Genomic DNA, 288358 nt, shown 5'->3' with positions numbered 1-288358 from the left:
GTGAAAACCAGTGGGGTCTTTCTTTAAATATGCAGATCAGCCTTTGACGATGACAATGGGGCCTGACTAATATTTTAATCAGAGGCCTGCGCAGGGAAGCTGCTGTGACCTCCTCGCAAGGCCAAACTAGCGGAAGAGGAATTGGGGCCAGAAGAGGCCCCAAAGGATACGTTTTTTGATTTGTTTTTTTTCCTTTCCTTATGAAGGCCTGATTAACTCTGCACACTATCTGAAAGCCTAACTAACTGTACATGATATGTGTAGGCCTGACTAACTATGCACAGGGGGATACAAAGGGTTGCAAATTATGCTACAGTTGTATATAGCTCTGGTTAGACCGCATATGGAGTACTGAGTTCAGTTCTGGGCACCTCAGCAAGGATATATTGGCCTTGGAGATTCATCGGAATGCTACTGGGACTAAAAGGTTTAAATTATGAGGATAGGTTGCATAAACTAGACTTGTATTCGCTTGAGTTTAGATGACTTTGGGGTGATCTAATTCAGGTGTTTATGATGATGTAAGGTGTTCATAGGATGGTTAGAGAGAAACTATTTGATGAGCTGGTGAACCTTTATATAACACTGGTTTGACCTCAACTGGAGTATTGTGTCCAGTTCCGGGCACCGCACTTTAGGAAGGATGTGAAGGCCTTAGAGAGGGTACAGAGGAGATTTGCTAGAATGATTCCAGGGATGAGGGACTTTAGCTACGTGGACAGACTGGAGAAGCTGGGTTTGTTCTCCTTGGAACAGAGGAGATTTGATAGAGGTATTCAAAATCATGAAGGGTCTGGACAGAGTAGATAGAGAGAAACTGTTCCCATTGGCGGAAGCATCAAGAAGCAGAGGACATAGATTTAAGGTGATTGGCAAAAGAACCAAAGGTGAAATGAGGAAAAACGTTTTTACACAGCGAGTGGTTATGATCTGGAATGCATTGCCTGAGGGGGTGGTGGAGGCAGATTCAATCAAGGCTTTCAAAAGGGAACTGGATAAGTACTTGAAAGGAAAAAAAATGCAGGGCTATAGGGATAGGGTGAGGGAGTGGGACTAGCTGGATTGCTTTTGCATAGTGCTGGCACCGACTCGATGGGCCAAATGGCCTGCTTCCATGCTGTAAACTTTCTATGATTCTATGATTCTATTTCCTGTGGTGGGGGAGTCCAGAACAAGGGGGCATAACCTTAAAATTAGAGCTAGGCCATTCAGGGGAGATGTCAGGAAGCACTTCTTCACACAAAGGGGAGTGGAAATCTGGAACTCTCTCCCCCAAAATGCAGTTGAAGCTGGGGGTCAATTGAAAATTTCAAGACTGAGATTGATAGATTTTTGCTAGGCAAGGATATTAAGGGTTATGGAATGAAGGCAGGTAGGTGGGAGTTAAGATACAGATCAGCCATGATCTAATTGAATGGCGGAACAGGCTCGAGGGGCGGAATGGCCTGCTCCTGTTTTTGCGTTCCTACCTCATGGTTACCATCTTCATGAGAGGAGAAGAAAAAAGAGCAAGAAAAATTGAACAAGTTTCCATTAGCAGGAGGGTCGGTAACCAAAGGACACGGATTTAAGATAATTGGCAAAAAAGCCAGTGGGGAGATGAGGAGAAAATTTTTTACTCAGCGAGTTGTTATGATCTGGAATGCACTGCCTGAAAGGGCGGTGGAAGCAGATTCAACAATAACTTTCAAAAGGGATGTTGATATTTCTAAAAAGAAAATAATTTTTGCAGGGCTACGAAGAATGAGCGGGTGAGTGGGACTAATTGGATAACTTTTTCAAAGAGGCACAATGGGCCGAATGGGCTTCTTCTGTGCTGTAGGATTCTATGATTCTATATGTTAAATCTCTGAATTTGTATTTGCCTTTGAAAGCAGCATTCAAAATCCAGGCATGATAAAACCCCAAACTGCTTTTCCATCTCTGTAATCCTCACACAAGCGATGCTGCACAAATTGGAACCGACCGGCTTTCAAAACACGATTTAGGCCGAAGGCCCTTGATGGTTTCTGACAGCGTTGGCTGCTCCCGCTTTGAGCTGTGAACCACTGACGGTCGCTCTCCTCATAGGCTCAGCAACGACCTCACAACACGCAGCCAGTTCAGATTCTCGCTTTGTTCCTCAGCCAAACCTCATGCTTCTCGGAGAGGAAAAATCAACTTGCAGGCAAAGAAAGATTAGCCTTTTGGCAAAGCTTCAGGCACTGCTTTCCCTGCCTGTGGAACTCACTTTCAGATAGTCTTGTTACCTGGAGCTGTTCCCTGAGATATAGAAATTAATGGCTTCCCCTCATTGCCCGTTGGGTAAAGGAACCAACTGATATACCATAAAGCAACATAGCAACTCCCTTCCTAACAGCACTGTGGGAGAACCTTCACCACACGGGCTGCAGCGGTTCAAGAAGGCGGCTCACCACCACCTTCTCAAGGGCAATTAGGGATGGGCAATAAATGCCGGCCTCGCCAGCGACGCCCACATCCCATGAACGAATAAAAAAAAAAGATGAAAAGGTCCTAGATTCAATTCCCTGTATACACTAAGAAAGAAAGAAAGAAAGAACTTGCATTTATATAGTGCCTTGCACTACCTCAGGACATCTCAACGTGGTTTACAGCCAATGAAATACTTTTGAAGTGAGTCACTGTTGTAATGTGGGAAACACGGCAGTCAATTTGCGCACAGCAAGGTCCCACAAAAAGCAGTGATCAGATTACGTGTTTTGGAGATGTTGATATTGGCCAGGATACCAGGGAGAACTCCCCAGCTCTACTTTGAATAGTGTCATGGGATCTATTACATCCACCTTAAAGGGAATGGTTTAACATCTCATCCAAAAGACGGCACCTCCGACAGCGCAGCATTCCCTCATTCTTGCATTGGATTGTCAGCCTAGATCCCTGAAGTTCTGTGATGACTTCATGGCAGAATGCCATGCCAACTCAATTCCCAGGCTCACAGTTGAAGAACGACCCTGTGAGTCAGCTACCAAGGGAACAGCTAGCACCCATGTAATTATCTCCTCAGGTGAGACAGGGAGAGGCACATTTTATGTTTCAGTGCTCCGCTCGTGGTTTAGAGTTTTATGTGCCGGGATTTCAGGGAGAGGAGGATGAGCACCATGATTTGCAGCTAAGATGTTTTGCCATCTGTACATCTTAAGAAAATTGTGTGGACCATCAACCAGGTTCGAGGTCAGCGTGCTTGATGCACATTCCATACGATCTGCTGACAATGAACGGACACAAACAGCGTCCGGGCCGTGAATCGGGCCACGCTAACTCCTGCATCCAAGTTCCCAATACCGTCTACTGCTATGCCTAGCACCGAGAGTGCTAAATGATACAATTTAACACATAGATGTTTAAAGGCATGTGAAAGGAAAGAAAAACCTCAGGACATCCCGAAGTGTTTCACAGCCAATTAAGTACTTTTGAAGTGTAATCACTGTTGTAATGTAAGAAATGCACACAGCAAGATCCCACAAACAGCAATGAGATAATGACCAGAGAATCTGTAGAGGGATAAATATTGGCCAGGACACTGCGGAGAACTCCCCTGCTCTTCTTCAAAATAGTGCCATGGGATCTTTTTATGTCCACCTGAGGCCTCGGTTTAATGTCTCATATGAAAAACGGCACCTCCGACATTGTAGCACTCCCTCAGAACTACACTGAAGTGACAGCCTAAAATATGTGTTCAAAGGCTCTGGAATGGGACTTGAACCCACAACCTTCAAAGGCATGCATGGTACCAATTGAGCCACGACTGACTTAGTCATATGTATTAACTTATACAAATTTGTGACTTATTAGTTAGCACTGCAGTCCAATCTCCTAAACTTTTTGTACTCTCAGCAACAAGACGTTAATTTTATTGCAGCAATTAAAAAAGGACCAACCCAGAGAAGTTGCCTTCAGTTTCTTCTAATCTCTGTCCGATCTAACTCCTAGGGGACAATTTTAACTTTGGGCAATGGTGTAAAGCAGGCAATATCGAATTGGCCACTCGTTATACACCAAGCTTGATTTTACTTTCCATTGAAGTCAGTGAAGGAAAAATCAAGTGTGATGTATAATAGGCGGGCAATTCGACATCGCCCGTTTTAAACTATTGCCCAAAGTTAAAATTACTCCCCTTATAACTGGTTCACTCCATGTGCTCCCACATCAAGTGTAACCGTGAGTCAATTATTGATGTTTTTATTAGATGCTCATTCAACATCCCTCCACGTAAATACGTCATTATATTCATGAGACATCTGTCCTGTTTGCCATTGAACCCTGTTTGTCACCTGATACTAAAGGAAGTGAGTTATCTTAGTAAACTAATCAACGGGTGCACATGAACGATTGAAAGAAAGAGTGAAAGAATAAATGAATGAATTTGCATTTATATAGAGCCTTATGTCCTGAGGAAGTCCCAAAGTGCTTCACAGCCAATAGATTAGTTTTGATGTGCAGTCACTGTTTTGTAGGCAAATGCGGCAGCCAATTATAAGCATAAGGAGGAAAAGCAATCAGAGCCAATCCTTTCACAGACTATAGTACTGGTTGGCATGGAGTTAAGTTCCCTTTATATTGTTCATCAAGCTCCCCAAGGCCATAAGAGAGCTGGGACTGAGAAAATTGCAATCCTTCCATTGGCTGTGTGGAATCTGCAGCATTGTTGATTTCAACCAAACCATCTAATTTAAATATGGGAAGGTTCTGAAAAGTTTCTCTCCGCCTCCCCAATCAATGAATCAAGCAAAACCTCCAGAATGTCAACCTGATTGATCATCCTTCATTATTCATACTCACCCTGTTGGCATCACATGTCCATGCTCCCAGCACCTCAGAACCATCATGTTCTACACGACATTCCATCATCTCTGTTTGTACTCATTCTTATAAGTAACCCTCACTCCCAACCAAATATTCATCAGGCTCTTTGTAAGAGAATATCAATTAACACATAATTAATGGTTCTGCTAGGATGACAAGAGTGAATATTGTGTGGAGTGTGCCTTTTTGGAAACCTTGTGCTGCATTTTAGAACTACGAGGTGTTGGTTGTGTAGCATTGGCACATGGGACAGAATTGAAAGAAGACACTCTTTGCAATGTGGTAAATCCTTTCATACACTGCTACCAAATTGGTCATTGGAAATCATTCCAAAACAACCAATACAAATCACATTTAAACCAACAAATTCACCTGACAGAATGCATAGATTGACATTGGGCTGCATGTCCATTTGGTACTGATGAGATGGAAGTTTTTTTTCTCTGTCAGACTTAGAGTCTTCTGGGAAATGATTCTGGCCAAGCTTGGCCCAAACTCTGTGGACAATGTAATATTCAGTATATTGGCAATGTTGTTTTAAGAGTCTTCTGGGATTGTTACATCCTGCCCAACTGCTACATGGGTAATCAAAATGCTCTGCTTAAATACATAACTAGTTAGAATCACTAAAGAAAATTGCGATCTGAGTGCAGAAAGCATGAGGTAAAATGTGTTGACTTTATAATTCCCTGACCCTGCCTGTTTTCAAGCTGCTATGAAATCATTGGGGTGGGGTGAGGATCAGACTAGTTTCTTTCTGGGCAGACTGCAAACTCATTTGCTGACAGATCTGGCCTTCCTCTGATCCCAACCTCTATGTCACTGTGCCTGGTGACTTGGAGGGGAGATCAGACCCCTTTGCAGCAATGTCATTACAGAAGCCCATACCCATCTCTCATCTCTATGTTCAAGCTCATCAGCTGCCCTACCAAAAGAGGAGATGAGATTGCGGCCCAGCGCTGAGATGTCTAATGCTTCTGGTGTGAGGGGCTGCTCTACAGGTGATGCTGCAACTCATTCCGAGGCTGGCTGCATGATTTCCATGGTGTGCCTGAGCCCTCCACCCATTCAGGCTGTAGACTCCTCCACACTTGCCACCATGTATTGACAGCCCCTAGGCAGATCCACCAAAAAACCCCAACAATCACTTTTGCATTTGACTTTTAAAAGCTGGGCCCCAAGGTTCTGGATCCCAGCCTCAGCAGCTAGCGAGGGACTCGACCTCAACATCCGTTCAAGTGCCTTCTGATCCTCTGAGACCATCTCGTCCAGCTCCTGCTCGCTTGTGCCCGAGGTGCCCCCCTCAAACTGAATACCTAGACCCTCACTGTGCTGGTGCTTGCCCGAGTGAGATGCAGTGATGAGATGTTGGGTGAGGTGCTGATTGTCTGCTGGTGGGTTGGTCTGGCTGCATTTTCTTCTGCCATTCTGGCAGAGTCGCAAAGAGGAAACTATTGGTGAAATGTCCTGAAAAAAGTTGTCAGACCCTGTCTGGAGTGCTGCATTCATTTCTGGGCATCGCGCCTCAGGTAGGATATATTGGCCTTGGATTTACCAGATTTACCAGAATGATACCGGGGCTAAAAGGTTTAAATTATAAGGACAGCTTGCATAAACGTGGCTTGTGTTCCCTTAAATATAGTAGATTAAGGGCTGATCTGATCAAGTGTTTAAAATGATAAAAGGAGTTGATAGGGTAGATACAGAGAAACTATTTCCTCTGATGAAGAACAACAGAACAAGAGGGCATAATCTTAAAATTAGAGCTAGACCATTCAGGAGGGAAATCAGGAAGCACTTCTTCACACAGAGGGTAGTAGAAATCTGGAACTTCCTCCCTCAAAAGCCTGTGGATGCTGGGTCAATTGAAGCTTTCGATAGATTTTTGATAGGTAAGGGCATCAAGAGATATGGAGCAAAGGTGGGTACATGGGGGTTGAGACACAGATCAGCCATGGTCTGATTGAATGGCAGAACAGGCTCAAGGGGTTGAATGGCCAACTCCTGTTTGTATTTAGAAGATTAGTGAAGAGCTGATTCCTGCCAACTGCTGACATGGTGCTGCTGATATGTTGCAGATTGTCTGGAAATGCTTGCGGCAATATCTAGGCTGCAGTGCCAAGGGACGATCCTGGTAGAACTAACCCTCAGCCAGGGACATTCCTTCTGCTTCTCCATCTCTTGCTTCCTCCTGCAAATCCCGGCTCTGAATTTGTAGGGCCTATTTCTCAAATGAGATCAGATCTCGGAGGGCAATTTTCCCCTTCCGGTAGCCGTATCTCCCACTGGTTGAGTGCTGCTTTCTTCTGTAAAAGAAAAAAATAAACCCAGGGCTAGACAAGGTGACAATGTCTGCATTGAATCTGGCTACCTCCTTGTGTGAAGTTGTCAATAAGCTCTCCTGGGCAAAGTTACGTAGAAGGACATGAGGCAGGGCAAGCAAGGGGATAGCAAGGATGCTGTGCAGTTACCTAGTTATCCATGGGAAAGTGGAGGAAAAGGGAAGGAATGAATGTGTAAGAGGTGCTAATTGTAGGGGAACATAAATAAGAAGGCCCGGTGCCCCTGCCTACCTTAGTGAGATTGTGGAACTTCTTGTGTGATTGTGGATAAATTCACTGCACTGCGCTTTTGGCACTGACCCTTCCTGCTACCTCCTGCCAAATTCTTCAAGAGACATTTCTGGAGACCTGTTGGCCGTGAAGCATGAATAATATTTCCCTTTTGCGCTCCACTTCCTGAAACAGCATTGCCATGGCGTCATTGTGGAAAAATGCGTCTTCCTCCAGTTGTTCCTACATACTTACCCATGAATTGCCGGTGCAACTTGCCACACAGACCATCGCCAATTCCAGATCAACCAGGTCTGGTGCACAACAAAAGCCTTTGAGTTCCTTTATGGGCTCCAGCCATCAGCTAGATTAAGTCTATCTCGCCATTGCTGCCAGCCTCCAAACTAATAGGCCTTTAAGCTGCTGCAGGCCTTTGAGAGAAGAAGAATTTCCACCCCTCAAATGAGTGTGCACCCAATTTCAGGTGCAGAATGTTAGGTATTCAAAATAGGAACAAGTTATTAAGAAGGCTGATGGTGGATATCAGGTCCCCACCCCCAGAAGAACAATCTGGGTGCCCTCAGCAAACCCTTTACAAAGGACGCCGTTTCAAATGCCTTAACAATTTCCAGTCCCTTCATCTTTGAGGGAAATTTCAGGACCTAGGAGTTTTCTGTATGAATTTTAGTATTTGTAAGTATGAATCCAAGTGACTAAAACTAAATGTGATTTGTAATATTCTAGGCATTACCACTCAGATGATGCTTCAGTTTGCATTGGAAGGAAAATACTATATCATCCAACTCTCATTGTTTGAATTATGCCTCCTGCAAACTATTGTTTCGAGGCACCGACTGGTGATGGAATCTACAGTGGGACCTTGCTGTGCGCAAATTGGCTGCTGCGTTTCCTAGGCTACAACAGTGACTACACTTCAAAAGTACTTCATTGGCTATAAAGCACTTTGGGATGTCTGGAGCACATGAAAGGCGCCATATAAACGCAAGTTCTTTCTTCAACCAAAACATATTAACTGGTCATTTATCTTATTTGCTGATGTGGGACTCTGCTGTTTGGCTGTCTTGTTTGCCTACAAAACAATCGTGATTACATGTCAGAAGAAGTCATTCATTGGCTGTGAATGCACTTTGGGATGTCCCGAAGACATGATGCAAGTTCTTTTTTGAACTTTTTTTTCCCCCACCCTCCAGCCCCATACACAGATCCTTTCCACCATCACTCTCATTAATATATACTTCCACGAATGGAGGCCTCCCATAGAGTGACGTAAAAAAAATTATTGAAAAATGACTTCCTGTGCTCTGGGCTCCTGTGTGTAGTATTGATTGGAGAGCTATAACACACAGCCTTGCTGCCCTCACCATTCTTTTCATCCCTTCGATTATCCTTGAATGTTGGGGCCTAAGAGGCAGCCTTTGTGCCCACTGTTCCATCAGAGAATGTGACAGCAAACTCAGCGGAGGCTGAATTTTCCTCATTTTAATATCATTTGATGCACCAGCCCAAATATGGAGGATGCAGGCCTGCTGTTCGTAAAATTCTGGGTGAGGTGGTGGGTGGAGGTGGAGGGAGGGAGGCAAGTATGTAGCAGAGCATGTCCATGATGGGAGGGGGCCAAAAATTTCAGGCTTTCTTCTTTGCAGTTTCTGCACAGTTTCTCATCCTTTCTTCCAAATCCCTCCATGGCCTCGCCCATCCCTATCTCTGTAACCTCCTCCAGCCCTACAACCTCCCGAGATCTCTGCGCTCCCCCAATTCTTGCCTCTTATGCATCCCCGATTTTCTCCGCTCCACAATTGGCAGCCGTACCTTCAGCTGTCTAAGCCCCAAGCTCTGGAATTCCCTCCCTAAACCTCTCCACCTCTCTACCTCTCTCTTCTCCTTTAAGACGTTCCTGAAAACCTACCTCTTTGACCAAGCTTTAGGTCACCTGTCCTAATATCTCATGTGGCTCGGTGTCAAATTATGTTTGCTAACGCCTTGGGACGTTTTACTACGTTGAAGGTGCTATATCAATGCAAGTTGTTGTAGTATGGCTGTTGTAATGATAAACCTAAGAGGCGTAACAAAGTCCATGCAAGAAATAGATTCATGAGTATACGGTAAGATGCTGCTTATCTTGCATGCATGTTGTTAGAGGCAGGATTCCTGTGTCATCTACTTGGGTGAATTTTGCATAGTTTCCTTGAGGATGAGGGGCAAATGCAAAATCCAAAAACAAGCAAGCCCAAAATTGGATATGAGGCTAATTTGACTGCTTCCAAATTACCTGTTCCTTTATAGAAAGTGTGCCTATACAGAGATATAATATATCAATATTGATGTCTACTGTACTTTCAATGCTTCTCAAAGTCATGAAAGGAGGCTTTTAGGTGTCACCCAATTCCTGGAGCCACAGTGGATAAATGCATTGCATGGTGTGCTGCTAAGTCATGGTGACCAGGTAGGTCCTCTAATGATTCACAGGACTGTGCTGATTTAACTGATCTCAGACTCATGGTTGAAGGGGCTATAACTGGCCTTAGTGCCCTCGGCCATGGTTTCCATGACTGATTTCTATGAAATGACTCATGCTAAAAAGTGTTTATAGATCTCAGTTAAGGATAAAGTAGTGGTAGTCCCACACAGTTCAATAGAGCACGATACCTCAGCCCATCTCATACATGTCTTTGTTACCCCCAGACTCAATTACTCCAATTTATTCCTGGTCGGCCTCCCATCCTCATAAACTTCAGCTCAGAGTCAGTTTGGCTCAGTTGGTAACACTTTCACCTCAGAATCAGAAGTTTATGGGTTTAAGCCGTTGTGTGGGCTGATATTTCAAATTGCTAACCACCTTTTCAGGGCAACTAGGAATGGGCAATAAATGCCAGCCTTTCCAATGATGCCCACATCCCAAAAATGAATAATAAAATAAGAGAAACGGGGTCAAAAACTATCCCAAACTCATTTAACACGAGACTCCTATAGCCAGCAGAGAGAGGACACTTTCACATTCTTGACCTAGCTGGAATGGAACGCATAGTCCCAGAAGTGAAAGAATAGCAAGCAACTCCCTGTTCCATCAAGTCTACTGGGACGTTCATTAACTGATCATGTTGGAGTCGAACACTGATTATAAATTGCCAAACAGCATGCAATTATCCATTGCGAGTACACGATCTGGCAGCTTGTATCCAATACCCAGCCAAGCTCTGCTACAGAATAATTACAACAGGGGTGTAGACAAATAACCACATGGGTCATATCACAACAAGCAAATGAGATCCCCATTGATTTCTTGGACTAATTGCAAAAATGCATCTGGAAAAAAAAAAGTGCTAAGGACATCCCACAGAGGTAAATAAAATACCTGCGGACTGACATAGCATTAGGACTCTTATTTCCACATTAGGGCCATCATAATTCATTAATGGCTTCATCTCTCGTGAGTTATTTCTGCTCATGGAGTACAGCATTCGCAGCCATGGAATAAAGAGGGCAGATGTGTTTCATAATCCAGATCCAGATGTGACCCTCTCAGCTTTGCTGCAATGTTATGAACCAACGTGGAAAGCAAACGTGGAGAAAACGGAGGCAGTCATCAATGCTGGGAGGACGGGGCGCGCTGAATTGTGCAGGTCACTGCAGGCAAATAAACCTTTCAGCTAACAGACAAATAATCCAGTCAGCTGAAACATGGAAAATAGAGCAGCCAATGGATGCTTTGATGCATTTTAGCTTTCTTGCTTTGCGGAGTTCTTTAGACAGAATCAATGCTGCCATCTTCAGGCAATAATTGCCTGGTTCTAGGAACACATTTGCCTTGGCTGTTATATTTATCTGTATAAGGCATTAATCCGATCCCACTTTTTCTATTGAAAAGCCTTGGTGAAGCCCCAAGTCCCAAAGGACATTAGCAAGTTTGAAAATGGTGAGAGATAACGCAGCATGAATCACTAAGTTTGATAAAGTAGACGTAGAGAAGATGTTCCCACTTGTGGGGGAGTCCATAACTAGGGATCATAAATATAAGATAGTCACTAATAAATCCAATAAGGAATTCAGGAGAACCTTCTTTACCCAGAGAGCGGTTAGAATGTGGAACATGCTACCACAAGGAGTAGTTGAGGCGAATAGCATAGATGCAATTAAGGGGAAGCTAGATATGTACATGATGGAGAAAGGAATAGAAGGATATGCTGATAGGGTGAGATGAAGAGGGGAGGGAGGAGGCTCGTGTGGAGCATAAACACAGGCATAGACCTGTTGGGCCAAATGGCCTGTTTCTATGTTGTAAATTCTATGTAATTCTATGTAAGTAATGATTAAAACACATCATTGGGTTTTAAAAGGTTGTAGACTATAGAAAGAAGAAAAGGTTGAGCAAGTTAAAGAGTATTGTGTGCGATTCTTGTTATCTAATCATGGGAAGGATTGCCCTTGAGGATATACTGAGATGGTCAACAAAATCAGGAAAGGTTAAAGAAGCTGAGCTTGTTTTCTTTGGGGGAGAGAGGAGACTTCAAGCTGGCGATTTTGAGGTTATGAAGTGGGATTGGCAAAGTTGATCCAGACAAATTGTTCACCATGGCTCGTGCAGAGTTCAATTGCCTGGGGGAACAAGTTAAAGACTAGGGCTGTGAGATTATGCCAAGGAATACTATTGTACAGACATAATACATTCATCTGGAATCCTTTTCTCTGCTAGTTTAGCAAAGGCGTTGACCCATGTATTTAAACAGATCAACCAACGGCTTCACCAAAATAGTGGAAAGTGAAATTTCAGATGAGCATTTTTTTTTATTTGTTCATGGGATGTGGATGTCGCTGACCAGGCCGGCATTTATTGCCCATCCCTAATTGCCCTTGAGAAGGTGGTGATGAGCCGCCTTCTTGAACTGCTGCAGTCCGTGTGGTGAAGGTTCTCCCACAGTGCTGTTAGGTAGGGAATTCCTGGATTTTGACCCAGCGACGATGAAGGAACGGCGATATATTTCCAAATCGGGATGGTGTGTGACTTGGAGGGGAACGTGCAGATGTTGTTGTTCCCATGTGCCTGCTGCCCTCGTCCTTCTAGATGGTAGAGATCGCAGGTTTGGGAGGTGCTGTTGAAGAAGCCTTGGCGAGTTGCTGCAGTGCATCCTGTAGCTGGTACACACTGCAGCTATGGTGCGCTGATGGTGAAGGGAGTGAATGTTTAGGGTGGTGGATGGGGTGCCAATCAAGCGGGCTGCTTTGTCCTGGATGGTGTAGCTGCACTCCTCCAGGCAAGTGGAGAGTATTCCATCACACTCCTGACTTGTGCCTTGTAGATGGTGGAAAGGCTTTGGGGAGTCAGGAGGTGAGTCACTCGCCGCAGAATACCCAGCCTTTGACCTGCTCTTGTTGCCACAGTATTTATGTGGCTGGTCCAGTTAAGTTTCTGGTCAATGGTGACCCCCAGGATGTTGATGTTGGGGGATTCGGCGATGGTAATGCCGTTGAATGTCAAGGGGAGGTGGTTAGACTCTTTCTTGTTAAATGTCTATATGTTAGTGTTCCACAGTGTGATTTCTGGACCTATGCAATTAGGAGTAAGAAGGAAGTCAGGTTAAACTTTCTTTCACAAATGTTAATAGACTTGTGGAATAAGTTGCCAGAGGTCATTTCAGAGGACAATATAAATGGGTTCAGGAGTCTACTGGATACCTTTTTGGACACAGCAGTGACTGAGGGACGGTGAGAAGGTGGGTAGGTTTGCTTCCGATCTATATTAAAAAAAGGAATGTGCTTGTTGAATCTAATGACCTATTCCAAGCCTTGTGTTTACACTTGTGAAATTACTGGGCAAAGTGAACAAAACAATTGCAACCTCTTCCTAACCATGCCCCCTTCTGCCACAAAAATGTGCAGATTACAAGAGGTTCAGATGTAAAAAGCCTTTCCCTCATTTGATCTCATCCCTCCAGAAGACCAACCCTATCATCTTCCTATTACAGCATCTAGCTAGTGTTTAAATGAGTCCGTGGGAGGTAATTTTAACCCCCAAGAACAGGTGGGTTGGGGGCAGGTGGGAGATAAAATTAGTATCTTTTCGCAGCCCGACCGCAGCCCGGCTCCAACTTTCGGGTTTAACGTGGACACGTTTAGATGCACGCCCGCAGCTGAAACCCAGAAGTCGGGTTCCCAATCATTGCCAGTGGGCGGATTGTTAAAGGGGCAATTTAGCTACTTGAAATACTTGAGGTAGGTAATTTTTTGTTGATTCTGAACCTGAATCAAATTTTACTTCGTCTCGCCAGTGAAAAGGAGGCGAGAAGGGCCGGATCCATGAGGTGAGTGCCTTTATAGCACTGATTGTGGACCAGGAGGAGGAGGAGCGCTCCCTTCGGCCCTACCTTGATCGGACCCCCACGATCGGCCAACCCCCTCCCGCCCGATGTCTGACCCTGCCCCCGATTAGAGACCCCCCCCTATGGGAGATCCCTTGCTACTTCCAAGTCTTCTCCTGATGTTCAACTTCCGAGTCTTCTCCTGATGTCTGACCTCCCGGCCCGCGATCTTCTCCACGGCCCCACACCCCCTGACCTCCACCTCCGGCATCATACCCCCCCCACCGACCCCAGATGCCCTTCATGGCCCACGATCTCTATCTCCCTCCTCTCCGATTCATGGCTGCTTTCCCTCCCAACAGGGTACCAGACTTTCAAATCTGGTGGCCTTTCACATGGGAAACCTAGAGGTGAAAATAATTACCTTCAACTGAGTTGCGATCGCAGATTCCGACGCACTCAACTCACTTCCGGGCTTACTGGCTGAGTTCCCGGCTCCAGGTCAAAATCGTGGCCCTGGTCTAAGCCATCCTTCTTGGCAACTCATTCCAAATGGTAGCATCAACTTAGCTCAGTGGTACTATTCTCTCCTCTGAGTCAGAAGATTGTGGGTTAATTGGCCCACACCCAGGCTTGAGTACATAATTCAAGCTGATGCTTCAGGGTGGTACTGAGGGAGCACTGCATTGATGGCGGTTTCTTTTGGCCTAAACGTAATGCTCTGGACCAGCATTCTAAGTTGAACTTGGCCATCACCAGGAAGAATAATTTATGCCGCTACACACCTGATTCACAGTGACTAACAGCAAATAGCCTGGGCAGAGGCCAGAGACTAACTCCTGCTGCTGGTGAAGCTTTTCACTCGCACAGCAGGACATAGACCACAACCTGCTCTGCAGCTTCTTGCTGTGTGGCAGCCTGGGCACTAATGAATGGCAATCAGCTTTCCTCAGTGCTGCCAAGTTTTCAGCACATGCCGAGTCTACCTGCTGAACATTACAAGGCTGCCATTCTGTGCTCAGATATAACTCATGCTGTTGTTCGATAATGAACTTTATCTTTGAGTTTCATGTCATACTGCTCACAAGACTAAAACCACTATTTGTTATTTTTTTTTGTAACTGAATAGGGAAAGCAACTCAAACCACAACATGATGGCTGCTTAAACAGTGTCAGAGAGTGGACAGATTATGTCAGCAAGGCCTAACAATTCAAGCTTTGTTTTCCTTCAGTAGTTATGCCTTGTGAATCATTGGGTAACCTTCACATTGAAAGGCCTTCCTGGATTCCATTCATAATAATGCCACTGTTGTTGTCCAGATCATTAAGTAGAGGGACTTTCATCCAACTAAAGGAGGTCAAAACTTCCGCTGTTTTATACACCTTGAATGAATGGCTGGCTTTTGCAAAACTTGGAACTACTTTTCCAAAAGTGTCATATTAACCGTTGCTTTGCTTTCTTTTGACCGGGGGAATTAACATTTCTGTTAAATAATTGCATGATATGTTTAAAATGTTCGTGATGTTACTCATGGTGATGTGGAGGGTTTACTATTTTAAAATGTATGGGGGGACAGTGACTCCTGACAGTAACTATTCCTTCCACTCCCAGCCGGGTCGCTCTCTCTCTCCCCTCCTTCGTGCCCTGCTCAAAAGGGTTGTTCTCTCTTTCTTTCGCTCCATTGCTCTGGAGAGTCTCCTTCCCCTCCACAGAACAAGGTATCTCTCCATCTCTTCTAGCCTACTGCACAACAGGGTCTCTTTCTCCTATGCCCTCTAAATGGGAGCTTCTTTGTCTCCCACTGTGACACTCTCTCATCCTTACAAGGGTATCTCTCTCTCTCTCTCTCTCTCGCTCCATTTCCTCCCCTTCCACCATGAACCTGGCCTCCATTGGAATCTGTCTCCCTCTTTTTTTCCCTCCTTCGGCAGGGTTTCCCTTCCTTTCAGTTTGCCTCTCTCCATCTAAGAGGGCCAATCTGCCTATCCCTTGTCCCTTCAAGAGGGCCCGCATGCCTCTCCCTCCTCCCACCCACCACACTGCATGAGGCTGAAATTCTTCGGCCCCACTTCACCGACGGAAATGAGGCAGAGGAGAGGTTGGTGACCATTGCTTCTTGCTTTCAGTTTCCTGGAGTGGGTGCAGTCACTGTTTCAATGCAACCCCTCACTCTCTGTCTCTCTTTCATTTCTATCCTCTTCTCCTACGTTTCTGTTTTTTCTCTCTCCTCCCTCAGCTCCCTTCCCCTCTTCCCCTACTGCATCACTTTTTCTTCCTCTCACTTCTTTTCACTTCTCCTTTCTTCCTTGCTCATCTTCTTCCCCTTTCCGAGTTTGCAAGGCCATTTTTCTCTATTTCTTTCAGCAATCACGATGCCTTGCAGGGAGCGGACAGCCAAAAGGACCCCAGATAGCAGGTTGGGCCACTGTTGCTGTGTGGAAAGTGGGAAGGAGTGGGCCAGGAGTGCTGATAAAACACAGACAGACGGAGGAAGAGGGATGGTCCACTGCTATGACCGAAGCATCGGAAAGGAGCGAGGAAGGACCATAGGAGTCTAGGCACTCATAGAATCATAAAATTATACATCACAGGAGGCCATTAGGCCCATCATGCCTGAGCCGGCTCTTTGAAAGAGCTATCCAATTAGTCCCACTCCCTCTGCTCTTTCCTCTTAGCCCTGTAAATTTTTCATTTTCAAGTATTTATCCAATTCCCTTTTGAAAATGACTATTGAATCTGCTTCCACCGCCCTTTCAGGCAGCGCATTCCAGATCATAACAACTCACTGAGTAAAAAAAATTCTTCTCATTCCCCCCCTGGTTCTTTTGCCAATTATATTCAATCTGTATCCTCTGGTTACCAACCTCCTGCCAGTGAAACAGCTTTTCCCTATCTATTCTTTCAAAATCTTTTCATAATTTTGAACATCTCTATTAAATCTTCCCTTAACCTTCTCTGTTCTAAGGAGAACAATCCCAGCTTCTCCAATCTCTCCACAAACTGGAGCCCCGTCATCCCTGGTATAATTCTGGTAAACCACCTCTTCACCCTCTCCAAGGCACTGTTGTATTAAAATGCCCATTTCTTTGCACTTGCGTTGTAGCCCCAGCTTTCCATTCCACTTCCACCAGAGATACAATGCTGGAGCAGTAGCAGCTACGAGGAAATTCCTGGCCATAGTGTTACACATCTAAATGGACGCTCGGGCATGTGAATTTTGTTCTTTTACAAAAGGGATTTTACAATGGAGGGGGGTGGGGCGTGGCTGTTAAAGCCAGGTTCATGGGTAAGTTTGTCATCGTGTGGTGACGTTTCAGTTTTATGTGATAACTTTTATTTTCAGGGGTTTATAGTGGTGTGGGGAGTGTCTCAGCAAATTATTTTCTTTCTTCAAAATTCATCAGAGCATTTCTGGAAGAATCTGATTGAGGACAAAACTGTAATTGGAAGAATAACCAAGATTAAAATTCATCATCGGGGAAGAAGAAAATGGAGAGACAGTAGATGACAGATACAAGAAATGTCATTTTAACGATAATTCTCTGATATACCGCACACCTCCTTACTAAAGCACTCTGCCCCTACCTCAGGTTATCTGACACTGAAACACTTGCCCATGCCTTTGTTATCTTCTGACTTGATGTGGGAAAAATTTGTTAAGGGTCGTTTTCGGGCGGGGGTAGCGTGATGCGCTAGTACCCTCCACCCGATGGACCCTACGCAGGCAGCATGTGAACATCGTGCTGCCTGCTAATTATCATGATAGCTCCATGCAGCCAGCGCTACCCGCGCTGCTGAGAGGCTGCACGGAGAATGAGGAAGTTTGAAATGGGGCGTGCACAGCGCACGTCATCAGCAGCCTGCACCTCTTAAAGGCGCAGGTGCACATTTCAAATGGCAGGTACACCGCTTACTCGGAGGAGGGAAAGATGGCCACGCGAATAGTAGCAACGGCACGAGAGAGGGCCCCATGCTTCTCTGATGATGCTCTGGGGGCCCTGGTGGAAGGCGTGGACGAAAGGAGGGCCAACATGTACCCGCAGGGTGGCTGGAGACCCTCCAGACTGCAGCTCTGTAGGCATTGGCAGGCTGTGGCACAGGAAGTAAACGCCAGGAGCATTGCACCACGCACACGGGTGCAGTGCCGAAAGAAGTTCAATGATTTGACACGAGTGGTCAAGGTGAGTGAATGCAAGTATCAAGTGGCCCGTCACTCACCAACAAACACTGCCCATCCATACGCAATGCTGCACTTGGCATGCTGCATCTCACCTGCACGTAGTACCACACTTTTAGGCCACACAACCATCACTCCAAAGTCACACAAACTGGCAGCTATTCGACCACAATAGGCACATCGCCCAAACACCTTGCAGGAGACTCACTGACACACTGTCCTCTGCCTTGCAGGAGAAGGTGGCGCATAACAGCCAGCAGCAGGAGGGATCTGAGGGTGGACAGGCACGTTTACACGTCCTCACCCCCCTAGAGGAGACAGTGCTTAGGATCATTGGGCGGGCCGTCGCTGCAGCCGTCACAACATGCCGCGCTGGAGGTCCCGATGAAGGGGATCTCTGCATATCTAATGCTCCTTCTCCTTTTCCACATCTCCCTCCTCCCATAATCTTTTCTGACTCACGTGCTGCACATGCTGTCAGCACACACCTCTTACTTGCTCCTCTCCCCACTCCACAACTCAACCTGTTTCCCTTTGTCATTGCAGATACCCAAGAACATGTGACGTCACCGTGCGAGGAGGAGGGAACACTGGAGCCACACTGTCACTCGATCTGACACTCGCATCCACCAGCTCAGACACTGACACTGCGCGTCCTTTAGAGGTTAGGTTAGAGAAGGAATCTGCACGTGGTGAGACACCGAGCACAAGTGCGCAGGAGCCAGGGCGGGGGGAATGGATACCACAGGAGCCAACTCACTGGAGGGCGAGGTCGCTCACTAGTTCTGCTGCAGAGGAGTCAGATGAGGACTTCGATGGGCCAGGTGACAGAAGATGGCTGATGGACGTACACCAACAAATGCTCGGGGCACTGGAAAACCTGCCGGAAAGCCTGCACACAATGGCAAGGGGCATGGAGGAGTCCAGCTCCAACTTGTGCAGGGCTTTGCACAGAGTTTCGAGCCCATCCTTTCCCACATGGAATGGTGGTCACCTCCATCAGCACACCTGTGGAACCCACCATGATGCAGCGTCTGATGTCACAGCATCCATTGCAGCACAAACATCTGCCATCCAAGGTTTGACTGCTGCCTTGGAAGCTCAGACTGCTGCTATCATGGGTCTGGGGACCACTGTGGAGCAGGGCTTCCAGGGCGTCACATCACTCCAGCAATCCGTTCTCCAGCTGATCACCAGTATTGCTGAGGCGCCGCCCCGTGCGAGTGGCAGTAGCGCCATGGCAGTCGGACCTGATGTCCTGTCTCAGGACAACAGCATTCCTGCTCCCACCCCTGCCACTCTGCCAGTGCCTCTGTTGTTGCCAGACTGCTGTAGCCCATGCTGAGATGGTGCAGTCTGAAGCCGGGCCCTCCAGGCCCACAGCTGCTCGAGGTCGTCCTTTAAGGCCATCTACACGCTCCTCCATTGAAGGCCAGCAGCCTCCCACCACCCATGTTCCAGCCACTGAGGAAGTACCTTGTAGGAGCACCAGGATAGGTAAAGGCACACGGACAATAGGCACTAAGGCAATGCACAAGGGTGAATAGTTCTGTTTTGTTTGCATAATTTCATTTATTCATTGATAAATGAGACTTTGATTTTGCATTTGGTGGTGGTTTTTATTTATGCAATGATCTGAGAGGGGACACCAATGTGTAATCAGATGAAGGCCGATTTGATTGTCTTGTGGGAGCGGAAAGGTGGGGAATGTAGGACTGTTGGTGAGTTGGGGGATGTAGTTCCAATTATTGATAGCGGGCACGGATCAGGCGAGCACGCAGAGCCCTTGCAGACAAGGCGTGTGGTTTCCTGTTGCACACTTGTGTCTTCCTCCACTTCCTCTTCCAACTCCAACCCCTCCTCCTGCTCCTCCTCAGCCTCTTCCTCCTTCTCCACCTCAGCCTCTTCCGCCTCAGCCTCCTCCTCCTCCACCTCTGGCTCAGATTCTTCTCCAATCATTGGTGGCACAGGCTGGTCCCTCATGATGGCGAGGTTGTACAGCATGCAGCAGACCACCACAAATCTGCCCACCCACTCAGGGGAGTCTACAGGGCTCCTCCAGACCGGTCCAGGCAGCGGAAGCGTTGTTTGAGGAGGCCTATGGTGTGCTCCACGATGTTGTGTGTGGCAGCATGGCTCCCATTATAGGCCTGCTGTGCACGTGTGCGTGGGTTCCTGACTGGTGTCATGAGCCATGGCGTGAGGGGATGGCCCTTGTTGCCCAGTAGCCAGCCTTTGACTTGCCGAGTTGGATGAAAGATAGCTGGCACATTGGACTGCCGCATGACGAAGGCGTCGTGACTGCTCCCAGGGTAGCGGGCATCGACCTCCATGATTCGATGCATGTGGTCGCACACCAGCTGCACATCGAGGGAGTGGAAGCCCTTTTGGTTGATGAAGATGGCTGAGTTGATGTGCGGGGTACACAGGGCAATATGTGTGCAGTCAATGGCACCCTGCACCATGGGGAAGCCAGCATTGCGAGCGAATCCCCGTGCTTGCTTGTTCTGCTGTCCTTGCCCTGCTCTGAGGCTGCAGTTGTGGCAGCATCAGTTGACAGATATCGGTCACGGCTTCCTTGGTGAACCTTAGGCATCGGATGCAATCCTCCTCGGTCGTGTTGAGGTAAGAGACGTGGTCCCAGAAGGCTCTCGTTGGGTAGGGCCTCCTGCTCAGTGCCCGCGCCTCCTCATCCTCCCTCTCCTTGCAGCTTGACCTGCTGCGCGTGGCCTCTCTGCATGCTCCAATCATGCTCAATGCCCAGCGGGAGCCCTAGCAGACCACCCATGGTTGGTAGGAATGTTGTTCAACTACGGTTGTAACTTTCTGACCCGTAAGGCAGTACCTGCCGAACCACTCTCAAATGTACTCCAGGAACTCTCAATCAGAATAGGGAGCTTCAAAAAACACTTCCCACTTCTCCAGTAGCCAGAAGCAATAATCCAGCAACTAACTAGCAACACCTGCATGGCCCCTTTAAAATAACACTGGTGGGGAGTCCTTCGGGCATTGTAAGACATATTCAGATGGTCTGCGCTGAGTTGAGTGCTAAGGTCGAAAATGGTGTCTATCACTTTCAATTAGCATTGCACACTGATTGCACGCATTTTCTCCATATTTTACATGATTCCAGTGTTCGGTATTTGCGTATGCGCTAACTCCGACACCAAGATGGCGTCCGGCGCACGTCACTCTGGAAACGGGCGGTAATTTGGGCCGTGTAGTGCTGAAACAATGGGCGCTACATGGCCCAAATTAACGCCCTCTGACTCCAATGGTCTCCTGGCTGGCCTCCCATCCTCTACCCTCATCCAAAACTCTGTTGCCAGAATCCTATCCTTCACTAAGTCCAACTTGCTCATCACCCCTGTCCTCACTGACTTACACTGACTTCTGGTCGCCTCAGATTTAAAATTCCCATCCTGGTGTTCCAATCTTTCCATGATTCGATGCATGTGGTCGCTTGTAGGAGCACCAGGATAGGTAAAGGCACACGAACAATAGGCACTAAGGCAATGCACAAGGGTGAATAGTTCTGTTTTGTCCGATTGTATGAGATTATTGAGGTCCCTTCCGACCTCAATAATCTCATACAATCCTGCAAACCCTCCCCCTACCCTTCCTGGTCCTCAGATTCTGGATTTCTTGTGCATCCCTCTCTCCCTTTGCCCTATCATTGTTGGTTGTGTTTTCAGTCAACTGGGCTCCACTCTGGAATTCCTTTCCTGAATCCCTGTGTCTCTCCATCTCCCTCTTATTTTTTAAGGCCCTCTTTGACGAAGCCCCTCCTAATCGCCCCTTTGTTTTTTACTTCCATCTCTGTGAGTGATCTTGGGACCTTTTTCCATGTTAAGGGTGTTATATAAATGCAAGCAGATGTTATTGTTCAATGCAACACTTCGAGTACAATCGGACCCTCTCATTACAATATTTTCTGATATATCCGCATCCGTTCACTACAACACTTTCTGATATAACCACACTCATTACAACACTCTCTGATATAATGACACTCTCTCATTACAGTTCTTTCTGAAATAACCACACTCACTCATTACAATAGTTTAATATAGCCACACCCCTCACGAGAACACTCTCTGACATAGCCACACCCCTCACTATTACACTCTCTGACATAGCCACACCCCTCACTATTACACTCTCTGACATAGCCACACCCCTCACTACAACACTCTCTGACATAGCCACACCCCTCACTATTACACTCTCTGATATAGCCACACCCCTCACTACAACACTCTCTAACATAGCCACACCCCTCACTACAACACTCTCTAACATAGCCACACCCCTCACTACAACACTCTCTAACATAGCCACACCCCTCACTACAACACTCTCTAACATAGTCACACCCCTCACTACCACACTCTCTGACATAGCCACACCCCTCACTATAACACTCTCTGATATAGCCACACCCCTCACGACAACACTCTCTAACATAGTCACACCCCTCACTACAACACTCTCTGACATAGCCACACCCCTCACTATAACACTCTCTGATATAGCCACACCCCTCACTATTACACTCTCTGATATAGCCACACACCTCACTATTACACTCTCTGACATAGCCACACCCCTCACTACAACACTCTCTAACATAGTCACACCCCTCACTACAACACTCTCTGACATAGCCACACCCCTCACTATAACACTCTCTGATATAGCCACACCCCTCACTATTACACTCTCTGATATAGCCACACCCCTCACTACAACACTCTCTAACATAGCCACACCCCTCACTATAACACTCTCTGACATAGCCACACCCCTCACTATTAAACTCTCTGATACAGACACACCCCTCACTATTAAACTCTCTGATATAGCCACACCCCTCATTATTACACTCTCTGATATAGACACACCCCTCATTATTACACTCTCTGATATAGACACACCCCTCACTATGACACTCTCTGATATAGTCACACCCCTCACTATTAAATTCTCTGATATAGCCACACCCCTCATTATTACACTCTCTGATATAGCCACACCCCTCACTATAACACTCTCTGATATAGCCACACCCCTCACTACAACACTCTCTGATAAAGCCACACCCCTCACTATAACACTCTCTGATATAGCCACACCCCTCACTACAACACTCTCTGATATAGCCACACCCCTCACTATAACACTCTCTGATATAGCCACACCCCTCACTATAACACTCTCTGATATAGCCACACCCCTCATTATTACACTCTCTGATATAGTCACACCCCTCACTATAACACTCTCTGACATAGCCACACCCCTCACTATTACACTCTCTGATATAGCCACACCCCTCACTACCACACTCTCTGACATAGCCACACCCCTCACTATTACACTCTCTGATATAGCCACACCCCTCACTATAACACTCTCTGATATAGCCACACCCCTCACTATTGCACTCTCTGATATAGCCACACCCCTCACTATTAAACTCTCTGATATAGCCACACCCCTCACGATAACACTCTCTGATATAGACACACCCCTCACTACCACACTCTCTGACATAGCCACACCCCTCACTATTAAACTCTCTGATATAGCCACACCCCTCACTATTACCCTCTCTGATATAGCCACACCCCTCACTACAACACTCTCTGATATAGCCACACCCCTCACTATGACACTCTCTGATATAGCCACACCCCTCACTATTACACTCTCTGATATAGCCACACCCCTCACTACAACACCCTCTGATATTGCCACACCCCTCACTACAACACTCTCTGATATAGCCACACCCCTCACTACAACACCCTCTGATATTGCCACACCCCTCACTATAACACTCTCTAACATAGCCACACCCCTCACTATAACGCTATCTAACATAGCCACACCCCTCACTATAACACTCTCTGATATAGCCACACCCCTCACTATAACACTCTCTAACATAGCCACACCCCTCACTATAACACTCTCTGATATAGCCATACCCCTCACTATAACACTCTCTGACATAGCCACACCGCTCACCATAACACTCTCTGATATAGCCACACCCCTCACTATAACACTCTCTGATATAGCCACACCCCTCACTATAACACTCTCTGATATAGCCACACCCCTCACTATAACACTCTCTGACATAGCCACACCCCTCACTATTACACTCTCTGAAATAGCCACACCCCTCACTACAACACTCTCTAACATAGCCACACCGCTCACCATAACACTCTCTGATATAGCCACACCCCTCATTATTACACTCTCTGATATAGTCACACCCCTCACTATAACACTCTCTGACATAGCCACACCCCTCACTATAACACTCTCTGATATAGCCACACCCCTCATTATTACACTCTCTGATATAGTCACACCCCTCACTATAACACTCTCTGACATAGCCACACCCCTCACTATTACACTCTCTGATATAGCCACACCCCTCACTACCACACTCTCTGACATAGCCACACCCCTCACTATTACACTCTCTGATATAGCCACACCCCTCACTATAACACTCTCTGATATAGCCACACCCCTCACTATTGCACTCTCTGATATAGCCACACCCCTCACTATTAAACTCTCTGATATAGCCACACCCCTCACGATAACACTCTCTGATATAGACACACCCCTCACTACCACACTCTCTGACATAGCCACACCCCTCACTATTAAACTCTCTGATATAGCCACACCCCTCACTATTACCCTCTCTGATATAGCCACACCCCTCACTACAACACTCTCTGATATAGCCACACCCCTCACTATGACACTCTCTGATATAGCCACACCCCTCACTATTACACTCTCTGATATAGCCACACCCCTCACTACAACACCCTCTGATATTGCCACACCCCTCACTACAACACTCTCTGATATAGCCACACCCCTCACTACAACACCCTCTGATATTGCCACACCCCTCACTATAACACTCTCTAACATAGCCACACCCCTCACTATAACGCTATCTAACATAGCCACACCCCTCACTATAACACTCTCTGATATAGCCACACCCCTCACTATAACACTCTCTAACATAGCCACACCCCTCACTATAACACTCTCTGATATAGCCATACCCCTCACTATAACACTCTCTGACATAGCCACACCGCTCACCATAACACTCTCTGATATAGCCACACCCCTCACTATAACACTCTCTGATATAGCCACACCCCTCACTATAACACTCTCTGATATAGCCACACCCCTCACTATAACACTCTCTGACATAGCCACACCCCTCACTATTACACTCTCTGAAATAGCCACACCCCTCACTACAACACTCTCTAACATAGCCACACCGCTCACCATAACACTCTCTGATATAGCCACACCCCTCACTATAACACTCTCTGATATAGCCACACCCCTCACTATAACACTCTCTGATATAGCCACACCCCTCACTACAACACTCTCTGATATAGCCACACCCCTCACTATTACACTCTCTAACATAGCCACACCCCTCACTATAACACTCTCTGAAATAGCCACACCCCTCACTACAACACTCTCTAACATAGCCACACCCCTCACTATAACACTCTCTAACATAGCCACACCCCTCACTATTACACACTCTAACATAGCCACACCCCTCACTATTACACTCTCTGATATAGCCACACCCCTCACTATAACACTCTCTGACTTAGCCACACCCCTCACTATTACACACTCCAACATAGCCACACCCCTCACTATTACACTCTCTGATATAGCCACACCCCTCACTATAACACTCTCTAACATAGCCACACCCCTCACTATAACACTCTCTGACATAGCCACACCCCTCACTATTACACACTCGAACATAGCCACACCCCTCACTATTACACTCTCTGATATAGCCACACCCCTCACTATAACACTCTCTGACATAGCCACACCCCTCACTATAACACTCTCTGATATAGCCACACCCCTCACTATTACACACTCTAACATAGCCACACCCCTCACTATTACACTCTCTGATATAGCCACACCCCTCACTATAACACTCTCTAACATAGCCACACCCCTCACTATAACACTCTCTGACATAGCCACACCCCTCACTATTACACACTCGAACATAGCCACACCCCTCACTATTACACTCTCTGATATAGCCACACCCCTCACTATAACACTCTCTGACATAGCCACACCCCTCACTATAACACTCTCTGACATAGCCACACCCCTCACTATTACACTCTCTGATATAGCCACACCCCTCACTACAACACACTCTAACATAGCCACACCCCTCACTATAACACTCTCTAACATAGCCACACCCCTCAGTATTACACTCTCTGATATAGCCACACCCCTCACTACAACACTCTCTGACATAGCCACACCCCTCAGTATTACACTCTCTGATATAGCCACACCCCTCACTACAACACTCTCTAACATAGCCACACCCCTCACTGTAACACTCTCTGATATAGCCACACCCCTCAGTATTACACTCTCTGATATAGCCACACCCCTCTCTGCAACACTCTCGAACAGAGCCACACCCCTCACTATAACACTCTCTGACATAGCCACACCCATCACTATAACACTCTCTGACATAGCCACACCCATCACTACCACACTCTCTGATATAGCCACACCCATCACTATAACACTCTCTGACATAGCCACACCCATCACTACCACACTCTCTGATATAGCCACACCCCTCACTATGACACTCTCTGATATAGCCACACCCCTCACTACAACACTCTGATATAGCCACACCCTTCACTATTGCACTCTCTGATATATTCATACACCTCACTGTAACACGCTCTGATATAGCCACACCCCTCACTATCACACTCTCTGATATATTCATACACCTCACTGTAACACGCTCTGATATAGACACACCCCTCACTATAACACTCTCTGATATAGCCACACCCCTCACTACAACACTCTCTGATATAGCCACACCCCTCACTATTACACTCTCTGATATATTCATACACCTCACTGTAACACTCTCTGATATAGACACACCCCTCACTATAACACTCTCTGATATAGCCACACCCCTCACTGCAACACTGTCTGACATAGCCACACCCCTCACTATAACACTCTCTGATATAGCCACACCCCTCACTATAACACTCTCTGACATAGCCACACCCCTCACTAGAACACTCTCTGATATAGCCACACCCCTCACTATAACACTCTCTGACATAGCCACACCCCTCACTAGAACACTCTCTGATATAGACACACCCCTCACTATAACACTCTCTGATATAGCCACACCCCTCACTACAACACTCTCTGATATAGCCACACCCCTCACTATGACACTCTCTGATACAGCCACACCCCTCACTATAACACTCTCTGATATAGCCACACCCCTCACTAGAACACTCTCTGATATAGCCACACCCCTCACTATAACACTCTCTAACATAGCCACACCCCTCACTATCACACTCTCTGATATATTCATACACCTCACTGTAACACTCTCTGATATAGACACACCCCTCACTATAACACTCTCTGATATATTCATACACCTAACTGTAACACTCTCTGACATAGCCACACCCCTCACTGTAACACTCTCTGATATATTCATACACCTAACTGTAACACTCTCTGACATAGCCACACCCCTCACTGTAACACTCTCTGATATAGACACACCCCTCACTATAACACTCTCTGATATATTCATACACCTAACTGTAACACTCTCTGATATAGCCACACCCCTCACTATGACACTCTCTGATATAGCCACACCCCTCACTAGAACACTCTCTGATATAGCCACACCCCTCACCATAACACTCTCTGATATAGCCACACCCCTCACTATAACACTCTCTGATATAGCCACACCCCTCACTGTAACACTCTCTGATATAGCCACACCCCTCACTATAACACTCTCTGATATAGACACACCCCTCACTATAACACTCTCTGATATATCCCACACCCCTCACTATTACACTCTCTGATATAGCCACACCCCTCACTATTACACTCTCTGACATATCCACACCCCTCACTATAACACTCTCTGATATAGCCACACCCCTCACTATTACACTCTCTGATATAGCCACACCCCTCACTATGACACTCTCTGATATAGCCACACCCCTCACTACAACACTCTCTGATATAGCCACACCCCTCACTGTGACACTCTCTGATATAGCCACACCCCTCACTCTGACACTCACTGATACAGCCACACCCCTCACTATTACACTCTCTGATATAGCCACACCCCTCACTATGACACTCTCTGATATAGCCACACCCCTCACTATTACACTCTCTGATATAGCCACACCCCTCACTATAACACTCTCTGATATAGCCACACCCCTCACTATGACACTCTCTGATATAGCCACACCCCTCACTATTACACTCTCTGATATAGCCACACCCCTCACTACAACACTCTCTGATATAGCCACACCCCTCACTATGACACTATCTGATATAGCCACACCCCTCACTATTACACTCTCTGATATAGCCACACCCCTCACTATTACACTCTCTGATATAGCCACACCCCTCACTCTGACACTCTCTGATATAGCCACACCCCTCACTATTACACTCTCTGATATAGCCACACCCCTCACTATGACACTCTCTGATATAGCCACACCCCTCACTATTACTTTCTCTGATATAGCCACACCCCTCTCTATTACACTCTCTGATATAGCCACACCCCTCACTACAACACTCTCTGATATAGCCACACCCCTCACTATAACACTCTCTGATATAGACACACCCCTCACGACAACAATCTCTGATATAGCCACACCCCTCTCTATTACACTCTCTGATATAGCCACACCCCTCACTACAACACTCTCTGATATAGCCACACCCCTCACTATAACACTCTCTGATATAGCCACACCCCTCACTATTACACTCTCTGATATAGCCACACCCCTCACTATAACACTCTCTGATATAGCCACACCCCTCACTATGACACTCTCTGATATAGCCACACCCCTCACTACCACACTCTCTGACATAGCCACACCCCTCACTACAACACTCTCTGATATAGCCACACCCCTCACTATGACACTCTCTGATATAGCCACACCCCTCACTATGACACTCTCTGATACAGCCACACCCCTCACTATTACACTCTCTGATATAGCCACACCCCTCACTATGACACTCTCTGATATAGCCACACCCCTCACTATTACACTCTCTGATATAGCCACACCCCTCACTATAACACTCTCTGATATAGCCACACCCCTCACTATGACACTCTCTGATATAGCCACACCCCTCACTATTACACTCTCTGATATAGCCACACCCCTCACTACAACACTCTCTGATATAGCCACACCCCTCACTATGACACTCTCTGATACAGCCACACCCCTCACTATTACACTCTCTGATATAGCCACACCCCTCACTATGACACTCTCTGATATAGCCACACCCCTCACTATTACACTCTCTGATATAGCCACACCCCTCACTATAACACTCTCTGATATAGCCACACCCCTCACTATGACACTCTCTGATATAGCCACACCCCTCACTATTACACTCTCTGATATAGCCACAACCCTCACTCCAACACTCTCTGATATAGCCACACCCCTCACTATGACACTCTCTGATATAGCCACACCCCTCACTATTACACTCTCTGATATAGCCACACCCCTCACTATTACACTCTCTGATATAGCCACACCCCTCACTATGACACTCTCTGATATAGCCACACCCCTCACTATTACACTCTCTGATATAGCCACACCCCTCACTATGACACTCTCTGATATAGCCACACCCCTCACTATTACTTTCTCTGATATAGCCACACCCCTCTCTTTTACACTCTCTGATATAGCCACACCCCTCACTACAACACTCTCTGATATAGCCACACCCCTCACTATAACACTCTCTGATATAGACACACCCCTCACGACAACACTCTCTGATATAGCCACACCCCTCTCTATTACACTCTCTGATATAGCCACACCCCTCACTATAACACTCTCTGATATAGACACACCCCTCACGACAACACTCTCTGATATAGCCACACCCCTCACTATAACACTCTCTGATATAGACACACCCCTCACGACAACACTCTCTGATATAGCCACACCCCTCTCTATCACACTCTCTGATATAGCCACACCCCTCACTACAACACTCTCTGATATAGCCACACCCCTCACTATAACACTCTCTGATATAGCCACACCCCTCACTATTACACTCTCTGATATAGCCACACCCCTCACTATAACACTCTCTGATATAGCCACACCCCTCACTATAACACTCTCTGATATAGCCACACCCCTCACTATTACACTCTCTGATATAGCCACACCCCTCACTATAACACTCTCTGATATAGCCACACCCCTCACTATAACACTCTCTGATATAGCCACACCCCTCACTATGACACTCTCTGATATAGCCACACCCCTCACTACCACACTCTCTGACATAGCCACACCCCTCACTACAACACTCTCTGATATAGCCACACCCCTCACTATGACACTCTCTGATATAGCCACACCCCTCACTATGACACTCTCTGATACAGCCACACCCCTCACTATTACACTCTCTGATATAGCCACACCCCTCACTATGACACTCTCTGATATAGCCACACCCCTCACTATTACACTCTCTGTTATAGCCACACCCCTCACTATAACACTCTCTGATATAGCCACACCCCTCACTATGACACTCTCTGATATAGCCACACCCCTCACTATTACACTCTCTGATATAGCCACACCCCTCACTATAACACTCTCTGATATATTCATACACCTCACTGCAACACTGTCTGACATAGCCACACCCCTCACTATTACACTCTCTGATATAGCCACACCCCTCACTACAACACTCTCTGATATAGCCACACCCCTCACTATGACACTCTCTGATATAGCCACACCCCTCACTATTACACTCTCTGATATAGCCACACCCCTCACTATTACACTCTCTGATATAGCCACACCCCTCACTATAACACTCTCTGATATAGCCACACCCCTCACTATGACACTCTCTGATATAGCCACACCCCTCACTACAACACTCTCTGATATAGCCACACTCCTCACTATTACACTCTCTGATATAGCCACACCCCTCACTATTACACTCTCTGATATAGCCACACCCCTCACTATAACACTCTCTGATATATTCATACACCTCACTGCAACACTGTCTGACATAGCCACACCCCTCACTATAACACTCTCTGATATAGTCATACACCTCACTATAACACTCTCTGATATAGCCACACCTTTCACTATAACACTCTCTGATATAGTCATATACCTCACTATAACACTCTCTGATATAGCCTCACCCCTCACGATAACACTCTCTGATATAGCCACACCTCTCACTGTAACACTCTCTGATATAATCACACTCCCTCTCTGGTATACCTTCACCTCCTCACTACTATACCGTGAGATAATACACAATCCTCATTATAACACTGATTTTGCCATACCTCTCCCTACAAAACTTTTGATATACTCCAAATACCACCTTACCTCTGATAAAAGAACATAAGGAAATGTTAAGCATGAGAAAGATTATTGACCCCACTACTCCTCTGTCTGGTTTTCCAACTCACTCAGCCGAGGAACAAACTCCCCTCAAAGCTTTGAAGCCTGACTCCATTGCCTTACTTAATACATCATTTCAAGCACTTTTTGACTGAATACATTTTTTCTCAGGTCTGATCTAAATTTATTTTTCATGAATTTATGGACTGTGGCTTGATACTTATATACCTCAATGGGACGTAGGGAGAAGATCTTTTGTGTTTTTAGTCCTCCAACTCTTGAGTTAATTCTTACTGTTCTTCTCTGCACTTTTTCCAGTGGCCATAGGTCATTTTGAAGTGTGATGACCAGAAATGCAGACTGTATTCCAAGTGAGGTCTGACCATTCAGTGTCAGCCGTGGCTCTGCTGGGAGCACTCTCACCTCTGAGTCAGAGCACAAGATCTAAGCTGGCACTCCAGTGCAGTACTTAGGGAGCACTGCACTGTCGGAGGTGCTGTCTTTTGGATGAGAAGTTAAACCGCGGCACCATCTGTCCTACATACAAACATACGAATTAAGAGCAGGAATAGGCCATTTGGCCCCTTGAGCCTGCTGTGCCATTTGATAAGATCATGGATGATCTGATTACTACCTCAACAGGGGGACGTAAAAGATCCATCGCACTATTTCAAAGAAGGGCAGGGGCAGCCAATATTGGCAGTGTCCTGGCCAATATTCATCCCTCAACCAACATCACTAAAACAGATTATCTGGTTGTTGTCTCATTGCTATTTGTGAACCTTGCTGTGCACAAATTGGCTGCCGCATTACCTACATTACAATAGTGACTACACTTCAAAAGTACTTCATGGACTGTAAGGCACTTTGGGACGTCCTGAGGTGAAAGGCGGTATATAAATACAAGTTCATTCTTTCTATTTGCACCATGACAAAGCAGCCCTGGATGTTTCAATCTGTTTGAAGGGTCGGCACTAACCACTCAACAGAGGGAACGGGCAGCTGATTAAAAAGAAGATAGTTATTTTATGAATGTTTTCCTTTGCACTATTGTGATAAAGTTGTGAAATATTTTGCTCAGAATGGTTTAGATTGGTGTTGAGGTTTTAGTAACGATAAAAATAACCCAGTGATTCTTGCTTTTTTAAAGTGGTCAGTCTAGGGGAACAACGGAATTGCAAGACTGGCAGACATGACCCCATTCAGAGGCAGACATTTCAGTTGACTCACCATCTGTCCAATTAGAAAGAGCAGAGGCATATAAAATATTTATAATTTGACAAACGTTGAGGGTTTTAATGATTATCCATGAGGTAATCCAATACAACAAAATACCACAACTTCTTTCAAACATTAACAGCCCCGTCCTGCCTGTCTGAATAATGTTTAATTAATGTCTGGTAAAGATTAAAAGAAGGAGCAACAAAATGTCTTTGTCTGTCATTTGCTCGTAGGATGTTATGTTTTTTAACGTCCTCATGCTTTGCAGTGGATAATGACATTGGAGATAATGCAATATCTCATGGCTTAGACATTCGAATGCCAACCCAGTCTGAAATGTAGACTTAACAACAGAGCTTGTGTCTGAAGACAAAGAGCATTAGATCTTTTGAACCAACAGGAAATTGGAATAATGAGTGCCTATTCTTCCCTCCCCCTGCAGCCCTTTTAGAGTGGGCAGAGACTGGATTAGAGAGTAACTGGACTTTCTACCAGTATGACACTAGCTTCAAGTATTTTAGTTTTGTGGTGTGAGTAAGAGAGAGAGTGGAAATTGAGAGGAGGAGAGGGGGTGAAGAAGGGAGCAGAGAGAAAGGCAAGTGGGAGAGAGAAAAGAGAGAGAAAGGAAGAGATAGAGGGGAAGAAAGGGAGAGTAGAAGGCACGAGGACAAAGAAAGGAAGTAAAGAGAAAAAGATGGATGAGGAAGTAGAAAGAGGGTAAGGAGAAAGGGAAAGGGGAAGAGAAGAAGAGATAGAGTGGAAGTGGGAAAAAGGAGAAAGGCAGAAAACAACAACAACTTGCATTAATGTAGTGCCTTTAACGCTGAAAAATGTCCCATGGTGCTTCACAGAGGGGTAATCAGTAAAAAAAAAAGTGGACGCTGATCCAAAGAAGGAAATATTAGTATGGGTGACCAAAACTTGGTCAAAGAGGTAGGCTTTCAGAATGGTCTCAAAAATGGAGAGGGAGGTTCAAAAACAGAAGAGTTTAGGGAGGGAATTCCAGAGCATGGGGCCTAGGAAGCTGAAGGCACGGCCGCCAATGGTAGGGTGAAGGAAGAGGAGAATGCACTAAACGTTAGTGTCAGAGAAATGGAGAGATCTGGGTGGGAATTGTAGGGCTGGAGGAGAGAGGGGCAAAACCATGAAGGGATTTAAACATAAGGCTGAGAATTTAAAATTTGAGGTGTTGGTGGATTGGGGGCCAAAGTAGGTTAGCAAATACAAGAGTGATGGATGAACGGGACTTGGTGTGGGATAGGTAACAGGCATCAGATTTTTGGATGAGCTGAAATTTATGGAGGCTGGAAAATTGGAAGCCGGCCAGGAGAGCCTCCAATTTGAATAGTTGAGGTGACAAAGTTATGGATGAGGTGGGCTGAGGCAGGGGCAGAGACAGGCTATGTTATGGACGTGGCAGTCAGCAGTCTTTGTGATGGAGAGTATTTGGGGTCAGAAACTCCACTCAGGGTAGAATGGGATGCCGAGGTTGCAAACAATCTGGCTCAACCTGAGACAATGGCCAGGGATGGAGATGAAATTGGTGGTGAGAGCACAGAGTTTGTGGCGGGGGTCGAAGACAATGACTTTAGTCATCCCAATGTTTAACTGGAAGCAATTGCAACTCATCAAAGGCTGGATATTGGAGAAGCAGTCTGACAACACGGAGGCAGTGGAGGGGTCGAGATAGATGGTAGAAAGATAGAGCTCTGTGTTGTTTACGCACCTGTGGAAGCTAATCCCATGTCTGCAGCTGATGTCACCAAGGGGCAGCATATAAACGAGGAGGAGGGGGGGGCCAAAGACAGATTCGCTGTGGACTCTGGAGGTAGTAGTGAGGGGGTAGTAGTGACTGTGAACAGTTAGGTTGGAACGCAAACTTAAGCATTTATGGTGGACAACTGGTTTACCCATTCATCGCCAGATCTGGCTGGACCACAGGATCATCCTGGAATGCAAAGATAACCCTCGACTTCTCTTCTCCACTACAAACTGTCTTCTTAAACCCCTCTCCCCTGGTCCCTCCACCCTTACCTCCAACTAAAAGTGTGAGGAGCTCATGGACTTCTTTGTCACTAAGATTGAGACCATCCGTTCAGCTGCCTCTGCTGCTTCACTCCCATCCCCTAGCCCACCAAGCCAAACTTCCTCTACAGTCCTATCCCTGAACTCGCATCTTTCTCTAGTTTCTCTCCTATCTCCCCTCATGCCCTCTCTGAGCTCACCTTGACCATGAGACCCACCTCCTGCTCCCTTGACCCTATTCCCACTAAACTGCTGACCACCCAACTCACCTTCCTGCCCCCATGTTATATTGGTGATATTGTTAATGCTTCCCTCTCCACAGGTACTGTCTCCCTCCCCTTCAAATCTGCCATTATCACCCCCCTCCTCAAAAAACCCACCCTTGACCCCTCCGTCCATGAAAATTACCGCCCCATCTCCAATCTACATTTCCTCTCCAAAGTCCTTGAACGTGTTGTTGCCTCCCAAATCCGTGCCTATCTTTCCCCTGTTCCTGTTTGAATCCCTCCAATCAGGCTTCTGCTCCTGCCACAGTACTGAAACAGCCCTTATCAAAGTTGCAAATGACATCCTATGTGACTATGATGATGGTAAACTATCCCTCCTCATCCTTCTCAACCAGTCTGCAGCCTTTCACACAGTTGACCACACCATCCTCCTCCAAAGTCTCTCCTCCATCGTCCAGCTGGGTAGGACTGCACTCGTTTGGTTTCATTCTTATCTATCCAGTCGTAGCCAGAGAATCCCCTGCAATGGCTTATCTTCCCACTCCCGCACTGTTACCTCTGGAGTCCCCCAAGGATCTATCCTTGGCCCCCTCCTATTGCCCCTCGGTGACATCCTCCAAAAACACGTCAGATTCCACATGTTTGTTGATGACACCCAGCTCTATCTCACAACCACCTCCTTCAACCCCTCCACTGTCTCTCATTTGTTACAATGCTTGTCCGAAGAGCAAAAATTTCCTCCATTTAAATATTGGGAAGACCGCAGCCATTGTCTTTGGTCCCCGCCGCAAACTCCGTTCCCTAGCCACTGACTCCATCTCTCTCCCTGGCCGGTGTCTGAGGCTGAACCAGACCGTTTGCAACATTGGAATCCTATTTGACATATCCACTCCATCACCAAGACCGCCTACTTCCACCTCTGTCACATTGCCCATTTCTGCCCCTGCCTCAGCTCATCTGCTGCTGAAACCCTCATTCATGCCTTTGTTACCTCTACACTGGACTATTCCAATGCTCTCCTGGCTGGCCTCCCATCTTCCACCCTTCATAAACTCTGCTGCCCATATCCTAACTCGCACCATGTCCCATTCTCCCATCACCCCTGTGCTCACTGACTTACATTGGTTCCCGGTCCGGGAACGCCTCGATTTTAAAATTCTCATCCTTGTTTTAAAATCTCTCCACGGCCTCGCCCCTCCCTATCTCTGTAACCTCCTCCAGCCCTGCAACCCTCTGAGATCTCTGCGCTCCTCCAATTCTTGCATCTTGCGCATCCCCGGTTTTAATCGCTCCACCATTGGTGGCTGTACCTTCATTTGCCAAGGCTCTAAAGTCTGGAATTCCCTTTCTCCCTTTCTGCCTTTCTCTCCTCCTTTAAGACGTTCCTTAAAACCTACCTCTTTGACCAAGCTTTTGGTCACCTGTCCAAACCTCAGTGTTTGATAACGCTCCCGTGAAGTGCCTTGGGATGTTTTACTATGTTAAAGCTGGTATATAAATGTAAGTTGTTGTTGTTATTGAACTGCTGAAAGCCAATTATTTAGGACCCCCACAAGCTATTGGAGAAATATAATTCTCATCGCCGGAACCTGTGCTGGATTCTAATCCAGATCCCAGAGGTCAAAGGGCACACCTCCATCACCCAGAACCTAAAATGGTCACCCAGGTCATCTATCCCCGCACAGGCAACGGTACCTTCAATCCAGAAACCCAGAATCCTCTACAACTCAGTACAGCACCCAGCCTCTTTAAACTAATGTACCATTGAAAAAATAGTTTGCTTACATCAGTTGTGACTTGCTAAATTTTTGCTGAGGGCTACAATCCCAAGCAATGCCATAAATACTGCAACACACTATACCACAGACTGATGGGATTTGAGTCTGCACCTTCTATGTGGCTTTGCTGAGGAAAGAAAATACTTTAATCTTCTGATGTTTATGCACTTAGGTCATAGGATGTTAGACCACGTTTGAATGCTCCCACAGTGCTGAGGCATACTTCCAGTGAAGTGGGAGGGCCACTGAGGAAATTCTCAGCTATACTTTGTTTCAGAGCAATGCAATTGGATTCAGCCTGCATTATGGCTGTGTTGTAACTTCAATGTTAAATAACATTCCTTCAACCCTTCAGGCCAGACAATCCAGTGAAATGTAACGCTGACTCACTTAAACGGTCAATGTGGAGAGGCCGCAGCTCTGGTTACCCACAAGCAATGCTCAACACATTGGCTCAGAATTTTCCTGGAGCAGAGCAGCTCGTGGTGTGCCCCATTACTTACATTTTTCCCTCACCCTTCAGCTCGAAAATGTTGTGCCCTGTGAGTTACTGGAAGTGCGAGCTGATAACAGCGCAGCGAGGGCAACAGGGCATCTGGGACCTCGGTGAGAGACGGGACCAACAGTCTGTCTCCTTAACCAATGAGATTTAAGGATTGAGAAAGAAACAGAGGAACAACGGAGAAGGAATTAGGATGAATTAGAATCAAATCAGGTACGGAAAGAAAAGTAAAGAAAGGGAAAAAAAGATTGGATTAAGAGAGAAAGAAAAAAGAGACCGAAAGGAAAAGTAAGAAAAAAAAAATTAAATTTAAAATGTTTAATTTTAAAAATCTCTAACAATTTACGACCCGTAGGAATGAAACTCCACAGTTTAAATTGTTCCCTTTCTGGGCCGGAGAGATTGATTGGCATTGCAGGAATATAAATCTCCTCATTAAAAAGGTTTTTACGTTGTTAAGTAACAGCCCTAACTTTCTGCGACGACTTTAATTGACAATTAATGCCCAAATGTAGAAATTCCATGAAACTCACGGGGAGGTTGAGGGTGAGCTGTTGTTTTTGTGAGGCTAACGGCGGAGCGGCACAAATCTTCCAGCAACTTGTGACGATTCGCAATTCACGGCGTATCTCTTCCTCGCCACAAGTTGCTGGATGATTCACACATTGATAAAGGCGAGCGCCATTAAACTCGCCGTTATTTTGGCAGCAAATTCTGGGCCATTGTCCAAGGTCTGTCAGCCCCCCCCGGGCCAAACCAAAGCTGGCGCCATTAGTCTTTGTTGTGAAATTGACCCTGGCATGACCTCCCACGAACCCACGCCTTGCGATTCTGACAAATGTTGCAGAAAACAACAACGGTTGAACTAATTTTAAAGCTGGCAGCTTGCATTAAACGCGGAGGTGAGCCCCTCTACAAAAAGGCCCTTCTTCTGAGATTAAAAACTTTGTTTGTTTCAGTGTCTGTGACCCGAATCAAGTGGGCTAGGCAGCATCCCAATGCACTTTGATCATAATAATGGGACAGCACGCTGCCAAATACAGGACTGTGGTTCTGGATAATCGCCCCACACCAGTGTCTCCCGTTACAAGAGAGGCTCTGGATAATCGCCCCACACCAGTGTCTCCCGTTACAAGAGAGGCTCTGGATAATCGCCCCACACCAGTGTCTCCCGTTACAAGAGAGGCTCTGGATAATCGCCCCACACCAGTGTCTCCTGTTACAAGAGAGGCTCTGGATAATCGCCCGACACCAGTGTCTCCCGTTACAAGAGAGGCTCTGGATAATCGCCCCACACCAGTGTCTCCCGTTACAAGAGAGGCTCTGGATAATCGCCCCACACCAGTGTCTCCCGTTACAAGAGAGGCTCTGGATAATCGCCCCACACCAGTGTCTCCCGTTACAAGAGAGGCTCTGGATAATCGCCCCACACCAGTGTCTCCTGTTACAAGAGAGGCTCTGGATAATCGCCCGACACCAGTGTCTCCCATTACAAGAGAGGCTCTGGATAATCGCCCCACACCAGTGTCTCCCGTTACAAGAGAGGCTCTGGATAATCGCCCCACACCAGTGTCTCCCGTTACAAGAGAGGCTCTGGATAATCGCCCCACACCAGTGTCTCCCGTTACAAGAGAGGCTCTGGATAATCGCCCCACACCAGTGTCTCCCATTACAAGAGAGGCTCTGGATAATCGACCCATACCAGTGTCTCCTGTTACAAGAGAGGCTCTGGATAATCGCCCCACACCAGTGTCTCCCGTTACAAGAGAGGCTCTGGATAATCGCCCCACACCAGTGTCTCCCGTTACAAGAGAGGCTCTGGATAATCGCCCCATACCCGTGTCTCCCATTACAAGAGAGGCTCTGGATAATCGCCCCACACCAGTGTCTCCTGTTACAAGAGAGGCTCTGGATAATCACCCCACACCAGTGTCTCCCGTTACAAGAGAGGCTCTGGATAATCGCCCCACACCAGTGTCTCCCATTACAAGAGAGGCTCTGGATAATCGACCCACACCAGTGTCTCCTGTTACAAGAGAGGCTCTGGATAATCGCCCCACACCAGTGTCGCCCGTTACAAGAGAGGCTCTGGATAATCGCCCCACACCAGTGTCTCCTGTTACAAGAGAGGCTCTGGATAATCGCCCCACACCAGTGTCTCCCATTACAAGAGAGGCTCTGGATAATCGCCCCACACCAGTGTCTCCCGTTACAAGAGAGGCTCTGGATAATCGCCCCATACCAGTGTCTCCTGTTACAAGAGAGGCTCTGGATAATCGCCCCACACCAGTGTCTCCCGTTACAAGAGAGGCTCTGGATAATCGCCCCATACTAGTGTCTCCCATTACAAGAGAGGCTCTGGATAATCGCCCCACACCAGTGTCTCCTGTTACAAGAGAGGCTCTGGATAATCGCCCCACACCAGTGTCTCCCGTTACAAGAGAGGCTCTGGATAATCGCCCCATACCAGTGTCTCCCATTACAAGAGAGGCTCTGGATAATCGACCCACACCAGTGTCTCCTGTTACAAGAGAGGCACTGGATAATCGCCCCACACCAGTGTCTCGCGTTACAAGAGAGGCTCTGAAAGGTGTGAAAAGCAGCTTTATAAAAGCTGGTATTCCAAGGACCTGACCTTGAGGCTTGCTTCAGCATAAGGTGAATGGAGTTTGATGATTCTCACTTTAGAAAGCTGTACAGAAAGGAGCCCTGATGGTTTTGCTGGTACAGTGTGGAGCTGAGCGATACCGACCCGGGAGACTCTTGGCTTCAAAGTACTAGGGTTCCAGCACATACGTACAAAATTTTTTTTTTTTTTTTATTCGTTCACGGGATGTGGGCGTCGCTGGCAAGGCCGGCATTTATTGACCATCCCTAATTGCCCTTGAGAAGTTGGTGGTGAGCCGCCTTCTTGAACCGCTGCAGTCCGTGTGGTGACGGTTCTCCCACAGTGCTGTTAGGAAGGGAGTTCCAGGATTTTGACCCAGCGACAATGAAGGAACGGCGATATATTTCCAAGTCGGGATGGTGTGTGACTTGGAGGGGAACGTGCAGGTGGTGTTGTTCCCATGCGCCTGCTGCCCTTGTCCTTCTAGGTGGTAGAGGTCGCGGGTTTGGGAGGTGCTGTCGAAGAAGCCTTGGCGAGTTGCTGCAGTGCATCCTGTGGATGGTGCACACTGCAGCCACAGTGCGCCGGTGGTGAAGGGAGTGAATGTTTAGGATGGTGGATGGGGTGCCAATCAAGCGGGCTGCTTTATCTTGGATGGTGTCGAGCTTCTTGAGTGTTGTTGGAGCTGCACTCATCCAGGCAAGTGGAGAGTATTCCATCACACTCCTGACTTGTGCCTTGTAGATGGTGGAAAGGCTTTGGGGAGTCAGGAGGTGAGTCACTCGCCGCAGAATACCCAGCCTCTGACCTGCTCTCGTAGCCACAGTATTTATATGGCTGGTCCAGTTAAGTTTCTGGTCAATGGTAACCCCCAGGATGTTGATGGTGGGGGATTCGGCGATGGTAATGCCGTTGAATGTCAAGGGGAGGTGGTTAGAATCTCTCTTGTTGGAGATGGTCATTACCTGGCACTTATCTGGCGCGAATGTTACTTGCCACTTATCAGCCCAAGCCTGGATGTTGTCCAGGTCTTGCTGCATGCGGGCTCGGACTGCTTCATTATCTGAGGGGTTGCGAATGGAACTGAACACTGTGCAGTCATCAGCGAACATCCCCATTTCTGACCTTATGATGGAGGGAAGGTCATTGATGAAGCAGCTGAAGATGGTTGGGCCTAGGACACTGCCCTGAGGAACTCCTGCAGCAATGCCCTGGGGCTGAGATGCTTGGCCTCCAACAACCACTACCATCTTCCTTTGTGCTAGGTATGACTCCAGCCACTGGAGAGTTTTCCCCCTGGTTCCCATTGACTTCAATTTTACTCGGGCTCCTTGGTGCCACACTCGGTCAAATGCTGCCTTGATGTCAAGGGCAGTAACTCTCACCTCACCTCTGGAATTCAGCTCTTTTGTCCATGTTTGGACCAAGGCTGTAATGAGGTCTGGAGCCGAGTGGTCCTGGCGGAACCCAAACTGAGCATTGGTGAGCAGGTTATTGGTGAGTAAGTGCCGCTTGATAGCACTGTCGACGACACCTTCCATCACTTTGCTGATGATTGAGAGTAGACTGATGGGGTGGTAATTGGCCGGATTGGATTTGTCCTGCTTTTTGTGGCCAGGACATACCTGGGCAATTTTCCACATTGTCGGGTGGATGCCAGTGTTGTAGCTGTACTGGAACAGCTTGGCTAGTGGCGCAGCTAGTTCTGGAGCACAAGTCTTCAGCACTACAGCTGGGATGTTGTCGGGGCCCATAGCCTTTGCTGTATCCAGTGCACTCAGCCGTTTCTTGATATCACGTGGAGTGAATCGAATTGGCCGAAGACTGGCTTCCGTGATGGTGGGGATTTCGGGAGGAGGCTGAGATGGATTATCCACTCGGCACTTCTGGCTGAAGATGGTTGTGCTTTGACCAAGGTTAGAGTTACAGAAAGCTATTATTCTGACAGGATAGCAGATTCCCAGAGAAGGTTATTGATTCAGGTCAATTTAAAGGGGAGCAAGATCAAGAACTGTTGAGAAGCAGTTTTGCAGGTTATCGAGATATTGGGGCAAGTTTCGGGAGATCCCACGCAGTTGTGTACTGTCTTCCATCCCTCACATTTCCAAATGTGGGGGATGGAAGACACTGGGGGTGAGGGGGCGCGGGGGAAAGGAGCCAGCAGACATAGGGGTAATGGGCAAGAAGGGAGGGGTGCTGGGGAAGCAGGGCCAAATTATTTATGTTTAGATTTATTTTTATGGCAGCCTCCACTTCAACACTCGTTCCAAATGAGTGCTGTGCAGCTGGGCTGATGTTCAGCAAGGCTAGCCTCATTATGGGGTAGTCGCCTCATTTTCATGGATGTCCGGGACCTAATGGGACAACATGTGGACACACTCCCAGCCCTCTTTCCACTCGCTTCCTGGGCCGGGCGCCTTGGGTTGTTTGTAGGCCTCCGCCTTCCAGGCCTGATTTTCCAGGGAACCCGCCATTGCATTGTCAACCTCAGGAAGAATTTCTATTTGACCAATGTACTGGAGGGTGGTGAACCACATCTCAGCACGAGGGAAGGAGAACATGATCGGGGAAAGGGTAATTGGAAGAGTGATGAACTTAATGATATGGATTGGGTTATTCATGGGGTTCAATCCCAACTAACATATTATTTTGTTCTGGCTGATTCCATGTACAGAAGGCACACCGATAAAAAACTGATAGCTGCTTTTTAGGTGTCAGCCTTGGTTCAGTTGGTAGCACTCTTGTCCCTGAGTCATAAGGATGTGGTTTCAAGTCCCACTTCGGAGACAGGAGCACAAAATCTAGGTTAACATTCCAGTGCAGTACTGCGGGAATGCTGCACTGTTGGAAGTGCCGTCTTTCGGATGTTAAACGGAGTTAAAAAAACAAGAGGAAGGGGTAAAGAGGTCGAGGATTTCACAGGTGTAAGATTGTTGGGAAGAATGAGTTAGAGCAGGAGACCTTGTGGTGAGTCTATTTTGAATTATCTAATAATTCAAATTAAACACACCATTAACCTGGCAAAGTGGGAATTTAGCGCTACAATATGAAATGATCAGAATTTGCATTAAGTGACTTTGTGTTAAAAGGTGCAGACTGTATAATCACACAGCTAGGCCTGTGTTAGTGACTATGCCCCTAGTGTTGATGGCTTTTCTTACATGCCCAGTGCTACACAGTAATGATGAAATGGCACTAATGACAGCTCCTCTCGGGAGCTGCAGCTGCAGTTTAAATGCTGCCTAGAGAACAGCATAAAGCCCAATTGGAATTTAAATAAAGATGAGGTGCTCAGTGCTCTGTTGTGCTCCAAGACATCCACTTGCTTGTTTAAACGAAGCAGTAAAAGTGCCTAAGGGATCAGCACTGCACCTGTTAAACACATCCAGTAACTACCAGCGACTCACCTCCTGACTCCCCAAAGCCTTTCCACCATCTACAAGGCACAAGTCAGGAGTGTGATGGAATACTCTCCACTTGCCTGGATGAGAGCAGCTCCAACAACACTCCAGAAGCTCGACACCATCCAGGACAAAGCAGCCCACTTGATTGGCACCCCATCCACCACCCTAAACATTCACTCCCTTCACCAGCGGCGCACAGTGGCTGCAGTGTGTACCATCCACAGGATGCACTGCAGCAACTCGCCAAGGCTTCTTCGACAGCACCTCCCAAACCCGCGACCTCTACCACCTAGAAGGACAAGAGCAGCAGGTACATGGGAACAACACCACCTGCACGTTCCCCTCCAAGTCACACACCATCCCGACTTGGAAATATATCGCGTTCCTTCATCGTCAATGGGTCAAAATCCTGGAACTCCCTTCCTAACAGCACTGTGGGAGAACCGTCACCACACGGACTGCAGCGGTTCAAGAAGGCGGCTCACCACCACCTTCTCAAGGGGCAATTAGGGATGGGCAATAAATGTCGGCCTCGCCAGCGACGCCCACATCCCATGAACGAATAAAAAAAAATACTATCCTAGGTTAATGCTAAGCTTGCAGAAAAGGTTACCCAGGACACCCGACAGTACGGTGTAAAAGTATATAGCTGAGCTATGCCGACCTAAAAGGCCCAGAGTTCAATTTCGGTGTCAGCCGTGGCTCAGTGGTAACACTCTCGCCTCTGAGTCAGAAGGTTGTGCTCAAGCCCCTGGAGTAGGAAATGAGGACAAAATCTAGGCTGACATGACAAAATATGAGATTCCGACCATATATCCGCTCCATCGCCAAGACCGCTGACCTACATTGGCTCCCAGTCCAGAACGCCTCGATTTTAAAATTCTCATCCTTGTTTTCAAATCCCCGTGTGGCCTCGCCCCTCCCTATCTCTGTAACCTTCTCCAGCCCTACAACCGCCCAAAGATCTCTGCGCTCCTCCAATTCTTGCCTCTTGCACATCCCCGATTTTAATTTCTCCACCATTTTCGGCCATGCCTTCAGCTGCCTAGGCCCTAAGCTCTGGAATTCCCTCCCTAAACCTTTCCGCCTCTCTATCTCTCTCTCCTCCTTAAGATGCTCCTTAAAACCTAACTCTTTGACCAAGCTTTTGGTCACCTGTCCTAATATCTCCTTATGTCGCTCAGAGTCAAATTTTGTTTGACAACACTCCTGTGAGGCGCCTTGGAATGTTTAATAATATTAAAGGTGCTATATAAATGAAAGCTGTTGTTGTTGTGACACTCTACTGCATTACTGGGGGAGTGTTGCACTGTTGGAGGTGCCATCTTTCGGAAGAAATGTTAAACCGAGGCCCTCTCAGGCGTATGGAAAAAGTCCCATGGCACTATTTCAAAGACGAGCAGGAGAATTCATCCCGTATCCGGACATTATCTCATTGCTGTTTGTGGGTCCTTGCTGTGTGCAAATTGGCTGCCGCGTTTACAACAGTGACTACACTTCATTGGCTGTAAAGCGCTTTGGAACTTTCTTAGGTCCTGAAAGGCGCTATATAAATGCAAGTCTTTCTTTTTTTATGTTCACCTGGAGTGATGGTAGGGGGACTGCAATTGACCTCTGCGTCCTGGTCTATGTTGAAAGCCGATAAATCCCCAGGGCCTGATAATCTGCATCCCAGAGTACCAAAAGAGGTAGCCATGGAAATAGTGGATGCATTAGTTGTCATCTTCCAAAATTCTATAGATTATGGAACAGTTCCTGCAGATTGGAGGGTGGCAAATGTAACCCCACTATTTATAAAAGGAGGGAGAGAGAAAACTGGGAACTACAGACCGGTTAGCCTAACATCAGCAGTAGGGAAAATGCTAGAGTCTATTATAAAGGATGTAATAACAGGACACTTCGAAAATATCAACGGGATTAGATAAAGTCAACATGGATTTATGAAAGGGAAATCATGTTTGACAAACCTACTGGAGTTTTTTGAGGATCTAACTGGTAGAATAGATAAAGGAGAACCAGTGGATGTGGTTTATTTGGATTTTCAGAAAGCCTTTGATAAAGTCCTACATAAGAGGTTAGTGTGCAAAATTAAAGCACATGGGACTGGTGGTAATATACTGGCATTGATTGAAAATTGGATAACAGACAGGAAACAGAGAGTAGGAATAAATGGGTCTTTTTCGGGGTGGCAGGTAGTGACTAGTGGGGTATCGTAGGGATCAGTGTTTGGGCCCCAGCTATTCACAATATATATCAATGATTTGGATGAGGGAACCAAATGTAATATTTCAAGTTTGCTGATGACACAAAACTAGGTGGGATCGTGAGATGTGAGGAGGATGCAAAGAGGCTTCAAGGCGATTTAGACAAGTTGAGTGAGTGGGCAAATACATGGCAGATGCAGTATGATGTGGATAAATGTGAAGTTATCCACTTCGGAAAGAAAAACCGAAAGGCAGAGAATTATTTAAATGGTGATAGATTGGGAAATGTTGATGTACAAAGGGACCTGGGTGTCCTTGTACACCAGTCACTGAAAGCAAACATGCAGGTGCAGCAAGCAGTTAGGAAGACAAATGGTATGTTGGCCTTCATTGCAAGAGGATTTGAGTACAGGAGCAAGGATGTCTTATTGCAGTTATGCAGGGCCTTGGTGAGACCACACCTGGAGTATTGTGTGCAGTTTTGGTCTCCTTACCTAAGAAAGGATATACTTGCCACAGAGGGAGTGCAGCGAAGGTTCACCAGACTGTTTCCTGGGATGGCAGGACTGTTGTATGAGGAGAGATTGGGTCGACTCGGCCTGTATTCACTCAAGTTTAGAAGAATGAGAGGGGATCTCATCGAAACATATAAAATTCTAACAGGGCTAGACAGACTGGATGCAGGGAGGATGTTTCCCCTGGCTGGGGGGTCCATAACGAGGGGTCACAGTCTCAGGATACGGGGTAGGACATTTAGGACTGAGATGAGGAGAAATTTCTTCACTCAGAGGGTCGTGAACCTGTGGAATTCTCTACCACAGAAGGCTGTGGAGGTTTAAGTCACTGAATATATTTAAGAAGGAGCTAGATAGATTTCTAGACACAAAAGGCATCAAGGGGTATGGGGAGAGAACAGGAATATGGTATTGAGATAGAGGATCAGCCATGATCATATTGAATGATGGAGCAGTCTGGAAGGGCTGAATGGCCTACTCCTGCTCCTATTTTCTATGTTTCTATGTAAAACTGGACAGTCATGTGGTGAAGGACAGAATACTAGAGCCTGGTCTTTAGTTGCTTCCAAGCCTTTATTCACAGAGTTTCCTCTTGTACACACCCCACACCCTAGATATGTTCTCCTATAAAATGGATCCAAGTGAGTCCCAAATCAATACCCATCACCTGAACACAATTAACCCCAATTGATACAAATCATATAATTAACAGTCTAGAGAAAGTAACATTTGGCCAAGGTTCTCACTCATCATCGCTTTCCAGTATTACCAGCTAAACCCTGTACATGTCTGGATCTTAGGCAAGGAAATATTCAAGGCTAGGGTTCAGCGGTCATACCCCGTGAACAAATAACCTCCCAACATCCTAACATTCACTGTCTGGGTTGAGATTCTCTCGTGAAGAATGCTCACTGGCTGAGGTAATGAGAGGTACCTGCGGAAACCGTACCCCGACATGAGGCCGAGCTTTCAGGAGAGGAAAGGAGAAAGCTGGTACAAGATTTTAAAAAAGGTTAATAAAAGATGAGTATGATCCATGCTGATTATCGGGGGACAATTGGATAAAGTGCATTTGCCACGTTAAATCCCTGTTTTTACTCTGCATTAGGGCTCAGCAGAATTAGAAGTGATATCACTCTTGCCATGTTTAAACAGCTGGCGTTCGGCCTGCTCTCAAAGCTGGAAGGCATTCAGCAAGATGGTATGCAGGCTACTCGAAGATGCATTGCATCATGCATCGCAAAGAGAGCCAGCACAGCACACCTGCTAAAAATTTTCCTTCGCCAAACACCCAGTACTTTCCTGCCAAATAGTGAAAATCTAGTGTTATTTTACTGACCTCGGGCACTTTCAAGTGGAGGGCCTTAATACCAGCACCAATAAGGATGCCTCAAATCAATTTCTGAGGCCTTGAAGTTACACAGTGTGATCTTAACGCAAGGGCACTTAACACATCATACGACCGTCCTCGTCACAATCAAATTTTAAATAAACGGGTTAATGCCGTCATTAAAATAGCAGACAGAGGAATTATTTTAAGGATAAACATTGCCATGGGGCTGGAAGAGATGCTTATAATGATACATCGTCGCTGGGTAAAAATCCTGGAACTCCCTACCTAACAGCATTGTGGGAGCACCACACGGACTGCAGCAGTTCAAGAAGACAGCTCACCACCACCTTCTCAAGGGCAATTAGGGATGGTCAATAAATGTTGGCCTTGCCAACGACGCCCATAACCCGAGAATTAATTTTTTAAAGAAACTTCCCTCCGGGAAACAATTTGAATGTACATGTTGCCATGGAGAAATGTTTTTAATGGTACACAGGGGTTGATTTAAATTGGGCATATAAAATCAGCGTTGGTGATTTCGATAAATTTGTCTTCCCTGGGCACCTTTCTTCAGTGCAACGTGACTCCAGCTGTGTGCACAATGTGTTTTTTCTTAAAGGGGCATGTCATTGCCAGACCTTTTGTAAGTGAACCCTTAAAGGAGCATGTCAAGGCAAATTCGTTGCAAGTGAACTTTGAAGTAGTATTTTCAACAAGACAGGAATTAACTTTTAAAGGGCAATGCAAAACCCAGCTCTTTGTAAGGAGTTGTTAATTGGGCTTGTCAAATTCTGCCCTTTTGACGTATAATTTAAAGGCGGCATGTCAACTCCAGATGTTTGGAAAGAAACTTAAAGTGCATGTCAAGTGCAACTTATTATAAGTTAACCTTAAAGGTGAGTGTCAATCCAGATGTTCGTAATTGGCATTTCAAATCCACCTCTTGGTGATTGATTCTTAAAGGGGTCGATGAGAAATGACGCTTTAAAGCAGTGCTTTTCAAACTTTTATGTGTGGGGAGGATTTATTGCCAATGTTGTCCTGGCCGATAAACTATCAACACACTTCCAGAGACCATTGCTTGGCCGATTCCCTCATTTTAATTACTCTTAAAGGAGTCTGTCAAATCCAACTTTTTGCAAATTACTTTAATACGGCCCACTACAAATCATTCATAAAAGATCATGCCAAATCCAGCTCTTTGTAAATTGCTCTTACTGATGCATGTTACTTTTCATCCTGATGAACAAGGATGTAACATAAACTAAGTTTGATCCTTAGTCTGTGCCAAATTAACTGAACACAGTTGTGGGGCTACAATTAACCTCTGATATTGGGGCTAAAAGGGTTAAATTATGAGGACAGGTTGCATAGACTAAGCTTGTATTCCCTTGAGTATAGAAGATTAAGGGGTGATCTAAATTCAGGTGTTTAATATGATTGAAGTTATTTGATAGGGTAGATGGAGAAAAATTATTTCCTCTGGTGGGAGAGTCCAGAATAATGGGGCATAACCTTCAAAATCTGAGCTAGGCTGTTTATGGGTGATGTCAGGAAGCACTTCTTCACATAAAGGGGAATGGAAATCTGCAGCTTTCTCCTCCAAAAAGCTGTTGAGGCTGGGGGGTCAATTGAAAATTTCAAAACTGAGATTGATGGATTTTTGTTAGGCGAGGGTATAAGGTTTATGGATTGAAGGTGGGCAAATGGAATTAAGATGCAGATCAGCCATGATCTAATTGAATGGTAGAAAAGGCTCAAGGGACTGAATGGCCTACTCCTGTTCCTATGTTCCTCAGCGTCCCAGGGTTACAGCTCCTGATTGGTATCCAATGACTCTAGCTGGAATGTGGATAGGTGTGGACCTGGGCTGAAGACATGAGGGGGCTCTTCACTGATGTTCCCTTCCATACTTGAATCGTGCGCTGACACTCACTGTCTAGGCTCGCATATGTTGAATGGTCACATGAGCTGGCACCCAGAGAGCAAGACGGAGAGAGAGAGACAGAGAGCGAGAGACAGCAGCTGACCCGCAGAGGTGAGTCTCCTCTAGGTGCACATCTGGTTTATTGGGATGTGGTACTGATCCAGCAGTTCTACAGCACCATATCCCAACACAAATCAGTGGCTTTAGGAAAGAAGGGGGGAAAACTGAAAATAAGGGAGGAATGAACAGGAAGAAAGAGGTTGGTTCACATGAATTTGGAAATGTTTATTTTGTGAGAAATGCTTAAAATAACGTCAACTGGGGGTAATATTCTGGCATGGGTGGAGGATTGGTTATCTAACAGGAAGCAGAGAGTTGGGATAGATGGTTCATTCTTGGACTGGCAACCAGTGGCCAGTGGTGTTCCGCAGGGGTCGGTGCTGGGTCCCCAGCTCTTTACAATCTATATTAATGATTTAGAGGAGGGGACCGAGTGTAACATATCAAAGTTTGCAGATGATACAAAGATGGGAGGGAAAGTGGAGAGTGAGGAGGACATAAAAAACCTACAAGGGGATATAGACAGGCTGGGTGAGTGGGCGGAGATTTGGCAGATGTAGTACAATATTGGAAAATGTGAGGTTATGCACTTTGGCAGGAAAATTCAGAGAGCAAGTTATTATCTTAATGGCGAGAAACTGGAAAGTACTGCAGTACAAAGGGATCTGGGGGTCCCAGTGCAAGAAAATCAAAAAGTTAGTATGCAGGTGCAGCAGGTGATCAAGAAGGTCAACGGAATGTTGGCTTTTATTGCTAAGGGGATAGAATATAAAAACAGGAAGGTATTGCTGCAGTTATATAAGGTATTGGTGAGACCGCACCTGGAATGCTGCATACAGTTTTGGTCTCCGTACTTAAGAAAAGACATACTTGCTCTCGAGGCAGTACAAAGAAGGTTCACTCGGTTAATCCCGGGGATGAGGGGGCGGACATATGAGGAGAGGTTGAGTAGATTGGGACTCTACTCATTGGAGTTCAGAAGAATGAGAGGCGATCTTATTGAAACATATAAGATTGTGAAGGGGCTTGATCGGGTGGATGCGGTAAGGATGTTCCCAAGGATGGGTGAAACTAGAACTAGGGGGCATAATCTTAGAATAAGGGGCTGCTCTTTCAAAACTGAGATGAGGAGAAACTTCTTCACTCAGAGGGTAGTAGGTCTGTGGAATTTGCTGCCCCAGGAAGCTGTGGAAGCTACATCATTAAATAAATTTAAAACAGAAATAGACAGTTTCCTAGAAGTAAAGGGAATTAGGGGTTACGGGGAGCGGGCAGGAAATTGGACATGAATTTAGATTTGAGGTTAGGATCAGATCAGCCATGATCTTATTGAATGGCGGAGCAGGCTCGAGGGGCCGATTGGCCTACTCCTGCTCCTATTTCTTATGTTCTTATGTTCTTATGTCTTTACTAAGGAAGAAGGTGCTGCCAAAGTCACAGTAAAAGAGGAGGTAGTTGAGATACTGGATGGGCTAAAAATTGATTGAGGAGGTACTAGAAAGGCTGGCTGTACTTAAAGTAGATAAGTCACCTGGTCCGGATGGGACGCGTCCTAGGTTGCTGAGGGAAGCAAGGGTGGAAATTGCAGAGGTGCTGGTCATAATCTTCCAATCCTCCTTAGATGCGGGGGTAGTGCCAGAGGACTGGAGAATCGCAAATGTTACACCGTTATTCAAAAAGGGTGTAAGGATAAACCCAGCAAATACAGGCCAGTCAGTTTAACCTCAGTGGTAGGAAAGCTTTTAGAAATGATAATCCGGGATAAAATTAAGTCATTTGGACAAGTGTGTATTAATAAAGGAAAGTGAGTATGGATTTGTTGAAGGCAAATTGTGTTTAACTAACTTGATTGAGTTTTTTGATGAGGTAACAGAGAGGGTTGATGAGGGCAATGAGGTTGATGTTGTGTATATGGACTTTCAAAAGGCGTTAGATAAAGTGCCACATAAAAGGCTTGTCAGCAAATTTGAAGCCCATGGAATAAAAGGGGGCAGTGGCAGCATGGATCCAAAATTGAATAAGTGACAGGAAACAGAGAGTAGTGGTGAACGGTTGATTTGCGGACTGGAGGAAGGTATATAGTGGTGTTCCCCAGGGGTCGGTACTAGGACCACAGCATTTTTTTAATATATATATTGATGGCTTGGATTTAAGTGTGCAGGGCACAATTTCAAAATTTGTAGATGACACAGAACTTGGAAGTGTAGTGAACAGTGAGGAGGATAGTAAAAGACTTCAAGAGGACATAGACAGGCTGGTGGAATGGGCAGACACACGGCAGGTGAAATTTAACGCAGAGAAGTGCGAAGTGATTCATTTTGGCAGGAAGAATGAGGAGAGGCAATATAAACTAAAGGGCACAATTCTAAAGGGGGTGTAGGAACAGAGACACCTGGGGGTATACGTGCAGAAATCTTTGAAGGTGGCAGGACAGGTTTGGTTAAAAAAACATACGAGATCCTGGGCTTTATAAATAGAAGCATAGAGCACAAAAGCAAGCAAGTTATATAAAACACTGGTTCGGCCACAACTGGAGTATTGTGTCTAATTCTGGGCACCGCACATTAGGAAGGATGTGAAGGCCTTAGAGAGGCCGCGGAAAAGATTTACTGGAACGGTTCGAGGGATGAGGGACTTCAGTTACCTGGATAGACTGGAGAAGCTGGAGTTGTTCTCCTTAGAGCAGAAAAGGTTGAGAGGAGATTTGATAAAAGTGTTCAAAATCATGAAGGATTTAGATAAAGTAAATAAAGAGAAACTGTTCCCATTGGCAGAAGGGTCGAGAACTAGAGAAACACAGATTTAAGGTGACTGACAAAAGAACCAAAGGTGACATGAGGAAAAACCTTTTACGCAGCGAATAGTTATGATATGAAATGCGCTGCCTGAAAGGGTGATGCAAGCAGATTCAATTGTGGCTTTCCAAAAGGAATTGGATAAATACTTGAAGGGAAAAAATGTGCATGGCTATGGGGAAAGAGCGAGGGAATGGGACAAACTGGATTGCTCTTGCAAAGAGCTGGCACAGGCTCGATGGGCGGAATGGCCTCTTTCTGTGCTGTAACGATTCTATGAAGTTACGTCGTTGATGTGGGAGGAGATATATTAACATTGCGGTAAGTCTATTATAGTAAAGTCTAGGATAAAACCATTCTGCAATCAAATACTGGAGTATTCCTTTAATGGCTTTAGCAGATTCAATCCTTTTGAATTTCGAAGCTCTTATGTCTGATCCTGGGAAATGACCTAGTTTCTTTTGCTTTGAATCACTGTTGAGTTCATGAAGTTGAGTGGGATAATTCAGTCACCATTTGTCTGTCTGCGCATCATCACATGTTTAGAAAGTTATTCACCAGGCGGTGGCAACATTGTGAAGTTACTCTGCGCACACCACATCCACACAGCACAGCTGCAATAACATCAGCCGGGGGGAAAGGCAACACGCAAAAAAAAAATGCAACGTTAGGACAAATCTCAGCTGCCAGTGAATGACCTTACGTCCATGGCTGATCCATAAAACCTGACACTTCTGATCATTGTTCACCAAATCGACCACTATTTGAAATCATTGGGTCAGAATTAGTCGTCAATATCCATTTAATAGTCAATATTGTGTTCACTTTCTTGTATTAATTCTCAGGATGTGGGCGTTATTGCTCATCCATAGTTAACCTTGAGAAGGGGGTGGCGGGCTGCCTTCTTGGACCACTATCCTTATGGCAAAGGTGCTCCTACAATGCTATTAGGTAAAGAGTTATTCTTCATAGCAGTTTGATAGAAATGAGTGGTGTGCTGGGCCACTTCAGAGATGCAGTTAAGAGTCAACCACATTGGTGTGGTGCTGGAGTTACATGTAGGCCAGACGAGGTAAGGGCAATAGGTTTCCTTCCCCAAGGGGGGAAGACAGCTTCATGATCACTTTTTTTTATTGATACTAGTCTTTAATTTTTATATATCATACTGCCCATGGTGGGATTTGAACTCCTATTTGTTGAGTTATTACTCTAAGCTACTGGGTTACTAATCCAGTAATATGACCACTACACTACCTTACCTGTACTGCAGGCACACCAAATGCTGAGATTAAGAAGCTATGGTTGACGGTGGCCTCAAGTTGCTCAAGCACTTGGCTGTGCTTAACTCCTTTCTGAAATGTCGCATGGTCAAGCTCCACTGCTGACTGCCACTGGAAGAGAAGCAGCAAGTAATTTGGAGAGGCGCACCTGAAAGCGAAAGGTTTAGATTGCATTTGCCTCAATGCAAGGTGGCTTTGGGTGGGCCTCGACACAAGTGGCAGTGCAATCCAGAATACTGCTGGGAACGTTAAAGCCCTGAGGAGGGAGATCGACTTCAGGCGCCGATTGCAGCAAATATCAGATCCCTCACAATGCAAATCATAAGGAGGTTTATATATATTTTTAATATCTGAGATGTGATGGGCGACTTTAGTTGTTATTGCTAGTTTGCTTTCCCCAGGCTGGGGAGGATAGATATGGCTGTCTGGTATGCAAAGTACCACATCAGAGGCATTATTCCTATGCAAGTACTTTTGGTTGCAAGGGCGGCAGAAATTACTTAAAGCGTAGTCCTTGTTTTGCCCTGAAATATTTCAGATTAAGGGACCGGGACCAATGTCCTCGCGGGGGTGTTTGAGAGTGCTGTTGGGGAAGGTTTAAACTAGAGTGGCAGGGGGATGGGAACGTGAGCGGGGAGTCAGAAGGGAGTAAAGTTGAGAGCAGCAAGAGAGGGAAAGACCCTGGGGAAATTTACAATATAAATAGTACAGTTGTTCAAGAACAAGTGAAAGGGAAAAGCGTAGAGCAGCAGAAAGAAAGTGTACTTTTGGCACTACAGATAAAGTGAAAACTAGAAGGCGTAAGGCGATTAACCCAGCATCAAAGCTGAAGGTCAGGCTAGGGTGTGTGGCCCAAGTAAGAGTTCTATATACAAATGCACGGAGTATAAGGAATAAATTAAATGAACTACAGGTTCAAATTCAAATTGGAGGGTATGACATGATAGCTATTACGGAGAAATGGCTGCAGGATGGTCAGGATTGGGAACTAAATATATCGGGTTATAAGGTCTACAGGAGAGATAGGGAAAATGGAAGAGGAGGAGGAGTAGCCTTAGTGATTAGAGATGAAATCACTTCAATGATAAAGGGGGATATAACGAGAGGTAAGCAGCCAACAGAGACCTTATGGGTTGAATTGAGAAATAGGAAAGGATCTAAGACTATAGTGGGAGTTGTATATAGGACCCCTGGCAGCAGCTCTGAAGTGCTAGATTGTATAAATGCAGAGATTAGACAAGCATGTAGCAAAGGCATAGTGGTCTTAATGGGAGACTTTAACCTTCATATAGATTGGGAAAAGCAGACTAGCAACTGTCAGAAAGGTAGTGAATTTCTTGAGTGTGTCCGGGATAGTTTTCTACAGCAGTATGTCCTAGAGGCAACAAGGGGGCAAGCCATACTAGATTTAGTAATGAGTAATGAACCAGATTTAGTTAACAGCTTAACTGTGCGTGAACATCTATCCAATAGTGATCATAACATGATCGAGTTCAATGTAGTGTTTGAAAGGGAAAAAAGTGAGTCAGCTGCTAAGATTCTAGACTTGGGTAAGGCCGACTTCAATGGGATGAGACAGAAACTGTCTGCAGTAAACTGGGCAAATCTGTTAATGGGTAAAACGACTGATGATCAGTGGGAAATGTTTAAAGAAACATTTAACGCGATACAGAATCGTTTTAAAGCCCTGAGGGGCAAGAACTCTACTTGCCAAAAAAAACAGCCATGGACAATTAAAGAGGTAAGGGACAGTATAAGACATAAGGAAAGGGCATACAAAAAGGCAAAAAATGGCACAGATCCTGGCGAATGGGAAAGATACAAAGATCAACAAAGGGTCACAAAACAGATAGTAAGAACTACAAAGAGAGAGTATGAAAAGAAACTCACAAGGGATATCAAAACCAATACGAAGAACTTTTACAGTTATATTAGGAAAATGAGGGTGGTCAGGAGCAGTGTTGGCCCCTTAAATACTGAAAGTGGGGATATTGTCATTGACAATGGGGAAATGGCGGACATGTTGAACAATTACTTTGCGACAGTATTTACAGTCGAAAAAGAGGATAGCATGCCGGAAGTCCCAAGAAAACTAATATTGAATCGGGGACAGGGACTCAATAAAATTAACATAAGTAAAGCAACAGTAATGAAGAAAATAATAGCACTAAAGAGTGACAAATCCCCAGGACCAGATGGTTTCGAATCCCAGGGATTTAAAGGAAGTAGGTGAGCACATTGCAGATGCCCTAACTATAATCTTTCAAAGTTCTCTAGATTCAGGAACTGTCCCTTTAGATTGGAAAATTGCACATGTCACTCCGCTTTTTAAGAATGGAGAGAGAGGGAAGCCGGGGAATTATAGACCAGTTAGCCTAACATCAGTTGTGGGGAAAATGCTGGAGTCTATAATTAAGGATAGGGTGACTGAACACCTCGAGAATTTTCAGTTAATCAGAGAGAGCCAGCATGGATTTGAGAAAGGTAGGTCGTGCCTGACAAACCTGATTGAATTTTTTGAAGAGGTGACTAAAGTAGTGGACAGGGGAATGTCAATGGATGTTATTTATATGGAGTTCCAGAAGGCATTTGATAAGGTCCCACATAAGAGACTGTTAGCTAAGACAGAAGCCCATGGAATCGAGGGAAAAGTACAGACTTGGTTAGGAAGTTGGCTAAGCGAAAGGCGACAGAGAGTAGGGATAATGGGTAAGTATTCACATTGGCAGGATGTGACTAGGGGAGTCCCGCAGGAATCTGTCTTGGGGCCTCAATTATTCACAATATTTATTAACGACTTAGATGAAGGCATAGAAAGTCTCAGATCTAAGTTTGCCGATGACACAAAGATTGGTGGCATTGTAAGCAGTGTAGATGAAAACACAAAATTACAAATCGATATTGATAGATTAGGTGAATGGGCAAAACTGTGGCAAATGGAATTCAATGCAGACAAATGTGAGGTCATCGACTTTGGACCAAAAAAGGATAGAACAGGGTACTTTCTAAATGGTAAAAAGTTAAAAACAGTGGATGTCCAAAGGGACTTCGGGGTTCAGGTACATAGATCATTGAAGTGTCATGAACAGTTGCAGAAAATAATCAATAAGGCTAATGGAATGCTGGCCTTTATATCTCGAGGACTGGAGTACAAGGGGGCAGAAGTTATGCTGCAGCTATACAAAACCCGGGTTAGACCGCACCTGGAGTACTGTGAGCAGTTCTGGGTACCGCACCTTCGGAAGAACATATTGGCCTTGGAGGGAGTGCAGCGTAGGTTTACTAGAATGATACCCGGACTTCAAGGGTTAAGTAACGAGGAGAGATTACACAAATTGGGGTTGTATTCTCTGGAGTTTCGAATGTTAAGGGGTGATCTGATCGAAGTTTATAAGATATTAAGGGGAACAGATAGGGTGGATTGAGAGAAACTATTTCCGCTGGTTGGGGATTTTAGGAGTAGGGGGCACAGTCTAAAAATTAGAGCCAGACCTTTCAGGAGCGAGATTAGAAAACATTTCTACACACAAAGGGTTGTGGAAGTTTGGAACTCTCTTCCGCAAACGGCAATTGATACTAGCTCAATTGCTAAATTTAAATCTGAGATAGATAACTTTTTGGCAACCAAAGGTATTAAGGGATATGGGCCAAAGGCAGGTATATGGAGTTAGATCACAGATCAGCCATGATCTTATCAAATGGCGGAGCAGGCACGAGGGGCTGAATGGCCTCCTCCTGTTCCTATGTTCCTATGTTCCGAAAATGCTTGATAACACGTGCCAATGGACTGGGATCACATGAAGAATGACCACTGGGTTGAGGTACTGGGGTTTGCCAGTATCTTGTTTTTGCTTGTTCTTACAATGTAGGACACTGGCAAGGCCACATTTATTGCTCATCCCTAGCTGTCCTGAGGAGGCGACGGGCCAATGAGAAAGGAAACCCAGTTATTTTCTGTGGTTCAATTCAAAAGCTCAGTTGTAAATAGGAGTGGGTGCAACTCAAGCATTCAAAGACATGCGGTATGCGTCAGAGGTCAGCCTCTACCTGTAGCAGCAGGGCCTTCACTTCACACTCCATGGCTACAAGGAATGACGTGCTGCTATTTTCAATAGCCTGCATTTCTGGCTTTGTGCTCCCCTAAGGGACCATGAAGTGGCAATAAAAATGTACTAAGATTTCCTTCCGGCAGCTCAGAAAGACTCTGTTGTTGGGTCTGGTGGCCATCCAGGCCCTGCATTGTGTCTCAGGCCATCTCTCGCAACAAAGGATAAAGCTCATACCTTGCGGATTGTCAGTTTGTGATCTGTGAGGGGACCAGCAATGAATCACTAACATCTTCAGCTTGTATCATTAAGATAAAAGTCCGATATATCTCGTTCTTTACTTCATCATCTGGGCCCTTTACATTTGGTCCAATTTGTGTTAAACAGTGGGTGCCATTGACCAGGTTGCCCATTAGGTCTTTTATTTAGAAACATTCCTCTTCCCCCCACCCCCCGCAGAAGCACAGGAATCATTGTGTCTCATGGAGCATTTATAGGAACAGGAGTCGGCCATTCTGGCCCTTGAGCCTGGTCTGCCATTTAATCAGATCATGGCTGATCTGTATCTCAACTCCATTTACCCGCCTTTGCTCCATATCCCGTGATTCCCTTATCTAACAAAAATCCACCTATCTCAGTCTTATAAATTTTAATTGACCCAGAATCCATAGCCTTTTGGGGGAGAAAGTTCCAGATTTCCACTACCCTCTGTGTGAATAAGTACTTCCTGATTTCACTCCTAAATGGCCTAATTCTAATTGTAAGATTGGGCCCCCTTGTTCTGGATTTCCCCCATCAGAGGAAGTAATTATCGAATCCCTTTATCATTTTAAACACCTCAATTAGATCACCCTCAACCTTCTAATCTTAAAGGAATACAAACCAAGTTTATGTCTGCCGTCATAATTTAACCCTTTAAGCCCTGGTGCAAATCTGGGCTGTACCCCTTCAAGGCCAATATATCCTTCCGAAGGTGCGGTACCCAAAACTTAATGCTAGGGTCTGATCTTGAGATAAAGACCAGCATTCCATTAACCTTTTTTGATTACTTTTTGTATCTGTGTACTAGCTTTTAGTAATTTGTGTACATGGACACTCAATACGTTTTTCTTGCTATTTGATTTTTCTTGCTCAGATACAAAGTGGATGACTTCACACTTCCCCACATTGAATTCCAACTGTCACAGTTTTGCCCACTCACTTAATCTGTCTACGTCCCCTTGAACTTCCTGCTCCCATCTACACAACTTACTATGCCTCCGAACAGTGTAATCTGCACACTTGGATATACAACTCACTATTCCTTCATCCATGTCATTGACACAGACTCTGTCTCCTATCTCCCAACCACTTACCAGCCGATGTCACAAAGTTAACTCCAATTTTGTGCACTTTCATTTTTGCTAATAATCTCTTGTGTGGAACCTTATCAAATGCCCTCTGGAAGTCCATTTAGACAACATCCTCAGCTAGTGACCTCCTCAAAAAATTCAACTAGATTAGTCAGACATAACCTATCCTCATAAATCCATGCCGACTCTCTTTGATCAGCTCATAATTGTCCAAGTGCTCAGTCACTCTGTCCCTGATGTTAGATTCCAATAACTTCCCTACAACTGATGTTAAACTGATCGGTTTGTGTCTTTTATCAATATTGCTCTTCCTCCTCCTATGCCAATTTCAATGTCCTTTCTAAATATCTGAGATATTTTGCTCCCTGTCATGCCCAGCTTGTAGCCTGGTCTTTGTAATGGCTGCTACATCATACACTTTGATCACTTCAATCTATAACTATCCTTATAAGCTCCAGTCCCATTGCCAGGTAGATATTTTTCCAGTTCCTTTTTCAAAAGGAATTAATTGTCACAGCTTCTGCCACAGGTATGGTATAGGTAGAGGTGATGTGGCACAATGTTCATGAGCACAAATGGGCACAAAATAATATTCACAAGGATGAACATGGGTGTTTCTGTCACAGGCAAGCAAGTCATGTATTTCTGCCTGAGTGGAGATCAGCCACATGTTAATGAGTGTTTCTGTCGTGTTGGCATGGAGGCATGGAGGCACATCAATATGGGTGTCTCTGCTAAGGTGACCAAGAAATATTAATATAGATTTCTTTATGGGTGCGACAGAGCCTAGGTAGTTGGAGTGGCATCTTTTATACTTTATTATTGTGATACTTTTCTCCTGTTTATCGGTAAATTATGATCAATTCTTTGTTTTCTATTTATGATCCCATGGGTAGGAATCCTTCATAAATGTACAGTTGAACCAAAGTCCAGATTAATTGCCAAACGGGATTCATCTTGGAATAAAAACTGTAATATTTCCATAGCATTGAAGAATAATTTCCTTACTTCTGAAATTATGATATCTCTAAAATATTTTGGTATCATAATGTTCTCCTTTAATGTTGGGAAGAAATTACTGTAAGAACGCCTCATGGGTTTGGAAAAGTGATTAAAGAAGAAAAGGTGTTTGGCCTGTCAAATCCAATTCTTTCCACAAACTATGTACAATGAACTCTCTCCAATTCATTTCATCTCCTGAGGAAAGGATCTGTAGAGTTTCTCCCGTTCCACATTACTCCTCTGTATGTGTGTGCATTGAAATTTACTGCTGGGATATTATGGGGGACCCTGTGTACAGGAATATTGGGTGTTATCAAAGGATTACTTCTGGGCTAGGTTTAAAGCTTTCCTGTGAAACTATTGTATGTGCTGAAGGAAATTTGTCTGTAGTATTACTGGGGGTAGTTTTAACTTTGTGTGATAGTGTAAAACGGGCGATATCCATTCACCCGTCCGTTATGCATTTCCTGATTTTCTTTTCCGTTGACTTCAAATCGAGAGAGATATCTAACGGGCGGCTGAATCGACATCAGCCCTTTTACACTATCACCTGAAGTCACAATTTCCCCCACTGAGTGTTACTAGGGAACAGAAAGAAGCTGTGTGTAGATATAGTGAATAACACCACAGGAAGGATTACTATACATCAGCTCAGACTTACTGTATGGGAGGGAAAGATCTTGTTACAGTGATTCAGTGATCAGACACTCATGGCAATGAGAGGCATTCATAGGAATGTAGGTCGGAAAAGATAAGCCTGGGGTCCACTGTCTTTGGTTCATTAAAATTAAAGGACCTAAAATTGCAGGCCCATGACTCGCTCTCCCTCTGAGTGCCGCTACTCACTCAGACTGTGGAAATGGCCTTTGCATGGCCAAGGAAACTGTTTATTATGGTGAATGGTCCAAATACCATGGGATGCACGTTTAAAAATAAGTACATTTTAAGTGAGAAAGGACATCAGGGTAGGACTTTTATACCATTGATGATTGTAGAATCAAGGGGCTCGATTTTCCGATCGCGTTTCCGGCGGGTTTCCAGCGGGTTGGCCCCGAAAATCCCGATATCCGGTCACGTGACCGGATCGCGCAGAAATCCCGGCCACTTCCGGGTACTGCGCTGACGTGCGGGGCTGCGCGCGCAAGCCCCGCTGGTGGGAATCCCACAGGCAATTAAAGCCAGCGGGGTTCCACTTGAGAGTACTTACCTTGCTCGTTGTGGTCAGTTAATGAGCTGAAGCAGCTGTCAAAAGAGGAAGTGTGGGATTTTAGGTTCAACGCAGTCAGTTTCCCACACTGGGGAAAAAGTACCTTTCAAACCAGGCGTGTTGCAGCCAGCAGCCTGTGGCAGGTGCCAAGGTGCGCTCCACGGGGGAGAGCCCTCACCCACGCAGGAGGCCACCGCGTCACATAGGGCAACCCCTGCCCTCCACCACCCCCCGCCAAGCCAGAGGACAGACCGACACGAAACCGCAGCCCCAGTCCGAGGACCCACCCACCGACCCTGCACAACCCCTCAGACCAACACCTGCCAGATGGGTGGTGCGTTGACATCGTCGGAGGACGAACAGGATGACCAGCCCCAGCAGCCTCGCAGTCCACGCCGTCCGCCTCGGAGAGGTGGGGCCCCCCAACACGGTGCTGCGGCACACCCACCTGCACAGCAGGAGGGAGGGCAACCGCAGAGAGAGATGCGTCGCAGGAGGCACTACCCTCCGCACAGGGTGTACAGAGCGAGGCTCAGCTTCATGGACCTCTCCGAGGAGCAGTGCATACGGAGGCTCAGAGTCAATCGCCAGGTAGTCGCCGACATCTGCAGCCTCCTTAACGACGAGCTGCTCCCTGATGGACCAAGCAGCATCTTCTTACCTGTCGCCGTCAAAGTCACCACTGCCCTCAACTTCTTCGCATCCGGTTCCTTCCAGGGTGCCACCGGGGACATCACCGGGGTCTGTCAGTCCTCTGCACACAAGTGCATAAGGCAGGTCACCGATGGGTTGTTCCGCAGGGCCTCCCACTACATCAACTTCGCCATGGACGAGCGCAGCCAGATGGAGAGGGCGGTTGGATTCCATGCCATGGCCGGCTTCCCACGGGTGCAGGGTGTAATCGACTGCACCCACATCGCAATACGGGCACCTCCGCATGAGCCAGGGCTGTTCATCAACAGGAAGGGGTATCACTCCATGAACGCCCAGCTCATCTGTGACCACCGCCAGAGATTCCTACACGTGTGCGCCAGATACCCCGGCAGCTGCCACGATGCCTTCGTCCTCAGGGAGTCCGCCGTCCCGCCCATCCTGCAGGCACCCAACGCCGGCAACGGCTGGCTCCTCGGCGACAAGGGGTATCCCCTCCACACGTGGCTCATGACACCTCTGAGGAACCCCATCACCGAGCCGGAGCGTCGGTACAATGACAGCCACACTGCTACCAGGTCTACAATTGAGCAGACCATAGGGCTGCTCAAGACGCGCTTCAGGTGCCTTGATCGTTCTGGGGGAACGCTGCAATACACACATTCAGAGTGGGACGAATCATAGTTGTCTGCTGTGCCCTGCACAACATGGCCCAACAGAGAGGGGTGCCGCTGGAGGAGGCCCCATCCACACCCGCCACCCACATTGAGGAAGGCGAGGGCGAGGAGGAGGAGGAGGAGGAGCAGGACGCGCCAGAGGATGTTGGACGACCCATGCGCCGAGCCGCGACTCACCGGGATGGTCGCCGGGCCAGGGAGGCACTCATACGTCAACGGTTCTCCTAGAGTCACACACTGCGAGGCGCTCGCATCTCCTCACCTGCACATGCGAGCGGCCATACTAGCCCCCTCCACTGAAGAGTGCTGCCAGTAATCCTGCACCCACAGCAGTGTGCCCAATGGGTGGCAGCAGGTGTTCGCCGTCATGATGGCCTCCACGGAACGCAACTATTGCACAAGCCGCGGAAGAATGGACGAGAGGTGGCAGGAGTGGTGAGAATAGACTATTTAATATCTCGAATGTGACATTATATAAGAAAAAAAGTACGAAATAATAAACACCCTGGTGTTTTCCCTTTGTGATTATAAGGCCTTTGCAATTGTTTTCCGGGAACCCCTACGTGGTGCTACCCCTGTGGCTCCAGCAGAGGTAGTGGCAGGTTGCTCGTCTTCTTGCCTTGACCGGGTAGATGCTTTTGGCGGACGGCCCCTGGGTTTCGGTGCCCGTGACGGCACCTCCACAGACTGCTCCTCCTGCACCGGGGCAGGGGCAGACTCGGCCACCTGGAGAGGAGGCACCATTGCGGGTACTGGTTGAGAGGTGGGCGACGGGTGGGACGTGGGGGCGCCTTGAGAGGCGTCCCCGCTTCCATGTCCCCGGTCACCATCATCCCTCTCTTGGCCTCGGCCCACATCACCCCTTCCACCCTGCTGGACGGCAGTTTGGATGGCATGTGTGAGGCCTTGCAAGGCCACCCCTAGTGTATCCCTCAGCCTGTTGATGGCGTCGGAATGTTGCTCACCCTGAATCCGTACAGACGTTGTCAGGGCCTGCATGGACTCGATCTGGAGCTGTGCGTGACGCTCGAGGGAGGCCAGCCTGTCCTCCACCGCAGACAGTCCCGCACCTACCTGCGACACTGTGTCGCCGGTACCCTCCTGTGCCTGCGCCACCAATGCCCACATGCAGGAGGTGGACTCCTCCATCGCCTGCGCTATTGTGGACAATGCGCGCGGCACCTCTGCCAGTACCTCAGCAATTAGCTGGTTCCCTCGACGACTCTCCTTTTCACTGGTGGCCCCCTGGGTTCAGCATCTGGGTCCGGCTGAGCAGAGCCTGGAGATGAGTGCTCCCTCCGTCGCGGACCCTCCGCGGCTGCCCCTGCCACCAGGGTCTGCTCATGCTCACTCGTGCGCGGTGACTCACCAAGTGCTACCCCAACTAGTTGGCGAGGGGGACCCACCGAGGTGCGTGTCTCTGCGCTGGTGGATGGTTGGCTCTGATGTGACGATGCACCCTCAGAGACCGCCATGTCCTCTGAGGAATCGCCCTCCACGATCGCTTCACCCAAAGACGGACCTGCAAGAGAACAGAGGGCACTTTGAGGCATGTGGACCAACTTGACAGTGCGCCTGATGGCAGGTGATGAGACGGTAACTCGCGATCATGGGTGTTGAGTGTCAGCTTTCCCTTACCGGCCATTTCGGCAGCGACACACTCGCCATCGGCCACCGACAGGCAATGTTGCGTGCGGGCGAGGTCGAGCGCCTCCACCTCTGCGTCGGTGAGCTCCACCACTTGCGGCGGCCCACCTCCGGTGCGTGCCCTTTCCCTATTGTTCTTGCTTCTCTTCTCCTGTGAAGGCAAAACACAGATGTGTGAGTGGGTGCGTATTGCATCGTGAGACGCATCGAGCATCGGTGTGGTTGGGTTGAGCGTGGCGCGGATGGATGGGAGGAAGCGTGGGCCACGTGCCCATCCCATTGCATGGGGATTGGGGTGTGTGGTAGTGTTCGGGTGGGATCAGGGACGGTGGGTACTTGCGTGCACGGCGAGGATGGTGAATGAGTGGCTGTGAGGATTGCTGATGGAGCGCAGTGGTGGCTGTGCAGGAGGGGGTTGTGATCTGCTTGGCGTGATGGTGGGGACGGGATGTGGGAGGGTGCGTTGGTGTACTCACCTTGCCAGACCTAGTCAGGTCATTGAAGCGCTTGCGGCACTGCTCCCAAGTCCTTGGGGTGTTGCCCCTGCTGCTCACCTCCGCCGCCACCTCTGCCCATGCCTTCCTGGTTGCGGCGGCAGGGAACTTGCGTCCATCTTCTGGGAAGAGTGTTTCCCTCCTCCTCCTCACGCCCTCCAGCATCAGCTGCAGTGCCAGGTCTGAAAAACGGGGCGCAGCCTTTCCCCTTTGCTGAGCCATCGTCTCAAACCGCTTGCTTGTAGCAGGAGGGGCTTTGGGAGACTGCCCCTTTAACTGGAGCTCCTACATCGCGTTTACGGTACTGCGCATGCGCAGCCGGCCGGCACGCAGCTGGGGAGCGCAAAACCCGGAAGCAGGGCTTAATCGGTCCAATTATCGCGCGATCGCGTGGGGGACGCACACGATTAGCCGTCCGCGTTTTCGACGCTCCCGGAGGACCACCCGCTGGGAACCCGCAGGCCTGCTAAATTCGAGCCCATGGAGTAACTTACCAAGGAAGGCCACTGAAGTGAGCTGTTGTAATGGATTCAAGAAACGATTCTACATGTTCTTGAAGAGAGGATAATTGATTGGAATGGTGCGAAAGGGGTGGGAAGGGCCAACCCATGTAAAGAGAACAGACTTGTTCGTCTTATCCTGTTCCTCAGAGGTGGTGATATTGTAATAAAGAGATTTTTTTTTTAGTTTCAGTTCAATTGGTTTCTTTACTTGAATCTTTGCTTTAGATGAAGTCATCAGTCAATAAGGGGAATCTAGTTAAGTACTTGACAGAGAATGCTGCTAGGGTGAGATGAAGTAGGGTGGGTGGAGGCTCGTGTGGAGCATAAACAGTTGGGCCGAATGGCCTGTTTCTGTGCTGAGGACTCTGTAATTTATCATTTTCTTTGTGTTCCTCATGTGGGGCTCTGGTCCATGACTTGCAGGATTACTGCAGTGAATGAGACAATCTGTTGAGTGGGATGTTCAGATTTACAGTAGATTGCAGTAAAGTGCTGGCTGAATGATTTTAATGTGCAGAGTTGCGTTGTGTCACACTGACCACAAGTTTTATTAAATGCAGAGGAATTGGAGAAACAGAAAGGTTTATTGTTTCTAACCAGAGGAAGCTAAGTACGTGGCAATTTTGACACAGCATATTTTGTCCGGTTAGCCATCTCCTGGCAAGGAGAGTAGGAAAGGAAGTTCAAATTTGTTATTTATAATGGCCAGGAACAGATTTACAACATCAAGAATAGACACACACACGATGCATTAAACTATATCTTTGTGTTAATGTTAATATCTCCATTGGTTTATAACTTGGCAATGCCAGTACAGTCTGCTATTGCTTATATCGGGCGTGTTAACATCAATAGGATTTGCCTGCTAAATGCGGTGGACGGTGTAACCAAAAGATTTTAAGAGTACTCATCTCCATCCGGTGCGAGAGTGTCACGGCCGCCCGGGATCTTCGAGACCCTGGAGTTGGCGGGCAACAAGAAGTCGGGCATCATCCCCGCCCCGCTGCCACCTGCAGCTCGCCATCCCCAATGACGAAGAGCTGGACAAGCTATTGGGTGGTGTCGCCATCGTCTAGGGTGGCGTCCTGGCTCGACATCCGGACCAGGTCACGTCCTTGCCCAAGAAAGCCGGATCTAACCCGGCAACCGGTGGCGGTAAGAAGAGCTCGTAGGAGTTCTAGAGGCCCCGCGGGGGACTGGAGGCGGCGGGACTGTCTGATCCAAGTCGCAGATAGGACTTAATGACAGACAATCACTTAGGGTAATTGCACTTTAACGAGATGCGAACAGCAGATTGAAACTGCCTGAAATAGTCCTCCTGCTTAATGTGTTTTAAGCGGTGCCTTTTTAAATGGCGCCTGTGGTGATGACACTTGCCCGTTATAGGCAACTGTTCAGGATAAACTACTTGAAGGTAAATCAGTGTCACAGCAGTGGGAGTCATTCAAGGGGGAGATTCAAGGGGTTCAGAGTAAATATGTTCCCACAAGGAAAAAGGGTGGGATTCCCAAATCTAGAGCCCCCTGGGTGACAAGATGCATACAGGATAAAATAAGGCAAATAAGGAAAACTTATGTCAGACACGGAGAGCTCAATACTGCAGAAAGCCTAGAGGAATATAGAAAGTGCAGGGGTGAAATTAAAAAGGAAATTAGGAAAGCAAAGAGAGGGCATGAAAAAATACTGGCAAATAAAATTAAGGAAAACCCAAAAATGTTTTATAAATAAGAGCAAAAGGATAACTAAGGAAAGAGTAGGGCCTATTAGAGACCAAAAAGGTAACCGATGCGTGCAGGCAGAAGATGTGGGTATGATTTTTAATGAATACTTTGCGTAAAAGGGGGATGATGCAGAGATTGTAGTGGAGGAGGAGGAGGGAGGAGTATGAAATATTAGATGGATTAAACATAGTGGTAGAGGAAGTATTAAAGAGTTCAGCACCTTTTGAAAGTAGATAATTTGCAGGCCAGGATGAAATGTATCCCAGGCTGTTAAGAGAAGCAAGGGGGGGAATAGCAGAGGCTCTGACCATCATTATCCAATCTTTCCTGGTGACAGGTGTGAAGCCGAAGGATGGAGGACTGCTGACCTTGTACCGTTGTTCAAAAAGGGAGAAAAAGATAGACCAAGTAACTATAGACCAGTCAGTCTAACCTCAGTGGTGGGCAAATTATTGGAATCAATTCTGAAGGACAGCATAAATTGTCATTTAGAAAGGCATAGGTTAATCAAGGACAGTCAGCTTGGATTTGTTAAGGGAAGGTCGTGTCTGACCAACTTGATTGAATTTTTTGAGGAGGTAACAAGGAGGGTTGATGAGGGTAGCCTGTTTGATGGAGTCTACATGGATTTTAGCAAGGCTTTTGACAAGGTCCCATGTGGCAGACTGGTCAAAAAAGTAAAAGCCCATGGGGTCCAAAGGAAAGTGGCAAGTTGGATCCAAAATTGGCTCAGTGGCAGGAAGCAAAGGGTAATGGTTGATGGGTGCTTTTGTGACTGGAAGGCTGTTTCCAGTGGGGTTCCGTAAGGCTCGGTACTAGGTCCCTTGCTTTTTGTGGTATATATTAATGATTTGGAATTGAATGTGGGCGGCTTGATCAAGATGTTTGCAGATGATACAAAAATTGGCCGTGTGGTTGATAGTCAGGAGGAAAGCAGTAGACTGCAGGAAGATATCAATGGACTGGTCAGATGGGCAGAAAAGTGGCGAATGGAATTCAATCTGGAGAAGTGTGAGGAAATGCATTGGGGAGGGCAAACAAGCAAGGGAGTACACAATAAATGAGAGGAGACTGAGAGGTGCAGAGGAACAAAGGGACCTTGGAGTGCATGTCCACAGATCCCTGAAGGTAGCAGGACAGGTAGATAGGTGGTAAAACTGGCATATTTGGGTACTTTCCTTTATTAGCTGAAGCAGGGATGTTATGTTAGAAGTGTATAAAACATTGGTTAGGCCATAGCTTGAGTACTGCGTATATTTGTGGTCACCACATTACAGGAAAGATGTGATTGCACTAGAGAGGATACTGAGGAGATTTACAAGGATGTTGCCAGGCTGGAGAATTTTAGCGATGAGAAAAGTTTGGATAGGCTGGGGTTGTTTTCTTTGGAACAAAGGAGGCTGAGGGGAGATTTAATTGAGGTATATAAAATTATGACTGGACTAGATAGACTGGATAGGGAGGACCTATTCCCCTTAGCAGAGGCATCAGTGACCAGGGGCATAGATTTAAAGTAATTGGTAGAAGGATTAGAGGGGAGCTGAGGAGAAATGTTTTCATCCAGAGGGTGGTGGGGGTCTGGAACTCACTGCCTGAAAGGGTGGTCGAGGCAGAAACCCTCAACTCATTTAGAAAGTATTTGGATGTGCACTTGAAGTGCCGTGACCTACAGGGCTATGGACCAAGTGCTGGAAATTGGGATTATTTTTTTTTATTATTCGTTCACGGGATGTGGGCGTCGCTGGCGAGGCCAGCATTTATTGCCCATCCCTAATTGCCCTTGAGAAGGTGGTGGTGAGCCGCCTTCTTGAACCGCTGCAGTCCGTGTGGTGACGGTTCTCCCACAGTGCTGTTGGGAAGGGAGTTCCAGGATTTTGACCCAGCGACAATGAAGGAACGGCGATATATTTCCAAGTCGGGATGGTGTGTGACTTGGAGGGGAATGTGCAGGTGGTGGTGTTCCCATGTGCCTGCTGCTCTTGTCCTTCTAGGTGGTAGAGGTCGCGGGTTTGGGAGGTGCTGTCGAAGAAGCCTTGGCGAGTTGCTGCAGTGCATCCTGTGGATGGTACACACTGCAGCCACAGTGCGCCGGTGGTGAAGGGAGTGAATGTTTAAGGTGGTGGATGGGGTGCCAATCAAGCGGGCTGCTTTATCTTGGATGGTGTCGAGCTTCTTGAGTGTTGTTGGAGCTGCACTCATCCAAGCAAGTGGAGAGTATTCCATCACACTCCTGACTTGTGACTTGTAGATGGGGGAAAGGCTTTGGGGAGTCAGGAGGTGAGTCACTCGCCGCAGAATACCCAGCCTCTGACCTGCTGTTGTAGCCACAGTATTTATATGGCTGGTCCAGTTAAGTTTCTGGTCAATGGTGACCCCTAGGATGTTGATGGTGGGGGATTCGGCGATGGTTGACTGTCAAGGGGAGGTGGTTAGACTCTCTCTTGTTGGAGATGGTCATTGCCTGGCACTTATCTGGCGCGAATGTTACTTGCCACTTATGAGCCCAAGCCTGGATGTTGTCCAGGTCTTGCTGCATACGGGCTCGGACTGCTTCATTATTTGAGGGGTTGCGAATGGAACTGAACACCGTGCAGTCATCAGCGAACATCCCCATTTCTGACCTTTTGATGGAGGGAAGGTCATTGATGAAGCAGCTGAAGATGGTTGGGCCTAGGACACTGCCCTGAGGATCTCCTGCAGCAATGTCCTGGGGCTGAGATGATTGGCCTCCAACAACCACTACCATCTTCCTTTGTGCTAGGTAAGACTCCAGCCACTGGAGAGTTTTCCCCCTGACTCCCATTGACTTCAATTTTACTTGGGCTCCTTGGTGCCACACTTGGTCAAATGCTGCCTTGTTGTCAAGGACAGTCACTCTCACCTCACCTCTGGAATTCAACTCTTTTGTCCATGTTTGGACCAAGGCTGTAATGAGGTCTGGAGCCGAGTGGTCCTGACGGAACCCAAACTGAGCATTGGTGAGCAGGTTATTGGTGAGTAAGTTCCGCTTGATAGCACTGTCGACGACACCTTCCATCACTTTGCTGATGATTGAGAGTAGACTGATGGGGCGGTAATTGGCCGGATTGGATTTGTCCTGCTTTTTGTGTACAGGACACACCTGGGCAATTTTCCACATTGTCGGGTAGGTATTAAGTTGGATAGCTCTTTTTCAGCCAGCATGGACACGGTGGGCCAAATGACCTCCCTCTGTGCTGTAACTTTCTATGATTCTGTGTTAAGCACAGATGGTCTAAGTGGTGGGGATTGTATAATTGAAAACAAAATGAACATCGCTGAAGAAGAATGGGACAGATTTAACTCTTAGGACATGAATAGCGATGGGACAAAAGGAGGAAGATTGGTGGTGTACTTTCTTGTGTTGGCGTCGAAGGAAGGGGAATATAATGGCAGACAGCGTAATAATAGGCTGCTTAAGTGGAGAGAGAACTCTCAACATTGTCACTCCTGTGTAATCAAATCTGAGAGTAGATGGAACAGGCTGTTGAAAAGTAGAAGAGTGCAATCTGTTGAAGTTAGAGTGGTAAAAGGTATGATGTTAGAAAGCAGATCATTACAAGGCATTGGTGAAAGATCAGTGCATGATGTTGAAAAGTAGATTTGTATTTGTTCAAGAATACAGTACTTCACTACACACTAAGACAGTGGATTGGTATGCACTTTAGCAGTCTAGAATGGTACAACTGTAGGAGCGTTGTTTGGGATAGACTGCAGGTGAATAGATTGGTAAATGTGGCAGGACAGTAGATTAGTGCTCACTATAAAAGAATGAATTGGTATATATTCAGGAGAACAGATTGGTACATATTGCAGGAGAATAGATTGTGTTCATTGTTGGATAGTGGATTAGTATAGAGTGTAAAAGAGTATACACGGTAGAAGAGTAGATTGGTACACACTGCAGAACAGCAGGTAGGTGCACAGTGTGGAAAGTGGTTTGATATACACTGCAGGAGGGCAGGAGGGTGGATTGGTGTACACTGGAGGAGAATAGATTTGAATGTACTGCAGAAGAGTACATTGGTACACAAGGCAAGAGCGAAGATTGGTACCCACTGCACGAGAACAGATTGGTTCATACTACAGAAAAATGGATTGCGGCGGGGAGATGGCGGGCCCAGCCCTGGCAGGAAATAAGAACATAAGAAATAGGAGCAGGAGTAGGCCATTCGGCCCCTCGAGCCTGTTCCACCATTCAACAAGATCATGGCTGATCTTCTACCTCAATGCCATTTTCCTGCACCATCCCCATAACCCTTGATGCCTTTAATATCTAAAAATCTATTGATCTCTGTTTTGAATGTATTCAGTGACTGAGCCTCCACAGCCCTCTGGGGTAGAGAATTCCAAAGATTCACCACCCTCTGAGTGAAGAAATTTCTCATCTCAGTCCTAAATGGCCTACCCTTTATTCTGAGACTGTGACCCCTGGTTCTAGATTCCCCAACCAGGGGTAACATCCTCCTTGCATCTACCCTGTCGAGCCCTGTAAGAATTTTGTATGTTTCAATGAGATCACCTCTCATTCTTCTGAATTCTATGGAATACAGACCTAGTCTACCCAATTTCTCCTCATACGACAATCCCACCATCCCAGGAATCAGTCTGGTGAACCTTTGTTGTCTTCCCTTTATGGCAAGTACAACCTTTCTTAGGTAAGGAGACCAAAATTGTACACAGTACTCCAGGTGCGATCTCACCAAGACCCTACATAATTGCAGTAAGACATCTTTACTCCTGTACTCAAATCCTCTTATAATAAAGGCCAACATACCATCTGCCTTCCTATTTGCTTGCTGCACCTGCATGTTAGCTTTCAGTGACGCATGTACAAGGACACCCAGGTCTCTTTGAACATCAACATTTCCCAATCTATCACCATTTAAAAAAATACTCTGCATTTCTGTTTTTCCTACCAAAGTGGATAACTTCACATTTTTCCACATTATATTCCATCTGCCATGTTCTTGCCCACTCACTTAGCCTGTCTATATCCCCTTGAAGCCTCGTTGCATCCTCCTCACAACTCACATTCCCATCTAGTTTTGTGTCATCAGCAAACTTGGAAATATTACATTTGGACCCCTCATCCAAATCATCGATATAGATTGTGAATAGCTGGGGCCCAAGCACTGATCCCTACGGTACCCCACTAGTCACAGTCTGCCAACCTGAAAAAGACCTGTTTATTCCTACTCTCTGTTTTCTGACTGTTAACCAATTCTCAATCCATGCCAGTATATTACCCCCAATTCCATGTGCTCTAACTTTGTTCACCAACCTCCTGTGTGGGACCTTATTGAAAGCTTTCTGAAAATCCAAATGCACCACATACACTGGTTCCCCCTTATCTATTCTACTAGTTACATCCTCAAAGAACTCCAATAGGTTTGTCAAATATGATTTCCCTTTCATAAATCCATTTTGACTCTGCCAAATCCTATTATTATTTTCTAAGTGTCCTGTTATCACATCCTTTATAATAGATTCTAGCAATTTCCCTACTACTGATGTCAGGCTAACAGGTCTGTAGTTCCCTGTTTTCTCTCTCCCTCCTTTCTTAAATAGTGGGGTTACATTTGCTACCCTCCATTCTGCAGGAATCATTCCAGAATCTATAGAATTTTGGAAGATGGCAACCAATGCATCCACTATCTCTAGAGCCACCTCTTTCAAAACCCTGGGATGTAGATCATCAGGTCCCTGGAATTTATCGACTTTCAGTTCCATTAATTTCTCTAATACTATTTTTTTTACTAATACTAATTTCCTTGAGCTCCTCATTCTCGCCAGACCCTTGGTTCTCTAGTATTTCTGGGGAGGTTTTTTGTGTCTTCTTCTTCTGTGAAGACACAAAAAACAATTTCTCTGCCATTTCCTTAATCCCCATTGTAAATTCTCCCGTCTGTCTGTAAGGGATCCACATTTGCCTTCGCCAGTCTTTTCCCTTTTACGCGGCGGGACAGTGGGGCGGCGGACCCGCGGTGGGACGGGTACGTACTGTAAGAGATATTTGGGTATGGTAATGTGGTGATTATGTTACTGGACTAGTAATCCAGAGGCCTGGACTAATAATTCAAAGAATGTGATTTCAAATCCCACCATGGCAGTTTGAGAATTTGAATTCAGTTTATAAAATCTGAAAATAAAAAGCTAGTACCAGTAAGAGTGACCATGAAGCTGTCAGATTGTCATAAAATTCCATCTGGTTTACTAATATCCTTTTAGGGAAGCAAACCCACCGTCCTTAACCGGGCTGGCCTATATGTGACTCCAGTCCCACACCAATGTGGTTGATTCTTAACTGCCATCTGAAGTGACCTAGCAAGCCATTTGGTCAGGGCAACTAGAGATGGGCAATTAATGCCAATCTTGCCAGCGATGCCCATGTCCCGAGAAAAATAAAGAAAAAATATTATAGTACTGATACACACTGAAGGTGAATAGGTTTGTACATACTGCAAGAGACTCGATTGGTACATGTTGTATGAGAACAAATCAGGGCACATTGAAGGAGAATGAATTGTAAAGTAAATTAGTTGGAGAATAGCATGCTGTGCACAGTTGGGAAGTTGATTGGCACACTGTGGGGAATAGATCAGTACTGGCTGTGCAAGATGAGTAACAGGAATGATTGGGGAATGTAGCAGCAATAAGACATCTGTGAAATGTCTGAATTATTTTGAAACGTTGCTGCTCATCTGGCAGGAGTCCTAAATTGGCTACTTTTACCGAATAATTGAATTTAATTCATGTTATCCCCTCTGTTACTTCACGTTTTTAAACAGCAGCAATCCATCCTGTGGAAAGAGAACATTAGGTACCTTTTGTTCTGTTGTACAGAAGGAGACTTAAGTCAGAATTTAACTTGTTCTCCAAGTATGGAGCTAATTTTTCTGTTCTAGGTCAGGGCTGAAATGGATGGTCAATGCAACAGTCCTGACCCACTAACAGGAAGGGTGGTGGCTGGAGGTATGGTTTATGACCATGTTTCAGCCAAGTCAAATCATTCCAGTTACACCTCAGAGATGAAGGAGGTTTCCATTTATTATGTTGGTTTCCTTCAAAAATATACTGAGGGGTCAGTGCGTTGCAGTGGGTTAAACACTGACTTTTGAGCTCTGGGTCCTGGATTCGAATCTGGCCCAGACTGATGGGATAAAACTGTCTTGTGTCTGGTGGCTGTAAGGAACCAATGTAAGATGAGTTTGAGCAGTCTCAATCTGCTTCTGATGGGCATAGGCCTACAGCACTAAAAAGGACCTCCTTATTAGATACTAAATGGCAGCGAGTGGGCCTCAGGCAGAAAGTGGGCGGTAAGCTTATTTTTTTGTTATGTTAATGTTGCTACTGGCCTCTTCCTGCTGAAAAACTTGGACGGTAGAGTGAGGCCTACAGGTGTGTGAGAGAACTGACTGGGCTCTATTTGTCCGAGAGACAGTGAGTATGTGCTGTCTTTGTGAGAGAGGTCAATCGCTAAAAAGATATAAGCGCCAAAAATTAGTGGGCTGCGATCCTGGCTGTTACGTCGGGATTGTGCCCGTTAGTGCCCTCCAGTACTGACCCTGCCAGAGCTTGTATGGACAGTGGGACGGCACATCTTTTCCATTTGGCTGGAGGGCACCTATATCACTGTGGGCATATCTTGGGAACTCACCAGCCCCATGTTGCCAGGAACAATGGCATCTAGTCCCCAGATACCCCATTCTGTCAACCCCCTCCCTTACATCACTTGTCTAAGGGAGCCAATGCAAACATTTTAAAATGACTTCTTCTTATTTACAGTTTGAGGAAACAACATCAAAGCTAGCTCATGAACATTTTAACTATTTACTGTCCCAGACTCTGTTTTTAATTTGGAGGGATACACTATGCTTCAAATCACAATTAAAGTAACTGTGTTGTGGAAAAATCCTGAAATATGACAGTATCCATCTGCTTTTTAAACACCTCTCTTAATTCTGCACAGTGTATTCCTGCAAGTTAAAAAATAGAGTCTGAGACAATAAAGAGTTAGCTTGTCTCGGTAATTGATAAACAACTCACTCCCATTGTGGTGGGTAGTCACTGGTCCCAAGTGCTTAATAAACCTTCTCTTTCTGACTGTGATCAGTGGGAGGTAAAAACAGGCAGTCTAGGAGAGGTTTTTGAAACAGGGCTCTGCAAAGCAGTGATGCCTAGGGGATAAAAAGTCTGAAAGAGGATATAATGTAAAGAGAGGTAGAAATTAGTTTGTTTATGTCATTCATCATGATCCTCTGACATGGGAAGACACAGCATTTTCATTATTTTTGTATTATTATGCAAAGGCAATCTGTACTGATTGAACGAAGCAAATCTGATCATAACTGTTGCTCTGAAATACAGCAGTTTAATGATTCATATCAAGCCTTCTCTCTCCAAGTGTTTGCTCAGCTAACCTTTAGCGAGGTTGAACAAGTGCACGTGCGAGAGACATGGATATCTGGTTCAGGTCACACCCTTGGGTTATGCTATCATGCAAGTAGATATAGGGAAGTGTGTAAGTCAACTCTCATGAAAATAGGACATTCAGACTGTTTAAAAAGGCAACTAACTCTAACTGAACTGGAGAAAGTATCATTGCAACATAGGAATTATTAGACGAAAAATGACCAAGGTCCATCTAGTTTGTCTTCTACCATCCTGGTAGTCATGTGATACAATGATAATGGAGTTGTTGACTAATAGCAATCAGGCTGGTGGGCAGGCTATAGCCAGGGATCGGAGAGGGAGATCAAAGGCCGGGGTGGGCGGCCGGGAAGAAGATTGGAGGTTGGGCGAAGAGCCAGAGGTGTGGGGGGAGTCCACCATTGGGTGGGGGGGGGGGGTGGACAATCGTGGGATTCCTGTTGGGCCCGGAAGAAGCACTTCTGCCACTCCGGGCCCACAAGCAATGCAATAAAGGCACTCACTCCCAGCCCTTCCCAACTGCTTTCACCTGACGTGATTCGGAAGCAATGGCAAACCCAAATAGGTAAGGATAAATTAATTTTATTGTTCCAATACTCAAAATATTAAGTACATCAAGTATTCCAATGAGGTACATTGACTCTTTAAGTATCAGTCCACCGGTTTTAAGTGGGGGTGGGACTTCCTGGTGTCTTCTGTTCACGTGCCTGGGTTAACCCAAAAGTGGGCGAGTTGGAGCTGGGATGCGGTCCCGCTCCAAAAACCTGTTATTTTAATCTCCCATCCACCCCTAATCTATCCATTCTTGGGGGTTAAAATTTACCCCCATTCGTCCAAAGTCACCCGTTGCTCCCAAGGATGCTATCCTTACTACATGTCGCTGTCTCAAATAACTCTATACTGTATCCCAAAATATTATTTTCTGAAAAAATCTAGTCTATTTGAACGAATCAATATTAAATACTTCCCCCCCCCACCCCCCGCCAGAGAGCCTGTTCCATATTCGCTCACTGAAATATTGTTTCAGCAGATTAGTTTTGAATTTATCCCCCTTCAAGATCAGGCCGTGTCCTCTCGTGCTACTGTTCTGGACAAGTCATGGTCTACGTTATCAAGTCCCTTTCAGAGTCCTAAAAAAACAATTACACCCACTCTCAACCTTCTCCTTCTCTATTCCAATGATAACATTCCTAATTTACATAATTGCTCCTCATTATCCAATCCCTTAATCTCCGCAGTCATTCTGGTTGATCTCTTCTGTATCCTTTCAACAGCTGCAATATCCTTTTTGTACTGTGGAGGCAGAACTGTACACAGTTAACTAAGTGCGGTCACACCGATGATTTATTAAATGGCAGGATTACCTCACTATTTTGGCTCATTATTGACCTTTTCATACCTCCCAACATCAGATTTGCTTTACTCACTGTCACCATACCCCTTGAAAGTTACGGCACAGAAGGAGACCATTTGGCCCATCGTGTCCATGCTGGCCGAAAAAGAGCTCTCCAACTTAATCCCATTTTCCAGCAATTGGTCCATAGCCCTGTAGGTTACGGCACTTCAAGTGCACATCCAAGTACTTTTTAAATGAGTTGAGGGTTTCTGCCTCTACCACCCTTTCAGGCAGTGAGTTCCAGACACCCATCACCCTCTGGGTGAAAATATTTCTCCTCAGCTCCCCTCTAATCCTTCTACCAATTACTTTAAATCTATGCCCCCTGGTCACTGACCCTTTTGCTAAGGGAACTAAGTCCTCCCTATCCACTCTATCTACTCCCAACATAATTTTATATACCTCAATTAAATCTCCCCTCATCCTCCTTTTGTTCCAAAGAAAACAACCCCAGCCTATCCAATCTTTTCTCATAGCTAAAATTCTCCAGCCCTGGCAACATTATCATAAATCTCCTCTGTACCCTCTCTGGTGCAATCACATCTTTCCTGTAATGTGATGACCAGAACTGTACGCAGTACTCAAGCTGTGGCCTAACAAATGTTTTATACAGTTCTAGCATAACATCCCTGCTCTTATATTCTATGCCTAAGCTAATATGGGAAAGTATCCTGTATGCCTTTTTAACCACCTTATCTACCTATCCTGCTACCTTCAGGGAGCTGTGGACATGCGCTCCAAGGTCCTTTTGTTCCTCTACACCTCTCAGTATCCTCTTTTATTGTGTACTCCCTTGCCTTGTTTGCCCTCCCCAAATGCATTACTTCACAGTTCTCTGCATTGAATTCCATTTGCCACATTTCTGCCCACCTGACCAGTCCATTGATATCTTCCTGCAGTCTACAGCTTTCCTTCTCACTATCAACCACACGGCCAGTTTTTATATCATCAGCAAACGTCTTAATCAAGCCCCCCACATTCTCCAAATCATTAATATATACCACAAAAAGCAAGGGACCTAGTACCGAGCCTTGTGGAACTCCACTGGAAACAGCCTTCCAGTCGCAAAAACACCCGTCAACCATTACCCTTTGCTTCCTGCCACTGAGCCAATTTTGGATCCAACTAGCCACTTTCCCTTGGATCCCATGGGCTTTTGCTTTTTTGACTATCAATTTTTTGAATTTTATATAAAATTCAGAAAGGGCGAGACAGACTGGAAACAGGGAGGTCCTGGCTGGGGGGTCCAGAACGAGGGGTCACAGTCTCAGGATACGAGGTAAGACATTTAGGACTGAGATGAGGAGAAATTTCTTCACTCAGAGGGTGGTGAACCTATGGAATTCTCTACCTCAGAAGACTGTGCAGGCCAAGTCACTGCCTATATTTAAGAAGGAGCTAGATAGGTTTCTGGACACAAAAGGCATCAAGGGGTATGTGGAGAGAGCGGGAATATGGTATTGAATCAGAGGATCAGCCATGATCATATTGAATGGCGGAGCAGGCTCAAAGAGCTGTATAGCCTACTCCTGCTCCTATTTTCTATGTTTCTATGACCAGTCTGCCATGTGGGACCTTGTCAAAAGCCTTGCTAAAATCCATGTATACTACATCAAATGCATTCCCCTCATCGACCCTACTTGTTACCTCCTCAAAAAATTCAATCAAGTTGGTCAGACACGACCTTCCCTTAACAAATCCATGCTGACTGTCCTTGATTAACCTGTGCTTTTCTAAATGATGATTTATGGGGCTCGATTTTAGGGTCGGGTTTCCGGCGGGTTTCCAGCGGGGGGGCCCCGAAAATCCCGATCTCCGATCACGTGACCGGATTCGGACGAAATCCCGGCCACTTCCGGGTACCGCGCTGACGTGCGGGGCTGCGCGCGCAAGCCCCGCTGGTGGGAATCCCGCAGGCAATTAAAGCCAGCGGGGTTCCACTTGAGAGCACTTAACTTGCTCGTTGTGGTCAGTTAATGAGCTGAAGCAGCTGTCAAAAGAGGAAGTGTGGGATTTTACGGTCAAAGCAGTCAGTTTCCCACACTGGGGGAAACAGGACCCTTCAAACCAGGCGTGTTGCAGCCAGCAGCCTGTGCCAGGTGCCAAGGTGCGCTCCACGGGGGAGCGCCCTCACCCACGCAGGAGGCCACCGCGTCACATAGGGCAACCCCTGCCCTCCACCAACCCCCGCCAAGCCAGAGGACAGACCGACACGAAACCGCAGCCCCAGTCCGAGGACCCACCCACCTACCCTGCACAACCCCTCACACCAACACCTGCCAGATGGGTGGTGCGTTGACATCGTCGGAGGACGAACAGGATGACCAGCCCCAGCAGCCTCACAGTCCACGCCGTCCGCCTCGGAGAGGTGGGGCCCCCCAACACGGTGCTGCGGCACACCCACCTGCACAGCAGGAGGGAGGGCAACCGCAGAGAGAGATGCGTCGCAGGAGGCACTACCCTCCGCACAGGGTGTACAGAGCGAGGCTCAGCTTCATGGACCTCTCCGAGGAGCAGTGCATACGGAGGCTCAGAGTCAATCGCCAGGTAGTCGCCGACATCTGCAGCCTCCTTAACGACGAGCTGCTCCCTGATGGACCAAGCAGCATCTTCTTACCTGTCGCCGTCAAAGTCACCACTGCCCTCAACTTCTTCGCATCTGGTTCCTTCCAGGGTGCCACCGGGGACATCACCGGGGTCTGTCAGTCCTCTGCACACAAGTGCATAAGGCAGGTCACCGATGGGTTGTTCCGCAGGGCCTCCCACTACATCAACTTCGCCATGGACGAACGCAGCCAGATGGAGAGGGCGGTTGGATTCCATGCCATGGCCGGCTTCCCACGGGTGCAGGGTGTAATCGACTGCACCCACATCGCAATACGGGCACCTCCGCATGAGCCAGGGCTGTTCATCAACAGGAAGGGGTATCACTCCATGAACGCCCAGCTCATCTGTGACCACCGCCAGAGATTCCTACACGTGTGCGCCAGATACCCCGGCAGCTGCCACGATGCCTTCGTCCTCAGGGAGTCCGCCGTCCCGCCCATCCTGCAGGCACCCAACGCCGGCAACGGCTGGCTCCTCGGCGACAAGGGGTATCCCCTCCACACGTGGCTCATGACACCTCTGAGGAACCCCATCACCGAGCCGCAGCGTCGGTACAATGACAGCCACACTGCTACCAGGTCTACAATTGAGCAGACCATAGGGCTTCTCAAGATGCGCTTCAGGTGCCTTGATCGTTCTGGGGGAGCGCTCCAATACACACCATTCAGAGTGGGACGAATCATAGTTGTCTGCTGTGCCCTGCACAACATGGCCCAACAGAGAGGGGTGCCGCTGGAGGAGGCCCCATCCACACCCGCCACCCACATTGAGGAAGGCGAGGGCGAGGAGGAGGAGGAGGAGGAGGAGGAGGAGGAGGAGGCGGAGGCGGAGGAGGAGGAGGAGGACGCGCCCGAGGATGTTGGACGACCCATGCGCCGAGCCGCGACTCACCGGGATGGTCGCCGGGCCAGGGACGCACTCATACGTCAACGGTTCTCCTAGAGTCAGACACTGCGAGGCGCTCGCATCTCCTCACCTGCACATGCGAGCGGCCATACCAGCCCCCTCCACTGAAGAGTGCTGCCAGTAATCCTGCACCCACAGCAGTGTGCCCAATGGGTGGCAGCAGGTGTTCGCCGTCATGATGGCCTCCACGGAACGCAACTACTGCACAAGCCGCGGAAGAATGGACGAGAGGTGGCAGGAGTGGTGAGAATAGACTATTTAATATGTGGAATGTGACATCATTTAAGAAACAAAGTACAAAATAATAAACACCCTGGTGTATTCCCTTTGTGATTATAAGGCCTTTGGAATTCTTCTCCGGGAACCCCTACGTGGTGCTACCCCTGTGGCTCCAGCAGAGGTAGTGGCAGGTTGCTCGTCTTCTTGCCTTGACCGGGTAGATGCTTTTGGCGGACGGCCCCTGGGTTTCGGTGCCCGTGAGGGCACCTCCACAGACTGCTCCTCCTGCACCGGGGCAGGGGCAGACTCGGCCACCTGGAGAGGAGGCACCATTGCGGGTGCTGGTTGAGAGGTGGGCGACGGGTGGGACGTGGGGACGCCTTGAGAGGCGTCCCCGCTTCCATGTCCCCGGTCACCATCATCCCTCTCTTGGCCTCGGCCCACATCACCCCTTCCACCCTGCTGGACGGCAGTTTGGATGGCATGTGTGAGGCCTTGCAAGGCCACCCCTAGTGTATCCCTCAGCCTGTTGGTGGCGTCGGAATGTTGCTCACCCTGAATCCGTACAGACGTTGTGAGGGCCTGCAAGGACTCGAAGTGGAGCTGTGCGTGACGCTCGAGGGAGGCCAGCCTGTCCTCCACCGCAGACAGTCCCGCACCTACCTGCGACACTGTGTCGTCGGTACCCTCCTGTGCCTGCGCCACCAATGCCCACATGCAGGAGGTGGACTCCTCCATCGCCTGCGCTATTGTGGACAATGCGCGCGGCACCTCTGCCAGCACCTCAGCAATTAGCTGGTGGCCCTCGACGACTCTCCTTTTCTCTGGTGGCCCCCTGGGTTCAGCATCTGGGTCCGGCTGAGCAGAGCCTGGAGATGAGTGCTCCCTCCGTCGCGGACCCTCCGCGGCTGCCCCTGCCACCAGGGTCTGCTCATGCTCACTCGTGCGCAGTGACTCACCAAGTGCTACCCCAACTAGTTGGCGAGGGGGACCCACCGAGGTGCGTGTCTCTGCGCTGGTGGATGGTTGGCTCTGATGTGACGATGCACCCTCAGAGACCGCCATGTCCTCTGAGGAATCGCCCTCCATGCTCGCTTGATCCAAAGACGCACCTGCAAGAGAACAGAGGGCACTTTGAGGCATGTGGACCAACTTGACAGTGCGCCTGATGGCAGGTGATGATACGGTCACTCGCGATCATGGGTGTTGAGTGTCAGCTTTCCCTTACCGCCCATTTCGGCAGCGACACACTCGCCATCGGCCACCGACAGGCAATGTCGCGTGCGGGCGAGGTCGAGCGCCTCCACCTCTGCGTCGGTGAGCTCCACCACTTGCGGCGGCCCACCTCCGGTGCGTGCCCTTTCGCGGTTGTTCTTGCTCCTCTTCTCCTGTGAAGGCAAAACACAGATGTGTGAGTGGGTGCGTCTTGCATCGTGAGACGCATCGAGCATCGGTGTGGTTGGGTTGAGCGTGGCGCGGAACGGATGGGAGGAAGTGTGGGCCACGTGCCCATCCCATTGCATGGGGATTGGGGTGTGTGGTAGTGTTCGGGTGGGGTCAGGGACGGTGGGTACTTGCGTGCACGGCGAGGATGGTGAATGAGTGGCTGTGAGGATTGCTGATGGAGCGCAGTGGTGGCTGTGCAGGAGGGGGTTGTGATCTGCTTGGCGTGATGGTGGGGACGGGATGTGGGAGGGTGCGTTGGTGTACTCACCTTGCCAGACCTAGTCAGGTCATTGAAGCGCTTGCGGCACTGCTCCCAAGTCCTTGGGGTGTTGCCCCTGCTGCTCACCTCCGCCGCCACCTCTGCCCATGCCTTCCTGGTTGCGGCGGCAGGGAACTTGCGCCCATCCTCAGGGAAGAGTGTTTCCCTCCTCCTCCTCACGCCCTCCAGCATCAGCTGCAGTGCCAGATCTGAAAAACGGGGCGCAGCCTTTCCCCTTGGTTGAGCCATTCTCCCAGACCTCTTGCTTGCAGCAGGAGGGGCTTTGGGAGACTGCCCCTTTAACTGGAGCTCCTACATCGCGTCGACGGTACTGCGCATGCGCAGCCGGCCGGCACGCAGCTGGGGAGCGCAGAACCCGGAAGCAGACCTTAATGGGTCCAATTATCCCGCGATCGCGTGGGGGACGCGAACAATTACCCGTCCGCGTTTTCGACGCTCCCGGAGGACCACCCGCTGGGAACCCGCAGGCCTGCTAAATTCGAGCCCATGCTGTCCCTCAATTGATTCCAATAATTGAAAAGCAATCGCAAACAATTAAAGAAATATTTCAATATTCTCAACAAATATACATTCCATTGAGAAATAAAAACTCCACAGGAAAAGTGATCCTCCATGGCTAACTAAAGAAGTTAAGGAGAGTATTAGATTAAAAGAAGAGGCCTATAATGTTTCCCAGAAGAGTAATAAGCCTGGGAATTGGGAGAGTTTGAGAAACCAGCAAAGGACAACCAAACAATGGATGATAAGGGAGAAAATATAATATGAAAGTAAACTAGCAAGAAATATAAAAACAGATTGTAAGAGCTTCTACAAGTATGTAAAAAGGAAGAGAGTAGCGAAAGTAAACGTTGGTCCCTTAGAGGCTGAGACAGGAGAAATTATAATGGGGAATCAGGAAATGGCAGAGGAAAAAGTACTGGACCAACTAATGGAACTAAAAACCGACAAGTCCCCTGGACCTGATGGCCTACATCCTAGGGCTCTAAAAGAGGTGGCTGCAGAGAGAGTGGATGTGTTGGTTGTGATCTTCCAAAATTCTCTAGATTCTGGAATGGTCCCAGTGGACTGGAAGGTAGCAAATGTTACCCCGCTATTCAAGAAGGGAGGGAGAGAGAAAACAGGGAACTACAGACCAGTTAGCCTGATATCAGTTGTCGGGAAAATGCTGGAATCCATTATTAAGGAAGTGGTAACAGGGCACTTAGAACATCATAATATGATTAGATAGAGTCAACATGGTTTTATGAAAGGGAAATTTGTGTTTGACATATTTATTAATTTTTTGAGGGTTTAACTAGCAGGGTAGATAAAGGAGAACCAGTGGATGTAGTAAATTTGGATTTTCAAAAGACATTCGATAAGGTGCCACATAAAAGGTTGTTACACAAAATAAGGGCTCATGGGATTGGAGGTAATGTGTTAGCATGGATAAAGGATTGGTTAATGGACAGAAAACAGAGTAGCGATAAACAGGTCATTCTCAGGTTGGCAGTTTATAACTAGTGGGGTGCCGCAAGGATCGGTGTTTGGGCCTCAGCTATTTACAATCTATGTTAATGACTTAGATGAAGGGACTGAGTGTAATGAATCCATGTTTGCTGATGATACAAAGCTAGGTGGGAAAGTAAGCTGTGAGGAGGACCTAGAGTCTGCAAAGGGATATAGACAGGTTAATTGAGTGGACAAGAAGATGGCAGATGAAGTATAATGTGGGGAAATGTGAAGTTATTCATTTTGGTAGGAAGAATAAAAAATCAGAATATTGTTTAAACGGTGATAAATTATTAAATGTTGGTGTCCAGTGAGACTTGGGTGTCCTCGTACAAGAAACACAAAAAGTTAGTATGCCGGTACAGCAGACAATTAGAAAAGCAAATGGCATGTTGGCCTTTATTTGAAGGGGGTTGGAGTACAAGAGTAAGGAAGTCTTACTACTGTTGTACAAGGCTTTAGTGAGACCTCACCTGGAGCAATGTATACAGTTTTGGTCTCCTTACCTAAGGAAGGATATTCTTGACTTGGAGGTGGTGCAATGAAGGTTCACTAGATTAATTCCTGGGATGAGAGGGTTGTCCTATGAGGAGAGGTTGAGTAGAATGGACCTATACTCTCGAGTTTAGAAGAATGAGAGGTGATGTCATTGAAACATATAAGATTCTGAGGTGGCTTGACAGGGTAGATGCTGAGTGATTGTTTCCCCTGGCTGGAGAGTCTAGAACTAGAGGGGCATAGTCACAAGATAAGGGTCAGCCATTCAAGACTGAGATGAGAAATTTCTTCTCGCAGAGGGTTGTGAATCTTTGGCATTCTTTACCCCAGAGGGCTGTGGATGCTGAGTCATTGAATATATTCAAGGCTGCGATAGATAGATTTTTGAACTCTAGGGGAATCAAGGGATATGGGGATCGGGCAGGAAAGTGGAGTTGAAGCCAAAGATTAGCCATGATCTGATTGAGTGGTATAGCAGGCTCGAGGGGCCAAGTAGCCGACTCCTGCTGCTTTTCCTTCTTAATTTGCCCTCCACCGAGGTTGGACTGACTGGCCTATAATTACTCGGTCTATCTCTTTCTCCCTTTTTAAACAACGGTACAATGTTAGCAGTCCTCCGATCCTCCAGCACCACGCCTGTAGCCAGGGAGGTTCGGAAAATGATGATCATTGCCTCAGCTATTTCATCCCTTGATTCTCTTAACAGCCTGGGATACATTTCATCTGGGCCTGGCGATTTATCTACTTTCAAAGATGCTAAACCCTTTAATACTTCCTCTCTCACCCTGTTTATCCCATCCAATATTTCACACTCCTTCTCCTCCTTAACTACAATCTCTGCATCGTCCCCCTCTTTTGTGAAGACAGACGCAAAGTATTCATTAAGAACCATACCAACATCTTCCACACGTGGGTTACCTTTTTGGTCTCAAATAGGCCCTACTCTTTCGTTAGTTATCCTCCTTATGTATTTATAAAACATTTTTGGGATTTCCTTAATTTTATTTGCCAGTATTTTTTCATGCCCTCTCTTTGCTTTCCTAATTTCCTTTTTAATTTCATCCCTGCATTTTCTATACTCCATTGTTGCCATAGCACCAATTTATTGTCAATCAGAACACCCAGATATCTCTTGTGCACATTATTTTCGTTCCATTTAAGTAATATTCTCTTCCTGGATTTTCTGTCCCCATGTGAAGCATTTTTGCATTTTTCTACATTGAATTTCCTCTGCCACCTGTCTGCCCAATTCCCAAGTACATTCAAATCCTCCTGTAGTTTATCCTGTTTAGCTTTGTAATCGATACAGATTTGTGTTAGCCATGGCTCAGTGGGTAGCACTTTCATCTGAGTCAGAAGGTTGTGGGTTCAAGTCCCACTCCAGAGACTTGAGTACAAAATCTAGGCTGATACGTCCACTGAGGGAGTGCTGCACTGTCAGAGGTGCTGTCTTTCGAATGCAAGGTTAAACTGAGGCCCTATCTACCCTCTCACATTAACGTAAAAGATCCCATAGCACTATTTCGAAGAAGAGCAGGGGAGTTCTCCCCGGCGTCCTAGCCAATATTTTAAGGTGATTGGCAGAAGATCCAGAGGCGACGTGAGGAAACTTTTTTTACGCAACGAGTTGTAATGATCTGGAATGCACTGCCTGAAAGGGTGGTGGAAGCAGATTCAATAGTAACTTTCATAAGGACATAAGAAATAGGAGCAGGAGTAGGCCATACGGCCCCTTGAGTCTGCTGTGCCATTCAGTCAGATCATGGCTGATCTTCGACCTCAACTCCACTTTCCTGCCTGATCACTATATCCCTTGATACCCCTAGAGTCCAAAAATCTATCTATCTCAGCCTTGAATATATTCAATGACTCAGCATCCACAGCCCTCTGGGGTACAGAATTCCAAAGATTCACAACCCTCTGAGTAAAGAAATTCCTCCTCATCTCAGTCTTAAATGGCTGACTCCTTATCCTGTGACTATGCCCTCTGGTTCTAGACTCTCCAGCCAGGGGAAACAACCTCTCAGCCTCGACTGTCAAACCCCCTCAGAATTTTATGATTCAATGAGATCACCTCTCATTCTTCTAAACTCCAGAGAGTATAGGCCCATTCGACTCAACCTCCCCTCACAGGACAACCCTCTCATCCCAGGAATTAATCTAGTGAACTTTTGTTGCACTGCCTCTAAGGCTTGTCTCCAACACCCTTGCAATAAAGGCCAACATGCCATTTGCCTTTCGCATTGCCTGCTGTACCTGCATGCTAACTTTTTGTGTTACTTGCACCAGGATACCCAAGTCTCTCTGGACGCCAAAATTTGATAGGTTTCTCACCATTTAAAAAAATATTCTGTATTTATATTCCTCATACCAAAGTGAATGAACTCACATTTCCCCACTTTAGACTCCATCTGCCACCTTCTTGCCCACTCGCTTAACCTGTCTATGCCCCTTTGGACTCAATTTTGCCTGGAAATTGCGGGTGCGTTGGGGGCGTGGGAGCTCTGAAAATCGGGGAACTCCCGTTTGTGGTCGGAACCCGGCTCCAACCTGCAGACTTCCGGGTTCCCCACTGACGCGTCTGGGTTCTCGCTCTACTCCCGAATGCGGAAGTCCCACCCGCAATTAAAGCCGACGGGATGATACTTGACGCAGTTGTTTAAATAGTTTAAGTAGTTGAACTACTTAATTTTCTCCACATTGAGACAGGGGTGCGATTTTGAAGCATCCTCAGCGTGTTTCCATTGTTCTGGGGAACAATACATGTTGCAACAGACGTGTTTCAGCCAGCAGCCAATGGGACATTCAAATGCTAATTTGACAGATGGGGAGAAAAGGTCACTTATTGCAACAGGACACTCAGTTCTTTCAGGCAAAGTTTTGGCTGTGAGATCTTTTGTGTTTTCACAGAAAATTCTTACTTTCCACTCAAAATTCTTCTGTTCACATATATTTAACTACTTTGCGGACCCCCTCAAACTCACACCGTCAGGATGGGGGGGGGCCGCCATGACTGCATTCACCACTACGTCCGAGGACGAGCAACATCACCAGCCTTGCCAGGCATGGCGTCCACCTCCGCCACTAGGTGCTCCACAACACAGTGCTGCGCCACAGGCACTGCACACGAGCACGGAGGGCAACAACAGAGAGGGGTGCCAATTGAGGAAGCCCCATCCACATCTGCCACCCACGAGGAGGAGGAGGAGGAGAAGGAGAAACCCATGGGCAGAGCAATGGCTCACCTGGCTGCTTGTGAGGCCAGGGAGTCACTGATATGTGAATGGTTCTCCTAACATCAGAAAGTGTGAACAGTCTAGTCCTCACACCACCTGGATAGAGCAGCGCCCACACCAGGCCACCCACCCCTCCCTGCACAAAACAGTCCTGCAACTACACATACACCCACTGTAAAGTGACCCATTGGATGGCATCAATTGTCGCCGTTCATGGTGACCCTCATGAAAGGACCGTATCACAAAAGCCAGTCAAGAATGAGCAAGACGTGGCAGCAGTGGTGACAATCATAACATTTAATGTCACTTTAACAAAAACTAAACATAAATGAAAAACATGACAGTCTGTCAAACACCCTTGTGCATCCCCTTCGTGCTCACAAAACCTTCGCCTTTCGCTTCCGACTACTTCTATGTGATGCATCCCCTGTGACTGCAGCAGATGTAGTAGCAGGTTGCTCATGTTCATGCCCTGACCAATTAGATGCTTTGGGCCTACGTCCTCTGAGTTTTGGAGCCAGTGAGGGCCCCTCCAAAGACTGTTCCACCTGCACCTGTGCAGGGGCAGATCCGGCCACCTGGAGAGGAGGCAGCATTGTGGGTACTGGTTGAGAGGGGGGCAACGGTGAAACATGGGAGCACTTTATGTGGCATCCCCATGTCCATGTCCCCTTTTGCCATCATCCTTCCTCTGGGCCAGACTCACACCATTCCTACCACTGCTGGATAACAGTTTGGAGGACATGTGTGATGCCTTGTAAGGCCAGTGCTAGTGTATCTGTCTACCTTTTTAAGGCGGCAGAATGTTGTTCAGACTGAGTCCGAACGTCCATTGTCAGGGCCTGAATGGACTCATTTGTGAGTCGTGCTTGAAGCTCAATGGAGGCTAGCCTTCTCTCCATCACAGACATTCCCGCACTTACTTGTGACAGTGTCTCACAGAGTTGCTCACATCCCTGTGACACTATCTCAGAGATTCCCTCACGTCCCTATTCCATGCATGCAGGAGTTGGACTCCTCCATCCTCTGTGCTATTATGGAGAGTGCGCATGGCACCTGTTCCAGCACCTCGCAAATGTGCTGCTGTCCTTCGATCTTTTTCCTTTTATAGGATGGCCCCCAGGGTTCCGCATCTGTGCCCAACTAAGCAGAGCCTGGAGAGGAGTGCTCCCTCCGACGCAGACTCTCTGCAGCTTCCCCTGCCACCAGTGTCCGCTCGTGCTCACGTGTGTGGTAACTCATCAGGTACCAACCCAACTAACTGAGGACTAGGACCCACCGAGGTGCGAGTACCTGCGCTGGTGGATGGCTCGCTCAGATGTGACAGTGCCCGCTCGGAGGCCGGCAGGTCCTCTGAGGAATTGTCCTCTGCCGTCACAGTGGTCGCTGAAGGCCCTGTAAGAGAACAGAAGGCAATATTAAGCATCATCACAGATGTGTCATGTTGCGATGAGCATACTGAGGTGCTGAAGATGGCAAGGCATGTTAACATCAATTCATACTGTGTGTGATGAATGTTAAAGTTGTGCCACCAGACGTTTGTGGGTTGCCAGTCTCGCGTCTGCGACGGACAGGCTTTCGAGGGTACGGCTGAGCTCCAGTGCCTCCTGCTCTGCGTCTGTAAGGACGATGACTTGTTGCGGTTCCCCTCCAGTCCTCGCACTCTTCCATGCATTTTGTGTTCTCTTCTCCTAGAAGGGGGGAAAGAACAGACTTGTGACTGAATGATGGCGAAGTGGCCAACCAATGAATGCATTGGTTTGGGTGAGGCTGACTGTAAAAGAGATGCATCAGAGGGTGAGTATGAGACAGAGCCATGACATTGGATGAGGATTGGGTTAAGTGGTCGTGGTGATGGGGTGACTAATGGGGAGATGAGGAAGTGCTGAGAAAGTGCAGATAAGTTGAGGATGAGCCTTAAGTGGATATGAGGAGTGATGTGATAGAGTAGTGTTGGTAGTGCAGAATGAGTTGGGTGGGTGCGGTGATGTGGAAGGCGGAATGTAGAAGAATCAATAAGTGTACTCACTTTGGCTGACCTAGTTTGGTTAATGAAGCACTTCAGGTGCGGGAGATGTTGCTGCTGCTGGTGACCTTCTCTGCCACCTTGAGCCAAGCCTTCTTGGTGGCAGAGGCAGGCCACTTCCTCCCGTCCGCCGGGTAAAACAGATCCCTCCTCCTCCTCACCCCATCCAGTAGCAACTGGAGTGAGGCATCATTCAATCTTGGAGCGACCTTGCCCCTCAGCTGCTCCATTGTGGTGTGTGGGTGCTTGCTCCAGGAAAAGCCATGAGATCAATGGCTCTTTAAATAGAGCTCCTCCAGCTGACAGCCTGTGATGCGGGTGCACAGTCCGCCCGCTGCGCAGCTTTCAGACGGCAAACCTGGAAGCCACGTTAAGTGACACTAATTGAATCACGATCGCGTGGGAAATGGACATATTTTATTGGGCGGGTTACCCTCTCTGCTCTAATATCGGGCCCTTTGTGTTCTCCTCACATCTTACTTTCCCACCTAGCTTTGTATTGTCAGCAAACTTGAATACGTTACACCCGGTCCCTTTATCATTAATATAGATTGTAAATAGCTGAGGCCCAAGCAACGATCCTTGTGGTACCAGCCAACCAACCTGAAAATTACCCGTTTTCTGTTAATTAATCAATCCTCTATCCATGCTAATATATTACCCCCAATCCCATGAGCAGTTACTTTGCGTAACAACCTTTTATGTGGCACCTTATCGAATGCCTTTTGAAAATCCAAATATACTGCTTCCATTGGTTCCTTCTTATCTACCCTGCTAGTTATATCATCAAAAAACTCAAATAAATTCTTCAAACACGATTTCCCTTTCATAAAACCATGTTGACTCTGCCTAATCATATTATGATTTTCTAAGTGCCCTGTTACCACTTCCTTAATAATGGATTCCAGCAGTTTCCCAATGATTGATGTCAGGCTAACTGGCTTGCAGTTCCCTGTTTTCTCTTTCCCTCCTTTCTTGAATAGCGGGGTTACATTTGCTACCTTCCAATCTAGGCAATTTTTAAAAAATTTGTTTATGGGATGTGGGCGTCGCTGGCGAGGCCAGCATTTATTGCCCATCCCTAACTGCCCTTGAGAAGGTGGTGGTGAGCCGCCTTCTTCAACTGCTACAGTTGGTGGTGAAGGTTCTCCCACAGTGATGTTAGGTTGGGAATTCCAGGATTTTGACCCAGCGACGATGAAGGAACGGCGATATATTTCCAAGTCGGGCTGGTGTGTGACTTGGAGGGGTACGTGCTGGTGGTGTTGTTCCCATGTGCCTGCTGCCCTTGTCCTTCTAGGTGGTAGAGGTTGTGGTAAAGGGGTATGGGAGGTGCTGTCGGAAGATCATAACCAACATATCCACTATCTCTGCAGCCACCTCTTTTAGAACCCTTGGATGTAGGCCATCAGGTCATGGGGATTTATTGGATTTTAGTCCCATTAGTTTCTCAAGTACTTTTTCTCTACTGATAATAATTACTTTAAGTTCCTTGCTCTCATTATCCTCTAAATCTAAACAAAGGAAACTATGAATGTATGAGGCATGAGTTGGCTATGATAGATTGGGAAGCTTCATTAAAAGGCATGATGGTGGATAGGCAATGGTTAACATTTAAGGAACAAATGCATGAATTGCAACAGTTATACCTTCCTTTCTGGCGCAAAAACACAAAAGGAAATGTGGCCCAACCATGGCTAACAAAAGAAATTAAGGATAGTATTAGATCCAATGAGGAGTCATATAAAGTTGCCAGAAAAAGTAGCAAGCCTGAGGATTGGGAGCAGTTTAGAATTCAGCAAAAAAAGACCAAGGGATTGATTAAGAGGGAAAAATAGAATATGAGAGTAAACTTGCAAGGAACATAAAAGCGAACTGTAAAAGCTTCTACAAGTATGTAAAAAGAAAAAGATTAGTGAAGACAAATGTAGGTCCCTTACAGTCAGAAACGGGAGGATTTATAATGGGGAACAAGGAAATGGCTGAGCAATTAAACAAATACTTTGTTTCTGTCTTCACGGAAGAGGACACAAATAACTTCCCGAAATGCTAGGGAATCAAGGGACGAGTGAGAAGGAGGAATTAAAGGAAATTATTATTAGTAAAAAAATAGTGCTGGAGAAATTAATGGGACTGAAAGCCGATAAATCCCCAGGGCCTGATAATCTGCATCCCAGAGTACTAAAATAGGTAGCCATGGAAATAGTGGATGCATTGGTTGTCATCTTCCAAAATTCTGTAGATTATGGAACAGTTCCTGCAGATTGGAGGGTGGCAAATGTAACCCCACTATTTAAAAAAGGAGGGAGAGAGAAAACAGGGAACTACAGACCGGTTAGCCTAACATCAGTAGTAGGGAAAATGCTAGTCTATTATAAAGGATGTGATAACAGGACACTTAGAAAATATCAACGGCATTAGACAAATGGATTTATGAAAGGGAAATCGTGTTTGACAAACCTACTGGAGTTTTTTGAGGAGGTAACTGGTAGAATAGATAAGGGAGAACGAGTGGATGTGGTTTATTTGATTTTCAGAAGGCTTTTGATAAAGTCCCACAGAAGAGGTTAGTGTGCAAAATTAAAGCACATGGTATTTGGGGTAATATACTGGCATGGATTGAAAATTGGATAACAGACAGGAAACAGAGAGTAGGAATAAATGGGTCTTTTTCGGGGTGGCAGGTGGTGACTAGTGGGGTATCGCAGGGATCAGTGCTTGGGCCCCAGCTATTCACAATATATATCAATGATTTGGATGAGGGAACTAAATGTAACATTTCCAAATTTGCTGACGACACAATACTAGGTAGGATTGTGAGTTGTGACGAAGATGCAAAGAGGCTTCAAGGTGATTTAGACAAGTTGAGTGAGTGGGCAAATACATGGCAGATGCAGTATAACGTGGATAAATGTGAAGTTATCCACTTCGGAAGGAAAAACCGAAAGGTAAAGAATTATTTAAATGGTGATAGATTGGGAAATGTTGATGTACAAAGGGACCTGGGTGTCCTTGTACACCAGTCACTGAAAGCAAACATGCAGGTGCAGCAAGCAGTTAGGAAGACAAATGGTATGTTGGCCTTCATTGCAAGAGCATTTGAGTATAGGAGCAAGGATGTCTTACTGCAGTTATACAGGGCCTTGGTGAGGCCACACCTGGAGTATTGTGTGCAGTTTTGGTCTCCTTACCCAAGAAAGGATATACTTGTCGTAGAGGGAGTGCAGCGAAGGTTCACCAGACTGATTCATGGGATGGCAGGACTGTCGTATGAGGAGAGATTGGGTCGACTAGGCTTGTATTCACTAGTGTTTGGAAGAATGAGAAGGGATCTCATTGAAACGTATAAAATTCTGACAGGGCCAGACAGACTGGATGCAGGGAGGATGTTTCCCCTGGCTGGGGGGGTCCAGAACGAGGGGTCACAGTCTCAGGATATGGGGTAGGACATTTAGGACTGAGATGAGGAGAAATTTCTTCACTCAGAGGGTGGTGAACCTGTGGAATTCTCTACCACAGAAGGCTGTGGAGGCCAAGTCACTGAATATATTTAAGAAGGAGATAGATAGATTTCTAGACACAAAAGGCATTAAGGGGTACGGGGAGAGAGTGGGAATATGGTATTGAGGTAGAGGATCAGTCATGATCATATTGAATGACAGAGCAGGCTGGAAGGGCCAAATGGCCTACTCCTGCTCCTATTTTCCATGTTTCTATTTAGTTCCCTACTATTTCTGGTATTTTTTGTGTCTTTTACTATGAAGACAGATGCAAAATATTTGTTTAACGCATCTGCCATTTCCTTATTCCCCATTATAATTTCTCCTTTATCAGCCTCTAGGGGACCGACGTTTACTTTTGCTACTCTCTTCATTTTTAAATACTTGTAGAAGCTCTTCCAATCTGTTTTTATATTTCTTGCTAATTTACTTTCATATTCTATTTTCTCCCTTTTTATCAATTTTTTGGTCGTCCTTTGCTGGTTTCTAAAACTCTCCCAGTCCTCAGGCTTATTACTCTTCCTGGCAGCATTAAAGGCCCCTTCTTTTAATCTAATACTATCCTGAACTTGTTTAGTTAGCCACGGGTGGATCACTTTTCCGGTGGAGTTTTTATTTCTCAATGGAATGTATATTTGTTGAGAATATTGAAATATTTCTTTAAATGTTTGCCATTGCTTTTCAACTGTCATACCCTTTAATTTTAATTTCCCAATCTACCTTAGCCAACTTGCCCCTCATACCTATGTAATTGGCTTTATTTAAGATTCTAGTTTTGGACTTAAGTACGTCAATCTCAAACTCAAAATGAAATTCTATCATTTTTTTCTTATTCGTTCATGGGATGTGGGCATCACTGGCAAGGCCAGCATTTATTGCCCATCCCTGGTAAAAATTCTGCTCAGGTTCCGATGTCGTCATTGAGACCGAATCAGCATATGCTAAAAAGCCCCCAGACAAAGGGAGGCCGAATGTCCTCAATGCCGCTCTGATCCTGATGGCCACCTCTGTCTGTGGCTGCTTCAGGATATGTGTAGAGTCCCTGTACGCAAACACTAAGTATCATTATGTGTTGAACTTCTACCTGTCCAACAAACTGAGAAGGCTGGGTCCGGCCACGCTGGCCAAGCAGGCGCAGGACGTCCCGTCCAGCTGGACCGTCCTGCCCCACCTGTCCCAGATGGAGAAGTTCCTGAGGAGGAACCCCTTCAACCACAAGGCCGTCAGACAATGGTGGACACGAAACATTCTCAGGGTCCTGCAAGCAACGGAGAGGGCGGACTCGATCAGTTTCTTCCCTGACCAGACGGTCGATGCCATTTGGCAGAACATCTCGTCGCTGGAACTGACCACCAGGCACCAGGATGTAACCTGGATGGTGGGGAGAAAGGCCCTCCCAGTGCAGTCCTTCCAACTTGCACAGAACCTCAGCACCACCGTGAGCTGCCCTCGAGGCTGTGGCGGGGAGGAGACCGTCATGTACCTCCTGATGGGCTGTCCCTTTGCGCAGAGGGTGTGGAGAGAGTATTGGTATCTGTCCTGGTTCATCCCAAACAGTGCGGTAACACAGGACGCTGTGCTCTACAGGCTGATCCCCGGGAACGCACACCGAGACAGGTATCAACTGCAGCTGGAAGACCATCAACTTGGTGAAGGAGACCCTTTGGTCCACCCGAAATATGTTGGTCTTCCAGCTGAAGGGCCTGTCCATGACGGAGTGTTGCCGACTGGCACACTCCAAAGTCCAGGAGTACTTCCTGCGGGACGCACTGAGGTGAGGTGCACCTTACGCAAAGACTGTATGTGGAAAGGCCACCGTGTAAGGCCACCCCACCTTGCATTGCACACCATGAGTCATAAGAAATACTGTGTTTGAATTGTAACATTGAGATTGTTTTGTGTACGATCTGTAGTGTTTTGGTTTGAATTATACTAATTTGGAATTGTGATATTTACATTGAACTGTGTGTATCTTTAAATTTTATGAAATAAAGTATATTACGAAATTTTTAAAAAAGCCTCAGGGCGGGTAAGTGACCTGGACGATTATAACTGCCCGCCTGCACGGTTAAAATCCCACCTCCCCCCCACCACAGAGTCTGACTATTTGACCTTGAGGTGCAGTGCATGCCTCCATGCCAGTGACAACCAGTATGTTTAAATCCCAATCTTCACCAATCACTGTGGGAAAGTAGCAAACAGGAGACGGATAGAGAGAGACTATTGCAACAGCGGTAACAAAAGGAACACAATGTGATATTATAATGGATACAAGATGAGCTTAAATGAAAAATGTTACTTGAATCGTAGGAAAGAACAGGGCCAAAAGAGATCAGTGCAGTCCTGACGTTTGAAAAATATCCTACACCATATGTCCAATCTGCGGTCCATATGTGCCCCCAAGCATTGGCAATCTGCCTGAGTCCAGGCAACTCAGTGCTACTTGCACTTACAGTCCTCATGTGCTGGTTTGTCCTCTTTTCATCTCCTGGGCCTAAGATGTTTGCAAAGGGTTTGCTTTTAGCATTGCTGCCTCACTTATGGATCAATCCCAAATCGGAGTACCCAGGCCTGTTAGTGCCAGCGGTTTCAGGCGTATGTAAATTAATGGGAGCATTACTTTCGTAGGGGAGATTTTCCTCAGTCTGCACCTATAAAAGAAACTGCCTAATTTTCCTCCCTTCATTTAAATGGAAGAAAATCAGGCAGGTTCCTATCGAGGTATTTGTTTTCCCACCTGCCAATTTTCCAACATTCACTGTGCCCCCATGAGCCACTGCACCTGGGAACAGACCCAGGAAAATCTCCCCTAATATATGGTCCCCAAGACCGCATGGTATGCATCTAATACAGCCCACAATGTCAAAAGATTTTATCTCTCATACCCCTCAACCCCTTTCTCTGCCAAATATCTATCCAGCTCCTTTTTGAATTTGCATGCTTTATCGGTAAAGTTTGCAAGGCTCCTCTAACCGAATGGAGCCCAAGTAGACGAGGAGTGTGGATCAGAGGTAGAGCTATTACACCCTAGGGCTGATTCTGTGACCAGCACTCCCTTCTAGTGAAGCTCCTCATCAGGAGCGGAACCTTGTAACATTCGTCTTTCCTAGTGCAATCCCCACAACTTAAAATGTCCACATTCAAAACAGACAGTTGCTTATATTGTCCAAAAAGCGATAACCATTATCCATTCGTACTGACGTCAATTTCAAAGTTGACGGTTATAGCCTCTCAGATGCTCCATTTATTTCGGGTAGAAGGGTCTCTGACCATTTATCGGAAGGCTGAAATAGAGAGAATAAAAAAACTTGGCCAATTTTAGAAAATCTCTGATAATTTGCTCTCCTAAGGCACCCCAAAGTCACGGAGGCTTTAGCTGGAGGTGTCGCTCACTTGGGCAACAAAAAAGAGCAAGGAGGCACATTTCATTGGCTACAAGTACAGTACAGAGCTCCACTATCCTCGGCAGCCAGGTTTTTTTCCGTGTTTGTAAAATGTCAAAGGGAGCTTGCCCTTTCTCGACATTAGAAACATTCAAACCGATGTTTACAAAGTTCTTAAGGTGACCTGTACACTTTGAAAATATGTCTCTGAAAGCAACTGGGAAACACGAGTATTGCAATGGTGTAACGTAGAAGCATTGGTCAGTCATTTTACTTTTGCTTTAGTTTTATTGGGACTTACACCACTATCGTGGCAATGTACACCAGGGGCCACTCCAGTTGTGTAGTGTCACAAGAGTGATAGTATTCAAAGAGTCGGATAGTCCAGGTTGAGTTATTTCTGTGTACGTTGTTGACCATATTACAATGATTACCCTGTTATACTGGCCATCGCACACAGCAGGCAAATCACATTTGCACGAACACACCTTGGGACTTTTATTATGTTAAAGGTGCTATATAAATGCAAGTTGTTGTTGCTATAAGCGATGGGGACTGTCGTCTATTCCATATACTCACCTGTGTAAAGTAGCAAAACCTAAACCAGCTAAACTAAACCACCCCTCTTACAATCATAGAATCTTACAGCACAGAAAGAGGTCATTCGGCCCATCGTGCCTGTGCCGGCTCTCTGAAAGAGCTATCCAATTAGTTCCATACCCCCTACTCTTTCCCCATCGCCCTGCAAATTTTTTTCTTTTCAAATATTTATCCAATTCCCTTTTGAGAGTTACTATTGAATCTGCTTCCACCACCCTTTCAGGCAGTGTATTCCAGATCATTACAACTCGCAGCATAAAATAAATTTCTCCTCATTTCCCCCCTGGCTTTTTTGCCAATTATTTTAAATCTATGTCCTTTGATTACCGACCCTCCTGCCGGTGGAAACAGTTTCCCAGTTTGAGTCTTTGCCCCCATCACTATCTAAATAGAGTGGATCACATAATATTACAGACGGCTGGATTTTGCAGTAAGTAGAGACATATTCCAGTGATTTTCCCAGGGGTTCTCCCAATTGTCCTCCGTAACTTCAGTAGAAGATCGGAGGAGAGCCAGGCGAAACGGCACAAGCAGTTGTTTTCACCCTTTCCCCGGGATTTCTGCTGATGTTATGGTGAGAGATCGCGAAACCCCCGTGAAAATTCTATCCCATAGATGATTAAATGGTTAATAACATCGATGGAATAACATGGTTTCGTTTTTTGGGGGGTCATGGGAAGGTCATCAAATCACAGGGAATGGGTGAAAATATTACCGTTTCTCCTGTGTTTCCTCTGGGAAAATTACTGGAGTATGTCTTTAGTTACTGCAAAATCCTTCCAGCCACCTATAATCATAGAATCATAGAAGTTTACAACATGGAAACAGGCCCTTCGGCCCAACATGTCCATGTCGCCCAGTTTATACCACTAAGCTAGTCCCAATTGCCTGCACTTGGCCCATATCACTCTATAGAAATTACATGATCCATTCTATTTAGTTAGTGATGGGGGTAAAGTCTCAATAACATGGATGGAATAACATGATTATGTTTTTTGGGGGGTCATGGGAAGGTCAACTGTGGAGTGCAATCTTTAAAAAAATTCTTTCTCAGGATGTGGATTTCTTTGGCAAGGCCGATATTTATTGCCTGTCCCTAGTTGCCCTTGAGAAGGTGGTGGTGGGCCTTCTTCTTGAACCGCAGCAGTCTGTGTGGTAAAGGTGCTCCTACAATACTGTTAGATAGGGAGTTCCAGGATTTTGACCCAGTGACGATGAGGGAACGGCAGATGTATATCTAAGTCGGGATGGAGTGTGACTTGGAGGGGAACTTGGTTGTTCCCAAACACCTGTTGCTCTTGTCCTTCTGCCAGAATTGAATAATGTAACGAAAACTCAGGAGTTTTGATTTCCTGTGGGAGTTTTGATCTCTTCTCGGCAGTGTTCTCTGTGGTTATTCACTTTCTTCGGGGTGATGTGGGGTTAAGTACATTAGAGAGAGTCCATCACAGTGCAACAGCTTTTGCTCCAACACTACCTTCTCACATCATTTCATTAGCCGCTTCCTGATTGGCTGCGTTCAACTGCACAGGCTCAGTGGGTGCTCCAGTGACCTTGAAGGAGCCATCTTCTTGGGTTCGGAGGTGTCGCTCGCTCCCATAAATGGTCTGAGTGTCTTAACCTAGCGGGAGCTGCCTCACGCTGCTTTATATCTACTTGTACGTTAGCGTAACTAGTGATGAATAAATCCTAAATCTCAATACCAAGATTGGTAGGTATCTCTAACTCGACACGAATGCAGATTGATAGGAACATTTCAGTTAAATTTTATGTCTGGCCCACAAGGCTGTCTGGTGTGAAGCTAAGCAGTCCACAGAGAGAAAACTTGGACCCTCCTTGAAGTATATACTCACACTAACCTATCAGAATACCCATTAGCTCCCTTGACTCCCACCAGAGCATTTAACAAAACGATGGGCTTTGGGATATTACCACAGCAGCTGGAATCAGGATCCTTTATCCCCACATCACATTCAGCTTAACTTCGAGTGGAACCAAACCACAGTGCTATGTCACTGATGACGAACCTTACATTTATTTTGTTTCTGGAACACTTTGTATGCTTGTGGGCAAGTGACCATACCCAATCTCATGACTCATCCTCCACGGTATGATTCAGATTCTCCTCGCAAATCCCAGGCAAAGAACCCAATACCTTAAGAGTAAGATTTCATTTCAATCTTCTTTTAGGAAGAGAAGCAAATATTAAAGAAAGGAAGACTTGCATTTATATAGCACCTTTCACGATCTCAGGATGTCCCAAAGCCCTCTACAGTCAATTAAGTACTTTTGAAGTGTAGTCACTGTTGTAATGTAGGAAATACAATAGCCAATTCAAGCACAACAAGCTCCCACAAACAGCAATGAGACAATGAGCAGATAATCTATTTTTTAATGATGTTGGTTCAGGGATAAATATTGGCCAGGATACCAGGGATACATCCTCGGCTCTTCTTCGAAACAGCACTATGGGATCTTCTATGTCCCCTTGAGAGAGCAGACGGGGCCTCAGTTTAACATCTCATCCAAAAGGCGACACCTCCGACAGTACAGCGCTCCCTCAATACTGAACTGTCGACCTAGATTATGTGCTCAAGTCTCTGGAGTAGGACTATAAACCCATAACATTCCGGTTCAGAGGAACATTACTACCAACTGAGCCACAGCAGACCCCTGGACATGCTAGGCAATTCCCTTATATAGTAAAAAAAATGGCATTTTTCTAATTTCCTTTTAAGGTGTCCTTGGGCCATACACATGGCCGAGTCCTGCCAATCCGTGGCACAACATGTCATGCAACATCTGCAGCTCAGACAGCGAACAGGCCCATGCCTTTTCCAAGTGACACCTCAAAACTGTCACACAAGTATGACCCTTCCCTCTGCAATTCCTATTTTTCAGCATGAAACTTTTGGTATAATATTTCACAACTGCGAGGTTTAATAACGTATCTAGTTGCACAGAAATGGCAAACCAAACGAGGAACAATGGCAATGCGTGTTGATAGTAATAATTCAATTCTAGAAGCAAAGGTTACATTTGACTTTCATTAGAGGGAGATACATGATGTAATTTGCTGAAAGGCTCTGAGTAGTGGCACAGCATGAGAAGGAAGAGGAATAGATTGTTACAACAAACTTAACAACTGGCATCTGACCTCTAACTTGCCCGTCTCCCTCAATGGTCTGCCCAACCCAATAGCTCGAGGACTTCCTCATCACCTGCAGCAAGTGAACGTGATAATGGGGGCCCCGACCCTGTGGCACATCACTGGCATTGATTAAGTGCGGCATTCTCCTGCAAGAAGAAAGTAGACATTATGATTACCCGCAGATTGCCATTACATTGAATCCCACAGCAAGCAAACCGTTATGGAGCTGCAACAAAAGTGCAGTGACCAAGTAAGTACAGTCAAGTAACACACATTTGAAGATGTTGGATGGGGGCATGAATTTGCAGGACCCCCCCCGCTCCCTGGCACAATCATGGTTATATGGTGAAGTGCTTCAAAACAGTAAAGGCACGGTAGTTGTAAGTGTGAATGAGACTTATTGCATTGCTTTCTTATAAGGTGTCACAGCCTCTTCTTACCTCTCCAACTTAAGTTAGGTCACTGAATTTTTTCCTGCACTGGGTTGCAGTGTCTGGGGTGGCTGAGGTGACACTAAGTGTTGTGCCCACATCCTCCGACTAGGCTTTAACATCCCATTTTGTTGATCTGTTTTGCTTATAGCAAAAATTGAGATTTCTCCTCTGATAAATTTGGGGCAGTAATTCTTCCACAGATGAGTCCAAAAATGTGAGTGCTTTTGGGCACAGAAGCTTTGCTTCCAGACACGATGGGAACAGAACTTTCAGCTCCCAATGAAAGAGCTGACTTTTTGATGTCTTCTCCTTTAAGCTGCTGCATCACTTTAAATGCTGCAGCGGCTTTGGATTGTCTGGCCCCTCCCTCTCTCCCTCCCCATGGTGGGTGAGATACCAGTGAAAGGCAGTTTTAGCATTGGCAGCCCATATAAGGTTATTATAATTAGGTCACCCCGGAAAATGGGACAGGGTCACAATAGGCACACGGTGGTAGACCAGTTGATCACGTGGATAATGATCGATTATCCACGTGATCAATTATCCACGTGATCATGTACTGTTGAGAATTTGCAAGGTCACTCTCCATGAATTATCGATAGTTTGAATTCTCTCTGTCTGTCTGCCCATCTATAGTATAATAAAGGTTTTGTGTATAGTGGGCACTTCCTATAAGTGTAACTCCTACTTCCTGTAATACTTTTCCATCATGCTATTTCTGTCATGCCTCCTTGTCATGTTTCCCTATATATTAGTCTTACTCCTTTTACTCCTCACAGCTCCACCGACAAGACAATGAGGAAAGTCCAGTCTCTTAGGTCTTGAAATTGTGCTGTGTGATATTAGTAACAAACAGATAAGTGTGTTTATGCCAAGTTCCTCCAAGCACAATTTTAATGAAAGGGCTAAATGATTCGTACATCAGTCTGTGCTGAGTTAGCTGATCTCAACCTGGCTCTGGAAGGGAAAAACAATTGGCTTCTGTACCCCTGGAAGGGGCAATAAAAAACAGGCAGTGTTTTCACTCAGTGACCCTCCTGCTGGTAAATACAAATGTCACTGGATTGAAGTGATACAATATCGGTCCTGACGGCATTAAAACAAGGGCCAAAGGAAATTCATGCAATTGCCTTTGTTTCTAATATCACACAATTTCAACCCACAAGCGAGGACAGGATTGGGCTGAATTGTGATGCCCCCCATTGTCAAAGAGCCTGATAACACTCATCGCATGGGCTCACACATAAAGAATGGCCACTTGAGCAAAGTAGTGGGGTGCAGCCAATGGCAGTGGGACCAACAAGGAGTCAGAAGCTTCAGGCAAGGAAATTCGAGTTGTTTTGGACTCAAATCAGGACCTTTTAAACCGAAGGATTGGGCTTTTCCAACATTTAACGTTAATACAATCATTACGTAATAGCTAGAGTGACGAAGCATGTATTAAATCTTCCCCATCTGATGGGAATTTCTGTACTTTTGGGAAAAGAGGATCCTAAAATCAAATAGAGGAAGCATAACAAGGAAAACTCATAATCTACGGGAAACTGAGAAAATCAGTGTTGGCAGGCAGTGCCTAAAACTAGAAACGAAACAGAGTCAGTTCATTCAATCGGTAATCCCCTCCATCCTCTGTATTCTCATTCTCCATTTAGTTTCACTCTTTTTTTAAATGAATACTCTATGGTCAGAGCTGCTCTGAGCTTTCTTTTCTTACTCTTCTTAAGCTTCAGGCACTTTATCCTGTGTGCTCTTCCTACTTGCTGCATCCTCAAGACTCATTCTTACCCAGGAGTTCGGAACCGAAGAGCTCTTTGTTAATGACCTAGACATCCTCCCATCACTTGTGTTGTCCTCACATCAAAATAGCAGACTTAGGTTCTTATGAAATTAAGTCTGTGTGTTTATCTGTGCTGTGAATGTCACGGAATTAGCAATTATCATTTATTTATGGAGTACAGTGCAACCGAGGTCCAGAGGCCTGGACTAGTAATCCAGTGAATGTGAGTTCAAATCCCACCACAGCAGTTTGGGCTTTGAATTCAATTAAAAAAAAATCTGGAATTAAAAAGCTGGTATCAGTAAAATTGACCATGAGTCTGTCAAATTGTCATCAAAACACAACTGATTCACTAATGTCCCTTAGGCAAGGAAACCTGCCGTTCTTACCCGGTCTGGCCTGTTATGTGACTCCTGTCCCACGACAACGTGGTTGACTCCTAACTGCCTTTTGAAGTGGCTGAGCAAGTTACTCAGCTGTATCAAACCGCTGAAGAATAAAACTGGTCGGACCACTCGGTTGTGATTTAGGCATCGCATCAGAACAGGGTAAAGGCACAGCCAACCCAATCATCCCGGCAAAGTCCTCCTCACTAACATAGAATCATAGAAAGGTTACAGTACAGAAGGAGGCCATTCGGCCCATCGAGTCAGCACTGGCTCTATGCAAGAGCAATCCAGCTAGTCCCACTCCCCTGCCCTATCCCCGTAGCTCTGCAATTTTTTTCCTTTCAAGTATTTATCCAGTTCCTTTTTGAAGGCCATGATTGAATCTGCCTCCACCACCCCCTCAGTCAGTGCATTCCAGATCCTAACCACTCGCTGTGTAAAAAAGTTTTTCCTCATATCACCTTTGGTTCTTTTGCCAATCACCTTAAACCTATGTCCTCTGGTTCTTGACCCTTCCACCAATGGGAACAGTTTCTCTCTATCTACTCTGTCTAGACCCTTCATGATTTTGAATACCTCTATCAAATCTCCTTGCAACCTTCTATGTTCTAAGGAGAACAACCCCAGCTTTTCCAGTCTATCCACGTAACTAAAGTCCCTCATCCCTGGAATCATTCTAGTAAATCTTTTCTGCACCCTCTCTAAGGTCTTCACATCTTTCCTAAAGTGTGGTGCCCAGAACTGGACACAATACTCCAGTTGTGGTCGAACCAGTGTTTTATAAAAGTTCGTTATGACTTCCATACTTTTGTACTCTATGCCTCAACTTATAAAGCCCAGGATCCCATATGCTTTTTTAACATCTGGGGGCTGGTGCCAAAGTTAGGAGAGCTGTCCCACAGGCTAGTCAAGGAACAGCCTGACATAGTCATACTCAGATTCATACCTGTCAGCCAACGTCCCAGACTCCTCCATCACCATCCCTGGGTATGTACTGTCCAAGGTGGTGGCATGGTGGTATACAGTCGGGGGGAGGGGTAGGGGTAGGGAGTGTTCCTGGGAGTCCTCGACATTGACATCTCCTGCTGATTACCACCTACTGCCCTCCTTCAGCTGATGAAACTGTACTCCTCCATGTAGAACACCACATGATGGAAACATTGAAGGAATCAAGTGGACAGAATGTACTCTGGGTGGGGGACATTAATGTCTGTCACTGATTGGCATGATAGTGCCACCACTGACCAAGCTGGCCGAGGCCTGAAGGACATAGCTGCCAGATTGGGCTTGCAGCAGGTGGTGAGGGAACCAACACGAGGAACTAACCTACTTGACCTCGTCCTTACCAACCTGCCTGATACAGATACGTCTGTCATGACTGCACAGTCCTTATGCAGACCAAGTCCTGTTTTCACACTGAGGACACCCTCCATCGTGTCGTGTGGCACTACCACTGTGCTAAGTGAAATATGTTAAGAACAGATCTAGCATCTATGAGACATTGCATGCCATCAGAGGAGTAGAATTGTATATCACCACAATCTATAACCTCATGGCCCGGCATCTCCCTCATTGCTCCATCACCATCAAGCCAGATGACCAACCTTGGTTCAACAAGGAGAAGCATGCTGGGAGCAGCAGCAGGCTCCCAGAAAATGAGGTGCCAACCCGGTGAAGCTCCAACCCAGGAGTAAATGCAAGTGAAGGCAGCATGCTATAGAGAGCTAAGCAAGCCCACAACCAATGGATCAGGTCAAAGCTCTGCATCCCTGCCACATCCAGTCGTGAATAATGGTGGACAATTAAACCTCAAACGGGAGGACGAGGAGGCTCCATGAATATTCCCATCCTCAATGATGCGCTGTTGATTGAACAGTGTTCAGCTCCATTTGGAAATTCCTCAGATATTGAAGCAGCCCATGCCTCCATGCAGCAAGACCTGGACAACATCCACGCTTGGCCAGGTAAGTGGCAAGTAACATTTGCGCCACACAAGAGAGAGCCTAACCATCTCCCCTTGACATTCAATGGCATTACCATTGGCAAGTTGCCAACTATCAACATCCTGGGGGTCACCATTGACCAGAAACCTAACTGGACCAGGCACATAAATGCTGTGGCTACTCTATATGTTCTGGGCCAGATCTTATACAAGTTTTGGTTAAAACAGTGGAATGTCACACAAAGGCATTAACCATTAGTCTGCTATTATCGCCAGTTTTTAGCCTTTGGCTAAAGCCTTTGGTTTACATCTTAGAAATTTCTGGACAACTCGCTCAAAAACCAAACTGTCCATTCCAAAACTTGGCATGCAGCAAGCCGGCGTAGGAGAGAGCTGATATCGGAGACGATGGTGAGGAGAGCAAGACGTACACATCCGGCGAACAGCTGAGAAGGTTGGCCCACAGGAGGGTTAAACAGGAAAGGAAGAGACTGATCCAGAGGGGACACTGACCCAGAGGGGTCACTGACCTGGTGGAAAGAACACGGAGAAGTGAACAGAGTGACTTTCATGCCCCAATACATGATAAAGCGAGGGGGGTAAGCCAAAAGAACAGTTGCACAATACACAAATCATGAGGGGAGTTTTGGAAAATGCATTGACACTGATAACTAGTGCTAGGCAACCATCCAAGTTCATTGTGCAATAAGCAATTTTGCATTCACTGAAAAGTCTTAATGGCAGAAGATGACCCAGGTTGATAAATTAGGACATAGTGGACTGATTTCATTCGTGTCTGGCATCAAAAGACACAAGGCTGCCAGTGTTAATACAGCAAGAACTAGCCATACCTGTTAAGCTTTCAGCATGTTCCCCTCAGTGCTGCGGATCCTTGAAGTGATTAACATTGAAACAGATGTGAGCAGTACATGGAGCTCTTTCTCTTTCTGCTGCCTCGTTCTCTGATACCACCTTAAACGTTATGCAAAGTGCTAGCTGCTGGCTCGAAGCTGAAGCTGAACTTAAATGACCCGCACATATGAACGTGAGGGGCTGACTTTAACTTTCGGCAGTGGCGTTAGTGGATTGGCTGCCGGTTGTACACCCCACCCCTCGAGAATCGGGTGGGGGCCGTAAAACGGGCGGCCGGTTCGCTGCCTCCCGTTTTCCGCCACTGGCGAAAGTTAAATTCTCGAGGGCTAAAATCAGCCCATGAGAATTTAGTGAAGCAAAAGTTCATTGTGGCCCTTGCACAGATCTCTTTTGGGGCAATTTCATCGCTGCCTTCAGGGATGTTCAGCCCCTGTACTCCTACCTGGACATTGTCAATGACCTGTAAGGCCATATTTGCAATATTTGGTATGAATGTAACTGGGAGCTGACTACCTTTATTCATTGTAAACAATTTTACAACACCAAGTTATAGTCCAACAAATTTATTTTAAATCCCACAAGCTTTCGGAGGCTTCCTCCTTCCTCAGGTGAACGGTGTGGAAATGAAATTTTCGAATCCTTCGCATTTTAAAATCACAGAACAATGCCACCGAATATACAAACCCCCCAAAAAAAAGAGAGAGAGAGAGAAGGAATACAGTCAATGACCCGTTATATTAAAAACAGATAACATTTGTTCGCTGGTGGGGTTACGTGTAGTGTGACATGAACCCAAGATCCCGGTTGAGGCCGTCCTCATGGGTGCGGAACTTGGCTATCAATTTCTGCTCGACGATTTTGCGTTGTCGTGTGTCTCGAAGGCCGCCTTGGAGTACGCTTACCCGAAGGTCGGTGGCTGAATGTCCATGACTGCTGAAGTGTTCCCCGACTGGGAGGGAACCCTCCTGTTTGGCGATTGTTGCGCGGTGTCCATCGCCAAACAGGAGGGTTCCCTCCCAGTCGGGGAACACTTCAGCAGTCAGGGACATTCAGCCACCGACCTTCGGGTAAGCGTACTCCAAGGCGGCCTTCGAGACACACGACAACGCAAAATCGTCGAGCAGAAATTGATAGCCAAGTTCCGCACCCATGAGGACGGCCTCAACCGGGATCTTGGGTTCATGTCACACTACACGTAACCCCACCAGCGAACAAATGTTATCTGTTTTTAATATAACGGGTCATTGACTGTATTCCTTCTCTCTCTCTCTTTTTTTTGGGGGGTTTGTATATTCGGTGGCCTTTTAGGTGACACCTTTCTGTCTGCTCACTGTGATTGCCTTGGCAACGGGCAGTAATCACCAGGCATTGTTCTGTGATTTTCAAATGCGAAGGATTCGAAAATTTCATTTCCACACCGTTCACCTGAGGAAGGAGGAAGCCTCCGAAAGCTTGTGGAATTTAAAATAAATTTGTTGGACTGTAACTTGGTGTTGTAAAATTGTTTACAATTGTCAACCCCAGTCCATCACCGGCATCTCCACATCACCTTTATTCATAGTAGGGGAGAATTTCTGTGGGATTGTCCCAATCTCCCAGCTTAACATCTCAGCGGAAACCTTGGAGAAACAGTTGTCTTAATACGTGGACCCCATTTCTCCAGGGTTCCCGGTGATCTCCGGCTGAAGTTATAGCTGGAGATCAAGACAACCTCCTCGAAAATTGCACACAAGTGTCTCCGGTGCTGGGAAGCTCTTTTCTTCCTTTTGTTTGGGCACAATGTTTAACACAGCTGTCAAGGTTGTATGAAGACGCAGGAAAAGCAACTTGTCGACCTGCAGGTTGTCGACGAGAGCACTTTTAAAAACCTTTTTTTCTCCCTGTAGTTTTCTTCTCCAGATGGCCTGACTCCTGTGGGATACGGTTTAGTGGCCGCTGAGCAACCTTAAGCACCTCACCTGAATGGGTTCTTCATTTATTAGTTTAGGCACACAGCCAATCTTGACCTTATCCTCGCCTGTCATTCATACACGCACATATACACAAACACACATACCACGCACAAATACACACATACCACACACACAAACAAACACACAAAACACATACACAAACACAGATACACACACACACACACAAACACACGCAAACACACACATACAAACATACACAAACACACACAGACACACATACAAACATACACAGACACACACAAACACACAGACACACACAAACACACACAAACACAGACACACATACAAACACACACAAATACACATATACACAAACATACACAGAAACAAACACACACAAATACACAAATACACATAAACACACACAGATACACACACATACACAAATATAGACAAACGCACACAAACACACACACAAACACACAGACACACGCAAACACACACACAAACAGGAACATACACAAACACACACAGACACAGACACACATACAAACACACACAAATACACATATACACAAACATACACAGAAACAAACACACACATACACAAACATAGACAAACGCACACAAACACACACACAAACACACACAAACACACACACACACACACACACATTCCAGTAGGGTTCCATGGATGAGCGATCAGGGGTGGGCACCATGGCCCCTCTTTGCCTTCCCCTTGCCAGTGGGCAGTGAGGCTGACTGTGGTGACCCTACTGGCGCAGCCGTGGTGATGAAGTGACTCAGTACAGCCCAGGGATCGACCCTCCCCTTATATATCACATTTACTCACTACGCCGATAGAGGAGCTGCCTGGATTTTAAACACTTACAAATCTGCCAAATGTGTCCGTTCACTCAAAATTTGGATTGTAAACCAATCTGTCTTTCATCATTGGCAAGGGAATATCGAGTAAAACTCTGTGTATTATTGCCTGCTAAGTATTATAGTAAAATTGGCTTTATTATATGTGACTTATTATCCAAAACAATGTGACAACGTCGCTCAAAAGTGATGTGTCAGACTGGTGCCAGCACACACAAGTCTGCCAATAAACACAGGTTTTCTTTCTAATGCTCTCGATTCACATGGGCAATTTAAACATGTGAGGGCTGATTTCAGTTCCCTTTGCCTGATGGAAGCCGGGCAGCCGAGGAATTAATATCGTGGAGTCGGATTTACTACCTCGCTTACCGTCGTGGGAGAGATCGGGGGTGGGGCGGGGCTGTGGGGAGATCGGGAGCGGGCGGAGAGATCGGGGGTGGAGGGCCGTGGAGAGATCGGGAGCGGGCGGAGAGATCGGGGGTGGAGGGCCGTGGAGAGATCGGGAGCGGACGGAGAGATCGGGGGTGGGCAGAGAGATCGGCGGGGAGGGGTGTGGAGAGATCGGGAGCGGGCGGAGAGATCGGGGGTGGAGGGCCGTGGAGAGATCGGGAGCGGGCGGAGAGATCGGGGGTGGAGGGCCGTGGAGAGATCGGGAGCGGGCGGAGAGATCGGGGGTGGAGGGCCGTGGAGAGATCGGGAGCGGGCGGAGAGATCGGGGGTGGAGGGCCGTGGAGAGATCGGGAGCGGGCGGAGAGATCGGGGGTGGAGGGCCGTGGAGAGATCGGGAGCGGGCGGAGAGATCGGGGGTGGGCAGAGAGATCGGCGGGGAGGGGTGTGGAGAGATCGGGAGCGGGCGGAGAGATCGGGGGTGGAGGGCCGTGGTGAGATCGGGAGTGGGCAGAGAGATCGGCGGGGAGGGCCGTGGAGAGATCGGGAGCGAACGGAGAGATTGGGGGTGGAGGGCCGTGGTGAGATCAGGAGTGGGCAGAGAGATCGGCGGGGAGGGCCGTGGTGAAATCGGGGGTGGGCGGAGAGATTGGGGGTGGGCAGAGAGATCGGCGGGGAGGGGTGTGGAGAGATCGTGGGTGGGCGGAGAGATCGGGGGTGGAGGGCCGTGGAGAGATCGGGGGTGGGGCTGTGGGCGGAGAGATCGGGGTGGGCGTGGATAGATTGGGGGGGCGGCTGTACAGAAATTAGGGGGGGGCCGTGGGTAGATCAGGGGCAAGGTGGCGTGGATAGATTGGAAATGGCCATGGAGTGATGGGTGGGGGGCACGGTGGAGAGATTGGGGTGGGGAGGGCGGTGTGGAGAGATCGGGGAGGGGGGCGTGGAGATTTCAGTATGGGGGGACGTGGATAGATTTGAGGGGGGGCCATGGAGAGATCAGTGGGGGGCCGTGGATAGATCGGGGTGGGGACCATGGAGAGATTTGGGTGGGCCTTGGAGAGATGGGGGGGGGTGGGCCCTGGAGAGATTTGCGTGGGCCGTGGAGAGATCAGGGGACCATGGATCGATCAGGGGGAGCTGTGGATAGATGGGGTAGGGGTCCATAGAGAGATCCGCGGTGGAGGGGGGGGCCTTGGAGAAATTTGGGGATGGGGCCTTGTAGAAATCAGGTGAGGGGAGGTTGATGTGGATAGATCGGGGAGGGGGGGCCCTGGAGAGATCAGGGGGAGGCCGTGGATAGATCGGGGTGGGGGGGAATCGTGGAGAGATCAGGGGGCGCCATGGAGAGATTTGGGGGGGCCGGGGAGAGATCGGGGAGCCGTGGATCGATGGGCATGGGGCTGTGAATAGATCGGGGGGAGGGGCTGTGGATAGATCAGGGAGGGGGCATAGAGAGATCGTGGGAGACCGTGGATAGATCCGGGGGTGGGGGGACGCATGGATAGATCGGTGATGGGGATCGTGGATAGATCGGGGGCGAGGGAGGGGCATGGAGAGATCTGGGGTGAGGGCCCTACATAGATTGAGGTGGGGGGGGGGGTGCAGAGATCGGGAGAGGGGCCGTGGAGAGATTGGGGGAAGGTGATGGATAGATCCTCAGGGGCCGTGGGGAGATCAGGGGGGTGGAGAGATCAGGTTTCCCATTATTGAATTTTTAACCCCTCTCCTGCCCGTCCTGGGGAGATAAAATCCCCCCCATGCCTCTATTTATAAAACCCAGGATTCCAGATGCATTTTTAACAGTTTTATTAACCAGTCATGCCACCTTCAAAGATTTGTGTACGTACACCCCCAGCTCGCTCTGTTCCTGCACCCCCTTTAATATTGTACCATTTAGTTTATTTTGTCTCTCCTCATTCTTCCTACCAAAATGTATCACTTCACACTTCTCTGTGTTAAATTTCATCTGCCACATGTCTGCCCATTTCATCAGTCTGTCTATGTCTTCCTGAAGTCTCTTACTATCCTCCACATTGTTTACTACATTCCCAAGCTTTGCGTCATCTGCAAACTTTGAAATTATACCCGGTCAAGTCCAGGTCATTAATATACATCAAAAAGAGCAGTGGTCCTAACACCAATCCCTGGGGAACATCACTGTAAACTTCCCTCCAGTCTGAAAAACAACTGTTCACCACTACTCTCTGATTTCTGTCTCTTAGCCAATTTGAATTACGCTGCCACAGCCCGTCAATCCCATGGGCTTCAATGTGCTAACAAACCTATTAGGGGGCGCTTTATCAAACACCTTTTGAAAGTCTGTATCCACAACATCAATCGTCTCCATTACTTCTCCAAAGAGCTCAATCAGGTTTGTCAGGCACGATTTGCCATTAAAAAATCCATGTTGGCTGTCACTTATTAACCCATGTTTTTCCAAATGACAATTACTTTCGTCCTGGATCACTATCTCTAAAAGTTTCCTCCCCATCGACGATAGGCTGACTGGCCTATAGTTACTGTGTTTATTCCTCTCCCCTTTTTTAAACAGGGGTGTAACATTTGCAGCTCCCCAGTCTTCTGGCATCACTCCCATATCCAAGGAAGATTGGAAGATTGTGACTACAGCCTTCGCTATTTCAACCGTTATTTCCCTCAGTAATCTAGGATGCATCCCATCCGGACCGGGTGACTTTCCTACCTTGAGTGTTGCCAACATTTTAAGTATCTCCTCTTTATCTATTCTTATCCTATTCAACGTCTCTGCCCCTTCCTCCTTTACTGTGACATTGGCAGCATCCTCTTCTTTAGTGAAGACAGATGCAAAGTACCTCAGCCATGCTCCCTGTCTCCACATCTGAAGATCCTTGGACTGGTCAGTGGGAGCACTGCAATACAGATCTCCCAGAGTGTTGCGCATCTTGGTGACTTGCTGCGTCCTGCATGATTTTGCCGTTGATCGTGGATAGATCCAGGACCTGTAGCAGTGGGAAACCTCACAGGACGTGACCAGGAGGAGCTGGGAGAAGAAGGGGAACCTGCAGATCAGCAAACATCTCTGTAGTGTGAGCAGTCCAAGAACAAGTGATCAACCAGCAATCCTATTGAACTGCTGCCCTTAAAACTCACCAATGCCATTCTTCCCTTACAGCTAGCCCAGTCATCCCACTGTAACCAGGCAAGGGACAGTCTGGGAATGTGAGTCTCAGTAGAGGGGAACAGGAGGTCCTTGTGTGCCCTCACTTCCTGCACTAAAATCTCCAGGGTTATATCTGAGAATCGTTGCGCCCTTCCTTGAGACATGACATGACGTGTGGGAAGTGTAGCATGATTGGGAGGAACAGGTGACTTTGGACCTATGGTTCCTAAAGCTCTCCACCACTGGGGTTTTCCTTGCCTCGCGTCTGGGTCTGTTGTAGACTAATTGATAGAGATTGATTGCCATGATTAGTCATTAACTCCGTTATCATTGTATCATGTGACTACCAGAATGGTAGAAAGTGAACTAGATGCACCTTGGCCTTTTATCATCCAGCAAGTCCTGTGTTCCTTGGGGCATTGCTGATGCTCAATGTGACCTCACACAGCTGCAATGCTAACCTGCTGTCTGCAATTTAAGAGAGGGTGCATCTCACTTTAAGAGAGGGTGCATCTCACTTTAAGAGAGGGCGCATCTCACTTTAAGAGAGGGTGCATCTCACTTTAAGAGAGGGTGCATCTCACTTTAAGAGAGGAATCATCTCACTTTAAGAGAGGGCGCATCTCACTTTAAGAGAGGAATCATCTCACTTTAAGAGAGGGCGCATCTCACTTTAAGAGAGGGTGCATCTCACTTTAAGAGCGGGTGGATCTCACTTTAAGAGAGGGCGCATCTCACTTTAAGAGAGGAATCATCTCACTTTAAGAGAGGGTGCATCTCACTTTAAGAGAGGGTGCATCTCACTTTAAGAGCGGGTGGATCTCACTTTAAGAGAGGGCGCATCTCACTTTAAGAGAGGGCGCATCTCACTTTAAGAGAAGGTGCATCTAACTTTAAGAGAAGGTGGATCTCACTTTAAGAGAGGGTGCATCTCACTTTAAGAGAGGGCGCATCTCACTTTAAGAGAAGGTGCATCTAACTTTAAGAGAAGGTGCATCTCACTTTAAGAGAAGGTGCATCTCACTTTAAGAGACGCTGCCTCTCTTTTTATGATGATGGGCCTGCTGAAATTCCCCCCCACCCCACCCCTCCTCATTGACAATCCGCCCATCCGGTGCCGATTCGATACTCGAAGTGAGAATCGACCCCAAGGCCTTTTGAGTACGATGCCAACGAGTTGCCATATCTGTGGGGCAATTCTCTGGTGTGAAGCAGCACCTTCAGGAGCAGAGGGGCGAAAGGAGAGAAAAAAATGGGGGATGGGGTAGCGGATGAAATGCCTTAAAATCTCCTGCATCTTTTAAAGTTCATGAATCGCCATCTGAGCAATGTTATTTACACGGGTATTGGAGCTTTCGAATCGGATTGTAATCGGATTTTTATACTGGAAGAAGATTAATAATAATTGACCCCTGGTGACCTGGGTGAAAAACGAGGCATTGACAAGATGCCACAAGATGTTAAACATTAGATGTGAATTACGCAGTACGGGTGGAATAATTTTGTCTTTATTAATGTCAAAAAATTTGCACAATACCCCCGAGAATATTCCCTAACACAACATATTTCAGAACGTTTAGAACAGTCAGAGAGATTTCCATAATGCCATGTTCCTTTTGATTTGGAATGGTTGGTGCATTCTGGTTTTATCATTTGGTTTCCACAGACCGAGTGATTCATTTTGATTCATAATCTCTTTGTTGTCAAAATTCATCCAATGTAACCATCCGGGGCCAAATGGGGATACGGTTTTAAATCTGATTAGCTACAGGGACAGGCTAGCTGAAAATCGGTGGTCAGGGCATGGCTGGGGATGGTAAATGTTAGTACAGGTGCCCTGCTGATTATAGCGATTCAATATCAGGATTTATTCATGTTTCTTTATTTCCGAAGCTGTCAATGGTGTTAGCAGAGGCTCAGTTGGCAGCGCCTTGCCTCTGAGTCAGAAGCTCTGTGGATTCAAGGCCCACTCCAGTGACTTGAGCCTATAATCCAGGCTGACACATCCAGTGCAGTATAAAGGGCGTGCTGCATTGTCGGAGGTGCTGTCTTTTGGATGAGTCATCAAACCGAGGCCCCATCTGCCCTCGCAGGTGGTTTCAGGGGCAGTTCAGAATCAACTACGTTGATGTGTGATTGGAGTCACATATAGGCTAGACCGGGTACAGACAGTTTCCTTCCCTAAAAGACACCAGTGAACCAGTTGGGACAATCTGACACCTTCATGGTCACATTTACTGGTACTAGATTTTTATAACTGATTGCGAATTCTCAAGTTGCCATGGTAGGATTCGAACTCACATTCTGATAGATTATTAATCCAGGTTTTCCAGATTACCAGTCCAATAACACAACCACTGCACCATATGATTCAAGTACTCTGAAGGGGAATACGGAAATTGAACCCTGACAATATGTTGGCGGTTGCCAAAAACGCTAGAACTAGGGACATGGGCTCAAGTTCATGTTTCATTGTTTCATGTTGGTGGTGGAGAATGTGTAGAACAGACTCCTCAGATCAGAGAGAGGAGGTAGATGCTGAGGATTTATTTAAGGGAGAAATGGATAGATATTTTAAGAAGTTGAGATTTTGAGACCAGTTAGATAGACCACAGAGTCTTTCTCCAGCTTCCTATGTTCCTATCCGTCAAGCCTCTCCATTTTGAATGGCGGGTTTGTTAACCAAGGGGGAGATTTTAACCCACGGTGCCCAGCAAGGGCCTTTACAATGGAGGGTTCCGCCTTACTGCACCGTTCCTGCTGGCATCGCGCTGGCCACCATTTTAACTGCTCACTGCAGTTAGGTGTATGAGGTGCCCTCCCACCCCCCCCCCCCCCCCCCGCCCCCCAGTGACTGGCGGGAGCCTCGTAAATTTATGCAAGTTGGGGGTCGCGCCACAGCTTTCCCACCAGATGAAGGCCGGTCGTTCGCCATCGGGAGGACGGAGAGGCCCTCTGAGGTAAATGAGCGGGCCTTGCATGGAAAGTCGTGGCCTCCCATGTCCTGGACCACCCACTTCCCCCCGCACCCCACCTCTTCCACCCCCACAAGACCTTCCTGAGACCCCACCACTTTCCTGGTTGTTGGTGAGCTTTCCGTTGGTACTGCTTATGCAGCCAGAACTTCTGCTCCCGCCAACCGGCCGGCCTCTTTCCCACCTGTTTTGGTGGGGGGGGGGGGGGGAGGGGCGGGGAGCAGCTGACCGGTGACACGTGGGTGAGGCCTGAGAGTTAAAATACCCTGGGACTCAAACTTAGGCCTGCGAGTGAAAATCGTAAAATGGATGCCAACCGCCATTTTTATTGGTAGGTGCTAGAAGATGAAAATAATCAGATAATCATAGAATGATGCAGTGCAGAAGGAGGCCATTTGGCCCATCGTGCCTGTGTCGGCTCTCTTCCCTGCTATTTCCCTATAGCCCTGTAAGTTTTTCCTTTTTAAATATGTATCCGTTTCCATTTTGGGGGGACCTTAAAGAAAATAACTAAATTCGACATCTCCCTTGTAACTTTGTGCCCTCAGTTATAGAGTCATAGAGTCATAGAGTTATACGGCACGGATAGAGGCCCTTCGGCCCATCGTGTCCGCGCCGGCCATCAAGCCCTGTCTACTCTAATCCCATATTCCAGCATTTGGTCCGTAGCCTTGTATGCTATGGCATTTCAAGTGCTCATCCAAATGCTTCTTGAATGTTGTGAGGGTTCCTGCCTCCACAACCCTTTCAGGCAGTGAGTTCCAGACTCCAACCACCCTCTGGGTGAAAAAGTTCTTTCTCAAATCCCCTCTAAACCTCCCGCCTTTTACCTTGAATCTATGTCCCAATTTATTTGGACCTTTCACCAAAGTTAATGATTTGAATTCTCCAACTACCAGATAAACCATGGCCCTCCCCCCTCCCGGTTTTCAAAACCCCAAAATCAATAAATCTAATTTATTGTCCTTTGGTGACGTTGCCCCCAAAACAGGCGGGAAAGGGGCCGGCCTGTTGGCGGGAGCAGAAGTTCTGGCTGCACGAGCAGTACCAACGGAAAGCTCACCGACAACCAGGAAAGTGGTGGGGTCTCAGGAAGGCCTTGTGGGGGGGGAATGGGTGGGGTGCGCGGGGGGAAGTGGGTGGTCCAGGACATGGGAGGCCACGACTTTCCATGCAACGCCTGCTCATTTACCTCAGAGGGCACCACCAGCCAATCTGTGTGCTCCCACCTGACCAGCGGCCGTACTCGAACGCTTCTGATAGATTTACACACTGACAACCAATTTGTGCTGAACACAGGGAAACTACATAATTAATTTGTTTATATAAAAAAAAGGATCCCTGGTTCTGCTCAGGCTTTTATTTGGCAGGCCGATGTGCTGAGATGTAATATTATCTTGTACCGATGTCAAATGGATTATTTCAATGTAATCTTTTTTGATGACTGAGGTAACTAGTCAGAGAAAGACATGGCAATAAGCCGCATATGTAGGAATGTGTAGAATATTATAATTGCCTAAGTGAAGAAGTTTGCAGAAATTGCTCCTTGACCTGACAGGTCATTGTACGGTCTACATCGGGAGAGGGGGGGGGGGGTCATTTTGTGCAGAGCCTCACTACCAGTGAAGGGGAAGTGGAGACAGGGGTCAGCCTTGGCTCAGTGGTTGCACTCTTGCCTCTGAGTCAGACGGCCGTGGGTTTAAGCCCCACTGCAGAGACCTAAGCACATAACCCAGTCTGAAGGACAAAATTAGTCTCCACTTGGAGAAGCAAGGATTAATCAGGGATAGTCAACATGGCTTTGTCAAGGGAAGATCATGTCTGACTAATTTGATTGAATTTTTTGAGGGGGTGACTAGGCGTGTGGATGAGGGTAACGCAGTGGATGTGGTATACATGGATTTCAGTAAGGCCTTCGATAAAGTCCCCCACAGGAGACTGGTCAAGAAGGTACGAGCCCATGGAATCCAGGGTGCCTTGGCACTTTGGATACAAAACTGGCTTAGTGGCAGAAGGCAGAGGGTGATGGTCGAAGGTTGTTTTTGTGACTGGAAGCCTGTGGCCAGTGGGGTACCACAGGGATCGGTGCTGGGTCCCTTGCTGTTTGTGGTCTACATTAATGACTTGGATATGAATGTAAAAGGTATGATCAGTAAGTTCGCTGATGATACAAAGATTGGTAGGGTGGTAAATAGCGAGGAGGATAGCCTCAGTCTGCAGGACGATATAGATGGGTTGGTCAGATGGGCGGAACAGCGGCAAATGGAACTTAACCCGGAAAAGTGCGAGGTGATGCACTTTGGAGGGACTAACAAGGCAAGGGAATACACAATGAATGGGAGGACCCTAGGCAAGACAGAGGGTCAGGGGGATCTTGGTGTGCAAGTTCACAGATCCCTGAAGGTGGCGGAACAGGTAGATAAGGTGGTAAAGAAGGCATATGGGATACTTGCCTTTATTAGCCGAGGCATAGAATGTAAGAGCAAGGAGGTTATGATGGAGCTGTATAAAACACTGGTTAGGCCACAGCTGGAGTACTGTGTGCAGTTCTGGTCGCCACACTACAGGAAGGATGTGATCGCTTTGGAGAGGGTGCAGAGGAGATTCACCAGGATGTTACCAGGGCTGGAGCGCTTCAGCTATGAAGAGAGACTGGGAAGATTGGGTTTGTTTTCCTTGGAGCAGAGGAGGCTGAGGGGGGACATGATTGAGGTGTACAAAATTATATGGGGCACAGATAGGATGGATACTAAGGAGCTTTTTTCCTTCGTTGAGGGTTCTATAACAAGGGGACATAGATTCAAGGTAAAAGGCGGGAGGTTTAGAGGGGATTTGAGAAAGAACTTTTTCACCCAGAGGGTGGTTGGAGTCTGGAACTCACTGTCTGAAAGGGTTGTGGAGGCAGGAACCCTCACAACATTCAAGAAGCATTTGGATGAGCACTTGAAATGCCATAGCATACAAGGCTACGGACCAAATGCTGGAATATGGGATTAGAGTAGACAGGGCTGATGGCCGGCGCGGACACGATGGGCCGAAGGGCCTCTATCCGTGCTGTATAACTCTATGACTCTATGACTCTATGACACTTCAGTGCAGTGCTGAGGGGATGCTACACTGTCAGAGGCGCCGTCTTTTGGATGAGACGTTAAACCGAAGCCCCGTCTGCCTTCTCAGGCAGAAATAAAAGATCCCATGGCACTAGTCGAAGAAAAGCAAGGGAGTTCTCCTCAGTGTCCTGGCCAATATTTATCCCTCGACCAACATCGCTAAAAAACAGATTATCTGGTCATTGACACATTGTTGTTTGTGGGACCTTGCTGTGCACAAATTGGCTGCTGCATTTCCTACATTACAACAATGACTACACTTCAAAAAGTATTGCATTGCCTGTAAAGCGGTTTGGGACATCCTGAGGTCGTGAAAGGCGCTATATAAATGCAGGTTTTGTCTTTTTCTCTTTCTTTCCAACATTGTTGCTCCCATTTTTCAACCCATGCTCATTTTTTTTTATTCGTTCACGGGATGTGGGCATCGCTGGCAAGGCCAACATTTATTGCCCATCCCTAATTGCCCTTGAGAAGGTGGTGGTGAGCCACCTTCTTGAACCGCTGCAGTTCGTGTGGTGAAGGTTCTCCCACAGTGCTGTTTGGTAGGGAGTTCCAGGATTTTGACCCAGAGACAATGAAGGAACGGCAATATATTTCCATGTCAGGGTGGTGTGTGACTTGAGGGGAATGAGCAGGTGGTGGTGTTCCCATGTGCCTGCTGCCCTTGTCCTTCCAGGTGGTAGAGGTCACGGGTTTGGGAGGTGCCGTCGAAGAAGCCTTGGCGAGTTACTGCAGTGCATCCTGTAGATGGTACTCACTGCAGCCACAGTGCGCCGGTGGTGAAGAGAGTGAATGTTTAGGGTGGTGAATGGGGTACCAATCAAGCGGGCTGCTTTGTCCTGGATGGTGTCGAGCTTCTTGAGTGTTGTTGGAGCTGCACTCATCCAGGCAAGTGGAGAGTATTCTATCACACTCCTGACTTGTGTCTTGTAGGTGGTGGAAAGGCTTTGGGGAGTCAGGAGGTGAGTCACTCGCCGCAGAATACCCAGCCTCTGACCTGCTGTTGTAGCCACCGTATTTATGTGGCTGGTCCAGTTAAGTTTCTGGTCAATGGTGACCCCCAGGATGTTGATGGTGGGTGATTCGGCGATGGTAATGCCGTTGAATGTCAAGGGGAGGTGGTTAGACTCTCTCTTGTTGGAGATGGTCATTGCCTGATACTTGTCTGGCGTGAATGTTACTTGCCACTTATCATGTCAAGCCTGGATGTTGTCCAGGTCTTGCTGCATGCGGGCTCAGACTGCTTCATTATTTGAGGGGTTTCGAATGGAACTGTACACTGTGCAATCATCAGCGAACATCCCCATTTCTGACCTTATGATGGAGGGAGGGACATTGATAAAGCAACTGAAGATGGTTAGGCCTAGAACACTAACCTGAGGAACTCCTGCAGCGATGTTCTGGGGCTGAGATGATTGGCCTCCAACAACCACTACCATCTTCCATTGTGCTAGGTATGATTCCAGCCACTGGAGAGTTTTCCCCCTGATTCCCATTGACTTCAATTTTACTAGGGCTCCTTGGTGCCACACTCGGTCAAATGCTGCCTTGATGTCAAGGGCAGTCACTCTCACCTCATCTCTGGAATTCAGCTCTTTTGTCCATGTTTGGACCAAGGCTGTAATGAGGTCTGGAGCCGAGTGGTCCTGGCGGAGCCCAAACTGAGCATCGGTGAGCAGGTTATTGGTGAGTAAGTGCCGTTTGATAACACTGTCGACGACACCTTCCATCACTTTGCTGATGATTCAGAGTAGACTGATGGGGCGGTAATTGGCCGGATTGGATTTGTCCTGTTTTTTGTGGACAGGACATACCTGGGCAATTTTACACTTTGCTGTACCCACACTGCACAAAGCTTTGCCAGTCCATGGTAAATAAGGTGAGCATTCCGAGTTTTGAGTTAGGTCGGATAAGGAGACCTCACGTCAGATTGGAGCCAGCTGAGAACAGCTGATAACAGGCGTTGGGCCTGGTTGAGGAGGGCTGACATTGGGAGTGCTGCTCAGTAGGATGACCCCCATCAAATCCTTTTGAGAACACATCCTTTGGTCGGGAAATTCCTTGGAGCTGTTCCTGCTCCTGCTTTGTCAGTGTTACTTTGCCAGAAGTGTGGCAGGAACCCCGGGGAAGTAATGGCCAGGAACAGTTGCAAGGAATTCTCACGGCCGGTTATTCTACCATTTGTGTGGGATAAAAAAGAAAAAGAAAAAGAAAGGCTTGCATTTATATAACGCCTCTCACAGCCTCAGGACGTCCCACAGCCAATGATGTACTTTTGAAGTGTAGTCACTGTTGTATTGTAAGAAACACAGCAGCGAATTTGCACACAGCAAGATCCCACAAACAGCAATGCCATAAATGACCATATAATCAATTTTAGTGATTAGCCAGGAGACCTCCCCTACTCCTCTTTGCAGTAGTGGCTATGGGATCTTTTACGTCCACCTCGGAGGGCAGATGAGGCTTCAGTTTAACATCTCATCCGAAAGACGGCACCTCTGACAATGCAGCACTCCCTCAGTACTGTACTGGATTATCAGCCGAGAGTGGGACTTGAACCTCACAACTTTCTGACTCAGAGATGAGAGTGCTGCCCACTGATTCATATTGTTTCAGCAGGATTAGGTCAGATGGAGGGAAATATTGGTGCAGATCTGAATGGCTGAGTGACCTGTTTCTGTGCTGTAACATCCTATGGTTCATGGAACTAAAACTTGGAATACTCACCTTCTTTACTGTGAGAAGGCAAAGCTTTGTACAGTGTGGGTTCGGTAAGATCGACAGTGAGAAAATCAGAGGGGCACCAATAAGTGAGAAGTGGCCTGGTCAATAGGAGGCAATACAGTGTGTTTGTGAAGACAGGTTCTCATTGTGAGTGTAAATCCCACACTGCCTCTGGCAGTGAAACAACGCTGTCATAATTTCTGGTTACAATCTTTAAGGACGTCCAAAACACAGCTAATGTTAGGAAGGGCGAGCTACAGTACCAGAGGACAAGCCTCTGTGGGTGATTGGCCTTTTCTTGGCCATGGTTTTGTCATTCTCATACAGTGACTGTAGGACTGTCGGGTGTGTCAGTGATTGGGACTGTGGGACATGACTGTGAATGTAGGACTGTGGGATTTGTCAGTGACTGTAGGACTGTGGAATGTGTCAGTGATTGGGACTGTGGGACATGACTGTGACTGTAGGACTGTGGGATTTGTCAGTGACTGTAGGACTGTGGAATGTGTCAGTGATTGGGACTGTGGGACATGACTGTGACTGTAGGACTGTGGGATTTGTCAGTGACTGTAGGACTGTGGGACGTGTCAGTGACTGTAGGACTGTGGGACGTGTCAGTGACTGTGGGACTGTGGGGTGTGTCAGTGACTGTAGGAATGTGGGATGTGTCAGTGACTGTAGGACTGTGGGATGTGTCAGTAACTGTAGGACTGTGGGATGTGTCAGTGATTGGGACTGTGGGATGTGTCAGTGACTGTAGGACTGTGGGATGTGTCAGTGATTGGGACTGTGGGATGTGTCAGTGATTGGGACTGTGGGATGTGTCAGTGACTGTAGGACTGTGGGATGCGTCAGTGACTGTAGGACTGTGGGATGTGTCAGTGACTGTAGGACTGTGGGACGTGTCAGTGACTGTAGGACTGTGGGATGTGTCAGTGACTGTAGGACTGTGGGATGTGTCAGTGACTGTAGGACTGTGGGATGTGTCAGTGATTGGGACAGTGGGATGTGTCAGTAACTGTAGGACTGTGGGACGTGTCAGTGACTGTAGGACTGTGGGATGTGTCAGTAACTGTAGGACTGTGGGACGTGTCAGTGACTGTAGGACTGTGGGATGTGTCAGTGATTGGGACTGTGGGATGTGTCAGTGACTGTAGGACTGTGGGACGTGTCAGTGACTGTAGGACTGTGGGACGTGTCAGTGATTGGGACTGTGGGATGTGTCAGTGACTGTAGGACTGTGGGACGTGTCAGTGACTGTAGGACTGTGGGACATGTCAGTGACTGTAGGACTGTGGGATGTGTCAGTGATTGGGACTGTGGGTTGTGTCAGTGACTGTAGGACTGTGGGACGTGTCAGTGACTGTAGGACTGTGGGACGTGTCAGTGATTGGGACTGTGGGATGTGTCAGTGATTGGGACTGTGGGATGTGTCAGTGACTGTAGGACTGTGGGATGTGTCAGTGACTGTAGGACTGTGGGACGTGTCAGTGACTGTAGGACTGTGGGATGTGTCAGTGATTGGGACTGTGGGTTGTGTCAGTGACTGTAGGACTGTGGGACGTGTCAGTGACTGTAGGACTGTGGGACGTGTCAGTGATTGGGACTGTGGGATGTGTCAGTGATTGGGACTGTGGGATGTGTCAGTGACTGTAGGACTGTGGGATGTGTCAGTGACTGTAGGACTGTGGGACGTGTCAGTGACTGTAGGACTGTGGGACGTGTCAGTGACTGTAGGACTGTGGGATGTGTCAGTGATTGGGACTGTGGGTTGTGTCAGTGACTGTAGGACTGAGGGATGTGTCAGTGACTGTAGGACTGTGGGATGTGTCAGTGACTGTAGGACTGTGGGATGTGTCAGTGACTGTAGGACTGTGGGATGTGTCAATGACTGTAGGACTGTGGGATGTGTCAGTGACTGTAGGACTGTGGGATGTGTCAGTGATTGGGACTGTGGGATGTGTCAGTGATTGGGACTGTGGGATGTGTCAGTGACTGCAGGACTGTGGGATGTGTCAGTGACTGTAGGACTGTGGGATGTGTCAGTGACTGTAGGACTGTGGGATGTGTCAGTGACTGTAGGACTGTGGGATGTGTCAGTGACTGTAGGACTGTGGGATGCGTCAGTGACTGTAGGACTGTGGGATGTGTCAGTGACTGTAGGACTGTGGGGTGTGTCAGTGACTGTAGGACTGTGGGATGTGTCAGTGACTGTAGGACTGTGGGATGTGTCAGTGTCTGTAGGACTGTGGGATGTGTCAGTGATTGGGACTGTGGGATGTGTCAGTGACTGTAGGACTGTGGGATGTGTCAGTGACTGTAGGACTGTGGGATGTGTCAGTGACTGTAGGACTGTGGGACGTGTCAGTGACTGTAGGACTGTGGGATGTGTCAGTGACTGTAGGACTGTGAAATGTGTCAGTGACTGTAGGACTGTGGGATGTGTCAGTGACTGTAGGACTGTGGGATGTGTCAGTGACTGTAGGACTGTGGGATGTGTCAGTGACTGTAGGACTGTGGGATGTGTCAGTGACTGTAGGACTGTGGGATGTGTCAGTGACTGTAGGACTGTGGGATGTGTCAGTGACTGTAGGACTGTGGGATGTGTCAGTGACTGTAGGACTATGGGATGTGTCAGTGACTGTAGGACTGTGGGATGTGTCAGTGACTGTAGGACTGTGGGATGTGTCAGTGATTGGGACTGTGGGATGTGTCAGTGATTGGGACTGTGGGATGTGTCAGTGACTGTAGGACTGTGGGATGTGTCAGTGACTGTAGGACTGTGGGATGTGTCAGTGACTGTAGGACTGTGGGACGTGTCAGTGACTGTAGGACTGTGGGATGTGTCAGTGATTGGGACTGTGGGATGTGTCAGTGACTGTAGGACTGTGGGATGTGTCAATGACTGTAGGACTGTGGGATGTGTCAGTGACTGTAGGACTGTGGGATGTGTCAGTGACTGTAGGACTGTGGGATGTGTCAGTGACTGTAGGACTGTGGGATGTGTCAGTGACTGTAGGACTGTGGGATGTGTCAGTGACTGTAGGACTGTGGGATGTGTCAGTGACTGTAGGACTGTGGGATGTGTCAGTGACTGTAGGACTGTGGGATGTGTGAGTAACTGTAGGACTGTGGGATGTGTCAGTGATTGGGACTGTGGGATGTGTCAGTGACTGTGGGACTGTGGGATGTGTCAGTGACTGTAGGACTGTGGGATGTGTCAGTGACTGTAGGACTGTGGGATGTGTCATTGACTGTAGGACTGTGGGGTGTGTCAGTGACTGTAGGACTGTGGGATGTGTCAGTGACTGTAGGACTGTGGGATGTGTCAGTGATTGGGACTGTGGGATGTGTCAGTGACTGTAGGACTGTGGGATGTGTCAGTAACTGTAGGACTGTGGGACGTGTCAGTGACTGTAGGACTGTGGGTTGTGTCAGTGATTGGGACTGGGGGACGTGTCAGTGACTGTAGGACTGTGGGATGTGTCAGTGACTGTAGGACTGTGGGATGTGTCAGTAACTGTAGGACTGTGCGATGTGTCAGTGATTGGGACTGTGGGATGTGTCAGTGATTGGGACTGTGGGATGTGTCAGTGACTGTAGGACTGTGGGATGTGTCAGTGACTGTAGGACTGTGGGATGTGTCAGTAACTGTAGGACTGTGGGATGTGTCAGTGACTGTAGGACTGTGGGATGTGTCAGTGACTGGAGGACTGTGGGATGTGTCAGTGACTGTAGGACTGTGGGATGTGTCAGCGACTGTAGGACTGTGGGATGTATCAGTGACTGTAGGACTGTGGGATGTGTCAGTGACTGTAGGACTGTGGGATGTGTCAGTGACTGTAGGACTGTGGGATGTGTCAGTGACTGTAGGACTGTGGGATGTGTCAGTGACTGTAGGACTGTGGGATGTGTCAGTGATTGGGACTGTGGGATGTGTCAGTGACTGTAGGACTGTGGGATGTGTCAGTGACTGTAGGACTGTGGGACGTGTCAGTGACTGTAGGACTGTGGGATGTGTCAGTGACTGTAGGACTGTGGGATGTGTCAGTGACTGTAGGACTGTGGGACGTGTCAGTGACTGTAGGATTGTGGGATGTGTCAGTGACTGTAGGTCTGTGGGATGTGTCAGTGACTGTAGGACTGTGGGGTGTGTCAGTGACTGTAGGACTGTGGGATGTGTCAGTGACTGTAGGACTGTGGGACCTGTCAGTGACTGTAGGACTGTGGGATGTGTCAGTAACTGTAGGACTGTGGGATGTGTCAGTGACTGTAGGACTGTGGGATGTGTCATTGACTGTAGGACTGTGGGGTGTGTCAGTGACTGTAGGACTGTGGGATGTGTCAGTGACTGTAGGACTGTGGGATGTGTCAGTGATTGGGACTGTGGGATGTGTCAGTGACTGTAGGACTGTGGGATGTGTCAGTAACTGTAGGACTGTGGGACGTGTCAGTGACTGTAGGACTGTGGGTTGTGTCAGTGATTGGGACTGTGGGACGTGTCAGTGACTGTAGGACTGTGGGATGTGTCAGTGACTGTAGGACTGTGGGATGTGTCAGTAACTGTAGGACTGTGGGATGTGTCAGTGACTGTAGGACTGTGGGATGTGACAGTGACTGTCGGACTGTGGGATGTGTCAGTGATTGGGACTGTGGGACGTGTCAGTGACTGTAGGACTGTGGGACGTGTCAGTGACTGTAGGACTGTGGGATGTGTCAGTAACTGCAGGACTGTGGGACGTGTCAGTGACTGTAGGACTGTGGGTTGTGTCAGTGATTGGGACTGTGGGACGTGTCAGTGACTGTAGGACTGTGGGATGTGTCAGTGACTGTAGGACTGTGGGTTGTGTCAGTGACTGTAGGACTGTGGGATGTGTCAGTGATTGGGACTGTGGGACGTGTCAGTGACTGTAGGACTGTGGGATGTGTCAGTGACTGTAGGACTGTGGGATGTGTCAGTGATTGGGAATGTGGGACGTGTCAGTGACTGTAGGACTGTGGGACGTGTCAGTGACTGTAGGACTGTGGGATGTGTCAGTAACTGTAGGACTGTGGGACGTGTCAGTGACTGTAGGACTGTGGGTTGTGTCACTGATTGGGACTGTGGGATGTGTCAGTGACTGTAGGACTGTGGAACGTGTCAGTGACTGTAGGACTGTGGGATGTGTCAGTAACTGTAGGACTGTGGGACGTGTCAGTGACTGTAGGACTGTGGGTTGTGTCACTGATTGGGACTGTGGGACGTGTCAGTGACTGTAGGACTGTGGGATGTGTCAGTGACTGTAGGACTGTGGGATGTGTCAGTGACTGTAGGACTGTGGGACGTGTCAGTGACTGTAGGACAGTGGGATGTGTCAGAGACTGTAGGACTGTGGGACGTGTCAGTGACTGTAGGACTGTGGGATGTGTCAGTGACTGTAGGACTGTGGGTTCTGTCAGTGACTGTAGGACTGTGGGATGTGTCAGTGACTGTCGGACTGTGGGATGTGTCAGTGACTGTAGGACTGTGGAATGTGTCAGTGACTGTAGGACTGTGGGATGTGTCAGTGACTGTAGGACTGTGGGATGTGTCAGTGACTGTAGGACTGTGGGATGTGTCAGTGACTGTAGGACTGTAGGATGTGTCAGTAACTGTAGGACTGTGGGACGTGTCAGTGACTGTAGGACTGTGGGACGTGTCAGTGACTGTAGGACTGTGGGACGTGACAGTGATTGGGACTGTGGGGTGTGTCAGTGACTGTAGGACTGTGGGACGTGTCAGTGATTGGGACTGTGGGACGTGTCAGTGATTGGGACTGTGGGACGTGTCAGTGACTGTAGGACTGTGGGACGTGTCAGTGACTGTAGGACTGTGGGATGTGTCAGTGACTGTGGGACTGTGGGGTGTGTCAGTGACTGTAGGACTGTGGGATGTGTCAGTGACTGTAGGACTGTGGGATGTGTCAGTAACTGTAGGACTGTGGGATGTGTCAGTGATTGGGACTGTGGGATGTGTCAGTGACTGTAGGACTGTGGGATGTGTCAGTGATTGGGACTGTGGGATGTGTCAGTGATTGGGACTGTGGGATGTGTCAGTGACTGTAGGACTGTGGGATGCGTCAGTGACTGTAGGACTGTGGGACGTGTCAGTGACTGTAGGACTGTGGGATGTGTCAGTGACTGTAGGACTGTGGGATGTGTCAGTGACTGTAGGACTGTGGGATGTGTCAGTGACTGTAGGACTGTGGGATGTGTCAGTGACTGTAGGACTGTGGGATGTGTCAGTGATTGGGACAGTGGGATGTGTCAGTAACTGTAGGACTGTGGGACGTGTCAGTGACTGTAGGACTGTGGGATGTGTCAGTAACTGTAGGACTGTGGGACGTGTCAGTGACTGTAGGACTGTGGGATGTGTCAGTGATTGGGACTGTGGGATGTGTCAGTGACTGTAGGACTGTGGGACGTGTCAGTGACTGTAGGACTGTGGGACGTGTCAGTGATTGGGACTGTGGGATGTGTCAGTGACTGTAGGACTGTGGGACGTGTCAGTGACTGTAGGACTGTGGGACGTGTCAGTGACTGTAGGACTGTGGGATGTGTCAGTGATTGGGACTGTGGGTTGTGTCAGTGACTGTAGGACTGTGGGACGTGTCAGTGACTGTAGGACTGTGGGACGTGTCAGTGATTGGGACTGTGGGATGTGTCAGTGATTGGGACTGTGGGATGTGTCAGTGACTGTAGGACTGTGGGATGTGTCAGTGACTGTAGGACTGTGGGACGTGTCAGTGACTGTAGGACTGTGGGATGTGTCAGTGATTGGGACTGTGGGTTGTGTCAGTGACTGTAGGACTGTGGGACGTGTCAGTGACTGTAGGACTGTGGGACGTGTCAGTGATTGGGACTGTGGGATGTGTCAGTGATTGGGACTGTGGGATGTGTCAGTGACTGTAGGACTGTGGGATGTGTCAGTGACTGTAGGACTGTGGGACGTGTCAGTGACTGTAGGACTGTGGGACGTGTCAGTGACTGTAGGACTGTGGGATGTGTCAGTGATTGGGACTGTGGGTTGTGTCAGTGACTGTAGGAATGAGGGATGTGTCAGTGACTGTAGGACTGTGGGATGTGTCAGTGACTGTAGGACTGTGGGATGTGTCAGTGACTGTAGGACTGTGGGATGTGTCAGTGACTGTAGGACTGTGGGATGTGTCAGTGATTGGGACTGTGGGATGTGTCAGTGATTGGGACTGTGGGATGTGTCAGTGACTGTAGGACTGTGGGATGTGTCAGTGACTGTAGGACTGTGGGATGTGTCAGTGACTAGGACTGTGGGATGTGTCAGTGACTGTAGGACTGTGGGATGTGTCAGTGACTGTAGGACTGTGGGATGCGTCAGTGACTGTAGGACTGTGGGATGTGTCAGTGACTGTAGGACTGTGGGATGTGTCAGTGACTGTAGGACTGTGGGATGTGTCAGTGACTGTCGGACTGTGGGTTGTGTCAGTGATTGGGACTGTGGGTTGTGACAGTGACTGGAGGACTGTGGGATGTGTCAGTGATTGGGACTGTGGGATGTGTCAGTGACTGTAGGACTGTGGGATGTGTCAGTGACTGTAGGACTGTGGGATGTGTCAGTGTCTGTAGGACTGTGGGATGTGTCAGTGACTGTAGGACTGTGGGATGTGTCAGTGATTGGGACTGTGGGATGTGTCAGTGACTGTAGGACTGTGGGATGTGTCAGTGACTGTAGGACTGTGGGATGTGTCAGTGACTGTAGGACTGTGGGACGTGTCAGTGACTGTAGGACTGTGGGATGTGTCAGTGACTGTAGGACTGTGAAATGTGTCAGTGACTGTAGGACTGTGGGATGTGTCAGTGACTGTAGGACTGTGGGATGTGTCAGTGACTGTAGGACTGTGGGATGTGTCAGTGACTGTAGGACTGTGGGATGTGTCAGTGACTGTAGGACTGTGGGATGTGTCAGTGACTGTAGGACTGTGGGATGTGTCAGTGACTGTAGGACTGTGGGATGTGTCAGTGACTGTAGGACTGTGGGATGTGTCAGTGACTGTAGGACTGTGGGATGTGTCAGTGACTGTAGGACTGTGGGACGTGTCAGTGACTGTAGGACTGTGGGATATGTCAGTGATTGGGACTGTGGGATGTGTCAGTGATTGGGACTGTGGGATGTGTCAGTGACTGTAGGACTGTGGGATGTGTCAGTGATTGGGACTGTGGGATGTGTCAGTGATTGGGACTGTGGGACGTGTCAGTGACTGTAGGACTGTGGGATGTGTCAGTGATTGGGACTGTGGGATGTGTCAGTAATTGGGACTGTGGGATGTGTCAGTGACTGTAGGACTGTGGGGTGTGTCAGTGATTGTAGGACTGTGGGATGTGTCAGTGATTGGGACTGTGGGATGTGTCAGTGACTGTAGGACTGTGGAATGTGTCAGTGACTGTAGGACTGTGGGATGTGTCAGTGACTGTAGGACTGTGGGATGTGTCAGTGACTGTAGGACTGTGGGATGTGTCAATGACTGTAGGACTGTGGGATGTGTCAGTGACTGTAGGACTGTGGGATGTGTCAGTGACTGTAGGACTGTGGGATGTGTCAGTGACTGTAGGACTGTGGGATGTGTCAGTGACTGTAGGACTGTGGGATGTGTCAGTGACTGTAGGACTGTGGGATGTGTCAGTGACTGTAGGACTGTGGGATGTGTCAGTGACTGTAGGACTGTGGGATGTGTCAGTAACTGTAGGACTGTGGGATGTGTCAGTGATTGGGACTGTGGGATGTGTCAGTGACTGTGGGACTGTGGGATGTGTCAGTGACTGTAGGACTGTGGGATGTGTCAGTGACTGTAGGACTGTGGGATGTGTCATTGACTGTAGGACTGTGGGGTGTGTCAGTGACTGTAGGACTGTGGGATGTGTCAGTGACTGTAGGACTGTGGGATGTGTCAGTGATTGGGACTGTGGGATGTGTCAGTGACTGTAGGACTGTGGGATGTGTCAGTAACTGTAGGACTGTGGGACGTGTCAGTGACTGTAGGACTGTGGGTTGTGTCAGTGATTGGGACTGGGGGACGTGTCAGTGACTGTAGGACTGTGGGATGTGTCAGTGACTGTAGGACTGTGGGATGTGTCAGTAACTGTAGGACTGTGCGATGTGTCAGTGATTGGGACTGTGGGATGTGTCAGTGATTGGGACTGTGGGATGTGTCAGTGACTGTAGGACTGTGGGATGTGTCAGTGACTGTAGGACTGTGGGATGTGTCAGTAACTGTAGGACTGTGGGATGTGTCAGTGACTGTAGGACTGTGGGATGTGTCAGTGACTGTAGGAATGTGGGATGTGTCAGTGACTGTAGGACTGTGGGATGTGTCAGTGACTGTAGGACTGTGGGATGTGTCAGTGACTGTAGGACTGTGGGATGTGTCAGTGACTGTAGGACTGTGGGATGTGTCAGTAACTGTAGGACTGTGGGATGTGTCAGTGATTGGGACTGTGGGATGTGTCAGTGAGTGTAGGACTGTGGGATGTGTCAGTGACTGTAGGACTGTGGGATGTGTCAGTGATTGGGACTGTGGGATGTGTCAGTGACTGTAGGACTGTGGGATGTGTCAGTGATTGGGACTGTGGGATGTGTCAGTGACTGTAGGACTGTGGGATGTGTCAGTGACTGTAGGACTGTGGGACGTGTCAGTGACTGTAGGACTGTGGGATGTGTCAGTGACTGTAGGACTGTGGGATGTGTCAGTGACTGTAGGACTGTGGGACCTGTCAGTGACTGTAGGACTGTGGGATGTGTCAGTAACTGTAGGACTGTGGGATGTGTCAGTGACTGTAGGACTGTGGGATGTGTCATTGACTGTAGGACTGTGGGGTGTGTCAGTGACTGTAGGACTGTGGGATGTGTCAGTGACTGTAGGACTGTGGGATGTGTCAGTGATTGGGACTGTGGGATGTGTCAGTGACTGTAGGACTGTGGGATGTGTCAGTAACTGTTGGACTGTGGGACGTGTCAGTGACTGTAGGACTGTGGGTTGTGTCAGTGATTGGGACTGTGGGACGTGTCAGTGACTGTAGGACTGTGGGATGTGTCAGTGACTGTAGGACTGTGGGATGTGTCAGTAACTGTAGGAATGTGGGATGTGTCAGTGACTGTAGGACTGTGGGATGTGACAGTGACTGTCGGACTGTGGGATGTGTCAGTGATTGGGACTGTGGGACGTGTCAGTGACTGTAGGACTGTGGGACGTGTCAGTGACTGTAGGACTGTGGGATGTGTCAGTAACTGCAGGACTGTGGGACGTGTCAGTGACTGTAGGACTGTGGGTTGTGTCAGTGATTGGGACTGTGGGACGTGTCAGTGACTGTAGGACTGTGGGATGTGTCAGTGACTGTAGGACTGTGGGTTGTGTCAGTGACTGTAGGACTGTGGGATGTGTCAGTGATTGGGACTGTGGGACGTGTCAGTGACTGTAGGACTGTGGGATGTGTCAGTGACTGTAGGACTGTGGGATGTGTCAGTGATTGGGAATGTGGGACGTGTCAGTGATTGTAGGACTGTGGGACGTGTCAGTGACTGTAGGACTGTGGGATGTGTCAGTAACTGTAGGACTGTGGGACGTGTCAGTGACTGTAGGACTGTGGGTTGTGTCAGTGATTGGGACTGTGGGATGTGTCAGTGACTGTAGGACTGTGGAACGTGTCAGTGACTGTAGGACTGTGGGAAGTGTCAGTAACTGTAGGACTGTGGGACGTGTCAGTGACTGTAGGACTGTGGGTTGTGTCACTGATTGGGACTGTGGGACGTGTCAGTGACTGTAGGACTGTGGGATGTGTCAGTGACTGTAGGACTGTGGGTTGTGTCAGTGATTGGGACTGTGGGACGTGTCAGTGACTGTAGGACTGTGGGATGTGTCAGTGACTGTCGGACTGTGGGATGTGTCAGTGACTGTAGGACTGTGGGACGTGTCAGTGACTGTAGGACTGTGGGATGTGTCAGAGACTGTAGGACTGTGGGACGTGTCAGTGACTGTAGGACTGTGGGATGTGTCAGTGACTGTAGGACTGTGGGTTCTGTCAGTGACTGTAGGACTGTGGGATGTGTCAGTGACTGTCGGACTGTGGGATGTGTCAGTGACTGTAGGACTGTGGGATGTGTCAGTGACTGTAGGACTGTGGGATGTGTCAGTGACTGTAGGACTGTGGGATGTGTCAGTGACTGTAGGACTGTAGGATGTGTCAGTGACTGTAGGACTGTGGGACGTGTCAGTGACTGTAGGACTGTGGGACGTGTCAGTGACTGTAGGACTGTGGGATGTGTCAGTGACTGTAGGACTGTGGGATGTGTCAGTAACTGTAGGACTGTGGGATGTGTCAGTGACTGTAGGACTGTGGGATGTGTCAGTGACTGTAGGAATGTGGGATGTGTCAGTGACTGTAGGACTGTGGGATGTGTCAGTGACTGTAGGACTGTGGGATGTGTCAGTGACTGTAGGACTGTGGGATGTGTCAGTGACTGTAGGACTGTGGGATGTGTCAGTAACTGTAGGACTGTGGGATGTGTCAGTGATTGGGACTGTGGGATGTGTCAGTGACTGTAGGACTGTGGGATGTGTCAGTGACTGTAGGACTGTGGGATGTGTCAGTGATTGGGACTGTGGGATGTGTCAGTGACTGTAGGACTGTGGGATGTGTCAGTGATTGGGACTGTGGGATGTGTCAGTGACTGTAGGACTGTGGGATGTGTCAGTGACTGTAGGACTGTGGGACGTGTCAGTGACTGTAGGACTGTGGGATGTGTCAGTGACTGTAGGACTGTGGGATGTGTCAGTGACTGTAGGACTGTGGGACCTGTCAGTGACTGTAGGACTGTGGGATGTGTCAGTAACTGTAGGACTGTGGGATGTGTCAGTGACTGTAGGACTGTGGGATGTGTCATTGACTGTAGGACTGTGGGGTGTGTCAGTGACTGTAGGACTGTGGGACCTGTCAGTGACTGTAGGACTGTGGGATGTGTCAGTAACTGTAGGACTGTGGGATGTGTCATTGACTGTAGGACTGTGGGGTGTGTCAGTGACTGTAGGACTGTGGGATGTGTCAGTGACTGTAGGACTGTGGGATGTGTCAGTGATTGGGACTGTGGGATGTGTCAGTGACTGTAGGACTGTGGGATGTGTCAGTAACTGTAGGACTGTGGGACGTGTCAGTGACTGTAGGACTGTGGGTTGTGTCAGTGATTGGGACTGTGGGACGTGTCAGTGACTGTAGGACTGTGGGATGTGTCAGTGACTGTAGGACTGTGGGATGTGTCAGTAACTGTAGGAATGTGGGATGTGTCAGTGACTGTAGGACTGTGGGATGTGACAGTGACTGTCGGACTGTGGGATGTGTCAGTGATTGGGACTGTGGGACGTGTCAGTGACTGTAGGACTGTGGGACGTGTCAGTGACTGTAGGACTGTGGGATGTGTCAGTAACTGCAGGACTGTGGGACGTGTCAGTGACTGTAGGACTGTGGGTTTTGTCAGTGATTGGGACTGTGGGACGTGTCAGTGACTGTAGGACTGTGGGATGTGTCAGTGACTGTAGGACTGTGGGTTGTGTCAGTGACTGTAGGACTGTGGGATGTGTCAGTGATTGGGACTGTGGGACGTGTCAGTGACTGTAGGACTGTGGGATGTGTCAGTGACTGTAGGACTGTGGGATGTGTCAGTGATTGGGAATGTGGGACGTGTCAGTGATTGTAGGACTGTGGGACGTGTCAGTGACTGTAGGACTGTGGGATGTGTCAGTAACTGTAGGACTGTGGGACGTGTCAGTGACTGTAGGACTGTGGGTTGTGTCAGTGATTGGGACTGTGGGATGTGTCAGTGACTGTAGGACTGTGGAACGTGTCAGTGACTGTAGGACTGTGGGAAGTGTCAGTAACTGTAGGACTGTGGGACGTGTCAGTGACTGTAGGACTGTGGGTTGTGTCACTGATTGGGACTGTGGGACGTGTCAGTGACTGTAGGACTGTGGGATGTGTCAGTGACTGTAGGACTGTGGGTTGTGTCAGTGATTGGGACTGTGGGACGTGTCAGTGACTGTAGGACTGTGGGATGTGTCAGTGACTGTAGGACTGTGGGATGTGTCAGTGACTGTAGGACTGTGGGACGTGTCAGTGACTGTAGGACTGTGGGATGTGTCAGAGACTGTAGGACTGTGGGACGTGTCAGTGACTGTAGGACTGTGGGATGTGTCAGTGACTGTAGGACTGTGGGTTCTGTCAGTGACTGTAGGACTGTGGGATGTGTCAGTGACTGTCGGACTGTGGGATGTGTCAGTGACTGTAGGACTGTGGGATGTGTCAGTGACTGTAGGGCTGTGGGATGTGTCAGTGACTGTAGGACTGTGGGATGTGTCAGTGACTGTAGGACTGTGGGATGTGTCAGTGACTGTAGGACTGTAGGATGTGTCAGTGACTGTAGGACTGTGGGACGTGTCAGTGACTGTAGGACTGTGGGACGTGTCAGTGACTGTAGGACTGTGGGACGTGACAGTGATTGGGACTGTGGGGTGTGTCAGTGACTGTAGGACTGTGGGACGTGTCAGTGATTGGGACTGTGGGACGTGTCAGTGACTGTAGGACTGTGGGACGTGTCAGTGATTGGGACTGTGGGGTGTGTCAGTGACTGTAGGACTGTGGGATGTGTCAGTGACTGTAGGACTGTGGGATGTGTCAGTGACTGTAGGACTGTGGGGTGTGTCAGTGACTGTAGGAATGTGGGACGTGTCAGTGACTGTAGGACTGTGGGACGTGTCAGTGACTGTAGGACTATGGGATGTGTCAGTGACTGTCGGACTGTGGGGTGTGTCAGTGACTGTAGGACTGTGGGACGTGACAGTGACTGTAGGACTGTGGGATGTGTCAGTGACTGTAGGACTGTGGGATGTGTCAGTGATTGGGACTGTGGGATGTGTCAGTGACTGTAGGACTGTGGGACGTGTCAGTGACTGTAGGACTGTGGAACGTGTCAGTGATTGGGACCGTGGGACGTATCAGTGACTGTAGGACTGTGGGACGTGTCAGTGATTGGGACTGTGGGGTGTGTCAGTGACTGTAGGACTGTGGGATGTGTCAGTGACTGTAGGACTGTGGGATGTGTCAGTGACTGTAGGACTGTGGGGTGTGTCAGTGACTGTAGGACTGTGGGACGTGTCAGTGACTGTAGGAGTGTGGGATGTGTCAGTGACTGTAGGACTGTGGGATGTGTCAGTGACTGTAGGACTGTGGGGTGTGTCAGTGACTGTAGGACTGTGGGACGTGTCAGTGATTGTAGGACTGTGGGATGTGTCAGTGACTGTAGGACTGTGGGGTGTGTCAGTGACTGTAGGACTGTGGGACGTGTCAGTGACTGTAGGACTGTGGGATGTGTCAGTGACTGTAGGACTGTGGGATGTGTCAGTGATTGGGACTGTGGGATGTGTCAGTGACTGTAGGACTGTGGGACGTGTCAGTGACTGTAGGACTGTGGGATGTGTCAGTGACTGTAGGACTGTGGGATGTGTCAGTGACTGTAGGACTGTGGGGTGTGTCAGTGACTGTAGGACTGTGGGATGTGTCAGTGACTGTAGGACTGTGGGATGTGTCAGTGACTGTAGGACTGTGGGGTGTGTCAGTGACTGTAGGACTGTGGGGTGTGTCAGTGACTGTCGGACTGTGGGGTGTGTCAGTGACTGTAGGACTGTGGCACGTGTCAGTGACTGTAGGACTGTGGGATGTGTCAGTGACTGTAGGACTGTGGGATGTGTCAGTGATTGGGACTGTGGGATGTGTCAGTGACTGTAGGACTGTGGGACGTGTCAGTGACTGTAGGACTGTGGAACGTGTCAGTGATTGGGACCGTGGGACGTATCAGTGACTGTTGGACTGTGGGACGTGTCAGTGATTGGGACTGTGGGGTGTGTCAGTGACTGTAGGACTTTGGGATGTGTCAGTGACTGTAGGACTGTGGGATGTGTCAGTGACTGTAGGACTGTGGGGTGTGTCAGTGACTGTAGGACTGTGGGACGTGTCAGTGACTGTAGGAGTGTGGGATGTGTCAGTGACTGTAGGACTGTGGGATGTGTCAGTGACTGTAGGACTGTGGGGTGTGTCAGTGACTGTAGGACTGTGGGACGTGTCAGTGACTGTAGGACTGTGGGATGTGTCAGTGACTGTAGGACTGTGGGGTGTGTCAGTGACTGTAGGACTGTGGGACGTGTCAGTGACTGTAGGACTGTGGGATGTGTCAGTGACTGTAGGACTGTGGGATGTGTCAGTGATTGGGACTGTGGGATGTGTCAGTGACTGTAGGACTGTGGGACGTGTCAGTGACTGTAGGACTGTGGGATGTGTCAGTGACTGTAGGACTGTGGGATGTGTCAGTGACTGTAGGACTGTGGGGTGTGTCAGTGACTGTAGGACTGTGGGATGTGTCAGTGACTGTAGGACTGTGGGATGTGTCAGTGACTGTAGGACTGTGGGGTGTGTCAGTGACTGTAGGACTGTGGGGTGTGTCAGTGACTGTAGGACTGTGGGATGTGTCAGTGACTGTAGGACTGTGGGATGTGTCAGTGACTGTAGGACTGTGGGATGTGTCAGTGACTGTAGGACTGTGGGATGTGTCAGTGACTGTAGGACTGTGGGATATGTCAGTGACTGTAGGACTGTGGGACGTGTCAGTGACTGTAGGACTGTGGGATGTGTCAGTGACTGTAGGACTGTGGGACGTGTCAGTGACTGTAGGACTGTGGGATGTGTCAGTGACTGTAGGACTGTGGGATGTGTCAGTAACTGTAGGACTGTGGGACGTGTCATTGATTTTGACTGTGGGACGTGTCAGTGACTGCAGGACTGTGGGATGTGTCAGTGACTGTAGGACTGTGGGATGTGTCAGTAACAGTAGGACTGTGGGACGAGTCAGTGACTGTAGGACTGTGGGATGTGTCAGTGACTGTCGGACTGTGGGATGTGTCAGTGACTGTAGGACTGTGGGTTGTGTCAGTGATTGGGACTGTGGGACTTGTCAGTGACTGTAGTACTGTGGGATGTGTCAGTGACTGTAGGACTGTGGGTTGTGTCAGTGATTGGGACTGTGGGACGTGTCAGTGACTGTAGGACTGTGGGATGTGTCAGTGACTGTAGGACTGTGTGACGTGTCAGTGACTGTAGGACTTTCGGATGTGTCAGTGACTGTAGGACTGTGGGTTCTGTCAGTGACTGTAGGACTGTGGGATGTGTCAGTGACTGTAGGACTGTGGGATGTGTCAGTGACTGTAGGACTGTGGGACATGTCAGTGACTGTAGGACTGTGGAATGTGTCAGTGACTGTAGGACTGTGGGATGTGTCAGTAACTGTAGGACTGTGGGATGTGTCAGTGACTGTAGGACTGTGGGATGTGAGAGTGATTGTAGGACTGTGGGATGTGTCAGTGATTGGGACTGTGGGATGTGTCAGTGACTGTAGGACTGTGGGACGTGTCAGTGACTGTAGGACTGTGGGATGTGTCAGTGACTGTAGGACTGTGGGATGTTTCAGTGACTGTTGGACTGTGGGATGTGTTAGTGATTGGGACTGTGGGATGTATCAGTGACTGTAGGACTGTGGGATGTGTCAGTGACTGTAGGACTGTGGGATGTTTCAGTGACTGTAGGACTGTGGGATGTGTCAGTGATTGGGACTGTGAGATGTTTCAGTAACTGTCGGACTGAGGGATGTGTCAGTAACTGTAGGACTGTGGGATGTGTCAGTGATTGGGACTGTGCGATGTGTCAGTAACTGTAGGACTGTGGGATGTGTCAGTGATTGGGACTGTGGGATGTGTGGTGATTGGGACTGTGGGATGTGTCAGTGACTGTAGGACTGTGGGATGTGTCAGTGATTGGGACTGTGGGATGTGTCAATGACTGTAGGACTGTGGGATGTGTCAGTGACTGTAGGACTGTGGGCTGTGTCAGTGACTGTAGGAATGTGGGATGTGTCAGTGACTGTAGGACTGTGGGATGTGTCAGTAACTGTAGGACTGTGGGACGTGTCAGTGACAGTAGGACTGTGGGATGTGTCAGTGACTGTAGGACTGTGGGATGTGTCAGTAACTGTAGGACTTTGGGACGTGTCAGTGATTGGGACTGTGGGATGTGTCAGTGATTTGGACTGTGGGATGTGTCATTGACTGTAGGACTGTGGGATGTGTCAGTGACTGTAGGACTGTGGGATGTGTCAGTGACTATAGGACTGTGGGATGTGTCAGTGACTGTGGGACTGTGGGACGTGTCAGTGACTGTAGGACTGTGGGATGTGTCAGTGATTGGGACTGTGGGATATGTCAGTGACTGTGGGACTGTGGGACGTGTCAGTGACTGTAGGACTGTGGGATGTGTCAGTGATTGGGACTGTGGGATGTGTCAGTGACTGTAGGACTGTGGGATGTGTCAGTGACTGTAGGACTGTGGGATGTGTCAGTGATTGGGAATGTGGGACGTGTCAGTGACTGTAGGACTGTGGGACGTGTCAGTGACTGTAGGACTGTGGGATGTGTCAGTGATTGGGACTGTGGGATGTGTCAGTAACTGTAGGACTGTGGGACGTGTCAGTGACTGTAGGACTGTGGAATGTGTCAGTGACTGTAGGACTGTGGGATGTGTCAGTGACTGTAGGACTGTGGGATGTGTCAGTGACTGTAGGACTGTGAGATTTGGGACTGTGGGACGTGTCAGTGACTGTAGGACTGTGGGATGTGTCAGTAACTGTAGGACTGTGGGACGTGTCAGTGACTGTAGGACTGTGGGATGTGTCAGTGACTGTAGGACTGTGGGTTGTGTCAGTGATTGGGACTGTGGGACGTGTCAGTGACTGTAGGACTGTGGGATGTGTCAGTGACTGTAGGACTGTGTGACGTGTCAGTGACTGTAGGACTTTCGGATGTGTCAGTGACTGTAGGACTGTGGGTTCTGTCAGTGACTGTAGGACTGTGGGATGTGTCAGTGACTGTAGGACTGTGGGATGTGTCAGTGACTGTAGGACTGTGGGACGTGTCAGTGACTGTAGGACTGTGGGATGTGTCAGTGACTGTAGGACTGTGGGATGTGTCAGTAACTGTAGGACTGTGGGATGTGTCAGTGACTGTAGGACTGTGGGATGTGTCAGTGACTGTAGGACTGTGGGATGTGAGAGTGATTGTAGGACTGTGGGATGTGTCAGTGATTGGGACTGTGGGATGTGTCAGTGACTGTAGGACTGTGGGACGTGTCAGTGACTGTAGGACTGTGGGATGTGTCAGTGACTGTAGGACTGTGGGATGTGTCAGTGACTGTAGGACTGTGGGATGTGTCAGTGATTGGGACTGTGGGATGTGTCAGTAACTGTAGGACTGTGGGATGTGTCAGTGACTGTAGGACTGTGGGATGTGTCAGTGACTGTAGGACTGTGGGATGTGTCAGTGATTGGGACTGTGGGATGTGTCAGTGACTGTAGGACTGTGGGTTGTGTCAGTGATTGGGACTGTGGGATGTGTCAGTGACTGTCGGACTGTGGGTTGTGTCAGTGATTGGGACTGTGGGATGTGTCAGTGACTGTAGGACTGTGGGATGTGTCAGTGATTGGGACTGTGGGTTGTGTCAGTGACTGTAGGACTGTGGGACGTGTCAGTGACTGTAGGACTGTGGGATGTGTCAGTGATTGGGACTGTGGGATGTGTCAGTGACTGTAGGACTGTGGGATGTGTCAGTGACTGTCGGACTGTGGGATGTTTCAGTGACTGTTGGACTGTGGGATGTGTCAGTGATTGGGACTGTGGGATGTGTCAGTGACTGTAGGACTGTGGGATGTGTCAGTGATTGGGACTGTGCGATGTGTCAGTAACTGTAGGACTGTGGGATGTGTCAGTAACTGTAGGACTGTGGGATGTGTCAGTGATTGGGACTGTGCGATGTGTCAGTAACTGTAGGACTGTGGGTTGTGTCAGTGATTGGGACTGTGGGATGTGTCAGTGATTGGGACTGTGGGATGTGTCAGTGACTGTCGGACTGTGGGATGTGTCAGTGATTGGGACTGTGGGATGTGTCAGTGACTGTAGGACTGTGGGATGTGTCAGTGACTGTAGGACTGTGGGCTGTGTCAGTGACTGTAGGACTGTGGGATGTGTCAGTGACTGTAGGACTGTGGGATGTGTCAGTAACTGTAGGACTGTGGGACGTGTCAGTGACTGTAGGACTGTGGGATGTGTCAGTGACTGTAGGACTTTGGGATGTGTCAGTAACTGTAGGACTGTGGGACGTGTCAGTGATTGGGACTGTGGGATGTGTCAGTGATTGGGACTGTGGGATGTGTCAGTGACTGTAGGACTGTGGGATGTGTCAGTGACTGTAGGACTGTGGGATGTGTCAGTGACTGTAGGACTGTGGGATGTGTCAGTGACTGTGGGACTGTGGGACGTGTCAGTGACTGTAGGACTGTGGGATGTGTCAGTGATTGGGACTGTGGGATGTGTCAGTGACTGTGGGACTGTGGGACGTGTCAGTGACTGTAGGACTGTGGGATGTGTCAGTGATTGGGACTGTGGGATGTGTCAGTGACTGTAGGACTGTGGGATGTGTCAGTGACTGCAGGACTGTGGGATGTGTCAGTGATTGGGACTGTGGGATGTGTCAGTGACTGTAGGACTGTGGGATGTGTCAGTGACTGTCGGACTGTGGGATGTGTCAGTAACTGTAGGACTGTGGGACGTGTCAGTGACTGTAGGACTGTGGGATGTGTCAGTAACTGTAGGACTGTGGGACGTGTCAGTGACTGTTGGACTGTGGGACGTGTCAGTGACTGTAGGACTGTGGGATGTGTCAGTGACTGTAGGACTGTGCGATGTGTCAGTGATTGGGACTGTGGGATGTGTCAGTGACTGTAGGACTGTGGGATGTGTCAATGACTGTAGGACTGTGGGATGTGTCAGTAACTGTAGGACTGTGGGACGTGTCAGTGACTGTAGGACTGTGGGATGTGTCAGTAACTGTAGGACTGTGGGACGTGTCAGTGACTGTAGGACTGTGGGATGTGTCAGTGACTGTAGGACTGTGGGATGTGACAGTGATTGGGACTGTGGGATGTGTCAGTGACTGTAGGACTGTGGGATGTGTCAGTGACTGTAGGACTGTGGGACGTGTCAGTGATTGGGACTGTGGGATGTGTCAGTGACTGTAGGACTGTGGGATGTGTCAGTAACTGTAGGACTGTGGAATGTGTCAGTGACTGTTGGACTGTGGAATGTTTCAGTGACTGTGGGACTGTGGGATGTGTCAGTGACTGTAGGACTGTGGGATGTGTCAGTGATAGGGACTGTGGGATGTGTCAGTGACTGTAGGACTGTGGGATGTGTCAGTAACTGTAGGACTGTGGAATGTGTCAGTGACTGTAGGACTGTGGGATGTGTCAGTGATTGGGACTGTGGGATGTGTCAGTGACTGTAGGACTGTGGGATGTGTCAGTAACTGTAGGACTGTGGAATGTGTCAGTGACTGTAGGACTGTGGGATGTGTCAGTGACTGTAGGACTGTGGGATGTGTCAGTGACTGTAGGACTGTGGGATGTGTCAGTGACTGTAGGACTGTGGGATGTGTCAGTGACTGTAGGACTGTGGGACGTGTCAGTGACTGTAGGACTGTGGGATGTGTCAGTGACTGTCGGACTGTGGGATGTGTCAGTAACTGTAGGACTGTGGGACGTGTCAGTGACTGTGGGACTGTGGGTTGTGTCAGTGATTGGGACTGTGGGATGTGTCAGTGATTGGGACTGTGGGATGTGTCAGTGATTGGGACTGTGGGATGTGTCAGTGACTGTAGGACTGTGGGATGTTTCAGTGACTGTAGGACTGTGGGATGTGTCAGTGATTGGGACTGTGGGATGTGTCAGTGACTGTAGGACTGTGGGATGTGTCAGTGATTGGGACTGTGGGATGTGTCAGTGACTGTAGGAATGTGGGACGTGTCAGTGACTGTAGGACTGTGGGATGTGTCAGTGACTGTCGGACTGTGGGATGTGTCAGTGACTGTAGGACTGAGGGATGTGTCAGTGACTGTTGGACTGTGGGACGTGTCAGTAACTGTAGGACTGTGGGACGTGTCAGTGACTGTAGGACTGTGGGATGTGTCAGTGACTGTAGGACTGTGGGATGTGTCAGTAACTGTAGGACTGTGGGACGTGTCAGTGATTGGGACTGTGGGATGTGTCAGTGATTGGGACTGTGGGATGTGTCAGTGATTGGGACTGTGGGATGTGAGAGTGATTGTAGGACTGTGGGATGTGTCAGTGACTGTAGGACTGTGGGATGTGTCAGTGACTGTAGGACTGTGGGACGTGTCAGTGACTGTCGGACTGTGGGATGTGTCAGTGACTGTAGGACTGTGGGACCTGTCAGTGACTGTAGGACTGTGGGATGTGTCAGTGACTGTAGGACTGTGGGACGTGTCAGTGACTGTAGGACTGTGGGATGTGTCAGTGATTGGGACTGTGGGATGTGTCAGTGACTGTAGGACTGTGGTACGTGTCAGTGACTGTAGGACTGTGGGATGTGTCAGTGATTGGGACTGTGGGATGTGTCAGTGACTGTAGGACTGTGGGCTGTGTCAGTGATTGGGACTGTGGGACGTGTCAGTGACTGTAGGACTGTGGGATGTGTCAGTGATTGGGACTGTGGGATGTGTCAGTGATTGGGACTGTGGGACGTGTCAGTAACTGTAGGACTGTGGGTTGTGTCAGTGATTGGGACTGTGGGATGTGTCAGTGACTGTAGGACTGTGGGATGTGTCATTGACTGTAGGACTGTGGAACGTGTCAGTAACTGTAGGACTGTGGGACGTGTCAGTGACTGTAGGACTGTGGGATGTGTCAGTGATTGGGACTGTGGGATGTGTCAGTGACTGTTGGACTGTGGGACGTGTCAGTAACTGTAGGACTGTGGGATGTGTCAGTGATTGGGACTGTGGGCTGTGTCAGTGATTGGGACTGTGGGACGTGTCAGTGACTGTAGGACTGTGGGATGTGTCAGTGACTGTAGGACTGTGGGATGTGTCAGTTTCTGTAGGACTGTGGGATGTGTCAGTGACTGTAGGACTGTGGGATGTGTCAGTGATTGGGACTGTGGGACGTGTCAGTGACTGTGGGACTGTGGGCTGTGTCAGTGATTGGGACTGTGGGACGTGTCAGTGACTGTAGGACTGTGGGATGTGTCAGTGACTGTAGGACTGTGGGACGTGTCAGTGACTGTAGGACTGTGGGACGTGTCAGTGACTGTAGGACTGTGGGATGTGTCAGTGACTGTAGGACTGTGGGATGTGTCAGTGACTGTAGGACTGTGGGACGTGTCATTGACTGTAGGACTATGGGATGTGTCAGTAACTGTAGGACTGTGGGACGTGTCAGTGACTGTGGGACTGTGGGTTGTGTCAGTGATTGGGACTGTGGGATGTGTCAGTGATTGGGACTGTGGGATGTGTCAGTGATTGGGACTGTGGGATGTGTCAGTGACTGTAGGACTGTGGGATGTTTCAGTGACTGTAGGACTGTGGGATGTGTCAGTGATTGGGACTGTGGGATGTGTCAGTGACTGTAGGACTGTGGGATGTGTCAGTGATTGGGACTGTGGGATGTGTCAGTGACTGTAGGAATGTGGGACGTGTCAGTGACTGTAGGACTGTGGGACGTGTCAGTGACTGTAGGACTGTGGGATGTGTCAGTGACTGTAGGACTGAGGGATGTGTCAGTGACTGTAGGACTGTGGGACGTGTCAGTGACTGTAGGACTGTGGGATGTGTCAGTGATTGGGACTGTGGGATGTGTCAGTGACTGTAGGACTGAGGGATGTGTCAGTGACTGTAGGACTGTGGGACGTGTCAGTAACTGTAGGACTGTGGGACGTGTCAGTGACTGTAGGACTGTGGGATGTGTCAGTGACTGTAGGACTGTGGGATGTGTCAGTAACTGTAGGACTGTGGGACGTGTCAGTGACTGTAGGACTGTGGGATGTGTCAGTAACTGTAGGACTGTGGGACGTGTCAGTGATTGGGACTGTGGGATGTGTCAGTGATTGGGACTGTGGGATGTGTCAGTGATTGGGACTGTGGGATGTGAGAGTGATTGTAGGACTGTGGGATGTGTCAGTGACTGTAGGACTGTGGGATGTGTCAGTGACTGTAGGACTGTGGGACGTGTCAGTGACTGTCGGACTGTGGGATGTGTCAGTGACTGTAGGACTGTGGGACCTGTCAGTGACTGTAGGACTGTGGGATGTGTCAGTGACTGTAGGACTGTGGGACGTGTCAGTGACTGTAGGACTGTGGGATGTGTCAGTGATTGGGACTGTGGGATGTGTCAGTGACTGTAGGACTGTGGGACGTGTCAGTGACTGTAGGACTGTGGGATGTGTCAGTGATTGGGACTGTGGGATGTGTCAGTGACTGTAGGACTGTGGGCTGTGTCAGTGATTGGGACTGTGGGACGTGTCAGTGACTGTAGGACTGTGGGATGTGTCAGTGATTGGGACTGTGGGATGTGTCAGTGATTGGGACTGTGGGACGTGTCAGTAACTGTAGGACTGTGGGTTGTGTCAGTGATTGGGACTGTGGGATGTGTCAGTGACTGTAGGACTGTGGGATGTGTCATTGACTGTAGGACTGTGGAACGTGTCAGTAACTGTAGGACTGTGGGACGTGTCAGTGACTGTAGGACTGTGGGATGTGTCAGTGATTGGGACTGTGGGATGTGTCAGTGACTGTAGGACTGTGGGACGTGTCAGTAACTGTAGGACTGTGGGATGTGTCAGTGATTGGGACTGTGGGCTGTGTCAGTGATTGGGACTGTGGGACGTGTCAGTGACTGTAGGACTGTGGGATGTGTCATTGACTGTAGGACTGTGGGATGTGTCAGTTTCTGTAGGACTGTGGGATGTGTCAGTGACTGTAGGACTGTGGGATGTGTCAGTGACTGTAGGACTGTGGGATGTGTCGGTGACTGTAGGACTGTGGAATGTGTCAGTGACTGTAGGACGGTGGGATGTGTCAGTGACTGTAGGACTGTGGGATGTGTCAGTGACTGTAGGACTGTGGGCTGTGTCAGTGATTGGGACTGTGGGACGTGTCAGTGACTGTGGGACTGTGGGCTGTGTCAGTGATTGGGACTGTGGGACGTGTCAGTGACTGTAGGACTGTGGGATGTGTCAGTGACTGTAGGACTGTGGGACGTGTCAGTGACTGTAGGACTGTGGGACGTGTCAGTGACTGTAGGACTGTGGGATGTGTCAGTGACTGTAGGACTGTGGGATGTGTCAGTGACTGTAGGACTGTGGGACGTGTCATTGACTGTAGGACTATGGGATGTGTCAGTAACTGTAGGACTGTGGGACGTGTCAGTGACTGTGGGACTGTGGGTTGTGTCAGTGATTGGGACTGTGGGATGTGTCAGTGATTGGGACTGTGGGATGTGTCAGTGATTGGGACTGTGGGATGTGTCAGTGACTGTAGGACTGTGGGATGTTTCAGTGACTGTAGGACTGTGGGATGTGTCAGTGATTGGGACTGTGGGATGTGTCAGTGACTGTAGGACTGTGGGATGTGTCAGTGATTGGGACTGTGGGATGTGTCAGTGACTGTAGGAATGTGGGACGTGTCAGTGACTGTAGGACTGTGGGACGTGTCAGTGACTGTAGGACTGTGGGATGTGTCAGTGACTGTAGGACTGAGGGATGTGTCAGTGACTGTAGGACTGTGGGACGTGTCAGTGACTGTAGGACTGTGGGATGTGTCAGTGATTGGGACTGTGGGATGTGTCAGTGACTGTAGGACTGAGGGATGTGTCAGTGACTGTAGGACTGTGGGACGTGTCAGTAACTGTAGGACTGTGGGACGTGTCAGTGACTGTAGGACTGTGGGATGTGTCAGTGACTGTAGGACTGTGGGATGTGTCAGTAACTGTAGGACTGTGGGACGTGTCAGTGACTGTAGGACTGTGGGATGTGTCAGTAACTGTAGGACTGTGGGACGTGTCAGTGATTGGGACTGTGGGATGTGTCAGTGATTGGGACTGTGGGATGTGTCAGTGATTGGGACTGTGGGATGTGAGAGTGATTGTAGGACTGTGGGATGTGTCAGTGACTGTAGGACTGTGGGATGTGTCAGTGACTGTAGGACTGTGGGACGTGTCAGTGACTGTCGGACTGTGGGATGTGTCAGTGACTGTAGGACTGTGGGACCTGTCAGTGACTGTAGGACTGTGGGATGTGTCAGTGACTGTAGGACTGTGGGACGTGTCAGTGACTGTAGGACTGTGGGATGTGTCAGTGATTGGGACTGTGGGATGTGTCAGTGACTGTAGGACTGTGGGACGTGTCAGTGACTGTAGGACTGTGGGATGTGTCAGTGATTGGGACTGTGGGATGTGTCAGTGACTGTAGGACTGTGGGCTGTGTCAGTGATTGGGACTGTGGGACGTGTCAGTGACTGTAGGACTGTGGGATGTGTCAGTGATTGGGACTGTGGGATGTGTCAGTGATTGGGACTGTGGGACGTGTCAGTAACTGTAGGACTGTGGGTTGTGTCAGTGATTGGGACTGTGGGATGTGTCAGTGACTGTAGGACTGTGGGATGTGTCATTGACTGTAGGACTGTGGAACGTGTCAGTAACTGTAGGACTGTGGGACGTGTCAGTGACTGTAGGACTGTGGGATGTGTCAGTGATTGGGACTGTGGGATGTGTCAGTGACTGTAGGACTGTGGGACGTGTCAGTAACTGTAGGACTGTGGGATGTGTCAGTGATTGGGACTGTGGGCTGTGTCAGTGATTGGGACTGTGGGACGTGTCAGTGACTGTAGGACTGTGGGATGTGTCAGTGACTGTAGGACTGTGGGATGTGTCAGTTTCTGTAGGACTGTGGGATGTGTCAGTGACTGTAGGACTGTGGGATGTGTCAGTGATTGGGACTGTGGGACGTGTCAGTCACTGTGGGACTGTGGGCTGTGTCAGTGATTGGGACTGTGGGACGTGTCAGTCACTGTGGGACTGTGGGCTGTGTCAGTGATTGGGACTGTGGGACGTGTCAGTGACTGTAGGACTGTGGGATGTGTCAGTGACTGTAGGACTGTGGGACGTGTCAGTGACTGTAGGACTGTGGGACGTGTCAGTGACTGTAGGACTGTGGGATGTGTCAGTGACTGTAGGACTGTGGGACGTGTCAGTGACTGTAGGACTGTGGGACGTGTCATTGACTGTAGGACTATGGGATGTGTCAGTGACTGTAGGACTGTGGGATGTGTCGGTGACTGTAGGACTGTGGAATGTGTCAGTGACTGTAGGACGGTGGGATGTGTCAGTGACTGTAGGACTGTGGGATGTGTCAGTGACTGTAGGACTGTGGGCTGTGTCAGTGATTGGGACTGTGGGACGTGTCAGTGACTGTAGGACTGTGGGATGTGTCAGTGATTGGGACTGTGGGATGTGTCAGTGATTGGGACTGTGGGACGTGTCAGTAACTGTAGGACTGTGGGTTGTGTCAGTGATTGGGACTGTGGGATGTGTCAGTGACTGTAGGACTGTGGGATGTGTCATTGACTGTAGGACTGTGGAACGTGTCAGTAACTGTAGGACTGTGGGACGTGTCAGTGACTGTAGGACTGTGGGATGTGTCAGTGATTGGGACTGTGGGATGTGTCAGTGACTGTAGGACTGTGGGACGTGTCAGTAACTGTAGGACTGTGGGATGTGTCAGTGATTGGGACTGTGGGCTGTGTCAGTGATTGGGACTGTGGGACGTGTCAGTGACTGTAGGACTGTGGGATGTGTCAGTGACTGTAGGACTGTGGGATGTGTCAGTTTCTGTAGGACTGTGGGATGTGTCAGTGACTGTAGGACTGTGGGATGTGTCAGTGATTGGGACTGTGGGACGTGTCAGTCACTGTGGGACTGTGGGCTGTGTCAGTGATTGGGACTGTGGGACGTGTCAGTCACTGTGGGACTGTGGGCTGTGTCAGTGATTGGGACTGTGGGACGTGTCAGTGACTGTAGGACTGTGGGATGTGTCAGTGACTGTAGGACTGTGGGACGTGTCAGTGACTGTAGGACTGTGGGACGTGTCAGTGACTGTAGGACTGTGGGATGTGTCAGTGACTGTAGGACTGTGGGACGTGTCAGTGACTGTAGGACTGTGGGACGTGTCATTGACTGTAGGACTATGGGATGTGTCAGTGACTGTAGGACTGTGGGATGTGTCGGTGACTGTAGGACTGTGGAATGTGTCAGTGACTGTAGGACGGTGGGATGTGTCAGTGACTGTAGGACTGTGGGATGTGTCAGTGACTGTAGGACTGTGGGCTGTGTCAGTGATTGGGACTGTGGGACGTGTCAGTGACTGTAGGACTGTGGGATGTGTCAGTGACTGTAGGACTGTGGGATGTGTCAGTGACTGTAGGACTGTGGGATGTGTCAGTGACTGTAGGACTGTGGGATGTGTCAGTGATTGGGACTGTGGGCTGTGTCAGTGACTGTAGGACTGTGGGATGTGTCAGTGACTGTAGGACTGTGGGACGTGTCAGTGATTGGGACTGTGGGCTGTGTCAGTGACTGTAGGACTGTGGGATGTGTCAGTGACTGTGGGACTTTAGAACTGGTCGCCATCTGATCCTATTACCATGAGAACATTAATATTTCCTGCGCCATTAAATATGTATTTTGATATTGATTGAATTCGCTGCCTCTGATTCGAGGGCAGCAGAGGCTGAAAGCTGATCTGAACCTCAGGCCCAATGTGAGCTGATGGCCCCATCTGCTGGTGACGGATAGTAACACTGTACGCCGGTCTCTGCACCTGGGAGGGAATTGTTAATGGACTTTATCGCCCTCTATTGAGGAATTAAGGTTTTAACTGGAAGCGGTCTACCATTTGACAACATGATAACCCATTTATTTTTAAAAATAATTTTCTCATCTCCTAAAGACAATGTCTGGCGTTGTCGTTCCCCCGTCTCTGAGCTGAGACACTAACTGTCGACAGGTCCCTGGTTTGTGGAGACCGACCACGTTCACATCTGCTCTCCACGCACCGTGCACTTTCCACCAGGGGTCACTGGGTAGTGGTCGGGAGTGAAGACCCCCGCTGGAATTACCTCGCCTTCGTTGATAATGATTGTCGCCCTGCGGTCAGCCAACTCAGCACAAGTCAGTGATTGAACCTGGCTCCTTCTCGGCCTGTCCAACTGACTGAACAGTTGCACTTACCAACTGAGCCAGCAGGGGAGCTGCACAGTGGTTTTTAAATCAACCTTCACTGTGTCGATTAGCAGTGAATATAGTCATGAGAAGAGGGACTGTTTCAAGAAAGAAAGACTTGCATTTATATAGCGCCTTTCATGACTGCAGAACGTCCTGAAGCGGTTTACAGCCAATGAAGTACCTTTGAAGTGTGGTCATTGCTGTAATGTAGGATACAGGGCAGCCAACTTGTGCACAGCAAGATCCTACAAACAGCAATATGATAACGACCAGATAATCTGTTTTTTAGTGATGTTGGTTGAGGAATAAATGTTGGCCAGAACACCGGAGAGAACTCCCCTGCTCTACTTTGAAATTGTGTCATTGGATCTTTACTGTTCACCTGAGAGGGCAGACAGGGCCTCGGTTTAATGATTCATCCAAAAGACAGTACCTCTGACAGTGCAGCACTCCCTCAGTACTGCACTGAAGTGTTAACCTAGATTATGTGCTTAAATCTCTGGAATGGGACTATAAACTCATGATTATCTGACTCAAAGGTAAGAGCACTACTAACTGAGCCACAGCCGACGTCATGGAGACGAGATGGAGATTTTCTGTGCTCATTAAAGGTGAAGAATTGTTAGGATTGGAAAATGGTTCCCCATGTCAATATCCCAGGCTCACAGGACAGGCTGAGCACAATTAAATATAAAGTTACCTCCACTCAGCCCCAACAATATGCCTCAGCCATAACCTGATAACAGGGCCTTTTACTGCACCATAAGCCACAGCCGGTAATTTTCCCCTTTGCCCGCTGGACACTAACCCGATTATCGATGGAATAAAAATCGTCTGGTTCTACAATGGGTGGGTGAACCGTGAGTTTACCCACCCCGTTTGTCCCCCATCCCAGGTCCCCCTGATGGTGAAGTTGAAAATTACCCCCACCATGTTAGCTTCCGGCAGAGTTTGGAATTTTATTGGGCAGGGGTCAGGGGGGGTGGGGGGTTGGGATCGGGCAGGGTCGGGCAGTTGTCGAGCTGGGGTCGGGCGGGGTCGGGTAGGGATTGGGCAGTTGTTGAGCAAGGGTCGGTCAGGGTTGGTTGGGGTCGGGTAGGGGTCGGGCAGTTGTCGAGCAGGGGTCGGTTGGGGTCGGGCGGGGTCGGATGGGGATTGGGCAGTTGTTGAGCAGAGGTCGGTCAGGGTTGGTTGGGGTCGGGTGGGGGTCGGGCAGTTGTCGAGCAGGGGTCGGTTGGGGTCGGACGGGGTCGGGTGGGGATTGGGCAGTTGTCGAGCAGGGGTCGGGCGGGGTTGGTCGGGGGCGGGCGGGGGTCGGGCAGTTGTCGGGCAGGGGTCGGGTGGGGTCGGACGGGGGTCGGGCAGGGGTCGAGCGGGGTCAGATGGGGTCGGGCGGGTGGCACGATCACACCACCTGACACCTGCCCAATGTCTGCACAAAGTTAAAATTGCCCTTGTTCAGTGTTTGCTGATATCGCCAACTGCAATTTCTCGGCACGTCCAGTCCTACATGAAGTATCGCTCACTCATCACTCCCGTCCTGTCTGATCTACACTGGCTTCCTGCCACCCAATGCGTTGAGTTTAAAGTCCTTGCCCTCAAAGTCCTCCATGGCCTTGCTCCACACTTTATCTTCAACCTCCTCTAACTTTACATCGGTCCTCCGACTCTGGCCTTCTCTGCGTCCCCCACTGCTTTCCCCCCCACCGTCGGTAGCAGATCCTTCAGCCCCCTCGGGCCCTGCTCTTTGGAGTTCCCTTCTTAAAATGTCTCCCCCCACTCCCTCATATCTCCACTTTCAAAAGCCTTGTCAAAACCCTAATTTTCAGAGGAACCAATTCTAACTCTCCCACCATGGTTCATTGTCCGTTCATTTTATCTTTACCTTATTGCTCCTTCTGGGAATGGCCTTTAGATGTTTTCCTCATTAAAGTTGCTATAATCATTCATATTGGCTTGAATATGTAATTTATAGACATTCCCTTAACAATCAGTAGCTGACACGGTCTCAATTAGAGGGCCAGTTGAATTCAGCCGACTTTAGCCAGGAGTTTGGAAGACAGGATTGATGAGTGGAGGATCAGGTGCTGCTTCTTACAATACTTTTTAAATCATAATAAGATGGCTCCTTTTCCCATTGAGTCTTGGATTACAATGAACCCAAAAACATGTTCAAAATAACGTCCGTATCAATCAGCCTGTTGGGTGGGATGTTCTACTTGTTCTGCGGGCCAGCACGGTGTGTGAGGGGGGGTGTGGGGGGATAGAATCTGAAAGGGTGACTTGCAACGAATGGTGGAACAGTGCAAGCCTGTGCCGTGCTCCACCCTGGCACGTCATTTTGAAGGCACGAGGCGAGTCACAAGTGATGAAGCTGCTCATGCTCAGACTGAACCAAGAATCCCACTCTGAAAGAAAGAACTTGCATTTATATAGCGCCTTTCACCTCAGGACATCCCACCGTGCTTCACAGCCAATGAAGCACTTTTGAAGTGTAGTCACTGTCGCAATGGAGGAAATGCAGCAGCCAATTTGTGCACAGCAAGATCCCACAAATAACAATAATGACCAGATAATCTGTTTTAGTGATGTCGGTTGATGATGTTGAAGAAAGTCCCTTTCCCCCTCCCCCTCCCCTCCCCCACCCTCCCCCTCTCCCCCCGCCCCTCCCCCTCCCCTTCCCTACCCACACCCCTCCCCCTTCCCTACCCACACCCCTCCCCCTTCCCTACCTTCCCCCTCCCCCTCCCCTTAGATCGTCCAATCCCCTAATTGCACTCCTCTGCAGCTGTCTCTCTAGTTTTCCCTTTGGGAATGTCGTTATGATTGTGGGATTCATCCATAAACGCAGGACGGATGAAATAGATACAGCTGAGTGCAGAAACAATAAACGACAAAGCAGAACGAGTGTCGGCCAGAGCTCAGGTACCGTCAGGACTGTCAGCAACAACAACTTGCATTTATTACGTCAAATTACATGGAATTTACAGCTTAGAAACAGGCCATTCGGCCCAACCGGGCTATGCTGATGTTTATGCTCCTCACGAGCCTCCTCCCTTACTTCATCTCCCCCTCATCTCACCCTATCAGCGCAGCGATGGGGTTTATCCGTAGCCTTGAATGTAGGAAAAACGTCCCAAGGCGCTTCACAGGGGTGTAATCGGACAAAACTTTAACACCGAGCCACATAAGGAGACATTGGGACAGGTGACCAAAAGCTTGGTCAAAGAGGAAGGTGTTAAAGAACGTCTTAAAGGAGGAGAGAGAGGGAGAAAGGCGGAGAGGTTTGAGGAGGGATATGAGAGGAATGAAAAAGAGAATTGTAGTAACTACAGATCAAGCTCCTTATTACAAACTCTTGTTTGCAGAACCTTCTTAAAACAAACTTTGCCCCTGGTGTGAGAAGAAGCCGCAATATATAATAAGACAGACCCCCGTCCCCCAGTGTCCCCTCCCATAAAGGAGAGCTACTTTGGTGGTCCCTACAATGTTGTAGTAACAAAGATGAACTGTAATAAGTGTAATACTTCATATGAACCTCGGGCTGGTGATAATCGCCCTGTTCGGAGTATTCGCCCAATACTCCAGTCCGTTCCCATCCAGGCCTCTGAGAAACAGTTGCAGAAAAGGTCTCCTCGATTAGTCAGAACGTGCCCCCCCACACCCACCCCCATACCCACCCCCACCCCCCCCCCGCCTCTCTCTGAGGATGCTGCTCGAATGGCACTAAATGATTGAACTAAAGCCTGGTGCCTGGTGCCTGGCCCTGATCTTTGACCTGCCTGAACGTTACACTTGTTGAAACCCATGGAGATTGAGAATGTGCAGAAGGTCCGTTTTCTACTTACAGTGTAAGAATTGTAGTGTCTGTGTTCACACAGAGGTGTGCACATCTGTATTTACACTGATAGTGACGGGTACACTGTGTCTGTACCGACAGGGCGCACACACAGTGACCCACATACTGTATCTACACTGATCGTGACAGATACACCGTATCTGTACTGACAGGGCACACACAATCTAGCTATACTGATAGTGACCCATACACTGTACCTGTACAACAGAGGTACACACAATTTTGACTTTGTGACTTTTGACTTTGTACGATAGTGTAAAACAAGTGATAGCAAATCAGCAGCTGGTTTTACATCTCTCCCGATTGAGAGATGGAGATAAAACAGGCTCCCGATTCGCTATCACCTGTTTGACACAATCGCACAAAGTCAAAATTACCCCCAATGTAAGTGTGCTGATATTTTGCAAAAATTGTATGTGTACAGAGTGACTCGAACACAGAGTGACTCGAACACTGAGTGACTCGAACTGACAGTGAGCCACATACTGTATTTACACTGATTGTCACCCACATACTGTATTTACACTGATTGTCACCCACATACTGTATTTACACTGATTGTCACCCACATACTGTATTTACACCGATTGTCACCCACATACTGTATTTACACCGATTGTCACCCACATTCTGTATTTACACCGATTGTCACCCACATTCTGTATTTACACCGATTGTCACCCACATTCTGTATTTACACAGATTGTCACCCACATTCTGTATTTACACCGATTGTCACCCACATTCTGTATTTACACCGATTGTCACCCACATACTGTATTTACACTGATTGTCACCCACATACTGTATTTACACTGATTGTCACCCACATACTGTATTTGTACGGTTAGTGACCCACACACTGTACTTACACTGATAGTGATACATACTCTATATTTGTACTGATAGTGATGTCCACACTGTATTTACACTAATAGTGACATACACACCATATTTGTACTGATAATAACCCACACACTCTGCACTTACACTGATAGTGATCCACACTCAGTATTCGTACTAACAGTGATGTGCACACTGTATTTACACTAATAGTGACATGCGCATCTGTACAATTATTTTTGCACTAACAGCGATGCAGACTTCAGGAGGATTTTGCTCTATTGGTCTGATTATTTGCCTTACATGGTCTTTGGTTGCACTCCAGTGAGCTTTGGAAAGATTTCCCACCCAGATTACCATGGGCTTTCTTTCCTTCCAGCCCCAGCTCATTAGAGCACAGAGTAATGCCTGTCATTGACTCGACCTCCTGAAACACGAAGCTATCATCAGCATCCTATGCAGGAGGAAGTCAGCAACAACCAGCCAGCCAACACCTCCGCCCGCTGATTGTGTTAACGCTCACAGTTCGGAACATCCCACCCAGATTCCTAAAAATACTCCGCGCCCCGTCAGGACAGGATGAAGTGCTATTGGCACTAAGTGGGCTGTACGTGACATGTTGAGTGACAGCTTCAACCAACACAGATGTTTAAGAGGCAAGGCAACTATCTAAAGTATGTAAGTAGCAAATCCTACGTATCGTAAGATTGTCGGTTCCCAGAGTGTCAACGTGTCAACATAAGAATCTTCAGGAACAGGGGAAGGTTATCATTCCCATTCCTTTCACACTGGCCCATCTTCCCACCGTATCCCTCAATCCCTTCTCTCTCCAGAAAGGTATCTAATTGTCTCTCTGGAATCAACTTACTGCTTCAGCGGCCTTCGATTGTAACTGTTTGTACAACTCTACTAACCTTTGATGAGAAAAGGTTCTGCCTGTCATCCCTTCTTACTCCTAACTTCCTCATTTTTAACCCCCTCCCACCCGCCCCAAGGTATTTGAACCCTTCACTTGAGTGGGACAATTTGCCTGGCTAACCAGCAGGCCAGAGTTGGCCTAGTAACCCATCCTGCACTCGCAATACGTATCAGGAGCTAAATCAGCGTTGCTCTTATGCCGATGAGTATAGACAGCTCTCCCAGTAAGAATTAGTAGAATCACAGAATGATTAAAGCACAGAAGGAGGCCATTCAGCCCGTCTAGCCCACACCGGCTCTCTGCAAGAGCAATCCAGTTAGTCCCACTCCCCCGCCCTTTCCTCGTAGCCCTGCAGATTTTTTCCCTTCAAGTATTTATCCAATCCCTTTTTGAAAGCCATGGTTGAATCTGCCTCTACCACCCCCTCCGGCAGTGCATTCCAGATCTTAACCACTCACTGTGTAAAAAAATTTTTCCTCATGTCGCCTTTGGTTCTTTTGCCAATCACCTTAAATCTGTGTCATCTGGTTCTCGACCCTCCTGCCAATGGGAACAGTTTCTCTCTATCTACTCTGCCTAGACCCTTCATAATTTTGTACATCTCTATCAAATCTCCTCTCAACCTTCTCTGCTTTAAGGAGAACAACCCCAGCTTCTCCAATCTATCCACATAACTTAAGTCCCTCATTCCTGGAACCATTCAAGTAAATCTTTTCTGAGCCCTCTCTAAGGCCTTCACATCCTTCCTAAAGTGCGGTGCCCAGAATTGGACACAATACTCCAGATGTGGCCAAACCAGTGTTTTATAAAGGTTCATCATAACTTCCTTACTTTTGTACTCTATGCCTCTATTTATAAAGCCCAGGATCCCGTATGCCATTTTAATCGCTTTCTCAACCTGCCTTGCCACCTTCAGCGATTTGTGCACATATACCCCCAGGTCTCACTGTTCTTGCACCCCCTTTAGAATTGTACCATTTAGTTTATATTGCCTCTCCTCGTTCTTCCTACCAAAATGTATCACTTTACACTTCTCTGCATTAAATTTCATCTGCCATGTGTACGCCCATTCCACCAGCCTGTCTATGTCCTCTTGAAGTCTTTCATTATCCTCCACACTGTTCACTACATTTCCAAGTTTTGTGTCATCTGCAAATTTGGAAATTGTGCCCTGTACACCCAAGTCCAGTAGATCTGATCCAGTCAGATGATGGAACGTGTTTGGTGTATATATGAACCTTGTACTGTTTTAGGGATTGAAAGCATTACGTAACTCGAGATGACTTTATTACCAAGTAGCCATGTTCTAATATCTGTCTGCTTTACTGCTCAGCAGTTTGTCTATCTCTCTCTCTCTCTAACTAGGAAACAGTCTGCACTGGTTATCTACAGATGATTGGGCCTAGTTTCCCAGTATGCACTGCTGGCTGGGAGCATCGCCTGTGGGCTGCATGCATCAGGAAACAGTGAGTGGGTTGGTTCTGATGGATGGAAAATTGTGAGCAGCCTGCACGGGTCCTGGGCAAGGTTCTTGGAAAATCACCTCTGATGGGTCCTGCTGAAACCCAGCAACAATAGTGAATATCGTCACACAGGCCTGTAAGAGATTACAGTAAAGGCCAACAGCTCGAGGTTTATCCTGTTGCGTATGGCACAGATGGACCCCAGGCAGCTTCCCAGTGAGTAAGGAAGCATTAAAATTAAAACAAGTCCAGGGGACATCTGATATTTATTAAATTAATCTTGATCATTCGTCTAGATGCCCTGATTAATTGCAAGAAGAAATACTTTTTTTTTGAATTGGAACAAAACAGTGGACAAATGGAACTTTGTGCAGCTTTCTCTCTACATTCTGTTGTTATGCCCTTAGAATCGGAGAAATTCTCGATCAGCTTTCAACAATTAATTGGAGTCAATGAAAACTATACAAATGCAAGGCAATAATTGAAATGAAAAGAAAGAATTGCATTTATGTAGCACCTCAACATTCTCGGAAATGCCATTGTGAAAAAAATGATGCTTTCCCAGTTCTTCTGTCAAACCCAATGAAAAAAATTGCCACACACTATTTCCACAAAACAGGACCCCATTAAGAGTAAATGTATGGCCTCAGTAAAGGGATGTCATTGACTGTTATACCGAGGGTGAGGGTGAGTGTAACGTTGAAGACACCTGCATTGCAATGGTACTTGGACATAAATCCCATCATCTCTGTCGTGTGTTAAATAACAAAAATGCTTTGCCAACTGCACTCTAGAAGTGATAAGGTCCCCTTAAAGATTGCTTCCTAGTTTTTAACAATGCTAAGATTCTCTTGCCAATTCTTTATTTACATTGGAGACTCGGATCTTTTCTTTACATCTGTATGCTGTCTTTTCCTTCCATTTCTGTCTCAGTGCCTGCATATTGAATGATGGGACTGGTGCATGCTCCTGAAAGATGCTCTAACATCTAGCAATGAAATTGATCGCAGCTCTCCAGGCCATTCCTAGTGCTCCATAACCCTAGCAATGAAACTGACTCATCTATTTCCAATACTCTGACCTTAGAAGTGAAGCTGACAGATGCTGTCCTGTGTTACTTCCAACACTTTAACCCTAGCATTGAAATTGACCCACATTGCCCGGTGCGACTGCCAATTCTTACTAACCCTATAAGTGAAACTGACCCATGCTCTCTTTCGCCAATGGCAATATTCTCTAACCCTAACAATGAAACTGACCCATGCTCTCTTTCGCCAATGGCAATATTCTCTAACCCTAACAATGAAACTGACCCATGCTCTCTTTCGCCAATGTCAATATTCTCTAACCCTAACAATGAAACTGACCCATGCTCTCTTTCGCCAATAGCAATATTCTCTAACCCTAACAATGAAACTGACCCATGCTCTCTTTCGCCAATAGCAATATTCTCTAACCCTAACAATGAAACTGACCCATGCTCTCTTTCGCTATTGGCAATATTCTCTAACCCTAACAATGAAACTGACCCATGCTGTCCTGAGCCATTCCCAATATTCTCCGACCCTAGTAGTGAAACTGACTGTGCTTTCCTATATTGCTTCCAATGCTTTCTTACCCTAGCAATGAAGCACATATATTTGGTACAATGCTTTTCCCAAGTTATTCTAACAGTTTTAGTGATAGGAGTAGGTCATATGACCCACTGAGCCTGCTCTACCATTTTGTTAGCAACAACTGCTGTTTATCTTTGAAATCCCAATTCTCCGCCATTTCTCTACATCCCTTACGACCCAGATAAGTATCTATCTCAATTTTAAATTGATTCTGTATCGACGGCCTACGGGAGGAGTGCATTTCACATCCTCTTTGTGTCAAGAAGTTTTTTTTCTGGATTTACTTCTAACTAGTTACATTCCAATTTCAAGATCAGGGCCTAGGAATTCAATGATACTGTGCTTGTTTTACAGGCATATAACGGGCACCAAATCGTCCAATATGGCGGGCATTGTGCCCGCACATGCCCTAAGCTGGACATACATCACCCACCATATTGGTATAGGCAATAAAAGAGGTGTCCAGGGCCTGTGCCTGAAACAGGCGTTAGGCACTTTGCATATGCAATTAGGGGGCCTAGTGCCTGTTTGATGCCACCTTTGCCAAATTGGTTTCCCCTGAACGTAGTTGGCGCCTGCTGGGCCTTAAAGACAGCGCTCCTTCCGGCTCCACATTAAAACCATGGGCCGCCGCTGGCCACCCCTTGCACCACCCCCATCCCCGATCACGACCTCGACCTCCCTCCCAATTGCCCCCCTCTCTCCCGGTCACCCCCTTCGTCGTCATCCCCCTCACGATCGTCCTCCTCTTCTGGTCCCCTCCACCTCCCCATCATGCCAACATTCTGATTTCTAGGCCTATGGATTTTCCCGTCAGAGGAAAGAATTGTTCCCTTTAAAATCCCTTCATCATTTTAAAGATCATCAATTAACCGCCTCATCTCCAGGGAATAATCTAAGTTTGCCCAATCTCTCAACATTGCTAAATCCTTTCATCTCAGGTATCCACCTGGCAGTTCATCACTGGACTTTATTTCTAGGTATATCATATCCTTCCTAAGGTTGGCAACCAAAATGAAACACAATAGCCCGTAAGATACACAGGCCACGTTCCTGACAGTGTCCTCAGTGCTGACTTTGCTGGAACGTGCGAGATCAAAGGGTGCGCCAGGTGTCTGCAGCATCATCGGCGCATCTCTGATGCCTGCCCATCCATACAGCCAGAAAATTTGGCGCCAGCCCGCCGTTTTTTGGGGGGTTTTCCCAGGCCCATACACCCCCTCCTCCCAATCCCATTCAGTGCCCCCTCAGCCTTTGTATAAGGGGGCTGATCCAGATTTTTGTCAAGCGATCCATGCCTGCACATCCTCCAGGTGAGACCCACTCACTGAGGTCAGTATACAGCCTTGCTAGCGTTGGCCACTTCCTGGTAACAAATTTTTAAAAGATCTCCACACCATCCTCCTCCAACACCTCTCCTCCGTTATTCAGCTGAGTGGGACTGCCTTTGCTTCGTTCCACTCTTACCTAGCCAGAGGATCTCCTACAAGCTCTGAAATTCCCTCCTTAAACCTCTCCGCCTCTCCACTCCTCTCTCCTCCTTCAGATTTACCTCCTTGACCAAACACTTGGTCACCTGTTGTAAGATTCGCAAAATTCACAGATCCCCCAAAACTCGGAGAAAAACCCTAAAGAAATTCACCTTTTCCCTGACTATGGAAAAGTTTGGCCATTGACTGAAATCCTAAGATGGAAGGATAGGTGAGAGGTCACCAGACGAATCCACAACTCACACGTGGAATGTGGGAGAATTTACTGCTTCAGACATGTCCCTGTTTCAATGCAAAACTGACAGCAGGGGGTCGACCCTCAAGGCCATTGAAAGAGGCAACTGCTCCAGACATGGTGGGGCCATGCCTTTGTTTTAAAGCAACACCTAGGACATTGGATACAAAAGGAAGCCTAAAAAATCAAAATTAACAATGACCCATCGGGAGAAGCAATTGCAACATGATGAGGGACCATCAAAAAGCCATCAAAGATACTTAAGTAAGGAATCTTACAACACCAGGTTATAGTCCAACAATTTTATTTTAAAATCACGAGCTTTCGGAGATTATCTCCTTCGTCAGGTGAGTAGTGAATGAGAGGTTCTCAAATCGCATATCTTATATTAGGCTGGGACACCATCACACCAATCAAAGGTGTCGTTGGTGTTCAGACAGGTTAGCCACGGAAAACACGAGAGGACACCACCCACCAGGTACATGGTTCATACTCCTGTGACTCGGCCAACGTTGTCTACCTCATACGTTGCAGGAAAGGATGCCCCGGAGCATGGTACATTGGCGAGACCATGCAGATACTGCGACAACGGATGAACGGACACCGCGCAACAATCGCCAGACAGGAGGGTTCCCTCCCAGTCGGGGAACACTTTAGCAGTCAAGGACATTCAGCCACCAATCTTCGGGTAAGCGTTCTCCAAGGCGGCCTTCGAGACACACGACAACGCAAAATCGTCGAGCAGAAATTGATAGCCAAGTTCCGCACCCATGAGGACGGCCTCAACCGGGATCTTGGGTTCATGTCACGCTACATGTAACCCCACCAGCAGGGAAAAAAAAGTTATCTGTTTTTAATACAACTGGAAATTCTCTCTCTCTCTCTCTCTCTCACACTCTGCCTTTCGGGTCTCTTTCTCTCTCTTTTGACACATTGTGTATTCATTATACTGGGACCTACTGTTTTCCGTGGCTAACCTGTCTGAACACCAACGACACCTTTGATTGGTGTGTTGGTGTCCCAGCCTAATATAAGATATGCGATTTGAGAACCTTTCACTCACTACTCACCTGACGAAGGAGATAGTCTCCGAAAGCTTGTGATTTTAAAATAAAATTGTTGGACTATAACCTGGTGTTGTAAGATTCCTTACATTTGTCCCCCCCAGTCCATCACCGGCATCTCCACATCAAAGATTCTTAAGGACTTTGTAAGAACTGTTTAAACAGACATGAAGTGTTTTTTTAAAGGTGTCGAAGACCATTGTAAGGGAGGGTTATTAGAAGTGGAAACTCGAAACCTCTCGCTCTCTCTCTCTCTTGTTCTTGCTGGCTGTTTGTTTTGTTCTGCCTGTGTCTGGAAGGAAGAGCAGCTTCCAGCGAACAATAAGGCGAGGGGTTCGATAGGGAAGATCAGCAGCTCTAGAAGCAGGCCGACACACAAGAAGAAACCAGAGCAACAGCCCCAGTGACCATCAGACACCTCGCGGCAACAAGGGCCTTACGGAACAACCAACCGAATATTACCACCAACCAACCGGGTAATATTGGGCCACCGCGACTAAAGAAAACCAACTCGGGAGAACACCGAAGATCCGCAAAGTTTCCACTCTACAATCTAATACTGACTTACCTCTGGGTGAATTACTGTCAAGGTTTTGTTTGGTGAGCATTATCTCTGGCCCTTTAGAGTCCAACTTAGCTAGTAAAGTGGGATTGGGAGGGGTGAGGTATCTTTCTACTGTAATTTCCCTCGTGTGTACCGAAGTGTTCCCCATTTTATTAGAGTATTAAGATTGTTGTGTTGTATTTTCTCTCTTGAATAAAGGTCAAAGTTTCTTGCACCAAAACCAGTTGTCTGCTGCACTTTGTCACAATAAGTCCAAGGTCTAGAACCCAGGGAGTGGGAGCGATTCAGACCGCTCAGAAGTCAGAGGTGAAGCTGACACACACCACCACCCCCTACACTGTCCTAATGTCTCCTTCTTTGGCTCAGTGTCAATGCTTGTCTGATTACGATCCTGTGAAGCGCCTTGGGACGTTTTACTACATTAAAGGCGTGATCTAAATCCAAGTTATTGGTGTTGTATGTGTGAGTATGACATGCTATTTGAAAAACATCTGTCAGCTATGGACTTCACATGCAGTTACAGAACATCGCAGTATTTGAACAAGCGATAGGCTCTGCAATTTCTCAGCAGTAGGCTGTCAGGACTGCAGTGCTTGAAGATAACCCGGGGGCCAACAATTGACACCCACACCAAAGTACATCGAGAAGGCATGACGTCAAAGAGCTGCAGGAATGACAAGTGTGCTGGAAGTGCTAATGAACATGGCAGCTCGTTGTGTGAAAGGTCAAACTCTCTTCAAGAGCTCTTAGAAGTGTTAGAGATCATTCTTTCAGCTTGACAGAAACCCTGCCAGCTGGTACAACACTAATCAATGATTCAGGCAATCCAATCAAGCAATAATATTGAAATATAAAACACTGCTCCTTACACTGGTTTGATATGTTGCTGCTTGTCGACCTCTATAACAATACTCTTGTCATTTAAAATGAGCGTTCAGTTGCATTTTTCTGGACGTTGTGTTTAAAAACTTTGGTCAATCACAAGGGGAAAATAAAATCACGGATGGAAGAGCTCATGTTATGTCATCTGGAAGGTATGCTGTTTATCCATCTCGCTGGCTCACAGTGTTCCTGCTAAATCTCTTGCAACAGCCCTGTGCTCTTTTTAACTCCTCGTAATCAGCCAATTCGTAGACTTCAATGGAGATAAAGAGAAAACAGAACATGTACATTGCAAATCTGACACAAAAATAGAAAATTCTGCAAAGACGCGTGTTGGAAAATATTTTGCTGCTTCCAAGGGTTGTTAATCCCTTTCAATAATATTCCACATGTTTCGGACACGAGTGTGTTTGTAACAGAAAGCTTTATTCCAGACCCAAAAACAGTGTTCTAATACTTACAGTTAATCAAACAACAAGCATTTGTACAAACTGGCTTTCCTGCGGATTTCAAGGTGATCAAGCTTGACTTCCGTAGAGTCGTGGACCTCCGAACGTCCCGAGAGCTCTAAGATTGGGGTCCCACATGCCCTGTTTTTATATTATTCGGCTGTTATGTTTTGCTGAGATCAGTTCCATGGTGCTAACTGCTTCAGCAATCTTTAAATGATCCTAGTAATTTCAATTGTCAAGAACTTAAGAACATAAGAAATAGGAGCAGGGGTAGGCCATATGACCCCTCGAGCCTGCTCCACTATTCAATAAGATCATGGCTGATCTTCCACCTTAACTCCACTTTCCCGCCCAATCCTCATATCCCTTGATTCCCTCAGAGTCCAAAAATCTATCGATCTCAGTCTTGAATATAATCAACGACTGAGCATCCACAGCCCTCTGGGGTAGAGATGTCCAAAGATTCACAACCCTCTGAGTGAAAATTTTTTTCCTCATCTTGGTCCTAAATGGCTGACCCCTTATCTTGAGACTATGACCCCTAGTTCTAGACTCTCCAGCCAGGGGAAACAACCTCTCAGCATCTACCCTGTTAAGCCCTCTAAGAATTTTATATGTTTCAATGAGATCACCTCTCATTCTTCTAAACTCCAGAAAGTATAGGCCCATTCTACTCAACCTCTCCTCATAGGACAACCCTCTCATCCCAGGAATCAATCTAGTGAATCTTTGTTGCACCCCCTCTAAGGCAAGTCTATCCTTCCTTAGATAAGGTGACCAAAACTGTACACAGTACTCCAGGTGTGGTCTCACCAGAGCCCTATATAATTGCAGCAAGATCTCCTAACTCTTGTACTCCAACCTCCTTGCAATAAAGGCTAACATACCACTTGCCTTCCTAATTTCTTGCTGTACCTGCATGTTAACTTTCTGTGATTCATGTACAAGGACTCCCAAATCCCTCTGAATACCAACATTTCTTAGTCTTTTAAAAAATATTCTGTTTTCTATTCTTCCTACCAAAGTGGATAATTTCATATTTCCCCACATTATACTCCATCTGCCACCTTCTTGCCCATTCACTTAACCTGTCTATATCCTTTTGCAGCCTCTTTGCGTCTTCCTCACAGCTTACTTTCCCACCTAGTTTTGTACTGTCAACAAGCTTGGATACATTACTCTCAGTCCCCTCATCTAAGTCATTGATATATATTGTAAACAGCTGAGGACCAAGCACTGATCCTTTCAGCACCCTACTTGTTACAACCTGCCAACCCGAAAATGACCCGTTTATCCCTACTCTCTGTTTTCTGTCCTTTAATCAATCCTCCATCCATACTAATATATCACCCCCAATCCCATTAGCCCTTATCTTGTGCAACAACCTCTTGTGTGGCACCTTATCGAATGCCTTTTGAAAATCCAAATATACTACATCCACTGGTTCCCCCTTATCTATCCTGCTAGTTATACTCTCAAAAAAACTCTATTAAATTTGTCAAACACGATTTCCCTTTCATAAAACCGTGTTGACTCTGCCTAATCATATTATGATTTTCTAAGCACCCTGTTATTACGTCCTTAATAATAGATTCTAGCATTTTCCCTACAACTGATGTCAGGCTAACTGGCCCATATACATTGTTTTCTCTCTTCCTCCTTTCTTGAATAGCAGGGTTACATTTGCTACCTTCCAATCCATGGGGACCGTTCTACAGTCTAGGGAATTCCTCAAGATCAAAACCAATCCACTATCTCTGCAGCCACCTCTTTTAAAACCTTACAATGTAGGCCATCAGGTCGAGGGGATTTGTTAGCTTTTAGACCTATTAATTTCTCCAGTACTTTTTCTTTATTAATCTTAATTACTTTAAGTTCCTCACTCTCATTATTCCCTTGGTTCCCCACTATTTCCGATGTGTGTTTTGTATCTTCTACTGTGAAGACGGGTGCAAAATATTTGTTTAACATCTCTGCCATTTCCTTATTGCCCATTATAATTTCTCCTGTCTCAGCCTCTAAGGGACTCATGTTTACTTTCCCTAATCTCTTCCTTTTTACATACTTGTAGAAGCTGTTTTTATATTTCTTGTTAATTTACTCTCATATTCAATTTTCTCCCTCTTTATTGATTTCTTGGTCATCCTTTGCTGATTTCTAAAACCCTCCCAATCCTCAGGCTTACTACTCTTCTTGGCAACATTATAGGCCTCTTCTTTTAATCTAATACTATCCTTAGTTTCTCTAGTTAGCCACGGTTGGATCACTTTTCCCGTGGAGTTTTTATTCCTCAAGGGAATGTATATTCATTGAGAGTTATGAATTATTTCTTTAAATGTTCACCATTGCTTAGCTACCATCGTATCTTTTAAATCTAATTTCCCAATCTACCTTAGCCAACTCACCCCTCATTCCTATGTAATTGGCTTAGTAATCACAACCCTTATCTAGCTGTAGACTGAATGACCCAGCATGTCTTTGTCAACCCAGAGATGAGGAGCTCCGTCTCCACAAACCGCCATCTTGGAAATGCCTGGGGCTTGTCAGGATACTTGACATTGTTTTGGTATTGAGAATGTCTAAGGGTGCCCCCTCTAATGAAAATGCATATAAGCTTTTAGTAGTTCAGTGAGATACCTCCTTAGCAAGTAGCAGTGTGGTGAACTAAGGGTTAATATAAGTCGCCCATTTTGCTAGCTAGAATTAGAAACAATGAGCTTCTTCTTTGACCACCTGTTTAATTTATTAATTTCCTTTATGTATAAACATGCCTTGTGTTAATCAAGTGAAAAGATAAGATAAAGCTGAATTCTGGTGTAGGGGTCTTGTACAGCTGCATTAATGAATGGATCTCCCTTTTCAGACAAGGCCGAAAAACATACCAAGCCAGAGATAAGGAAGCCTCCCTTTTCCTTGGCATACACAGTACCTGTGAGTGGTCGGCCATTATGTCACTCAGCCTGGCTTGACCAGACTCAGCTTATGATTGGTGTTAACCCTTTGATAATCATGTCCCTCCCCTGTCTGAAAATGTATAATTGTATGGATCTTCGCATGTAACTTCGCCTGTTCTATGAGATTGACAAGACTCTATCAGAGTTGAAATCGATTCTGTAGAATAGGTCAGCTGCTGCAGCTAATAAAATTGTGTTGAACTTTAAAGGTGTATTCGACTCAGTTTTTGCTGAACCAGACTAAGGGTAAAAGAATCCAGTTCGTCAGTATAAACTGTATTCTTACAACACGGTGGATCCATGGAAAGGGAAAAGACTGGTTAGCATTTCAGGTAGACACCCCTCACCAGACTAGAAAAGGGAAGGTCGGCAAGACCCTGTATTGGAACTGACTTTCTTCGTTCAACCATTGGCAGCCTAGACGCTAAGCTCTGGCATTTCCTCCCTAAACATTTCCGCCTCTCTGCCTCTCTCTCCTCCTTTAAGATGCTCCTTAAAACCTACCTCTTTAACCAAGCTTTAGGTCACCTGTCCTAATATCTCTTTACGTGGCTCGATGTCAAATTTTATTTGATAATAACTTGCATTTATATAGCGTCTTTAACGTAAAACGTCCTGAGGCGCTTCACAGGAGTGTAATCAGAGAAAGATTGGGAGGTAGTAGGACAATTACAATTCACTTTGGTGTGTAATGGCTACAGAAGAAAATAAATCAGAATCCTTTTCACAACCATTGTTCACTCTTGCCTCCTGGAAGTACATGGCTGTGGATACTGTATGGATGCTGGGCGAATGCAGGATCAGATTTGGCCTCATGGTGGAAAGATCTGCTGAACTCAGTGTCTAGGCTCACACGAGGGCAATGGCCATTCCAGTGAGGTAGCAGAGGGCCATCAATGCATTGGAGCTGTACTCCACCAAGAGTTAACACCTTGAGGACAGGAGAGGTAAAGGGAGACAATCAGAAAATGTCAAAACTGGTTACATACGTCATATATAGGCTGGTGTATAAAGCACAGCCACATGTTTGGCACTCAGTGCTGGTATTGTAAGTGGATTTTGACATTGTTCCGAAAAGTGCATCTGCTTCAAAGAGATGATTAAAAACAAAGTTGATGGGTGAAGGTGTGATTGAAACAGCCAGACTGTCTCCCAGAATCTATGGCCCTGAAATTTCGGCAGAGGTTCTGCCAGTTTGCTGCTGTAACTCTGGACAGGAGACCGGTGCAACCACTGGACAAATGTCCGTTTATGTCATTTCTCTGTGACCTCCTCAGAATTTCAGGGCCTATCTGTTTAACATTGGGTTACACAAGAGTTCGTTGGCTTTGGTCGTAGTGAAAAGAAAGACTGTGAAGCCCTGATGCACTAACAGGACATAAAGGAATTCAGTTAATGGTCACATGCAACAACCCTTGTTTCACAGGTCATAAAACCTTGTGGGGGTAATTTTGACTTTGGGCGATAGTGTAAAACGGGCGATATTGGCTCGGCCTCCTGTTCAACACTTCTCCTGATTTTCACTTCCATGAGTATATACAATCCTATGTACAATACATTTATATATTTATATAGTACCTGTAACATAGAAATCACTCCAAGGCATTTCACAGAGGGGGAAGAAAAAATAAATTAAACAGAAAGAACTTCCATTTATATAGTGCCTTGCACAACCTCAGGATATCCCAAAGTACCAGACAGCCAATGAAGTGCTCTGTTTGAAGTGTATTCATTAGTGTAATGTAGGGAAGCATAGCAAGGTCCCAGAAACAGAAATTAAATAAATTAGCAGATATCTCTTTTGTTTAGTGATGATGGTTGAGGGAGAAATATTGGCTGGGACATTGGGAGACCTCTCCAGCACTTCTTTGAAAAGGTCTATGGGATCTTTTGCATCCAGCTGAAAGAGCAGAGAGGACTTTGATTTAACATCTCATCTGAAAAGTGGCACCTCCAACAGGAGCACTCCCTCGGTACTGCGTTGGAGTGTCAGCCTAGATTAGGTGCGCACGTCTCTAGTATAAGGCTTGATCCCACAACCTTTTAAGACTCAGGGGTACGGGTGCTACCACTATGCCAAGGCTGACACTAGATAGAGGAACGGTTGCCAAGCCATGCTGGGTAAGTTTGTAGAGGTGACTGAAAGCTTGGCTGAAAAGTTGGGTTTTGAAGACGTTTTAAAGATGGAAAGCGAAGTAGAGATGGAGGAGTGCTGCCCGCATTCCAAAAGCAAAGTTAAAAAATCTCCAAGCTTTCTATGGACAGCTACCACTCCAATTCAATATCATTGGAAGTATGGAAGGTGTTCAAATTGGACAATGTGTCGATCTGAAGAAAGTCGATTTAAGTTCCTATAATCTACTAACAGATCGCAATAGCGCATTTATTAAGAATCAGGGGTATCAGGAACTTAAGTTGTGAAGAAAGGTTAAGGAAGTCAGCAATAGAGGAGACTTTGAGATGACCCCCCTGGATAAAGATGATGAGTGGAACTGATAAAACTGATCCAGACAAATAGTTTACTATGGTGAAAGGTTCAAATACCAGGAGAAACAAATGATAAATTAGGAAGTTAGGAGTCAGGTGGTACTATTTGATCAAAAGGGTTATAGATTTGTGAAAAAAATTACCAGGGAAGGCCATTGAAGTCGATAGTATCAATGGGGAGGATAGGAATTGTAACATGTGGTGAGAAGATGGTAGGTGGGGTTAATACATTCAAAAAAGGCACAGATTGTTGGGCCTATTGCCTTGTCCTGTTCCTAAAAATCCTTATATTCTTATGTGTGAAATATTGTAGAACATTTTAAAAGCATGGTAAAGACATCCAGGGGGAAGATTTGCTCTGTGCACTATGTGTAACAACCAGTTTATAAAGAACGTACAGGTAAATTGACCCATTCTCATGCTCCCAGTGGGGTACTGCACTGGAAGAGGCTATGGGTGGGAGTATCAGTGCTCCAGTACTGTCACCCTATCTCTGAATTGCACTCCCTTTGACCACTGGGATCATGGGATCAGTAAACCTCTCCTGCAGTGTATAAAGGAACTCTTTCTCCAAGTGGCAGGATATCATTACTCCACCGTTTTCCTTACTGACTGCTCATATCCGACGTGGACTCCTATGGGCTGAATTCACATTGTGTGACGCGTCCAATTGTTTTGTGTTTTAGCTAGGAGTACAAGTGACGTTGATGATCTGCATAAATTGCTAGCTCTATTTTAAATATGAAAAAATTCATATATATAATATTGCATTTGCAATTGTCCCGAGATTACTGAACCAGTTAAGCACTATTTTAAAAGCTTGATGGGTGTGAGTGTTAATGTTGGGTGGAGATTTAGATGTTACAGTGACTTTTTCCCAATATGGCACATGTATATACAAAAAAGAGCAGAATCTATGAAAGGACTGAGTGTGAAGCTATTAGAAAGTGTAGATCTCTATGAATGAGGTTTGAGATGAGGATACCGAGAGAATGTATTTTTTTATGAATGAACCAAGTGTGAGTGTATTTCAGGGTGTGGATTTTTATGAACGGCTAAGCGTGGAGGGTACTTGAGAATGGAGATGTGCATCAATGGGCTGAGTGTGAAAGTATTTGCAAATGCTGATCTCCATGAATGGGCTGCGCTTGTGGGTGTTTGAGAATATGCATTCCAAGTTGATCTCAGCATTTGAGAGCATCCTTCTGCAGAGTTAAATGTCACTCTTAATCAGTCAAAATGTGCGACTGGTTTCTGCAAGTATTTAGGGAGCTAAGAATAAAATATATAAAACACCCATTGAGGGAATAGCAGGAGAATGTCCAGAGGAAAGGCAGTATGTAGGCAATAGCTAATTCAATACAATGAGATGCAAGGGCAAATTCAGCGATCCTGCACACTCACTGATGTGCATTGCTAGAAGGGAATGTTGGTTAGAGAATTGTTGTAGCCCGATCTCCGACCTTCACTCTCTTTGGGCCCAGTCCCTGCTGGGAGCACAGGTTCACTCAACTTACATCTAAAGAATACTTAATGGAAAGGGCAACAGGATATGGAAGACACACAGTGGAGGAGACAATAGGATTTAGAGGATACACAATGGAGGAGACATAGGATGTAGAGGATAGAAAATGGAGGATACAGTAGGATATAGAGGATATACAGCGGAGGAGACAGTAGGATTTAGAGGATACACAATGGAGGAGACAGTAGGATTGAGAGGATACACAATGGAGGAGACAGTAGGATTTAGAGGATACACAATGGAGGAGACATAGGATGTAGAGGATACACAATGGAGGAGAGAGTAGATTTAGCAGATACACAATGGAGGAGAAAGTAGGATATAGAGGATACACAATGGAGGAGAGAGTAGATTTAGCAGATACACAATGAAGGAGACAGTAGGATTTAGAGGCTACATAATGGAGGAGACAGTAGGATATAGAGGGTACACAATGATGTACAGCAAAATACATAAAGGGAAAAAAGAGCATTGCCCTCTGGGAATACATTTGAAGAAATCTTGGGCATACTCCCCACGTGTCTCCAATGGGCAGATAATTATTGGAAGTGAGGCTGTGGTCTCTCAATATGTTCTCCCAGTGGACACGGCTCCATGAAAGGAGTGCACCTAATTGGGGTGTTTAAGATGATTAAAGGATTTGATAAGGTAGGGTAGCAAATGTTGTGCCTTTGTTTAAGAAGGGCGGCAGGGAAAAGCCTGGAAACTACAGACCAGTGAGCCTGACATCTGTAGTGGGTAAGTTGTTAGAGGGTATTCTGAGAGACAGGATCTACAGGCATTTGGAGAGGCAGGGACTGATTAGGAACAGTCAGCATGGTTTTGTGAGAGGAAAATCATGTCTCACGAATTTGATTGAGTTTTTTGAAGGGGTAACCAAGAAGATAGATGAGGGCTGTGCAGTAGACGTGGTCTACATGGACTTTAGCAAAGCCTTTGACAAGGTACCGCATGGTAGGTTGTTACATAAGGTTAAATCTCACGGGATCCAAGGTGAGGTAGCCAATTGGATACAAAATTGGCTTGACGACAGAAGGCAGAGGGTGGTTGTAGAGGGTTGTTTTTCAAACTGGAGGCCTGTGACCAGTGGTGTGCCTCAGGGATCGGTGCTGGGTCCGCTGTTATTTGTTATTTATATTAATGATTTGGATGAGAAATTAGGAGGCATGGTTAGTAAGTTTGCAGATGACACCAAGATTGGTGGCATTGTGGACAGTGAAGAAGGTTATCTAGGATTGCAATGGGATCTTGATAAATTGGGCCAGTGGGCCGATGAATGGCAGATGGAGTTTAATTTAGATAAATGTGAGGTGATGCATTTTGGTAAATCGAATCGGGCCAGGTCCTACTCTGTTAATGGTAGGGCGTTGGGGAGAGTTATAGAACAAAGAGATCTAGGAGTACAGGTTCATAGCTCCTTGAAAGTGGAGTCACAGGTGGATAGGGTGGTGAAGAAGGCATTCAGCATGCTTGGTTTCATTGGTCAGAACATTGAATACAGGAGTTGGGATGTCTTGTTGAAGTTGTACAAGACATTAGTAAGGCCACACTTGGAATATTGTGTACAGTTCTGGTCACCCTATTATAGAAAGGATATTATTAAACTAGAAAGAGTGCAGAAAAGATTTATTAGGATGCTACCGGGACTTGATGGTTTGACTTATAGGGAGAGGTTGGATAGACTGAGACTTTTTTCCCTGGAGAGTAGGAGGTTTAGGGGTGATCTTATAGAAGTCTATAAGATAATGAGGGGCATAGATAAGGTAGATAGTCAAAATCTTTTCCCAAAGGTAGGGGAGTCTATAACGAGGGGGCATCGATTTAAGGTGAGAGGGGAGAGATACAAAAGGGTCCAGAGGGGCAATTTTTTCACTCAAAGGGTGGTGAGTGTCTGGAACGAGCTGCCAGAGGCAGTAGTAGAGGCGGGTACAATTTTGTCTTTTCAAAAGCATTTGGACAGTTACATGGGTAAGATGGGTATAGAGGAATATGGGCCAAGTGCAGGCAATTGGGACTAGCTTAGTGGTATAAACTGGGCGACATGGACATGTTGGGCCGAAGGGCCTGTTTCCATGTTGTAAACTTCTATGATTCTATAAGATAGAGAGAAACTATTTCCTTTGGTGGGGGAGTCCAGAACAAAACAGCATAACCTTAAAATTAGAGCTAGTGGTTCATGGATGATGTCAGGAAACATTTCTTCACACAAAGGTTAGTGGAAATCTGGAACTCTCTCCCCCAAAAAGCTATAGAGGCCGGGGGTCAATTGAAAGTTTCAAAACTGAGATTGATAGATTTTTGTTAGGCGAGGGTATTAAGGGTTAAAGGTAGGTGGAGTTAAGTTACAGGTCAGCCATGATCCAATTGAATGGCGGAACAGGCTCGAGGGGTCCTATGATCCTCCGCATATTCAGAAAGTGACTCTTCAGATCAGGTGAGGCCAAGCAAGGTTAAATCCTACAATGGTATATCCATGAATGAGGCATTCAGTTGTACCTTGTCCAAGCAGAGCAATTACTTATGGGTGAATAACGAAGGTTACAAGATTAGATGATTATACTGGAATGTTATTTAATTTATCTCAGAGGGACAGGGAGAAACTTTGCAGAAGTTTTGCTCAGGAAATTAAATGTACTGGATAGAGTCCAGGAGAAAGTGCAAAGCTATGGAAGGAATTCACTTGATGGGCCAAATGGTCTTGTCTCATTCCATTCTTTCATTTGTTCTCATGAGATGAGGCCAAACAGAGTGTCACATTTTTGGGTTTTCACACTAGATATTTTCTTGAGTTCAGCATCGCTGGTGACTGAATGTACATTCTTACCAGACCGAGATTTGAACCCTGAATCAACAAGTGGTTTTGACTGGATAAGATAGGTGAATGAACAGTAAACGGTATAAAACGTTCAATCATGCATTTCTCTACTCTTCTCAATACACAAAATAATAAAGGCGTCAGTCACTTTCTCTCTATAGAATCATACAGCATAGAAGGCAGCCATTCGGGCCATCGCACCTGTGCATAAACGTACGTCTTGTGCTATGGACCATATCACAACCTCAGAACTAACCCAACTCTTCTGCTGGTCAGCACAAAATCTAAATACAGAGTTGTACTCTGGCTGTTGGCTGAAGACTGACCTTTGAACTAAGCACATGATGAAGTCCAATATAAACCCCTGGCCATAGAGCTGCCCATCAAAGAGGCTACAGCCAATCAGTGACCCTGTCTCCTCTTCAACTGTCTCAGGCACAGCTGTCGACCAATCCCACTATCTAAGGCCGATTCTGGAACTAATAAGGGCCAATTTTAACCCTGCCAGCCAAATGGTAACTAGGTGGACAGGCAGTTAAAATAGCCCATGGGACCTACCTGCACCGATCCCATTGCCTTCTGGCCAGTTAAGGTCTTAACTTGCTCTTCTGAGCAGGCGAGAGGGACACCTGCTGGAAGCCTGGTAGATCAGGCTCCCATGATATGATTGGGGCCTGACTGCCATTTTAACTGGAGGCCTGACCAGGGAAGCTGTTGTGGCTAGAAGAGGCCCAAAAAGGTAAGCGTGCTCCTCCAGACACCACAAGGAAACCATAGGCCTCCCTGTGCCCCGGGCTTCCCTCCCCCTCCCCGACCATGAGGCCTTCCCGAAAACCCCTCCCGACCACTTACCTCAATTCCGGGGACCATTCCTTCGGGCCTCCTGACACCCGGCATCCCACTCGTCTACCCGGCCAGCTGCCCCTTCACGCAGGGTTTGGGTATGTAGATGAAGCCTAGGAGTTAAAATCTCCCAGACATCACGTTGCGAAGGTCCTGAGGGTTTGACGTCTGCCTGGGCCCCTGCCCTCATGACCCCTGCCCTCTGCTAAAATTGGTCCTTAAATGTCTCTGCACTCATCCTGAATTAACATACAAGAACAATTTTGTTTCACAGAAATTACCTTCATTGATCCATCATCTGGCGTAACATAATGTATATTTTCTGTTTCTTGCAGACACAAGCGCACAGAAAACCACAATTAACCCCATGTGTATTGTTTCTAGTATTATGACGATATAAGTCAACAAATCGTTTTTTTGTCGCACAGGGTTAAAAGTGAAGCAGCGATCACTTCAGCTGAGGTAAAAGGACTCAAAGTGGGCGCGTTGGAGGCGGGTTTCCCATCTTTTTATTTTTAACCGCCCCCGCCGTCTCCCCACCCCCTGCCCGTTTTGGGGGCTTAAAATTACCCCCATAATCCCTGCGGAATTAAAACCCAGTGTAAGTCAGCAGCTCCAGGAATCAACAAGGAGGATAGAACATTGGGAGCAGCCTGCCTGCTTTGAGCTGAAACTATCACTTCCATAGGGAGAGCAATCTGTGTTTTTTGAATTATTAAAGCAATAGTCACTGTGGGGGCGGGGGTTGGTGGGGTGGGGAGGGGGGTCACAGTGTACAAGGCAATAATGGCTGCATGCCTAGACAAATAGCATTGATATTTATCATAAAGAGCCCAAATAACATGCAGAGTTCAGTTGCTTGTATGATGACTAATATTATTCTATTAGCCTCTTTTCAAACACCCAAAATAAAAATCAGAACAATGGTATCGGGATGACTGGGGGAGGATGGGGAAGGATGGTACGAAACAGAACTTTCAGACAATTACAAATTGATATGTTCGTGTAGTTGGGACGAATTATTATCTTACTGTCTCAAACGTCCTTCAGGCGAACATAATGTAGAATCTTTGGGATAGATTTTTGCCTTAACTAACTGGGTGGTTATCTGGTGCGGCAGGTTGCCCACCAGCTAGGGAACCCGTCTGACTTTTCACCTTATTGATTTAAGAGGGCTTTATAACAAGAGGAAGAGCTTGCATTTACATAGCGCCTTTCACGACCTCAGGCGCCCCAAAGTGCTTTTGGGCCAATAAAGCACTTTTGAAGTGTAGTCACTGTTGTAGTGTAGGAAATGCAGCAGCCAATTTGCGCACAGCAAGATCCCACAAACAGCAGTGTGATAATGACCAGATAATCTGTTTTATTAGTAATGTTGGTTGAGGGATAAATATTGGCCAGGACACCAGGAAGAACTCCCCTGCTCTTCTTTGAAATAGTGCCATGGGATCTTTTACATCCACCTGAGAGGACAGAAGGTATAATGAATTGGATAGCCAGGTAGTGAAGGACAGAATACTAAAGCCTGGTTTTCAGTTGCTTCCAAGTCTTTATTCACAGCGATCCACGTTACCCACTCCACACCCTAGATAAATGGACACAAGAGAGTTGCCAATTGATAAACACCACCTGAATACAATTAACACTGATTGATATAAATCATATAGATACAATTAACAGGGGGGACTCGGTTTAACATCTCAATCAAAAGACAGCGCCTCCAACAGTGCAGCACTCCCTCAGTTCTGCACTGAACTGGCAGCCCAGATTATGTGCTCAAGTCTATGGAGTGGGGTTTGAACCTACAACCATCTGACACAGAGGCGAGAGCACTACCCACTGCTGACACTCGTGGCTAGCAAGCGGGTGAGCCATTCCGGCAGATTACCGCCTAAGTGGCGCAGATGGAAATCTATCCCATAGAATTTTACAGTACAGAAGCAGGCCATTCGGCCCATCGTGCCTCTGGCAGCTTTCTGAAAGAGCTATCTCTTTAATCCCATTCCCCTTACCCATTCCTCAAACCTGTTAAAAAAAATCTTCCAAATTTGTGTTCACGTCCCCTTTAAAGCATATTATGGACATTGATTCCTCCACTGTTTCTAGCAGGAGATTCCAGGAGTGAAATTCATCCTGGGTGATAATAGCACAATGGCAGCCAGTTTTACACTTCCATTGAAGTTCAATGAAAAAGAAAACCGGAAGGAGCCCATGTAAACCTCACAGTCCATGTTCTATCGGCCGTTTCGTGTTACAGTTCAAGACGATTTTCACCCCCTCCATGGCCTAACAACGCTTTGCTTAAAAAATAGAATCCTCTTAACTTCTCCTTTCATTCTGCTGGTGATGATCTTAAATGTGTGCTCTTTAGTTACTGGCTCACTGGCCATTGGAAATAGTTTCTTTCTATTTACCTTATTAAAATCTTTCATAATTTGAAAACATCCATCAGATCCATCCTCTATTTCAGATCTCCTCTTAACCTCTGTTCCAATGAAAAGAGCCCCAGTTTCTCTAGTCCCTCCTCGTAAGTAAGCTTGTCAACTTGAAGTGTTACTCACAAATTTTTTTTATATTCGTTCATGGGATGTGGGCGTCACTGACAAGGCCGGCATTTATTGCCCATCCCTAATTGCCCTTGAGGAGGTGGTGGTGAGCCGCCTTCTTGAACCGCTGCAGTCCGTGTGGTGAAGTTTCTCCCACAGTGCTGTTAGGTAGGGAGTTCCAGGATTTTGACCCAGCGACGATGAAGGAACGGCAATATATTTCCAAGCCGAGATGGTGTGTGACTTGGAGGGGAACGTGCAGGTGGTGTTGTTCCCATGTGCCTGCTGCCCTTGTCCTTCTAGGTGATAGAGGCCGCGGGTTTGGGGGGTGCTGTCGAAGTCAACAATTCCAGTCAATATCTTGCTTGAGGCAATACTGCCCTTTACGTTAGTCATTGAGCCACATGAGGCTGCTTGGGAATCCAGATGTGGCTAATTGCATTTCTGATTAGTAAATAAAAAATGAGTAATAGGCACCATTGTGTGCATGTGAACTTTAACATTTTTGTGCGTTTGTTGGTAAAATGTTAAGTCGAAATGCAGAGTGTGTGAGAGTTTTTTGATTGTTGTGAGCGCTTTGCTTCCTTGGTTACTGAATGGCGGTGGATGTTTGTTAATTAAGTATAGACATGTGAAGTACACTTACCTGTATTGTGTGAGTGTATGTAAGGTGTTTTCTACTAAAATTAGTGCATGGGGCTAAAACAGATTCCCCGTAGCCTCACCTGTGGCTAGTCAGCAATTTCTATTGGACAACACTGGCTTGAGGGACAGTCAGGGGAATGTTGCTACAGGGAATGATGGGTCACTGGCCTACTCCTGTAATTGTCCACACCATGAATTTAATCTTGGCACTGTGAGTAGTTGCTAGGCAATCCCCCATGGTGATGAATAAAAAAAATAGTACCACCAGCTCTATTAAGTAGTTCCATTTGAACAGACCTTTTCACTTTCCTGAATGGAAGTTGGGATATTCCTGCCACTGATCAACATTCTCTCATCTTCTTTTGCTAAAGGCAGACAGCATTGAAATCTCAACTTGGTCAAGGTCACACAGCAGCCCATATAGAGGGCAAGGGACACAGGTGAAGATGCAGGCGTCCGAAACCGATCTTTGGCCTTCATTATTAACTTGACTGCCTAATTGAAAAATGCATTTCTGTAACTCAGAACTAACGTACTGGGGATTACAGGGGCCCAAAGATCAGTCCTCACCCACAAAGTATAAGCAACAGTAATAAGTGGTGGACTGACAGAATATAGGACTGACGGAATTAGGGGTTATGGGGAGCGGGCAGGAAATTGGACATGAAGCTGAGTTCGGATCGGTCAATGCCCTGTGGGTGGCGGAGAGGGCCCAGGGGCTATGTGGCCGGGTCCTGCTCCGACTTCTTGTGTTCTTTAGATTTGTGGTTGGGATCAGATCAGCCATGATCTTATTGAATGGCGGAGCAGGCTCGAGGGGCCGATTGGCCTACTCCTGCTCCAATTTCTTATGTTCTTATGTTCTTATATTCAGTGTGGCCTGAAATAGGCCAACTTCTGGTGTATTTGCCAATATCTGAATTTGGATCAGTGTGGGGTTGGATGTAGCAATAACCATGTATTATACTTTATTAGGGACTTTGCTAGAGCATTCCCTTGGAATCTAGTGCAATGAAGGGTCGAGACAGAGTAGATAGAGAGAAACTGTTCCCATTGGTGGAAGAGTCAAGGACCAGGGGACATAGATTTAAGGTGATTGGCAAAAGAACCAAAGGTGACATGAGGAAAATCTTTTTTACACAGCGAGTGGTTAGGATCTGGAATGCACTGCCCGAGTGGGTGGTGGAGGCAGATTCAATCATGGCCTTCAAACGGGAACTGGATAAGTACTTGAAAGGAAAAAATTTGCAGGGCTACGGGGATAGGGCAGGGGAATGGGACAGAGGGATCTGGGGCTTTATGTGCACAAATCATTGAAGGTGGCAGGGCAGGTTGAGAAAGCAGTTAAAAAAAGCACACAGGATCCTGGGCTTTATAAATAGAGGCATAGAGTACAAAAGTAAGGAAGTCATGATGAACCTTTATAAAACACTGGTTCAACCACAACTGGAGTATTGTGTCCAGTTCTGGGCATCACACTTTAGGAAAGATGTGAAGGTTTTAGAGAGGGTGCAGAAGAGATTTACTAGAATGATTCCAGGGATGAGGGACTTTAGTTATGTGGATAGACTGGAGAAGCTGGGGTTGTTCTCCTTGGAACAGAGAAGAATGAGAGGAGATTTGATAGAGGTATTCAAAATCATGAAGGGTCTGGACAGAGTAGATAGAGAGAAACTGTTCCCATTGGTGGAAGGGTCAAGAACCAGAGGACATAAATTTAAGGTGATTGGCAAAAGAAACAAAGATGACATGAGGAAAAACTTTTTTACACAACGAGTGGTTAAGATCTGGAATGCACTGCCGGAGATTGGCGGAGGCAAATTCAATTGTGGCTCTCAAAAGGGAACTGGATAAGTACGTGAAAGGAAAAAAATTTGAAGGGCTATGGGAATAGGGAGGGGCAGTGGGACGAGTTGGATTGCTCTTGCATAGAGCTGGCACACGGACTCATGGGCCGAATGGCCTCCTTCCTGCTGTAACCTTTCTATGATTTTATGATTCTATGGCCGAGAGGTCTAAACGTAGGAATATAGAAAATTTACGGTACAGAAGGAGGCCATTTGGCCCATCTTTGTCTGTGCCGGTCGAAATAGAGCTATCCAGCCTAATCCCACTTTCCAGCACTTGGTCCGTAGCCCTGTAGGTTACGGCACTTCAAGTGCACATCCAAGTATCTTTTAAATGCGGTGAGGGTTTCTGGCTCTACCACCCTTTCAGCCAGTGCGTTTCAGACCCCCACCACCCTCTGGATGAAAACATTTTTCCTCAGCTCCCCTCTAATCCTTCAAACAATTACTTTAAACCTATGGCCCCTGGCTATTGACCTCTCTACTAAGGGAAATAGGTCCTCCCTATCCAGTCTATCTAGTCCCGTCATAATTTTATACACCTCAATCAAATCACCCCTCAGCCTCCTCTGGTCCAAAGCAAACAACCCCAGCCTATCCAATCTTTCCTAGAACGAGGGGACATAGATATAAGATTAAATGTAAGAGATTTAGGACTGAGAACAGGAGAAACTTTTTACACAGAGGGTTACGAGATTTTTCAATACACCATGAGTTAGTGAATGAAACAGACCACACACGTCACCATTTAGGCAGTTGACGAAAAGTGGGTTAAAGGGACATGGGAACAGAGAGTGCACACGGGAATAGGACTACTGTTCACGTGGAGGATGAACACCAATCTGTGCTGGCTGGTTGGACCTGTTTCCGTGTCATAATTTCTATGCAAGTCTGTGTAATTTAGCGACAAGAAATATATATATAGTCCCGATTTTAACCTGGGGTGCGGGTTCAGTGCGGGCTTGGAGTGGGGCAACTCCCTGGCCTCATTTTAATATTTGAGATCTGTCTCCCGCCCGAAGCCAACAGAATAACATCAAGGCCGACAGGCCGAAGTGGGAATTGGGGCAGGAGCCAGATGTCACACGGATCCGAGGGAACGGGTCCCAGCATGAAGTGCGGGGTGGGGGGCGAGGTTGGAGAGTTGCAGAGCTGATGCTGGTCGGGGAAGGAGAGGCCAGATTGCGGCCAGGGTGGAACAAGGATTCCTTGTGAGAATTGAAGGAGCACTTCAGCTTCTCCTGGCCCCCAAAGAATCCTTCCCCAAAAATTGAAAAGAGTTAACTTACCTTGGCCCCCTTTTGGTTTCACAGGCGGCATTGCCGCTGTGCGGGCCTCCCGCGATTCGATCTTAAGAGCATGGCTTCGATGACGTCATTGGGTCGCGACTGTCACATGTTAATTAGGCCCCCGCCTGGCTGCGGCTTCCACGCTGTCAGAATCTCGGCGGTTAAAATGCCAGCAGGCGCGAACACACTGGGAACGTGCCACAAATCCCCGGACCGCCATTTTAACCTCCCGCCTGTCTCATTCGCGCTGGGCGGGCTGGGTTAAAATCAGGCCTCACATGGTCTTGGTGCTTAGCTGTGTATTTTCATTCAACATTCAGCTTATTGACTGCTCCCACGGTGATGATGACAAAATGGTACGACAGCTTAAGGACTTGCCCAGATAGGGCCTTGGCTGGACCCAAAGGCACAGCACCAGCAGGATAGTATGTGTTAAGTCAAAGCGAGGGAGAGGGGGGGGGTCTTACAAGTGTCAAGTACCACAGCCCTCCCCCACATAACTGTAAAGGTGAAACAGAAGCAGCATTAATGGCATCTGTTACACCATCCTGAACCTCCCAGTGAAAGACAGGGAACAGATTACCAGAGTGCAGCAGTCATGGTCAAGAAGTAATATGACGGTGATTAAAAATTAAACCAGCCCCTCTACCCTACAACCTTGGCTGATCTAAAACTATTAAAACAAAGGCAAAGGCTTTCCAACTGATTCTTCACATGATGCTGCCAGAAACAATCCCTGACCTGACAGCGAGCTAAAGTCAGCAAGGTAGAATTCAGTTAAAGGCCAGTTCAATGCATTCTGCCAGAGGTTAGTACTTTCACCTGAAAGTCTCCTTTACTGAAGGCGATGACTCTTGCTGGGGTTCCAGTTCCATGGGAGTTGTCAGCCCTTAACGTTACCCACTCCAACAGTCGTTCTTCAAGCGTGAGCCTAGGTGGTGAGGGCTGGTGGCCAAAGCCTCGATTTTAAAGGTCACATCCTCGTGTTCAAATCCCTCCGTAGCCTCGCCTCTCCCTATCTCTGTAACCTCCTCCGACCCTACAGTCCTCCGAGATCTCCTCCAATTCTGACCTCTTGCGCATCCCCGATTTTAATCGCTCCACCATTGACGGCCGTGCCTTCAACTGCCTAGATCCTAAGCTCTGGAATTCCCTCCCTAAACCCTCTCCGCCTCTCTACCTCTATCCCACCTCCTTTAAGGCGCTCCTTAAGACCTACCTCTTTGACCAAGCTTTTGGTCACCTGTCCTAATATCTCCTTATGTGGCTCGGTGTCAAAGTTCGCTTGATAATCGCTAGTGGAGCGCCTTTTACTACGTTAAAGGTGCTATATAAATGCAAGTTGTGTTGTGGATACATCGTAACCAGAGCCCAATCCAGTCCTGACCTGAAGCTCGTATATGGGTGACATCAAGCGATGGCAGTCAGATTCTGTGAACAAAGCTGTTGGAACCTTTGGGAACGCTCACCCTGCACACTCCGTCACGCCTTGTATATTTTCGTATCCAGCTCTCCTCAAGTGCTGCTATTCTCGACCAGCGGAGAGAAGGAATAATTACCGCTAATTATCGTTGACACCAAATCTGTCATTGCGACATCAAATTCAATCCGATAGCTTGTTACCCGGGCACGCAGTGTATATATTTCTAAGAAACGTAAACTATAGAAAAACTGTTTCCACGAAAAAAAAATCCGAGCGAGTTTTTTTTTTCCAATTAAGAGAAAACACACTTTAAAATACAGAGCCTTCCTTTGTCGTGATATATATATATTTTTTAAAATGCTGATCAAGTGCTTCGCTTTCCAGAGAAAGGTTAGAACCAGAAAACGCTTGCTCAAAGTTACAGTATAAACAAACTTCGTGGAGCCCTCTTCGCCCCAAACTTGCTGGAGCCAGACAGATCGCAGAAGTCATTTAGAACCCGCCCGTCCTGGCAACAGGCAGGCCTCCAGCCCTCACGCCTGCCCAAGGCCAAAAAAAAAAGGACCTCTCTTTATTCAAAAAAAAAAGCCCTGTGTCTCCAGCAAGCACTTTTTCCACACACTCCTCAGGAAAGACACACTGACATTATACCTCGAGAAGTGAAAGTGCAGAGCTATATTTTTGCTAGCGCTGGGTTTAATGCCGCTGTTGTTTCCCATGCCCAAGTACACACACACACACATATATATACTTTTTTGGAAAGTTATACACACACACAGCTCGCTCTTTCGCTAACTCTGCAGCCTTTCTTTCACAGAAAGGGGGCCCCATTCCCCTGCAGGAACAGTAAGGCCATTGGTTCAACTGCATGATAGATGTCACAGGGAGCCTCCTTATCATTGATGGGGGACAAGGTTTGGGGGGGGTGGGGGTCACTCAGTTACAGTTGAACTATGTCCCACAGTCACAGAGGGAGAATAGAGGCCTGTCTAAAAAAAACCAACAACTTCCGAAAGATGAAAGTCTTCTTTTCCTTTAAACGTCCTTTCATTTTACTTAAAGGGGCACTGTCAATGTTTTTTTTTGTGGGGGGATGGAGAGAAACAAGAGGGGTTTAGAGTAGATAGCAAGAAACTGTTCCTACTGGCAGGAGGGTCGGTAACCAGAGGACACAGATTTCAGATAATTGGGAAAAAAAACGGGGGTGGGGGGGGAATGAGGAGAATTTTTTTTATACAGCGAGTTGTTATGATCTGGAACGCACTGCCTGAATGGGCGGTGGAAGCAGATTCAATAGTAACTTTCAAAAGGGAATTGGATAAATGCATGAAAATGAAAAATTTGCAGGGCTACGGGGAGAGGGCAGGGGAGTGGGACTAATTAGATAGCTCTTTCAAAGAGCCGGCACAGACAGAATGGGCCGAATGGCTCCTTCTGTGCCGTACGATTCTTTGACTCTATGAAGAGCAGTGTTGCCTAATGTCACAGGCAGTATGAAGGGAGCGCTATACTGTCGGAGGTGCTGTCTTTCGGATGAGACATCAAAGCGAGGCCCCACCTGCCCTCTCAGGTGGATGTAAAAGATCCCATGCCACTATTTGAAGAAGAGCAGGGGAGTTTTTCCTGGTGTCCTGGTCAATATTTATTCCTCAATCAACATCTCTAAAATGGATGACTTGGGTCATTTATCTTGCTGTTTGTGGGATCCTGCTGTGCGCAAGTTGGCAGCTGCGTTTTCTAGATTACAAGAATGCCAAACTACAAAAAGTACTTCATTGGGTGTAAAGGGCTTTGGGACATCCTGAGATTGTGGAAAGCACTATATAAATGTAAGTCTTTCTTTCCTTCTATATGTAAGTGCGTGTATGAGGTTTTAGTGAAATCGCACTGTACAATATGAATATGTTAGCACATACTCATGTGGTATGAAATTCCTCCGTCCCCTATTTTAATTACATTATTTATTTAAAATGTGCCCATTTCAATTTTCTTTTAAGAAGTCAGTTGAAGATACCTAGACCATGTTGACGGCTGTTATATTCTACTATGAGTTTTTTTAATTGAAATTTATTACGGGGTAGGTAGAGTACAATTTACCATCTGATAAATGCTAAGGCTTTTATGTGTAATGCTAGGCCTCGCCTGCCAAATATCCAACATCAGAACATGCTATTTTATATACTCCGCGAGAATTTTAAGTAGTTTTGCTTTTTGCACATCGTCCTCAAGTCTCTGGTCCACCTTGACCTTCACGCCTCTGTTGCCGAGAGGATGGGAGCATGGCTTGTTCCCAGTCGGCCTCCGATGTCCCCTTGTAGCCAGGCAACAGGGTCATGCTTGGGACTGCCAGAGTGACACTTCCTACCAGTTTGCCCAGCTCAGTGTGGCGACTTGTCACAATCCCCTTGCAGAGTAGATTGGATCGGAACTGAGCAGATTGGGCATCGTGTCTGTGTTGGTCCCTGCCCCGTGAATCTAAGAATTCATCATCTAACTGCACCACCCCAAACCGGTCTGAAGTTACATTGCACCTTTAAATGGATGAGGCTATCCTGCATGAAAATCATCAAAGGAGCATAGAATCATACAGCACAGAAGGAGACCATTCTGCCCATCGTGCCTGTGCTGAGCTATCCAATTAGTTCCACTCCCCTGCTCTTTCCCCATTGCCCTGCAATTTTTTTTTTCCTTTTCAAGTATTTATCCAATTCCCTTTTGAAAGTTACTATTGAATCTGCTTCCACCGCCCTTTCAGGCAGTGCATTCAAGATCATAACTACTCGCTGTGTAAAAAAAAAATCTCCTCATCTCCCCCCTGGTTCTTTTGCTAATTATCTTAAATCTGTGACCTCTGGTTACTGACCCTCCTGCCAGTGGAAACAGTTTCTCCTTATTTACTCTATCAAAACCCTTCATAATTTTCAACACCTCCATTAAATCTCCCAGAATAAAGCAGAACTTTTTGGCGGTCAAAATTACTGTCGGGGACGTTACAGTACGAACACTTGGTGCACTCGTAACAAATTCCTCTCCATGCTATTTTAAAAGAGGCGTTAACCATTTAAAACAAATAAATACAACTACTCGAGTTCCTGTGTCATGTCATGAGTAGCCAAGGCCAAATGCAGTCTTCAGCTGAAGCAGAGTTTGAGGGCGGGAGATACTTGAACTGAGTCGCGCAGAAGTAATTTAGTCCCCATTTTGAGGTCATAGGCCCTGAAATTCCATGGACATTCTCCTAGTTTCCCATTGCAAACTCCAGTGGGACACCGACAGGAGCCACTGACCTCCTCCTGGAGTTGCGACAATAGACTGGGAGAACTGCGAAATTTCAGAGCCGTACATCTTATATTTACTTTTATATTGCTATTATAAACACACGTGGCCACATTTATAATTGGAATTCCCGACATGAACTTGTCACACTGTAACTACAGCCTCCTGCCAGTGGTGATACTGCAGCACCTCCACTGACAGAAGAGTACAATTACAGCGTGACAAGTTTACATAGGCAGTTCCCATTATAGAGGTGGGCATAGGAATTTTATAATGGAAAACGTTGACAGGAAGTTCGTGCAGATGTAAGATTTTTAACATATTATAGATAGATTGCAGAGGGAGGAATTTGATATGAAGCATCAATTTCCAGGCTCTGGTTTTTATCTCTGCTATATTACATCAGTGAAATAGGTACGTTTGAAGGATCTTTTACTTAAGACGGGGTACTTTGCCAACTTTTCATTCCTGGCAGCGAGCCTTGCACACTGGAAGTGAATCTCTCAAATTTTGGCGCATGCTGAGCACGATTTTCCAGCCATTAATTTCAATCTCTGATTTTCCAATATGCGTCCCCAGTGGGCAAGGCTCCTGTTGGGAATGCAAAGTCGTAAAATTACCCCAATGTGTATGTTTGGCCGTACACAATCCATATGATTGGGTCAGCTTGTGAGTGGGCATCCGTATACCTGTAATTGCATATCTGTCTGAATCGACATACGACATATGTGTGCGAGCAGATATGTTTGGGAATGGGCAAGTGATTTGTTAGTGCTCTGAAGCCAATGCATTTTTCACTGTCTTTGGAACGTTTTATGTAAAGTTACGATACTTGGCTAGCAAATCACTGCCTGCAACACGTAGTAATCCGCAGGCTTTATCGCAAAGGGTTGCACTGCACCAATCCACTTGCCCTAATGACAGGGTATGGCCGTAAATGTTTGAATGGCCATACCTGTGAATGTGTAGAGTTATGAATGGTGCCAAGTTTGAATGTGTGCTCTTATACGTTTGAATGGGTATACAGGTGAATGGCTATATTTTTGAATGGGTATACTCAGAAGTGACTGCTTGTCTGAATTAGCAGACTTGTAAACTCATTACCTATTGATATCTAACAACCCCCATCCTTGCCAGCACTGAAACACTTTATTTCTGGTTACTCCCTATCGAAACAGGGCTGGAAGCAGCATTTGTTGACTTGCATTTGCTGTCATTTTATTCCGCTTCCTAGGTTGTATTGTGCACTTTCTGTGCCTCTTAGTTGTATCACATTACTGTATCTGAGCAGAGCTCAGCTTGTTTATCTCATCAATTGATCCACCCTGTTCATGTTGAGAAGCAGTCATAAAAGATATCAAGTAATTTTTTTTTAAAAGAAATATACATGAATATCAGTTGAATTCTATGCACATTCTCTGTTATTTGGAAGATTTGGTTCATATTTCACTTGGCCAAAAAGTAGTTTTACACAGACATTTGAACTACCGATTGAATTATTTTCTTTCTTCTCTCTTCCTGTTTCTCCCTAGCAACTCCTAGGTGGTACAATGATCACAGGATTCAGGCGGTGCGACTGATTTTAGTAATTCAGCCCCTAAGGACTGCTGCAGCCTGGGGAAGTGCATTAGGGCAGTAGCGATAACCCATCAAGATTACGTGACAGAATGAGAGTAACTCCCCAAAGTTTCTCTAATAGCTCGTTTGAAAGTAGGGGTGGAGCCAATGGGGGGGGGGAAGGGGACCGTTCAAGCAAAAAGAACCTCAGTTAAAAGGGTTTGCTACTGAGGAGACTTAAAAAAACGGGACAAAATCTAAAGTGACTTGTAAACTGCTCCAGGCCTCTGGTGTCTGTACTCTGGCACTGAAACTTTGAGGCCGTGTCACTTAGATGCTATCAGCAGAGGACCAGGCCTAGATTTTTTTCAGAGGCCTCCACCCTTTCCACGACTCTGTCCGGAGTTCTCTGCCAATCCAGTCTGCGTGCCAGCTCCACCCCCACATTTCCTAGAGTCTCTATTATTATTGCTGCTTGTGACTGTGTGCACACTGAAATTTTAACGCATTTAGTGCAAGGCAGCTAGAATTTTAGAAGCTGAACTTTAACGCTGAATTGTGATGAGTGTTATTTCCAATTTTCACTGTACCTTCCCTCCTTTCAGTTTAGGCTTTGATTGTATTAATTATAATCTCATCAATCTAATTTCTTCACCGCAAATTATTTATGAATTAAAACCTCTGACGCACAGCACACTGCACGGCAGGTCGTGGGTAGTTAAAGAAATAAAAAAAAGCTCTTAGAATAGATGGCATTGCAGCAAAAAAGAGGCGAATTGCCATCTCTCGGTGATATCACAACAGGTCATTACCTGCAGGTGAGTCAGAAAAGAGAACTGAATGTTCCCTTCACTCCTAATAGGTTGAGGGAGGGGAGAGCGAGGTCGTACTCAGTTCTGAAACAATACCATTGGGTTTTTTTACAATTCCACCTTCTGTCCAGTGGACAGCGGGGGAGAAACTGAGAGGCGTCTCGCCCGTTTTCAGGTGTCCGAAACGAGCACCGCGAGTCGGATTCAGGAACACGACGTTACGCGCTGGACGTGCGCATGGCACCATATTGGTGCGGGCCCTCGATAGGTGCCCTGGTGGCCGCCTGCAGCAAGCGCAGGTATCGTTTAAATATTATAATCAGGGGTCCCGCGCCTGAATCACAGCCCTTTTCGGAAATTGGGGTCTGTGCGTGCTTGAAACATCACTTCCTTAACCAGCCCAGCATATCATGGTGGAAACAGTCGGCAAGCAGCTTTCAGAAGCGGCATGGAGAGCCAGCCTTCTCCGTGTGCATTGTCCATTTTATCGGAACCAATTGACCTACAGGAGAGTAGCTGTGAGGCAGCGCGCAATGCACAAGACTTTTCCGGTTTGAATTTTACACAGGCTTGGGAACAGCCGCTGAGTGTTGTTTGGTTTAGCAGCAGAGTCGCTGGTTCTGGTGGCAGATGGTAAGACCCATGAAAACTGTGGGTTCAGGGTGTGGGAGGTTGTCCTGTTGATGTTCGCCTGTTGCCAATTACAGGACGCCTGAACCAGTCACTAGTCGATGTCATTCACATAATGTAAGAAAAGCATCCCAAGGTGGAGACCTCTGCGTTCCTCCAATTCTTGCCTCTTGCGCATCTACAATTTTCATCGCTCCACCATTGGCGGCCGTGCCTTCAGCTGCCTAGGCCCTAAGCTCTGGAATTCCCTCCCTAAACCTCTCCACCTCTCTCCTCCTCCAAGACGCTACTCAAAACCTGCCTCTTTGACCAAGCTTTCGGTCACCTGTCCTAATAATTCCTTTTGTGGCTCGATGTCGAATTTTGTCTAATAATGCTCCTGAGAAGCACCTTGGGACATTAAAGGCACTATGTAAATGCATGTTGTTGTTGTTTGTTGTTGTTGTTGTTGTTGTTGTTTGTTGTTGTTTGTTGTTGTTGTTAAGTGGGCAGTGTGTACTCTACACCTCAGTCACAGTGATGATTCTATGCTGATAACACAGCTGCTCTGCTTGTACTCCAGTCTCAACGACTCTCACAAGCCCACATGTCGAGAGGTTCGAAGTTTCCTATTAACTGATATGGACCGCTGTTGTAAAATTCAAAGTCTTCCTACATGGACAGATCGGCCCTTTTGGTGACTTATCAAAGATTTACCTGAGGCCTTACCTTGCCCACATGTGTGTGAGTGTGTCAGCAGGCTATTCATCCCTGGAGGGCATAGATCCTGTGTCCAGCCAACACCCATGCACTTTTCAGCAGATAATCAGAAGTTGTATCCCTGGCTGATTGTTATTTGCCCCTCAGCCTTTAAGGTTCTTCATTTTCAGTTTGCACTTAAGGCTGAGCAGCTGAAGCACCTTTGGGTGCTGCAATCATTCTACAGGGGTGGCATGGTCCTGATGTCACATTGCACCCCTGCCCTCCTCCTCCAGAATATTGCAGTCTTGATCTCACACTGACTCAGCCCCTCGGGCCCAACGTAGCACAGTTCCAGAATTTACAATTATTCTCAGGCTCAGCAGTGACATAATCTTCGGTTGAAACGTTCTCTTCCCCCTCAGGCTTGGGTTAATACCGTCCTGATGTCACACTCCCTCCTATCCCTCAGGGTGACACAGTCCTGATGTCACAGGGTCAGGGGTCGAGCAGTCCTGAAAAGCCATCGGCCTCACACGGGCTGGTACGACTCAGCTCTGATGTCACTCAGCCCCCTCGGGGATGCAATCAGCACAGTCTTGATTCGTCTCCCAGGCTAAGGGGTAGCAGTGTCGTAATGTAAATCACCCCTACCTCACCCCTTGGGCTCACGGGTGGCACAGTCCTGATGTCACTCAGCCCCCTCAGGTTTGCAGCAGCACAGTCTTGATGTCACATTCACTTTCCAGGCTCAGAGAGGGCATAGACCTGATGTGACTCATGTAAACCCCTCTCACCTCACTTAAACTGACGGGTGGCACAATCCCGATGTCGCACTTGTGCTTCAGGGACAGGGTGATATTGTTCTGCTGTCACAGAACGACTAGTTTCCCATGACACATTGCTTACATGATTGCTTACATGATTACATGCTGTCTAGTGAAAAGCCCAATCAATAACTTTAGTCGAGAGAAACAGACAAACTGCATAAAAGAACATGAAGCTGCAGATTTTCCAAAAGAAACTCCATTTTTGAAACCCTCCAGCCTGTTTGTCTCATCAGTCATTTTTTTTCTCCAGCGAGCTGCGAGTGTGGGAACCAGCTAGAAATATCACATGGCCGTGATAAACTACAAAGCCATCTATTTCTGTCACACCATCGCCTCAGTTCTGGGAAGCCACTTCACTCCAGATTCCTTAAAGCGGGTATGTTCATTCCCCAACTCCTAACACTGCAAGGGGGAAAGGTCTGATTTATTTGGGAATTCAGACCTTCCTTGCACTCGTTTAGACACCAAGCTCCTAAAGCATCTGAATGGATTTTGTTACATAGAATCATAGAATCTTACAGCACAGAAGGAGGCCATTCGGCCCATTGTGCCTGTGTCGGCTCTTTGAAAGAGCTGGCCAATTAATCCCACTCACTCCCCTGCTCTTTCCCCGCAGCCCTGCAATTTTCTCCCTTCAAGTATTTATCCAATTCCCTTACTATTGAATCTGCTTCCAACACCCTTTCAGGCAGCGCATTCCAGATCATAACAACTCACTGTGTAAAAAAAAATCCTCCAAAGACATAGCCTTGTCTTTGCTGTAATTAGTATTAGATCATTACAGTATTGTTAAATTAATCTTTAAAGTTCTTCTTCACTTTCCTCTTCAAATGTCTTGTACTAGTTTCTCCTAATGGGTGAAGGTAGATGAATGTACTGCTCAGTGTGGTACTGAGCTATATAGGAAGGCTCAATCTCCAGATTGGTGCTAAGTTAACTGTTCTCAGCTGGAAAGGCTGCGGGAGGACTACAGTTGGCTTCAGTGTCCTGTGGACACAATCTTGACTGAATTGTTTTTGGCAATTTTTTTTGTGTTGGGTCGGGGAAGTGGTTTAGTAAGAATCATAGAATCATACAGCACAGAAGGAGGTCATTCGGCCTATCATGCTTGTGCCGGGTCCTTGTAAGAGTCCCACTCCCCTGCTCTTTCCCCATAGCCCTGCAAATTTTTCCTTTTTAAATATTTATCCAATACCCTTTTGAAAGTTACTGTTGAATCTGCTTCCTCCTCCCTTTCAGGCAGCGCATTCCAGATCACAACAATTCTCTGCCTAATAAAATTTCTCCTCATCTCGCCTCTGGTTCTTTTGCCAATTACCTTAAATCTGTATCCTTTGGTTACCGACCCTCCTGCCAGTGGAAACAGTTTCTCTTTATTTACTCTAACAACGCCCCATATAACTTTGAAAACCTCTATTAAATCTCCCCTTAACATTCTCTGCTCTGAGAACAATCCCAGCTTCTCTAATCTCGCCACATAATTGAGGTCTCTCATCCCTGGTACCATTGTCGCAAATCTCCTCCGCACTCTCTCCAAGAAGTGCTGCCTCTCATATTTTTATATAAGGCAAGCAATAATATGCACCGAAGCAATTTTCCTCATGGTGTTATGCATGCATGTATTTATAACGGCCAGACACTTATTCATAACAGCATCGCCCCTTTAAAAATCAAACACTCCAAAGAATTATGATTAATTACAGCATTCTTCTATTTATTTACTTGTTTATTTCTCCTATCTATTCCTAGACCTGGCTTCGAGCAGCCTGACAGCATATGGATGCTGATTTAACACCAGTCACGATTCAGCCATTAGCCTTGACATGCTTCAAAGATCTTATTGTTTGGACACTGCGTGTTAAATTCAGCTCTCTTGTGCTGTAGGGATGAGCCGCTACTCCCAGCCAGTTCACACGATGTCACCATTTAAAGAAAAATACGTGTTTTATTTTGGTCAGAGAAAGATAGGAAGGAATAATTTCTTACTTCTTTGTAACATATTTTTGATATAAAGAAAGAAGAAAGAACTTGCATTTAAACAGCACCTTTCATGATGTCCCAAAGCGCTTTTCAGTAAATGAAGTATTTTTGAACATAAGAACATAAGAAATAGAAGCAGGAGTAAGCCACTTGGCCCCTCCAGCCTGCTCCGTCATTCAATAAGATCATGGCTGATCTTTGGCTTCAACTCCACTTTCCCGCCCGATCCCCATATCCCTTGATTCCAAGAATCTATCGATCTCAGTCTTGAACATACTCAACGACTCAGCATCCACAGCCCTCTGGGGTAGAGAATTCCAAAGATTCACAACCCTCTGAGTGAAGACATTTTTCCTCATGTTGGTCCTAAATGGCCGACCCCTTATCCTGAGACTATGCCCCCTAGTTCTAGGCTAGCTCTAGACTAGCCAGCCAGGGGAAACCACTTCTCAGTATCTTATATGTTTCAATGAGATCACCTCTCATTCATCTAAACTCCAAAGAGAATTTCTTCACTCAGAGGGTTGTGAATCTTTGGAATTCTCTACCCCAGAGGGCTGTGGATGCTGAGTCGTTAAGTATGTTCAAGACTGAGATCGATAGATTCTTGGAATCAAGGGATATGGGGATCGGGCGGGAAAGTGGAGTTGAAGCCAAAGATCAGCCATGATCTTATTGAATGACGGAGCAGGCTGGAGGGGCCAAGTGGCTTACTCCTGCTTACTCCTGCTTCTATTTCTTATGTTCTTATGTTCAAAAATACTTCATTTACTGAAAAGCGCTTTGGGACATCTTCTTCTTTCTTGGATGAGATGATAAGGGGAGGTCCCGTCTACTGTTCAGGTGTACCTAAAAGATCCCATGACACTGTTTGAAGGAGAGCAGAGAGTTCTCCCGAAGTTCTGGCCAACACTCATCTCTCAACCAATGCCACCGGAACAGGTTATCTGGTCATTTAACTCATTTCTGTTTGTGGGACCTTGCCGTGCACAAACTAGCTGCCCTAATTGCCTACATTACAACAATGACTGCACTTCAAAAGTACTTCATTGGTCGTGAAGCATTTTAGAACCGGAAAGGCATTATATATTTGTTGCCTTTGTGCGTGAACCAAGACAATGAGTGTCGCAGACCATGCAAATGGGCTGGACGAAGCCCAAACCTATCCTCAACTGACATGCACACAGAAAATGATGGTGATCAGGAGCAGGACCCCTGGCTGATTCACCCCACCCCTGGAGTCCAGGATTGCTGAGGCCAACTGTAGCACTTCAACCATTACCTAGGCTGAGACTAGCTAACTCAGCACAGACTAGGCACGGACCGAACCTGAGATCTTTCTGTTCTCCGTGGCTCAGTTTCCATGTTGATGCGGTGCATTTACTAGCTGAGCCACTGTAGTCCAAACCCCTTATTATTTTTATTCCCCCCCACCCCCGACTAATGTTGCAGTGGTGGAATAACCGAACTCATGTTTCATTTCTTCATCACTGAAGGTGTGTGTATGTGTATGTGTTGGGGGGGGGGTTGGGGAGAGAGGTTACTTTTGCTTCTCCTTCATGTAACACATCCTCAGAAGGATTACATCATAATGTAATCACTCTGTGCTTCATAACCGTGCTATAAAACTTTCCAGCAGAGCTTTGGCTGGTGAACAAATCAGGTGGTTATTTATTTTTGCACGAGCCAAGATTCTTTGGAAAGTTTTATAGCTCAGCTACAGAGCTCGGGTTGACCGCACTGATGCAATCCTCCCCAGAAAGCTTCACAAAAAAGTTGATGAAATAGGTTCTCCTCGCCCCCTCTCCACCGGTGAAAGAAATATATTTAAACTTCCATAAGACCAGCATATTGTAGTGAAAGAAAGGAAAGACTTGCATTTATATAACGCCTTTACAGACCTCAGGACGTCCCAAAGCACTTTACAGCCAATAAAGTTCTTTTAAAGTGTAGTCACGGTTGTAATGCAGGAAAACGCGTTAGCCAATTTGCGTACGGCAAGCTCCCACAATCAGCAGTGTGATAATGACCAGATAGTCTGTTTTAGTGATATTGGTTGAGGGATAAATATTGGCCAGGATACCAGGGAGAACTCCTCCTCTCTTCTTCGAATTGTGCAACGGGATCTTTTACGTGCACCTGAAAGAGCAGACAGGGCCTTGGTTTAACTTCTCATCCGAAAGACGGTGCAACACTCCCTCAGTACTGCATTGAAGTGTCAGTCTAGATTATGCGGTCAAATCTCCAGAGTGGGGCTTGAACTCATGATCCTCTGATTCAGAGAGCGCTACCAACTGAGCCACAGGTGACATCATTCCAACACAGCTCTGAAAAGTCTCTTGACAGACTGTTGGTTTGAACCTGTACCCCGTTGTACTGTCGCAGTTCAATTTGAAGCTGTGCTCAGGGTTTAACTATTCTTTACCGTTTTATATCTAATATCCCCTCTCAATCATCGCCTATCAAAGCTGAAGAGCTCAAGGGTCTCCAGTTTTTTTCTTCCTTGTGATGCAAAGGATGAACTTTGTAGTTCCTGTCTGTACTGCCTCCATGTCCTGAACATCACTCTTGTACCTCAGTGACTAGACACAGTATGCAAGGTAGTGTCTGACCACAGCATGGTACAGTTCTATCATGACCTTCTGTGACTTTTTATTCTGTTGTTTTTGGCTATGTATTCCAGCATTCTACTTTGCATTGCTGTAGCCTCCGCCGAGAATGGACAGGTTAAGCATGGAGTCTACTGATACTGCTAGATATCTTTCATACTAGGCTTACGGAGGATAGCAGTTATGGTACCGGACTTGTAACGTTGAGGCCATGAGGTCAAATCCTACCTTGGTCAACATGTGAAATTGAATTCCATGAACCTAGTAATTTGTTCACTGGAATTCATCAGAGAAAAAAAATAACAGAAATTATTGTAAAAACCAAACGGGTTCACTAGTATCCTTCAGGGATGGGAAGGAATCTGCCACTCCTACCTGGTCTGGCCTACACATGACTTCAATCCAATGGTTGACTATTAACGCCCTCAGGGCAGCCAGGGAGTGGAAATAAATGCCTGCTGTCTGCATCCCAAGAACTAATAATAAACAAAATACAAACTCTGCCCCCTTAGTTATTTCAACCCCATTCATGCAGGATTTACATCCATATTACATTTCACCTGTCAGTCTTCAGCCCTCATATCTTTCATGCAAATCCCAAACAGTCTCTTCTGCTCCAACCACCTGTCCCATCTCCCCAGTTTGACATTGTCTGCAAACTTAACCAGTTTGCACTGAGTCTCCTAATCCAGGTGGCAACAAAAATGAGAATTAATTTTACTCAATTTCTTTACAACTTGAACTCCTAAGGCATTGCATTCATGCAATTCTAGAGTAAAGGTCCATTCAGAAAGACCAAGTATATTTCATAGAAGATGTGGTAACTGTCCATTATTTAAGGCCAATTGCATTGCATTGGGCATGAGGAATGGGCACACTATGGTGATCCCGGGGGATTGATCCAAATAAAAAGAAAGGAGGCCCCTGTTTTCTGAGAGATAGGGCTCAATTTTCCCAGGAAATTGCGGGTGCGTTGGGGGCAGGGGGGCTCCGGAAATCCCGTTCAGGTTCGGAACCCGGCTTCAACCCGTAGATTACCGGGTTCCCCACTGGCGAGTCTGGGTTCTCGCGCTACTCCTGAATGCAGATAGTCCCACCGGCAATTAAAGCCGGCGGGATGATACTTGAGACAGTTGTTTAGATAGTTTAAGTAGTTGAGCTACTTAATTTTCTCCACATTTTGGCAGGGGTGCGATTTTGAAGCACCCTCAGTGTGTTTCCCGTGCTGTGGGGAACACTCCATGTTGCAACAGACGTGTTTCAGTCAACAGCCAGTGAGACATTCAAATGCTTATTTGACAGATGGGGAGATAAGGTCACTTATTGCAGCATAGCACTCAGTTCTTTCAGAGAACATTTTGGCTGCAAGATCTTTGTGTTTTCACTGAAAAGTCTTACTTTCCACTTAAGATTCTTCTGCTCGTGCATATTTAACTACTTTGCGGACCCCCTCAAACTCACACCGTCAGGATTGGGGCGGGGGGGGGCGCCATGGCTGCATTCACCACTACGTCCGAGGACGAGCAGCATCACCAACCTCGCCAGGCACGGCATCCACCTCCGCCACTAGGCGCTCCACAACACAGTGCTGCGCCACAGGCACAAGAGCACGGAGGGCAACAACAGAGAGGGTTGCCGCTTGGAAAGGCCCAATCCACATCTGCCACCCATTTGGAGGAGGAGGAGGAGGAGGAGGCGGAGGAAGAGGAACCCATGGGCAGAGCAGCTGCTCACCTGGCTGCTCATGAGACCAGGGAGTCACTGGTATGTGAACTGTTCTCCTAACATCAGAAAGTGTGAACAGTCCAGTCCTCACACCACCTGGAAAGAGCAGAGCCCACACGAGGCCGCCCAACCCTCCCTGCACAAAACAGTCCTGCAACTACACATACACCCACTGTAAAGTGACCCAATGAGTGGCATCAAGTGTCGCCGTTCAGGGTGACCCTCATGAAAGGACCCTATCACAAAAGCCAGTCAAGAATGAGCAGTGATAACAATCATAACATTTAATGTCACTTTAACAAAAACTAAATATAAATAAAAAACATGACAGTCTGTCAAACACCCTTGTGCATCCCCTTTGTGATCACAAAATCTTCGCCTTTCGCTTCCGACTACTTCTACGTGGTGCATCCCCTGTGGCTGCAGCAGATGTAGTAGCAGGTTGCTCATGTTCATGCCCTGACCAATTAGATGCTTTGGGCCTACACCCTCTGGGTTTTGGAGCCAGTGAGGGCCCCTCCAAAGACTGCTCCACCTGCACCTGTGCAGGGGCAGACTCGGCCACCTGGAGAGGAGGCAGCATTGTGGGGGGTAATGGGTGAGACGTGGGAGCGCTTTGAGTGGCGCTCCCAGGTCCATGTCCCCTTTCGCCATCATCCCTCCCTCGGCCAGGTCCACATCACTCCTACCACCCTGCTGGACAACAGTTTGGAGGACATGTGTGATGCCTTGTAAGGCCAGTGCTAGTGTGTCTGTCTGCCTGTTTAAGGCCGCAGAATGTTGTTCAGACTGAGTCCGAAAGTCCATTGTCAGGGCCTGAATGGACTCATTTGTGAGCCGTGCTTGAAGCTCAATGGAGGCTAGCCTTCCCTCCATCACAGACATTCCCGCACTTACCTGTGACAGTGTCTCAGGGAGTTGCTCACATCCCTGTGACAGTATCTCAGAGATTCCCTCACATCTCTATGACACTATCTCAGAGATTCCTTCCCGTATCTGTGGCACCATTCCATATATGCAGGAGTTGGACTCCTCCATCCTCTGCGTTATTGTGGAAAGTGCACATGGCACCTGTTCCAGAACCTTGCAAATGTGCTGCTGTCCCTCGATCATTCTCCTTTTAAAGGATGGCCCCCAGGGTTCCGCATCTGCATCTAGCTGAGCAGAATCTGGAGAGGAGTGCTCCTATTGACGCGCACTCTCTGCAGCTGCCCCTGCCACCAGTGTCTGCTCGTGCTCACGTGTGTGGTAACTCACCAGGTGCCAACCCAACTAACTGAGGACTAGGACCCACCGAGGTGCGAGTACCTGCGCTGGTGGATGGCTCACTCAGATGTGATGGTGCACCTTCAGAGGCCGGCAGGTTCTCTGAGGAATCGTCCTCTGCCGTCACAGCGGTCGCTGAAGGCCCTGTAAGAGAACAGAAGGCAATATTAAGCATCATCACAGATGTGTCATGTTGCAATGAGCATACTGAGGTGCTGAAGATGGCAAGGCACGTTAACATCAATTCATACTGTGTGTGAGGAATGTTAAAGTTGTGTCACCAGACATTTGTGGATTGCCACTCTCAGCATCCCCGACGGACAGGCACTCGAGGGTTCGGCTGAGCTCCAGTGCTTCCTGCTCCACATCTGTAAGGACGACTATTTGTTGCGGCCCCCCCCTCCAGTCCTCACCTTCTCACGTGCAGTTTGCGCTCTCTTCTCCTAGTATGAGACAGAGCCATGACATTGGATGAGGATTTGGTTGCGTGGTAGTGGTGGGGTGAGTAATGGGGAGGTGAGGAAGTGCTGAGGAAGTGCAGGTAAGTTGAGGATGAATCTTAAGTGGGTGTGGGGAGTGATGTGATAGAGTAGTGTTGGCATATACAGAATGAGCTGGGGGGTGGGGGCGGTGATGTGGAAGACGGAATGTAGGAGAATCAATAAGTTACTCTGGCTGACCTAGTTAGGTCATTGAAGCGCTTCCTGCACTGGATCCATGTGCGGGAGATGTTGCTGCTGCTGGTGACCTCCTCTGCCACCTCGAGCCAGGCCTTCTTGGTAGCAGAGGCAGGCCACTTCCTCCCGTCTGCCAGGTATAACAGATCCCGCCTCCTCCTCACCCCATCCAGTAGCACCTGGAGTGAGGCATCGCTGAATCTTGGAGCAGCCTTGCCCCTGTGCTGCTCCATTGTGCTGTGTGGGTGTTTGCTCCAGGAAAAGCCATTTGAGGACTGCCCCTTTAAATAGAGCTCCTCCAGCTGACAGCCTGTGATGCGGGTGCGCAGCCCGCCCGCTGCACAGCTTTCGGACGGAAAACCCGGAAGCCGCGTTAAGTGGCACCAATTGAATCGCGATCGCATGGGGAATGGACATTTTTTATTGGGTGGGTTACCTGCGCGCCCATTCGCTGCCATCCCGCCTCCAGTCTAACGTAAAACTGGTTTTAAAAAATTTCACTGAAACAGGACTAAATGATCTCTGAGGGAAGAATAAACTGGTAAATAGTGGAAAATTCGGCGGGTTTCTTTACAAGAGTCCATTCCCACCCATTCGATTTTCCGATAGTTTGCTGTGCCTAGGCATTCCACTGAAGCCGTGCGCAGACCCAGGAAACTCTCCCCTACTGTTTGAAGAAAATATTTTTACAAATTAGTAAAGACTTAAATGAAATGGGTGGGAGGACTGAATCGTTCAGTGGATTAAACACTGACCTTTCACCTCTAGGATCTAGGTACAAATAAAGCTCTGACTGAGGGGTTGAAAGTCTCCCCTATCTGCTGGCTGTAAGGTGCCACATGAAATAACTTTAGCAAATCAATCCAGTTCCTAGTGGGCAAGGAACCGCAGCATAAATTTGGCATCAATTTACAGTAAATTAACAGCCTCTTTCAGAAAGCGCACAGGGTGGCTGGAATGGGCAATGAAAAGAAAATGTCGCAAAATAAGCAGGAGAAATTCTCTTCCAAGGTTGAGTTGAGGTATGTTGTAGAAGGATTTTTAATCTGAAATGTGCTGCGCCTGACATGGGAGTGCCTGAGCGCATTCAAAATGGAAAGTCTACTAATCCTCAGTAGCGGCCTCCCTCACCTTCATGAACTAAAGAGTCTCTGTATTCCGCAGCACATATAGGCCTCAGATGACACTAGAAAACTAGATTAAACCCCACATGATTGTGCTGAATCCTTCCTTACGAACGTATTGGATGAGTCTTTATTTCCTTATTGTGTGCAACAGAAGTCTTCGCTAAGTTATGAATAAAGGACTGGAAGATGTCGTACTTTTCTGTTGTGATGTAATTTCGGAAGCTGAACCCTAGTCGGTCAATGGCAAGAAAATAATGGTCATTTGAAGTCAAAGGTCACCTTTGCCACTGCATGTAAAGAAGGGACCACGCATTCACAGGCCCGCATTAGCATTCTCTTTGCATAAACGTGTGTAATTAGTTTGAACTGGAAACATCATTATGTCATTCAGTAGTGTTGTCCAATTTGTTACTCAACGTTAATGGTTGTTAGTGTATGTGAATGGTATTGTGCGGGCTGATGCAAAAATCTTCTTTGCTGCACTTCTTAGCTTTGCCCTTTCCTGCCACACAAAGATACTCATTTCCGTGGTAACAGAAACACGCTGAAAGGCATTCGCCGACATCACCTAAAGCTCGTTTCAATGACGCAAGTATCTGAGACTGCACTGCCTTTTGATGGGGCCTGCAACACACAGGAACTAATTGTCTCCAAGGAGACAATGTCTATGCCTTGACGTCTCCTAATACCCATGAAGGCATATTGAACACAGAGTGGGATTTTCTCATTACACATAAAATGCTCTATTATCATGCAATTAATGGTGATGATTCATTGCAAAGTCCGTCTCTATAACAAACCACAAGAGGGTCTATTGGAATCACACACAGAGGAGCAACTGAATCCCCATTACAGAAACACATATTCATCTTCCCCAGGAAACATCTCACCAGAGGCATCGTTGTTTTTTATCTTGCAGCTCGTGATTCATAGCTCATTTCAAGATGCTAGACGTGAATAGAACTATTTTAGCACAATGGCCAAGCAATCCTCCTATTCTCCAACCCAAATCTCCACCATCTCCCACAAACCAGCCCCAGATGATCCTTGTTATTCACGTTGCATTTTATTTTATTTGGATTATATTTCCCCTCCTATTTTCTCCCTTTCTTTCCATAAAGCGTTGTCTCCTGCTGGGTTTTGGTGTCACGGATGCCAACTGCCCTTTGCTATCTTGCTCAAGTGGCCATTCTTCTTGTGTGGGCCTAAGCAGTGCGAGCAGGAAACAGAGAGTAGGGATAATGGGCAGGTGCTCAAATTGGCAGGATGTGACTAGTGGTGTCCCACTGTGTTGGAGCGTCAGCTATTCATTGTATTTATTAACAACTTAGATGACGGGATAGAGAGCCACATATCCAAGTTTGTCGATGCCACAAAGAAAGGCAGCATTGTAAGCAGTGTAGGTGGAAGCATAAAATTATAGAGAGATATTAATAGATTAATGAATGGGCAAAACTGTGGCAAATGGATTTCAATGCAGGCAAGTGTGAGGTCATGCACTTTGGATCTAAAAAGGATAGATCAGACTACTTTCTAAATGGTGAAAAGCTCGAATCAGTGGAGGTCCAAAAGACACTTAGGGGTCCATGTACATGGATCATTAAAATGTCATGGACAGGTACAGAAAATAATCAAAAAGGATAATGGAATGCTGGCCTCTATATCTAGAATACAAGGGGGTAGAAGTTATGCTACAACTATACAAAGCCCTGGTTAGACTACACCTGGAGTACTGTCTTCAGTTCTGGGCACTGCATCTTAGGAAGGATATATTGGCCTTGAAGGGAGTGCAGTGTAGATTTACTAGAATGACACCTGGATTCCAAGGGTTAAATTATGTGGAGAGATTACACAAACTAGGGTTGTATTTAGAATTTAGAAGATTAAGGGGTGACTTGATCAAAGTTTTCAAGATATTAAGGGGAACTGATAGGGTCGATAGAGAGAAACTATTTCCACTGGTTGGGGAGTCTCGGACTCGGGGACATAGTCTAAAAGTTAGAGCCAGGACTTTCAGGAGTGAAGTTAGGAAACACTTCTACACGCAAAGGGTGGTAGAAGTTTGGAACTCTCTTCTGCAAATGGCAGTTGATATTAGCTCAATTGTTAATTTTAAATCGGAGATTGATAGGTTTTTGTTAACCAAAGGTATTAAGGGATATGGAGCCAAGGCGGGTATATGGAGTTAGGTCACAGAACAGCCATGATCTCAATGAATGGTGGAACAAGCTCGAGGGGTTAACTGGCCTACTCCTGATCCAATGTTCCGATGTTGGCAGTGCATTACCGGACTCTGTTTTGATTTTCGGGCGACTAACCGGCAAAGTGCATCAGGCCAGTCGCCCGTACCTGCGATGAAGAGGCAGCCGCGATTTTGAAGTGCCGGCCTCATTTGCATCAGGCCAGCGAGCCGCGGAGCACCAAAAGAGCTTGCCGGATTAAGCCTGGCCAATATCGGGCTGCCCTGGCCGCCAGTAAGGTAAGTGCCAAGGGTGAGGGGGCTCGTGATCACTGGGAAGGGGGGTTCCGGAAGGCAGCGGCCCAGATTATTTTTGCGGGCCCTACAGAAATAATTTCAAACTTACTTTTGCTGGGCCTCTTCAGCTCAATGGCCCATGGGGAACTGATGTATGGTGGTGGGGGGGGGGGGGGGGTGGGCGCGCGGGGGATGGGGGGGTGGGGGAGGTTGGGGGTGGTGGGGGTGTGGGGGACCACGCTCCTATCAGTTCCAACCTAAAATGGCAGGTCGCGTATTTAAAGGGGCCTACTGCCTAGAAACAGGCAGCTGCTTTGGGCGCCTTTCTAAATGTCACCTGCCACCTTATCAGGGTTAACATAGCAATAAGGCTACCGACCCTTTCTGAGGCCGTTACCAACCTGTTAACACAAGGCAAAAGAAGTTAAGATCGATCTCCACAGTGTAACATGATCTTGTCCTCAACTGACACCCACATCTTCCTGCAGGGGGCACTGGTGAGCGATCAGGAGCAGGAATACAGTGAATTCCCTCCCCCCCACCCCTCTTTAGCAAAGGGCACTAAGATCTATTTTTCCTAAGATCAGATAGCTCAGCACAGGCTGATGGGTGAAGCTGCGACCTTCTCAGTCTGTATATCATCAGAGGGTGAGAAGAGAGGTTAGGAGAAATTTCTTTACACAGAGAGTTGTTGGAGCGTGGGATGCTTTGCTACAGGGAATGGTTGAGGCAGAGACCATTGCACATTTTAAGCGAGAGTAGGGCAGTAGGATTAGTTTTGGATTGCTCCAGTAAAAAGCTGGCCTCCTGTGCTACTTTTATCTTCAGTTCAATGCATAGCTCAACTAGGCCATCAGGGAAGCTGTGGGTCACAGATTTCTGTCTTCTACTCAATAAATAAATAAAAATTATTTGTCTGATTCTTTAAGTCATTGAGGAAAAACCTTGGCTGTATTTTACAGGTTTTGTGCCTGAAATTCCAGAGTCTCTGCTCCACCCCTGGAAGTGTGGCCATCGTGACCTGTTGTTGACCCCCATCCCAAATCCCAGGGACGAGATTGTTTTCATTGTCGAGGTTTAACAGAGATGCCTGCCCTGATGAGCTGGAGGAAATCAGAGAAACGCACTCAGAGTAGGCCTGATTCAGGCTAAAGTTGAAGACGGCAAAAAAAATATTTTTAAAAGCTGCAGGCAACCTTCTGGCCATCTCTTCAACGGTAACCAATCCCTCCTACCATTTTCCTCTTAACAGCTGAGGACTTCCCCAGGCTCAGAATGGAGCCTAAATCTACTCTCAGCAGCCGTGAGAAGCTCTGAAGGTGGTTTACTGGGCGGGATTCCTGGGATAGACTGACAATATCCCCAGAAAGGCTCCAAAGCTGGCGGCGGATGTGAGGAGATGAGTGGCAGAATCGCTCGCTCCCTCCCAATCCGAATTTGGGATGAGGCGCTCTGGGGATTGAAACCGGGAGGATGTGGGTTCCTCCCACATTCCTGCCCCTCCCCGCCATGGGCGTAACTTGGATGTGGGTTCCTCCTATATTCCTGCCCCGCCCCACATGGGCATAACTTTTTATTTCAGTATTCCCCAATCCAGGAATTCTGGTTCCATTTTCTTTACAGCATAAGAAAACAAAGGACTCAGTCACTGCTCTCCAGGCCCAACATTTACTGGTGCTGCTGCACCTATATATAGTCTTATAGAATCATAGAATCATAGAAAGGTGACAGCACAGAAGGAGGCCACTCGGCCCATCATGTCCATGCCGGCTCTATGCAAGAGCAATCCAGCTAGTACCACTCCCCCACCCTAGCCCCGTAGCCCTGCAAATGTTTTCCTTTCCGGTACTTATCCAGTTCCCTTTTGAAGGCCGTGATTGAACCTGCCTCCACCAACCCCTTGGGCAGTGCATTCCAGATCCTAACTACTCGCTGTGTAAAAACGTTTTTCCTCATGTCTCCTTTGGTTCTTTTGTCAATCACCTTAAATCTATGTCCTCTGGTTCTTGACCCTTTCGCCCATGGGAACAGTTTCTCTCTATCTACTCTGTCTAGACCCTTCATGATTTTGAATACCTCTATCAAATCTCCTCACAACCTTCTCTGTTCCAAGGAGAACAATCCCAGCTTCTCCAGTCTATCCACAGAACTAAAGCCCCTCATCCCTGGAATCATTCTAGTAAATCTCTTCTGCACCCTCTTTAAGGCCTTCACATCTTTCCTAAAGTGCGGTGCCCAGAACTGGACACAATACTCCAGTTGTGGCCAAACCAATGTTTTATAATGGTTCATTATGACTTCCATACTTTTGTACTCTATGCCTCTATTTAGAAAGCCCAGGATCCCGTATGCTTTTTAACTGCTTTCTCAACCTGCCTTGCCACCTTCAATGATTTATGCTCATATACCCCCAGATTTCTCTGTTCCTGTACCCCTTTTAGAGTTGTGCCCTCTAGTTTATATTGCCTTTCCTCGTTCTTTCTACCGAAATGTATCACTTTGCATTTTTCTATGTTAAATTTCATCTGCCAAATGTCCACCTATGCCACCAGCCTGTCTATATCCTCTTGAAGTCTATAACTATCCTCCTCACTGTTTACTACCCTTCCAAGTTTTGTGTCATCTGCAAATTTTGAAATTGTGACCTGTGCACCCAAGTCCAAGTCATTAATATATATCAAGAAAAGCAGTGACCCATGGGGAACACCACTGTACAGCTCTTTCCAGTCCGAAAAACAACCATTACTCTGTTTCCTGTCACTTAGCCAATTGTGTATCCATGTTGCTACTGCCCCCTTTATTCCATGGGCCGCAATCTTAATGATGAGCCTACCATGCGGCACTTTATTAAACATCTTTTGAAAGTCCATATACACCACATCAACTGCATTGCCCTCATCTACCCTCTCTGTTACCTCATCAAAAAACTCTATCAGGTTAGTTAAACACGATTTGCCTTTAACAAATCCGTGCTGGCTTTCCTTAATCAATCTACACTCGTCCAAGTGACTGTTAATTCTGTCCCAGATTATCTTTTCTAAAAGTTTCCCCACCACTGAGGTTAAACTGACTGGCCTATAGTTGCTGGGTTTATCCTTACACCCTTTTTTGAACAAGGGTGTAACATTTGCAATTCTCCTGTCCTCTGGCCTCACCCCCGTATTATATAAAGATAATCACTCAGTCTGTGCTCTGGATGGTGCTGTACTCAGAGACAACATCTAAGAATCCTGCTTCAGCCAAAAAAAAATCACTTTTCTAAAAGAAAGACTCGTATTTCTATCGCGTCTTTCATTACCTCATGACGTCCCAAAGCAGTTTACAACCAATGAAGTACTATTGAAATGTAGTCACTATTATAACGCAGGAAACACAGCAGCCAATTTGCACACAAGATCCCACAAACCGCACCGTGATAGTGACCAGATAATCTGTTTTAGGTAATGGCTGAGGTACTGGCAAGAACACTGGGAACAATTCCCCAGCTCTTCTTCAAATAGTGCCATGGGATTTGTGTCCACCTGAGAGGGCAGATGCGACCTTGGTTTAATGATTCATCCCAAAGACGGCGCCTCTGACAGTGGAACACTCCCTCAGTACTGCACTGGAGTGTCAGCCTGAATTCTGTGCTCAAAGACCCTAGAGTGGGACTATGAACACACATTTTTCTGACTCAGAGGCAAGAATGCTACCACTGAGCCACAGATGACACCGTATTAATTTCATTGGTTGTATATAGAGCTTCTGTTTCATATTTAGTTAACCACTGTGCTGTTCTTCCAACCCAAACTCCAGCAACTCCCACAATCCACTCCAATAATATAATTTAAAAACATACTTGGGATTGTTTTATTATTAAATTGTCTAAGTTTGGGTACATGGTCTATTTGTAATGGTAGCTTTGGAGGAAGGAAGTTGAGGGATGTATGCTTTGTACTGGGCATTTGGAATGGATTTTCAGTATATTGCATACTCAGATAATAATTGAGAAGATTAAAATCATGAATTTTTTAGTGTCCAATAATTTATGAAAGTTCACCACTATAATTATTCATAATGAAAAATGTGTAACTGCATCAGGTTATAAATCCAAAGATTTTAAAAAATCTTTTTCTTTTGCCAACTGTGTAGTTTTTAACCCTGGTCTAAATTCTAACTCGATCGAACGCTATAATCATAGTTGGGCGATGGTGTCAAGTCTAAAGTAGATTAAAGGCTGAATTTCTGAACACTGGTTTTGAACTGAAGCCTTTGGAAAATTGGCACTTAAATCTATCCCCTAAAAATTGACTGAACTGGTGATTTTCAGCACCATGTGGGGGTGGGGGAATGGGTTTGGCCCAAATGAATGGAGTACAAGATTTGAGCTGGAGGAAAACCGCCGAAAACTAGTAAGATGATTTATTTTGTAGTGCAGTGACTGTTGTTAAGTAGACAACTATAAATTAGACCAATTGTAGTGACCCTACTGCTGCCCAAACTGAGATTAACTCTACATGGACTGGAAACTAAGGTCTGTATAGCCAAAAGTAGCGATGCAGGTTAATAAGGCCATAAAAAAGCAAACAAAGCATTGGGGTTCATTTCTAGAGGGATAGAATTGAAAAGCAGAGAAGTTATGTTAAACTTGTATAGAACCTTGGTTAGACCACACTTGGAGTATGTGAACAGTTCTGGTTTCCATATTATAAAAAGGATATAGAGGGACTGGAGAAGGTACAAAAAAGATTTACTCGGACGAGACCGGAACTGAGAGGTTATGCCTATCAGGAAAGATTGAATAGGCTGGGGCTCTTGAATCTAGAAAAGAAAAGACTGAGGAGTGACCTGACAGAGGTCTTTAAGATCATGAAAGGATTTGATAGGGTAGACGTAGAGAAGGTGTTTCCACTTGCGGTGGAGACCAGAACTAGGGGCCATGAATATAAGACAGTCACTAAGAAATCCAATAGGGAATTCAGGAGAGGCTTCTTTACATAGAAAGTGGTTAGAATGTGGAACTCGCTACCACAAGGAATAGTTGAGGCGACTAGCATAGGTGCATTTAAGAGCAAGCTAGATAAACACATGAGGGAGAAAGGAATAGAAGGATATGCTGGTAGAGTCAGATGAAGTAAGGAGGGAGGAGGCTCGTGTGGAGCATAAACACCGGCATGGACATGTTGAGCCAAATGGCTGTGCTGTACATTCTATGTGATTTGATGTAAATCTATGTATTCATGGTGCTACATTTACTCCCTGAGCAACCAAGAGAGGTTACATTAGCAGATTGGAAAACTGCTAATGTAACACCGTTATTTAAAAAGGGTAGTAGGCAGAAGGCTGGAAATTATAGGCCAGTTAGCTTAACATCTGTGGTGGGTAAAATTTTGGAGTCTATTATTAAGGAGACAGTAACGGAACATTTAGATAAGCATAATTTAATAGGACAAAGTCAGCATGGCTTTATGAAGGGGAAGTCATGTCTGACAAATTTGCTTGAGTTCTTCGAGGATATAACGTATAGGGTGGATAAAGGGGAACCAGTGGACATAGTGTATTTAGACTTCCAGAAGGCATTCGACAAGGTGCCACATAAAAGATTATTACTTAAGATAAAAAATCACGGGATTGGGGGTAATATTCTGGCATGGGTGGAGGATTGGTTATCGAACAGGAAGCAGAGAGTTGGGATAAATGGTTCATTTTCGGACTGGCAACCAGTAACCAGTGGTGTTCCACAGGGGTCGGTGCTGGGTCCCCAACTCTTTACAATCTATATTAACGATTTGGAGGAGGGGACCGAGTGCAACATATCAAAATTTGCAGATGATACAAAGATGGGAGGGAAAGTAGAGAGTGAGGAGGACATAAAAAACCTGCAAGGGGATATAGACAGGCTGGGTGAGTGGGCGGAGATTTGGCAGATGCAATATAATATTGGAAAATGTGAGGTTATGCACTTTGGCAGGAAAAATCAGAGAGCAAGTTATTTTCTTAATGGCGAGAGACTGGAAAGTACTGCAGTACAAAGGGATCTGGGGGTCCTAGTGCAAGAAAATGAAAAAGTTGGTATGCAGGTGCAGCAGGTGATCAAGAAAGCCAACGGAATGTTGGCTTTTATTGCTAGGGGGATAGAATATAAAAACAAGGAGGTATTGCTGCAGTTATATAAGGTATTGGTGAGACCGCACCTGGAATACTGCATACAGTTTTGGTCTCCATACTTAAGAAAAGACATACTTGCTCTCGAGGCAGTACAAAGAAGGTTCACTCGGTTAATCCCGGGGATGAGGGGGCGGACATATGAGGAGAGGTTGAGTAGATTGGGACTCTACTCATTGGAGTTCAGAAGAATGAGAGGCGATCTTATTGAAACATATAAGATTGTGAAGGGTCTTGATCGGGTGGATGCAGTAAGGATGTTCCCAAAGATGGGTGAAACTAGAAGTAGGGGGCATAATCTTAGAATAAGGGGCTGCTCTTTCAAAACTGAGATGAGGAGAAACTTCTTCACTCAGAGGGTGGTCGGTCTGTGGAATTTGCTGCCCCAGGAAGCTGTGGAAGCTACATCATTAGATAAATTTAAAACAGAAATAGACAGTTTCCTAGAAGTAAAGGGAATTAGGGGTTATGGGGAGCGGGCAGGAAATTGGACATGAAGCTGAGTTCGGATCGGTCAATGCCCTGTGGGTGGCGGAGAGGGCCCAGGGGCTATGTGGCCGGGTCCTGCTCCGACTTCTTGTGTTCTTTAGATTTGTGGTTGGGATCAGATCAGCCATGATCTTATTGAATGGCGGAGCAGGCTCGAGGGGCCGATTGGCCTACTCCTGCTCCAATTTCTTATGTTCTAAAGGACGGTTTCCATTGCTGAGTGATTATGCTACAAAATATACAGTCGATATTTGCATCGCGTAATCTATTCTGTTTCACATGCACATGGCAGTGACGTTATAGACTAATGCTGTTCCTTAGTGCACGTATTACATTTTTTGAAACGATCAATGTCTTTTTCATAAGTTTGTTTGACCAGCTAGCGTATGCTTCATGGGAAGAAGGCAGAAGCTGGCCTCTTTCACCACTGCCATAATGGATTGCCACCTCAAACCTCATTTTATGGGTTTTAGTTGGCACGTGACCAGCTAAACTGACCTAGTTTGAACAAAACTGAAGGAACTTACCTAATTTCACTGCAGTCACTTGGTATTTAAGGAAAGTGGTCCATGCTTTCATGTGGTCTTATTTTACAGGCGGTGAGTTGTAAAAATGTAAACAGTACCCAGCAACGGGGAAGAGTTAATCCATAAATCTTCATTGGTCTGTGTCTATTTGGTTAGGTTAGGTTCAGTCTCTGATTCCTCACAAAATGGTGGAATTCTCCATTCCAGTAGGATACAAACTCAGAGATAAGCAAAGGCTTTATATCACCTATTGACAGTCATGATGGGTGTTAAATGTGGCTCAATGGGTAGCATGCTTGCCTTGAAGAGCCTGATAGGTTATGGGTTCAAGTCCCACTCCAGATACTTAAACACAAAAATCTAGGCTGATGCTCCAGTGTAGTGCTAATGGATTTTCTGAGGTGTGAGAGGTGCCGTCTTTCAGAAGAGATATTAAACAAAGCCCCATTTGCCCTTTCAAGTGGATATGGAAGATCCCATGGCACCACTTTGAAGAACAGCCAGGGAGTTCTACCTGGTGTCCTGGCCAATATTTATTCCTCAACCAACACCACCAAAAACAGATGATCTGGTCATTATTACATTGCTGTTTGTGGAAAATTGGCTGCTGTGTTTCCTACATTACAACAGTGACTACACTTCAATATTACTTCATTGGCTGTGATGCGCTTTAGGATATCTTGAGGTTGTGAAAGGCGCTATATAAATGCAAGTTCTTTCTTCTTTCTTTATAACAATTATAGTTTTATTTGATTTGTGTATGTGTTCGATGGACTGGGGCTAGTTTGAAGCTGGCTCAAAAGTTTGGGTGAATCCCAGTCAGCCTCTGAAGCTGATGGAGCAAGGCCAGTTTTGAATTTGGCTCGAGGTCCACAGTCTGAGGTCAGTCATGCCAAATCTGTCTCAGAGGTTGATGGATTACGGCCAGTCTGAACCTGGCTCTTGGCTCGATGGTTTGCGGTCAGTTCCGACCTCTCCATGAGGTTAATGGATTTGCGCCAATGTGAATTTGGCTCCGAGGTCCTTGAACTGAGGTCGGAGCCAAACTCACTCCATGGTCAGTTGCGATTGACGAAATTGTCTACAAATTTATTTTGCAGAGCCAACAACGCTGCTGGTGGTCTCCAAATCCAACCCCACTACCAAGGAACAGCTGAGTTCCCTAACTGGCCCAAGCGACTCATCCAATCACAAAATCCATTTCAGCATTGCCTCGGCAGCAGCTGAGAGATCAATCGGACGGAGTAAGAGTATCACTTGCTCTCGTTCCTGGTGGCAGCATTTTGTTTGCTATGGGGAGGGGGCAGCAAATCAATTGGCATATGGACAAACTTCAAAACTTGTAGCTACCCCCGTGTTCTGATGTTGATAGAATGCAGTCAGTCTCAACCTGGTTTCACGATCAGTGTCACCCAATCCGACTTGGGTTCTGATGCACTGGGAATGATTTGATTGTGTCACTGAGGTTGATTGATGTTCCTCTGATTCCATTCCTCTCAATCTGGGCTTTTGTCCATCACCCCCTCTTCAGCCACCTCGGCTCTCCTTTCAGGTATTCTGTCCCTAAAAGCCTCTGCCTCTTCACCCTTTTGCCCCACCTTTCAAATCCCCTCAAAACCCATCTTTTTGACTGAGCTTTCCATCATCCTTCCTAATGGTTCTTTTCCTGACTCAGCATCTGTCTCCTTTACTTATGAAGCGCCTTGGGATGTTTTTTTTTATATGTCCAGGGGGTTTATAAATGAAAGTTGTTGTTGATGTTACAGTGGTTTTTTTAGAATTTATTATGAGGTCAAATTCTGGAGCTGGTTAGAACCGGTTTTGACTCTCCTCGACTCGCTGTGACTTGGACAGGCTGGGCTTGTTCACAACTGGCTCTAATGTTAAAACCTTTAAAACCTGAGTCTGATTTTAGTATGCTGGAGTCAGATTGAACCTGACACTCAGTTTGATGGGCTAGGTTTGGTTCCAATCTGCTGTTGAATTCAATGGGTTCAGTTTGAATAATGCTCTTAGTTTCATGCTCTGTTAGAGTTGGATAGAATGGGTTGGCTTGAATCTAGCACTGAGATTGACAGATTAATGCCAGCCCCCAACAAACATAGGGATAGGTTTGGCAAACACCCAAAGATAGTCCCCCAAATAAGACCCGAGGATGCATAGCCAGAGGGATGGACCAAAATTTCAAGAAAATGAGAATGAACTTATACAGTGCACTCGTCCAGCCCCACTGAATGTATAGTGTACAATTCTAGTTACTACACTACAGTGGGGACTACCTGGCACTGGAGAGGGTACAGTAAAGGACAACTAAACCGATACCTTCATTTAGGCAAAGAAAGGCTATGAAGACTGGGAATGTTTACACTGGAGGAAAGAGGCTGAGCAGATAACTTAATGAGAAGTCAAAAATTCTAAGAGCTTCAAGAAAAAGACCTTGCACTTATATAGAATCATAGAATCATAGAAGTTTACCACATGGAAACAGGCCCTTCGGCCCAACATGTCCATGTCGCCCAGTTTATACCACTAAGCTAGTCCCAATTGCCTGCACTTAGCACCTTTCACAACCTCAGGACGTCCCAGAACACTTCCCAGCCAGTAATGCAGTGTAGTCACTATCACAGGGAAAAATAACAGCCAATAAATTAAACCCTAATAAGATATGTGACGGATTGATAGAGATTGGTGATTAGTCAACAACTCCATTATCGTTGGATCATGTAACCACCAGGATGGTAGAAAGGAAACTAGATGGACCTTAGTTTTTTTCCATCTTTATTCATCCTACAAGCCCTGATTTTTCAATGTTGGACACTCCTGTGCCCATAAGAGCAGAGGTGGGCCCTGCTGTATTTTGTATTCTAAGGCCTATCCCCTATTTTAAATAGGCTACAGGCACATGGAAAGTTTTACCATAGAGCTTGACTTATAACACACTTGGCTGGAGAGCACAAAATCAAGCAAGGCAGCAGCTTTTAAAGGGCTGCAGCTCGACTTAATAGGAGGTGGCTCTAGAGGTATTGGAAGAACAAAATGTGACTGGAAAATTGTGACAGGCAGAAGCGTTACAGGAAATAAAATGATACTTTCAGCAAGTGCACACTATGGGCAAAACCTTTAATATATTACAAATAAGAGTGACACTGAAAAGCTTTTTTTTAAAACTACAAGTCCCCCTTTACCCCATCGATCTTATGATCTTATGGAGACATTAGTTATTGTCCTGATTCAAAAAAGAGTACTGTTTCAGATTGTTGCAGTGGCCAATCTTTTTTTATTCGTTCATGGGATGTGGGCATCACTGGCAAGGCCAGCATTTATTGCCCATCCCTAATTGCCCTTGAGAAGGTGGTGGTGAGCCGCCTTCTTGAACCGCTGCAGTCCGTGTGGTGAAGGTTCTCCCACAGTGCTGTTAGGAAGGGAGTTCCAGGATTTGGACCCAGCGACGATGAAGGAACGGCGATATATTTCCAAGTGTGTGATTTGGAGGGGAATGTGCAGGACGTGTTGTTCCCATGTACCTGCTGCTCTTGTCCATCTAGGTGGTAGAGGTCACGGGTTTGGGAGGTGCTGTCTAAGAAGCCTTGGCAAGTTGCTGCAGTGCATCCTGTGGATGGTACACACTGCAGCCACAGTGCGCCGGTGGTGAAGGGAGTGAATGTTTAGGGTGGTGGATGGGGTGCCAATCAAGCGAGTTGCTTTGTCCTGGATGGTGTCAAGCTCCTTGAGTGTTGTTGGAGCTGCACTCATCCAGGCAAGTGGAGAGTATTCCATCACACTCCTGACTTGTGCCTTGTAGATAGTGGAAAGGCTTTGGAGAGTCAGGAGGTGAGTCACTCGCCGCAGAATACCAACCTCTGACCTGCTCTTGTAGGCACAGTATTTATATGGCTGGTCCAGTTAAGTTTCTGGTCAATGGTGACCCCCAGGATGTTGATGGTGGGGGATTCAGCGATGGTAATGCAGTTGAATGTCAAGGGAAGGTGGTTAGACTCTCTCTTGTTGGAGATGGTCATTGCCTGGCACTTGTCTGGCACGAATGTTACTTGTCACTTATCAGCCCAAGCCAAGATGTTGCCCAAGTCTTGCTGCATGCGGGCTCGGACTGCTTCATTAGCTGAGGGGTTGCGAATGGAACTGAACAATTGCTTTGATCAAGAATGAAGATGTCAATAAATGTTGAGCAAAATCTGATGAGAAGGAATATTTTTCCCAACTTGAGGTCCTACAAGCTGAATTTAGGGAGTTAGGAGTTAAACTAAAGAGTAGGACCTCAAAGGTAGTAATCTCAGGATTGCTACCAGTGCCACGGGCAAGTCAGAGTAGGAATGACAGGATAGCTAAGATGAATACATGGCTTGAGAGATGGTGCAAGAGGGAGGGATTCAAATTCCTGGGCCATTGGAACCGGTTATGGGGGAGGTGGGACCAGTACAAATTGGACGGTCTGCATCTGGGCAGGACTGGAACCAATGTCCTAGGGGGAGTGTTTGCCAGTGCTGTTGGGGAGGGTTTAAACTAATGTGGCAGGGGGATGGGAACCGATGCAGGAAGTCAGTGGGAAATAAAATGGTGACAGAAACAAAAGGCAGTAAGGGAGAGTGTACAGAACATGACCGGACAGATGGTCTGAGAAAGCAGGGCAAAGACCAAGGGAAGTCTAGATTAAACTGCATTTATTTCAATGCAAGAAGTCTGATGGGCAAGGCAGATGAACTCAGGGCATGGATGGGTACATGGGACTGGGATGTTATAGCTATTACTGAAACATGGATAAGGGAGGGGCAGGACTGGCAGCTCAATGTTCCAGGGTACAGATGCTATAGGAAAGATAGAGCAGGAGGTAAGATAGGAGGGGGAGTTGCGTTCTTGATTAGGGAGAACATCACGGCAGTAGTGAGAGGGGATATATCCGAGGGTTCGCCCACTGAGTCTATATGGGTCGAACTGAAAAATAAGAAGGGAGAGATCACTTTGATCGGATTGTACTACAGACCCCCAAATAGTCAACGGGAAATTGAGGAGCAAATATGTAAGGAGATTACAGACAGCTGCAAGAAAAATAGGGTGGTAATAGTAGGGGACTTTAACTTTCCCAACATTGACTGGGACAGCCATAGCATTAGGGGCTTGGATGGAGAGAAATTTGTTGAGTGTATTCAGGAGGAATTTCTCATTCAGTATGTGGATGGCCCGACTAGAGAGGGGGCAAAACTTGACCTCCTCTTGGGAAATAAGGAAGGGCAGGTGACAGAAGTGTTAGTGAGGGATCACTTTGGGACAAGTGATCATAATTCCATTAGTTTTAAGATAGCTATGGAGAAGGATAGGTCTGGCCCAAAAGTTAAAATTCTAAATTGGGGAAAGGCCAATTTTGATGGTATTAGACAGGAACTTTCAGAAGTTGATTGGGAGAGTCTGTTGGCAGGCAAAGGGGCGTCTGGTAAGTGGGAGGCTTTCAAAAGTGTGTTAACCAGGGTTCAGGGTAAGCACATTCCTTATAAAGTGAAGGGCAAGGCTGGTAGAAGTAGGGAACCTTGGATGACTCGGGAGATTGAGGCACTAGTCAAAAAGAAGAAGGAGGCATATGACATGCATAGGCAGCTGGGATCAAGTGGATCCCTTGAAGAGTATAGAGATTGCCGGAGTAGAGTTAAGAGAGAAATCAGGAGGGCAAAATGGGGATATGAGATTGCTTTGGCAGATCAGGCAAAGGTGAATCCAAAGAGCTTCTACAAATACATAAAGGGCAAAAGGGTAACTAGGGAGAGAGTAGGGCCTCTTAAGGATCAACAAGGTCATCTATGTGCGGAATCACAAGAAATGGGTGAGATCCTGAATGAATATTTCACATCGGTATTTACGGTTGAGAAAGGCATGGATGTTAGGGAACTTGGGGACATAAATAGTGATGTCTTGAGGAGTGTACATATTACAGAGAGGGAAGTGCTGGAAATCTTAACGCGCATCAAGGTAGATAAATCTCTGGGACCTGATGAAATGTATCCCAGGACGTTATGGGAGGTTAGGGAGGAAATTGCGGGTCCCCTAGCAGAGATATTTGAATCATCCACCGCTACAGGTGAGGTGCCTGAAGATTGGAGGGTAGCAAATGTTGTGCCTTTGTTTAAGAAGGGCGGCAGGGAAAAGCCTGGGAACTACAGACCAGTGAGCCTGACATCTGTAGTGGGTAAGTTGTTGGAGGGTATTCTGAGGGACAGGATCTACAGGCATTTGGAGAGGCAGGGACTAATTAGGAACAGTCAGCATGGTTTTGTGAGAGGAAAATCATGTCTCACGAATTTGATTGAGTTTTTTGAAGGGGTAACCAAGAAGATAGATGAGGGCTGTGCAGTAGACGTGGTCTACATGGACTTCAGCAAAGCATTTGACAAGGTACCGCACGGTAGGTTGTTACATAAGGTTAAATCTCATGGGATCCAAGGTGAGGTAGCCAATTGGATACAAAATTGGCTTGACGACAGAAGACAGAGGGTGGTTGTAGAGGGTTGTTTTTCAAACTGGATGCCTGTGTCCAGCGGTGTGCCTCAGGGATCGGTGCTGGGTCCACTGTTATTTGTTATTTATATTAATGATTTGGATGAGAATTTAGGAGGCATGGTTAGTAAGTTTGCAGATGACACCAAGATTGGTGGCATTGTGGACAGTGAAGAAGGTTATCTAGGATTGCAACGGGATCTTGATCAATTGGGCCAGTGGGCCGATGAATGGCAGATGGAGTTTAATTTAGATAAATGTGAGGTGATGCATTTTGGTAGATCGAATCGGGCCAGGACCTACTCCGTTAATGGTAGGGCGTTGGGGAGAGTTATAGAACAAAGAGATCTGGGAGTACAGATTCATAGCTCCTTGAAAGTGGAGTCACAGGTGGATAGGGTGGTGAAGAAGGCATTCGGCATGCTTGGTTTCATTGGTCAGAACATTGAATGCAGGAGTTGGGATGTCTTGTTGAAGTTGTACAGGGCATTGGTGAGGCCACACTTGGAGTACTGTGTACAGTTCTGGTCTCCCTATTATAGAAAGGATATTATTAAACTAGAAAGAGTGCAGAAAAGATTTACTAGGATGCTACCGGGACTTGATGGTTTGACTTACAGGGAGAGGTTAGACAGACTGGGACTTTTTTCCCTGGAGAGTAGGAGGTTAAGGGGTGATCTTATAGAAGTCTATAAAATAATGAGGGGCATAGATAAGGTCGATAGTCAAAATCTTTTCCCAAAGGTCGGGGAGTCTATAACGAGGGGGCATAGATTTAAGGTGAGAGGGGAGAGATACAAAAGGGTCCAGAGGGGCAATTTTTTCACTCAAAGGGTGGTGAGTGTCTGGAACGAGCTGCCAGAGGCAGTAGTAGAGGCGGGTACAATTTTGTCTTTTAAAAAGCATTTGGACAGTTACATGGGTAAGATGGGTATAGAGGGATATGGGCCAAGTGCAGGCAATTGGGACTAGCTTAGTGGTATAAACTGGGCGACATGGACATGTTGGGCCGAAGGGCCTGTTTCCATGTTGTAACTTCTATGATTCTATGATTCTATGATTGATAATGAACTTGTGAAACAGATTATTGTTTATTGATGCTGATTCGATGCCTGTTGAGAAAAGGGATTGAGGGTAACAGCGATATTAATAGATTTGTTTGATTCACGTAGGGAGAAACGATCGAGATCTTGGATAAGTTGGGGGGAAGTCCACAGTAAGTCATGTTTGAATGTGGGACAGGAGTGCACTTCATGAACCAAACTCATTGCAAGATCTCTTATGTCGTAAATACAGTTTTGCCGAGTCAAGTTATAAGCAATATTCCATTTCTGTTGTTTTATAGAGACTCGCAGCAAGTTTGTGTATTTTATCTGTTTTGTTGACGTATTCATCAGCTTCAAAGTTTCAAGTACTTCCATCAGAAATAGACACGTCATCCGTACTGTCCGATTTATCTGCCCACGGACAGGCATATTTCATTCTCCCAAATACTTTTCAGACATCATGTGTTTCTTTTCCTTAATTAAAAGTGCCCGAATCCCGGAATCATATTGTTTAATCGGGAATCGTGATTTAGTGATATGCTGCCTGGTATTATCCTTTGTGAAGTATCGGTTAAGATCAGTTTTCTGCGGTCTAAGATCTGTCAGCGTGTATGAGAATTAGAATCTGTCATCAGCGCTTTGCATAAATATTTCTGCCGGGTCAATATTGAAGTATAACCAGAGGGATATCAGGTGCCAGCTCGTGTGGCATGATCCTTAGTTCAACCACAATTTGTCTGTATTTAGACTATTGGACTGCACACAACACATCTCAGTTCTGAATTGCACCCTGCAGCCAAGATCATTCAGGATTGATATAGCTGGCACACCTTGCCAAACTGCCCCACTTCAATTGAGATCTTTTTTTTGCAGCATGACTCAGGAAGTTAACATTTTCACTTCCTAACCCCCTGCCCTCGAAGCTGTTTTACTGAAAGAGAAACTTTTTGGATGTTCCTATAGTTTTATTGGTCATGTTGTGAAATGAGCCGCCCATGAATTCCTCAAACTACCACTAAAACGAGCCCCCCACGTTGACTATCACCAAGACCGCTTGCGTCTGCAATATTTTCCACCTTCGCCTTTATCTCCCTCCTCCTGCCACTAAGACCGTATACACACTTTCATTATCCCCAGACTAGACTTCCTCATCAGCCTTCGGAGCTCCACCGCACACAAACTGCAACTTGTCCAAAAGTTCTATTCAACCATCACTCCCATCCTCCACAACCTCCATTGGTTTTCTGTTCCCCCAACATGTCGAATTCAAAATCCTCACTTACAAATCACTGCATTTCCTCGGCCCACCTTACCTCTTCAACCACCTTCTGTTCCTCAGTCCTCCTGCGCGTCCCCTCCTTCCCACCATTGGTAGCGGAGTCTTCATCCATTTTTGGAATTGCCCCTCCTTGCCTTTGAGGGTCTGCCTCTTCAAAACCTACATTTTAGATTAAGCTTTCGGTCGACTTTCCCACGACTGCTTGACATCATATTTTCGACAGTAAAGATGCTATATCAATGCAGTCTCTGCACTCCCAAGGTAAACTACTTTCTGAATTGCTTTGAGACTCATCTGCCAATGCTAAATACAAGTACTTCCTTCTTCCTGTATTAAAGTGTGGAAATAGAATTTACGAGGGAGATATTAATGGATGGAAAATCATGGTGGGGTGCACATATCCCCAACCCATATGTGGACATATCCTCACTAAAACAGGGGGCAACCAAGGGGCAAATGAGAGTGAGGAACATAAAACAATTAATATCAGTAGAGGAAAAGTACTGGACAAACTAATGGGACTAAAAGCCAATAAATTCCCTGAACCTGATGACCTACATCCGCGGGTTCTAAAATAGATGGCTGCAGAGATAGTGGATGCATTAGTTATGATCTTCCAAAATTCCCTAGATTCTAGAACGGTCCCAGCGGATTGGAAGGTAGCAAATATTACCCCACTATTCAAGAAAGGAGGGTGAGAGAAAACAGGGAACTGCAGGCCAGTTAGCCTGACATCAGTCGTCGGGAAAATGCTGGTATCCATTGTTAAGGAAGTGATAACAGGACACTTAGAAAATCATAATATGATTAGGCAGAGTCAGCATGGTTTTATGAAAGGGAAATAGTGTTTAACAAATTTATTAGAGTTCTTTGAGGATCTAACTAGCAGGGTAAATAAAGGGAACCAGTGGATGTAATATATTTAGATTTCCAAAAGGCATTCAATAAGGTGCCACATAAAAGGTTGCTACGCAAGATAAATGCTCATAGGATTGGGGGTAATATATTAGCATAGATAGAGGATTGGTTAATGGACAGAAAACAGAGAATAGGGATAAACGGGTCATTCTCAGGTTCACCACTCAGGTAACTAGTGGGGTGCCACAAGGATCAGTGCTTGGGCCTCAGCTATTTACAATCTATATTAATGAGTTGGATGAAGGGACCGAGTGTAATGTATCCAAGTTTGCTGACGATACAAAGCTAGGTGGGAAAGTAAGGTGTGAGGAGGACACAACAGTGACTGCACTTCAAGAAGTACTTCATTGGCTGTAAAGCGCTTTGGTACATCCTGAGTTCATGAAATGGGGGGACAGGAGGGGATGGGGTGTGTGAGGGGGTGGCAGGGCGGGTGAGATAGGGGGAAATGGTGATGATGGAGGGGCATGTGGGAAGATGGGGTGGGTAGGACAGGGGAGAGGAAGATAGGGGGACACAAGGGGAGTGGGGGGAGACAGGTGGGAAGGGACAGGCAGGGGGGATGGAGGGGAAGAGATGGGGAGGTGTGGCAGGGAGGAGAACTGTGGGGACTTGGGGGGAGCATGGGAGGGCAGGGAGGGTAGGGGGATGTGGGATGTGCTGAGGGTGGGAAGGGGACAGGATGTGTGATTGGGTAGGGGATGGGTGGAGACAAGTAGAGGGGGATGGGGAGAATGGGGGGGAGGATGGGGTTTCCGGGGCAGTCAGTGCTTCACAGAAAGGGGGGGGGAGGGATTCCAGGTAGGGAAGGCCTCCCGGTCCCACATAGGAAAGTTGGCCGGTGTTGGCATCCAGCTCACTCCCAGGTAAAGATTGCGTCAGGACCCCGATTTGTATGAATGTACGAGGATCCTACCTGTCTCAGGCAGGAGCCCCACCCGCCTGAAAAATCAGCCATTTTCAAACTGCAGCCGAGTGGGAATGGATTGGGTATTTCACCCGCTCCATTTCAACTCCCGCCACCCAGAGTTAAAATTCTCACCAAGGTCTTTCTGGCCCTCTGCCCTTCACAAGCTCAAATATAAAGGATTTGCCAGAATCTGATGACAGTGCCCCTTTAAGGCAACAACTAATCGTCATTAGTAAGTGAATTGTTGACACCTGCTGGTAACTGTGGACAGTGATGATAGCCCAATTGAACATGTGTGTGATCAGATGGTGAGTGCCAGCATGACATTCAACCATGTGGGGCATCACATCCGAAACGGTCATCTCATCCAGCGTTCACAGAAGTAGTCATTTTTCCAGCAGCAATCACTGGATAGCGATCAGGAGAGTGGAATTTTACTGATTATTCCCCCCAGCCGAGCCAAGGGGTACAGAGGCCAATTGCAACAACTGCCCTGGCTGAGCTCTCCTAACTCAGCACAACGAATTAATTAAATAAAATCTGGAATTTAAAAAAAGTAGTATCAGTAATGGTGGCCATGAAACTACCCGATTATCGTAAAAACCCATCTGGTTAACTAATGTCCTTTAGGGAAGGAAACCTACCGTCCTTACCCGGTCTGGCCTATATGTGACTCCAGACCCACAGCAATGTGTTTGATTCTTAATTGCCCTCTGAAATGGCCTAGCAAGCCACTCAATTGTACAATCTCGCCACAGAAAGTCACAATAAGAATAAAACCAGACGGACCACCCGGCATCAGACCACTAGGCACCGGACATGACAAAGGCAAACCAAGCCCAGTCGACCCTGCAAAGTCTTCTCACTAACATCTGGGAACTTGTGCCAAAATTGGGAGAGCTGTCCCACAGACTAGTCAAGCAACAGCCTGACATAGCCATACTCACAGAATCATACCTTTCAGCCAACGTCCCAGACTCTTCCATCACCATCCCTGGGTATTTTCTGTCCCACCGGCAGGACAGACCCACCAGAGGTGGTGGTACAGTGATATACAGTCAGGAGGGAGTGGCCCTCGGAGTCCTCAACATTGACTTCGGACCCCATGAAATCTCATGGCATCAGGTCAAACATGAGCAAGGAAATCTCCTGCTGATTACCACCTACCGCCCTCCCTCAGCTGATGAATTAGTCCTCCTCCATGTTGAGCACCACTTGGAGGAAGCACTGAGGGTAGCAAGGGCACAGAATGTACTCTGGGTGGGGGACTTAAATGTCCATCACCAAGAGTGGCTTGGTCACATCACTACTGACTTGGCTGGCCGAGTTCTGAAGGACATAGCTGCCAGACTGGGCCTGCGGCAGGTGGTGAGTGAACCAACACGAGGGAAAAACCGACATGACCTCGTCCTCACCAACCTACCTATCGCAGATGCATCTGTTCATGACAATATTGGTAGGAGTGACCACCGCACAGTCCTTGTGGAGATGAAATCCCAACTTCACACTGAGGACACCATCCAACGTGTTGTGTGCTACTGCCATGGTGCTAAATGGGATAAGTTCAGAACCGATCTAGCAGCTCAAAACTGGGCATCCATGAGGCGCTGTGGGCCATCAGCAGCAGCAGAATTGTATTCCAGCACAATCTGTAACCTCATGGCCCGGCAGATTCCTCACTCGACCATTACCAACAAGCCAGGGGATCAACCCTGGTTCAATGAGGAGTGTAGAAGAGCATGCCAGGAGCAGAACCAGGCATACCAAAAAATGAGGTGCCAACCTGGTGAAGCTACAACTCAGGACTACATGCATGCCAGACAGCGGAAGCAACATGCTAAAAATAGAGCTAAGCGATTCCATAACCAACGGATCAGATCAAAGCTCTGCAGTCCTGCCACATCCAGTCGTGAATGGTGGTGGACAATTAAACAACTAACGGGAGGAGGCAGCTCCGTGAACATCCCCATCCTCAATGATGGCAGAGTCCAGCACGTGAGTGCAAAAGACAAGGCTGAAGCGTTTGCAACCATCCTCACCCAGAAGTGCCGAGTGGATGATCCATCTCGGCCTCCTCCCGATATCCCCACCATCAAAGAAGCCAGTCTTCAGCCAATTCGATTCACTCCATGTGATATCAAGAAACGGCTGAGTGCACTGGACACAGCAAAGGCTATGGGCCCCGACAACATCCTGGCTGTAGTGCTGAAGACTTGTGCTCCAGAGCTAGCCGCGCCTCTAGCCAAGCTGTTCCAGTACAGCTGCAATACTGGCATCTACCTGACGATGTGGAAAATTGCCCAGGTATGTCCTGTCCACAAAAAGCAGGACAAATCCAATCTGGCCAATCAACGGCCCATCAGTCTACTCTCAATCATCAGCAAAGTGATGGAAGGTGTCGTCGACAGTGCTATCAAGCGGCACTTACTCACCAATAACCTGCTCACCGATGCTCAGTTTGGGTTCAGCCAGGACCACTTGGCTCCAGACCTCATTACAGCCTTGGTCCAAACATGGACAAAAGAGCTGAATTCCAGAGGTGAGGTGAGAGTGACTGCCCTTGACATAAAGGCAGCATTTGACTGAGTGTGGCACCAAGGAGCCCGAGTAAAATTGAAGTCAATGGGAATCAGGGAGAAAGCTCTCCAGTGGCTGGAGTTATATCTAGCACAAAGGAAGATGGTAATGGTTGTTGGAGGCCAATCATCTCAGCCCCAAGACATTGCTGCAGGAGTTCTTCAGGGCAGTGTCCTAGGCCCAACCATCTTCAGTTGCTTCATTAATGACCTTCCCTCCATCATAAGGTCAGAAATGGGGATGTTCGCTGATGATTGCACAGTGTTCAGTTCCATTCGCAACCCCTCAGATAATGAAGCAGTCCGTGCCCGCGTGCAGCAAGACCTGGACAACATCTAGGCTTGGGCTGATAAGTGGCAAATAACATTTGCGCCAGACAAGTGCCAGGCAATGACCATCTTCAACAAGAGAGAGTCTAACCACCTCTTCTTGACATTCAAAGGCATTACCATCACCGAATTCCCCACCATTAACATCCTGGGGGTCACCATTGACCAGAAACTTAACTGGACCAGCCACATAAATACTGTGGCTACAAGAGTAGGTCAGAGGCTGGGTATTCTGTGGCGAGTGACTCACCTCCTGACTCCCCAAAGCCTTTCCATTATCTACAAGGCACAAGTCAGGAGTGTGATGGAATACTCTCCACTTACCTGGATGAGTGCAGCTCCAACAACACACAAGAAGCTCGACACCATCCGGGACAAAGCAGCCCGCTTGATTGGTACACCATCCACTACCCTAAACATTCACTCTCTTCACCATCAGAGCACCGTGGCTGCAGTGTGTACCATCCACAGGATGCACTGCAGCAATTCGCCAAGGCTTCTTCGACAGCACCTCCCAAACCCGTGACCTCTACTACCTAGAAGGACAGGGGCAGCAGGCACATGGGAACAACACCACCTGCACATTCCCCTCCAAGTCACACACCATCCCGACTTGGAAATATATCGCCGTTCCTTAATTGTTGCTGGGTCAAAATCCTGGAACTCACTACCTAACAGCACTGTGGGAGAACCGTCACCACACGGACTGTAGCGGTTCAAGAAGGCGGCTCACCACCACCTTCTCAAGGACAATTGGGAATGGGCAATAAATGCCAGCCTCACCAGCGACACCCACATCCCATGAACGAATTTTAAAAGAACGATTTAACCATCACTTTCACATTACGCCGCTGGGGGAGACAGAGGATGAAGTCAAAATGATTGAATTGAAATGGCTGGCACCCATTCCTGACAATAACAACAACTTGCATTTATATAGCACCTTTAACGTAGTAAAATGTCCCAAGGCGCTTCACAGGAGCAATATCAGACAAAATTTGACACCAAGCCACCTAAGGAGATAGTAGGACAGGTTTTAAGGAGCATCTTAAGGAGGAGAGAGGTAGAGAGTTGGAAAGGTTTAGGGAGGGAATTCCAGATCTTAGGGCCTAGGCAGCTAAAGGCACGGCCGCCAATAGTAGACCGATGAAAATCGGGGATGCGTAAGAGGCAAGAATTGAAGGAATGGAGAGATCTCGGAGGGTTGTAGGGCTGGAGGAGGTTACAGAGATAGGGAGGGGTGAGGCCATGGAGGGATTTGAACACAAGGATGAGAATTTTAAAAATCGAGGCGTTCCCAGACTGGGCACCAATGTAGGTCGGCGAGCTCAGGGGTTTTGGGTGAACGGGACTTGTTGCGAGTTAGGGCACGGGCAGCAGAGTTTTTGATGAGCTCAAGTTTACAGAGGGTAGAAGGCGGAAGGCAGGCCAGGAGAGCGCTGGAATAGTCAAGTCTGTAGTTAACAAAGACATGGATGAGGGTTTCAGCAGCTGATGAACTGAGGCAAGAACGGAGACGGGTGATGTTACGGAGATGGAAGTAGGCGGTCTTGGTGATGGAGTGGATATGGGGTCGGAAGCTCAGCTCAGGGTCAAATAGGATGCCAAGTCTGCGAACGGTCTGGTTCAGCCTCAGAGAGCGGTCAGGGAGAGCGATGGGGTCGGTGGCTGAGGAACGGAGTTTGTGGCGGGGGACCGAAGACAATGGCTTCGGTCTTCCCAATATTGACCTTAATACATCGCTGCTATTTTCTCGAGTGTGGTGCAAAGTGGGGTGTGGTGCAAGTGGTTTTCTCTTACAGATTGTGACTATTTATCTTTCAGCTGCTCGCACAGAGGGACTCTGAGTGCGATCTCAGTAGCTTACAGTGCTGAAGGGTTTATCCTTGTTTTACTGGGCTTCTCAGTGTGCTCCACCAGAGCCGAGCACGGAACTCCCCTCTAATAATAGCTCCTATTCAGACCACGGTCCTACGGGCCTCCTCACTATTCCACAGAGGTGTGCCAGTGTTTGTACTGGCACAGCTGGCCCCGTCGACCTGAAAACCTGCTGACTCCGTCAGGCTCCTTCTGCCGAAACTGTGAAGTGCCTATGAAGGACGGCTTCAAAAGAGGCCGACTCTCGAGAGCAGTTTTCTCAGTGAGCCCTCCCCCCCCAACCCCCACCATGCGACACAGGGCGCTTTGAGACTCAGGCCCATCAGAGCTGGGGCCTCCTGCAATGAAGTCAGAGAGTTATATTGGTATGATGAAAGGCTCCATAGAGCTGCAAAGCGAGGCCGCGAGAGTCCCTTGTCCAGGGGCCTTTTATTTCTTTTCACAGCTAGGTGCAAGGCCTTTACGGGAAGGCTGCGGAGAATGCAGTTCAAGTGTGAGCGATAAACTTTCGGAGAGAAAAAAAATGTTTTACTCACCTACCAAAAACCCTCTCCTTCCAGGCCAATGAAGTGGAAGGTTCGCGGAAGGAGAGGAACAGCTTTTAAGCGCAGATGCGAAGGGCGCGCAGTTTCCCCGGCCTTCTCATGATGCGACGCACTTGGCATCTGGGCAGTGTACACAGAGCGTTGTTGCCAGGTTTTGCAACATCGTGACTATTGACTGTGAGACTTGAGAAGAAAGTGAGATTTGCAAGGGATTTGTTTTTTTCCTTTTAGCATGAGCTCATCCGTAGCCTTGGTGCCACCGGCCGAGCTCAGGCCAGCCTCTGCGGGCATTCAGTGATATATCGAGCCCGCATTTGGCAATTATTTAACCCTCTGTTATCAATTCCACCACCCTTCACCACCGGCGCACTGTGGTTGCAGTGTGTACCATCCACAGGATGCACTGCACCAACTCTCCAAGGCTTCTTCGACAGCACCTCCCTAACCCGCGACCTCTACCACCTAGAAGGACAAAGGCAGCAGGCACATGGGAACAACATCACCTCCAAGTTCCCCTCCAAGTCACACACCATCCCGACTTGGAAATATATCGGCGTTCCTTCATCATCGCTGGGTCAAAATCCTGGAACTCCCTTCCTAACAGCACTGTGGGAGAACCTGCACCACACGGTCTGCAGCGGTTCAAGAAGGCGGCTCACCACCACCTCCTCAAGGGCAACTAGAGATGGGCAATAAATGCCGGTCTTGCCAGCAACGGTCACATCCTGAGAAAGAATTTTTTAAAAATTCTGTATGTTGCCAAAAGTGGCAGATTCATCATCTGCAACTCAATTGGAGAACCTTACTTCATCCCGAATGATATTGATGAAGATAATTTTTAATGTATTCTGTCCCACACACTCTTGGTAATTGCAAGAATTTATTTTCCTAGTTGTGGTCATCTGTTCCTTGAATGCCTAAACTAAATTAGAATTTAAAAAAAAATTTAAACTAGAAGTGCAATCTGTGACTCAGTTCTTTCGCTGTGATTAACTCCCCCTTTTAACCAATGGTATCTGGGAGGCTCAGTCCTGCAGCCCTCGTCCCTGAGTGAACAGTAGGGCACTCAGTCAGGAAAGTCCCAGGTCCGTTTCCAGCTGTCTGTTGACTTAGCTGACTTCAATGTCTCTGGAGAGGAGAGGGGGAAAACCAGAACCTAACCCTGCACCAGTCGACCATTCAGTGACCCTTCTACAAATTACATATGTGTGGGCATTGAATGAGGATGGAGGTCAAACTTGGGCGTGATGCTCGAACAGTTGAATAGTCCGCCCACGGTCAGCATCGGGGCTGACACGGGTGAGATATCTGGGTGAAGTATTGTGGAGGAGACTGGTGCTTGTGGTACAACACCACAACATGAGTTAATCGTGACGGAGTCTCTAGATGGATAAAGAAACATAAGAAATAGGAGCAGGAGTAGGCCATACAGCCCCTCGATCATGGCTGATCCTCGACCTCAACTCCGCTTTCCCGCCCTATCCCCATATCCCTTGATTTCCTTACCGTCTAAAAGTCTATCGATCTCAGACTTGAATATATTCAACGACTGAGCATCCACAGCCCTCTGGTGTAGAGAATTCCAAAGATTCATAACCCTCTGAGTGAAGAAATTTTTCCTCATCTCGGTTCTAAATGGCCGACCCTTTATCTTGAGACTATGACCCCTTTCTAGACTCTCCAGCCAGGGGAAACAGCCTCTCAGCATCTACCCTGTCAAGCCTTCTAAGAACACTAGGTTATAGTCCAACAGTTTTATTTGAAAATTACAAGCTTTCGGAGGCTTTCTCCTTTGTCAGGAAAGTCCCAGATCCGTTTCCAGCTGTCTGTTGACTTAGCTGACTTCAATGTCTCTGGAGAGGAGAGGGGGAAAACCAGAACCTAACCCTGCACCAGTCGACAATTCAGTGACCCTTCTACAAAGTACATATGTGTGGGCATTGAATGGGGATGGAGGTCAAACTTGGTCGTGGACTCACCTGATGAAGGAGAAAGCCTCCGAAAGCTTGTGATTTTCAAATAAAACTGTTGGACTATAACCTGGTGTTGTAAGATTCCTTACATTTGTCCACCCCAGTCCATCACCGGCATCTCCACATCAAGCCTTCTAAGAATTTTGTATGTTTCAATGAGATCACCTCTCATTCTTCTAAACTCCAGAGAGTTTAGGCCCATTCTACTCAATCTCTCCTCATTGGACAACCCTCTCATCTCAGGAATCAATCTAGTGAACCTTCACTGCACCCCCTCTAAGGCAAGTATATCCTTCCTTAGGTAAGGAAACTAAAACTGTACTCCAGGTGTGGTCTCACCAGAGCCCTATATAATTGCAGCAAGACCTCCTTACTCTTATACTCCAACCCCCTTGCAATAAAAGCTAACAAACCATTTGCCTTCCTAATTTCCTGCAATACCTGCATGTTAACTTTCTGTGATTCGTGTACAAGGACACCCAAATGCTTCTGAATACCAACATTTCATAGTCTCTCACTTTTTAAAAAAATATTCTGCTTTTCTATTCTTCCTACCAAAGTGGATAATTTCACATTTCCCCACATTATACTCCATCTGCCACCTTCTTGCCCAATCACTTAACCTGTCTATATCCCTTTGCAGCCTCTTTGCGTCCTCCTCACAGCTTACTTTCCCACCTAGCTTTGTATCATCAGCAAACTTGGATACATTACACTCGGTCCCCTCATCTAAGTCACTGATATATATCGTACGTCGCTGAGGCCCAAGCACTGATCCTGACGGCACCCCACTAGTTACAACCTGCCAACCCAAAAATGACCCGTTTATTCCTACTCACTGTTTTCTGTCCATTAATCAATCCTCCATCCATGCTAATATATCACCCCCAATCCCATGAGCCCTAATTTGTGTTGGAAACTCTTCAAAATGTGATGGCCCTGAATTAACGTAGCACAGATACCAAAAATATCCAAAAGAACAATAATGTTAATTTCGAACTAATCAGTATCAGTCCCTGGGGTCTATTTTGACTTTTGGGGGTCGGGGGAGGGGGTGTCGCAATCGTGAAGGGTGGGACTCTCTGGGAGGCAGCAGCCTAGATTTTCTTTTGGGCCCTGCAAGTGCACTCCTGCTCTCACAAAAATAATTCCAGACTTACCTTTGGCTCCCTCTATTCCTTGTCTATGTGCTGCCTCCCAGTGGCATATTCATTATCATGGATTCAGCTTCCCTGTGCACAGCCAGCTATAACTCTCCACAACTATCCTCCACTCCACGTTGACTAATGTATTTCCTGCCTGCCTGGCGTCAAGGGCCTTCTGACAGTGCTACTACATTAAAGGCACTATATAAATGCAAGTTGTTATTCTTGTTACTGATATCAGTGTCAGCCGTAGCTCAGTGGGTGGCATTTTCACCTCCTGAGTTAGAAGATTGTGAGCTCAAGTCTCACTCTAGAGGCTTGAGCACATAATCTAGGTCTGACACTCCAGTGCAGAACTAAGGGAGTGCTGCACAGTCTTTTGGATGAGACTGGTTATTTCTGGTCATTTATCTCATTGCTCTTTGTGTGACCTTGCTGTGCGCAAATCACGGGCTGTGCACCCGCATATACCTGGATTGCGGAATCACCCCATCACTGCCAGAAGTAGGATTACCAAAAGCCACCACCCCCCCACCTCGTCCAACAGCTCCTGTGGCTAAACGCACCATGTCAATTGTGGTACTAATGTTCACGGGCCAGAAGGTTACAGTTATGATCACTTGCTTTTGTGTCAGCCGTGGCTCAGTTAGTAGCACTCTCGCCTCCGAGTCAGAAGGTTGTGCGTTCAAGTCCCGCTCCAGAGACTTGAGCACATAAGGCTAGGCTGAACGCTACAGTGCAGCACTGAAGGAGCGCTGCACTGTCGGAGGTGCTGTCCTTCAGATGACAAGTTAAACCAAGACCCAGTCTACCCTCTCAGGTGGGCACAAAAGATGCCACGACACTATTCAAAGAAAAGCTGGGGTGGTGTCCCGGTCAATATTTATCCCTTAACCAACATTACTAAAACAGATTATTTGATCATTTATTTCATTACTGTTTGTGGGAACTTGCTGTGTGCAAATTGGCTGCCGCATTTCCTACAACAGTGACTGTACTTCAAAAGTCCGTCATTGGCTGTCAAGTGCTTTGGGATGTCTTGAGGTCATGAAAGATGCTATATAAATGTAGGTCTTTCTTATTGTTATTGAGGATGAGCCCGGAATCTCTCCAACGTAACATTCAAATTCAAACATGGTATCAGATTTCGAGTTAACCAGAGTAAGATTGAAATTCACAGTTGGATTTGGGTATATAATCACAATTTGGAGCCAGATTTAAATCTGCAGTCAGATTTGGATATCAGTTCAATTCAAAGAACAATTTGGATTGGGATTCGAATTAAGAATCAACATCAGTTTCAGATGTAAACCAAGCTGTTGTCACATTTGGATCAGGATTGGGAATTAGCTGCGATCTCTATTGAGAAGAACTTACTCATTAATTGTTCCGATCCTGGTGAAACATGTTTCTCGTGTATCGCAAGTACAACAGCCTGAACATAACTGGTCCTTTATCTGTTTGTCACAGTGAGGTCGGCATGCAGATGCATTCCACGAGGAATAGTTGAGGCGAATAGCATAGATGCATTTAAGGGGAAGCTAGAAAAACACTTGAGGGAGAAAGGAATAGAAGGATATGCTGATAGGGTTAGATGAAGAGGGGAGGGAGGAGGCTCGTTTGGGCCGAATGGCCTGTTGCTGTACTGTAAATTCTATGTAATTCCTATGTAAAGCAGCCAGGCCTTGGCTTGATGGCTTTGTGGGTAAGTGTGTGGAACTGAGCCATGCCAGGCCAGACCAGAAAGGTGCCCAGTCAGTGGTGAATCAGCTGACCTCAGTTGGAGGGCAGTAAGTGGGTTACAGTTTGTGACAATGCCCCTTGTCTAGGGTGGGGAAAAATAAATCAGTCAGGGTTCTTAATCCTGACGTGCTGGAAAGTACATGTGTGTGGATGTTGGATGAGAATTTGACTGGGATGCCCCTACATAGTTGAATAGCTTGCCGACTCCCACAGTTACACAGTAAGAATGGTTGAGATACTGGAATTGTATCCCCACTTTATGGAGAGAAGGGGAGTAAAAGAGGAAAACTGGGCAAAGAAAAGAAAATACATGCATTCATAGGGTGCCATTCACAACCTCAGGGTGTCCCAAATCACTTTACAGCCAATGAAGTACTTTTGAAGTGTTGTCACTGTTGTAATGTAGGAAACACGGCAGCCAATTTGTGCACAGCAAGCTCCCACAAACAGCAATGTATCAAATAACCAGATAATCCATTTTTAGGTGTTGGTTGCAGGATAACTATTGGCCAGGCCATCAGGGAGAACCCCCTGCCCTTCTTCGAATAGTGGCCGTGGGATCTTTTACGTCCTCCTGAGAGGGCAAACGGGGCCTCGTCTCATCTGAAAGACAACAGTTCCGACAGTGGAGAATTCCCTCAGTACTGCACTGGAGTGTCAGTAAAAGGGAATGCCGCATTGTTGGAGGTGCCCCTTTCAGATGAGACGTTAAACGTAAAAGATTGGTTACCGCATTTCCTACATTACAACAGCGACTACGCTTCAAATGAACTTCATTGGCTGTAAAGCGCTTTGGGACGTCCTGAGGTCATAAGAGATGCTATATAAATGCTAGCCTTTCTTTCTTTCATAATTTTAAATATCAAACTTTGCTCTCAAGTCCTAAAAATTCCTCTGTGATTCCATCAAAGTCTATGTTAATGGATGCTGTCATTCACAGCAATTCCACATATAGCCGATTATGCACCTGAGACTTTATAACTGGATATGAGCTAACAGTATGGGAGGTATTAGTGCCGACCTCACATCTGACTCTATATACACATGTTTAGCACTCCCCAGCAATGCAGAATGAAGCAGCTTGTCATGGTGTGGTCAGGCCTGCTCCTTAACTCATAGTTTATTTGGTTGGTAGGGCTGATTCCATGATCCAATGATTCCCAGCGGGCGGCAGTATTACGAAACGTACAAAAAATGATGGGCAGGAGAAAGACCAACTGGTCCATCCAGCATGTCCCACACAGTTGTGGGACCTTGTGTATCACAATACATACATTCCCCAGCTCACCCCTTTAATCTCTAGGGAGAGGCGAAAAACCAGATTAAAAACCCAGGCCAATTAGGTGGGAAACAATATCTGGAAAATTCCTCTCCGAATCACTTCGACAATGGAAACTGGTCCAGGAGGTCACTCCAGTCTGACAGGAAATGCATTACAGGAAATGGCGAGTGCCGAGTCTGTGGTTTTCCATTCACGGGCTGCACACCTGCATAGATTTTTTTACGCAGCGAGTTGTGATGACCTGGAATGCACTGACTGAAAAGGTGGTGGAAGCGTATTCAATAGTAACTTCCAAAAAAGGGAATTGTATACATATTTAAAAAGGAAAAATTTACAGAGGTATGGGGAAAGAGCAGGGGAGTGGGATTACTTGGATAGCTCTGTCAAAGAGCCGGCACGGGCATGATGGGCCGAATGGCCTCCTTCTGTGCTGTATAATTCTATGATTCTACGTACCTGGATTGCGGAATCACACCTATGGCTGCTAAAAGTAGGATTACTAAAAGCAACCCCTCCCCCTCGCCCAACAGCTTGTGTGGATAAACGGACCATGTTAGAGTGGTACCTAGGATCAGAAGCTCAATGCTTTGATCCCCAGTCTGTGCTGAATTACATGATCTCAGCCAACTTCAACCGGCCTCCGTCCCCCTGGCCTTGGTGATGGCGAACGATTCTTCATGGTTCCCCTCGCTGGAATATATGCAGACGTGGACATCATGTGAGGAAGAGACCCAGGCTCATCTACCAAGCCCTCTTGGTGGAATAGCCTGTCATCACACACTATCTTGGCCAAGTCGAAGAAAGAAAAAAAGAACTTGCATTTATACAGCACCTTTCACCACCTCAGGACATCCCAAAGCCCTTCACCACCAATGAAGTAAATTTGAAGTGTAATCACTGTTGTAAGGTGGGAAACATAGCAGCTAATTATGCGCACAGCAAGGTCCCACAAACAGCAATGAGATACATGACCAGGCAATCTATTATTGGTGGAATTGGTTGAGGGATAACTGTTGGCCAGGACTATACTTCAAAATAGTGCCGTGGGATCTTTTATGTTCACCCGAGAGGGCAGATGGGGCCTCAATTTAACGTCTCACCCGAAGACGGCATCTCCGACAGTGCAGCGCTCCCTCGGTACTGCACTGGCGTGTCATGTGCTCAAGTCTCTGGAGTGGGACTTTGAGAGAGAAGAGGGGTATCAGAGGGCAACTGAAGTCCACTGGCCCACAACGCAATGGGACTTTCACAGAAAGAGGGGAGAAAATTTGGAAAAAGCAAAGCAGGATTATTGAGTGAATAACTATAAGCAGCAACTGAGTCGCAACCTTACTGCAAACAGGACGATTCCAGCCAGAAACATTAAGAGTATTATTTTAACTAGAAATATGTTCAGTTCTATGTAGCCCATGTCCACAAGCTGAGGATTACCACAAAACATAAACACACTTACAGTGCTGCTCTTATTTAGTCTTATTAGTCATTGGCAGAATTTTGTGAATTACCCTCTCATCACTCTATCTTTTATTAAGTTACTAAGGGCCATGGTTAATAAGGTACTTTACACAGCTTTACAGTGCTCACTTTGTGCAGTTATCACTGTACCAAAAATCCCCTACTTTCAGCTCCTCGAGGCTGACACTTCAGTGCAGTACTGAGGGAGTGCTGCACTGTCAGAGGTGCCACCCTTTGGATGACATCTTAACGGAGTTTGCCTGTTCGGGTGTCTGTTAAAAGATTCCAAGGCACTAGTTGAATAGGCTCAGGGAGTTCTCCTGGTGTCCTGGCCAATATTCCTTCCTCAACCAACATCACTAAAAACAGATTAATTGGCCATTTATCTTATTGCTATTTGTGTGGGATACTTCTTTGCAAAAAATGGCTGCCAAGTTCCCCCTCATAGCAACCTCAACTGCACTTCAAACTAATTCAATGCACGTAAAACAATTTGGGACATCTGAAGAGACATGGTAAGACACAATATAAGAGAAGATCATTCTTTCTCTTTTATAGTTGAGCTGGATGGGAAGAAAAACAGGAAATGCTGGAAACACTCAGCAAGTTAGGCACAGCATCTGTAGAGAGAAGTAACAAATTAATGTTTGAGGCACAACTCTTCGTCAGAACTGTTCTGAGACAGAGTTATACCTGAAATGTTAACTTGTCATTTCTCTCCACAGATGCTGAGCCCGACTTGCTGAGTGTTTCCAGCATTTTCTGTTTTTGTTTCATATTTCCAGCATCTGCAGTATTTTGTTTTTTCTAAACTGGGTGGAAGATCCTGGACTCCTGTAAGGAGCCATATGCAAAGAACAACAGCACTGCTGGTAATAAGATGACATGCTTGTTGCTCCAAAAAAAAGCCAAGGAATTATCAACAAAAGAGGGGTCTTGATGAGTAGGAGAGGTCACTGATGGAGGAAAAGAGTAGGAGAGAGAACAAAGTCCTGGAGAAGCCTGGAGTTAGTGATGAAAAAAATTAATTCATAGAATTACTTAGAATTTATAGCACAGAAACAGGCCATTCAGCCCAACAGGTCAATGCCAGTGTCATATGAGGAGAGATTGGGTCGACTCGGCCTGTATTCACTCGAGTTTAGAAGAATGAGAGGGGATCTCTTTGAAACATATAAAATTCTGACAGGGCTAGACAGACGGGATGCAGGGAGGATGTTTCCCCTGGCTGGGGGGGGTCCAGAATGAGAGGTCACAGTCTCAGGATACAGGGTAGGACATTTAGGACTGAGAAGAGGGGAAATTTCTTCACCCAGAGGGTGGTGAACCTGTGGAATTTCCTACCACAGAAGGCTGTGGAGGCCAAGTCACTGAATATATTTAAGAAGGAGCTAGATAGATTTCTGGACACAAAAGGCATCAAGGGGTATGAGGAGAGAGCGGGAATATGGTATTGAGATAGAGGATCAGCCATGATCATATTGAATGTAGAGCAGGCTTGAAGGGCCGAATGGCCTACTCCTGCTCCTATTTTCTATGTTTCTATGTTTCTTATGCCCCACACGAGCTTCCTCCCACCCTACTTCGTCTCACCTTATCAGCATAATCTTCTATTCCTTTCGCCCTCATGTACATTTCTAACTTCCCTTTAAATGCATCTATGCTAGTCGCCTCAACTATTCTTTGTGGTAGCGAATTCCGCATTCTAACCACTCTCTGGGTAAAGACATTTCTCCTGAATTCCTTATTGGACTTATTAGTGACCATCTTATATTTATGACCCCTAGTTTTGGACTCCTCAGAAGTGGAAACATTTTCTCTACAACTACCTTATCAAACCCCTTCATAATTTTAAAGACCTCTATCAGGTCACCCCTCAGCCTTCTCTTTTCTAGAGAAGAGTCCTAGCCTGTTCAGCCTTTCCTGCTAGTTATAAACGCTCAGTTCTGGTATCATACTTGTAAATCTTTTTTGCTTCTATGTCCTTTTTATAATATGGAGATCAGAACTGTGCACAGTACTCCAAGAGTGGCCTAACCAAGATTCTATACAAGTTTAATATAACTTCTCTGCTTTTCAATTCTATTCTTCTAGAATTCGAGTGATTTGGGAGGGAACGAGATAGCCATGGAGATAGCTTTGGTGGAAAACCATACCATACTAAGCTGTGTCAAAGAATAGAGTGACAGACTCTGTCAAAGGTTTGGAACTTTCAGTTTTAGTGCAGATGTGATATTCTGAAGTGTACACACCCGAGAGGCTGCACTGAAGTTTAGAACAATCATAAGAAATAAAACACTTCAATGACGTCAGGAAGACAACCAAAAGATCGCCTTCAGCTACCACGTCAAGAAAGAACTGGTGAAGAATTAAAGATGGTGGGAGTCATTCAGCATTGAAGGTCTGGAGGGCGTCACAGATTTAGGAACATAGGATCAGGAGTAGGCCATTCAACCCCTCAAGCCTGTTCCACCGTTCAATGAGATCACGGCTGATCTGTATTTTAACTCCATCTACCCGCCTTGGCTCCATATCCCTTAATACCCTTGCCTAACAAAAATCCATCAATCTCAGTTTTGAAATTTTCAATTGACCCCCAGTCTCAACAGCTTTTTGAGGGAGAGAGTTCCAGATTTCCACTGCCCTTTGCTTTTAGGTGGGATCTTCCCCTATTGACTGGGAATTGTCATTTCCTAGGTGACGTCTGTATCAGTCAGGGATCATTTGAGATAAAACGGAGAAGAATACGTGTTGAAAACATGAAGCAAAAACAGAGAAGAAAGAAAGAACTTGCATTTATTATAGCACCTTATTGAGTCCTCAGGACATCCTAAAGTGCTTCACAAGCAATGAAGTAGTCTTGAATTGTGTTCACTCTTATGTAGGCAAATATGCTGTTTGTGGGACCTTGCTGTGCGCAAATTGGCTGTTGTGTTTCCTACATTACAACAGTGACTACACTTCAAAAGTACTTAATTGGTTGTAAAGCACTTTGGGATGCCGTGAGGTCGTGAAAGGTGCTATATAAATGCAAGTCTTTCTTTCTTTTCTTTCAAAAATGGCAGACATCTTTGTACATCAAGATCCCACAAACAGCAAATGTTAGTCTGTATCTTGGTGGTGTTGGTTGAGGGAGAGATGTCACCCAGGACACTGGGAGAACTCCCCTGCTCTTCTTTAAATAGTGCTGTGAACAGGCAGTCAGGGCATCAGTTTAACATCTCCTCTGAAAGATGATACTACTGCTCAGTACTAGATTATGTGCCAGAGTCCTGGAGTGTGGCTTAAACCCATAACCTTCTGACTCAGTGCCATCTAATGAGACAAGCAGGCACTGAGTACAAAATGTCTGAAATCCTCTGCAGCTCTGTCAATATTTGAAAAGAGAAAAGCCAGGTTAATTTCACAAACTGGAACCCTCAAACTTTCCTATTCTGATCACAACTCTGTACCTGAAGCAATTAATTTGTCTTTTTTTTCAATGTGGTAGAAATTGTAACAGGAGAAAGATTTATGTCATTACTGTATTTCTCAGTGTAATTTTGGTCTGAACTCTAGTGCTGTCCACGTTACATAGCTTTGAACCCTCCCCAAAGGATTTTATCCACTGTTTAAACATTTAAGTTGAAAATATGAGATATATTAGTGGTGCAGAATGGAGTGCACCCAATTTTGGTCATCCATTTTATCAGCATCAAGTATAACACAGTTAAAGATTTTGCGTGTACATAGTAGCTTATCAGGCCTTTCAGAAGTATCTCAAAGCTCTGTACATTACAATGAATTACTTCAAAATGTAATGACGATTGTTCAGCAGACATGGCAATCATTTTGCATATTAAACCAATTTATTTCTGGTGTTGGTTGAGAGGTGAATGTTGGCCAGGGCGCTGGGAGAACTCCCCACTGTATTAGTACCATGGAATCTTGAATATTCACCTGAACCACTAGAGCAGGACTCAATGTAAGCCTCACCCAAGGGATGGAAACTCAGACAATGGCAGACTCCATCAGTACAGCAATGGAATCAGCTGCACTAGAATACCCACCAGGAAGATTAGCATGTGAAGCATCGCTAAAGAAAACTAGTTTCATTTTTTTTGGGTCACCTAAGGATGGGAACTTAAGTACACATTTATCTAGATTTAATTTTTTTTTTGTAATGCTTTATTTGCCCTTAAAACATTTTCTACTATGGAGTATTTCGTTGAGGTACTAGGGCTTGATTTTCCCAGGAAATTGCGAGTGCGTTCGGGGCGGGGGGTTCTCCGAAAATCGGGGAAATCCCGTTCGGGTTCGGAGCCCGGCTCCAACCCGCCGACGTCCGAGTTCCCCATGGACGCACCGTGTGCGTGCAGACATCCCGAATCCAGCAATTAAAGCCGGCGGGATGATAGTTAAAGAGCCAAATATACCTTTTGAGGTACTTAAGGCACTTTACTGGTGACAGATTACGTGGTCGGAATGATTTTAACTTACCTGATTCATGCCTGGTAGGTGTGAAGGGCCGGACCAGGCAAAAAGAAACAAAATAAATTACATAAAAAACCATTGCACGAAGTTAAAACACAAAATCAACCTACCTTTCTACCCTGCTCCGATGTCCGATGTCTCCCTCTCCGATCTCTCTTTCTTCACCACCCCCCTCCGATGTCCGATGTCTCCCTCTCCGATCTCTCTTTCTTCACCACCCCCCACCGATGTCCCACCGATCTCCCCTTCTTCACCCCCACCCCGATCTCCCCTTCTTCGCCCCCACCCCGATCTCCCCTTCTTCGCCCCCACCCCGATCTCCCCTTCTTCGCCCCCACCCCGATCTCCCCTTCTTCGCCCCCACCCCGATCTCCCCTTCTTCGCCCCCACCCCGATCTCCCCTTCTTCGCCCCCACCCCGATCTCCCCTTCTTCGCCCCCACCCCGATCTCCCCTTCTTCGCCCCCACCCCGATCTCCCCTTCTTCGCCCCCACCCCGATCTCTCCCCTTCTTCGCCCCCACCCCGATCTCTCCCCTTCTTCGCCCCCACCCCGATCTCTCCCCTTCTTCGCCCCCACCCCGATCTCTCCCCTTCTTCGCCCCCACCCCGATCTCTCCCCTTCTTCGCCCCCACCCCGATCTCCCCTTCTTGACCCCCCACCCCCGATCTCCCCTTCTTCACCCCCCACCCCCGATCTCCCCTTCTTCACCCCCCACCCCCGATCTCCCCTTCTTCACCCCCCACCCCCGATCTCCCCTTCTTCACCCCCCACCCCCGATCTCCCCTTCTTCACCCCCCACCCCGATCTCCCCTTCTTCACCCCCCACCCCCGATCTCCCCTTCTTCACCCCCCACCCCCGATCTCCCCTTCTTCACCCCCCACCCCCGATCTCCCCTTCTTCACCCCCCACCCCCGATCTCCCCTTCTTCACCCCCCACCCCCGATCTCCCCTTCTTCACCCCCCACCCCCGATCTCCCCTTCTTCACCCCCCACCCCCGATCTCCCCTTCTTCACCCCCCACCCCCGATCTCCCCTTCTTCACCCCCCACCCCCGATCTCCCCTTCTTCACCCCCCACCCCCGATCTCCCCTTCTTCACCCCCCACCCCCGATCTCCCCTTCTTCACCCCCCACCCCCGATCTCCCCTTCTTCACCCACCCCCCCCCGATCTCCCCTTCTTCACCCCCACCCCGATCTCCCCTTCTTCACCCCCCACCCCGATCTCCCCTTCTTCACCCCCCACCCCGATCTCCCCTTCTTCACCCCCCACCCCGATCTCCCCTTCTTCACCCCCCACCCCGATCTCCCCTTCTTCACCCCCCACCCCGATCTCCCCTTCTTCACCCCCCACCCCGATCTCCCCTTCTTCACCCCCCACCCCGATCTCCCCTTCTTCACCCCCCACCCCGATCTCCCCTTCTTCACCCCCCACCCCGATCTCCCCTTCTTCACCCCCCACCCCGATCTCCCCCCGATCTCCCCTTCCTCACTCACCCCCGATGTCCCCCCGACGCGATCGCGTCGGAAATGGTAAGGTTTGTTTATTCGGGTTTGCCACGCGCACCTTCACTCCACCCCGACCCCTGCTGCCGACCCGCCACCATTTCAAAATTGAGCCCCTTAACTCCAACACCGTAAAACTGGTCTAGTTTGAGTGCACAACCAGTTCAACTGACCAATCAAGCTTCGTAATTGCTCTGTCTCTTCTTTAGATATAACATGATGATCTAGTACGATTCTCCGGGACAGGAGTAACACACTCATGAATATGTTGCCAAAAGAGCCAAAAAGATTTTGTAATATTACCTTTCCAGCAGTGGGAGAACCCACTCAAACATCTGTATCACCAAGTCTCTCTTCAAAACCCCTAGTTACCAACCTCGCTTTAGCCTTTTAAGTTCCATCTGCAAGGACTTTTTCAGTACAAACCCATCCATGTGAGAAAGCTGGTTGACCCTCATCTGTTACCTCAGAATAAACTCCAAATTCTTTCCAACTATCTCACTTCTTTTGTTTTGCCGCCCTTACTCATTTACCCTCAAGTTTATTGGCAGCCACCAAAACTTCACGACAGTGAGGATTTCTGCTCCCAGTTCTATTACGTGACTGTTCTGTGGTCTTTGTTTCATTGTCTGACCTAGTCAAGCTACATCTTCTACATTTTGAAACCTGGTAACCATCGACTCTTCCATTCTTTGTGTCACAGTGGTAGACCCCATTTGTTCCATGAAGGCTGAAGAGAATGACTGCTTCCCCAGGCAGCAGACATTTGATCCAATAGAGTATCCTTCTCCAAGAACTGGATGCCAGTTAGGACCAGTTGCCTGTCCACATGCAACACCTTAGCACAATCTAGTAATTTAAATGCTAGTACCGATCCAGCGATTCCCAATTTGAACTTTGCAACCTTTTGTACAATTTGTTAAAGTCAATGATATACTCTTCCATTGAATGGCTGTCCGATTTCTGAAATCTATCAAATGCTGACCAGGCTTCATAGGCACTTAACAGGTCATCTTTCTTGTAGATTTGATCCAGAAATTCTATTAGAAAGGTAAACCTTCATCATTATCCAAAAGATCTGCATCCATCTCATAGAATCATAGAATCATAGAATCATAGAAGTTACAACATGGAAACAGGCCCTTCGGCCCAACATGTCCATGTCGCCCAGTTTATACCACTAAGCTAGTCCCAATTGCCTGCACTTGGCCCATATCCCTCGATACCCATCTTCCCCATGTAACTGTCCAAATGCTTTTTAAAAGACAAAATTGTACCCGCCTCTACTACTGCCTCTGGCAGCTCGTTCCAGACACTCACCACCCTTTGAGTGAAAAAATTGCCCCTCTGGATCCTTTTGTATCTCTCCCCTCTCACCTTAAATCTGTGCCCCCTCGTTATAGACTCCCCTACCTTTGGGAAAAGATTTTGACTATCGACCTTATCTATGCCCCTCATTATTTTATAGACTTCTATAAGATCACCCCTTAACCTCCTACTCTCCAGGGAATAAAGTCCCAGTCTGTCTAACCTCTCCCTGTAAGTCAAACCATCAAGTCCCGGTAGCATCCTAGTAAATCTTTTCTGCACTCTTTCTAGTTTAATAATATCCTTTCTATAATAGGGTGACCAGAACTGTACAGAAAATACCTTACTTCTGATTTTACTTCATTCAGGAAGTGACAATGCCAGGGACATGTCTTGTTTTCTCTTTGGCAGAGTAGTAACCCGTGTCCACACATCAACCTCATTCTTCCACTGGTCATATGGTTCAAACTCCGAGAACATCGGAGGCAAATCATACCTCGCTGATCTGCTTTCTGCTATTTTCCACAATGGCCACTAGGCTTTCAAGTTTTGTTTTAAGTCCCAAAAAAAAATCATAGTTTCCAACCTCCACCTTTAGGCAACCATTCTCTGCTACCATGTTATGAACTGGATAGCCAGGTGGTAAAGGAGAGAATGCTAGAGCCTAGTCTTCAGTTGCTTCCAAGCCTTTATTCACAGAACTCCACATTTACACCCACACCACACCCTAGATCAGCTCTCTTATAAATGGATACAAGAGAGCTCTCAAGTGACACGCTCCACCTGAATACAATTAACACTAATTGATATAAATCACATGGATACAATTAACATACAACCTTACCTGAGCTAGACAGGGTATATTGTCTGAAATGAATGCAAATCTAAACATGTCAATTTCGTACATCAAACTGGGCAAATCGAGATGAAGTGGGGTTTGGTAATGATCAGAGTCAACACTCTGCTGCATGTAACACAATCTTGTTCCTTTTTCTGTTCTTTCATCAGGTTATCTTGAAAGTAATTGTAAATAATAGAACTATCAACAGCTCAAAGTGTATTTCGAGGATGCCAGACAGGAGTGTGGATCGCACTAACCCACCAGGGTTTACAGGTCATCGGGTGAAGGCCAAGCATTTGCCAAGTGGACTATAGAATGAGCAGAACTGGAATTGACGTCAGCAGCTTCTTGAGCGCTGACCTTTCACACATTGATTGAAGGACTTTTAAGAACCTCCTATAAATAAAACTGAATGAGTTATTAATATTAAATCAGAAAATATATTTCATATTTACAGCAACAATATCACTTCGACTTCACTCTTCAGACTTTCCTAAATTATTTGTAACCAATAGAATATTTCTGGAACTTGGGGTAATTAATGTTTTGGATTGCATATTTTTTGCTTTAAAAATAATAATTTTTTCAAATGCCTGAGTTTCTTATTTCTCCCATGCTGAAGATGCTGATTCTTGCATGCCTTCATCCCCTCCTATACCTCACTCACGTGGTCATTCATCATGTGTTTCAGCGAGTGTCAGCAAGCTTTGTGATAAATATTGGCCACCTTAAAATCCTTCATGTTGTAGAGATTTCCACTGAAAAGTGGTCTAGTATCGGATAGATGGCCACCTCAGGTGCATCCATTGGAGGTTAACTTTAGGCCCTGTCGAGTTTGTTCATAGAAACATAGAAGCTCATAGCAAGAAGGAGGCTATTCAGCCCATCACATTCATGCTAGCTCTTTCCAATAGAATCCAAAACGAATCCCACTGCTCCTTGCTGTTCCCCATAGCCCTGTATCTTCCTCTGCTTCAAATGTTTATTCACTTTTCTCATAGTTCAGTGGGATTTATCCTAATGTGACCATGATTCCAATCCACTGTGGCCATCTGTCACTGCCAAGCAAGTGGCACGGTCTTCGATTGTATATATTTTTTTCTTTTGATCAGCAGTTAACAACTTGCATTTATATAGCGCCTTTAACATAGTAAAACATCCCAAGGCACTTCACAGAAGCGTTATCAGACAAAATTTGACACCGAGCCACATAAAGAGATATTCGGACAGGTGACCAAAAGCTTGGCCAAAAAGGTAGGTTTTAAGCAATGTCTTGAAGGAGGAGAGAGAGGTAGAGAGTCGGAGAGGTTTAGGGAGGAAATTCCAGATTTTAGGGCCTTGACAGCTGAAAGCACGGCTGCTAATGGTGGGGTGAAGGAAATCGGGGATGCACATAGAGACCAGAATTGGAGGAATGCAGAGATCTCAGAGGGTTGTAGGGCTGGAGGAGGTTACAGAGATAGGGAGGGGCGAGGCCATTGAGGAATTTGAAAACAAGGAGACGACAAAATGAACAAACATTGAGCGCATGCCACCTTCCCAGCAATTGTGCACTTGTCAAAACGTTAATGCTTCTTCAAACAGTTGAAATCCAGTTTGCACCAGCCAGTGTGAGTTATCCTCTATCTCTTAAATTCCTTCGTGTGCAAGACTATAAAATTCTGTTTGCTGAGCAGGTTTTCATGCACCTCCTGGGGTATTTGGCTAGAATTTACTCAGCTGCAGTATGAATCACTCCGGCCGGTGATTCATACTTTACCAGGACTCTTAACATACACTAGAGGCAATTTAATACGCTGCAAAAAAAAAGCTTTATGTATTTATTAAAAGAAAAATAATAACGCTAACCGCTCGCTAGAAAGTAATGTTTGTTATTAGTAAAAATAAAGAACTGTGCTGAAGGTTAATTAGGCCTTAATAAAATATCTTACAAATGATAACATCATCAAGAGCCAATCGCTTTCAGTTTTTGCGTCAGTGTGAGGTCACATGAAATCACAGAGAGTATGATTGTTTCTGCTCTCATACAGCAGAGTGTGTATTCACTGAGGGGGGGATAGTGAGGGAAGAGCTATTCACAGCTGCTGTTTCAAATACCTCATTTCACTAGCTGGTTCTGCCCCTCTCTCCAGCTCCAACACAATCTTATAAAAGCAAGTTTAGAAGCTATACCCCCGCCCACTCCCCCCGCCGACCCCCCACCCACGCTGCCCCTGGTCGGCCTACTAACTCATACTGCCTAAACGAGAATGATGTCATGGTGCGGGCTTGACACCGGAACTTGTTAATTCCTCAAGCGCAAAAGTAATTCACTCAGGCAGATCACGGCACTCTAACTGGGCTGAATAAGAGGTCTTACAGCACCACGAACAGGGGAGTGAGAAAGAGCCAAAAAAGCATTGCCGCTAACTGGAGTAAGGCAGGCAAAAAAGAAACTCCACTGCTGAGGTTTGAGAATCATCAAAATCTCAGAAGAGAATAAGCCTGTTGTGCCAGCTCCATATTGGGCCTATTCTCAAATCTCATTTTCCTGCTCTCTCTCTGTATCTGCTATGTATATATATATATATATATGTCCCCTTTAAAATGGAAAAGGAGCAAATAAGGATTGAAAATACACACCACTGAGTATGATGTTTGTGTTGTTTGGAAAATTCTGTGTGAATAGAGAAACTACACAGTTAATTCCATCCAAAATACATCAAGCGACTTGTGACGGTTGCAACTTTTATTCTCTGGTCACTTTGCTCACTTTACAACTGCTTTGATCCTGTTCCCTCCAATTATGCATCGAGACAAAGTCTGTTGATTACTGGCGTGATACAACAGATGTGATGCAACGATCCCAAGGCACTGTTAAAGCAACATGGCCAAAATGTTGGACGTTATACTGAGATTTACCTCCCTGTTGAGAGCATGTGTCAAGTAAAGATCAAATTCAGTTCTGACAAAGGGTCTTACCTGAAATGTTAATCCGGTATTCTCTTTCAGATGCTGATCGACCTGCCGTGTACTTCCAGCATTTCTGCTTTGCTTTTTATCCCAAATGTAAAAGAATTGATGTATTGTTGAGAGTTGATGGGTGTTGCACTGCTAATGGGATGCTACGCCCGATGGTTCAGGAATACAGTGAAGTAGGCTGTATCTCCATTCCGTGCTCCCATCGAGCATGGCTCCCTGCTGGGATCACAGATCATGGAATCACTCCAGTAGTGTATATTTCATCAGGAAACACTGAGCTACTGCTGATCTTTTAACAATCGCGTAAGATCGATAGCTCACGAGTACTCGGAATTTAGCAAAATCTTTAGATTATTTCTAAAATATTTTGTCAATTGCCAAGCAACGAGTTGCAATGTTTTATCTTGCACTCTTTAATGGGTCGCTCCTCTCTGTCCTAGAATGAGTGAATGAATGTTATTAGCCCTGGAGATTCCAACAAGAAGGAGACAGACATTCAAGGCCTTTTAGTGGATATCCCACTATGTGCTTTTGGGGCAATGCACCAGCTAGAGTGAGACTGAGCTGTGTGGACCCGAACAGTCCAGGATCAGTCATTGACCTGTGAGTTAGCAGGTTTTAGTCAGAGACATGTCATGGTTGCTGCAATGGGTTTCAGCACCTCTGAGCTAGGGAAGGGAAAGATCAGTCAGGGCTCCTGAGCCTGACCCGTCCAGTGACCCTCGTTCCAAAATTTGTGTGTGGACGTCAAGTGAGGGCTGGATTGGGCATAGCTGTGATTCCCCTTTTCATTAAATATTCTGCTGGCACAGAAGGTCTGAGTTCAAACATGGGGAACAGACAGGGTCATGCCTGCTGGCGTACTTTGCCACCTGAGTATGCAGGGTCAGGAGGAGGTCAGCCTATTTGCATGGGGCCAGCAGTCGGTCTTACCATTCGGGACACATCACACCCCCAGGAGCCCACAAAATCTGACATTGGTGCCGGGTAGTATCACCCTGCACCACTAGCAGTCCCTGGGCCAAGGGAGCCGCTCTATAAAACATGTTTTTGAGCCACGTTAATTGTTCTTAGCACTGGCTCACATGGACAAATTGGAACATCTCAATTAATCATCCAATATTGTTCTGATCTGAGACATAGACAGGTACTCAATCAGTCCATAAGAACGTAAGAAACAGGAGCAGGAGTAGGCCATATGGCCCCTCGAGCCTGCTCCGCCATTCAATCAGATCATGGCTGATCTTCAACCTCAACTCTACTTTCCCACCCGATCCCCATATCTCTTGATTCCCCTCGAGTCCAAAAATCTATCGATCTCAGCCTTGAATATATTCTATGACTCAGCATCCAAAGTCCTCTGGGGTAGAGAATTTCAAAGATTCACAACCCACTGAATGAAGAAATTCCTCCTCATCTCAGTCTTAAATGGACGATTCCTTAACCTGTGACTATGCCCCCTAGTTCTAGCCTCTCCAGCCAGGGGAAACAACCTCTCAGCATCTACCCTGTCAAGCCCCCTCATAATCTTATATGTTTCAATTAAATCACCTCTCATTCTTCTACACTCCAGAGAGTATAGGCCCATTCTACTCAACCTCACCTCATAGGACAACCCTCTCAACCCAGGAATTAATCTAGTGAACCTTTGCTGCAACACTTACAAGGCAAGTATATCCTTCCTTAGATAAGGGACCAAAACTGTACACAGTACTCCAGGTGAGGTCTCACCAAAGCCCTGTACAATTGTAGTAAGACTTCCTTACTCTTGTACTCTAACCCCCTTGCAATAAAGGCCAATATTCCTTTTGCTTTCCTAATTGTTTGCTGTATGCTAACATTTTTCATTTCTTGTACGAGGACACCCAAGTCTCTCTGAAAATCAACATTTAATAGTTTCTCACCGTTTAAAAAATATTCTGTTTTTCTATTCTTCTTACCAAAGTGAATAGCCTCACATTTCCCCACATTATACTGCATCTGCCACCTTCTTGCCCACTCACTTAATCTGTCTATATCCCTTTGCAGACTCTTTGTGTCCTCCTCGCAGCTTACTTTCCCACCTAGTTTTGTATCATCAATATCGTCCGTAGGCTCTATCCCCCCCTTCCTGGCTTCTTACCCTGAACTGGATGGTTCACTGCCTTGGTGTCCTGCTCGCACTTGAGATGAGCTTCAAGCCCAATAGCACGCCTATCACCAAGGCCACACCCGTCTCTGCAATATTACCTCAAGAGGTGCTGGTGGGCTTTCCGCTCCCGTGGACCATGGGTTGCCAACTCTCCAGGATTGCTCTGAAGGCTCCAGGAATTAACAACTAATCTCCACGACAAATGGGTTCGACCTAATAGCCATTACAGAGACGTGGTTGCAAAATGACCACAGTTGGGAACTAAATATTCCAGGATACATGACGTTTGGAAAAGACAGGCAGAATGGAAAAGGAGAGGGTCTAGCCCTAATAATAAAGGATGACATAAGGACAATAGTGAGAAAGGCTCTTGGCTCGGAAGATCAGGAAGTAGAATCAGTATGGGTGGAAATAAGAAATAACAAGGGGCAGAAAACACTGATGGGAGTAATTTATAGGCCCCCTAATAGTAGCTATACCGTTGAACAGAGTATTAATCTTGAAATAATAGGAGCTTGTAACAAGGGTAATGAATAATCATGGGGGACTTTAATCTGCATATAGACTGTGCAAATCAAATTGGCAAAGGTAGTTTGGAAGACGCATTCATGGAATGCATTCCAGACGGCTTCCTAGAGCAATACATCATAGAACCAACCAGGAACAGGCTATTTTAGATCTTGTATTGTGTAATGAGATAGGGTTAATTAGGAATCTCACAGTAAAAGAACCTCTGGGGAAGAGCGATCATAATATGATAGAATTTCACATTGAGTTTGAAAGTAACGTACTTAAATCAGAAACTAGAGTCTTAAACTTAAATAAAGCCAATTACATAGGTATGAGGGGAGAATTGTCAAAGGTAGATTGGGAAATTAAGTTAAAGGGTTTGACAGTTGAAAAGCAATGACAAACATTTAAAGAAATATTTCAATATTCTCAACAAATATACATTCCATTGAGAAATAAAAACTTCAAGGGAAGAGTGATCCACCCCTGGCTAACTAAAGAAGTTAAGGAGAGTATTAGATTGAAAGAAGAGGCCTATAGTTGTGCCAAGAAGAGTAATAAGCCTGGGGATTGGGAGCATTTTAGAAAGCAACAAAGGACAAACAAAAAAATGATAAAGGGAGAAAATAGAATGTTAAAGTAAACCAGCAGGAAATATAAAAACGGATTGTAAGAGCTTCTACAAGTATGCAAAAAGGAAGAGAGTAGCAAAAGTAAACGTTGGTCCCTTAGAGGCTGAGACAGGAGAAATTATAATGGGCAATCAGGAAATGGCAGATGCGTTAAACAAATATTTTGTATCTGTCTTCACAGTAGAAGTCACAAAAAGCATACCAGATATAGTGGGGAACCAAGGGGTAAATGAGAGTGAGGAACTTAAAACAATTAATATCATTAGAGAAAAAGTACTGGGCAAACTAATGGGACTAAAAGTCGACAAATCCCCTGGACCTGATGGCCTACATCCAAGGGTTCTAAAAGGGGTCGCTGCAGAGATAATGGATGCATTGGTTATGATCTTCCAAAATTCTTTAGATTCTGGAATGGTCCCAATGGATTGGAAGGTAGCAAATGTTACCCTGCTATCAAGAAGGGAGGGAGAGAGAAAACAGGGAACTACAGGCCAGTTAGCCTGATATCAGTCGGGAAGTGGTAACAGTGGTAACAGGGCACTTAGAAAATCATAATCTGATTAGGCAGAATTAACATGGTTTTACAAAAGGGAAATCGCGTTTGACAAATTTATAAGAGTTTTTTGAGGATGTAACTAGCAGGGTAGATAAAGGGGAACCAGTGGATGTAGTATATTTCGATTTTCAAAAGGCATTTGATAAGGTGCCACATAAAAGGTTGTTACACAAGGTAAGGGCACATGGGATTGGGTGTAATATATTAGCATGGATAGAGGTTGGAGGCAGGAGGTCATGTGACAAAAAGTCCAAGAATATGCCCAACCAGAGTTGGCAACCCTGCGTGGACCACACACCTTAGCTCAAATCAGCAGCTTCAAGAAAAGAACAGAACGGATCAAAATAAAACATTTTGTAGAAAGTGTTGAGTAAAGTTAAAATTCTAATCAACCGAACAACCGCAAGTTTCGAGCAAAGAAAAGGCCTGTTGTAGGGAATGTGGGGATAGACACAAGAGATCAGTGTTTGCAATGAAGCTGCACAGACTGAAGATTAAATCTTCACCGTCCTGAAAGGAATTGAAAGTCAGAGGGCTGAGCAAAGGCCTAGATAATTGAATACTTTATGACTCCATAGGAAGGTTAAAAGGTCAAGGCTGAATAATGCTAGGTTAATAGCTGGAGCTTTTCTGCTTGATTGCCTTTGGGGATCAGGAAGAAATTTTGCAGCGCATTCTGAGTGTACTTGGAAGTGTTGTCCAATGCTTAGTCAGCTCCCTAAGGAGATTAAATAAATTAGGGAGACTTCATAGAAGGACAAATTGCTCTAACTTCATCTTAAAGTCGGCCTCCTCACTGTGCAGCTGTGAATGTAGCATTCTCCCGTCAAATTGCATCAATTCCAATTGCCCGCACCTGTTTTTTAGATTAAGGATAGAGACCAGCTACATTCAGTGCTTGCACCAAGGGTGTCATCTATTCGTGCATTGGGCCAGGGAGCCTTTCAGGCTCATTACGTCTTGTTTTAGCTGCCAATAGCCCAACAACTTGCATTTCTATAGCATTCATAACATTAAGAGACATCTCAGAGCACTTTACAGGGAAGGGACACTGAGCTGGGGGGGTCTCTCGGGAATGAAAGTAGATGCCTGAAAAAGATAGGGAGGCCTATTGACAGGATAATGTCTCAATGATTCCCAGTGCAGCCCTCCTATGGGTTTGAAAGTTGAATGGCGTCCTGAGTGTTGGCTGCTGAAGGGATTTGCTATCATCTGTGTCAGCTGTATTGCTTTTCCAACCCAGGTATTTAGTAAGAACATCTCGCTGTCGTCTAAGAACAACTCTCAATATTGTTTGTCCAATCCTTGATTCAGTTCTGTTGGGGTCTCTTGGTACACATTATGTAGATACAGGTCCTATCTTTGTTCAGCCTTTTCAGCGGACTGCTGCCGTAACATCGATTGCAAACTCCACCGGGACCCAGATACAGGGGGCCCTGGACTGACAATGAGGTTTTCGGTGGCCTTGTTTGGTGACAGAGCTCCCGCCTGATTCAAACATGGCCACTGGCGCACAGGGGGCAGCGTGGGGGCGGTGCCTCAGATTCCCTATTCTGGGAGTTCCCGCTTCCTCACCCTCAAAGAAACCCAGCGTATGTCTGGAGCCTGGTGCGCCGAGTGGAGAGAGGGTTACTAGTCTCCTGATAGGCGGAAGTGGGCCAGCCGGGGTGAGTTCAGGCCAGAAACGTGGCCTGGCCTCATGAATATGGGGTAAGGCAATGTCTTTAAAAGTTTTTAGAGTGGCCCCCTCGGCACAGTGGTACAGGGTGGTGCCATCGTGGCTCGGTGGGTAGCACTCTCGCCTCTGAGGCGGAAGGTTGTTGGTTCACTCCAGAGATCTGAGCCCAAAATTGATGCTGACACAAGAGTGCAGTACTGAGGGAGTGCTGCACTGTCAGACGTGTAGCCTTTTGGATGCAACATTAAACCGAAGCCCCGTTTGCCCTCTCAGGTGGACAATAAAGATCCCATGGCATTATTTCGAAGAAGAGCAGGGGAATTCTCCCTGGTCTTCCAGCCAATATTTATCCCTCAACCAACATCACTAAAGTAAATTATCTGGTCATTATCTCATTGCTGTTTGTGGGATCTTGCTGTGCTCAAATTGGCTGCTGCATTTCCTACATTACACCAGTGACTGCACTTCAAAAAAACGTACTTCATCACCTGAAAAGCGCTTTGGGATGTCCTGAGATCGTGAAAGACACTTTATATAGATTAGGGATGGGCAATAAATGCTGGCCTTGCCAGCGACGCCCACATCCCTTAACGAATAAAAAAATATATAATTACAAGTCTTTCTTTTCTTTTACCCGGCACCAATGTCGGATTTTGTGGGCTCCGGGGTCGTGATGTGCCCCTAATGACAAGGCTGCACTCTTGCGCCTCCGGGGCCCACAAAAACAATTCAAGACTCACGCCCTGGAGGGCCTGTTCTCTTCCATCTCCTAGGGAACTGATCAGAGACCGCACTGTGCAGGTTCCAACCGGTTCCTACTTAAAATGGCAATCTGGCTCCTAGTTATGTTACAGGGCTCTGATTTCCATATTAAAAGGGGCCGATCGCCTGAAACAGACGGGAGCTTTGGACACCCAGCAGTAGGCCTCTTTCAAAATGGCACCGGCCGCATTGCCGGTGTTAACGGGGCGAAAACGCTACCGACCCCATTTTGAGGCCGTTCCCTTCCCGTTAATGCCAGGCGAGGGCCACTCAAAATTGACCCCATCCAGTGCACTGGACTGCTATTGAACGACTCCCTGATTGCTATTGAAGGAATCCTTGTTACATTGTGCCATGCATGACTAATAGGTGAAGCCATGATCAGGCTTGACTGTGATGCCCCCCAAGTTTGGATAGCTTACTTAAAAGTCTAGTCTCTTACATGAAGAATGGCCACTTGAGGTGAGATATTGTATGGCAGCCACCGTACCTGGGAGACAGTAACCCCAGTGGAAGTCAGCACCTTCAGGAGATGAGGGGGAGGAATAGTGAGAAAACTGGGAAATAATATCTAAAAAAACAAATAAAAGCACCAAGTTCAGAACAATGAAACTTTCCAAATCCACATTTACTTTTAAAATAGCAAGTCAGCAACAATTGCATATAGCGCTCTTGTAACAAGCTTTACCAAATGTAAATGAATACATAGGTTCGTGTAAAGGCTAATTTAGATAATCAGATTGCTGTTCTTTAAAATGATTTTACTGCCCTGCTTTGAACATGCAATTAATGAAATGAATGTTTCATTAACTAATGAGTATTTATTATGATAAGCACTGACTAATGAAAAGTTTCTGTTCTCTTTGATGTGTTCAAAGAGAGATCGGAGGGTCTGCTGCTGTATTGATAGCTCTAATCCTTCCCAGCATGCTCTGAAGGTCGCAAAGGGGGCCTTTTGACCTTGACGTTAAACTCCACTGAAATACTTTAAAGCAGAGTGAAAGCTCAGCAAGTTACAACTCATGGGCATGTTGAGTTGTATGTTTGGGTAGTGGCTGGTTTATCAAATCAATCTCGCAGTCTCAATTTTAATCCAAAGGTTCTATACATACCTCAAGTGCTAGCAAACAAAGTCTGTTTTTTTTAGGCTTTAAACCTTACCCTGCTGAATAAACACAATCTTCAGAGTTTTTTGTTGAGACAACATACATGAAAGGTCAAGGGTCATAGCGCAAGTCAATACCAAGACTGGAAAGAGAAGGAAAGTAAGATAAGGAGCAGTGGTCAGGTGGAAAGCCTGTAGATTGAACATAGAACATAACAACAATAACAACTTGCATTTATATAGCACCTTTAATGTAGAAAAACGTACCAAGGTACTTCACAGAGGCATAATCAGACAAAAATAGACACCGAACCACAGAGGAGATACTAGGTGAGGGGACAAAAGTTTGGTCAAAGAAGTGGGTTTTAAGGGAGGCCTTAAAGGAGGAGAGGGAGGTGAAGGGGTTTAGGGAGGGAATTCCAGAGCATGAGGCCTCAGTGGCTGACAACGCGGCCACCAATGGCGGGTTGAAGGGGTGAGGAGGGATGCACAAGATAGAAAGAGTCAAGGATGAGAGAAGGCCCTTCAGTCCTCTAAAGTTCACCTCTCTCCAGCATCCTACCTCTGCAACCTACCATCCAGCTGGATCTTGATCTTCCTATAGTTGTGTCTGAACTACCCTGGCTGGGAGATTATTTCAGATAATTATCACCCTTTCCATGAAGAAATTTTTTCTGACAACTGCTTTCAATTTACTTTTCACTAGTTTATACTTAGGAGCTCAAATCCTATTGCCTGACTTATTTTGAAATAACATCTAGATTTACCTTGTCTAATCCACTTAAGGATATTTCATATACCTGAACTCCTTAGCCATGTCACTAGACTGTCAAAATTAAGCTTTCTTTTGGGTTCGAGCCCTCATTCCAGGACATGAGCACATAGTGTAGGCAGCTGAAAGAGTTACCAACTTAGTCTTATCCCCCCTGCCTTTTTGTCATATTATTTTAAAGTTTCTTTTCCAAATATATATCCACTTCCATTTTAAAAGCTTTATGGATTCTGCTTCCATCACTATTTCTGTAGACTTTTACTCCACTGCTCTGGCTGTATCCCAGCATTGTGTTAGCTATTTTAAGAATGGAAGATGGCAGAACAAGACTAAGTATGAAGTAGAATAATTGTAAGAACATTTTACACTTAGATTAAGAGTCCGTGTGTAAGTGTTGTTTCAAGGTCACAAATTGTATGGAATGGGAAGCAGTCCTATCCATTGGATTTCAATACCATGGGAGTGAAGGAGAATTTGATTAATCCACTGGAGCATATTATATTTGGAGCAGTTATGTGTTTATCTGGAGTCAACATCAAAACAGATTGCCAGTGATGCTTAAAAAACAATATGGAAATAATTAAACATCCCTAGGTTAGAGACGGAGGAAAATCAAACAGGGTTCCTGCTTCTGATTCCTGTCAAGTGAAGTGTATGTCGATGGATGGCGGGTGAAGACAGGATCTGATTGGCCGTGATGTGTTCCATTGAGAATAGCCTGACAACAGCCATTGACCTGGTTTCCACATGTGGAATGGTCACTTGAGCAAGGTATCATAGAGCTGGTGGTACCCGTGGAATTGTGCCCCAGGATGAATCAGCTGATATAGGATGGGGCGGGGGGGAGGGGTAAATGGGGAGAGAAAAAAAAGTTTTAAAAATTAACATCGGGACAATTAAAGCTCAATTGTTAACCGTTCAATGAGCAACTGCATGTACTGAACTTTTAATATCCACTGTCACACATGGCACGAGCTGACATAAAATTAATAACAATGCCCAAAATAAGGTATGACGGCAGATTAAACCATCCATTCACTTCCGCATCCCGGATTTGGGTCCAGCTAAGACTGGTGGGAAAATCACCTCCTCTAACTCTCGAACCGGTATGTGAAATGAGTTTGAGGCCGTAATCACCATGCCCTACTTCTCTGGTATATTGGCAAACTAATAGCAGCTACTACAGTAACTCTGATGAATACTTTACTTGTACGTTGACTGTTTGTAAAAGTACACCTTCAACAATCACATGGCATATGCTACGGAGCTTTCACATGGAGTGGGTTTATGAGGGTTTCTTATTCCCATTTGATCCCCTTTGTTCCCCTCTTCACCTAAACAACAGCAACTTGCATTTATATAGCGCCTTTAACAGAAGCGTTATCAAACACAATTTAACGCCAAGCCACATAAGGAGATATTAGGGCAGGTGACCAAAAGCTTGGTCAAGAAGCTTGTATTCAGGATCAAGTTTTCACTTCTATTGCACCCTTTGTAGATTTCCCAATCTATCCCTAGCAAATTGAATTCACTCATAACAACTATCTGTGTTATAATAAGTTTCCCTTATTTGCCTACAGAGGTCTTGGTCCAATCCAAACTAGCTGGAGACAAGGATCAGACTCTGTTTTCCGTTGGATTTCATCCAATCTCATGGCTTTTGGAATTGCATGCAAGAACATGAGATTAATGTACGCTTCCGCAACTCGCTGATGTTGATAGCTTTTTGGAGCCCCTCAAGAGAAAGGCTGCATGATTATTCTTTGGTAGTCATAGGTTTGCGATGCAGCAATTATTGTTCAATGTGGGGTGGTGGTTTTGATGAAGAACTGTTAAAGAGTGGTTCCAGAGGCTTGTGATTGGTGCCAAGTCAAGTTTTGACTGTACTGGTCCAAATTCAAATGATGACAATCCTAGGTCAAGCCAAGAGCTCCTCGCCTATTCTCTTCCACCAATGAGTATGCCTTGCTGGCATATGTGGTAATGTGTTACATAGAATGTTACAGCACAGAAACAGGCCATTTGGCCCATCAGGTCTAAGCCGGTGTTTATGCTCCACACAAGCCTCCTCCCACCCTACTTCATCTAACCCCATCAGCATAACCTTCTATTCCTTTCTCCCTCATTGGAATCAGGAATCAAGGGAAATGGGGGTTGGGCGGGAAAGTGGAGTTGAAGTTGAAGATCAGCCATGATCTTATTGAATGGTGGAGCAGACTCAATGGGCCGTATGGCCTACTCCTGCTCCTATTTCTTATGTTTCTTATGTTCTTATGTTTCTTATGTGCTTATCTAGCTTCCCCTTAAATGCATCAATGCTATTTGCCTCAACTACTCCTTGTGGTAGCAAGTTCCACTTTCTAACCACTCTCTGGGTAAAGAAATTTCTCCTGAATTCCCAGTTGGATTTATTAGTGACTATCTTACATTTATGGCCCCTAGTTTTGGTCTCCCCCATAAGAGCAAACATCTTCTCTATGACTACTTTTTGATAATCTTGGTCTTGCACATCGTTTTATGTCAAGGCAGCTCTTAAACTCACTGGCTGGCATCGACAATGAGCTTAGTCTTCTTTAGGGGATCAAAGTAAATCATTATGAGTTCACTTGTTAGTTTTTTCTTTAGTCTATCAAGGACTTCTTGGTGTTCACATGTCCACTTCCATATGTTCCTCCTAATTAATTCTCTAAGTGGCTACATTTAGGGTGGCAAAATCAGAGATAAAATAATAATTGGTGAGGCTAACTTAAGTGGAGTGCGTCATCTGACTGGCTTCATATCCACTACCTTCTTTGAGTCAGATAACACACCTTCCTGGAAGATGTAATCAAACAATTCTAGAATCTGCCTATTGCTTTCACATTCATTTGCGTGTAGCATTAAATTGTTCTCATTCAGCCACTTTTTCTTTAGGCCAACCTCATTTACTTGACTTCTCACCATATCCCTCAGATGCTTCTCCTTCCTTGGACTGTGCAGTTCAATAGCTTTCTCTGCTAACCAACCCATTGGGTGAAAAAGATCTGCCTAGCTTCTCTTCTTACATCTAACTTTCTAATTGTTTAATTTTTGTCCCCTGACAATTGCCTGGATTAATGTTAATTCCCTTTTTAATCTTGAAAACTTCAAATCTGTTATCTTAAAGTCTCCGCTTTTTCCCAAGAAAATGAGCCAAATTCTTTACTTTTTCCTCGTTCTTCCTGATTTTCCACGTTCAATTTACATTTTCCTCGTTCTTCCTCGTTTTTCCTCGTTCTTCCTGAAGTTCCCAACTTCTTCCTGATACCAAGAAATATCTTCATTTCTTGACTCCATATCTTCTCAAGAGCAATATATATCCTTCATATAGTTAGGTGACTAGGCCTGTGTACCCAGCCAGAATCCAATGGGGAATGGCCAATTTGGCAAGGAACCTAAGGCTTTTGGCATCTGTGGAACTGTACCCCAACAAGAGCTCGCACCTTCTAGAAAGAAGGAGCAGGAAATTGGAAAAAGAGAAAAAAAACTAGAGCAATTTGATTCTTGGTCAAAAGCTGTTTTAGTACATCCAAAATATCCTGAAATACACTTTTGAGTTTCTATGTGTGATTTTTCTGGATGGTACAGTTGCCAAATGCAGTTAAAAGTTGCATGTTGGAAATAACACCCCTGCAAACCACTGCAACTTTTAAGAATAAAGTATAGCACTGTGTAAAAATCTCCATTGACTTTTGAAGAAAGATTAGAGGGGTGACATCTCTGGGTAAACATTCTATCGAGTTTATATACAATAGTCTTGTGTCTCACCTGCATGCGTCACACTCCAGATGTCACACACTGTTATAGATGTGAGACAATCTTCAAAAAAAGGATAAAGAAATCCAATTCTTTAATGTTGGGTCCTCCTGACCCTGGGGAGGGACCTACAAGCAGCCACTACTCACATACCGTGGCTGCAGTGTGTACCATCTACAGGATGCACTGCAGCAACTCACCAAGGCTTCTTTGGCAGCACCTCCCACACCCGCCACCTCCACTACCAAGAAGGACAAGAGCAGCACGTGCATGGGAACACCATCACCTCCAAGCTCCCCTCCAAGTCACAATCCCGACTTGGACATTTATCGCCGTTCCTTCATCGTCGCTGGGTCAAAATCCTGGAACTCTCTACCTAACAGCACTGTGGGAGAACCTTCACCACACAGACTGCAGCAGTTCAAGAAGAAGGCTCACCACCACCTTCTCAAGGGCAACCTGGGGTGGGCAATAAATGTCGTCCTTGCCAGCGTCACGCATTTCCTGAGAATTAATTTTTAAAAAAATCAGTCAACCTCTAATTGATCTCTGGTATTGCCCTTGAATTGACCTGAGAAGCTGTCTACAGCCATTGGATCTTGTGGGCTTAAAGCAACAGAGGCCTTTCCTTAACAGCAGAATAATACATTGAACAGAATGGCCATTGTTTGGAAATGATGCTGTGCGTGCCCAAACTTTGGGAGATGGAATGCAAGATGTTCCCACCCCAAATGAAGATTAAAATGAAGCATCTGTCTGAGGAAGGCCCTTCCAACATTGCTGATCCCCAAACCCCAAAAATCAGATACAGCTATAATTGGGCAGAATTCCAGAGGAATGAAACTCCTGCTGCACTTCCAGACACCCCAATAAGAGCCAGCAGCCAGGAATGGAGCAGAGTCTAAAACTGGTGTTGTTTTTTTATCTTCAAAATGAATCTCATCAGTGCTGCGGAATGGAACATCTTCCACACCAGGTATCCAGTGGCAGCAGATAGCGATCCCACACCAAGTGCAACACCGGTTAGATGTAGGGTAAAGTTTATCCTACTCCAGCCAACATTGTGCCTTCATCCCAACCGCAAAAGAACACAGGTGTGACATTTTCCATTTGCTGCACCTCTTTGAGTGAAATTGGCAATTTAGCACCAAATTTTTTTTTCATTCGTTCATGGGATGTGGGCATCGCTGGTGAGGCCAGCATTTATTGCCCATCCCTAATTTCCCTTGAGAAGGTGGTGGCGAGCCACCTGCTTGAACCGCTGCAGTCCGTGTGGTGAAGGTTCTCCCACAGTGCTGTTAGGTAGGGAGTTTCAGGATTTTGACCCAGCGACGATGAAGGAACGCGATATATTTCCAAGTCGGGATGGTGTGTGACTTGGAGGGGAATGTGCAGGTGGTGTTGTTCCCATGTGCCTGCTGCCCTTGTCCTTCTAGGCGGTAGAGGCCGTGGGTTTGGGAGGTGCTGTCGAAGAAGTCTTGGCGAGTTGCTGCAGTGCATCCTGTGGATGGTACACACTGCAGCCAAGGTGCGCCGGTGGTGAAGGGAGTGAATGTTTAGGGTGGTGGATGGGGTGCCAATCAAACGGGTTGGCTTTGTCCTGGATGGTGTCGAGCTTCTTGAGTGTTGTTGGAGCTGCACTCATCCAGGCAAGTGGAGAGTATTCCATCCCACTCCTGACTTGTGCCTTGTAGATTGTGGAAAGGCTTTGGGGACTCAGGAGGTGAGTCACTCGCCGCAGAATACCCAGCCTCTGACCTGCTCTTGGAGCCACAGTATTTATGTGGCTGGTCCAGTTAAGTTTCTGGTCAATGGTGACCCCCAGGATGTTGATGGTGGGGGATTCGGCAATAGAAGTGATCGACTCCAAGAGGACATAGACAAGTTGGTGAAATGGGCGGACACATGGCCAATGAAATTTAAAGCAGAGAATTGCAAAATTAAACATTTTGGCAGGAAGAATGAGGAGAGGCAATATAAACTAAATGGTACAATTTTAAAGGGGATGCAGGAACAGAGGGACCTGGGGGTATATATGCACAAATCTTTGAAGGTGGCAGGACAGATTGAGAAAGCGCTTAAAAAAGCATACAGGATTCTGGGCTTTATAAATAGAGCCTTACAGTACGAAAGCAAGAAAGTTATGATGAACCTTTATAAAACACTGGTTTGGCCATAACTGGAGTAATGTCTCCAATTCTGGTCACCGCTCTTTAGGAAGGATGTGAAGGCCTTAGAGGGGGTGCAGAAAAGATTCACGAGAATGGTTCCAGGGATGAGGGACTTCAGTTACGTGGATAGACTGGAGAAGCTGGAGTTGTTCTCCTTAGAGCAGAAAAGGTTGAGAGGAGATTTGATAGAAGTGTTCAAATTCATGAAGGGTTTGGATTAAGTAAATAAAGAGAAACTGTTCCCATTGGCAGAAGGGTCGAAAACCAAAGGACACAGATTTAAGGCGATTGGCAAAAGAACCAAGGGCGACATGAGGAAAAGCTTTTTTATGCAGCGAGTCGTTATAATCTGGAATGTGCTGCCTGAAATGATGGTGGAAGCAGATTCAATCATGGCTTTCAAAAAGGAATTGGATAAATATTTGAAGGGAAAAGAATTGCAGGGCTACGGATAAAGACCGGGGGAATGGGACTGATTGGATTGCTCTTACAAGAGCCAGCACAGGCTAGATGGGCCAAATGTCCTCCTTCTGTGCTGTAACCATTCTATGATTCTATGAAGGGATATGGGAACAGGGCGGGTAAATGCGATGAGTATTATTTGCTTGAGTGGAGATTAGATGTCGACATGGACTGGATGGGCTGAATGGCCTTTTGTCATGTTCTAATTTCTATGTATTTCTATGTATTTATAATACAAAAATAATGGAATTCCCATTGGAATGCCCATGCAGCAAATCATAGGTGCTGCAGCTGGAAATATCTCAGCCAAAATTCTTGTCCCAAAACCTAGAAAAAAAATCTGGTTTCAAATTCCTTCCATCAGAAATGATAGGTCTCCCTTTAAAAGCTGATTTCCTATCAGCACCCAACTCCCTGCGAAACTACCGCACTGAGGATTTCTGGTGAGACAGTCGGGAGATTGGACATGCGCTCATCGCCTTGTCATTTACACTCATTATAATATTGAAATGAAATGTTCATCTTCACTTGTCTAACATCCCCATAGAATTGCACACTCACCACATTATGGACAGAGACCCAGCAATCGGCATTTTCCAACCTCCCTCGCCCATTCCAGTGGTGATTATCAGAAAATATATCCTCTTGTCTCTTAATGCTGTCAAGTTCCTGAGAAACCTAATGAATGCTCCTTTGAACAGTCCCGTTTTGATTTTTGAAATTACAAACATGTCATCCTACACTTTTGTCCTCCTTATATGGTGCATTGAAATCAAGCCTCATTGCCCAGTCTCCTGACTCAAGTCTTGATCTCAGAATGTCAATACTGAGGAACTCCTTACCTCCCTCAGTCTTTCCTTCCTCCTACAGTCTTCAGGGTTTAAAATCCAAGGTTAACATCATCTAACTACAACTTTTTGATTAGTGTTCTCTCTTTCACGTTGGCGGTATCTTGCCAAGGCCTTTCTCCTGGTTTCACAGGGATGGACTTTGGAACAGTTTGGCAAAGGATGGAATCTGGGATAGTTAATATGAGAAATGAAATCAGAAAGTTCCACTCTCTCAGCATCTGAAAGAGAAAAGGCAGGTCAATGTTCTAGGTGGACACCCATGGACTGCAGTGGTTCAAGAAGGCGGCTCACCACCACCTTCTCAAGGGCAATTAGGGATGGGCAATAAATGCTGGCCTCGCCAGCGACGCCCACATCCCATGAACGAATAAAAAAAAATCCTTCATCAGAAACGGTTACATGGAAAAGGAAAAAATATTGCATTTAAAAGAAAAAGAAAGACTTGGATTTATCTACCGCCTTTCACAACGACCCAAAGAGCTTCACAGCCAATAAAGTACTTTTGAAATGTAATCACTATTGTAATGCAGGAAAAGCAGCAGCCAATTTGCGCACAGCAAGCTCCCACAAACAGCAATGAGATAATGACCAGGTAATCTATTTTTAGTGATGTTGGTTGAGGGATAAATATTGGCCAGGACACCAAAGAGAACTCCCTGCTCTTCTTCAAAATAGTGCCATATGACCTTTTGTGTCTCGCTGAGAGGGCAGACAGAGTCTCGGTTTAACATCTGAACTGAAAGATAGCACCCCCAACAGCACTGCACCGAAGTGTCAGCCTGAATTGTGTGCTCAAGTCTCTGGAGTGGGACTTGAACCCACAACCTTCTGTCTCAGAGGTGAGAGTGCTATTACCGAGTCCTGGCTGATACAGTTGTGTAATATTGACTGCATTGTCACAAGGAATGGTTTACATAGAGACCGTTGCATCTTCCCGCCTCTTCTCACGTGGCGTGAAGCAGAAGGTCCGGGAATCCTGGCCCCCAGGGGTTAAAAATTAAAAAAGCAGCCCCTTTGAAAGCTTTCAGTGACTGACCCACCTCCTGAGAGCAGTTGGTCACCTGCCCCTCGTCCCGCCTCCGTTAAAAGGGTTGGAGGCGAGTTGGGGGTCTGGTTTTAGTTTTTTATAATTTTTACCTTCGCACCCGTTCGTGGGGTTAAAATTTAGGCCCAGATGTTAGATGAACCAGATAGCTGAGATTCCATGACGTTACTTTTTGGACTCCTGTTGGTGGAGTTGAATCGATGCCAGAGACCATGTCATTGCTAAAGGGGCAACATTCCACCAATTTTGCTAAGTTTAGTGAAAAAGTGGATGTTGGTGAAACGTAGTGTGATGGTGAGGGAAAGCACCAACAGGTGACTTGTCCTTGTTCAGCGCCGATCAAAGCATTCGGCCCCCTTCAAACAATCAGTTCAAATATCTAGCAAAGTGAGAAAACAGCTCTAACTTTTGCTTGAAGGTCATTGAGGGTGAAGAGCTGCAGAGTCAAATAGAAAACTAAATATGGGCATGTTTTAGTGCTCTCAGCGAAGAGCTTCAAGCGATAGGAGCGCATGCCAGGTATTTGGGTGCAGGCCCGATTCGTAACCTGTGTGTTTTTTTATCCACTCAAATGAATAGAGTGAGGATTGTGAAGGTCACGGATTATGGATGTGTCTCCATTCCCAAAGTACACTCCTGCCGCACAAAGCTCTCCACCAGGAGCGCTAAACCCGAAGATTTGACCCATGTTTTACTCCAATCTCTCTGATGACTCCTCAGGAACTGCACCAAACTGGTCAAATATGGGATTGGCATTTCATTGTGAAGCATTTCATCTTTAAGCAGAGTCTGTTTACAAGGCGGCCTATGTCGGAGCCAACCATTTGAGCAGGTTTGAAGGCTCCAACAATAAACAACAATAACAACTGTACCAGCCGCTCAGAAGGCGGTCCATGCTCAACTTTGCAACGGGAGCTCAACAATCCCCCTTTCCCTCGGCCCATTTTATAAACTTAGTATTGAGTCCTTTTAACATTCTGAAAAAGCCGACTCCCATCCACAGAGCCCTGACATAACAAAATGGCCATGGAGCAGTGCGCAGAGGACAGAGCAGTTCACTTGATCGACACCCCAGCCACTGGACTCAATATCCACCCCATCCAACAGTTGCAATATACACAAATTACAGGTTACATAGGAACAGGAGTAGGCCATTCAGCCCCTCGAGCCTGTTCCGCCATTCATTTGGATCATGGCTGATCTGTATCTTCACTCCATTTACCCGTGTTCGTTCCGTATTCCTTAATACACTTACCAAACAAAAATCTACAAATTTCAGTTTTGTTCTTTTATTTTGTGGGGCCAGGAGGAGCATTCATGCGGCCCAAAGCCCTACCTGCTGGCCAGCTCCGTGCAGAAGCTAGCTGATTCTCCGTGGCACCAAGCCAATAAGCTGCAGTCGAGCACCAGTGCGAGGCCCGAGTCTGAAAGTGTGGCCTTGGGTGGGCATAGTGCGTGTTTTGGGTCCGAACTGAAAATCTCGCCCCTTTGTGTCGAACACACATGAGGCACACTTCAGGCATCACACAAGAGCTAAAAAGGAGAAGAAAAGGCAATCGTTTGTTGCTGGGTTCTTCTGACCTGGAGCCTAAAATTTACAATCATGTCCCATTCTACAAACTTCCCTCATGAAAATCAAGTCATCTTCTAATTGAGCTCAGGAGTTACAGTAATTTTACTTTCTGACCCTAAAGGGATCGGCCAGCTTAAACACTTAAGATCCATCTTTGCAGTATTGCATGGTATAACACTCCTCTCGTTATAAAACATTGGAGGTGAAATTCATTTTGGCCGGATAGCGCAAAATGTGTGATAGGGAATCGGCAGCTTGTTTTACATTCCATCCCATTGTACCATCTGATTCGCCATGATTAATGCAATAACCTTCCCTCCATCATAAGGTCAGAAATGGGGATGTTCGCTGATGATTGCACAGTGTTCAGTTCCATTCGCAACCCCTCAGATAATGAAGCAGTCCGAGCCCGCATGCAGCAAGACTTGGACAACATAAGTGGCAAGTAACATTTGCGCCAGACAAGTGATAAGTGGCAAGTAACATTTGCGCCAGATAAGTGCCAGGCAATGACCATCTCCAACAAGAGAGAGTCTAACCACCTCCCCTTGACATTCAACGGCATTACCATCGCCGAATTCCCCACCATCCACATCCTGGGGGTCACCGTTGACCAGAAACTTAACTGGACCAGCCACATAAATACTGTGGCTACAAAAGCAGGTCAGAGGCTGGGTATTCTGCGGCGAGTGACTCACCTCCTGACTCCCCAAAGCCTTTCCACCATCTACAAGGCACAAGTCAGGAGTGTGATGGAATACTCTCCACTTGCCTGGATGAGTGCAGCTCCAACAACACTCAAGAAGCTCGACACCATCCAGGACAAAGCAGCCCGCTTGATTGGCACCCCATCCACCACCCTAAACATTCACTCCCTTCACCACTGGCGCACAGTGGCTGCAGTGTGTACCATCCACAGGATGCACTGCAGCAACTCACCAAGGCTTCTTCGACAGCACCTCCCAAACCCGCGACCTCTACCACCTAGAAGGACAAGGGCAGCAGGCACATGGGAACGACACCACCTGCACGTTCCCCTCCAAGTCACACACCAACCCGACTTGGAAATATATCGCCATTCCTTCATCGTCGCTGGGTCAAAATCCTGGAACTCCCTTCCTAACAGCACTGTGGGAGAACCTTCACCACACGGACTGCAGCGGTTCAAGGAGGCGGCTCACCACCGCCTTCTCAAGTGCAATTAGGGATGGGCAATAAATGCCGGCCTTGCCAGCGACGCCCACATCCCATGAACGAATAAAAAAAAATAAGAGATGATAGTTAAAATAGAACTATTGACTAGAATTATAGATCTCTGTCTTTCAGTGAAGAAGTGCCTGGCCTTCACTAGGCAGCTCATGGCAGTTCCACAATTGAAACCATCTCATCTCTATGGTGCAGCATGTTGCAGTTTTCCTGATAGCAGCCCTCAAGCAAGATATTGTTTAGTTAGTGAATGACACTGTAGTAGAACATGAGCCAAACATAAGTTGGGGAACAAGGTTCCATGGTTTAGTTTTGCCAATTAACTCCCCTGTTTTCCTGAAATCACTGACAATTGCGGGGTAGGGGAGCCCTCTGGTACCTTGAGCAACTGGGCTCCCCTCATGGATGTGCCTAGACAGTAGAACCTGATCCATGTAGAACACCCTGATTTTCGTTCCAGCGAGACCAACGGAATGAAAACTGGGAGAGTTCTATAAGGAGCAGATCACCTGCTCCATCAGGTTACTGCCCAGGCAGCACTGTCAAAAATTACCTCCTTAAAGTCAGCAGGCTATTCAACTATGAAAGGGCCATATAGTCAATCCCAATCCTCTCCAACTGTCAACACATACGTTCCAGTCACTAAATAATGAACAAGATCTTATGGATTATATGGAGCAAAGGCAGGCAAATTGAGTTGAAGAACAGATCAGCCATGATCCGATTTCTACAGGCTTCAGTTATTGCTTCAGCATGCTTCAGACCAGGCCCTTGTATGTTATTATTAAAGTGTCTCCACATCCAACATAACCTAGAATTAAATATAGTTGGAATGCATCAAATCATTTATTAGACACAGCAGCATGTTGATTCTCGTATACTTGGAGGGATGCAATGTCTTGTCCCTCTGGGTTTATTGGGCCATGTGGTAATTGTTCCTTTGGAAGAGGCTTTTAGAGCTGGAAACGCAGCCCAGTGCTCAGTGAATCTCCGTAATTGTTGTTGGTGATTTGCTGACCCTGGGATGATTGACAGAGAAAGTGTTGGTGAAAAGGACATTGGCAAATTGATGCATTCATCTCCAGTCCATTCGTTTGGGCTAATTTAATTTTTTTTTTTGCTTGATGTTTTCTTTTCTTCTGAGCATGCTAATCGTGTTAACGGGTACAGCCCGTGACAAGACAGGGCAGGGAGAGAGAGAGCAAGAAGCTAAAGTGTTGGCAGATGTCTGGATCCTGAAGTGGGAGCCAATGACCTCTTTCTCAGACAGCAAGACGAATGCAAGGAGCATGCTGTCGCTAAAATATGGCACGCTTGGCTTTTTAAAAAGATTAATGACACAGAAAGTTTAATTTTCAGTAAACATGTTGTGTACCCTTCAACCGTGCATGCTGGGAAAGGCAGACAAAAATCCTGCGTGAAGCTGCCTGAGTAACTGGCAGTCATGGCGTCTGCCTGCTTATTGCTACCATCTGTGTCAACTATGCTTACCCATTATTCACGGTCGAAAAAAAAAGCTCAGCAAGATCCCTTTTGAGTGTGTGACTCTCTCCCCACATTCCAGTCCGAGGGAGCCTGGCCCGGCTTTTGCTAATTGCTATCCGAAGTGTTCAACCCTTGAGCTCCGATTATTACCTGTCCGACAGGAAGCCCGAAAAGTGGGCCACCAACTGAGCTCCTCATTATGGCTTTCCGGACCCTCTACTCCTCCTATTTCGAACAAGCAGAGCAGTCACCATCTGAAGCATACGTCGTGGGACCTTTGGCAGAGACTTTACTGCAAAGCAATGGGTTCAGACTTCATTTGTCTTCTGTCCCTCTCTTATTATTCATGCTTCGTCTTGGCACTTCATTAAAAACTGGAACAATCCTATTAACCGATAAGAGTGCAATAGTGGATGTCACAAGTCAGTGCTCAACACGTACACAGAGTTCTCCACACAAGGGTCACATCTGATACTTATTGACACAATCTGATGCTTCATTTGATTTTCAAAGTGGAAAGAGTTCAACCAGATATGAAAGAGAGCGTTTAATGGGACTAATCTATAAATCAACCAATTTACAAAGTAATCCTGACATTAAAAAGCATCCAGTCTGTGTTGGCTAGATTCTGTAATCAGCGACTCTGCTTGTATCGAGTGTCACAGAGACGAGCAGAACGGGAAAAAGATCATTACTGTCTATCGGCCCAGTCCTGAAGTTCAACCCTGCACTTGTACTGAGTTTCTCTGCAATGTCAGAAACTCGAAAATGCCATGCAATTTCTACTCAGTATTAAGACTATAATACAGATTCAGGGGCTGACTGGCCCAAACTTATAATACAGGCTCAAAGATCTGTGTAGTGCCTGAAGCCTCTAATATAGACTCTGGGGTCTGTCTAGTCCCTAAGGTCTCTAATACAGACTATGGGATCTGTTTAGTTCCTAAGATCTATAATACAGATTCTGGGATCTGTCTAGTCTCTCCATGCCTCTAATATGGATTCAGGGGTCTGTCTGTAACCTAAAGACTGTAATACAGACTCTAAGGTTTGACTAATCCCCAGATTTTATAATTTAGTTTAGGGGTCGGAATTACCCCTGTGCCTTATTATTTAGATTCACTGATCAGACATTTCTTTCATACAAACAATATTTATAGTTGGTCAGGGTTCCAATAAAATGCGAACAAAAATGAAATTCCTTTTCATTCTAAAGTGTTCCCAGTTCATGTAATGAGAGTTTGAGGGCAGAAGTGTGCTTCGTTCAGATGACAAGTGAGATTAGACAAATTCCTTCCTGCATAACTGCTTAGTTTATTGGCTTGTGGCTTGAATAAGGCATTTCCTGTGAGGCTCGTATTATGATCCAGGAAATCCTAAAGACATAGATATGCGTTATTGGATTTTCTTGCATTAACATTTTTTGTTGCAAACTTTTTTTTTGTCTTGCCCATCTCTTTGCCTAAAAGCTGTTCCCCTTCCAACTCAAACCCCCCCACCCCCCCACCCCGACCCCGCAATTCTGACAATGTCTTTACTCAGTAGGTTTCCAGGCTGGGGATCACCAGATTTCTGGCTCTCATCAGGTTTCTGGACTATTCTGTATTTGTTGACTTACCAAGAAAGAAAGGACTTTAAATAGCACCGATCACGACCTCAGGATGTCCAAAAGTGCTTCACATCCCTTTGAAGTGTAGCCACAGTTGCAATGTATGGAAACAATTTGTGCACAGCAATGTCCCACAAACACCAATGAGATAAATGACCAGATAATCTGTTTTTTGTGGTGGACGATTGTTGGCCAGGACACCGGGAGAACTCCCCTGCTCTTCTTCGAATAGCGCCATGAGATATTTTACCTCCACCTGAGAGGGAAAGAAGGGCTTCGGTTTAATGCCGTACCCAAAAGACAGCACCTCTGACAATACAGCATTCCTTCAGTACCGCACTGAAGTGTTCGACTAGATTAGGTGCTGCAGGGCGCCTTGAATCCATAACCTTCTGACCCAGAAGTGAGAGTGCTCCCATTGAGCCAAGGCTGACACATTATCTCCTTTGGTTGTACAAAGAGTCCCTAGGAGGGTGTCAACATTCGCAGGGGGTCCATGGGAGTTTATCACTATTTGCAGACGGTCCATGGAAGTGCGTCAATATTTCAAGGGCTCCTTGGAAGTGTGCCAATATTTCCAGGCGGACTCAAATGCAAGAAATTTTGAAAAGAAAGAAAAAGAAAGACTTGCATTTATATAGCGCCTTTCACGACCTCAGGACGTCCCAAAGCACTTTACAGCCAATGACGTACTTTTTGAAGTGTAATGTAGGGAAACATGGCAGCCAATTTGTGCACAGTAAGTTCCCACAAACAGCAATGAGATACCGACCAGATAATCTGTTTTAGCAATGTTGGTTGAGGGATAAATATTGGCCAGGACACCAGGGAGAACTCCCCTGCTCTTCTTCAAAATAGGTTTATTTTGTTATGGATCTTTTGCAGGTTTATTTTGTTATGAATCTTTCCTTAGGTCACAAATGGAGAACAATGTTTCCTGTACTATGTCTTGGACCAACTTTTTGTAAACTTTTTTTTGTAAATACTGTCACACTCCCAAAGATCCCCTACAAATACTGTCACACTCCCAAAGATCCCCTACAAATACTGTCACACTCCCAAAGATCCCCTACAAATACTGTCACACTCCCAAAGATCCCCTACAAATACTGTCACACTCCCAAAGATCCCCTACAAATACTGTCACACTCCCAAAGATCCCCTACAAATACTGTCACACTCCCAAAGATCCCCTACAAATACTGTCACACTCCCAATGGTCCCCTACAAATACTGTCACACTCCCAAAGATCCCCTACAAATACTGACACACTCCCAATGGTCCCCTACAAATACTGTCACACTCCCAATGATTCCCTACAAATACTGACACACTCCCAATGGTCCCCTACAAATACTGTCACACTCCCAATGGTCCCCTACAAATACTGTCACACTCCCAATGATTCCCTACAAATACTGACACACTCCCAATGGTCCCCTACAAATACTGTCACACTCCCAATGGTCCCCTACAAATACTGACACACTCCCAATGGTCCCCTACAAATACTGTCACACTCCCAAAGATCCCCTACAAATACTGTCACACTCCCAATGGTCCCCTACAAGTACTGTCACACTCCCAAAGATCCCCTACAAATACTGTCACACTCCCAAAGATTCCCTACAAATACAGACATGCTCCCAATGATCCCCTACAAATACTGACAAACTCCCAGAGGCCCCCTACAAATACTGACATCCTGTAAGAGACCCCCTACATATACTAATACCCACTGTCTTAACTTCCAAAAGACAATATCAATTAACCAGAGGAAAACAATTGAGGAAAACAGCCCTGAAATTCCGAGGGAATTCCCTTGGCCTCCTACCGCACCTCTGATGGGAGATCGGCAGAAACCCCCCCCGCCTCCCCCACCACCCCAAAAAATCCCAGCAGAAACCTGGCGTAAGAGTTGCCACCATTTCTTGAGGGTTCCACCAGTCTCCGGACAGAATTACAGTGGAAGATTAGGACGTATAATTGGGAGAACGTCAGGACCAACACGTTTTTTTGTTATACAGTGACACAAGTAACTTGTTAATAGGTAAAAAAATAAAAGAAAAATCAGAAATCCGATGACAGACAGGCATAAATCTGTTATCTCAGGGAACCTCCTGAGATCCTCTTGAAGATTCCATGGTATCCAGTGATTCCATTTTGAAAGCCTATATCTTGGACAGTTAACTGGATAAGGCAATCCTTCCCTTTTCTATGTCCTTCATACTGGGCTTGGTTTCTGAGGGTGTTTGGTAGGGAGAGTCAAACACCTATTATCTATCTTGTGCACATTTCTCATGAAAGAGTATGCTTCCTCACCAGTGATCTTCATACCGTCATGGGTGAGAGACCTAGGCATAGATGCGCCTCATCAGAGATGGACTGGCATCTGTGACAGGGCAAGGCTTCTTCGACAGCACCTCACAAACCCGCGACCTCTACCACCTAGAAGGACAAGGGCAGCAGGCACATGGGAACATCACCACCTGCACGTTCCCCTCCAAGTCACGCACCATCCCGACTTGGAAATATATCGCCGTTCCTTCATCGTCGCTGGGTCAAAATCCCGGAACTCCCTGCCTAACAGCACTGTGGGAGAACTTTCACCACACGGACTGCAGCGGTTCAAGAAGGCGGCTCACCACCACCTTCTCAAGGGCAATTAGGGATGGGCAATAAATGCCGGCCTCGCAGCGACACCCACATCCCATGAACGAATTTTAAAAAAGCTGTTTTTAGTGCAACACCTCAGTTCATATCACTTCAAGTGGAAGCGTATTCTGCTGAATTGTTCCATGCTCCAAACACTGAGAAAGGAGATACTTCCACTCGCACCCAGGCTCAGATCAAAGTCATTTTTTTGGGGGGCAAACGCATCGGGAAGCCCCAGATTCAACCTTACCAGCAGAGCAGCAGCAATGAGCCCTTGGTTGTTGTCCTGGGAATTTCTGCTTGGTGGGTTACATTAAAATGAAACACCGATGTTATTGTAGATTTTTTAAAAAATGTGCTAGTCAAGGTGAGGGAAGCTAGTGTTGGAGAATGGAACTCATCTCATTTCAGGCTCCCATGACAGCACTCTCGGGTTAGGTATAGTCCAGCCGAATAAAGCTTCCTCAACTGTAGAAGACCGTCCCCTTACTGCAGTGGTGGCATTGTTTTCCATATCTCTCATTAGATGTCCTGTGGCCTCTCTGAGTGAGATTGCCAGTTAGTGCCAGATCAAGGACATAGGAAACATAGGAACATAGGAACAGGAGTAGGCCATTCAGCCCCTTGTGCCTGCTCCGCCATTTGATAAGATCATGGCTGATCTGTGATCTAGCTCCATATACCTGCCTTTGGCCCATATCCCTTAATACCTTTGGTTGCCAAAAAGCTATCTATCTCACATTTAAATTTAGCAATTGAGCTAGTATCAATTGCCGTTTGCGGAAGAAAGTTCCAAACTTCTACAACCCTTTGTGTGTAGAAATGTTTTCTAATCTCACTCCTGAAAGGTCTGGCTCTAATTTTTAGACTGTGCCCCCTACTCCTAGAATCCCCAACCAGCGGAAATAGTTTCTCTCTATCCACCCTATCTGTTCCCCTTAATATCTTAGAAACTTCGTTCATATCACCCCTTAACCTTTAAAACTCTGGAGAATACAACCCCAATTTGTGTAATCTCTCCTCATAACTTAACCCTTGAAGTCCAGGTATCATTCTAGTAAATCTACGCTGCACTCCCTCCAAGGCCAATATGTCCTTCCGAAGGTGCGGTGCCCAGAACTGCTCACAGTACTCCAGGTGCGGTCTAACCAGGGTTTTGTACAGGACAGTTTTGTCCTATAGGTCCAGTCCTGCTAGAGACTGGATTGAGAATGTTCAATCATCTCACACAGGATCAGTATAGTAAGCAGGCAGAGGAGATTTTCATCCCATCAGTCTGGACAGTTCTTGGACTCGGGTCTCAGAGGTGAAAGGCCAGTGGACTGCATCACACACTTCCCTTGGCTGCAATACCGACAAGGAGATATGGGAACCAGGGCAGTCTGTGGAGACAGTATGGGCAGTGGGACTGTATTAGTGGCTTCAATGCCAATTATGGCTCAGCAAGGTTTAAATGCTGGTTTGATAGAGTCAGAGCTTGGAGGGGTGGGGTTTTAAATGGTGCCTCAGAGGCTAGAGTTGGTTTGGTTTGTCCATATGTGTCTGAGGATTGATTTAAGTTTAACTAGTGAGTTGGAGAGTCAAAAACTGTCCCAGTGAGGCCAGCCTGTTGCTGCAGCCAGTGTGGATCGATATTATACAGTGGGGGGGGGGGGGTGGGGGGAAGAATTCCATATGAAGCCACCCCCTTCCTGCGATGCCCTGGAGACATGAACAGGAGGCCTGCGTGTTAATCCAACCCTGCTCTTGGTATATTCCTTTCAGCCATCTTATGTCTGTTTTATGCTTGAGAACTGCTGGACACAGAGGAAGGCCGGAGGCAGACATTTTGTGCAGAACTCTTCCTGTGCGACATCATGAGTTCGAGGATTAAGCCGTGAAGAGAGATTGTTTACCCTGGGACTTTTCTTCTTGAGGAAGGAGGTTAGAAACTCCAATTGTTGCAGGTGATGTACAAATGCTTACCAAGATCGTACAAGATTCCTGTGCCCGTTATTTTTAGATAGGCATTTTGCTCCAGTGAAACATATAGAGAAATAGTATGAGGCTGCTAAGTGTCCAAACATAAAAAAAGACGGATTTGCATTTATATAGCGTCTTTCATGACCTCAGGATGTCCCAAAGCGCTTTACAACCAATGAAGTACTGTTGACGTGTAGTCACTGTTATAATGTAGGAAATGCGGTAACCAATTTGCACACAGCAAGATCCCACAAACAGTAATGAGATAATGACCAGATAATCTGTTTTAGTGATGCTGGTTGAGGGATAAATATTGACCAGGACACCGGGGAGAACTCCCCTGCTCTTCTTCAAAATAGTGCCGTGGGATCTTTTACATCCACCTGAGAGATCAGACGGGGCCTCGGTTTAATGTCTCATCCTAAAGGCGGTACCTCTGAAGGGGCAGGTCATGTAGTTTATTAAATGTTCCCTTTTTTTGAGGAGAGAAGCGAGATTGAGTTGAGTAAGTGGATTTTGCTTTGACTGTTACTCTGTGTGTTCACTTGCTATTAGTGGCAGTTCACTGGTTTATTTCTGGCTACATTTTTCAAAGTGCTAATCAAGGCCGTGTGCTAGGACCCTGCTACCAAATTTGTGAGCACCCCCCCCAGTTTTTCTAGGTGCACTGCGTTCCTTAAACGGGCCGATGGAGACCGCTGAGGAAAAGCTAATTGTTTCTTTTTAATACTTACTTAAATTTGGAGCCGGAAGGAGCAGGAGTGCCGCTGGCCTGGGATTTGTCCCACTCTTGCTCCCCTGTCTTCTCTCCCCCGCCCTCCTAGGACCTACCCGTGAGCTAGCACGGCGTCCGCAGTTCGCCGGTCTTGAGAAGGGCCTGATGGCCGTCTGCAGCTTGCCGGTTTTATGGAAGTGAGGCCTGAGGCCCAGTTTGGAGCGAGGCCCCGGGCCGATGTGTCTGGGCGTGCGTTGTAAGCCCGTCCCCCACTTCACTCCGGTTTCTGGCCAGAAACCAGTTTCTCGCGAGTGACCAGCAGTCCTGGACCTGAGAGATTACCTAAGTCCTGACCACAAAACTGTAACAAACACTGACAGTCATTTCTACTCTGCAGTTGGATCAGATTCCAGGGAAAAGTTGTCTGTATCGAACCCAAGCACTATCTGGCCTGCGAGTGTTTGATGTGATACTGCGTGCAAAAAAAAATAGAAAAATATTGATTTCTGCAGAACTGATGCCTTCAATTTGGTAAACTTGCCCCCCCCCAAAATTATACATTTGCTAACAAAAAGAAAGAACTTGCATTTTTATAGCATCTTTCATGACCTCAGTTTACAGCCAATGGAATACTTTTTGAAGTGTAGTCGCTGTTCTAAGGTAGGAAATGCAGCAGCCAATTTGCACACAGCAAGCTCCCAGAAGCAGCAATGTGATAATGACCAGATAATCTGTTTTTAGTGGTGTTGCTTGAGGGATAAATATTAGCCAGGACACCAGGGAGAACTCCCTTTCTCTTCTTCAAAATAGTGCAGTGGGATCTTTTACATCCACCTGAGAGGGCAGACGGGGCCTCGGTTTAATGTCTCACTTGGAATACTGTGTACAGTTCTGGTCACCCTGTTATAGAAAGGATATTATTAAACTAGAAAGAGTGCAGAAAAGATTTACTAGGATGCTACCGGGACTTGATGGTTTGACTTATAGGGAGAGGTTAGACAGACTGGGACTTTTTTCCCTGGAGAGTAGGAGGTTAAGGGGTGATCTTATAGAAGTCTATAAAATAATGAGGGGCATAGATAAGGTCGATAGTCAAAATCTTTTCCCAAAGGTAGGGGAGTCTATAACGAGGGGGCATAGATTTAAGGTGAGAGGGGAGAGATACAAAAGGGTCCAGAGGGGCAATTTTTTCACTCAAAGGGTGGTGAGTGTCTGGAACGAGCTGCCAGAGGCAGTAGTAGAGGCGGGTACAATTTTGTCTTTTAAAAAGCATTTGGACAGTTACATGGGTAAGATGGGTATAGAGGGATATGGGCCAAGTGCAGGCAATTGGGACTAGCTTAGTGGTATAAACTGGGCGACATGGACATGTTGGGCCGAAGGGCCTGTTTCCATGTTGTAACTTCTATGATTCTATGATTCTAAAGACGGCACCTCCCACAGTGCAGCACAAAAGTGTCAGGCTAGATTTTGTTCTCAGGTCCCTGGAGTGGTGTTTGACCCCACAACTTTTCAGGCTCCAGAGGCAAAGAGTGCTACCCACTGAATCACGGCTAACGCCAAAAATCAAACAATTATATAATAATTCTCAGTACATAAACAAGGTCATGGTAGCAGTGTGGGGGAGGGGGCCACCACCATAACATTATATAAACATCTGTGGGAGAAAGGACAAGGCACTTTAAGAGAAAGTAATAATAAATCACTGCAGTCATTTAATCTTAAGGAGTTACTTTTAAATATTAGTCTTTGAGCTATTTCCTTGATGGACGGGAATGCAGGAGGTCAATGCACTAGCGTGCCCTTGGATCATTATCACTGGGACGTTTCCTGTTGCCTGAAGGCATCGCACTTCCCCTACTGCATTTCCTGTTCATCCTCCCATCCTGTCCCTACTGTTTTACACAGTCTTTCCCAGCGTCCGAGCCGCTCTTAATTTCCTTTGATAAATTAGTGACGCAGAGCTGGGAATGTGGCAGCTCTGAACAGCAGCTCCTTCCCTATGACGGAGATACTTGCTTGCGAAGGACAAACCAGGCAAAAAAATCGGTTTTAGTATTATGACACGCCCATCTCCGCCCACCTTTGAAACTGTACTTATTATATCTCAATATAGGAACAGGAGTAGGCCATTCAGTCCCTCGGGCTGCTCCACCATTCAATTAGATCATGGCTGACCTGCAACTCCATTTATCTGCCTTTGTTCCATATCCCTTGATACCGTTTCCGAACAAAAATATATTGATCTCAGTCTTAAAAGCTCCATTGTCTCAGCATCCTTAGCCTTTTGGGGAAGAATGTTCCAGATTTCCACCGCCCTTTGTGTGAAGAAGTGCTTCCTGATTTCCCTCCTGAATGGCCTAGCTCCATTTTTAGGATTATGTCCCCTCGTTCTTGATTCCCACACCAGAGGAAATAATTTCTCCGTATCTGCCCTATCGGATCCTTTCAACATTTTAAACACCCCTTAATCTTCTAAACTCAAGGAATTGCAAGCCGAGTTTATGAAACCTGTCCTGATAATTTAACACTCCAAGCCCCAGAATCATTCTGGTGAATCTCAACAACTCACATTTATAAAGTGGCCTCACTGCAGAACAGCATCACTGAGGCACTTTACAGAGGTGAGAGCATAATCATTCTGAGCCAAAGAAGAAGAGATTAGGAAGGTGACCAAATGTTTGGTCAAAGAGGTGGATTTTGAGGAGTGTCGTAAAGGAGGAGAAGGAGGTGGAGAAGTGGAGAGGAGGCTCCAGAGAATGGAACCAAGGCACAGATGTCAATGGTGGAGTGGAGTGGATGGGTGGGTGGATGGCGGGATGAACTAGAGGCTAGAGTCATAGGAAAGGAGAGTACAGGGGAGGTGGATTGTAGGACTGGAGTAGATTACAGGGATAGGAAGGGGCGGGTCAGGGAGAGACTTGAAGACAACAAGAAGAATTTAAAATTTAAGGCATTGTGCGACTGGTAGGTCAGTGAGGATTCAGGAAAGCGGTGTTGGAAGCAGGCAGCAGAGTTTTAGACGGGCTGGAGTTTATGGAGATGCAAGGTTGGCAAGGAAAGTTTTGGAGTTTGGAGGTGACAGAAGCATATATAAGGGTTTCAGTGGCGGAAGGCCTTGAGTAGGGGCAGATTGCGATGTTACGGAGGTTGAAGCAGGCGTTCTTTGTGATGGAGGGGATTAGGAGTCAGACACTCAGTTCAGGGTCCAACCGGATGTGAGATTTTGAACAGTCTGCTTTGGACTGAGACAATGGCCAGGGAAGGGGATGGAATCAGTAGCGAGAAAACGGAGTTTGTTACAGGGGCTGAAGACAATGGCTTTAGACTTCCCAATGTTACTCTGGAGGAAGTTATGGCTCATTCAGTTTCTTTCCCCCATTTTTAATCCAATAATTTAGATTGCTCTTGAGATGCAAGTTGAATGATGGACAACCCCATATAATGGCATAGTATACCATGGGTCATACCTGCTCATGTACTATACTATTTTCTTTAGCTTTCAGGACCTATTTTCCAGTTTTCTCCCCATGAAGGGTTGAACTTTAGTGGGACGATGTCCAGTGCCACCATAAAGCTCTGGGTAGACCGCTTAAGTGACCATTCTTTATGTCTGAGCTTGGACAGTGAGTGTCAGCAAGCTATTTGACTGTAGTGGTATCACAGATAAGCCTTTGCCTAATGGGACCCTGGGACTCCGGGACAACCCTCCCCAGGCTACCACCCGCAACTTACCTTCGTGACTGCAGCTCCAGCCTAATTTTCAGGCTTCAATCCGGCGAGCTGCATCGGAATGCCTGCTTGGCTCCCTGCGGCTGGCCTGATGAATATAAATGAGACCGGAGCCTCAAAATCACGGAGCCTCTTCACCGCCCAAAAGTCTACGTCCACCCCGCAGTGGTACCTCGGGGAATCTACCCTGATGTACCTTTCTGAGAAAAGTTAGTGCGGAGAGCGCCACATTAAAGCACAAACTAAACAAAGCAAGGCAACGTTAAGCGATTCCGCCTGAGATTTGGGATCCAGTCAGTGAGTGAGTGAAAACTGCCCAGACTTAAGCCAGCAGCTGTGAGCTTTGGCCTGCTCGTATTAAAAATGTTCCTCAATTTTCACGGCGTTATGAAATTCGGGGGTGCGGGGTGGGGGAGGGTGACACATCAAGTTGTAATAAAACTCGGCTGTTCATCATGCACCAGGTAACGGCCTCATTAATGCTGCACCTGTTAACTGCTTTGCTCTATAAATAGTGAAACTCAGGGGAGAGCGACCTCTTGGAGAAAACCTGCTTCAGAACAGGCCTCGTCTGTTCTCTAATGAGTTAAACAAGACGGAGAGGAAAGGTGATTTTCCACCCCTCTAACCTACCTTTGGAAAAAATTCAAATGACACTGTTTTCTTTACTCCTTTAACACCGGTAGTTTCAAAAATAAACTCCGCCGCCTTCACTGAAACCTGCCTGAGTCACCATCTAGTTATCCCATAGTAAGAGGTAGGAAATTAGGCAATAACGAATGAGAATGAACGCACGTATTGTGGTCTCTAACATTGAGGCATTTGATTTGGTAGGAAATGTAGCTGAATGCTGACCTGATTGTGACAGCTCCTAGAAATGTTCATGTAAGAGGAATCACCAGGTGGATCCAACCAAATAATGAACGAGTGCTGCAGTAACATGGGAGTGGGCTGATTCTTGTGTCAGTTATGCCCTCCGCACACCTGTTCATGAGCTGCAATGGCTCCCAGTGCCTCCAGTTTAAAATTCACATCCTCGTGTTCAAATCCCTCCGTGGTCTCGCCCCATCCTACCTCTGTAACCTCCTCCAGCCCTACAACCCTCCGAGAACTCTGCGTTCCTCTGACTCTGGCCTCTTGTGCCTCCTGCACTTCCATCAACCCACCATTGGTGGCCGTGCCTTCAGCTGTCTAGGCCCTAAGCTCTTTAATTCCCTCCCTAAACCTCTCCACTTCTCTCTCTCATCCTTTAAGAGCCTCTTTAAAACCTACCTCTTTGACCAAGCTTTTTGTCACCCCTCCTAAGATTCTTTGACTCGGAGTCAGTTTTTGTCTGATTACAATTCTGTAAAGTGCCTTGGGACATTTTATTACATTAAAGCCGCTACCTAAACACAATTCGTTGTTGTTTTTGTCTTAATGTGTCTATTACTAATATTGCTCAGTACAGTTTCAACCCAACTGTGCATGAAGCTGATGCAGGGAATAATGGCATCAGGACATTCTTGATAGTGTCTCCTGTAGGGGGTGAATTTGATCTCAGGGGGGCCTCTCCCGCTCCCCCTCCCGCTACTGTAATTTCAGCTGAGACTCATGTCATGCGTCAAAGTTACGTCGGCGGAGTGAGACAGGACCCGAGGAAATTCACCCCTCATAGTTTCCATGGCTGCAAGTACATGGATCATTTTAATTGGTTAACTTTGGCCTTTAGATTTCTTGTTCGTTGGTAGTGTCATTGCTAAGGAAGCCTTGGCACGCAACCTTTCTGTTACAGAAATATTTATCGCAGCTTAAGCTCTCTGCTGCATCCACATAGGATGTGAATACAGTTTCATGGAACTGATTTACGAGCTGCTCAGTGGATAATTGCACTGTGTGGCATGGTTCTGAGCCATGCAAGATAGCAGAGGCCCAGGTTTGACCTTTACTCTGAGCTGGAACGGGCATTATCAGCCTAGGAAACAAAGATGCTCCTAAGTTGGAACTTAGGAACGTAGGAACAGGAGTAATCCATTCAGCCCCTCGAGCCTGTTCTGCCATTCAATTAGATCATGGCTGATCTGTACTTAACTCCATTTGCCTGCCTTGGTTCTGTAACCCTTAATAACCTTGCTTAACAAAAATCTATCAGTTTTGAAATTTTCAATTGACCCCCAGCTTGCTGGGGGGAGGGGGTGGGCGGGGAGAGAGTTCCAGATTTCCGTTACTCTTTGTGTGAAGAGAATTGGACTCACTGTGCGTAATTTTGACTTCGGACGATAATGTAAAACGCCCGGTACCGACTCGTTAAACACCTCTCCTGATTTTCGTTTCTACCGACTTCAGTTGGGAGAGTTGACATTGCCCAAAGTCAAAATTACCCCAAACGTGATCTAGGAAGGGTTAAAAATTTGGCCTGGGGTACTTTGCCTAACTGGTGACCCTCGCTGCAAGTGTGCATGTTGGATTGGGCTGAGAGCGCTGCCCCCTGCGGTTGAACAGCCTGCCTGCACTCACTCAGCCAGAATGACAAATTGGACGAGAGATTGGGCTGCCCTGTACTCCAGCATGAGTTCCATGTTCAGGAGAGGAGGAGGGAAAATTGGGAGGGGGAAAAAATGGTAAAATTTTTTAAAAAGGAAATCACTAACAATGGATAACACCAAAAGGGCTAAACACTGCAAGTTAGGACGGGACTATCAGATGGTAATATTTAGTTTATAGGAAGGAAGGTCGGGTGTGTATTAAATCTCTTACTTTTTGATCCAAATTGTGCCTTTAGCTTTCCAAAAGGAAAGAAGGGCTTATTTTAAGCGACCTATAGATAGCAACCGGACCTACTGGGAAACAACAGGCAAGGTCAGTTTCTGGAGCTTTAAATAGGAATTGTTTGTGTCTACTATATATGCATTTATTAAAATTGCTGAATAAAAGAATGCTTTTTCTGTATGTAATGTTGATTTATAGTAGGAATTTGTAATTTAGATGAATTTTAAACCAATCTGTTCAATCATTTGTGATTTTTTTACCTTTATTTAAAAGAAAGCTCCCCAGTGACACCTGTTGACAAAACATAATATTACAAGATGAAAAGCAAAAAGGTTTTCTGGTACACACTCTTCTTATGTATGTAAAGTAAACACACAGCTTAGTTTGTCCAGAATGTCCATATTCCTTTAAATGGAGCTCTTTCCATTGTAATTAAACTTCTTAATCAGTGACTTTTCTTATTTGGCTCGTGCAGGGAGTGTTTAATCGCCTCATACACACGAGAAATAGAAATTACCTTGCAATTAGATGGATAATACGGATTTATTGACTCCCTGCAGCCATCTGAACCAGTGAATTTCATTGCATTTATTTTCCCCAGACTTCTCCCTTTCTGACCTTTAAGTTTTCTAAAATTGCTGTATATCTCTTGTGGCATTACTCGAAGGTAGTGTGAGGTCTGAATGTTAAACTGGTAACCTGGCCTGTCCCTTTAAGGGTACTGCTCAAATCCTCCCCTTGGGGAATCCAGATGACTGTAGTCTCTGGTACATTGGTAAGGCCAGTACCTTGCTTTTGATTTCAGGCTCCGAGTCAGAAGAATCTGGGATGAAATGCCAGGCATTCATTCTCCTTTTTCAAAGGTTGTTTGTAACTGTAAGAGAGTGTGGGGCCTGGGGTCTGATATCTGGAACCTGATAGATCACTGCTAGATGCAAAGCCTGTATAAACATACCAGTGTATCCAGCTGCTCAGTCAGGATTAGCTGTTTTCATGAGTCCTTGGTAGTTTTTCATTGGAAGTCTGCTACTTGCTTTTCTCATGATTGGTTGGTAAGAGATTGGTTGGTAAGAGATTGGTTGGTAAGAGATTGGTTGGTAAGAGATTGGTTGGTAAGAGATTGGTTGATAAGAGATTGGTTGATAAGCTGCTTGTCTGATCAATTCTGATTTGTCGCTTTTTTTATGAATCCAAAATCTGAACCAATCTGCAACATGAACTCAGCATATTACACGTGTAATGAGTGATGTGTGACACAGGAACAGGAAGTGTAATCACAAGTACAGCTTTTATAATATTAGAGATAGATAAGAAAAGAAAAAAGAACTTGCATTTATATAGCGCCTTTAATTACCCCAGGACGTCCCAAATCACTTTACAGCCAATAAGGTACTTTTGAAGTGTAGACACTGTTGTAATGTAGGAAACGCAACAGCCAATTTATGCACAGCAAGCTCCCACAAACAGCAATGTGATAATGACCAGATAATCTGTTTATTTTTAGTGATGTTGGTTGAGGGATAAATATTGATCAGGATACAGGGATGAATTCACCCGTTCATCTTCACCCTGCTCCTCTGGCACCTTCTCTTCCTTTGAGCATCTCACCTTGTTCCACCCCTCTCACCTCTCCTTTAAAATCCTCATTCTCTACCATCCACCCAAGTACCACGCCAAGTTTCTCACCAAGGTATCTTCACTGCTTTCCTCCCTCAGCCTCTGCATCAAGCGACTTCTCATCCTTGGTGATTTCAACCTCCATCTCAACTTATCATGCTCTCTCTTTGAGTTCACTGCACTCCTCTCCTCGCTTAATCTCTCCCTCCATATAAACTCCCCTACCCATATTCACGACCATCCCCTCGACCTTGCCATCTCACAAGGCCTCTCTACTCCCATCGTGTCAATCACGGATAAAGCCATCTCTGATCACTTCCTTGTATCCCTCTTCACCCACGTCACCATTCCCCCTCCAAACCCCACTTCCTTCTGTGTCCGCCTTTGGAAAAAATTCTCCCCCAAGTCACTTACAACTGCACTTTCAAATTCCCAACTGTCTAGCCTTTGGCCCTCCATTCACCACAACATTTCTGCAGCTACCGATCTGCTCAATTACACCCTCACCTCTACCTTTGATGCCCTTGTCCCCATTAAAAACATTACTCTCTCTCACCCTGGTCGCTCCCCTGGTATGGCACTCATCTCCGCTCCCTTAAGTCCAAGGGACGCAGACTTGAACGTTTATGGCAGAAAACTGGTTTAGCCATTCATCACCAGATCTGGCTGGAACACATAAACCACATAAATCCCCCGGCTTCTCTTCTCCACTACAAACCATCTTCTTAAAACCCTCTCCCCTGCCACCTCCACCCTCACCTCCAACGAAAAGTGCGAGGAGCTCATGGACTACTTTGTCACTAAGATTGAGACCATTCGTTCAGCTGCCCCTGCTGCTTCCCTTCCCTCCCCAGCCCACCAAGCCAAATATCCCCTAAGGTTTCCCCCCGCCCCAGCCCTGAACTCGCATCTTTCTCTAGTTTCTCTCCTATCTCCCCTCATGCCCTCTCCAAGCTCATCTTGACCATGAGACCCACCTCCTGCTCCCTCGACCCTATTCCCACTAAACTACTGACCACCCAACTTACCTTCCTGGCCCCATGTTAGCTGATATTGTTAACGCTTCCCCTTCCTCAGGTACTGTCCCGTTCCCCTTCAGATCTGCCGTCATCAACTCCCCCCCTCAAAAAACCCACCCTTGACCCTCTGTCCTTGCAAACTACCACCTCATCTCCAACCTCCCTTTCCTCTCCAAAGATCTTGAATGTGTTGTCGCCTCCCAAATCCGTGCCCATCTTTCCCGCAACTCCACGTTTGAATCCCTTCAATCATGTTTCCGCCCCGCCACAGTACTGAAAAGCCCCTTATCAAAGTCACAAATTACATTCTATGTGACTGTGACCGTGGTAAACTATCTCTCCTCATCCTTCTCGATCTGTCTGCAGTCTTTGACTCGGTTGACCACACCATCCTCCTCCACTGCCTCTCCTGCATTGGCCAGCTGGTTGGGACTGCGCTCGCCTGGTTCCATTCTTATCTACCCAGTCGTAGCCAGCGAATCACCTGCAATGGCTTCTCTTCCCATTCCTGCACCGTTACCTCTGGAGTCCCCCAAGGATCTATTATTGGCCCCCTCCTATTTCTCATCTACATGCAACATCATCCAAAAACACAATGTCAGATTCCACCTGTATGCTGATGACACCCAGCTCTACCTCACAACCACCTCCCTTGACCCCTCCACTCTGTCTCATTTGTCACATTGCTTGTCTGACATCCAGTACTGGATGAGCAAAAATTTCCTCCAACTAAACATTGGGGAGACTGAAACCATTGTCTTTGGTCTCCGCTGCAAACTCCGTTCCCTAACCACCGACTCCTTCCCTCTCCCTGGCCTCTCCTGAGGCTGAACTAGACCGTTCGCAACCTTGGCGTCCTATTTGACCCCGACATGAGCTTCTGACCACAGATCCGCTCCATCACCTAGACCGCCTACCCACCTTTTGACATTGCTCCAGTATCGTTGTCACACCATTTGAAAGTGGGAGTCATCTACCCATGGCTCAGGAAATGTGCGTTAAGTACAAAGGGATGGTGAGCCAGAGTGACGGGTCTCCAGCCCTTTCTCATCAGCCTACAGCCCTGGAAACAGATGCAAGTAGTGCTTACGTTATCCACCGCAGATAACAGACATGTTACTAAATAATTACATAGAATTACATAGAATGTACAGCCCAGAAACAGGCCATTCGGGCCAACTAGTCCATTTTAAGTTCCATACGAGTCTCCACCCTACTTCACCTCACCCTATCAACATAACCTTCTATTCCTTTCTCCCTCATGTGTTTATCTATCTTCCCCTTAATAGTATTTAATCTATGCTATTTGCTTCAGCTACTCCTTGTGGTAGAAAGTTTCACTGCCTCACCACCCTCTAGTTTCTCCTGAATTCCAGATTGGATTTATTAGTGACTATCTTATATTTATGGCTACCTAGTTTTGGTCTTCCCCCATAAAAGGTGCTTTAAGCGCTGTTTTATATATATATATATATATATACGGGGGTCATTTTCAACTTTGACAAGGGGCGGAAAGTGGGTAGCAGATCTGGCGCCTGTAGTACGCCCAAACAATTTTCCTTTCCATTGGGCATCCAATCCGCTGGCGACCAATCTTTCTGCTCCCTGTCGAACTTGAAAATTACCCTCATCATGTTGTTTATCCTGTGTTTTCTGAGTTCTGTCAGAAGCATTTGTAAGACATTAGAAAACATACGGGTTAATCGCTGCCAATAATTTGGAGTGCAAGGCTTTATTCAACACACGTGTCATCTGCTGTAAACAACCCCATGAAGACAACAACATTGTTTTTTTCTAGGAAAATTATCTCAGTAAAAAGTTGAAAAGTTCATGCTTTACATCGGCTCAATGTTTTTACACAAACACAGCACAGAGTCACGTTTTTCTAAGACACAGGGCTGTGAGGAAAGAGCAGGGGAGTGGGAATTGGATAACTCTTTCAAAGAGCCAGAACAGGCACGATGGGCCGAACAGCCTCCTTCTGTGCTGTATGATTCAATGATTCTATCAGTGCTTCTCCATTGTTGGATAAGGGTTTGGGGAGATGGTACGGGACTTAGAAATAAGCCGATTTGGGGGGGGGTTCCGGGGGACAAGCTTTTAAACTACACAAAAGTAGGAATAGGCTAGATGTTAGGCAGTTCTTCTTTGCCCCAGAGAGTAGCGAGCCTTAGGAATGCGTTGCTGGCTGGCATGGTGGGTGCTGTCTCTCTCTACACCTTCAAGAGGGAGCTGGACTGGTTCTGGGCTGGGGCGGAGATTGCATTATATAGAAGGTAAGTGGATTAACAGTTAACGTATGCATGGTCCATGTGATCTCCTGGACTGGTTTCGATCGCCTGAGTGGATAAGAGAGGAATTTTTCAGAGATATTCTTCCCTTTATTAGCCATGGATTTTTTCTCTCTGTTTTTTTGCCTCTCCCAGGAGCTTACTTGGCTGTGATGGGAAGGAGGAAGTGTCTGGTCATGATACTCCAGCCATCATGAGTGTGGGGCAGGCTTGATGGACCAGTTTGTCTTTTCCTGCCCGTCATTTCCTTCCGTTCGTATGTAAGTCCTGGCATAATCTGCACAGATCCAGTCTTACTGTCAGCCAGTGAAGAATTTCTGGAGGTTGGAGGCACACATGGCTGTCCAGAGCTGTAATTTGCCATCCTGTGTATTCCCTCTGGCTGGTAGTGAGCATCAGCAAACTTGCATGGACTCGAGGCTCAGGCTTCCCACATAGGCATAGGCCTCTGACAGAAAATATTTCTCAAATAGAAAACACTACTGTGGAGGTAAATGTAATTATTTCTTCAAAATGTTGTAATTTTTACTGCTTCAATGGAAATAAATATCGGGAGAAATGTATAATGAATGACTGAATCGATCTCGCTTGTTTTACCCAAAGTCAAAATTACCCTCAAAAACTGATGAGTGGTCATGGAAGGAAACCCTAGAGAATGTCTTGTCTGCTATGTGGAGAGAGGTGACAGTGGCTTCTGTTACCCCCAGAACTGTAGACCATTGCCAGAAAAATTCAATGACCTGATGAGGGCAGACAAGGTAACAGACTGTCCCTTTGTCCCTTTTATTCCTTGGGCACCTTGAGCAGTAGAACAGTCTAAAATTGACAACTGAACAAGTTACCCTTCACATTGCACTGTGGTTATGGTGTTCACTAACTTTGTATCCACAGATTCTATTTCTATCTCCCCGTTAGGAATTATTGCTTGCAGAAGTTTTAAAGCTTTTCCTCCACGTTTAACAGGGTGATACCAACTGATCTATTTCATCAGCTGTCTGATGCAACCTTCAAGACATCCCTCAAATGCCATCTTTCACCGTCTTTTGGATGAGACGTTAAACCAAGGCCCAGTCTGCCCTCTCAGGTGGATGTAAAAGATTCCAAGGCATTATTTATAAGAAGACCCCAGGAGTTCTCCCCGGTGTCCTGGCTAATATTTATCCCTCAACCAACATCACTAAATCAGATGATCTGCTCATTACCTCATTGCTGTTTGTGGGATCATGCTGTATGCAAGTTGGCTGCCACGGTTCCTACATTACAACAGTGACTACATTTTTTAAAAAAGTACTTTGTTGGCTGTAAAGCACTTTGGGACATCCTAAGATCATGAAAGGTGTTATACAAATTCAAGTCTTTCTTTTCTTTAAAGCCCATAATCTTGTTACAGGAGAAACTTGGCTCAGAAGATCAAGATGTAGAATCAGTTTGGTGATCTCAATACCATACTTCTGCTCTCTCCCCATACCCCTTGATGTCTTTTGTGTCCAGAAATCTATCTAGCTCCTTCTTAAATATATTCAGTGACTTGGCCTCCACAGCCTTCTATGGTAGAGAATGACATAGGTTTGCCAACCTCTGAGTGAAGAAATTTCTCCTCATCTCAGTCCTAAATGTCCTACCCCATATCCTGAGACTGTGACCCCTCATTCTAGACCCTCCCAGCCAGGGGAAACATCCTCCCTGCATCCAGTCTGTCTAGCCCTGTCAGAATTTTATATGTTTCAATGAGATCCCCTCTCGTTCTTCTAAACTCGACTGAATACAGGCCGAGTCGACCCAATCTCTCCTCATATGATAGTCCTGCCATCTCAGGGATCAGTCTGGTGAACCTTCGCTCCACTCCCTCCATGACAAGTATATCCTTTCTTAGGTAAGGAGACCAAAACTGCGCACAATACTCCAGGTGTGGTCTCACCAAGGCCCTGTATAACAGCAATAAGACATTCTTGCTCCTATACTCAAATCCTCTTGCAATGAAGGCCAACATACCATTTGCCTTCCTAACTGCTTGCTGTACCTGCATGTTTGCTTTCAGTGACTGATGTACAAGGACACACAGATCCCTTTGTACATCAACATTCCCCAATCTATCACCATTTAAATAATACTCTGCCTTTCTGTTTTTCCTTCCGAAGTGGATAACTTCACATTTATCCACATTATACTGCATCTGCCACGTATTTGCCCACTCACTCAACTTGTCTAAATCGCCTTGAAGCCTCTTTGCATCCTCCTCACAACCGTGGCTAACAAGGGAAATTAAAGATAGTGTTAAATCAAAGAAAGAGGCATATAAAGTTGCCAGAAAAAGCAGTAAACCTGAGGATTGGGAGCATTTTAGAATTCAGCAAAGGAGGACCAAGAAATTGATGAAGAAAGGGAAAATAGAATATGAGAGTAAACTAGCGAGAAACATAAAAACGGACTGTAAAAGCTTCCATAGGTATGTAAAAAGGAAAAGACTGGCGAAGACTGGTCCCTTACAGACAGAGATGGGAGAATTTATAATGGAGAATAAGGAAATGGCAGAGAAATTAAACAAATACTTGAGAGGTAATTTTAAACCCCAAGAACGAGTGGGTTGGGGGAGGGTGGAAGTTGAAAATAGTTTTTTTTTGGGGTCGCGACCGCAACCCGGCTTTATTTCTGGGTTTAATGTTGACGCGTGAAAGTACAGGCTTCCCACTGGGAACGGAAAGTCTGAAAATTTTGCGGTTGCGACCCAAAAAAACAACTATTTTCAACTCCCACCCGACCCCCCCCAACTCGTTCTTGGGGTTTAAAATCACCCCCTTTGTGTCTGTCTTCACCAAAAAAGGCACAAAAAACCTCCCAGAAATACTAGAGAACCAAGGGTCTAGCAAGAATGAGGAACTGAAGGAAATTAGTATTAGTAAAAAAATAGTATTTGAGAACTTAATGGGACTGTAAGTCGATAAATCCCAAGGACCTGACGATCTACATCCCAGGGTTTTGAAAGAGGTGGCTCTAGAGATAGTGGATGCATTAGTTGTTATCTTCCAAAATTCTATAGATTCTGGAACGGTTCCTGCAGATTGGAGGGTGGCAAATGTAACCACACTATTTAAGAAAGGAGGGCGAGAGAAAACAGGGAACTACAGATCTGATAGCCTGACATCAGTAGTAGGGAAAATGCAAGAATCTATTATAAAGGATGTGATAACAGGACACTTAGAAAATAATAATAGGATTTGGCAGAGTCAACATTGATTTATGGAAGGGAAATCATGTTGTATAAACCTATTGGAGTTCTTTGAGGATGTAACCAGTAGAATAGATAAGGGGGAACCAGTGGATGTGGTGTATTTGGATTTTCAGAAGGCTTTCAATAAGGTCCCACACAGGAGGATGGTGAACAAATTTAGAGTACATGGAATTGGGTGGGGAAAAAAATTCAGAAAAATAAACTTTAGTTGCTTCTACTTTTGCAGCCTTTATAAAACAAATTAAAACACAAGCCACACAGTCTTCATCCATGGCATTTGCCTGCTAATATACTGGCATGGATTGAGAATTGGTTAACAGACAGAAAACAGAGAGTAGGAATAAACGGGTCTTTTTCAGGTTGGCAGGCAGTGACTAGTGGGGTACTGCAGGGATCAGTGCTTGGGCCCCAGCTATTCACAATATATATCAATGATTTGGATGAGGGGACCAAATGTAATATTTCCAAGTTTGCTGATGACACAAAACTGGGTCGGAATGTGAGTTGTGAGGACGATGCAATGAGACTTCAAGGGGATATAGACAGGCTTAGTGAGTGGGCAAGAACATGGCAGATGGAATATAATGTGGAAAAATGTGAAGTTATCCACTTTGGTAGGAAAAACAGAAATGCAGAGTATTTTTTAAATGGTAAGATATTGGGCAATGTTGATGTTCAAAGGGACCTGGGTGTCCTTGTATATGAGTCACTGAAAGCTAACATGCAGGTGCAGCAAGTAATTAGGAAGGCAAATGGCATGTTGGCCTTTATTACAAGAGGATTTGAGTACAGGAGTAAAGATGTCTCACTGCAATTATGTAGGGCCTTGTGAGACCGCACCTGGAGTACTGTGTACAATTTTGGTCTCCTTACCTAAGAAAGGATATACTTGCCATAGAGGGAGGTTCACCAGACTGATTCCTGGGATGGAGGGATTGTCGTTTGAGGAGAAATTGAGTAGACTAGGCCTGTATTCTCTAGAGTTTAGAAGAATGAGAGGTGATCTCATTGAAACATACAAAATTCTTACAGGGCTCGACAGGGTTGATGCAGGGAGGATGTTTCCCCTGGCTGGGGAATCTAGAATCAGGGGACGCAGTCTCAGAATAAAGGGTAGGCCATTTAGGACTGAGATGAGGAAAAATTTCTTCCCTCAGAGGGTGGTGAATCTTTGGAATTCTCTACCCCAGAGGGCTGTGGAGGCTCAGTCATTGAGTACATTCAAAACAGAGGTTGATAGATTTCTAGATATTAAAGACATCAAGGAATATGGGGATGGTGTAGGAAAATTGCGTTGAGGTAGAAGATCAGCCATGATCTTATTGAATGGTGGAGCAGGCTCGAGGGGCCGGATGGCCTACTCCTGCTCCTATTTCTTATGTTCTCATGTTCTAACGTGTGCAGAATGCCAGTGAAAGGCGGGGGACTGGAGCTGTCCCCCGATGAGGAGCAGACCCCAGAGCTGGCGGGAAGGCACTGCCCAAATATTGGGAAATGGCGAGATTGGTGGAATGGTGCAGGCTGCAGGTTAGTGGGTGGTGATCTGGACAGTCGCCATGGCATCCCAGTGAAGCAGCACCCACCCAGAAGCATCCACACCTTTCACTGTCTCCTTAATCCCACGGGAGCTCATTCTTTCTTAGCTTTTTACTCCTTTGGTGCAGATCTGTCGCTGCAACGGAGGCAGAAGATGATGAAGGAGGAAGATGAGGAGGAGGAGGAGCAGCAGGGAAGAAATCTCTTCTTTGTCGACTATGATGATGAGGATGACAATGGGGAAAAGGATGATGGGGACCAGACCACAAGTGAGTCCCTGGAGCAAGATCCTGTCCCATTTTCCTCGGCCCCAACTCTTCGATATTGCCCCCCCCACCCCCAATCCCCCGCGTCACTTGATTTCTCACTCCCACGCAACAGCTCAGAATTATATAGTGTAAGTGAGGAAATGGCACTGAGTGATTCACAGAGCATGAGGGAACTGGGGAAGTGGGTGAGGATGTGCCATCAACACAATGATGACCAACGAGAAGGATGCCCATGGCTTTGAAATCATGGGACCCAGAACTCATGGGTACACGCCTGAAAAGTAGGATGTTCGAGGAACGGGCTCTAGGTGTTCCAATACCCTTCTCCCTCATTAACGTTTATTTTAATGACCTCCCAGCTGCACTACCAGAAGGTTCCAGACCCTGACAGAAACTAAATGCTGACATTAAGAGGCAGATATCCAATGGAAATGTGTTCCGCCCGAGGATCCAACTCCAAAAATCCTGGCATGTTTGTTTTAGGTTCCAAACTTGCCAGAAATTGTGAATAAATTGGTGCCCAGCTGTGTTGAAATTACCAGTGCCTCACTGAAAATTACATTGTTCATATTTATGAGTGCTGCTTACAGTATCCAGGCAGATTTATAATTGCTTTATTTCAAATCTGTGTTTTATTTATCCATATAAATAAAAGCCTTGTGTGTAATTGCCTCCTGTCACACTTCATATGCACAAAGTCCTTTACACCAGCTTGACTGGCTCAAGTATATTCATTAGATTTTATGCTGGTGTTAAATCATCCATTGTGCGTTATGTGATATAACACTTCTAAAAGAAAGAAAGACTTGCATTTATATAGTGCCTTTCATGGCCTCAGGACATCCGAAAGTGCTTTACAACTAAGTACTTTTTGAAGTTTAGTCACTGTTGTAATGTAGGAAACACAGCAGCCAATTTGCACACAGCAAGATCCCACAAACAGCAATGTGATAATGACCAGATAATCTGTTTTAGTGATGTTAGTTGCTCTTCTTCAAATAGCGCCAAGAGGATCTTTAACATCCTCCTGAGAGGACAGATGGGGCCTCAGTTTAACATCTCATCCGAAATGCGGCACCACCGACAGTGTAGCACTCCCTCAGTACTGCACTGTAGTGTTAGCCTAGATTTTATGCTCAAGTCCCCAGAGTTGGACTTGAACCTACAACCTTCTGAGTTTAGGAAGTGAAAGTGCTTCCACTGAGCCATGGCTGACAGCTATCTCCTGTTGTTAGATTATGCTCCAATTCACCATGAACAATGCCATAGGAGCTACAGCTTTAACTGAGAAAGAACAGAGAAACAAATCTTGCATGAAAGATTGTCTGAGTGGTTCTCGCAGATGCTGAACTGAAAATTCCTGAAGTATTTTTGCTATAATGTGTGGTGAATATGGTTGCAAGCTATGTGTTGAATGATTCCATTTCCTGCATATAAGAGTGGCAGTGGATATATATGCAGGAGGAATGTTTAATATCATAATGATCAGGAAGTGGGTTTCCTGAATTAAACAACAATCTGATAATGAAACTTGCAATTTGTGTGTTTAAATAGGATTAAGTGAACTTTTTAACCTTCCCGAGGCCTCACTGACCCTCACTGATTCAACATTCTTCAGACCACTCTGTGATGAAATTTCAAGTTCTCCTTCAACCATAGCAGCTTCCCTGTATAAACACAGGCCCTGAAATTCTACGAGGGTTCTCCCAGTCTCCTGCTCTAACTCTGCCGGGAGATCAGATTGAACCCCAGGACCAGCTATTCCCTGAGTATTCGACCGTTCTCCCACTGGAGTTACAGGAAGAGATCAGGAGGACCCCACAGGGTTTCAGGCCCATATTCTTGACTGCGATTAAATTGGTTGACTCGCTTTCAAAAATGTAAACTGTTTCTTTCGGTAAAGCATTGACTTCAGACTGAAAATTCAGGATCAGCAGTGCGCAAGGCGAGTTACGTGTTTGTTTTAAAAATCTAGTTATAGGAAGAGGAGCAGGCCATTCGGCCTATCAAACCTCCTCGTCCATATTTGTTAGCCTTGGCAGCACAACCTTTTTAACTCCAATGCCCTGTTTCCTTTCCATATCCCTTAATACCCTTATTTCTACCTAACCTTTAAACACCTCAGTCGATTCTGAATCCGTGGCCTTCTGGGGCAGGGAATTCCACATCCCCACAACCATTTGCAAGAAAAAATATTTCCTAGATTCACCTTAGCTCGAATTCTAACATTATTTTCGGATCTCCTTGCCAGAGGAACAGTCATTTCCACGATCTAGCGCGTCAATTTGGCTTC

This window comes from Heptranchias perlo, chromosome 11 (assembly GCF_035084215.1).
Source record: "Heptranchias perlo isolate sHepPer1 chromosome 11, sHepPer1.hap1, whole genome shotgun sequence".
Taxonomy (NCBI): Eukaryota; Metazoa; Chordata; class Chondrichthyes; order Hexanchiformes; family Hexanchidae; genus Heptranchias; species Heptranchias perlo.
Note: the sequence above shows the minus strand (reverse complement) of the source record.